We start from the raw sequence: 243,793 nt of genomic DNA, 5'->3' as shown, positions 1-243,793 counted from the left end.
ACATACACACACACATGAGTATTCATGAATAGAAACATCTGTTTAGACGAGAGCAGAAAGCAGGCTGCTACGAAAAATGGACATTAACTCTTTAAACATAACAAACACATCAACTCGTAACAAAACAAAACAAAAAAAAAAAGAGTGCTAACTAAACTACACAAAAGATCACTTCACATGAGATTTCATGTAGGATTATGGCAGGCTGCCCTGCCATTACACAAAAGACAAAATGAACCTACCCAGCAGAAGGAAGGGTTTCTGTCTCCAGGCCACTGTAGCTTAGTGTAGCTAATTGCATTCCCTCGGGTTGGGGTGTGGCAAAAAGGGAGAAGGGCTGGGTCCACACGTGATAAGAGCAAGTCCTCTAGCCCAGGGGTAGTGCTGTGTGCGTTGGCACAGGAGAGCGGATCATGGGCATGTTGCTCCCTCAGATCCCTCTGGGGCTAATGGGGCTCATGTCACATAGGAAAATGGAGTAGGTGACGTGGGCAGGGAATGAATACTCCTTGTGTAAGCACTAGATTTTGGTTACCAGCCATGGATGGTGCCAATTACCAGCAGTCTTTGCTAGGAGAGGTAACTAGGCCATTATAAGGAACGAAGTTCCAGAATAAAAGACAATGGTGGCTTCCCAGATGAAGAGGTAGAAGGTGGTCCTAAGGACTCCATCTTGGGCCCAGGCATGGCAAACAGAGAATATGTTTTGGGCTGGCTGGGGAGAAGGGGAGGGCCACTGCTGCCACATGCAGCATCAACACTGAAAGTGACACTGGTATTTTAAAGATACTGGTATTTTGAGAATGCCTCGCGGCTTTAGGTTTGTGTAGTGTATGATCAGCTTTCTAACGCACGTTTCACATTTCTTTCAAACTTAACATAACATAAATAATCTGGTTAATAGATTCAACCTGCACATTTCTGCCACATTTATATGTATATATATAAATATATATATATAAATTCATATAAATTTATATATATATAAGAATCTGTTAATGGTATAAATAATTCTTATTAAATAAAATAAATCTGATATGTTACATAATACTGATAAAATCATTGGCTGGGATCCAAAGAGCTACCTTTAAGGTACATCCAAAGATTTGGGTGTGCCTAGCTGGATTCTTTTTGACACAAATATCCTTTTAACAAGAGACCCCACGCTGTATCATAAACTGTTTGTGTAAGTCCACTCAGGTTCAGAAGTGGTTTGCTACCCATATGGTTGGGAAGGAGATTTTCTGTTCAAGAAACACAGGCCCGTTGGGTGCACAGAACTAGTTCTGCAGTTCTTTGGATCCTGGCCAGTGCTGCTAGTAGTTTTGTAAGCCACCTTTCAGCTCTAGAATATTAATACTGGCCAGTGGGCATCAGTATCAGCAGTAGGGTGATTCAGTGACCACTTGTGCTGAGAGAGTCCCACTGAACTCCATAAAAACACCCAGGCACAACTGGCCACTGAAAGTTCTTCTTTAATTTTAGGAACACTTTTTTCTGAACTGTAAGGTCTGACAATTAACAATATTAGCAATGAACATGGTTCTTAAAACTGGGCTATTGCTCCCATACATTAAAATCAATCATGTCCCCCGTTTCAAAATACTGGGCTAGCCAATTTAGGCTATGAAGGGGTTCAAAAGAAATGGTGGTATAAGATGAACTTGATTTTAAAAACAGGTGGCTATGAAACTCTGTTAAAGCAATAGCAGACTAAAAATATTCTATCTAAATATTCTTAATAAAAAATCTACAGCATTCTACTTTAAAACTCAGGCAAATAATAATAAAAATGCAACCAGCAGTTGCAGTGTTTGACTTCTTAATTTGACCTGCAATCCCACATCCCTTTAGGAATCTGCAAGGTTGCACTCTCCTACAGAGACCTTAAATGGAGTACAGCACACTTCCAGGCAAGGTTCATTCCAAACAGACACTATAAATGAACACTCAGTGGCGAGAAGTGTTATGTCATAATTAAGGTATTACATAATCATGCCTTTTCAACTGCTGTTAAATACAAAAACAGCATCTTTTACATTATTATATAAAAGCATTTAGGCTGTATTTTTATTTATCACTTTACACTGGTAGTCTCTTGTATGTGTACTCAATAGAAACCAAAGAATTTTGTACACTATTTTTTTGTACAATAAAAGATAAAGTGTGCATTAGGTACGCTTGTACATGACAATATTGTACATTATTTACATTTGAGATATCGTCATGAAATTCTGTTTTATCTATATACACAATGAAAATTTTGCAGAAACATTTGGACTATTTCTTATAATCACAATTTTAGTATTATAGAAAAAAGGGTTCTATACACACACTGTAATCTTTTGAAGATCTGGATTAACTTCTCCTTCTTTACCAATAAGAATACTGTACCACTGTTTTGTTTAGCACCCTGTGGTGATGAACTCTATCCATCCTGATATTATATATATATGTGCATGTTGTTTTTTTTAAATAAGTACTGGACCAGTAACAAAGACATTCAATGTTATCTAGAGATCTTCCTCCTCTTGGGTTTCGGAGGCTTCAGCTGTCTGTCTCCCTGTGGAATTTGGTGCACCTGAAAAAAGCACAAAGGTAACAACAATGAAAATGCTGGAAGCCAGTTAACAATAATGAAATGCTTGTTATTTATAGAGTATTTTTTTCATTGTGTTCAAAGCAGCCCATATACGTCATCTCCGTAATCCTTATAAACAACTATGTAAGGCTTTATTATTGGGTTAGATCCTATAAACGACCTGCATTCATGAAATGGGGCTTTCTGGCTTCCCCCTGCCAAGAATAGTGTTTCAGATTTTGGTAGCAGGTGGACTAAAGCTACAGGTAGGAGGTCAGGAGAAATCAGCACCCACCCCAAGTTGGGAAATAGAAGCATTTTCATGCTTGTGCAGAGCACCATTAGACCCAAGTAATTATTCCCATAGTAGAGGTGGGGATACAGAATGAGAGTGAGCTGCCTATAGTGATGCAGCGAGGTAACGTTAAGAGTCTGCCCTGAATGGTGTTACCACAACGCCCCTTTCGACTGTAAATGTGTATCCCTTCCCAAATGTAGGAGTGATGAAGCCAAACAATTTGTATGCAAGCCAAGAGGAAGTGTGCTAGACTGAGGCCCATTGATCATTTATTACGTATATTGCAAGTTGCAATTCTTTACTTACTTACCTGCGATTAAGCCTTATTGAACTCAAAGGAACTTCCTTCTTGATAGACATGCACTCGATTGCACTATAAGGGACCTCGAGTATGAGGCCTGTGGTTCCAGACTTAAGAGATGTCATTAAAAGGTCCCATTCTATTTATTCGCTTGCTTTCTTACATTCTTACATACCTACGGGACCGCCTCTCCTGGTATGCCCCACAGAGAAACTTACGGTCTTCAAATAAAAACATCTTGAAGGTCCCAGGCCACAGAGAAGTTAGGCTGGCCTCAACTAGAGCCAGGGCTTTTTCGGCTGTGGCTCCGACCTGGTGGAACACTCTGTCACAAGAGACTAGGGCCCTGCGGGACTTGACATCTTTCCGCAGGGCCTGCAAGACAGAGCTGTTCCGCCAGGCCTTTGGCCAGGGCACCAGCCTGACTCCCTCCCCCGGCAATCTTCGCGGAGCTCTGGCCCAATGGTGGCCAGTGGCTTGAATTTAATTAATTTTATAATGAATGATTTTAGAGTGTTGTTTGTGTTGTACTTTTGTATTGTTTTATTGTTGTTAGCCGCCCTGAGCCCGGCTTCGGTTGGGGAGGGCGGGATATAAATAAAATTTATTATTATTATTATTATTCATATATCCCACCTTTCTTCCATTTTGGAACTCAAGGTGGTGTATGTTAGGTTCCCATGAGGTTTCCCATCCAGGCACTGACAGATGCAGACCTGCTTGGCTTTAGAAAACTTCATCAAGTCTCATGTCTTCATATCAAATGCTAGGCATAATCTATGGTAGCTTCTAGTTCTCTGGGGTTGCTGAAATTATAATGGCTCTCTAATTGTAGGATTTAGGTTCAGTTGCAAAAATAGAACCATCATTTTGTTAGAATCACCCCCCCCCCACCCCTGGCTGCTTTAAATAAGTTACATATTCTGCAGTTGGTACTCACATTCCCAGACATTTTGTCAAGTTCACTCATGGCCTCATGTATAGCAGCTTCTAAATGATTATTTAGCTTCCCACTTCTAGGATTAAAAACAAAGGGAAAAAATTACAGGAATGCCCATGACTTTTTGTAGTAGAATATGCAATTTAAAAATATGTAATTTAAAGACATAAACTGCAAACTGAAATAACATTCTACTCAGATTTTCAGCCATGGGAGACCATCCATTGCATACAATATAGCAGTTTAGATTAAATGCAGCCGATGCCTCAAAAAGCATAAAAACAAAAAAGCAAACTGTAACTTAAAAAAATTGCACACACTAAACACATAGTCATAAAATCAATCTTTTTTTCTACATGAACTGCAAATTAACTTTATGGGGCAATCAGTATTTTAGTTTGCCTCTTTTAAAGGTGTTTCTTTTAAAATGACAAACTGCACAACAAAGAACACGTTGCTCAAAAGCAGAGCATGGAATTATCACATTTTTACTAAAATGCTAAAGTGGATGTTTGAAGAAAGCACTGGTTGTCGTGGTGGGGGGAGAGGGAGAGAGAGAGAGAGAGAGAGAGAGACAAAGCAGCAGGTATCAAGAGGATAATGTATCTTTCTTTTTAACTTAGCTATGTGCAATCAGTATGTGCACCAAAAAAAATTGCCTCTCACAAAGGCATGATTCAACTATTTAGGCTGCTTTAAAGAATCACCAAGCTGCTGCAGAATTTAACAATGGCTTGCTTTACCTGAGTCCCAAACTGAACAACACTGCATTTATTCCATAGCTGGAGAGTTCAATATGAAGAAAGCTTCTACAGTGTGTCTTCTACCTTCAGTCTAATTACAGAATATTCCACGATATCTATGGCTATTATGGATCTTAGGGATCCATATATGCTTATGTACTTTAGGGCCATTTGCACAATATTAATTTCTTATGTGCATATAGCACCCATAGTGGAAACTCCATTTACACTGTCAGGTGTGACAAACACATACAAGTTCATTTTGCAACAGAGATTAAACAGACACATTATGGCATATTCAGAGTCCATTCGATTTTCTACATATATGTTGTATCCAGGAAGCAAATCAATCTTGTCTGTCTTGGCCCTTGGTTACAGAAAGAAACAGATAACTGGGTGGCTTTTGCAGGGCAGCATACAGTAATTAAGCTAACCAATTATTCTGGATGTTTTTCAGAATTTTTCAAATTGCTTAACATGCAACTTTTTAGTGCCTTGTTTTAGTTTCATAGCTGTCGTGCTATATGTGTAATTTTCTTCAGAATTCACCCATCAACTGCACCATGACCACACGGTAGCCAGAAGAAAACTGGCCCGCAAACATTTAATCTTGCCTGCATCATTTATATTGCACTTTTATCCAAGTGGTCTGTACACAAAAAGGACTGAAATATTAAGGACTCTTCAGAGAAACCGGAGGAAGTGATAATATGATTAGATATTACAGGTGCAGAATACACCTCATTCTAGAATGGTCAAATTGAAGACTTACATGTTTGCATGAAATGTCTGCATGTCTTTGTGGCAGAGAATGTTTCAGATTCACTCAAACACAATTGGATTATTATGAAAATAAAATAGCAAGGAATATGGGATGTTCCCCCACCCCCACTTTGTTTTAGGTTAGATGTGTTGGGCTGTCTGTGGACATGTAACCATGGTCTGCCTTTGCCCAGGAAATACATTGGTCCTTTTGGGCCATAATGCCTTTATGGGTGCACTGTCCTGAGAGAATCTTAAATAGAATCTCCTGAGCAGTTACAGGTGCCCCTACCAATCTTCATTGTCTGCACCCCCAACTGATGATTGTAGAGGAACCTGCAATGAGATTAAAACTACAAGGAAAACATCACGTCATGAGATAAGGTGCAAACAAGAAGTCTGTGTGGCTGGCCTAAAAGCATGGCCCAGTCAGAAAGCTCCTTCTGATATAGCTCAACAGCCCCTTCTGTTACCAGAATGCACAGTAAGCTTCCTTCTCCCTCCTGTGTGGGAGAGAACTATTTTCCTGTGGTGCAGCCCTACCTGGCAATGGTTGCCTGTGAATTTGGGGAAGCGATTGCCTTGAATTTAATAGATATAAGAAAAGATTAGATGAAACAAAATTCAAATAGTGAATTTTATTTCTAAAAGGCTTCCTAAGGTACCCCGGAGTTAACAAATATAAATCATTTTGCTATAACGTTACAGTAACAGGCAAACAGTAATATTGACAGAAGTTAGAACTGGTAGCAGTATCGTTTTTGTATTCATGCAGATATAGTACTTTCCTTTGTGTCCTATACGATGTACGCAGAATTGATGCGAAAAGAGCCAAAACTAAAATTTGCTTAACTTCAAATATTATCTTTATATAAACAACATATTTTTGTGTGGCCTACATTTTATTTTGGTGTACCTCTTGTCTAATTACTGCATGTGTTCAAATAAATGTTTCAGCTCTCTTCCCCGCCCCCTGCCTGGCTGCTACATTTGAAAGGGGGTGTTTGTGCTTAGCTAAGCTAAAAAGGGTGTTAATTGCTTCTCCTCTGACTGATGTGCCCTCTCTGCAGGCTGCTCACTTAATTGCTCACCTGCTCATTGCTTTTTAATCTGTTAAGGTGTATCGTTTTTTCCCTCTCTACAAGATGCATAGTGGCTTTTAAGCTGTGGTCTACTTTTCAGTGTGGTAATTACTAACGGGATACACTAATCAGCTTGTTAGCTCATCAGGGAGCATGTTAATTTCATGATCTCTGGCAAGCTCTATGGATGGGCTTGGCTAATTGCCATCTTTGGGATTAGGAAGGAGCTTCCCCAGCTCAGATTGGCTAGTGACTGGGTGGGGGGGGGGAGAGAGAGAGGGAGAGAGGAGAAGAGAAGGAAGATGGGCAAAGAGGCAGTGGCTTGTGTTGTCTCATCTCCTTCCAAGCCCAACTGACTCCTAGTTGGTGTGTGTGCATGCGTATGGAAGCTGTAAGCACACCAAAAACTACAATTCTTCTTTCAAATTAACTTCAGTCTTTGTAAAGAGTGTCATTTATCTCTAGGATAAAGTGAAGCCATCCTATTAGTGCTAGAATTTCTGCTTGTGCAATAAGACTTGTCCTCTTCCGTCTCCCCACGTGTGACCTACACCCTCTCCAAATCTGCTCTGGAGGTTGGGGAAAAACCTCTAGGACAGGATTAGTGGGTGCACCAGGTGGGAGAACATTTCATTGGGCACTGATGGAATGTAAGACTTAGTGCTATGCTGGAGTCCACTCTTCACATATATAGAATACTTACTTTCTATTCCTCTTTCTGACATGGTTGTAGGCTTCCAGACCTTCTGTTAGTGTCTTCAACTTATCAGGCTCCACCTGAGTAAAGACATGAACACCAAGTCAGTCATTTTCAGGGTTTTCAGAGTTTTCTTACAACTTTGTATCACGGTTCTTAACTATATTTACCACTTGCTGGCCAGTTGTGTGAGAGCAGGTGAAGACAACTATTCTTCACTCAGGCATCCAATTATTAAATAATGATTTGCAGATAGACACACAGTCTTACAGTCTATGATCCCATGGGTTTCTGTCTCCATAACATTCATCTGCTTTTTAAACTCAAGTTATTCAAGGCAACAACAGAGACACCTTCAGATACATTATACAAACAAAAATAATAAACTTCAACACTGACTAAAGCCCACCTGGCATGGACAGCAAGGAAGGCCTCAGTCAGTAGAACATGAGACTCTTAATCTCAGGGTTGTGGCTTTGAGCCCCATGCTGGGCAAAAAGACTCCTGCATTGCATGGGACTGGACTAGATGACCCTTGGGATACCTTCCAACTCTACAATTCTATACAATGCAATTCTATAATTCTTCTGGGCTTCTGAAGGTGAACAATACAGTCACAGTAAAAGTGTCCTATAGAATGCAAACCAATTGGCACGCATGCAAAAAAGTGCATGAACATTACTCACAGGTATAAGTCACATATAAAACCCCTTGCATATCTATATTTACATATGAAAAATCTGTTCTGTATGTGGATGATTTTGCAAAGTGTAAAAGTGCCAAATCTACACATGAACATTTAAAAATTCATATTAGTAACAACATTTCTTTCATCTAGGTCCCCCACTGCATAAGAGCCAAGGACTAGCTCAAACACAAGAGAACATCCTGGCTTACAACTCTCGTGATATATGTTTTATCAGGGTAGTGGTGGCAGCAGGAATAGCAGCAGCTACCTAATATTGTCCTGGTTTCTGGCAAAAAGTCCCAAAGTCACACAGGAAAATTATAAAAGGGCATTTTTCAGAGCAGGATGAAAGGAAAAGATTAACCATGGCACTAATTGCAACATCATCAGGGAGTTTAGGGTTAGCACAACTGAAGTCCCAACTTACTTGCTTCAGATTTAATGTTACTTTAACTTTAGTGGAAATAATCAAGGTTTGCACCATATCAGCTAAAGTCCTGGATAAGATTTACCTGTCTACACAATTTAAATGGCAAGTGAATGAGGTGGTTTGTAAAACAATTATGCTTAATCTTAGTATCATTGATTATTAAAGCAACACATTTTGTTTTGGTACCAATATTCCACTATACAATTTAGTCCACTGTAATTAACAACAAAAACTACAAATTGGGCAACACTAAAGAGAGTTCAGCTGTTGTGAAATAAGGAATAAAAATTATAGATTTCAGCACCAGATGGCTCAAGTCAATTCCATTTCTAATTGAACTTTGTAAAAGCATGATTTCTTTGTTTTGTGCAGCCGTATGTACAAATGACATTACAATTATTATGTGTAGATAACTTTGTTTTTCAGATGGTATTCAAGAACTTCACAGTTCATTTCACCAACCCAATCAATGAAATTAACATTTAAAATCTGAAATAAATTCTATTAGTTTATCTTCATGGTTGCATCTTTGGTGTTTTTTCTTTTAAACAAAACACACACACACACACACACACACACACACACACACTCTTAAATAGACAATTATCTTTTTGTATCAATAATAGTGAATTTATACATTGCATGAATGCATAAAGTCAACTGAACCATTACAACAACAAAACTCCTGCTATGAGCTTCAATTGAGCAACAGGATTGAAACCTAAAGCCTTTATCCTGAACGTTTGCACGATGTAAGAACTTGGAGTGGCCAATTAACTTTACATCAGTATGTATCACAGCATTTGTGATATGGCAGTGGTAGAGCATTTGGTGTTCCATATCCTTTTTAACTGATCTGAGGACTCCAAAAGGGTAAATATAGGCATTTGCTGATCAACACCATAATGCTATCACTCTAGCAGTGTCCCCACTGTATGGAATCTATAACTGTGGATCCCATACTGATGTTAGTATTGCCTATCTGAAGTTAATCAGAACAGATATAGTATCAGCTATATTGAAGCTCAGCAAAGAACGATCATGCTGAAGAGATTATCTGAAGATATGAATCTGGGATACTAATTCATTTTGCATTAGTAAATCTTATATTATGACAATTTTTAATCCCTGAAAAAAGGTTCTCCAGAGCATAGTAATTATATCTCATCTCATACAGAGTTAAATAGTCCTTTGATGAGAAGTACAGGGAAAGCAGCTTCTTGACTCAAGATCTAAAAGATTCCAAAGATGCTCATAGCTGACACACAACCCCATTTTCTAGCTCTGGAAATAAACTTATGACAGCCAATTTATAATTCACAAGTGATGTCATCATTTAATACAGGTCATCATGATGAACACGCATGCAGCGAACTGTTCTAGAGTTCCTGGCCAATATTAAATTTATTTCATTTATTTATCTGAATTTGTATACTGCTTAATTGTAAATAAAAACTCAAGCAGTTTACAAAGAATATAAGAAATCACCTTAGCACTATCTCTAATAACATTTAGTTTTATTTTCCTTTATTAAAAATATTTTTACTGCATATTTCTATTGGAAAGACCTCTGGGGATCTGAACTGATATGATTCTCCTCCAAAAAAATATTTGAAAAAACAATAAATGCACAGAATGTCCTAAAATTATAATGAACTTCCTGGAATTACCTCTTGGTATAAAGGTTTTAAAATCAAAAATCCATTAAACTTCCATTAATTTAACAAGTCATAAATTAAGAGCAACACAATGTGGCTGCTGTTAAAGTAGTAACAATATCTACTAATAAATGTTTCTACACAAGCTAGCGGGCTATTTTTGTTTTGTTTGAGAAGCTGCATCTCCCATCTGTTGTAATATGAAGACAAGCACTTAACTTTGAAACACAGGCCTTAGGTTTTAACACTGGTATTGAAGAACTTGGTACAACCAATAGTAGTTTTGATTTGATCAACACACCTCATTCTGTTAGGACAGTTTCATTAGCTTTGGCTTGGATCCAAAGGACCATGTGTACAAGGAGACCCTCTGCCTCTATCCAGCCCCATAAAAAGTGCTCCAGATGGTCAGGGGACTTTTTGAAATACCGTATTGGCTTGAATATAAGCCTCACCTTTCCCCCAAATTCCGACCGTGAAAAGTTAAATTGCAGCTTATATTTACAACCTTACGGTATGCAGCCAGGAGCGTGGGGCAAACAGTGCCTGGAGTGCAGCAAAGCAATGCCCACCCTGCAGAGTCCCCCGTCCTCTCCCCCAAGGCTGGGAAGGGAGAGCAAGGAAGGGGAAAGGCTGCCGGCAATGCAGCGTGGGGCCCCCCCCCAGTATGCAGCCAGGAGCAGCGAGGAATGGAGCGGCTTATATTCAGCTATTTTTTCTTTTCTCTCTCCCCCCTCCAATTTTAAAGATGTGGCTTATATTAGGGCCAATACAGTAGAACGGGGGGACGGGGACCAGCAACAATAATAAAGTTGATGATAACTACCTTTAAATTAAAAGGTAAAGGTAAAGGTACCCCTGACCATTAAGTCCAGTCACGGATGACTCTGGGGTTGCAGCGCTCATCTCGCTTTATTGGCCGAGGGAGCCAGCGTACAGCTTCCGGGTCATGTGGTCAGTATGACTAAGCCACTTCTGGCGAACCAAAGCAGCGCACGGAAATGCCGTTTACCTTCCCGCTGGAGCGGTACCTATTTATCTACTTACACTTTGACGTGCTTTCAAACTGCTAGGTGGGCAGGAGCAGGGACCAAACAATGGGAGCTCACCCCGTCACGGGGATTCGAACCGCCGACCTTCTGATCGGCAAGCCCTAGGCTCTGTGGTTTAGACCACAGCGGCACCCGTGTCCCTACCTTTAAATTACCATGCATTATAATAAATGCAAATGTTGTACAAATTTTTACGAATTCGGGGAATTAAATAAATCTATCATAAATTCATATTTAAAAGGCATCAACAGTGTAAGTTGTCAAAATGCATTTTGTGTATTTTAAAAAAAGTAAATTGGTCCTTTCCCTAAGCTATCTGTAAGGTTCACAAGTAGGAGAGAAAAGCAACCCTGCTCCTTTGCAATTGTAGTCATGAAATAGGAATGAAAACTCCATCAGCACATTAAAGGGTATAAGCAATAATATCTTTCCAAAAAGCAACAGAGAGATTAAAATATTGTGTAAGAGACACATTTGTTACTAATAAGATAAAATAAATGCATGTATAAATATACCTTCCCATCCTCAGTGCTTTGTTGACATGAGTTGTGAATATCATCTTCTCTTACTAGTTTACCAGGCCATGAAGTCAGTCCTTTTATTTGGCCCCAGACCAAGTCCCCAACGTTAAACGTCCTTGGCCTGTAATGTAGCAACTCATTTGAAGAAGGGGATTCAGGATTCCTTAGGTCATCTTCACTACTAATGCTTTTAGCATCTGAAGGACTAGGCACACACCCATTAACGCTTTTGGCATTAAAGTCCCCATTATAATGGATGTAGTCTTTAACTAGAGAACTTTCAAAGCTATTGGAGGAACTTGGAGACTGCTCCTCCACTGCCAGGTCTTGTTTAGAAGCATTCAGCAACTCTCCAAAACCTCTGCTTTGTTGAGGCCTGTTTCCATTCATGTGTGCACATCGTTCCACAGTGTTCTCTAGTCTTTCTTTAAAACTCATCATAGTTCTTTTGTAATTGCTATACCTGAAGTTCTCCTCCAACATCTTATCACTTTGACAATTTCGCTGGGGTAACAGTATTGGATGCTGCTTGCCTTGAACTAATGGCAGTGTGGAGAGATTATTAGGTCTTTCATGGCAAGGACTGCTGTGGATATGGGATGAATGGTCTAGAAATTCCTCACACTTCCATCTGTTCATTTCCCCTCCAGGGCTTTGTTCCCCTTCCCATTGTTTTTTGGGTGTGTTGCAACCTGTTGTTTTATAGTATTCTAAGCCCTCCCCCTCACTGGAATTTTTAAGGTGTTCTGAATTCTTCAATATTCGTGCCCCCCTCGTGTTCCTTGCCCTACCTTCATGATCAGAAATGCCAACGTTTCTTCCGTGGATTACTGCACTGACCGCACTAGAAAGATTTAATGGGTCACCAATTGAGGCTGTGAAGGCACTCATGGCACTCAGGGCTGGAATGGGGCTCATTTGTGTCGTGCTGTTCACTGCGGTGGTGATAACTACTTGCATCCCCTTGCTTGCAGCATCTACCACTGCTTTGTAGATAGCATCGACTGAACCATCTCCTGGGGTAGCTAGGGTGAGGCTGTCCTTTGCCTGGTGCCCTACAGACGGCTCTGTCCTTTGCTGCAAGTTGCACACCGTATCTTGAAATGGAGGAAGTGGGGTGTTGGAACTCTCGGGAACTGGTGGCATCCCCATTTGACTGATCATTCTTTTGTTCAGAAAAGCTGCCTCCTCTTGCATTCTCACCTTTAAAAATCAGAAGGAGGGAAAATAAGACCAGGTTTCGTTTGGTTTCTAATAGCAATTTCAGGTCACAATTGTTTCATTCAAGACAAAAACTAAAAGCATGCGTGAAGAACTACTATTCATATTGATTCAAATTCATTTTTCATGGTGTTAGAAGTGAATGATAACACACAGGGACAAAAATAAAATATAGTCTATGCCTTTTCCTAATCAAGACACTGCCCAATCTCCAAATCCACAAACAGGAGCAGGTGCACCACAATATGTTACTGGGGAGCAAATAGTGCTAAACTGCTCGCCTTAAAAAATTCTGTATTTTTATACCCTTGTTAGCAGAATGCAACTACATGCCCTGGTAAGGCTTCCAATCCTACAAGCTCAACCTCGTTTTTTTTTCCTATTCTTGATTCCTTACTTTGGCTTGAATTACCCCAAAACACACTGCATATGAGGAAGTCACCCTTGCAGTCCCTGGGAAATGCTACTAATAGGCCCTTACAGCACATACACTCTTTGGAATTCTGCATGAACCTACCCATACTTTCAGATCTTCTTCAGAGGCCCTCTGCTGTCTGCAGTCCCTACTGGTTACCTAGGATAGGGCCTTTTTGGCAGCAGTGCCATAAGGAACTCTCTTCTTGGGAAACTCTCTTTCTCTTGGCACTTTTTCTAGAGAGCCTTTAGAAGATGCTGAGCTTGAGGCAATGCTCTGCTTGTGTTCTGCTGGGTATGTCTGCCTTTATACTTTTCAAGTAAGTTATTGTTTTATGTTTCTGTTTTGCTCATGTAACTTCTGTTTTATTCCATGTTTTAATATGCTTTTGGATTTGTGAGTTTCCTTGGAGTTTTATTTTTTTTTTAGTTTAAAAAGTGGGAGGACAATGGTGATACTACTTCTCCTATTATTGCTCCCCCTGGGGCTTCTGCTATTTAAATTCAGTTTAAGTCTATAGGATCTAAAGTGCAAAATCTGCCCTCAATATTGCAGCCTCAGTGAATACCTTGATAATATTTTCCCAGTCCCCATGCATGGAATTTATTGCATTTTCCACCTATTTGATCAATCTTCTCTTTATCTAACCATCACTGCAAATGTTTCCTTTGAAAAACCCTTTATCGCACACTTGCCAAGTTCACAATCTACTATCCAGTTGAACTCAAGCACGTATATTTTATATGTATTATTGTAGGTATCACTCTCATGCTACCAAACATTTGTTTGTTTATGTATTCATTTACATTATCTACCAGCTGTCTTTCAGAATAAGCCATCCCAAAGCAGCGTACAATAAAAAAATTAAAATAACGCAATAGAATATGAATAGCTAAATGGCAGCAAAATTCAAACTGATAAAAGCCAGCAACAGACCAATCCAAAGATTAGAAAATCAAAGAGTCTTTAGGGCTTGTTTATAATTCTGAAGTGAGGGAGCCAAACAGTTAGCAGGAGAGGAAGTTCCAGACTAGCAAGAGGCTTTATCAGATTTCATCGACTCATTACAGTCAGGTAAAAGCATGTGCCATGAAAATCAGTAAAGGGCAAAGTCTGGGGAGAGGGGGTATTTCCTGGGACTAGATAGAGAGGCCTGTAGAACCTGGTGTTGGGAGCCCTTTAAAGTAAACTGTAAGAAGTTACAACCAGCACTTTGAATTGAGCTTGGAAGCAAAGGGATAACCAATGCAGCTGATGCAGGACTGCTATTACATGCACAAAGCATGAGACCCCACAAGTGCCCTTCTGTACCTACTGAAGATTTCAAACTTTGTTCAACAGCAGTCTTATTTACAAAGCATTGCAGTAGGCTGGAAATAACCAGTCCATGCATGACTGTGGCCAGGATTACTTTCACCAGATAGGGTTGTAACTGTCGATCCAGCTGAAGTTGGTTGATGCTGACACTACCCAAACCCGAGGAAGACCCAGGCAAACTTGGCTCTTGCAGCCCCAACCAGGACCAGTTGCAATCATTTATCTAGTACAATAGTCTTCTTAATTAATCTCACCCCTATCTTGTGTGGATTAAATTTCTCCTTTTTTGCCCTCACTAACCCTAAAGAATCTACAACATCTGCAGGCTGTACTATGATATTTTCACAATCTGCATCTAAGCTTTCCCCCCAGTATTATCTATCAAAGCCTGCATAGAAAAGCAGTCTAGCAATATTTGTCATGGCTACATTAAACAGATACCAACATTAAATATATGCATGATTCATGTCTAACAAAGCAAAAAACCAGAAAGTCACATAGCACAATGTGAGGAAGATAAAAAGCACCCTGAAGGCCATGATTTTTGCAAACACAGGGAAATATTTAGTTGTCTAGAATAACAAAATGATGTATTTTGCTATTATTCTCAAAGAATAAAAGCTTTTCTTCTGCTACCCCCTGCATTAATTTTCATCCAGCTTTTGAGTTTGGAAGTACTATAATGATGTTACTGCACAAGGTAGCTCTCTTTTATGATCTAGTAGCCGCTGATATTTTCTGTCATTTTCTTAGCTTAACTTATGCACGCAGATAGCAATGACAGGGAAGATATTTTTAAAATGCATTTACAGGGATTTGTTTCAGAATACTTAAGTCAATGCAAGTCTTCTAAACTTAAACATTGATAAATAAATATAACACCAGGTCCAAGAATTGCAGAGAAATATTTTTCCATTGCCATTCTAAAGAGCAGTACCACAGTTTTTGCTTGTAACTTATGAGAAGTGAAAAGTTCACAATGTCTATGAATAATCACCGGATGTTAAAGTACTGAGATAATAAAATGGGATGATTTAACTTCATACAGACATTGCTTTAAAATCTGCAATAAACTATTGAAGCAGGATAGGAATTTATATTATTTTTCGTGGAAAACTTGAAAGAACAAACCAACTTCTACCTGGAAATTCTGGAACAGACAAGCCATAGGGTTTGAGTTGTTAGGTGGCCCAGGAATGGGGGGCTGTCCTTGAAAGCCTTGGAGATTCTGATAGCCTTGAAGAAGCTGCTGTTGCTGATTTGATGGAAACATTTGATTGTTGTTGAACAGTGACTGTAGATGCGTCAGTTGATGATTATTAAGGGTAGTATTTATTGATGACATGTCACCTGCAATTCCAAACGTATAGATATTTAAGTCAACAATTTTCTGAAGGTGTAACACATGGGTCATATTTTACCACTTAGTGACAAGATGTGGAATAAAACTCCCTCCCAACCCACCCTTCAGTGAATCAATATTTCAGGGAACTAATATGCAAGGTATGGATTTCTTTCACAGCCAGCAGTCTTGCTTACAATGAAGTCTAACTCTGGATTCGCCTTGCATATACTAAATGCAACTTCCATGGCGTTTCTTAAATAGCAACATATTCTACAGCTTATTAAACAATCATTTAAGTACTCTCTTGTTAACAATATATATTTTTTAAATCCTATTTAAATGTTTAAAATTCCTACTACTAATACTGTAATAAAACCTTGTAAACCAAAAACGGCACAAATTATAGAGACTGTTTACATTTAAGTGACTTATTTTTTACAAGACCTTTGCAAATGAATGAAACTTTTACACTTATTTTTCTAAAGCCATAACCAGCTAAGGAAAACTAGAAGCTACAATCTCATAATACTTAGTTGATGCAAGCGAGGTTAATTTTTATGAATGGGATCCAAAAGGCCACCATACACATGTACCTTTGCATGAGGCTTGCTCGATTTCCTTCTCTGACCACACTACTTTATGTTGCGTCAAAAGCTACAATACAACAGAAATAGAGGACTACGTGGACGTGAGAAAACCTGGTAGGTGTGTGGAAGCTCTGCGCACAATCCTTTGCACACTAGCCTACTTTACAGGCACCTATGTAATGCTAAAGCATACACTTAGAAGACACAAGCAATTTGGCACAAAATGCACAAGAATTATGAATAAGCAACAAATCTGGCACAGAATTCAAATTTTATCACAAGTTCTTAGCAAGTTAGGTCTGTGTTTATCAGAAAAATGCTTGTGCATAATACTTCTATCTGTTTTATTAGCAGCAATTCACTGAACACACACACACACACACACACACACACACACAACCAGGTAGGCATATTCATAAAGGAAGCACAAGAATTTGGCAGACTCTCAGGCCCAATTCACACATTTATATCACTGTTGTACAGTCATGGTCCAATGAAGGACTTCCCAATAAATGTGAAAATCCTCATGTGAAAATCTAGGATATTACTCTCTTAGATTTAAACATGTGAACTGGAATTAAACTTTCTATTGATGTTTGTCAAGTTGTTTAGAAACCATTGGTTTCTTACAAAAAAATGAGAATCCAAGAAGCAGGGGAACTTAAGTGTAGAGTGCTAGAAGGGCAGCCTATTGCCTTGAACCTGTGGAAGACTGTACTCTGAGTGCTTTATATATACTGTGTCATCATAATCTAGGGATTGGACACATTGATTATTATTATTATTTAATTCAGATAGACATGGAAGCTTATCTATTGCACAGCTACTCATACTAACCCTGTGATGCCTTGAATATATATCTATATCTTTATCTATTAAAAAAATGCTGCATCCCAAAGATGCATCTACGAGATTTGAAAAAAGTAAAAGCCATTCCAATTGGTTGGTTGAATTTTGATGGCATCATACTTTCTAAATAATAGGGTTTTAAAAATGCTGTTTAAAAATGTCTGTCAATTATATTTGCAGTCTTTCACTGGAATGGTTAAGCAAGTTAACATAGCATAAACGTTTTTGGGGAAAAGTGCAATGAAATGGAGTTTTGAAAAAAGGTTGAAAAAAGAAGTTCCCACCCACCACCATTTTTTTCCTTTTTTAAAATCTGTGAAAATATTTAACTTACCAAGTAGACCTGTCCCCAGTAGAGGGTTAAGTAGCTGTGGCACCACAGAGTTACTGTTGAGTTTAGCTGAACCAGATGTACTCCCAGCATTATTAGATATGCTCAGCAATGTTTCTGCCATTGACACCACTGCTGTCCCACCAAGTGTTGAGACAGACAGTGCTGCCACTGCTGATGATGTAGTGGCTGTGGTAGTGGTAGCCTGGGAGGAGGTTGCTATGGAAACCTCTGGATGATTAGCAGGGTTGCCCGATGTAGAGTTCAGAACACCACCCAGCAGCTGGGGATTCAAGGGCATTAATCCTGAGGCCCCAGTGACAGCTGGAAGGAGCAGGGGGTTTGAAGTAGTGTCTGTGCCTGAAAAGCTTGGGAAAGGGTTTCCCAGGGAACTGGTTAACAGGGTATCAGCTCTGTTGGTATCTGACTGACTGCTAAGCAAGTGATCTGGTGGTGGGGCTGTCATCTGTGTTACTGAGGGTACAGGATTGTGTTGCTGTTGCTGTAACAGATCTGAGATGGACAGATTGAAAGGTGCTAAGGGGAACATGGCAGCTGTTTGGGCTTGGTTCTGTAGAAGAGCTGCTAGCAGCTGGAAATGAACAGGTTGCAGCACCTGCCCATCCACATCACCGGAGAGCAAAGCTAAAGCAGCATTTACATTTGGGTTGAGAATACCTAAAGGATTGAGGGTGACCTCAGACTTGCCTTCTCCTGCTGAAGGCTGCAGTATATTTAATAGATTCTGGTTTAGGAGGTGCTGCTGATTCACTGGCAAAGAGATAGGTAGTGAACTAAAGAGGTTTGGATTCAAAGAGTGCGGAAGGTTGTTGTTTGAAGTGCTGTTCTGTGGAAAATGCAGAGCATGTTCATGACCAACAAAAGGAAAGTCATTCCCAAGGGGGAGCTGGCTATGTAGTGGGTTTCCAGCTGCAGTTGTGACGATGACACCATCTTGAAGAACGGATGTGGTCTTGGTGATGGCAGGTTGACTGGTGCCAGCTATAGCTGTGGATGATGGTGGTCCTGTCCTTCCTGCAAACGAGAAAGAAAGAAAAAAGTAACGCACATTGAAAGATAAAGGCTATAATGAATAACTGGTCATAAATATCAACTGGAGTTTGCAACACTCAGACAAGGAAGAATATATCTCCTGCCTTATTTACAGTGACTCACAAAACAGATAATTAAAAAACCAGCAAATGTACTAAATCATGTTACAAGTATTCAAAGCAGTATTAAACTACCTTAAAGCAACAAATGTGTGGAAACCGAAAGCTGGCTTTTCTTCAGATTTTATTTGTTACATTGAATGAATGCTGCACAATGCAATTTAATACTTATGTTATTGTCAAACGCTTTCAGAACACTTTAGGTAGTAAATAAAAACAAGTGCTTCCATATTTTTCTAAAAGTCACCAGGGTGATGCACTGTAGAACATATTCTGCAACTTCAAGTCTACTACTGAGATAGCCTTGGGCCATCTCCTAGCATAAACAAGACTACCGCGGGGCTACTCTCTGTCCTTCAAAAGAGAAACCACTGCATAGGGCATCCTGGACCATTTTAAAGGAAGCTCATATTCAAGCCACCTGGGTTTTTAAAATACAGAATAGAATTTGTAATTAATTATTTCAAGCACTATAATGGGAAATATATGAGAAAGATTATATAAGAAATATTTTGCATTAATACATTGCTTAAAAATTCAGCCTCAACAAGACCATTTATTTATTTGTGGTTTTGTGGGGGTTTTTATTGTTGTTTTTGTTCTTGGGCAAATACCAAGTACAGTGTCAGAGTATGAGGTAGGCTTAAATTCTAATAATAAGATTGTAGAAAGTTAAGGAAGACAGATTAGCAATCAGAACAAACAAATTCCATTCTCAAGACTGCCACCATGTGGCTTTACATATCAAAAACATAATGGGAAATATACAGATAAAATATGCATGTATGCAAAAGCACGGCTCTTGAGAATGTGAGAAGAAAAAGACTAGGCAGAATAGAAGCTAAATCTAAAGCTCACTGACAGAGCATTCTGAAAGTCCCACTATTTACATATTGCTGTAAGTTCTGCACAGTACAGAAAATATTATAAACCTTTGTCACATTTATATCCTATCCTTCCTCCAATAAGATCAAGGCAGGGTAAATGGGCTTTTACCCGTTTTATTTCCACAGAAACTGAGGGTGGCGAGACTGAGAAGTAATCACTTGGTCAAGACTGTCAAGCAAGCCTCACAGCTACCACATTTAAACTCAGCTGTAAAGCTCTTCACACTTTATGCAAAAATGGCCAAAACGCCTTAGGTCTTATTTACAGAATGTTGTTTGCAGACACATATGCATTATATAGGCACTGCTTTCATTTCTGTGTGAAACATACTTCCATACTTTGTTTTTCAATATTTTTGTATTTTGATTAATAAAACCAGGATTATGAAAATAAAAGTTCTTCTAGTTCTCTCAATCCAATAAACAATGCAAATTGCATGTAAAATATTACAAGACTATTCATGTTATTATTGGACTCCTGCAAAGCACATTTGTGGGCCTACCCTGGAAGAGAATCTGGAAAGGGTTGGGCAACTTGATCTCGGAAAGCAAACATGCACATACATCCATAGGCTCTAAAATACTTGTATGCATACCATGGTGGTAAGGCAGAAAATGTTTTGCCATCATGGAAGTTTAGTCTAGGCTCCATGGTGATTTAAGTGCTGCAGTTAAGGCACCGCCATTCATTAAGGCAGCCAGAGGAGGCTTGGCCAAGTCTGCCAACGAACAGTCAATGCCTCCATAGAGGAAGGTGTAGTCTCATCCAGTCTTAAGGTGGCTCTGGCTGAAGAAACCCTCTCTGGATTTCATTGCACGTTTTAGACCAAGCAGTCTAAAATGTTCAATCTCTGGGCAAAGTAGTTTTGTGTGCATGGTGGTAACTAATTTTCCTGGGTCCTTGGATGAAATGGATTATTCATACCCATTTAAATCTGCCCCAGGCTCCATTCTGACACAGACATGGTGTTAGGCACCCTGGTAGGTAGGAGAAATACATATTGTTGGATTTCTGAATGTGTTTCAATCGCATCAGTCATGGTATCCTTTTTGGTCATCCCTAAACCCGATAATGGAATTATGGTTCCTAACCTATCCTAACCCAGCTAACCCATTATGCTTGCACAACAGGACTTCACCCTGCACCCAGTCCAAATCTTTTCCATAGGATTGGGGAAGCCCCTAGAAAAGATGTGCGGGAGAAGCTGCGCTATTGTGGAAGCAGATATCCTTCCACTGAAGGAACATTAAGGCATAGATGTTACTTTGGAGCAGTTGTTCTATTTTCACAGCCCAAAAACTCTTCAGTGATTAGCACTGTATTTTGGCAACTAGGAACTCTTCTTCCCAGTGAAACCAGGGAACTAAAGTTCCTTGAGAGGGCCTGGGGATTTCTGATACAATATTTAAGAAATCCTCAAAAAACTCAAGTCCACAAGAGACTTTTGGATAGACAGGCCTAAAGGTATAAAAGTATGAGTTTAATGCACATTTGTAGTGCAGTATTGATAGGAACCAAGTCTCCTGAGCAGAATATCTGACAACTGCTCTGACAAGATATACCAGAATTGCAAAAACAATTGCCTTTTGATGAAAGGGAACATGAAACGGTTTTTCTAGGGAACAAAATAGCGTATTCTGTTTCACTTAAGAAGTTTCTACTTGACTGCAATCACAAGAGTCATTGACTGAACATGATACCAATGTGTAACCAAAAGTTAACTAAAACTACTACAGTTTAATTATATCATTACCCTTGTAAGAAAAGCCAGTATCCTGCATGTGGACATGCTAGATAACAGAACAAGGTCTCAGAGCCAATTGGAGTATGTTCCTGCATATTCAAGAGGTGATAGACTCCCACAATATGCTGTGAAACCTTTCTAAAAAAATTGATGGAGTACAGGGGTTGTGCATCCATGCTATTTGCAAGAGGGCTGACAGTAGAGAGCAATGCAGGCACAACCCTCAGCTTGGGAGATATGTTGGGAAAAGAAAAGGGAAAAAGGAAGTTGCCTGGTACTTGCTACCCCTAATTCCAGGGCCTAAAACAAAGGAATAATTAGGGTTGCAAGACCTTAAAGCTGAATCCCCACCCCATCCAAATCCATTATATGGTGAGGTATAATACTCCTTAACAGCTTCAATTTAGTTAACCCGTCCCAGGCTGTGTTAAGGGCCAAGAGCTGGCCCATCACTAGAATGCAAACGTAAAATGCGCTGGGTGGTTTCTTGTGATACTTGCATGAGTCAACTCTGCCAAGAGTTCTTGGAGCACTTCACTAGAGTGGGAGTTTGGTGGGATGGGATCAGAACAATACTCTGAGTTCTGTGTTGTTGTTGTTTTTAAGTTTCAGTAGAGCAAAAATATTTCTCTGTCTTCCCTGGGGCAGGAAACAGCTTTATGAGGAAGCCTTTCTGTATTGAGGAAGTTATCAAGTCGATCACTTGGCCCAAAGGGAATGACTTCTAAATATCCAGACTACTGTCCCTCTTCCCTTAGTGAGACTCCAATGCCAGGGGATTCCCCTCCCCCACAAAAAAATGCAGGAACTCATGGGGGGAGGAGATATATTCCTCCAGGAAGAGCTATATCTTTAAGATATGTTTGGCTGTGCAGGTTATTGCAAATTAGAGCCGTGCACCAGATTCAGTTCTGAACTGATCCGCACCCTGATCCAGATTGGGTCGAGGAAGTCTCCAATCACTACAGTTGGTTGTGTCTTCCTGGATTGATTTGTACTGATCTGTAGTGCTTTTACTCTGCCAAACCTTTATTAGGAATTACAAATATAGGCCATCATAAAACATCCATATGTAAAATTTTAAAATATATACAAAAACAGCCATGTAAAATATGTAATAACGAGGATTTTCATGGGAGTTTCTTCCTGCTAAATAGTGCCATTCATTATTTGTAGTGCAAAACAGTCCCTCAGAAATCCAGGCAGACCATCTCTAAACTGTTGCAATGATTACATCACCATATAACAAAAACGCCAGGATAGGGAGAGGAGAGCTGCAATCTTACCCCACCCAGCACTCCCCAATCAAAATTCTTGGGAGGAGGCAGAGTGAAGTCTTAGAATGACTTCTAAGATCTGTCTTCTGAGTTTTGTTTCCTTCACAGCACCCTATTCGGACTTACACTTTTTCCTATCCTTTCCCAATTAATCCTAGTCCCATCCTTTTTTAAAAAAGAAAGTCTGTTGCCTTGTGTTTTAATATTCCTGCCCCTTCCCCCAAAACTGGTTCGAGCTCTTACATAAGTTATATTTATAGAATGCTAGGTTTTCTGTGTCCGTCTTTATCAATACATTGTATTGTGTATGTGTGTGTTGTGAGTACATTGTACACAGTCCAGTACGCTGCACACTACCTGTGTACAAGCAAGAGACAAACAATGCAATATTATATACATCAATAAAATCTATTTTTAAAAAAACTTTCTTGAAAAAGCGAACTTAAAACGTGCCTAGCATTAAAACCCTTTTGAGCTGTTTGCCAGTAATTTGGCAGGGTTAAGCCCCCTTGTAGTGGCTAGCATGTCTGCATATTTGATTGCTTTATGTGAAACTAGCAAACAAACAATAAAGTTATGGCCATTTTGGTTCCCAGTTCAAGTATATGGTATTTCTGAAGATTTGTTTCCTTCCCCTTGACTTCAGTCCAGAGCTTATTGGGTCCAAATCTGGTCTGCTCTGGATTTACAGGAAGAAATTTTTTTATTATTAAAGATTGTGAAATATTTGAAAAACTCTTGTGTGCAAATAAGCTCATTAGCAGGTTTAATGTAAAACAAGCAGCTAAATATATTATTAAGAAAAACTAAAGAATAACTTAAAGATGGAATAATGTGGAAAATGCAGTATGATAATTAAAAAGGAACCACAAAAAGGGGGGACGGAAGTCAAATATATGTGTATTAGAAATGTATGTGATTTGTGTTTTTGTAATTTGTATGTCTGTAAATTTTTGAAAGACTGAAAAAAATGTATATATATAAAATACAAATCAGCCGCACAATTTGGATAGAGCGGTCCATGCACTGCTCTATTGTGAATAATTGTTTGAAAATAAAGGATGGGTGAAATATTTGGCAAAAGGTTGTTTTTGACAGGCAATGTGAAAAGGATGTACTATATGGAATAAATTCATAATAAAAACCTCATTCAAGAAACTCAAGCTCCTTTCATATACAAATATTCTATATTCATATGACAGACATTAACTATATGCTTGATTTCTCAAGTTTTCCTATTTTTAAAAAAGTTGAGAAGCTACGAGTCATTAATAAACGCTACCTAAAGTTCTGAGGAGTTTAATTTTATTTCAACATATTAAAGAGCAAGATAAAAATAAGTAGCCTAGTTGTACTGAAATAAATATTTATGAGTTATTGCCAATTAAATACCCATCATATTTCTATATGCCACAATAAATTAAAAAGTGAATGCTGATGCAGGAATATAGGACTGGGTTCTTTGCAAAACTTAATGTCATTACAATATAAAAGCTAAAATTACATTTTAAAAGCATTTCTACAAAGTTGAAAATGTTTACCTTATGGTCTGTAAATATTGGCCAAGAGCAATTTCTAACAACACGTCAGAATCCTGCAATCATGTCTGTTTTGATTTATTTCACTGTGCTGGGTTGAGCTTCTTTTTGGGGGGGAGGGGGCAAAGTTGTTGAGTTTCCCCCCTTTTTTTCAGCAAAATCGCCAAAAAAATAAACATTTCTGATATGGGCTGCCATACATCCAGGTTTTCACAGACATTCTGGCTGCTTTTCAAAAATACTGCCTGGACGTCATTTTCGATGGACGAATCCCAGCAATGTCCGGGAAATTCCAGGCGTATAGCAGCCCTAGAAAAGCTATCTTCTCTTGGTAGGCTGTCTCAACAAGGATGAGGTGCTAGGACATCTGCTTTACATGCAGAATGTCCCAGGTTCAGTTCCAAGCATGAGCACATAGGGCTGGGAATGTCCCTGGTCTGAAACTCTGGAGAACTGCTGCCATTCTGTGTAGACAATTCTATGCTAGATGGACCCAGAAAGATACAGTTCTGTGGAAGGCAGACTCTGTGTTCCTAACCACATCATCTCTCTCTCTCTCTCTCTCTCTCTCTCTCTCTCTCTCTCTCTCACACACACACACACTATAAAAGACCTTTCTTTTCGAGTCAGCATAGCTTAGATTACTATAAATTCCATGTAGTTAACATTTAAAAACATGTTTTATGTCACTGTTCAGTTTTCAAGTGTCACCTTCACACAAGGTACTGTGTGACACTACAGTCTCTTCTCCGCTACTGGTCAGCACCCTGTCCTTACCTTTCAGCAAAGGTTATCCCGCTCAAAATGCATCAAGAAGATGCTGCTTTTTTGCTTTTAAATTCTTGGTAAAGTACCAACTTACAATTTAACATTATGAGGGCTTTTGATTACTAATAGTTGTTGTTTTAAATTTTTTTTTGCTTTTCTCAACTCCCATATGACAAATTGCCACCTTATTTATGTGTCACCTGTCAAGAGTCAGATATGATGGTTCCCTGGCATCACCAGAATTCACCAATACTTTTTGCTAACTCTCCCTATCTCCAGCCAGAAATCCACAAAACATTTGCCTACAGGGCTTAGTCAAGAAGTGGTGCAGTAACGGTCTTCTTGCACCCGATTCTCCTCCTTTTTGTTTTAGGTTTAGTTTCCTTTTGCCATTAACCTTTTACGGCTTAAATGCTTGCATTTCCTAGTCAAAAAAAGGAAGAAGTTTGACACCGCTTTATTGCGCTCCCCCAAACTGAAGTGTTCTTCCTAATATGACAGCTAGGTAGCTTTCTTTAATTCTTTTTAAAGATTATGGATGTACCTCTGTACCTCTTCAAGGGCAACTATGGGCTGTTTCTCATTCTTTCTGCAATGGGCTCTCAGTGTGCATGGTGGGAAGAGTGCAAATATTTTAACTCTTCTCGTATACAATGTAAGTGGTGCTACAGCTATGCCCATCCATAAATTTGCAAAATTTTCTCTTCAAGGAGGCTGGTGTCTTCATTACATACCTTTAGGCGCCAGGCAAAAATGTTCCTTGTCAACTGGGCCTTTGGCTGATTAAAATCCTATACCCTTTGAGGGAGGCGAGTTTATAGGTTTGTGGGTTTTTTGTTCTTGTTTTTATTATGTGTTTTGTGTTTTTATCTTGCATTTTTATATTGTAAAGCGCCTCAAGATCTACAGAGGAAGGGCAGTATGCAAACTGAATTATAGTAATTAACAAATTGTGCTCATATATTCCTTATCAGGCTCCTGGCCTCTAGAGTGAGATGAGCGCACAACCCTAGAGTCTGTCAAGACTGGCCCGTACGGGCAGGGGTACCTTTACCTTTACCTTTATTCCTTATCAGATGTTACACTGGTGAGGATGCAGAATCATTCAGGCATCACCCACGAGCAAGGAAGAACCGGTTGGGCAATTGTAAGGCAATCAGGTGATAGTTTAACTTTTCTATCTAATGATATGAACCAGATTATGTCAGTAGCGTCACAATTATAGACAGTTCTTCCTGTCTGCATTTCACTGTAAGAGTGTTTCACTCTGGTTTCTTCCAGTGCCAGACAGATATGACTGCTGCATCTTGTGCACTTATGTCATCTTTCACTTCTGTTGGTATTATAGGTTTTCGTAGAATACCAGTTGTGTATCTCTGCTGATGGCTCTTTTGATCCAGTGGAAACTTCAGTTAGCAAAATGGGGTGAGGCAATTTTGCTGCACCACTTTCCTCCGCGGTCCCCCCCCCCTCCATAAATCTGCTCACGTGGAATGGGGGCCTTGTGTGGTAGGTAGCTTGGGGGACTGCAGGAGCAAGGGGCAATTCACAAAATTCACCTGTTCCTTTCAGCTTAATGAAGCCTGCTGGATCAAAGAGCCTTCTATCAGTGGAGAGCATCACTGGATTTTTATTTTTTTAATAACTGTAGTTAGGCAATTTATACAAACCACTGCATACCCAACAATAAGGGGCCTCTAGAAGTAATAAGCCAGTGCCCAGAATCTGGCACAGAAGAGAACACATCTGTCCACTTTAGGTGATGATGATTTGAACGTCTTTGACACAGAGCTGATTCATAAATTCCTTTGATGTGTGCAGCCAGCTGTACCTCTGGCAGAATGCTGTCTCCAGTTCTCCTTTATAGATCAGTTGTATTTATAATATAAACAATAGGGTTTTATAAGTCAGAAGCCCCGCCTCCCCATGAAATTAGCTTCATCTCATGATCAAAAACAAAAGGTATCACAGAAGTGAATGAACATCATTTAGTACCACACTTTATTTTAGGTGATTCTAGTTCTTAGATGTGTGTATATAAGGTTTCTTCAGACTACAGTTTCTGGATTCTTCAGCAATACCCTTCCAGACTCTGAAATTCATATGGCTGATATTAAAGCTTTAGTAGTTTTTCATAATCATGGAATTTTGTGAGTCAATAGTAACAAGCCTATGGGTAACATGCCTCTAGAAACTAGTGCCTGTGGAGATTACATAATTTAGGGTCCAATGCAACCCCCTCCTGATCTACAAACTAGCCAGCACAATATCAAACTGCACTTCAATGCTTCAGTATTAAACACAACTACTATTTATATAACTTGGTTTTAGCTTTCCAGATTTGTCTCCCTAAGCAAGCATATGACAGGCCAAAAGCAAACAAAATGTGTGTAGAATATATTAGAAAAAGAACTTCCATTTCCTGGCCTGAGCTATTTCATTTTTCAACTACCGATCTGAAAGGGAAAAAATATAGATAAGTATCCTTCCAAAGATTAGTTTAGACACACTTGTCAGAAGCATCTTGCTCAAAAATCCTATTATGAAATCAAAAATAGTATGCAAAGAGGCCAACAAAAAGTGTGCTTATTTGTAGATAAGACACTGTGATGCAACAAAAAGAGAAAATACAGAATTTCTCATTATGGGTTGTTATAAATGTGAATTCTAGAGCTTTGTTTGGGCATTAGTAAAGTTTCCAGAATTTTTAAAGCCATAGACAAAAATAAAATGATTTACACTCCCCAAATAAATTATTCAAATTGGCTTATCAAACCTAAATTTTAATAACAATTTAAATCCATCAAATTCATTGATCTGAACCAGTTCTACCAGTGCAGAAGTTCTAATAGGTCTAGATACAGGTGCCTAGATAATAGGTCTAGATACAGGTGCCTATTCCAATCCACAATAACAGACTCAACTTAGCACACAAAACTGTTTAGTGTATTTAAGAAGCTTGCATTGAATAAAATCCAGCATTTAAGATAAGGCTGCTACATGCTAAACGTAGCTGATATTTTTTGATGGTTGGCAAATAGGAAACAAGAAGTGTGGACCTGTAACCAAACACTGTGGTGTAACCCTAATGGCTATGTTCTACCTCCACTTTTAGAGGTAGTGTGACTCTGAATATCAGCAGCTGAGAATCATAGCTTGTGTGCTTCTCATAGCCATCTGGTTGGCCACTCTGAAAAGAGGATGCTGGGCTGGGCTAGATGATCCAGCACGTTCTTCTCAATCCCAACACTCATTACTTACTCTAGTCTAGAACACACACTGCAGTGCGGTTTCGGGGTCTGAAGAAGGGTGGTGAGTGAGGAATGAAAAAAAGTACACTTTTTCATAATTTCCCTCCAAATTATCTCCATAATCCTTTTTTTAAGGGACACAGAACTCTTCCCCTCTCTGATCCTTCTCCCCTTCCTCAGGCTACTAAAACTGCTATGGATTGGATCAGGCAAATTCTATTCAAGTGATGTAGGAGGCCTCTGAACATGTTCAGTCTATCAGGCATCGTCTCATCTCTCCTCTCCTTCTAACCAATATTTTTCTGCACACCTAGTTCCAAACCTGGACTCATGGTTCAGCTCTTCCAAATCATGAGCTGCAAACCACAGGACAAACCTTACATTATGGCTTATGGTTTGCCTCCTCTGTGGGAGCCCACCTATTTTGCTTTGGCTTAGAGTTATATGCAAAGTGGGCCGTTGTGTTAGCCAATTATCTTAACATCCTTGACCCTTCTGAACCATCTATCTATCACTATAAAATGCATAACTATACGAGAAAAACCAGTCATATCTAGCAATGTCCAAAGACTTTTAAAAGAAAACAGTATCTATAACAAAGCTATAAGATGCTGTTCTTGCTTTCATTGTTTTTAATATTTAACGCTGTACTGTTTTTAACACTTGATTGGGAGCCACCCAGAGTGGCTGGGGAAACTCAGCCAGATGGGTGGGGTATAAATAATAAATTATTATTATATTATTATTATTGGGGAAAAGGTTGGTAGAAGCATGAATAAGTAAATAAATAAATTGCATCTCAAAATAGAAACTTTCCATTTCTTTCTCTTGAAGGCGCCCAATGAAATATATACGTAAAAAGGCACTGAAACGATCATTCAAAATTTTTAGATACCAGCTTTTAAAGGAAACATACCTGCTTCAGGACTTGTTCGACTGCAACTGCTCACAATGCTGTTTGGTATCACTTGATTGGAGGGTGCTTGGATTCGTGGCTGAGTTGGGTTCAGATGCAGTGAGTTTCCTAAAGTCATTCCAGGTTGACTGAGCACCCCACAATTTCCACTAGCTTGCATCTGATTTATTAAGCCTGCAAGATGGTTGTTTGGGCCAGGACTAGTACCATGGCCAAAGTTAGTGTTTGAATTCTGGCAGTGCATACTTTCTCCTCTTAAAGGTAAATCTTGTGCCAGTGAATTATGAATAGTGCCAGAGTTCATATTAGTGTCTGTAAAATGCAGCTGGTTAGCAGAGCAAGGCAAAACAGTATTTGAGCTCCCACAACCAGAAGTACTATTGCTGCTCATATGAGAACTTTGACAGCTCATGGATTGAAGTAACTGGGACATAGACGTAATGGGAAATGAACCTTGATTCTGTTTTCTTATCAAGTCAGGCCCAGATTTAGGAACTCCAGAACTATCCAACTGAGACTGCCTAAGCAAACTCAACACGGTAGTGTTTGGTGGTTTTCTTTTCCTCAAAGGGTCTTTTTGTTGAGACATAAGCTTATCTCGTAGTGCTGCTCGACCACTTTGCCCTTCACTTGATGGTAGAAGCATGTTAGCAGTAGGAGGAAACATGGTGTTTAAAGTGCTATGTCCATCATTGTTGCCACCACTGGCAACAGTTCCAGAATTGCTACTGCTGTTGCTATTGTTACCAGCAAGTTTATTTTGATTTGCTAGCTGTGCTTTGGCTGCTGCTGAGAGTAAACTACTAGCTGGAAAGGAGGCAGCATTGTGCTGGTTCAAGATCTGATTTAAAGGCATTCCCAGCAAGCCAGGCTGACTTTTCATGGGCCCACTTCCAGCAGATGCAGATGGAAAAACTGCATTGTTTGGAGGATTCAATACATTACTCATTCCAGCAATCAATGGGTTAGGGATATCCTTATACTGATGGAGTCCATCAGTCTTTGTGGAAGGACTTGATGGCATGGATGGCCTAGGAGACCCTATTGTTGACCTTGGTGATCGAGGAGGAACTTTAATATTACTACAAGATGACTGTGGTCCTACTGGAGGCATCATGAAATTTCCATGATCAGATGATGTGGAAGATGAGCGTGATCTTTGGGGCGAAGCCTCAATCCTTCCAATTCCAGATCCCATCATATGAACCGGTGATGTTACTGGGGAGGGTGAGAGGGAGGTTGAAGCAGCATGCTGAACTCTTTGCACATGACTCCCATGGTTTGTGTGACCAGGCTTTACAGTTGGCAAAGGGAGATTACTTGGCAGAGGGACAACGGCTGGAGGCATGCTTACATTCATCACAGGTACCTGAGAGTGAACATTTGAGTGATAAGTACTTGGATTAATGATAACAGGATTCTGATTCACCGGTTTGCTAGGAATAGGGTCAAGAATGCCAAGCGGATCCTTCTCCGAAGTTAATGGCTTTTTCTGAAGAGCACAGGAAGGTGGTGGTGGTGGAGGAGGGCCTTGAGGTGGTTTGTGGTGAAACATTGCTCGTGGCATTTCCATACTAGCTGAAAAATTACACATGGGTTTTTTCATTACTGGACTTTTTGTGGTCAGGGTTGGGGAAAGAGGTATATTAGTCCTTCCAGCCATTGCACAAGATGACTGCACAGGAGAACCATGTAGCATTACTGAAGGTGGGGACAGAGGAGTTCTGTTCATGTGAACAGGACTAGAGTTGGGTGCTCCATGAAAACTGGAATTATTCCTCGTGAAAATATCTGGACTTCCAAGAGGGTCTGTCCTTGGAGAGATGGAACCATCTCCATATATTTGTGATCCTGATGAAGCTGGACTAGGCATTCCTCCATGGCCGCCACGATATGGAGATTTCTGTCCATGTTCATTACTGCCCAATCTCTGCCTGGGATAGACAGAATGAAGTTCTTGTTGTTGGTTTGCAGCCATCTCTTGCACATATAGCCTTCCCATGGCATTTGAGGACCCCATCATCAATTTGAAAGGAGTTTTACATTCTGGCATCACAGAATTGGTAATTCCTTCATGTGATTTATTCCTCATTGATCTTGGAGTTGCTGCTCGTGAAGGTACTATTGGAGTTGCACCTAAATAAAAAACATGAGAGGAGAGTTACTATTGTGGAATGAAATGAAATATAACAAAAGAGAATAATTCCCCCTCTCTGGACAGAACTGCATCCAAGTACATTAAACACAAAATTCTGTAATGTGCCATGGTCTTGCACCAGGGATTCTGGTAGGAAACCTATGCCATTTATTCCTATGCCAGTCTTCACTAACCTAGTGCTTTCCAGACATTTTGGACTACAACTCTCATCAGTCCCAGCCAGCACTGTTTCTGTTCAATAATAATTTAGAGCAATATACTTATATCAAAATGTGACCTACCATGCCTTATCCAGGCCAGCAGCTGCATAACCTGCAACTATCAGTTTCCTGAGTTGCCTTGGGGCTGCTTAAGACCTATCTGCCCCAAGAGAAGGCAAAAATGCCCAGGGCAGGGACTTCATTTCATCAGCTCCTAATCTGACCCAAGAATATTTTGCAACATTTCCTTATTCTAATATTTATGAACTACCATGGGTGCCTTGACAGAAAGGCAGCATATAAATATAATAAAATAAATAAATGAAATAAAAAACTTTCAAAACAGCCAGCTATTAAAAAGGAAAATTAGGATATCCCCTGCTGCGGTAGGATATTGATCTTCAGTACCTGGTTGTACTTTCCCAACTTTGTTCTAGGCCAAATGTGGATGACTGGAGGAGGAAAGCTGTGTGGCACTAAGCTATAGGAAAGTTTGGGAGGGCATGAACTTATTCCCTCTATTGACACTGAACACGGAAGGCCCAAAATGGGTAATTGCATAGGAGTGGGTACCAGTGCAGTGCAGCTGGCTAAGGATGCTGTATTTTGATGCCAGGTCTGGTGTGTGCCTAGAATGTCAGCATTTCCCCAAGATATGGAAGTTCCACACTGATTTACCTATCTATGAAAACACACACATATTAAGCTCTTTTGCACTGGGGTAGAATCACAGAGTTGTAGAGTTAGAAAGGATCCTGAGGGTCATCTAGTCCAACTCTCTGCAATTCAGGAATCTCAACATACATGACAGATGACCATCCAACCTCTGCTTAAAAACCCAGTCCTGTCCTTTTCCAACAGTTTGACTTCACCCCCAAAGGTGCACGCCTCCATCGTCTTCCAAGACAGATGGATGCCAACTGTCTACTCTTGGCTAGCAGTCTCTTCTCAGTCTCCAGGAAATCTATGTTCCAGAACAGTAGCTACCTGAGATCCTTTTAATTTTAAGTACCAGAGATGGAGCATGGGATCTTCTGCACGCATAGCACATACTCCATCAGTGACCCATGGCTCCACTAAGATATATGATCCAGGACCTAGGAGGGGGTGATTTAGGATTAGTGGAGTAAAGTGGAGTGACTCTGCAAGGTGTAAAAAGGACGTATGGTCCTCTAAAATCACCTCATAAGATTTGATAGCTTAACATATCTAATTTTTTAATAAACAACTTTTGAAGATTAATTCTCCCTATTACATTACTTACTACTGAACATTAACATTGAATTTCTTCCTCCCACTTGTGAAAAGCCAAACTTACTTGTTCCACCACCAGGGCTAGTTAGAACCAATGAAGGATGAGGTGCTTCCATGCTCTTATGAAGTGTAGCCACTGCAATAATTTTCCTTTTATGGATGCATAGCTTGGTGACATCTTCATCTGCTTTAACATCTTCAGCTGTTCTTTGTGTCACAGCAACTCCAGGATCAAAATTAAATACCTTAAAAATAACGCCAGAAACACTATATTATGATTTTTTGGGTTAAGAGACTAACCCACCCCAAAAAAGTAAGCACCTCTCATTTCCTTCAAAATCTGATTATATAATGGGCATGTTAGAGGAATCAAAATTCAAAACATACAGTGGAGGCACACTTATTCTGAGCTGCCCTTGTAGTGGATGACGACTGGAGAACCAATAGTTCTGCTCAAAGTTCTGCTGGTAGAAATTGTGGTACCTTGCATAAAAAAAATCCCACTACCCCACATCATCTCATGAAAACTCCAATTTGATAACATTTCCCTGAGCACCTCCTCCCAAAACGTGTACACCTTTGTACACCTTTGTATAGGCCCAGCACATACAGCCCTACAATCAGGTGCGGGGGGGGGGGGGAGCACTTAAAAAAACCCCACGTATTTTTTATTAAAGATTTCTTGGTTTACAAAAGTATGTGCAGTGTCTCTTTTTTCAAGTTACATTTTCTACAGATCAGTTTCATTTGTTGAGACATTAGTATTAGATTAAGAAGAAAAGGGGGGAGAGGTGGAGGGGGCCATGGTGAGTGGGGTTGGGGTTGGGTGGCAATGTTTCTATTTTACTTAATGTATGGGGTTTTGTGTCAGCGTTGCGTGTGCAGGTTCTCTTTGCTATTTGCTTGTCTTCCTTTGGTGGTGAGAGAGGTTGGGATTGGCTTAAGGTGTGGTTGTTTGTGATTGGCTGTGGTGAACTTTGTTTTCATGTGTGAGTGGGGTGGGTGGGTGTTTTTGAATCAGGTTAGCCAGATTGATTTGTATCCTGTTGGTGGATTCTTGTCATTGTCTTGTTGGGCTATGTATGTGATAAAGGGGAGCCATACCGGGGTGAAGGCGTCTTCTTCCATTGGGGGGCAGCACTTATGTGGGCAAAGTGGAGTAGAGTTAGACCCCATTTTTGTAGCATTTTCAATGCCATTTCCTTTATTCAGGATGATATGAATTTAAAGGGAAACTTGCTCCACTTGGCTGTCAAGCCTGCTTTGTCGGATATTTTACAGTCACAGATTCCTACATGAGATGCATGTAGTGCTAGTATTCTATACAATTTGGGAGACCAGACCATGTTCCATTCATTCAAGTTTAAGAGTCATTCAAAAGAAGGCAACTGGTTTACTGCAATGCGCTCTATGTGGGGCTTCACTCATGCTTGATCCTGAAGCTGCTGTCAGTGTAGAATACTGCAGTGTAGAATTGCTGACAGAAGTAAGGCCTTGTCAGAATATAACACCTGTGCTCAGAGATCTGCACTGGTTGCTTCCTGACCAAGTTCAATATCTTACTGTTAGCATAAGGTAAAGGTAAAGGGACCCCTGACTATTAGGTCCAGTCGTGACCGACTCTGGAGTTGCGGCGCTCATCTCACTTTATTGGCCGAGGGAGCCGGCGTACAGCTTCCAGGTCATGTGGCCAGCATGACTAAGCCGCTTCTGGCAAACCAGAGCAGCGCACGGAAACACCGTTTACCTTCCCGCCAGAGTGGTACCTATTTATCTACTTGCACTTTGACGTGCTTTCGAACTGCTAGGTTGGCAGGAGCAGGGACCGAGCAACGGGAGCTCACCCCGTTGTGGGGATTCGAACCGCCAACCTTCTGATCGGCAAGTCCTAGGCTCTGTGGTTTAACCCACAGCGCCACCCGCGTCCCTACTGTTAGCATATAAAGCCCTTAACAACTTGGGACCAGTTTACCTATGAGATTACTGTACACCCCCCATGCACTCCCGACCGCTTCAATTGGCACTACTGCAGGTGCCACATAAAACCCATTCCACATTTGTAAGAACTTAACCATTTAGTGGCAGCACCTGCTCTTTAGAACTCCCTGTCCATTGAGATCAAGTAGGCGCCTTTCACTGTATTCTTTTGCGGTGCCTGATAAAAACATGTTTTTTTAGGCAAGCCTACCCAGATGCTTAGAAAGTTGATGTAATTTTAATCTGTTTTAGTATCTTAACTTTTGTATGTTTTAAAGTATGGTTGTGATTCTTTCTTGATTTTCTTGTTTTATCTTTTTGTAGATATCTTTATCTTATTTTGTGAATAAATAAGTTCCCTTAGGGCACCTTGCTTATTCTGCCTTACTATATATTCTTCTACCTTGGGTCATTGCACACTCTTCCTTATCTACTACTGTATATCTGGCAAACTGAATTTCTAAGAGAGTTCACACAAACTGCTACTAGGGAGGAAACGCAGGAAAGAGCACCACTGCAGGAAAAAGAAAGCAATGGACAAATTGTGGTTTTCAAGGCCACTACAATTTTGCTGTCCACTACTCTACTTTATAGGGGACGTGGGTGACACTGTGGGTTAAACCACTGAGCCTCTTGGGCTTGCCGATCAGAAGGTCTGCGATTCGAATCCCTGCGACGGGGTGAGCTCCCGTTGCTCGGTCCCTGCTTCTGCCAACCTAGCAATTCGAAAGGACGTCAAAGTGCAAGTAGATAAATAGGTACTGCTCCGGCGGGAAGGTAAACGGCGTTTCCGTGCGCTGCTCTGGTTCGCCAGAAGCGGCTTAGTCATGCTGGCCTCATGACCCGGAAGCTGTATGCCGGCTCCCTCGGCCAATAAAGCGAGATGAGCGCTGCAACCCCAGAGTTGGTCACGACTGGACCTAATGGTCAGGGGTCCCTTTACCCTTACTCTACTGTATAGTATTGATTTGATATACAACACATTGTTTTTAAATGCAACTGGTTATTTATTAATGGTTTGATTATTTCTGAATTTGTCATTATGTTAATTAGATGCTGCAAAGCACTCTGTGATCTGGTTGATGAAGATCACAGAATGATGAAGATAAACAAACAAACAAACAAACAAACAAACAAACAGAAAACAGAATCCTTCTGTACTGCAGACCACTGGCAGTAATAAGAACACAAATGTTGCAATGTGGAGTTATCATGGACTGGTTGGGATGCAGAGGAATGATGGGAGAAGTCAGCTGGGGAACCAGAGTCCAGAGCATGATGGTGGGACAATGATGAGTGGTCAGAAGGAGAAGATTGGGAAGAGGAGGTGCCAGAAGTGGAGGCAGTAACAGGGCTTAGTGAGCTGGGAGAGTCTGTGGCAGAGAGAAGTCCAGAATCAGATGCAGAAGCTGAAGCAGGGGAAAAGCAGGGGAGGAGGGAAGCAAAGAGGCAGAGGTAAGTCAGGCTGGAGAAGAGTCATGGGTGTCTCCCCTTCCTGCTGTGACAACGTCTCACTGAACCAGAAGAGGAATGAAAAGTACAGAGCTGACATTGGTTGTACACAGACACAGTCTCCAATTGCTTGGAAAAAAACCCCCTGAAGAGGCAGGGACTTAAGATGGCTGGGGGAGGGGGGAGGGACTTTCAGTTTCAGCAACTGATCCATGGGGCGAGACCTACTTTTATATTGTGAACAGCCCTGAGATCTATGGATGAAGAGTTTTATACAAATAAATTTACTCACTTAACCTACTAAATAAATAAATAAATAAATACACCTTTAAACAACCGTTTAGATTAATTATGTGAACCACGCCAATAAGTAATGCATCTTGTTTTCAAAACGGTTTTGTTTCTAATGACTGACTTTTAAAATTTTACAACAATATATTTAATTCAACATATATTCATTTTTCATTCAGTATGTTCACAGTTATCCGATTTTACCTTGGGAAGGATGAGGGGACATTCTAAACCACACTTGCATGTTCCATCAGTCAGCAGATACGTTTTAACCTGTTCCAAACAGGACAATAAAGACCCACTAGGACTGAAAGAATAAGAAAAATGTAAAATATGCACATTAATGAATATTGCTAGAAAATACTTCACATACAATTGATGTATCAGTTTGGAACGCACGCACGTGTGCACACACAAACAGAGAGTACAGCTTCACTATTCTGCAAAAGTTTCCACAGAAAAGTTAATGTAATTTCTGTTCAGAACAATACATCAAACTTACTTTTCTCTAACCTACATTTTAACAAGAACTCAAGGCTAGGCATTTCAAAGTTGCTCCGTTGTTCTCTTGGATGTTGCAGGGTACCAGCTTGTCTATTAATGTATAATGCACAGGATAACATATAATGCACAGAAGGATTGAGGAACTAGTACACACAGAGGATTAGCTTCACATTTCGTACTGTTTAAAAGAGCCTACAATCTCCAGAAGTTCCTATTTCAAGTAATAAAAGGTTTTCCTCCAAATAAATAAAGAAGAGAAGAAGAAGAAGAAGTGTAAGCTTAGACAGGCTTTTTAAAGACAAGTTTATTCCAAATTGATAGCAGGACCCAAGTCCTACCATGCAACAGACATTTCATAGATATAGGTCTGCCTAAAAAAATAGTCACAAACCCAGCCGGGGAAACTGATGTTTATCTGAAATGAATGGAAATGGTCTTAGAAGACAGTTCTTTAGGGATATAGGAATATGCTGAGTCTTTAAAGTGTTTCTGGGCAATGAGGTTGCTCCTCTGAGTAAATGTGTTGGTTAGATTGTATATAGCTGATGGTAAATTCAAGCTCTTACACAAGGAGCCACTACTCGAGAAAGTAAACCTTGGATAAACACAAATTAGGTAGAAATAGATATAGATAGATAGATAGATAAATAAATAGATAGATAGATAATAGATAGATAGATAGACAGATAGATGATAGATAGAAAGATAGATAAATGGGGGAGGGGAGAGAATTATATTTTAATCTTTTCCATCTTTTCAAGCATTAGCAGTTTTGTTGGGCCTGTGTATGGAGAAATTCCAAGGAAGAATTTGCTTAACTGGGAATGGAATGGAATTTCACATTCTGCAATATCCTTCTGAGCTACATTTTTTTAGGCCTGTCTTAGCATCTAATCTTATGTTCCCCAGGAGCGTAGATGAGAGGCCACAGGATGCAGTGGAAGTGTTTCTCAGCCAGTGGGGGAAGGGGTAGCAGCTCTTACATAATTTTCCCCCACCTGCATAGGGAAAGTAGAAACTCCCCTATGAGGAATGATTACAATGTGTGTGTGTGTGTGTGTGTGTGTGTGTTTTAAGTTTAGAGAAAAGGCATGTAAGAGGAGATGGAGAAAGTGAATAGAGAAAGGTTTTTCTTCCTCTTGCGTAGCGCAAGAACTTGGGGACATCCAATGAAGTGGGATGTTGGAAGATTCAGGGTGGTTAAAAAAGTTCTTCTATCCAGGCTTTGATGTCTGGTGAGGTAATGCATTCCAGGATTACAGAAAGAGGACTTTGGCTATCAAGTCACCTTTCACGGAATTACTTAAACAGAATAACTTCCTATTCCAACATGCATGTGAATGCTTACCTAATATACAGAACTCCATTTTGATCTACCCGCCGTTGCCAACCAACTGGGACTTGTACTGCAGGCAGCCCTCCATCTTTGTCCCCACCGTCACACTCCTTGCCTCCATTCATTTTTTTTGATACTGCTTATGCCTCCTCGGAGATATCAACAATAAGATGATATCCTTAGTCTATATGTCATCATGGCCTTCAGAAGGCGGCTGCACAGCACAGCGATTCCCAGTTTGTAAAAAATGCATTGGGAATCTCTGGCTCAGTCAATAAAATCTGCCATTTTTGTTGTTGACAAGTCAGTTGCCCATTCTGATCAATATTAAGTATGAAATGTTTTATTCCTTATGTAGCCATAAGGATATCCTAAATGGGTAAAAATGAATGTTTCCAACTTGGGAAAATCATAATCCATTAATGCTCTGTTACTGGCCAAGAAGAGATTAAAAACATTTACGTCTAGTTCAATAGCATGACTCCAAGCTTGATGACTGCCAAAGGTAATTTGTATTTTGAGAGAATAAGTCCCATTTTTGAAGATTTGTCACGGCCAAGAACTCCAGGTATTAAATCCTTTTTATATGCCACATTCTTTTTGTTTCCTTGTCTTCTTCCATTCATTGTCCAAGGAACTCCTGGACGCTTCTTGTGATTCTCTCATGATGATACAGCTCCAGTATGAATACCTGATGGGGGACAAAACACAAGCAGCTAAGTAATATTACCATTAAAATGAAAGTAATGTCTGTCATCTATTTGCTCTGATTGCTGCACTGCAGAAGACAACAGTGCAACTCTTAAATCATTTTTAGTAAAAGCTTTAAGGAAGCACAAAAGGTGGAACAGGGTCCAAAGCTCTGCACAACCTAGATGACTTAGTATTTGTGTTTCCCCCCCACACCTAGCACCTTCTCACGAACCAGAGTTGAGTTTCAAAAACATTTTGTGATATCACATAATTCTAGTGTTTAAAGGTAAGAAGTCAAACATGTATTCAAGCATGCCTACAGAAGCTGTTTGAATCTTGGCTGTATTGAGAGATACGAGAGAGAGAGAGAGAGATTAAAACTGAAACATGTGGGAATGCTAAAGAATGCAAGAGAAAAGACAGGAATAAAGATTATATTAGGCAGCTTGGATGAATATTGGCCTCTTCTTTTACACTTTCAAAGGGAATTCCTACATTTATTCATTGCTTTGCATGAAAGTATTTATGCAACTGTAACTTGGTACGTTAACACATTGTAATCCTAATCTAATTAATTCTGCAACAATTTATTCCATTACAATCTCAAAATAGAAACACTAGTCTACAGAAACTTTGAGCATTCATTGAATTTCTGATTACGTACGTGAAAAAATCACACTTCTCCCTGCGCTGAAGCAACCAACAGGACTTACAGGACAGATAGCACAACTTGCGCACAGGCCTAAGTCTTTGCCAGAAATCAGATACTATCCCCATATTACATATACATAGATTGATGATTTTTACTCATTAGTCGGCAAATAAGCAACTAGTTTTTAATATATATTAAAACAAACACATGCACTGGATCATTTCAAGAGATATAGTTTCTGCAACAGATGCAGGTAAAGCACATTAACCACAGCTTGCTGCATGTAATTGCTGTGTTCATATTTCAGGTTACGAGTGCTGATTATATTTACCCTTTAAACCTTGCTTTTTACCTCTTCCTACACAGGACTGGTACACTGAAGTACTAAGGAAGAAGGTGAAAAGTCCTGGAGTCCTGGAGGGAATATGAGGAGGTGTCATGGTCCCGAAGCAGGAATCCTCAGTTGCAGAAGACTCCCACAAAAGCAGCCTTTTAGGCTCTAGGGCCAGCAGTTCCACATACTCCCCGAACCCCAAGGAGAAACTTCTGCCATGGGGCTGAATGGACTGCAGACTCACTGGAGGATCAGGAAAGCCCCAACAAGGTCTCTTCAAAGTAGTGTGAAATCCCACTGCTTATATAAGGGGGGGGGGAAAGGTCACCAGCTGCAGAAAAAGGCAGTAATTCTTTAACTGGCCACATACAGGAATCAGAGGCAGGGTTTCCACCATGACTACCTAGTGAAGTTGCTCCAAGATGCACTGAGACAACTTGTGGTTTGGGCCTCAGCTGTAGGACCGTTGAGCACAGTCCAGCACCAGCCCCTTGGTGTTTGTACAAAGGCCTGGCTGCTCCTTGCCTTACCTTCCTATCTTTTCCACAACTCTGGGCCTACCGATTTCCATCTTGCTTGGGCCATCACCATCCCTTGGGGTGGACATCACCATGGATCAGGATATAAGGACTTTGTAGCCAGGCAACTACCACTTCAATGTCAGCAACCAGGGGAATGAGAAGGGCTGAAAAGAGTCACAGGGACCTAATGAGAAGTGGGGAATTAAGGCTGGATAGGTCATCACAAAGGAATGTAAGCAGTTGAGATTCATTTATTATTATATGTAAGCTGTCTAGAAGACCTCTCTGGGTCGAAAGGTAGGGCAGAAACTGAAATAAAACAAAAGGACATGTTTAAGCATAAGTAGTATGTCCTTCCACTATCTTCTAGAACACACTCAAGATGTGTGCACAAGATGTTTATTTATTTATTTTACAGACCAATGTCTGCTATGTGTGCTACACTTCACTTGGAAACCAGCCCAGAGTGCTGCCTTATATATCAAGAGGTGGCTTCCATCCTGTCAAGGTGGCTGAGAAGAGGGAGAACGCTACACACAGAGACACACAGAATAGATACACAAACTACTACAGATTAGTCTCTGAACTGACAGCAAGGCACCAGGCACCAAACATCTCCCATTGTTTCAGGCCCAATTCACCAGGCCTAAGACAAAACAGGTGATGCTGAAGCACCTTCAACTGTATAGCCACAAACTCTTTCCCCCGCATCCCAGGACTAGAAAAGGCCCCTGGACTTGATACTGCCTTTTTTACTACCAAGTTTTACCAACTGGATGAATGGTGTGAGCCTGTTTTCTGAAGCACTGTTTTGGGCTTGAGACTTCTCTGTGAGAAAGGGGCTATAGCTTAATGATAGAGCTCATGCTTTGGATACACAACATTCCAGGAAGAGCTGGGAAAAAACTTCTGCCTGGAAATCTGGAGAGCTGCTTCCAGTCAATGTAGCCGGATAGACAGTCAGAGCACTGGTCCAAGGTAGCTCTTTATGTTCCCATCTTGGCTTTGAGTCCTGGCAGACCTGCTCCCTGCCCTGCAGGCCTTTCCTCATCTGGCCTGGTGGGGCCCTGACACTACAGCCAGAAAAGCTGAGGCTGCTGCATGGACTCTTGGGATGGGGGGCTGTTGTTAAAACTGTGTTTACAGAAGACAATCTTACTCAGCTACGAGTGATCGCCAAAGAAAGAAGAAGAAGTTGGCAGGGGGATTGTTACCGCTGTTGATGTTGGTTCCCTTGTATCTATTTCAGATCTTGTGATTTACTTGGGAAATATTCAGTTTGGCTGTCTATTTTTGAATGTTTTGTTTTTTGTTTTATGACTACTTTTGTTATGTTGTAGTTATGTATTTTTTCATGTTGTAAGCTGCCTTGAGCATCATTTGAAGTGTGGAAAGGCAGCATACAAATAAAATGATGTGCAAGGATAACAACAGGAGGACTCAAAGAAGGAACTTTTGGAAACTCAAGGCAGTAGAAACATAAGATGATTGGACCCCACTGAACTTGAAGCATAGGAAGCCCCAACAAAAATTTATAATTTGGCAAAATATTTGGACTTTATAATATGTATTTGTATAATTTGGAATATTTAATGTGACTTGATTGGATTGTTAAAATGGAAAACTTAATAAAAAATATTATAACAAAAACAAATAAAATGATGTGCGTACATATGTTGTCAGTGATGCTGGACAGCAACTCTAAAGGCCAGAGTATATAATACACAACAGGAATTGGAAGAAAGGTGTGAATGGAATTGTATGTGCTAGGATGTGTGCAAGGCTACATATGGCTGAAAGAGGCAATGCAAAGGACTTGTGCAAGTATTTCTAGGGTCTGTTTACTGGAAGCTTCTTTTCCAGATTAGTACTTAAAAAAAAAGAGCCCAATTTTATTTTAAATGCCAATGTTTAGGTAAAATTTAAATAAAATACATTTCAGGAGTTTCCGCCACATGTAGGTACTCCCTCCATATACCTAACTGCTTCTCGTGACAGGCGTTTCACAAGTATTTAATAGTATTGACTAGAAATAAAGTTCAACCATCTTCTTATTATCTGTGACTTGTCAAATATGATAAACAGCAGAAATAATTTGCATAATTGTCTATGGAGATTTTACAAATTTTTTTTTAGCTAGCACTGTTAGTAGGCACAAAGTGCTTGCTTCAGCTAAGAATGTCACTTTCAGACCAAGTCTACTTTCTGTCAAGCCTTTTAACCTTGAAAAGTGTTTGAAGTTGGACTGCAGACAGTAGTGTCAGGGTTTTAGCAATGTAAAAATAGGAGCATGTGTGTGCTTTTAAGCTTAAGCCACTTAGCATTAAAATTTCAATTTCTTTTCCTCCCTCCTCCAGGAATAAATGCGGCACAGAACATACGAAGGCCCAGAAGACAAACATCTTGAATAGTGCTAGCAACTGTAAATGTAGTAAAAGAAAGTATTCATACTGCTCACGGAACATTTCAGAATGATAGCTTTCTATTCATGTATGACAATAATACACTTATACACAATTGGGGGGGAATCCATTTAAACAAGTGTTGAAGACAGACAGCTTATTACTTGAATGCAACATAATTGGGCAGTATGAATTTGGCAATCTATACACACAGAAATTATGAAAGCCTTTGTATAGGATCTTTCCCGCCTTACCTATACAGTGGTACCTTGGAAGCTGAATGGAATCCTTTCCAGAAGTCCATTTGACTTCCAAAATGTTTGGAAACCAAGGCACGACTTCTGATTGGTTGCAGGAAGCTCCTGCAGCCAATCAGAAGCGGTGGAAACCATGTCGGATGTTCGGGTTCCAAAGAGCATTCGCAAACTGGAACACTCACTTCCAGGTTTGCGGCGTTCAGGAGCCAAAACGTTCGAGTTGCAAGGCGTTCGGGATCCAGGGTATGACTGTACTATTATCAGTGTACATAAGACTGAAATGATCAGGTACCTGAGTGTTACCCTCTTCTGTTAGTTGGATCACTGACACCAGGTAGGTGTGGCTATTATTTACGGTATTTCCCACTAATCTTTTGAGAAAGGTAGCCTAGAAAATGTAACTAATTACTGGTGCTCCCCTCTGACAACAACCAATAAGTTACTAGTTATTTCTGACCCAGTATTCCTGAAATTGTATTTTATTAAACTAAACAGGTAATGAGGGACTTAAAGTGAGGTAATCGTGGTATTAGGCAAATGTAAGAGACGATGTTTTTTAGAACGTGGTTTGATTAGAGTCAGAGGATTTCGTGCTTTCCAGAAACAAGCAGCTTGTTCTGGAGATTCAAATAATATTAAATGGCAGCAATATACTGGATATATGGTTTCTGTCTTCACTGTTCGGGAAAGATTTATAGAATTAAACTACATTCTATAAAGAAAAGAAAATATTCTACATTTGACCGGGGTTAGCAAAAAAGCCCTATTTGTTTGTGTGTGCATGTTTGCAAGCAAACACACTTGAATGCATACAAACATAGTGAGACAGAATGCCTACTGCAAAACAGTGCAAATAAGAAACAGGAAATTACGCATTCAGCATCTAAAAAGAAAGAACCCCTTAATGTATGTAATAAATATAGATTGAACAGTCACAGGGTTAAATGCTTCTCCTGCTTATTTTAGTTAGTTAAATTGACTCAGCAGAAAAGCAGAGACTGAAGAAATGAAACTGTAGTACAGATAACTATTCAGGTCATGTTTTGATTATGAATATACATGGAATTCATCTGCAATTTTAAAAGGAACAACACAGAAACCAAACTAATAATTCAAATGCATACAAAATTTACTTGGAAGACGTGCACAGCTTTTTTGTGGCATAGTTTTTAAGAGAACATATTTATAGTAAATTTAGTTGCCAACAGTGAGTATAATCACATGTAAATTAGTTGTGACTAAGTCTGTAATTGTAAATACATGTATTAAATAGCAACGTTCAATAAGCATAGGATCAGGATACATATCGCACTGAAGTAAGTGGAAGGCAAAGCAGTTCTTAAATTTCTAGAAAAAGAAATCCAAGGATTCAAATCTGTTAGGAATTATCAGCGTCTTATCTGGAAACTTCGTAATTCTGATGAATTGTGATTCAGGGTGAAGAAAATTCACTCTGCACAGGCTCAGATATACTGTAGGTATATATCCCGAGGTACCACTGTAGTGTAAAACACTTCAAAGTCAAAACCCTAACAAATATTCCAAAGCAATTGTAATTCACTGTCCCCATATGCAGGTTGGGAGGGGTTGTGACTGAAAAGAGTGAATTATGACAACTCTGCATTGTAGCACACACTAAATATCTCAGGTCAGGTTCTTGGTGTTTTACAACAAAGCTGCTGGGTTGTCCAGAGTTATTATATCCCTTTTGCTGAATTTCAGGTTGTGCTGAAGCTGAGAGAGTAGTGTACAACAAGCCTACAGTGTAGTTCTCTGTTACCCACTATTGCAGGTTGGTGGGCTATGTTTTCAGCTGCCTTATAATGTAGTCAGGGCAGTGTTATATTTCAGACAAGAGGTGGGGCTACTCCCAGGCAGATCAAGCACTCAGTTTTATCTGGAAGCTTCATGCACCACTGACATGCATGCAGAATGATCAGATTTTTAAATGTTCAAAACCAACAACTACTTGAAGTAAGGCCCAAAGCCGAGCAGGAGCTATATTTGATGCCAGCATTTATTCTTCAACTGTCTCAGCCCACAGTTCAGATAACACAAACATAACACAAACAAACGGCAACATTTTGTCGCACAGCTCTGCTTGTCTATATACTATATCAGGCATCCCCAACCTGCGGCTCTCCAGATGTTTTGGCCTACAGCTCTCATGATCCCTAGCTAACAGAACCAGTGGTCAGGGATGATGGGATGATGGGAATTGTAGTCCAAAACATCTGTAGGGCCGAAGGTTGGGGATGCCTGTACTATATACTAGTACTGATTGGAGTCTTTTAGCACTTTAGCCAAAACCATACCAATCATACAATAGAAAAAGAGAGAGACTGGCATGCTTGGGATAATCCTGAGGCGCATACTAGTACAAAAAAATCTGCAGAAAAGAAGTTAAAGAAACAACCCCATGATTTCTGTAGGACTATAAAAGCAAAGCAAAGCAGGCTCTGGCCTCTGCCGCTGGCTAGGGAACAAAGCTTCCTTGAGAGGTTGCATCCTCTCCCATAGAAGTCAGTGTTCCCAGGGATGAAAAAGAGATAAAATATTTAAGCAGCTGGAATAGGGCACAACTGTCTCCTCCCCCCAAAGAAAGCCCCTACCTCACACACACAAAATTCAGCGGACATGGCATACTGTCGGGTGGTGGGAGGAAAACTAAATAGGAGGGGAGCAGAATTAGAGGCGGTTTTAGGACAGCACAACTGGTTCGGCCTCACGGGGGTCATGCAGTCATGGGGAGTTACCTGTATTTACAAAAAATGGCATGGATCCACTTAGCTACATATTTTGTAAGTATCTTAATATGAGGCAAGAACTAGAGATCAAATTTTTTTAAAAAAAAATTGATTTCAATTGCAACAGCTTTTCATTAAACCAGACACATGGACTCTCCCCTCTTCAACCCCAGACTCTAGAAACAAACATGACTCCTCTTTACTTACATGTTTTTTTAAACATCACCAGGCAACTGGATATACAGTCGCTGAATCTGATCAGCTACACTTAACACCAATATCTTTTTTACATTCCTCATACACATATCTCAGTTTTGAAATATGCACTATAAAGAACAATTTTTAAAAAAATTGTAGCCATGCAAGGAGAGCGAAAGGAATTAAATAGTATAAAATTACTTTAAATTGTCTTGCCTTGCAACTAGAGCACTAATAGTGCAGAGAAATAATAAGTCATTCAGATCAAGCCTCTGTGCAAGAAAATGTCAAAAATATAGTGGGATAGCAAATTAAACCTGCAAATTATGCTTTTGTGCTGAAGCTATTTTTAGACACATAATGTTTTCCTGAAGTGCTGTTCTTAAAGTTGTTTACTGAAACATTCAGCAAAATAATCAACTATTTCATGAAAAGTCTGCAATGAAAGAGCACTTCTTGCATAATTGGCAATATATTAGCACTAAATTAACTGTTTAGAACCTGGTTGATGCTCTATACTATTGTGAGTTCATGCCATCTTACAACCTATCATTAAAATGTTTACCAGAGGATTACAGTGGGACTTCCTTGGCAGTATGAACTGGATATGGAACAACTGATTGGTTCAAAATTGGGAAAGGCGTACGACAAGGCTGCATTTTGTCTCCCTGCTTATTTAATTTATACGCAGAATACATCATGCGAAAGGCTGGGCTGGATGAATCCCAAGCTGGAATTAAGATTGCCGGAAGAAATATCAACAACCTCAGATATGCAGATGACACAACCTTGATGGCAGAAAGTGAGGAGGAATTAAAGAACCTTTTAATGAGGGTGAAAGAGGAGAGCGCAAAATATGGTCTGAGGCTCAACATCAAAAAAACGAAGATCATGGCCACTGGTCCCATCACCTCCTGGCAAATAGAAGGGGAAGAAATGGAGGCAGTGAGAGATTTTACTTTCTTGGGCTCCATGATCACTGCAGATGGTGACAGCAGCCACGAAATTAAAAGACGCCTGCTTCTTGGGAGAAGGGCAATGACAGGCCTAGACAGCATCTTGAGAAGTAGAGACGTCACCTTGCCAACAAAGGTCCGTATAGTTAAAGCCATGGTTTTCCCAGTAGTGATGTATGGAAGTGAGAGCTGGACCATAAAGAAGGCTGATCGCCGAAGAATTGATGCTTTTGAATTATGGTGCTGGAGAAGACTCTTGAGAGTCCCATGGACTGCAAGAAGATCAAACGCATCCATTCTTAATGAAATCAGCCCTGAGTGCTCACTGGAAGGACAGATCGTGAAGCTGAGGCTCCAGTACTTTGGCCACCTCATGAGAAGAGAAGACTCCCTGGAGAAGACACTGATGCTGGGAAAGATGGAGGGCACAAGGAGAAGGGGGCGACAGAGGATGAGATGGTTGGATAGTGTTCTCGAAGCCACAAACATGAGTCTGACCAAACTGCGGGAGGTAGTGGAGGACAGAGGTGCCTGGCGTGCTCTGGTCCATGGGGTCACGAAGCGTCGGACACGACTAAACGACTAAACAACAACAACAACAACATGTGCAAGGACACATTCGCACAGCCATGCCCTTCAATTGTCTCCCTTATAACATCATAGCATACCTCATGCCCTGTGCTTTCTACTACAATATACAGTGGAACCTTGGGTTACAGACGCTTCTGATTACAGATGCTTCTGGTTACAGACTCCACTAACCCAGAAATAGTACCTCGGGTTAAGAACGTTGCTTCAGGATGAGAATAGAAATCGTGTGGCGGCAGCAGGAAGCCCCATTAGCTAAAGTGGTACCTCAGGTTAAGAACAGTTTCAGGTTAAGAACGGACCTCCAGAACGAATTAAGTTCTTAACCCGAGGTACCACTGTATTCTGCCTGAGAATGAACTCCCACCCACCCCCAATGATTATGGATTAGACTGAAACAGTTAAGCGAAGCCCAAATCTTCTACAGACGCAATACATAATCTACGTGAATCCATTTGATTTTATGTTTAATTACTGAGGTGGGAAAGATACGAGTTGAAAGCAAATGATCCCAAGCAAGAATAGTGACTGTCATACGAGTAAATCAGAATCATGTGCAGCTATATACTACAAAAGAAGGAACACCTTGATAATTATGAATCTAGACAATTGCTGGAGAAAGGATGAGGAACCGTTCTTCGCCAGAGGGTTGCATCTGTCAATATTCTAGGTGCCACAGTCAGTGGTGGGTGTGGGCAAAAGCAGGTGAGGCAATGAAAGCATAGAAACCATATGGTCTTATCTATGACACAATAAGGAAGGCTGATACCCTCAAGACAGATTTTTCACATCCTAGGCAATCAGGTGTGAAATAAACGACCAGATTATACAACTTAATGATACAAGACCCGTGAGAGTGCACTGTAACCATGGTCAAGCTCACTTGGATAATGGCGACAAACTGATCAAAAGACGTGAAAAAATTTGTTAAAACTTGGTTTTCACTATATTCATTCCTCAGTCTTAAAAAAAAAAGCCAGTTGCTGTGTGGTGGTCCATTCTCCCCTGCAACTAACTGCTGAAAATGTTGGGGTCATTTTTACCTCAGCTACATGGAATGGGAAACTGAAAGAACTACAGAGCTAGGGTCTCAAGGGCCCTCAAAATGATTTATTATTTTCCATGTCTATAGATGTACATATTTTATTTCCATTTGTTGTCAGAGAAGATTATATTTTGTTTATTTGTATTTTTGATTATATTTTGTTTATTTGTATTTTTGTTACAAAGAGTAACAAAACAAAAAATACTCCAATGACCTGGTCTATGAACTTAATTTATATTTATGAAAAAGGAGTTCAAACTTGCTGTTGCATTCCCTCCCCCCACTTTCATATAACACTGCCCTTAGGACATAAAGAACTCCATACAAGAGAATAATACATAACGTTAACACATTTGTATTACCACCAACTTGGTTCATTACTCAAACTTAGATAAGGAAAAACACCTTCCTATTTTCTGAGAAATTATTTCATCCTTAGTGCTTTTTAACTGCACAAAAGAACTTCTTGTGACAACAGCCATTAAATCACTTTTAAAAATATCACATTACATATCACACTGCAGTATTTTTATCGAGTGATTAAATGCTGGGTTCATCAGGCACTTGGGGAGCATTTTTTCCAACAAACTGTTCTCCAGCTACTGTCCTTTTCAATCCTAAAAATGACATAGCTGACAAGGAATAGATGCTTTCATTATCCATGATAATGGTATTATCGGTGGCTCACCAAATTGAGTTTAAAATTGTTTTATGCAATATTTCCTTTTTACTGAGCAGCTCAGTGTTGCTGTGTTTTGAAGTATACCCTTTAACCACATAATTACGTGGTGTTTGCAGGCACAATTGCACCCAAGATGACCTCTGGTGGCCATGAAACCTCTGGCTTTGCCTCTACCCTTACCCACTTTGGAAGTGGGGAGGGAAGCAAACGCGGGGGGGGGGGAGGGAGGGAAGGAAGGGTATCACTCTTTCCTACTTTCTTATAAAGTTTTCCAGGCTGACTCTTAGCAGGAAGAGCCTAGCAGGAAGGGGGCTAAGCACCCTGAAAATATGTTAAAAAAGATAAGAGAGAAAAAAATAAGCACACCCAACCCCACTCCACTCACCATTCCCCCCTCCACCTCTTTCCCCCTTTCCTTCCTAATGTAACACTAATATCTCAACAAATGAAACTCACCTGGAGAAAATGTAACTTGAAAATAGAGATATTGCACATACTTTTGTAAACCATGAAATCTTTAATAATTAAAAAAAAATGAAAAAAGTAAGCACAAATTGTTTGTGCTTTGTAATAAAGTGCTGAGTGCGTGCTTTCCTCTCTGTCCCTGTCCCTCTCTGGGGTTGGGTCTATATTTCCTGAGACAGTGAGAGAGAGACTGACTGACGAACCAGCCAACCAACCAACCAACCAAACAGGTCTGCTATGGCAGCCATTTTGTGACGGCAGCCTCTGATTCCAAAGGTGCCCTTAGGTCAAAAGAGGTTGGCAACCCCCTGCTTAGGTTCTTCACAAGAAGCTTCTCCCTAGATGTGACCGTGCAAAGCAAGGGCTTATGCAAGCATGGCAAAAGAAGCAAGTGGTTTTGTACACTTACTTTAAAACTGGAGTTGTTGCTTACCCTCACATCCTATAGAGGATGCATGCAAGTACTTCATTCCATATCTGATTTCCTTCTACACAAAAGCACCACAAGTTATCTTTAGGAATCTTTGGGAAAAGCAAACTTAAGGAACAGTAAAGACAGAGGTCTAACGTAGCTGAACTTTAATAAAGAAATGGTTTATGAAGAACTAACAACCAACAACAATTCCGCCAACACCCCAGGGTAGCATGCATCCACATCCCCAAATGTTATCTTCTTGGCAACTCTGTGAGATAGGTTGGGCTGAGGGATGTTGATTGGCTCAAAGCTATCCAGGGAGATTATAGCAAAGTGTATACAGTGGTACCTTGGGTTAAGAACTTAATTCGTTCTGGAGGTCCATTCTTAACCTGAAACAGTTCTTAACCTGAAGCACCACTTTAGCTAATGGGGCCTTCCGCTGCCGGAGCACAATTTCTGTTCTCATCCTGAAGCAAAGTTCTTAACCCAAGGTACTATTTCTGGGTTTGTGGAGTCTGTAACCTGAAGCATCTGTAACCTGAAGCGCCTGTAACCCAAGGTACAACCATAGTTTGAGTCTGTCAAGTACTTAACCATCATATCACACTAGTTCTCAAATGAGCAAGCCTTAAAATTTATGGATAGCATAGTTCACCTACTGAGTTGTTTCAGATAATTCTTTGTGCTTTGCAATGTTAATTTTTTAAAAAATGTAACTAGGTGAAACACTGATAATGGCAGTCAAGCTCTAAATCTAGGGGTTGGTAGAAAAAAGCCAAGGAGGAGAAATAGCCAAGGAGGTGGTGGCTAATCCCTCTCTTAGTTCATATTAACACAAAATACAACTTTAAAACATCAACACTCAAATTCTACACCCTGAATTGGAGGGAGCGGGGTAGAATTTTTTTTTAAAAAGAATGTCTGTAGTAACAGAGACATGGAGAAAGATACTGAAGAAAACAATATCGTGCAGGAGTCTTTGATGTGGTGCTCATGAGTACCTGTATTTCCTGTGGTGCCCAACAAAAGATCTCAGCAGATAACAGGTCAATAAACCACATTACCCGAGACTGTTCACACTAACTGCTCAGTCTTATTTGCAGGGACTTGGCCTCTTTAAACATGCAAATATTTCATGGGATGCCAGGACTGGACACTTACCCTCCTTACCATTCTGAACCATTCGTGAGTTAATGAGACAGTAGCTGATATAGATGCCTTTTTCCTTCATTGATGGGGTGGCTCATTGGCGTAACAACTGCATCATGCTTTGGTTCAGTCTTTGTCTGCTTTTTAATGTAGCAACCATTTTTTTTTTGTTATGCCACACACCTTGCAGCAGCCATTTTGTGACTAGCACTTCTCTTAAATTCTACATATGCCCACTGGCCCAAGGAGTTTGGTGACCTCTGAGACAGTACATCATAGGCCACACAAAAACTGTGCAAGCTATGCATGGTGCCACACACTAGCCCCCAGAAAAAAATTAGGGAACATTAAAGAAGAGATATATATTGTTCTGTTGTTGTTGTTTTAATTCCTTGACCCTGCATTAGCAGCAATGACTCTGCTTTATTTCCACTCACTAAGTTTGGAAGAAGATTCATCTCAATAAAGAAGCCTAAAGAGAAGATTCATCTCAATACAGAAGTCTAATCTCACTAACATGCCTATGCAAAACCTGATCCTTTCAGACAAAGTCTGCTGTTATTTTTTTTTTATCCAAAGATCTAATTCTACACTAAGGTAGCAATCCTAACTTACCTGGGAGTAAGACCCACTGAATGCTTCAGTAAGCCCTATGGCAAGGGTCAGCAAACTTTTTCAGCAGGGGGCCGGTCCACTGTCCCTCAGACCTTGTGGGGGGCCGGACTATATTTTGAAAAAAAATATATGAACAAATTCCTATGCCCCACAAATAACCCAGAGATGCATTTTAAATAAAAGCACACATACTACTCATGTAAAAACACGCTGATTCCCAAACTGTCCAAGGGCCGGATTTAGAAGGCAATTGGGCCGGATCCAGCCCCCAGGCCTTAGTTTGCCTACCCATTCCCTATGGTGTTTCAGTGCAAACGTGCACATAGGATTGCAATAAGCAAATTCACAACCAAATATTATGGCAAATCAAATTATGTTACTTACAGAATTCTGTAAGATGTATACACATTCCCTTAATGTGTATTCCCTTGTATGGCTTTGAACAATATTTAGCTTCTAACGAAGAATCTGTTGTTTCATGTTAAGCAATGAACTTTGATCATAATGGTAGATTAAATACATTACACCTTATACTAATAATTATGGAAACCAGCATGTTCAGGTTGTGTATTTTGAAAATGAATTTGGCATGCTTTATTTTGAACTCAGTAATTTGGTATTTGCATATGTTTAACTGGCCTTGAGATATCAGTCAAATAGCAAGAATTAGGGTTTAGACCAGGAGCGAGCAAAGTCGTACCCTCCAGATTTTATTGGACTCCAGCTGCCATCAGCTCCATCCAATATAACCAATAGTCAAGGATGATGGTAGCTGGAGTCAAGCACCCTCCTGGTTTAGACACTGTGAGGGAAAGTAGCTGGGGGCCATGAAGGAGGGGTAGATACAGGCACAGCCTCAAAGCCCTTGAGCCTAATTCTATGTTCTTAAAACACATTCCTGCAAAAATGGAAGCTAGGATTCACAGAATTACACACAAAAGTTTCGGCTTCACCAAACTCGAAAACAAAGATAGCCAAGGGTTTAAAAAAATAAATCCAAAGGATGTTTCCAAACCACATAAAAACTACACCCATAAAACACAGGTATGCCAATGAAGAATCACACAAGTGTCCAACTTGAGGCCTATTGCTCTAATCCAGCAATGAATGCAGAAGCAGCCTTCACACATACAGCCAACATTAATCTACGGCTCGAATCCTATTCACATTTGCCTGAGAGTAAGTCCTGCTGTGGTGTAAACCACTGAGCCTCAGGCTTGCCAATCGGAAGGTCAGCAGTTCAAATCCCCGCAACGAGGTGAGCTCCTGTTGCTTGGTCCCAGCTCCTGCCAACCTAGCAGTTTGAAAGCATGTCAAGTGCAAGTAGATAAATAGGAGCCACTCCGGTGGGAAGGTAAACAGTGTTTCCGTGCGCTGCTCTGGTTTCGCCAGAAGCGGCTTAGTCATGCTGGCCACATGACCCGGAAAAACTGTCTGTGGACAAACGTTGGCTCCCTTGCCAGTAAAGCGAGATGAGCACCACAACCCCAGAGTTGTTCGCGACTGGACTCAACTGTCAGGGGTCCTTTACCTTTACCTTTTTCAGTCCCAATGAACTCAATGGGGCTTACCTCTGAGTAGGCATGTATAGGATTTCACTGCACATCACATTTCCAACAACATTCTCTCACACACCCTCAGGTCTTACTGAATTAACTACCGTATTTTTCGCTCTATAGGACGCACTTTTCCCCTTCAAAAATGAAGGGGAAATGTGTGTGCGTCCTATGGAGCGAAGACGCCATAGCCCTGCGACCCTCTCCCGGCTGGAGAGGTAACGCGGGGCTATGGCAGGAGCCTCTATAGCCGCGTGTCACCTCTCCAGCCGGGAGAGCGCGCGCAGGGCTAAAGCAGCCCCCCGCGACCCTCTCCCGGCTGGAGAGGTGACGCGCGCCTATGGCAGGAGCCTCTCTGCTGCGCCTTTCCGCTGCTCCCTGACCTGCTCTTTGGGGCTGGTGGTGGGCTTCCCCCCGCCAGCCCCAAAGAGCAGGTCGAAAGGAACCTGAAGCCTGGAGAGCGAGAGGGGTCGGTGCGCACCGACCCCTCTCGCTCTCCAGGCTTCCAAGGTAGCCGCCTGAACGCACCTTAAACGGCACCTTGTTTTAGAGTGGGAAAACAAGAGGGGGGAAATTCTCCCACTCTCTGCGCAGCGCCTCCTGCCGCTTCACTGAAGGGGCGCTGGGCAGAGAGCGGAAGAATTTTTTCCCCTTGTTCTCCCCCCTCTAAAACAAGGTGCGTCCTATTGTCCGGTGCGTCCTATGGTGCGAAAAATACGGTAGATGCATCTTTCATATGTATACAGGTGCCTATCTTCCTTCAGAGTCACTAATATTTGTCTGTATAAAATAAAATATGTAAGATTATGAAAGTTTTGGTCAAACGCATTCAATCAAATGAAAACAAAACAGTATTTTTCAGTGAAATTCAGAATTTTTAACTCTGAAAACTGTCAGTCAAGAGTTCGGAAATGGCTGTCAAACACAAAGTAGCAAGTTCAATGTTTTTGTTTATATAAACTCTGGAGGACTCAGAATTCTGTTTGATAATAGTACACCATCAGAAAATGTTGTGTAAATATATTTCTGATAGATCACTTGAGTGTTCAGTACATAACTATGCTATAGGTGAACACCCTATGTATAAGTCCATCTATACACCATGTGTTTGAATAATTAACAAGAAAGCAAGTGGTCATAGCACAACATAGTCATGAAATTCTATGCTACATAACAGTTTGCTGTAGAAATAGAAAAAAAATGATATTCTTTATACATAGTTTGAATAAAGGAATGATTACTCATATTCTTGGACATGCTGTTTTAGTTATGCTGCATTTATCAGTGCTGCAGAACTAATTTACTAGTAACAAAATAATTTCTATGGATTGAAAGGAAAACATCAGCAATGCAGCAAATTCCAACCTAGGTTTTTAAAAACTAGGTCATATAGGCAAAAATGAAAATAGGAGGTAGAAATAGGTCCTAATAAATCTATTCTGCAGCACAATATTTACTTAATCTTGATGTGCATATAGAGCAGGGATTTTACAGCGTAGAGTAATATAAATTCAAATTGTACCTTACTATAAACTAACGTTTAATACATAGAAATGGAAGTGTATGATGGATTTAATTTTCGAAAGTGAACCTTTCACCAAAAACATTACTCTGGGCTTCACAGTCACTGCAGAACATGCAAGCAAGATGTTGGATCCTAAGAACTGCGGACAGTGCTCTGCATTTGTGGTAGGGATTGCCAACCCCCTCCTTCCTGCAGTGGCCCCCACAAAAAACTCTGCTGAGACTCAAGGAAACCCTTCAAAATGCAACGTGATGTGGTGCAAGTAGATGCAGTGTGCGTGGGAGACTTGGTGGCAATGAAAGAGCCCTCCATGTATTCAAATGCTTTCCAACATGCAAGAAACAATTTGAACCGAAGCTATCTAGTTTAGAGACATGCTGTTTGATTTTGCATAATCTAATGCACAGTCCACCCGTGAGAGAGGTGTTATCAGATAAAAAAAGGTAAAGGGTAAAGGGACCCCTGACCATTAGGTCCAGTTGTGACCGACTCTGGGGTTGCGCACTCATCTCGCTCTATAGGCCAAGGGAGCCGGCATACAGCTTCCGGGTCACGTGGCCAGCATGACTAAGCCACCTCTGGCGAACCAGAGCAGCGCACGGAAACGTCGTTCACCTTCCCGCCGGAGCGGTACCTATTTATCTACTTGCACTTTGACGTGCTTTCGAACTGCTAGGTGGGCAGGAGCAGGGACCGAGCAACGGGAGATCACCCCGTCGCTGGGATTCAAACTGCCAACCTTCTGATCGGCAAGTCCTAAGCTCTGTAGCTTAACCCACAGCGCCACCCGCTATCAGATATACAGGCACAAAAGCCCTCACACATTCTCCTCCTCTTTCCGAAATTGAATGTGTGTATTTCTTCACACTGTGCATAGTTTTAACAAGATGTAGCAATGCGGCCACCAACTTGGATGGCTTTAAAAGGGAACTAAATGAATTCAGAGGATAAGGCTGTCAATGGTCACATGCCATGATCACTATATATTACGTCCAACATTAGAGGCAGTATTAGAGGCTGGGGATCTTGTAGGGAAGAATGTTCATGCATTGATGTCCTGCTGCAGGCTTCCCAAAGCCAGCTGCGTGGTCACTGTGAGAAAAAAATGCTGGACTAGATAGCACAGTATTCAGCAGGGCTGTGTGACATTATCAAGTTTTCCTTCTTCATACGACACTGGAGGAATTGATTGAATTTATATACCTCCCTATACCTGCAGGTCTCAGGGCAGTTCACAGGATAAAATCCTGTGGGTTGCCATACGTCCGGAATTTCCCAGACATATCCAGGATTCGACCGCTGGAATTAGCATCCAGGCAGAATAATGTCTACTCAGGCATATAGCAACCCACGTTGGAAGTGCTCATTTTTTTTTGCTGAATTTCCTTAAAAATAGCTTTAAAACTTCATTTTGGGGGGAGATTCCCCCTGCCCCCCGAAAAGCTCAACAATTCTTCCAATTTGCTCCAAAGAAAGGTTGCAAGTGGTCTCCATAGTGTAACAATGAAAAGGTCCTGTAGCACCTTAAGAACTAGTTTCCTGATCATTGTATAACCTGCTGCAAGCCACAGCCTGCTGCATTCGATGCTCAGGGACGCAAGTGATGGTGGCAACAAATAGATTATTTGACTATACACATGGGCCAAGACATAGTGGAGTTAATGACATTGTGACATTACTTACATTACACAAAAGCAATGAACACATCTAAGCATCATAAATCGAACAGACAATTTGTACTTGCTTGAACAAATTCAAGTGTTTTCTATGCAGGAACCAGACATGGAACGGCAATGCCAGGTGTCTGCCTTTAATAAGTTAGATCAGGAATGGAAAAACCTTTCAAAATTAGAGTTCCTATACCTTTAAAACCTATTTAGAAGAGGACTTCAGAAGGAGCAGTTGCAAAGGGATAGAAAGTTGCACCTGTCCAATTCCCTTTACTAACACAGGAGTCTTAAAGTTGAAAGACCACCCATGAACAAAAACTGTAGCCATTGCTGTCACTGGTCCTACCCTTCACCTAAACAGAGTCTCATTAATTTGTCTAAAAGATGTGGCAAAATGAAAGGTAGATGCTGGAAGTATTTTCACAGCACTTCTACAATCCACTGTACAATACAATTCAAATGAGAACCAATTGGACAGGCCAATGATTCAAATTGGCTCTACAATGAATTTAAAGCTAGATGCTTGATGAAGATCTCTGAAAATTCTGAATGGGTAGAATATATATTTCTATAGCCCTCAGCACAGGAAAGCAACATTATCTGCATTACCATGAAGGTACCTCCTGTTTTCTCAGAATAAAACCTCAAGTACTGATATGTAGATTATTGATACAGAGAGAAAATAAACATGACCCCTGAGTGGGTAGCTGAATCCCGGTACCACCTGGCTATTGATTCTCTGAGTACTATGAGACAAGTCTTGTTATTATTAGGCTTCTGGAACCACATTATTCCTATTGACATCATACATGATACCTGAGAGTATGGATGAAAACATTTATAGTTGCTACAAGAACAAAAAACTGGATAAACTATTCTCAGTTGCAAATCAATTCAATAATTCTTGATGAAGATATGTGCCCTGTCCCACTTAAATGCCATAACAAATGAAAATTACTCTTGTAACTAAAGCTTCTGTGAGCTTAAGAAAATACAATATCAGAAAGCTTTATTTTTAAAATGCATTAAACTGAAATTAAGTTATTCAAAGAGTGAAGTGTACAAAGGAATTACTAGCACACTGCTTTAAAATTTAGCAGAGGCAGTCTACAGGCAACATTATTGCCTTTTGCTTCGATATAATAATAAAGCAGGGTGGAAGGAAATGTTGTTGGTTTTTTAAAAAATGTGCATGTATAAACAATCAGAGGACTTCAATTTAGTCAATAAAGTGAATGCCATTAAAACATCTTATAAGGAAGTGACAGGCTTTAATAATGTGTTTTATGACGGAAAGCAGACATTTGTTTTCTAAATGAATCCTTCAATTGACAAGGAAGGTATATTTTATTTTTCTAAAAATGGCATACTTGCAATTCTTACTCAGTTTAAAAACAGAATTAAAATAATCTATTGACAAGCAAGTCAATACAACAGCACAAAATAGTAGAAAATTATTCATATATGCCACCTATGCTGGAAAAAGAGAAAGCACTTGTAAACTCCCTATGACTTCGCACTCACCCCTATGAACTGTTGGTTGCCATGGCAAGCATTTGTCTGTATATTGCATATTAACACTATAACACCATCCCCATTTCTCTCAAAGAATTAGTAACTGATGTTTGGACTCTCTACTTAAGAAAATTAAAGGTTTTTAAATTATGAGTCTCACAGAAGTATATTGCAACTGAAAAGGATTTCTTGTATGATTTAGGACATAAAGCAAACATGAAAGCTACCATTTATTTTTAGCTCCTTTTTTGCATACATCTCTCTAGCCATCATATTTCTATACCCAAAGTGAAGTAGTGCTAGTGAATTCAATATACATTGTGTGTGTGTGTGTGTGTGTGTGTGTGTGTGTGTGTGTGGCACAACAGCAATGTTACCTGTTGTGGTAAATCACAAATTGTTATTCTGATAGATAGTAGTTTTATTTCTTAGGTGATTTTTTTTTTAATGGTGACTAAGGGAGGTTCCATTTTTGTTGTTGGCATACATCTGCCTTGAGAGACAATGGAGAGCACCTCCAGGAGTGAAGTCAAACCGCTGTATTAGCAGCACCAAAGTGACCTCCCCAGGTGCAAGCCTGGGCAGTGTGTATGGAGGTCCTGGGCTGTCCAGATGACAAGACCTACACATAATGAATGTGTAGTAAAACAAGCACCATTTAGTTAAAAGACAAAAACATATCCAGAAGAGATACCAAGCAGGTATTTAGGTTTCCATACAATGACAAAATATGGAATCCTCTAAAGCAGGCATGGCCAAACTTCGCTCTCCAGCTGTTTTGGGACTACAACTCCCATCATCCCTAGCTAACAGGACCAGTGGGCAGGGATGATGGGAATTGTAGTCCCCAAACACCTGGAGGGCCATGTTTGGCCATGCCTGCTCTAAAGCTTATGCCATAATAAATTTAGTCTTTAAGGTGGCACAAAACACATTGTCTACACAAAATATGGATAACTAATTTAGCAGAAATAATGGTTTGCATTTACTCCAGTTTTAATCCCACAGAGCTGATCTCTGTGTTTCATTTAATGCTGTTTGTATTTAATTTATTTTATACACTGATAGTATGCCACTTTGAGCCTTGGGAAGGTGACATAATAAATAAAATGGAAAGGAAAGAACCAGCTTTTGCAGACCAATCAGAGTCATAATTGTTGAATGTTAAATATATTCTCCCTTTTGTCAAATGGAATATTACAAGATTGCTTTGTAAATAAGATTCAAACTAAGAATTCCTTCAAGACTACACAAGGGCAGTGACCCACTTCTTAAAATATTACAGTATTTTAAAGCTTCTGGATTCACGATAGAACTTTTAAACAAGGTCACACATACTACGTGTAAAAAATATCACTTGCATCTTAGGATGGTGCTAGTTTCTAAATACTAGCACAACATACTGGAAACAATATATATGCATTAAAAAAAAGCAGTAGTACAAGAAGCTATGCCAACTTAACCATTGCAAATTAGAGAATGAAAGCATGTAAGGCAACTGGCCTTCAGAAAGAAATTTAAATGCTCTAAGATACAATGATGCCAGAAACATACTATATCCGAGGAAGTGCACTAAAACACTGAGGACTCAGCTCCCGAGTGAAAGCTCCCAGAGTACACAATTGTTAACATTCTTTGAACGGTATCCAGTGCTATTCATGCTCAGAGAATATCTATTCAAATAATTAAATCTAAGTCTGATTATTTCAAAGGGTCTACTACAAATACGACTTCACTGGGTCATCAAACGTTGTAGTCGTAGGTGTGATCTGTGCCTGCAGAAATCTCTTATAAAGAAGGTGCTTCCTTCCTTCCCCTTCAAGTGCATTGCAGTGTGCTGTGACTATGATGGAAGGCTTAAGTACTTTTTCTTGTATCCTTCCTTATTCAACCTACCTGCTACCTTGACACAAGTTCAGGTAACATGCATCCCACTCCCAAATCTACCTGCACACTCACCGCTGCACCCACACTGGGATGAATCACATATCTGGGAACACATGATGTTTAAGTCTAGTGGAAGAAAACCCTCTTTATTTCATAAAGAAATAAGATGTGGGACAATAAAGAGTTTGTATTTGCTGGGGTCTAAAGTATCCAGTAAAGGGACGCAGGTGGCGCTGTGGGTTAAACCACAGAGCCTAGGGCTTGCCGATCAGAAGGTTGGTGGTTCGAATCCCTGTGATGCGGTGAGCTCCTGTTGCTGCCAACCTAGCAGTTCGAAAGCACGTCGAAGTGCAGGTAGATAAATAGGTACCACTCCGGCGGGAAGGTAAATGGCGTTTCCGTGCACTGCTCTGGTTCGCCAGAAGTGGCTTAGTCATGCTGGCCACATGACCTGGAAGCTGTACGCCGGCTCCCTTGGCCAACAAAGTGAGCTGAGCACCGCAACCCCAGAGTTGTCCGTGACTGGACCTAATGGTCAGGGGTCCCTTTACCTTTACCTTTAAAGTATCCAGTCAATGAAAAGTGGAAAACCAATAGCCAACATTAAATATAACCACTTCTCTAACCACCATAGTGGTTCTGATTCTGCATACCTTATTTTCATTCCTCTCAGCTATGTTTCACCTTGTGAAACATAGATTTGAGGATACCTAATGGAAAGCTTACAGTTGACTACTTCCTACAAACCTTGCCACTGCAATGCATGAACTCCACCCCATCCCCAAAATTTAAAAGATGGAGCTTGAAGCAGCCAAAAAATTGCACTGAAATCACAGCACAGCATTCATTTTAATCAGGAGGTAGATACAACATGATGAGAAGTTATGTAAATTTCTCCTTAATCTCATCAAGAACATTTTGGTAGTACAATTTACCTAGCTATAAAGAAGGAAGGGCATGGAATCGATCCAGTCCACAGTCACAATTTTCTGTGTTTCAACATATCCCCCATGGTCCTAAAACAGAGGTACTAGCTGCTGAAACTGTGCTGCCATGCCAGACCTCAAGATTTTCCATATCCTTTCCTCTCTCTTCTCAACCTGTCTATTATTGGTTGAAATACATGCAGATACATTATGTTTCTAAAACCGATGAGTTTGTGACATCAAAATCAATACACTGAATACTTGAGTTTTTAGAACAAATTATTATGAGTGCATTATGAGTGCAAACGGGCAGAACATTATCAAAATCAGCACTTTCAAATTAGCTTGGCTACTCTGTGTCAGTAGTTGTTAAGTTTTCATAATAAAAGTCTCAGCTGATGCAGTAAGTACCCTCCAGCAAGATAGTACCAATATCCAATTCACAGATTTTGTAAGGGCATAGCTTTTCTAACAACAACACTACTACTTAGCAAGTTGAAGGAGCAGTCCAACAAACTTGTAAGACTAGTCCAAAATTATAAATATTTCTCTCTCCATAAACTCACCTGCTGATATTCTGTGTTTAGCAACAGGAATGTTTACATGGCTTGGGCAAGTATAATATTATCTAATTCAATTTATTCAACCAATGTAGCTGCTTAACTATGTGACTGTATACAGTAGCAAATAACAATACTAAGGATGTTGATCTGAGGTTGTGAAAATTTAGGTTGTAACAAGGTTACACAAACTGCTCTGATCAACTGCTTTAAAAATGCAGCATAAACTGTTGAGTCATACAGTGAAACATTATATACCATGACTTTTAGTCATGGCATGGATGTGTTTAGTCACAAGGATGTAACATTTGCTATAAAGTTTATTGCATGTTCATTTTACAAAGTATCTTTTAAATACAGTGACAATCTGACTGCTTTCTAAGTAATCTGGACTTGTATTACCAAACTCCTGTTCAAATGTTAACAATCAATGAGCTTTAGATCAAATTTCTGGTTAGATCAGAAATGAGCATTTACATTTTAGAATACTTGATTAGAATCTACAAATAACTGAAGAGAGATGATCTTTCATCATAAACAGCACAAAATTAGATTTCTCTGTAATTCAGTCTTGTGATCCTTGAAGACTAACATTGCTACCCCTCGTATAGATGTTTTTATTACTGGATCCTCTCTCTCTACCTCCTGAAATTTTCCACCAAAAATCTCCAGGGAAGCCTGCTCCACAGTCTGAAAATCACTGAAATATTTGTCTGCTTGCACAATCTCGTTAGAGAGAATTTCACTCCCATATGAAGAAATCAAGATATGCAAGTGCTATTCCACCTGATAGTAAAATGCTCAAGGAAGCCAACAGAATAGAGTAAAAAAACCAACATCTGAAAATGAAAACACAAAACACAGTTGCAAATTTCAGAAAAGCACAAAAGTATAGAAGGATCAAGTATGTGTGTTTTTAAGTGTTACAATTAGACCATAAAGGTATTCAAAACGTAGTAGAAGGTTAACAAAGAGGAAGCAGATTGCAGCTCTAGGGGCAGAGAATTATACATCTTGGGTGTGACAACCATTTCCCTTATTTCCATCATCTGTACTTCTAAAAGTGGTAGGATTCACAGAAGGGGGACTCCCCTCCTATCTGCAGTTGATACACAGATTTTCTCTTTGGGTATCCCTTTTCCAGGCCATTATGCAAAAATGCAAGGTAAGTGCCCCTCCCAAAAGCCATTATAAATGTAACTTTGTGATATTTCCGAACCAAAATCAGTCACATTTCCCTTCGTAAGAAGAGCATTCCAAGACTTACTTCATAAGTCACAATATAGCAGCTTGGATAGTATTATATAAACAGTCCTGTGATTTTGTGCTTTAAGGTTCTCAAACAACTGCTCACACATCTGAATAGAGTACCTAACATTTGTTGCCACTATGCTTGCCAGGCATTTGATTAGTTAACTGCACCTCGAGAGCTCCATGTTGTGCTCAGCTTCTTATAACATCTAAATCATGTTTAAAGTATCAAGATAGGAAAGTAAACATACAGCGCTTTTATTCTTCCAAAATCCTTCCTCAGCAAATATTCAAAGTGCCTGTATGACTGGGTATCACTTACAAAAGCAAGTTATTTTTTCCTCAGATGAAATTTCAGTGCTTTAAGATGGTACTTCTGAAGGGCACACTTGGCCACTACTGAAACATTGGCTTTGATGCTCATTGAGATGAGTATCTGGACAAGCACTGGCATTGTAGGGTGTTGGTCATCAAATCCCAAACTTCTGCCAATCTTCACCTAGTGATCGCATGTACTTATTGAAAAGGAAAAGATCAATCAGAGAACCTGTGGAATTCTACAGGGAAGATTCCAACCAAAGAGAAACAGTCACTTCTGTGACCATTCTGATGGAAATTGCTCCAAAGCAGTCTCCTAAATCTGTGCTATCCTGACTGGCTTTTGCCAGCCAGATGGACATAAATCCAGCTCTAAAATGTTGCCCTTTTATTCCTGTGCTCTGACCAATGGATGTTTCTCATTTGGGCCTAACTTAAATAGATGGAAATAAGTAGAACAAGAATGAGTCTTGAATAACTTACTCGGATTCTGCCTATGAAATGAGAACCTGAACTACCCTTCTATTTTTATTTTTTTAAGAATCATTTGTATTCCTCCACTGTGGAATTCATTTACATGCAATTTGGTGATGGCCACCAGCTTAATTGGATTTAAGAAGGTATTAGACAAATTCATCAATGATTACTGGCCATGATGGCTACACATAGGCGGCACATTTCTGAATGCCAGTTGCTGGGGAACAACATGCCCCTCATGTCCTGCTTTGAGACTTCCCACAGACATCTTGTTAGACATTTTGGGAAACAGAATGCTGGACTAGATAGGCATTGGAGTCTCACTCAGCAAGTCTTATGCCTTTAAATTGAATGTACTTCTATTCTCCTTTTAAGGCCTTGAATTCTTCAGTTGTAAACTTTATTATTTGAATACCTCATTCCCTATATTCCAGTGTACCTTGCTTAACATATCAATAGATATGGGGAAATGTCTCCCTTTGGACATGAGAGTTCTGTTCAAGCTATTTCATTTTTCAACAAATGTTTATTACAGTGAGGTACTGGCTAGTCAGCACTTTTGAAAAAATTCAGCCAGTCATTTATAAAACTACAAAAGCTGCATTAATATTTTTTATTTTCTTTTTAAATCATAAAGGACTCCATCTTTATGAAGTCTGAAACTGAAAATTAAGCAATATTCTTGGTGCAATGAAATTAGACTGTGAATGATATTTATTTCCAAGTGAATGAGAATAGCCCATTAGGACTTAACTTTGCTGCCAAACTACTTATTGATTTCTTTTGCTTACTGAAGTAATACTGGGCAAAACCAAGATCCTTGACATCAGTAACTTTTTTTAAACACATATTATTCAAACATTATCCACCAAAAATGAAAGTTTAAAATCAGAATAATAGATCAAATATACTTCATGAAAATACTTACATGGTTTAAAAGGTTCTTAACAAGATAGATTTGTTCCCCATATGATAAAGCGTTCCCTAAAGAGGTTACCAATAACTTGATGCACATCAAGGTTTTGTACATTTGTTCTGCTAAAATGCCCAAAGCTCAAGAAAAAGTTGTGGTGCACAATAAGTGGGCCAGCTTAAAATATACACTTCAGAGAGGATGGCAGTGCCAAGGAAGAAGTTTATACAATTATTTCAGTTTAGGAAAAAAAGAACACCTCAACATCACCAAAACAGATGGATGAAGAAAGCAATAGGATAGTAGCAGCTGGACAAAGAAATAGTGAAATGAAATTAATGAAATCACATTGTTGTGCTTTTGATAAATAGACATCTATGTTCAAAGATATTTTGTTCAACAAGAATTCGAGTTATGGAGGTTTGTGAGAGCATGTAATTGTGTAGGAAATTGGTGTATCCCTCTGTACGAAAACAATGGTTTCAGCACAAGTGAAAAAATATGTACAGACATTTTGTGGAGCTCTATGCTATCTTGAATGACTGGGGAAAAAATTATGTACTTTTGGACTCCAGGCACAAAAATCATTTATTTTACAACCAAACTGGCTCCCCACTTATTCCTTACATCTTTACTTAACAGCAACCTGCCAAATTACTACTTCTTTCCCCCAGTTTGATCTTAAATAATTTCTTCATTTCTTACAGCATCATGGGATTGAGAACCAAAACTCCTCCTTTCTTTCACTGGAAAATTATCTCTGAAAAAATTGTCAGAATATTCCCTTAAACAGAACCATTACCATCTTTATTCTCTTCCATTTCTAACTATTATATTGATTGAGACAAAATCAGGGTAGAGATGGGGAGTTGATGAAAAACTTTCCCTATCCTCACAATTGTTTTCTTCTTCACTCGTCTCACCCCTTTCAATAATGGGCTAAAAACACCCGGATCCAGCTCCATTCTCATATGTATTTGCCATTTAAAAATGTATTTATTTACTTATTGAGCAAAATATACAATTAATAATACCCCCAAATTGACCGGTCCCCATACTACTATTGTACAGAGTAGGCCTATTTCCAAAAATATTCAAAAGGCCCGGAGGAAGAAGGTGATTTACACTAGGTGTTGAAATGTCAGTGGCATTAGGGGAGTGGGTATTCCACAGGCAGGGCACCATTGCTGAGAAGGCTCTCTGGTGAATCACAGACCCGCTAAATGAATTACGCAATAGAATGACAAGAAGGGTGTCCCCAGCCAACCTCAAACACAGACAAGACAATACAGGGAGAGGCGATCCTTCAGATAACTAAGCCCTAAGTTATTCATTCAGGGTTTTATATATCAAAACTAAAAGCCTGAATTGGTCTCAGCACCACATAGGCAGGCAGCACAAATCTTTTAAGTACCAATGCTATATGCTCTTGAGTCATCAAACGCATCAAAACTCTGACACTAGTGCAGAATGCATCTCCAAACGGTCTTTAGGAGCAGTCCCATGCAGAGTGCATTCCTATTTAAAGTTATGAGAAGAAAAACATGCTTTACACAATACTGCTTCTTACAACTCAAATCCAAAAAGTTGGATTTCTGGTCTAGCTTGATCTAAAATATGTTTGTTCAATAAATGATTGTACAGAAAGAACACACTGAGCTAGAAATACTAATTTAAATCATGAGTTACATATTTTCCCAAGATGCTGGCACATATAGCCTGCTGACACACAATTTAGGAGTGTGTTTAATCCCATCTTCATTCCACTCACAACCTGCAAGTGGAATAGAAGTAGCTTCCTTCAAGCCCTGAACTTGGCATCATAATGCCATCCATGAATACCAGCAATTAAATCTTCTTAATGAAGTCAACGACAGTAGATCGGAAATCATGGAAAGAGTGGAAGGGAAGTAAAAGTTAAAATATATAAGATTTAAATAATTTGGAGGAATACAGATCTGTTGTTGTTGTTGTTCTTATTATCATCATTTGTTCATTTCTTATATCTATACTATTTCTTTCTTATTACTTTATGCATGATAGTAACATAGTATGTGTTGGCAATGAGATATAATAGAAAAGCAAATAATTTTTTTTAAAAAAGTGTATTTGTACACACTGTCTCTACCAACAGAATGGTTTTCCACACACTGCAAACCAGAACATCTATACTATAAGGCAATCAAGACAACATTTATATGAACGTTAAAGAAGCACCACTGTAAAATAAAATTATTCAGATTATTTAGTTGTAGAGAGCCAGTGAAGCATAGTGGTGAAGTGTGTCTGGCTAGGACCTGGGAGACCAGGGTTCAAATCCCCACTTGGCCATGAAGCTCACTAGGTGACCCTGGGCCAGTCACTGCCTCTCAGCCTATAGCCTACCTTACAGGGTTGTTGTTGTTGTGGGGGTTAAAAGAGGAGGGAGAAAACCATGTACGGCATTTTGAACTCCTTGGAGAAAAAGGGCATATATAAATGCAATAAAATAGGTAGGTAGGCCGGCAGATAGATAACTGACACTTACTTCAGGAGGTGTGTGCTCTTTTAGCTACACTTACAATATTAACAAGAGCTCAAGGTACTCTGGTTACTTCATTTTAATGTTAACTTTCCCTTACCTTTACTGTATAAAATCCCAGATTTCAAAAGCCTTGTCTGTAAAGAGGATCATCTTCGGCAATTATTAAATATATCCAAAATACGTTATTCATGATAACCTGAAAGACAAACATTTCCAAATGAAGCTGGTTACAGCATAATACATCCTGGAAAAACATTTATGAGCATTAATCCTTTTCTATTAATTAATTAATTTTCAATTAATTATTATTATTATTATTATTATTATTATTATTATTATTTATTACTTATACCCTGCCCATCTGGCTGGGTTTCCCCAGCCACTCTGGGCGGCTTCCAACAGAACACAAAAATACAATAACTTATTAAACATTAAAAGCTTCCCTAAATTAATGCTAAGTTATTGTCTTACTATCTCTGTTTAAAGTAGGAACTTTGTCTGAAACCTTTTCAAACACCTTTGCCCATCTAAGGAAGAATTCAGATTTGACAATAACTGTTTATCACTCCCTGGGTCTAGATTTAGTTTCTTGAAAGCAAGTATCTTCAACACACGACCCACTATTAACCCAAACATGCATTTGGAGACTCAGTTGTGAAACTTTTATCATATATTTGCATGACGGCGGTGTTCTTGCTGAGAACCAACTTGGATCAGACTGCAGCCCCACTAGTAGATGCCAACCCATCAGTTGAAAACCATGCTTTAAAGGGAGCATCACAGCAACCTCTCTCTGAACTGCAGAAACTACTTTCTCTCATGGAGGGTAACTTATTCTGAATACCAACTAGATAGACCTTTTCCAGCAGTTTTAATCCTAATGAATATGGGTCTAGCATATACGTGGTTTATGTCAGATTTCCAGGTATACAAGCTGAAAGATGTTCATTAAAATGGACAAGATTGTGCCACGGCTGTTGATTAGTGATCAGCCTGCTATTCTTGCAATCCTGAAATCTTTATGTGGAGTCCAATTTATTTCATGTTATAATTTAAATTTAGTTCTTTCCCGTGCATACTGCTTTCTATTGTTTTTTGCTGATTTTTCAGTCTGATTGGTTTGGCTTAAATGCATTTAAGTCAGGAGTGAGGAACCTGCAAACCTTGGCCCAATTTCATGTGGACAGTACGGAAGGGGAAATTGAGAGGTGAGGGAAGAAAGTGAGGGAAGAGATGGACCTACCCAAAAAGATTGCCGACCTCTATTTTAAGTTATATGGGTCATTCTCTATAGACATATTATGTTCCCAAATGGGTCATACATCAGTTTGTAGAGTATATCCATTTTCTCTTTCAAGCCATTTGTAAAGATATTGGCCAGCACTAGTTGAAGCCATGACTCTTTCAGAATGCCGATAGGTATCGCAGGTGAAGACTTTAACAGAAGTCATAGTACTTTTTATATTGCAACACAGAATCTCTTCCTATTACTAAGATGTGTTACAATATCTTACAAAAAAAGGTTATTTTTACCCTAAATAACAGGAGTAATTATTATGTTATGCAAAAGAGTGAATAGTACTGCGACTAGAAAAATTTGTTACAGTAGTATAACACTTCACACTCTTTAAGATGAAACTGCTTCATGAAGGGGAAAGCTACAAATGCCTCAAGGAACAACCGTCTAGAGATTATTTCATTTAACACATTTGTGTCATCGCACAAAACTGCCAGCTTCTTGGAAGAGATAGAATTCTGAATTAATGAGCTATAGACTAACAAGCCTGCTCTTAACATTTTAACTTTTAAGGGTGGCTGAATTATACCCAGACTTTCTGTAAGTATAGGTGAATGGTAATTTCAAAGGAAAAACTAAAAACATTTATCAGATTAATTTGCAATAGTTGTTTACATATATGTCAGGAAAAGGTCGTGTGAACATTATCTTGTAAAAGGTATTTCTTAAGTGCATGCTGCCATTTTGGAAGAGGAGTGTTTCACTGAACTGCCAGCAATTGGACAAACCATTATTGATATATTGTTAACAGCCATGATCAACATTATATCAGGATGACTTCCCAGAATACTGTAGACTTTATGTTTACAACTGTTGAGAAGTTCAATTTATGGAGCTGAGGTAATGATTCCCTTTAAGTGTTGACATACTACATTCAGATTTATTCTTTTAAGAGCAATATACATTTTGTAAGGATTACACTTCTACAACAGAATAATTTTTCTTACTATCTAGCTCCAATCCAATGAACTATGGAGAGATCTCTCATGAGAGTTAACTGCTTAATGAAGAGCTAGTCAACCAATTTGCATCTGTTCAAATACCTACTTCAGTATCTCATATGAAGAGAGTATTCCCTTGAGCAAAACATTTCAAATAATTAAAAAGCATATAGAAGGCAAGTGGTGAAAAGTTACCTCCTCCTTCTACCTGGTAATGGAAATACTGGAGGAAAACACACATTCATCTATTTGAACAGAAAGAAAGAAAGAAAGAAAGAAAGAAAGAAAGAACCTGAGATACAAGTCTATTCAATTACTTAAAATAATTTAAAATCTTATGGGGATATGTAGACTGTTTATGGCAAATATTTTGAGAAACATTTTTCTATTATCATAATAACTATTATTGATAAACACTAATCATCACCATAATACCATAGAAGTATACAATAAAACAAAAACAAGTAAAACAGATAAAACAATTGTGGAAAAAACCATCAAATGCTGCCTGTGAGTTAATTCATTCTTCTGGAAATTTTATTTTTGGCACCCTACAAAATGAATACAGTGGCCTGGTACATGGTAAACCGAACTATGCCTTACTGGGACCATGCAAATGTGCAGACTTCTAGAGAGGAGGAACTCATAACCATTTTGCTTCATGGTTAGCAAGAAGCTATCATAAGCCCAGGTTCAGATGACATGCTAAAAGCTAAACTTTGGTTTAGGTCAGCATGGAAATAAAAAAGATTGGGGAGGAGCAAATTCTGACTTACCATGGTGTTCCAGACAAATATAAGAGCCTGCCTAATTTCAATGGCCAGTGTTTTCTACAGAGCAGATGGCACACCTAGTCTGAGCCTCTCTGAAATAAACCTCCAACACATGCAGCATCACAAGGAGGACCCTACAGATGACTGCTATCAACGGGCAGATATGCAGGGAGCAAGGATCCCTCATAAATCCATGTCCCAAGTGATTTAAGGATTGATATACCAATAAGAAAACCTTAAATCTGGCCCAGTAGCCTATTGGCAACCAAGTACCATTATCTAAGCACTGGTGTTTTGTGCAGATGGAAGGAAATTATGGACATTCTGCAGTAGCTGCCACTTCCAAACCAAATATAAAGGGCGGCCCCCACATAAGAGTACATTGGGATATTCCAATTGTGAGGTTACCACTGTCAAGGAATGGCCAAAGGTAGTTGAAAACGCTCCTAGTCACCAAGGCTACTTGAGCTTCCAGTAACAATGAAGGATCAAGGAGTCCTCCCAGACTATGAATCTGTTCCTTTCGAATCACAGTTCAACTCCACCCAAAATAGGCAACTGGCCTGTATCCTGGACAGCCAAAGGCCTCTGTTTTACCTGGATTTAGTTTCACTTTATTCATCTTTATCCATCCCACCACAGTGTCCAGACAAATCAAGATTTTAATGATTTGAATAATAACTTGTTTTTACTTCATCTAACAGCAAACTCAGCTGACAAATAAAGACAGAATTGCAACAAAAACAAGTTACTGAAAAGGAGCAGGGAGCTTTCATTGTATGTAGGGGAACACTAAGGTTTGCAGCAGTACAATAAAATAAAATAAAATAAAATAAAATAAAGCCTCACAGAAGTCCACAATATTTAGGGGGGAAATTAAGGGCGCAAAAAACCCTCATTGTTGATGAGCATTTTCAGGGTATGAAAAAATGGGACATTGGGGTTGGGGGAAGAGAAGAGAGAAAATGCAGTATCGTGAAGATGAAGCATTCTAGACTGCAATTGCAACCCTTATAGTGAAATCAATATGTTATAAACTAACTGAGAAGGGTTACTTTCTTCCTCAAAGAATTATGATGTGGGCTGATTCCCCCCCCCCCAAATCTCCCACATACAGAACTTGATACCTGGTGCAAAACCTCAATTTACTGCAGTTATCAATCCTTTTACCAATTATTCTCAAGGGTTCAGGTGATCGAACTGTCATACCCTGCTCTCCTTCATGGCCTTGAGTTACCTTCCCACCAACACTGGCTGCTTGCAACAACATTTCAAGGAAGAAAAAAGAGAGTCCTGAATATAAACTTTCCTAATTTTATTCTAAAATTATGCAACTAAATCTAATGGGCAAAACCCAACTAAGACATAATCATCGGAGACCCGCTGAAGTTAGTGATATCCACTGATTTTCCATAGTTCTAACATATGCATATGACTAACCCTAGGTATCACCCAGTGATTCTTAGATTCCAAGCAATATCATGGGTGTGAGAAGAGGAGCTAGTTACAATGACATTTTCACAACATGTGTAAATCATTCAAGAATGAGGACATAACACAGCAGCAGATACACTTATCCAACCTATAGACCTACTAACTCGCATATCAAAGCATGCATATGCACAGCGTCTTGCAAAGCTGCTGAAAGACATATTGCGGTAACACAATGAGACAACTGCATGTTCTTGTCTTTGAAGAGCAACTGTAAATGCAGCCTTTGGCAAGTTGGTAGACCACATGACAAGAACTATGTTGTGCTAGCCTACAATTAGTGGATTTGGAGGCCAATTGCCTCAGGACTACATGTCATGATAACTTGAGGGCCCCAATGAGGAAGGATTAAATAAAAGGTTTCAGTAAGTTTAAGGCATACCCAGTCTCCATGCTTGAAACCAGCCAGAGATCCCCTTCACCTGTCACTTACATCCTCCAGACAGGATCCTGTTGGTGATAAAATATTGGTCCTCTGGGCATGGATAATGACTAGTTTGGGGACATGCTATAAGCAAAACATTTAATCAATTTAATCCTCAGCTGCACAGGGTGTATCACTGATTTGCCGTGAGGGCCACTTGAGAGAAAAGGGAAATTCTTCCCTCAAGGCAAATTAGTCAGCTCTTATGCCTGCTTTTATAGAGCTTTTTTCTTTTGTGAACCACAGTGGATACACAAGATGGACAACTGACAGGCCATGAGGCCCAAGAATTACAACTGCATGTTCTGTTGTGTGTTTCCACAAGGGGTCGAAAACTCACTCTTTCAGTACCACAGCTTGAAAAATAAAATGCTACTACAGTGGTACCTCCGGTTGAGGATGGGATCTGTTCTGGAGGTCCAATCGGATCCTGAGGTTTCTGCAACCTGAGGACCGCTTCTGCGCATGCGGCAAAACCCGGTCAAATACTTCCAGGTTTGCTGCTTTCACGTCCTGAAATTTACATAACCAGAGGTACTACTGAATATCTGTCCATATATATATATATATATATATATATATATATATATATATATATATAAATAATAATAATATTAAGATTCACTTACAAGTTAAATGGAAGTTGTTCGGCAGTGATATGAATATAGCATACCAGGACTGTTTAAGTGCAAAAGAAATCTAGGTACAGTGGTACCTCGGTTTACATACGCTTCAGGTTACAGACTCCACTAACCCAGAAATAGTGCTTCAGGTTAAGAACTTTGCTTCAGGTTGAGAACAGAAATCGTGCTCTGGCGGCGCGGCGGTAGTGGGAGGCCCCATTAGCTAAAGTGGTGCTTCAGGTTAAGAACAGTTTCAGGTTAAGTACAGACCTCCGGAACGAATTAAGTACTTAACCTGAGGTACCACTGATATATTGCTATCAGTTGCCAATTGTAGGAACACCTGCTTAAGTGATTGCTGTACTGCCCATCACTGAATTAAAGTTTTAGTAGTTAGTATGCAACAACAGCAGCAAGAATACTCATTGCAAAGTATTGGAAGACACAAGATTTACCCACCCTGGAAGAGTGGCAGATGAAGGTGATGGACTACATGGAATTAGCGGAAATGACTGGCAGAATTCGAGACCTGGGAGAAGAGTTGGTGGAAGAAGACTGGAAGAAATTTAAAGACTATCTTCAGAAATACTGTAAAATTAATGAATGTTAAATATGATGTTGGATTGGAAATAAGTGGCATTAGCAACAAAGTTAAAAGAATATGCAAAAATGAATTGATAAAGGATGAAAATATAGAGGTACAATATGTTAAGATATAGAGTTATGACAAATGAAAGAGGGTAAGGATTTGCTGACCTGATTATTTTAATTGGGAATACAAAAAGGGGAGGTGTGAGGAGGTCAAGGAAACAAATTTAAAGTTATAAAAAATGGATTTGTTTTTAATTCTTTTTTATTTATCTGTCTTTTTTGTATTTTGTATTTTTATTTTTTATGATGTTTTTTATTTCTTTATCTTTTTCTTTTACTATGTTTCTCTTTGTATTTTTTAAATCTATGTTTTTGTAAAATCTCAATAAATATTCTATTAAAAAAAAAGTTTTAGTAGTTAATACAAACTAAACTGAAAACATTTAAAGCAAAGACATATGAAGGTCTCAATCTCCAACATTTCTTGATATCAATACTTTAGATCAGTGGTTCTCACAGGGTGTGGCAGGAAAGAATGGCGATTGCGGTGGGAAGATTCAAGATCAAAGAAACATTTAATATATGCTGATGAGGAAATGAGTGTTAGTTTGTCTCAAATTAGAACTAATATAAATGAGATTAACCAGCAAAAGTAAGCTCACACTTCTCATTGTGTTCCTATACATACTTAAGGTACATATGTATGAGGCTCACTGATAATTATATTATGGGAATATTCATGTTCTTATGTAGCTACATTGTTTTATACTTTCTGGATGTCCCATGATCATATTATAAAGTAGTTGTGTTCTATGTCATAAATCAAGCACTGCTAGGAGTTGTTTCTTATTGTTTTCCATGTATTTTTTTATCAATTAAAAATTCGGTGTGGCGTGAGCCAATTTTTATTTCGAAAATTGTAAGGAACTATTACCCCGTTCATTTGACAGTTAATTTTGTACTAGATGCTAAAAACACACTACATGTTTTATGTTGTTCCAATATATCATTGTGGCAATTAATCTCAGCATAAGGGTAGATACAAACACTAATATGTACTGTAACAGCTCCTCCACCATCATGGAGAATGAGAGCCTGAGAGATTCAAGACAGACAGGAAGGAATGTGCACAACACACAGTTAAGTAACTATGGAATTCAACACCACAAGATGCAGTAATGGCCATCAACTTGGACGGATTTAAATAGGAATTGGACAAATTAATGGAGGACAAGGCTACCAATGGCTACTAGTCATGATGGCTGTTTACTACCTCCATTATACGAGGCAGTATGCTTCCGAGTACCATTTGTTGGGGAACACAGGCAGGGAGAGTGCTATTGCACTCATGTCCTGCTTTTGGGCTTCCCATAAACATCTGGATGCCACTCTAAGAACAGGACTAGATACATCTCTGACCTGATCCAGCAGGAGTCTTCATTCAGTTTCCCCCATCTTTTCTTTCTCACACTAGACAAGTTTCAACCAAGTTTTCAATACTTGACGGTTCAGTCAGTGCAAAGCAGAGTTGTTTTACAGGCTGAACTTACAGTTGTTATGTAATACAATACATACCAAATGAAAGGGCAAACAATTCTAATCTAAAAATACTAATTTGGTGGCAACAGGAGGATTGCAAACTCACTGACCTTTGGAAGATGGCAGATATATATCCACTACATAAGCCATTGCTGCCGTTTATATATCTAAGCTGGCTCTGGACTTTCTACCTATCCATGAAGCAGATGGTAAAATAAAGCAGAGAAGCCTCTTGCTGGGTCTCATCCTGAGGATTCAGTTTTCGGGCAACCCAACATTTCCTTTATTAAATGGGGTGCAATATAGTATAGTGCAAGGGCACTTGCTTTGTGTGTAGAACCTTCCAAGTTCAATGCCCAAGTTCAATGGTGATGGGAAAGACTGCTGAAAGACCTGCTGCCAGTTAGAGTAGGCAATGTAGAGCTTATTATTATTATTATTATTATTATTATTATTATTATTATTATTATTATTATTAAAAAGCCTGACATAGTATATGTCAGCTTCTAAGGCCTTTTGCTGGTTGTGCACATAATACTACCAGGGTTTTTCTGCCACTACCTATAACGACAAGTCTTGGTTCTAGAACTGCAACTGGGTTAGCCTATAACAGCCAAAAGGAAACTCCTGAAAGAGGAAAAAAAGTAGGATGTAGTTTGTTTTCAGAGTGTATGGGACGAATACCCCCTTGGGAATGAAATACAAAGATTTGTAGATTGATTGTGAAACATAAAATCACCAAGCTCATATTTGCTTCTACAACACTTTGATGTCAAGACAGATTGGTGGAATATGAATAGCCAGACCCTCTGATCCTATTTGCAAAGCTTTAACACTTAAGTCAAAAGAGCTAAACCTATTCTGATTTTTTCCCCCTAGTCTAAGAGAAGTCCAGAAGAATTTTAAGAGCAACTTCTATGTAGCTTTTTGGGGAATAGCAAGAATAAGCGTAAGTGCAGAAGCAAGGACAACAGTACAAAGACATTACTGTGACAGCACATAAATCTACCAATTCTTATCATTATACATCATGAGCCAAATTGTTCACATATAATTTGTATATGCCATCATTTAGCTACAACTTATATGAATTATTGGATGTCAGGGTGTGCTTTGGTCGATATTTAATCGCAATGACATTGTACAATTTACAGCACAAGGCTAGATGTGGCAGCTCCTAAAGACCAATTCATAGATTACAGTCTTAATGAGGAACACATGTAAGCCACCCTCCCTCTGCTTGCATTAACATCCAGAAGATTGGAGAAATTTCTCTTCCCAGTGACAAATATGTACAGTAGTCACTGGAGAGCAGCCTTCCGTTACCTTATCTCTTCTCATGATCTTGCTAGGTAGACCTGGCAAGCAGACCTGGCTACAGCCACCGCTCATGTATAAAAAACCAGGGTGGATAAAAATCAATGTGTTTTTTTAAAAAAAACCAGATTTTTAAAATTTAAATCAGATTTTTTTGGATTTAAATTGGATTTTTAAAATAAAATGCTTTTGGAGGGAAAATCTTTCTAAAGATAGTTTTCTACTTAAGTTACATTATAGTCCAAAGGCTATTCATCAGGAAATAAGGATTTGTTTTAAGTTTTTAATGTGTGCTAAAACTCAGTCTAAGTTTGGTTTTTTTTAAAATCATTTAACCACATTAGTTTACAAACATATGCTATACAGTGGTACCTCAGGTTAAGTACTTAATTCGTTCCGGAGGTCCGTTCTTAACCTGAAACTGTTCTTAACCTGAAGCACCACTTTAGCTAATGGGGCCTCCCGCTACTACCGCACCGCCGGAGCACGATTTCTGTTCTCATCCTGAAGCAAAGTTCTTAACCTGAGGTACTATTTCTGGGTTAGCGGAGTCTGTAACTTGAAGCGCCTGTAACCTGAAGCGTATGTAACCTGTGGTACCACCGAGGTAATGTTATTGTTTTAGTTAAATAAATTGTTTAAATTGTTATTAAGGAAGTGATATTTTCTCCTTCCAATAAAGTACAGCAGAAAAGTTGTCCAAATATAAACAGTTAACTTATTAAACCTCACAATAATTTCATAATTATCTGTCTATGTATTTCTAATAGTATAACCAAATCAGTAATTTTTGTTATGAATGAAACCTTCGTCTGGTTGTAAATAAGCAAGAATGAGCCTTTCTGTAAAAAATTGATTTAAATCAAGTCTTACTGACTAATGATTTAAATTGATTTGTTTTAAATCAAATCCACCCTGTAAAAAATAAAAATAATGGAGCTAATGGAGATTTAAGTATTAGACATTTTAATACTATGAAGTCTGAATATATGATGACCACTTCACAAATCACAAAGTGACAAACCAAGTCATCAAGTATAGCTGATTGGGAGCTACAGCCAATCAGGGCTTCCTAGTGGGTAGTACCCAAATGATACAAGGATTCGCACGCACGTGCTTGCCACTTTTACAACTTCAATATGTAGGCATGCCTTAACACATTTACATGTAAGAAAGGCAATACACGAAATGGCCAAGATTTACATTACGTTCAATAGGTCAGATCTGAGGACTAACAGGACTAACATTGTGTAGCATGTACTCTGGATAATCTACATAGACTCCCAGCCACCAAATCTCAAAGTCTGGCTCTATTGGACTCTACTATCCTGAAGTTTAAGGTGCTATACTTCTATGTCATTACATGAATAATGATCTTATTTGCAAAAATGAGGGTATGCCTCATTGCTTTTACAAACATCGGAAACAAGCCACAGCAAAAAGACAAAGATGGCGAGATACATCACAACAGACATATACATGAGACTCTCTTCTCCCTCCTATCTTTCTCATTTTCATCTGCTTAAAAGAATTCATCAAGCCGCCAAAAGTGAAACCATTTTTGGCATTTCTAATTCCACACATTTCTGGGCTATTCATGGCTTAATAACCATAGATGAATGGATTGTGTTCTGTTTTCATTAGAAAAATGTAAATTTCTGCTCAAATGCCTAATTAACTGCCTGCGTTCGTTCAAAAACTTCTGCATGGCTCTGAATGAGTATAAGGATTTTATATTGCTTTCTCAATATTGGTTGCCTACCATGTAATGGCAACCATAAAATTACAAACTAACTTATAATGTTTCAATTAGTCTTATCTTGACTAGAGAAAGAGTCACCTTAGGCCCCAGGTGTGAAATTATCAGACACAAATGTTACCATGTTCTAGAGCAGCTCAAGACATTCTGCTATAAAAAGCAACTTTCCTCCAAAATCCTAAAAGGGTCTAAGTATATATTGTAGCCATTACGGTTGAGGCGAACTGCTTCTGTAGAGCAGAACTGGTCAGTGTTTTGCTGGTGCTCCTGGAAGACTACTGTGAGTTGATAAGTTATTGTTATCAAACAGCCTTCTAAGCTAGCAAACTGACCTGGCCACCGATTCCATTTGCTGGGTAGCGCAATGCTTCTCCTAACTAGCTGTTTTGGCATGCCTGGGTTTTAAAAGGCCGGCTGCACTGTTGTGTCACACACCACTTGCTGACTATTAGATGCGCTGACTCTTTCGAATATCAAAGGAAGAACATGCTGGATCATACCAATGACCTATCTGGTCCAGCATCCTGGTCCAGAATAATGGGACAAAGACACCACAACTGACTAGCTCTTTGAACTGCACATGAGGCTCAACAAAGGCAGACCCAAGCATCATTTTGATGCCTCTGGTTGGTGATGAGCCCTGGAAGTTGCTCAAGACTGCTGCCCTGCAAATGTCTCTGAACTGAAATATTAGTAATAGATTTTGTAAGGCAGACTGATTGATATGCTGCCAAAATAAACATAAAGCAGAAGAAGCAGTCTGCAGAAACATTGAAAGTAGAAGTTGATAATAAAAATTATAGCCTATTCTGGCACATATAATTCTTTAATTGGACAATACCATATTTACTTTAATGTAATCCACATCTTTTTTGGCCAAATTACGTTGTGAAAATTAGGGTGCACATTAGATTTGATGGTGCATTAGAGCTGCGTAAATACGCTATGCTATGCTGATTCCAGCTTTTGCTGTATCCACATAATGCCCTATGCACACCAAACTGTGACATTATACTGTAGGTAGGGGTGCATGGAAGGTAGGCTTTTTCAGTACCTAATCTCATCAGCAAGCCTCAAGACATCATACCACTAATAAGGCTTGATGCAAGAACTAGGGCGCATTCTACCCTACACCATGTAGAAACACATAGAAATAACAATTTGATTTATGTGCTTGCTGGCAGCTCCTAACTCAAGCCAAAGTACTCATAGTAGTATGTCATCATTTGCTAAAAGTTCCATATCAATCAAAGAGAATTCAGCAAATAAGTTTTAGCAACTCTGTAAAACAACTGTCACCAGAGAACCTTCGGACCTGTGCCCTTCAGCAAAAATAAAGTTTGATGTGGTCTACCGGAATCAGGTCCTGTTGCCCAACTCAAGTCTCCCATCCTTCCTTCCTTTCCCTCAAGTGACCTCCATGGCAGCAAAAGCAGCTGCTGGTGACCTGCTGGTGGAATAGAGGGAGCTACCTTATACCAAGTTAGACACTGAACCACCTAGCTCATTACTGTATGCAGCGATTCTCCAGGGTTTCAGACAATGGTGATTCCAAGGATTTAACCTGGTACCTTCTGCATAAAATGAAGAAGCTCCATCACTGAGCTATAGCCATTCCACTCTATGAGTAGTCTCAGTGAATAAAATGAAACTTACTTCAATGTAATCCATATGTTGTTTTGTCAGGCTAGTAGTTTTTGTGGTTTTATTTACAAGGTTGCAACACACTACATCTAAGACAAGCAGCTTCTATTAACCCTTTTACTTATGTGACACTTTCCCAAAATTTTATTTGATACACCAATGTTAATATAACCCTGTGAGCACTATCAGCGATGACAACAAAAGAGGAAGTGTCCGGCATTGAACCCTTAATTTTTTCTTAAGTCTTTTACAATACCTGTGATATTACACTGTAATTTACTTCTAGTTCTCTGGATAAAAATTAACGCAACTTCAGTGACAACATTCTTAATAGTAATAGCTTCAAATAACTATTAACTTAGACCCCATCTATGACCAGTTTGAGACTGATGCTTTGGCAAATGTTGACACACAGACCAGGATTAGGAAACAGAAGGTTTTCTGTGCTATATCCAGCCTACCACAAATGGTGGCTTAACATCTTGGGTCCAAGTGGCACTTCACAGTTGACTGTGACAAATCACCTACGGTGGGTTTCTCATTCTTATGCAAGATGTATTGAGCTACAGGTCACCGACTTTATATTTCCAATCCTATATATAACCCATCAGAGAAAAAGAAAGTGACTCTGCATTTTGCACAGCACATGAGCTCTTGTTAGAATTCTAAGAATGGGAAAATTATTTTGAAACATTAGCATTTAAAAAAATATTCAATTTAGCTTCTGACTTCTTTCCTCCATAGAGAAGAAAGAGAGAAAGGAAGAAAGAAAGAAAGAAAGAAAGAAAGGAGTGGGCTTGCAGAAGGAGGCAGCGAGCTACCACTGGTGTTCCCTAAAAAACACCCAGCATACAATGTAGAAAGCACTCTTTTTTCCCTACAGAAAACATGGAATGTAGATTTTTGATGCATTTTTGCAGAAGGGGGCAGCAATGCTACCACACCTGTTTGGTGCACATGCCTCAAGACTTTTTTTGGGGGGGGATCAAATAATTCTAGATAACGCAGCACTGAACAGGTTGTCATACCTGACATGAATAATAAAATAGGCTATGTTCCAAATGAACGAAAAAATATATGCAAGCAGAAAGAACCAAATAAGCAGAGCTGGAATTTTGTTTGCTGCCTTACTTTACTTGCTTTCATCATTTTTCTTGCCAAAAAAGCCAAATTGCAATTTTCAACAGAATTGTGATTTGCCTCTTCAGTTGAGGTAACCAGTATGGCAAAAGCAACCAGTGAGAATCCAGCTATGCCAGCAGTTCTTTTTCTTGGATTTCAGCCTTTATGTTGGATTCAGAATTCAACAAAGACAACAAGCATAAACAACAGTATGGCTAGTCAGTAGATTCCACATCTTTAAACATAGGTGCCGTTTTGAGGTTTACAATCTTGAATAATAAAAGTCCTCAGAAACAATCATAGACGTATTAGGTTGTGTAAATAAACTTCAATTTAACTTCTTACAGCACACAATTGATTTATTCCATTTCTCTGAAATGATGACATGCAACATGTTTAACTTTGCACTTTTTGTTTTTAACATATGTCATTATAATTTCAGATCTACACAGAAAGTAACTTTTGCTTCCAACTGCTTCTTCTGCAAAAACATCAATCTAAGGAATAAAAACTCACATTTTGCCCTTGAAAGGACAGATCAGTTTTGAATATAAAGGCTCTGAACATCTAGGAAAAGTTTGAACATTTCCCCCCAGAACCTTATTGTGAATGTCAATGTGCTTAGCCTAAAGAATGGGGAGGGGAAAAGTGGATTGTCTTGGGGAAAACCAGTACCAAATCTGTCCCTATTCTAAGTTGGGAGTAACAAAGCTGATTTTGAGGATAGCAAGAAGGACTGCAATGCAGTGAGAGTACAGAAAAGTGCTAGAATAAGTTAGAGTAAGGCTATCAAAAGTCTTATGCAAAATGGAGAAAGTGATAATATAAGAAAGAAATATATATATATCAATGTGCAACACACGTTACAGAGTAGCATATACAAATGACACAGGTTCCGGCTTCAAATAGCTTATAAACTAAAATTACAACAGTGTCCGTAGGATAACAGAGGAAGAGATTGCATGTGATGAATGTGCACAAGTGCCGCCGTGTCTCATTTGGCTTTGTTTTAGTTGGGGGATGAGGACTAAGTGATTAAGCCAAAGAATTAATGGAGAAGATAAGTTTGAAGAATTTGAAGGTGGAAAAGGCAGCATTACCACACAGGTCTTCTAGGAAAGAGTTTCATGAATAAAAGGGCAAATAGGCGGAGAAGTTATTTAGGAGAGCAGATCGTGGTAGGGCAACTGAACATGGAAGAGCTGGAGGAGTGATGATGATTGGCAACAATATATCCAGGTAAATCTCCTAATAGATTCCCATGCTCCCTAATGTCACTAGCAACCGAGCTATCTGAAATTGATCTTTCTGAGGTTACTGATGAAGAACTGAAAAACCTACACCATGGAAACTAATTTTATATAAAGTAGCATAAATTTAATAGAAAGATGCTGCATCACTTTTACACCAGAAAGCAGGTTATCTGGGGCCCCACGACACCCCAGCTACAATAGGAAGGACATCCCTCTCTTCCCCCAACTTGGAATGCAGTGGGGAATTCATGCATCTTTTGTTATGCACCATATTCAAATATCATTACTCACTAGACCCCAAGGGAAAGTGGTGGAGGAGTTACTACGGAGTTTTTACTGGCACAACACAGAATGAAAATGCACAACAGATTTCTACCCTAATGGGGATCCACCTGACTATCTGTTTGGGACTTCAATGACTGTACTAAATCTGCCACATCCCCCACTAGGCAGAATGTTATTTTGGTAGTCAGAACCTAATGTATTTTTCGCTCTATAAGACGCACTTTTCCCCCTTCAAAAATTAAGGGGAAACGTGTGTGCGTCTTATGGAGCGAAGTTCCCGCTGCGCTTTGGAGGCTTCAGGCAGCTATCCGCAAGCCTTCAGAGCGCAGCAGGAGTTCCGGCTGTGCTCCGAAGGCTTGCGGATAGCCGCCTGAAGCTTGGAGAGTAAGAGGGGTCGGTGCACACTGATCCCTCTTGCTCTCCAGGCTTCGCTTTGCTGGAGAGGCACTGCACAGTTTTCCCTCTCTACGCAGCGCTCCTTCAGCGAAGCGGGAGGAGAAATGGAAGGGGCTCTGTTTCTCCTACCGCTTCGTTGAAGGGGTGCTGTGCAGAGAGGGGGAGAATTTTTCCCCCCTGTTCTCCCCCCTCTAAAACAAGTTGCGTCCTATGGTCCGGTGCGTCCTATAGAGCGAAAAATACGGTAGATGCTGAAAGAAGGAATTATCCTGCTAGCCAGGGGCTTCAACCTAGCAGTGCACAAATCCAACCACCAGGGTGAAAGTTCTTTCCCTTTCTGATAAGCATGACCTCACCCCTCAAACACTGAGCTAAACACTCTTGCTTTCTCCTTTCATCCTATCACCAAGTGGTACTTAGCATATGACTCCGGCATTTCTCAGTGGCTGTGTACTCCCACTTCTGGTCAGTCAGAATACTGCTCATGGAAGTTAGCATGTGGTGTGTACTGTCTTCTGACAAGTAGTATTGGTGAGGGGTGAGAAGCATGGCAACTCATGACTGATGCAACAGTGATGTTATGTTTATCAAAGGTGAGAAACAGAGAGGAATTAGCTGTGATGGCTAATACTTGACTTTTACATATTTTTTAGAACTGGAGAGAGAGAAATAAGGTGGGACAAGTGGAAGGCAATCAGTTTGCTTATTAATTTATTTAGGGTGTTTATGCATCACTTTTCATAAACAATCTGTTTCCAAAAAGACCCAAGCAAAAATAAGCAATACAATATAAATGTAAAAAGCACCAACTAAAACATACTTAAAGGACAACATAAAAAAAATCCATAGCTTAGTTCTGACAGAAGTTCTACTGTATCAGAGACAAGAAGAGGAATTAAAATATTATACTTTAGGACCAATGTGTTTTGGAAAAAAAGGATTCAACACTCTATAAACTCTTTTACAAAGTGATTTTTATTTCTTTTCTTCACAACATCTATCAGTTAAATGTAGTTTAGTAGCACTCCACTCTTTCCAAAAAGTTGCTTCCAGAGGATGCTTTGAGAACAGTTAGACAGGTCATATTTGTCATCTGGTAAAACAGGTGCAGCAGTATAGACGTATGGGACAGAACAGCAAGAGGAGGAGGAAAATTATTTGAAACTTACTACTACTACTACTACTACTACTGAGCACCAGAAAAATATGAAGTTTCAAGGTGTTAAAATTATTTATTGTGAGTCCGTGGCACAAATATTATATATGGGAACTACTAGTAAGCAAGGGTTGTTAACTCCCAATTATTTATGATTAGCAAATAAAATTGCAAACAGCCTCAGCTTCCCCCACCTATATGTTATTAACATCATTTTTACATTTATTTATCACCCATCCAACAAACCTCTCTAGGCAGTTTACATAGATAATACAAAATACAATTTACAATAAAAAACAATTTTAAAGTAAAAAAAAAAATCACTAAGCAGAAAGCCTAACAAAAAGCCAATTAAAACCAGCATAACGCACAGCATAAAAGGAAACGTAAAAGTCAGGCTTTGGGAAGGGGGACACAATGCAAAATTTGGAGCACTCAATAGGTAAGTATTATGTGACATAAGAGTATTAATTGGTTACCTCTTTAAAAAAAACCAATTTAACAACAAAACAAAGATAAGCAATAAAGTAGACAAATTTAAATAAAAGAGAAACAATAATTTGAATCAAGTTGCTCACATGCACTCTAGGTTTTTTTTAAATGAAAGTACATGATATTTGTTATAAACATTGAAATACGCTTAATCGCAGTTATGGATAGCAGGGGAACCTGTGCTCCTCCAAATGCTGCAGAACTACAGCTCCTTTCATTCCTGGATAGAAGTCGTCCTGGCTCAGCTGATGTGAACTGGAGGAGCATCAGGAGGCCCACAGCTCAGTCACCCCATGTAGAGCTTTGATGCTATGTAAAATAGCACACATTAACATTTATTAACTATAAATTCTATAAAGTATTTTGTGCTACATTTGATTATATGCATTGCCCTTTGTCCATAACTTGTCCCAATGGGCATTCGAGGAGCTGATTCTGCACAAAACCCACAAATTCTACTTTTATGTAGACAACATAGATTTCGAGTTTGTTTTTCTGTACTGTATTTGGTGGGCGATATCCAGCTTTTTCGTTTCTTGAAATGCAACAAACAGGAGCTTCTATTCACAGAATGAGGATTGTGACCATGGATGAGGGTTCTTCTATGAATAGAACTTCTGATCTGTCCATGCAGCAAAAATATGATACCCCCACCCCAACTCCTGATAAGGTGCAATACCCAGAAATACCACATGAGCTGCATATTATCCTTTGATCTTGCTAGCTTCCAGAGAAATATGCTCCAGGAATGGGCAGCCTTGTGGAATCTACTTCACTATTTGCTAGAGCAGGGGTTCCCAAACTGTGCTTCATGCTGCTGGTGCATGACATGTCCTGTGGTGAATGGTGGGAACAGCAGTGGCTCTGTTGCTGTATGTTGCCACATGCAGCTTGCACTGTATGTTGTTGTGAGTTTCCAGCCTCCTTCCCCCACCAGCGGCAGAGCAATCCGCATTGACTTGTCACATGCACGCTCTTCCTTCTAAATCTATTCCAGTTTGGAGGTGCAGAAGACTACTGGGTGTGAAAAGACCATATGAGGAGGGGAAGGGGTAGCAATGTGTTTTACCCATCCCTCAAACCTAGCTGCAGTAGCTGCTGAAGGTGGATAGTCTGACATCCATTGTGTTGGCCCTTCCTGTTTGTGTATGCACACCAAGGAACTAGAGGTCATGAAGTCGGACAGACAAACTTGGGCTCTTCAAACAGTGTTCTTTGTTTGCTACCACAACTGCTGTTGTTCCCCATCTCCTTTCCCCCTCCCACTGTTTTGTGCCCCCCCTTAATGCATCATGGCACCACACACACCTTTGAAGTGAATACCTCATTCCTTTTCAACAGCCTGAATGCTCTTAATATGTGTGGAATTATCTGCATTGTGACACCTGGTAAGGAGAGGTAAAACCAAGAGATCTCAAGGCTGCAAACTATTGTGCCTACTTGTGAGTAAGAGTCAAAGAACACAGTTCAGCTTCCTATTGTGTAAAGGTGCACAGGATCACGTTTCTAAGGTTGCTGTTGCCTACTGAGTGCCATTAGCCCAAAAATCAGGATTATCTGCAGAAGACTACTTTCGAGTTCCCACAGATCAGGAATTCTAACAGCCTAATTTATTGGACGAAAGACTGTTTGTTATTAATAATGCTAAGCAAGTGGGAGTCAGAAAGTCTTGCTGGTCTATTACAAATTTTCCAACTATCTACCCTCTATCCACCCTGCTATTTTTTACATTATTAGCCCAAGTAGCTCTCAAAAGCAGCTTACAATATAATACAAAAAGATGAATATAATTATAAAGCCAAAATAATATCCCTAATATAATTAAAACAATGTATACAGCCATCTTGCCATCTTTGGTGTGCCCAAAGGGATTTTACGGTCAGAATGAGAACCAAGACAAATAATGTCCCACACCCTCTCAGTCTTTGGTGATCAGCATAGCCTGGAGAGGAGATCTTAAATACAGTTTGTAAATTTAACATCAACTTTAGGATTTCATCCTTCGCTTAGGGGCATTTGTAGAAGCAGATTCATCAGCAAGGTAATGCTTCAGTCAGTACTTTGATGTATATTCATGAGATCTTAGTCTAAACTTCTAAAAGTTTTCCAGTCACTTTAGACTTTTTTCAGTGGGGCTTGTTCCTAGGTAGGTGTGCACAGGATTGCAGCCTTAGGTGTTAAATTTCTATTATGTTTTTCCAAAAAATGGTGTTCAAGGGAGTTAACAGAAATAAATGAAAAGCAAGTGGCTTGATTATTTATCATTAATATTAGCAACAGGAAATAAGCAGTGAATATTAGCAATGGCTATGTGATAAAAAATTACACTGTGCCAGAAACAGTACATCACAGCTGCAAGCACAGATGCATTGTTCATGTTTGAAGTCAAACAAGGTGATAATCCATTGTGAGCTTTGAAGGGTATATTCAGATGACTCAGCTCCCCCCACACTCCAGTCACAACACTTGGGTGAGGGATATGACTCAGTGGCTAACATGTGATAATTTGTGAGAATGAGGCACATTACTTTCTAGGATAGTAGAACTCTATAGGATTCCCACCATATACAACGGCTGCAAATGCTACTGCACAGTATAAAAACAGATGTTGTCTGAATGCATCCATAGTCTTAATAGAATATAAAACCGCATACATGTGCTTATTTTAACCTTAATTAGTTTATTATCTCACAGAACTGAAAATGTCTAACTTCACATTATCTGAAGGCGCAAGTCATCTTACTAGAGAACAGTAAAACTAGGCTGTATTTTCATTGTATGTGTATGTTAAGATATGCAAAATGGGGTCTTTAAGTGGGCTACAGCTAATGTTTGCCAAAGAGAACAAACTGGAGACCACAATGAATTGACGTACACGATTAGCATCCTGTGTGCATGGTAGGAAAGCAGGCTTATGCCTGTCTCACTACTACATCTCATTAATAGTAATAGTACTGAGATGCATGTGTATACATTCCAAACTATACAAGTCCGGTTTGCACAATCTTCCCTAACTAGTCTCACTTAAGAGGTATCAAGCCAACACATCCCACAATGCTTGGGGGACATTTCCAGCTGGCTGATCCATGCCACTCTTTTCCAAATTACACCATTCTGTAATGGCCAGTGGAGGTTGTCTTCTTTTTTCATTAACCTAAGCTTTAGCTAGCAGCCATCCTCACCTGGATCCTTCCTCATATTCTTTCTCCTTCAAGCCATAATTATTTTCTGGACTACTAGGGACATTCTACAGAAAGGTGCCTTTCTATAAGGGATGTTTTTCTGGGTTGTTTTTTAAACCAACTTAGCAAGCTTCAGAAAACCTAAACAGGCAATTGGACCTTGACTAAAGGGCCACCCAATGGACCATTCCATCACTGCCTTAGCCTTATGGGGGATAGGAATTTGTTTCCACACACACACAAAATATCCTGTGAGAAGATTATGTCTCCACAGTGAGCACCTTTGGTGTCTCCCACCTGTCACAGAAATAACTTTGAAAACTAGGAATTGGCATTACCATTTTATTCCTCTTATTGCAGAACAAGTAACTACTGGGGCATAGCTTTGCAAACAGATTAATCAAAATATAAAACAATCTGAAGAACCTAGGACAAGCATAGACCACATAACTGGGGTATATGTGCTTTTCAAAACAATGGATATCAACATTCAATATTATTAAATCCTCAGTACTACACCAATGTTTAAGGTTGATCAAACAAATATATTATTTAAGACAATCAAATATGCAGACGTTTGTGGAAAAATGACAAACTGCAGTTTAGATTTTTTTTCTAGGAATGTCTAAGCACGCTTTTTTAATAACAAGGATGAAAAGCTGAAAATGAAAACTGCAGCTAAACTATTATGTTCATTTTTCACAGAGTCTAGTCCTTTCCCTGCCCACCTGCCTAATATTCTTAAGAGTGTCTCTTCTCTAGTCTTCAGAGAGTAGCTGGAAGAGGGGAGGCAGAAAAAGGTCCTCCTTTCCTTCCACTCTGCAGTTTTAATCTGAAATCTTAGGCGCAGTACTACGCCCAGAGCTCAGAAACTGCTTGCAATAATGAAATTCCTTGTCACAAAATGTGCCTAAAACAATGGGGGTTTCGAACATTGTCCATGTTTATCTACCTGCAGCAGTTTCGCTTTCAGCCAACTTATACTGTACTATGATGTATTCCAGCAATTATGTGTCATTCTGAAACAGAATGGCCTGGTTTGCACATAATTTTAAACTACAATTAAGTTTATGTGCCTAAACCATGGGCTAGTATGCTCTCCCGATGCAAATAAAGAGCTTCTGCTTTCATATTTTTTTTAAAAAAGATTTCGCATGATATCTGAACTGCAAACTGTGGTTACTTTTAAACTATGCGTCATTTAAAACAAGCCAGGAGCATTAACCACCGTTGAGCTGGCTTGATTCAAACAGCATAGTTAACACTTACCACAGCTTGCCCTGGTTGAGATATAAAAAAACAAAGTGCAGTTAGCTGGGTGGGGAGGAAGGACAATACACTTGTCATCCTATACACACCTACTCAAAAGTAAGCTTATCCAGACAGGTAGATGTATACATGTTTTAATTTCTTTTAACCTTTGCTGCTGCTCTTAATTAAAAATTAATTACTTGTTTTCAACTGTTTTTATTGATTTTAATATTTACAGTGAATACTGTAAATAGAGGTTTTGTTACAAACAAGTGGTATACAAATTTTGTTAAATAAAGCAAGCCCCATTGTGTTAAATTGACCTTTCTCATAGAGAATAGAGGATACAGCTGTAATTCTTATATAGAGAACACTCTCAATGTCTTGGTCCAAAATAAAAGAAACCTCTAATAATCAGAACTTAAATTTCAGTGCAAATAACTGCCAAGGAGTTTTAATTGTAGTTAAGTAAAGAGCGTGCTAAAAAATAAAGAAAAAAGTTTCATAAATTTATGGAAGAAGTTATAGCTTTTGTAGAATTGTTCTACCATTATCATTTTTATAATTACTGGCATGAATATTTTTTCCTATTTCATAAGCTAAATACTGTGGCTGTAATTGAGGTCTGAATGTTATAAACAGTTAGATGTCTGGCTTTGCCCTGCATTTTAATATAGAGCAGGACAGACATGGGAAGTATAAACAGAACTTTTAACTAGATTATAATTTCTAATATGGCCAAGAAATCCTTCAACAATAACACTTCTAGCACAAAATCTGGAAAGGAATACTTTGAAAGAGAGCATACTAATATAAATGACTAACCTTTGCTAAAATAACATTTTGATCCAATTTCATGTTTCTGAAGGACAAGTTTTAAAACAAAGGTTATTTTCAATGAATGCAGAAAAATGGTGGCTTAACAAAAAAACCTCTGAAAGTAAATATAAAACTTTTCTTTAAAAACAAATGACGAAACATTGGATGGTAATCAGAGAAACTCGTGAGCATCTGATGGAGTTTCTGCCCATGAATGGACGCAATAAATCCTTCTGGCTTTAAGCCACTTTCTCACATTGAACATCCCTCTAGAGGCACCGAGCAAATCCAGCTTTTTGGCAGAAAGCCAGGTCTTTATTTAGCCCACACTTCACATCATATATGACATCAGGTGTAGTAAAGGTTGCAAAAACAGCCTTGCAGGTCAAATTAGGATCACAGCTCTAGATGGTTGTTCAGGAGCCAATTTGTGCTCTGTGAGAGGGTGTGGTTCAAATGTGGGCCTGAAAATTCAGAGTGTACACAGGAACACCACATGCAGCCCCAGGGACCTTCTGTTAGAACAAATACTTTTAAAATGTGTTTCTAACTAGTACCCAGTACTAAATTAAATATCTGAATATTTCCACAAGTACACACAAGAGCCAGCACATGTTAAATGCACAACCGCAGCCAGTAGTGCAAACAGCTTGTAAAAGACACTGCTCATGGGATGTGGCTTGATTTTTATTTATTTTTTGTGCACGTTTCATGAATAAAGCAGCTTTCAATAGGAAGTATTCCTTTCATGCTCAATTAAAAAATGTAGTTCACAATTTCATGGTAAATATTTAACACTAAAAACTGGCAACTGTATAGTGTATTGCATGGGTTCCGTTTGTATTTGACTGTCACAATATTCTTGGAATCAATGAACGCATGTGAACTGTATTTAAATGTTCAGGAGGAAGGAGTTAGGACACAAACATACTGAGAAGCACAATCCTATGTGTGTCAACACAGAAGTAAGTCCCATTGAGCTCAAGTGTAAATAGAATTACTATGGAGACAGTCATCAAGCCAGTAATATATATGAAGTCCCTTTTGTTTGTGTGCCACTTAAGGCTACATACATTCCACTTACAATTCAACAATACCTTTTTACCAAACTCCAAACAATACGTTTTTACCAAACTCCAAACTTATGAGCAAGAAAAATTCCTATTGTTGACATTTTGATATTTTATGAATTCATCAGAAAAGCTTGTGTATCCAGCTCTACTGTTTATAAGATAAGCATTTTAATTTAAGCAGAAATTCATAAATCATTGGCCAAGAAAGGTCAGTTAAGTATGAACACCTAATCCACAAAATATTACAAACCTAACACAGTCTCAGACTCTCTGTTAGAATGGCAATATTCTTCCCCATCACTCCAAAAGAGAAAAATAGCAGACATTGGGGAAGGAGAGAAGACAAGGTATAGTCTTCTGACTTACAGCTCTAGTTTCTAATCAGGGAGTCATGTTACCAAGTCTCTATTTTTTACTTCCAATCAAAATGTTGTCGAAAGGCATGTACAGTGGTACCTCGGGTTACATACGCTTCAGGTTACATACGCTTCAGGTTACAGACTCCGCTAATCCAGACATAGTACCTCGGGTTAAGAACTTTGCTTCAGGATGAGAACAGAAATCATGCAGTGGGCGACGTAGGAGGCCCCGTTAGCTAATGTGGTGCTTCAGGTTAAGAACAGTTTTAGGTTAAGAATGGACCTCCGGAACGAATTAAGTACTTAACCCAAGGTACCACTGTACAAAGAACTTAGAAGCTGGTGTCAACTGAGAAGAAAAGAAAGCTTCATAGCTTTTTCCATTCATTATTAAGTCTCTAACCTCTTGCCTTCCTAACTGCTTTTTTTAAAATGCTATTTTCATACAAATAACTCACAGCATCATGGGGAGGGGGCAACAGCAAAACTTTAAAGACTACCTTTGCACAACATCCCCCTACACCCATTCGTCTAAAATTTGGCAGGCTACATTCATTCAGCAAGGGATACTGAGCTTGCCTGCTAATGTCTTCCAATTCTGTCAAAAAGTAAAAAATGCTACAGCAATTTGCTCATTTCTCCATCTAAATGGCTTGGATTTTCTGAACCAAGGCTGTGCTTTGGATGCAAGGTGAAGTGGGTCATCCCCCCCAAATAGTCTGCCAAATCAATCTACTTTCTGAAGCAGGGTCCAAACTAAATATTGCCATCAGTGTAATAATAATAATAATTTTATTATTTAATTAAAAAATGCCACTCTGGGCAGCTTCCAGTCGTAACCAGTTGGGGGCCTTCTCTCCCTCAACTGTCACCTAGTAGTGGCCGTTCCAAGAAGTTGCCTTAGTAGGGGAGATGAGAAGCAGGGCTCATTCCACTGGGCATCTCCTGTCCTTGAAATATTTCCAGCTGGTCATTATAAGAACTGCTATTTACCTTTTAACAACTGGCGCCTGAATTTGCCTTTGCCCACTCTATTCTGTGTTCCATTCTCCTTGTGTACTTAGATTATAAGCCTGTGGGCAGGAACCGTTTTGTTTTAATTGACTGTATGTAAGCTGCTCTGAGAGTCTTTTTAGCTAAAGATACATACAACCAATGCTTGCAATACAGAAGTATTGGATCTCACTGGCAACAATGAAGTTACTTATTTGTGTGCAAAAGTTACTTTTTAATTTAAATGTAAGTTCAAGTAAGGCTGTCATATGTCCAGATTTTCCCAGTCCTTTGTCCTGGATCTTAGGCACAATTTTGGGGTCCTCCTAAAAAAAAAGCCAACAACATTTGGGGTGTTCTGGTTTTTACTTTTTTAAATATGGCAACCCTAGTTTAAGCATATACACTTAATCTAGTGTATCTCCATTGATTTCAATGGGTCTTTTCTACTATGAATTAGTCAGAAGCATCCTCTTTCCCACTCCATTATCCTTGTCCCTGTTCTCTAAATTACTAGTCCATTATTATTTGATAAAGATGTGTGACAAAATTAATGCACCTAAATTCTACCAATGCATCCATTTTATCTAGCAAGAGCATTTGCACAGCTTGTTGACAGCTGCTCTGCTTTTGCCACCTGGGATTGTTTTTCACTTCTTAAGAATAAAAGGAAAACTCTCAATCTGAAGTTGCAATTTTACTCCAAGCCAAAAGTAGCTTTATTCAGATAGCTGCGTCAGTAAAAATGTAAGTGGTTTTAAAATGCAGTTTGAGGAGGTATTTGATATGGTAGTTTCCAAAAATCTCAGACAGATTAATTACAATTCATATCAATGGCATGGTGATTTAAAACTTCGGAACTTCTAAGTTTGTTATACATTAGAAAAGTCGGAATACATTTACCTAACTTATTTAAGTTAGGGCAACATCCAATAGAGTTACCAGGGAGCTTCCATTATTGAAATGATATGTGCTCGTTAGAAGAGGTTCTTCTGCAAGAGGAATATTTTGTTCACAAAGCAATGGTGTTGGACACCATACATTATCCCGCACATAAAACTTCCCTCTTCCCCTCTGATTATTCATTACCACAGGGTCAGACTGAACAGACAGAGAGCAGGAGTAATGAAAAGTTCTCACAAGGGAGGGATAAAAAATGTGGGGTTCCATAAGCATCTGTATTCCGACTTGCGCTTGTTAACTTGTTCTTAAAATTATCTGTAGTTAGGGATGAGCAGTGACTTTTTCTGATAACATGACCTATCCTGGTCGTTAAAGCAAAAAAACTTCACAAGAATCTCTCCAAGATGGGTGAATGGGCAGTAAAATGACAAATATGGTCCAAGTGTTAAATATTGCACGTTGCGACAAAAAAACCCAAACGTATATATTGAGCTTGAAGTGGCAAATAAAAAGAGAGACTTTAGGATTGTGATGCACAACTAAATTAAAACATCCACCTAGTGTGAAAACAGAAAATTCCATATTAGAGATCATTAGGAAAGGTATCAAAAATAAAGCTACCTATATCATAATGTATTTCTGATAACAGCATCTCAAATAGGATACTGTAGACTTGGTCAATGTGCAGGAAAAGGAAACAAAAATATTCAAGGAGCTGTGGACACTCCTATGAGGAAAGGTTTCAACACTAGAGGCTTTTTAGTTTTGAAAAAAGGTGAACGGGGTGGGAACACACACGTCAGAGGTGTATAAAACAATGCATGTGTGCAGAAAGTTGATTATTTTTCTCCTTTCATAATATTAGAACCCAAGTCATACAATAAATAGAGGGATATTCAAGAACGACAAAAGGAAGTATATCTTCAGACAGTGCATAGTTAACAAACCATGGAATGTACTACCACAAGATGCAGCAATGGACAATGTGGACGAGCAAAGCCAAGAGAGATGAGTTTTCAGGAGTGCTATAAACAATCTATTTAAAAGCCCATTGGAAGTCCAAGGGGAGATTTAACCTATCTACATAGACACTTGCAGGTGTGCTTGGAAGATGAGCTTGGCATCTTTCAAGCACACTTGCAGATGCCTATGTGTTTCTGCATGCAGCCTTGTCATGCATCATGTCTTTTTGCTGTTTTAAAGGTTTCCATGTTACAGCTACGCACTGAAAGAACACAGAGGCTTTAAATTTTTAACAAAATACCGTAAAATAATGTAGTTACTTATCTGCAAGTGTTGACACAGCTACTATAACCCAAGGTACTGTGACACTCACATGACCATATTCTATAGCAATCAAAGCGCTCTTCAGGCAAGCAGAGTTATTTCCCAGACACAAAATATTCTGATTTGAATGCTGGGAAAATGTGATATCACTGCAGCATTCCTGCAACAAAAGTGCTACACTGAAGGAATCCTTATTAATCCATTGCACAGAATCCATATATACTGCACATTTATGATTTGCAAAATTATATTGAGGAAATGTCAAAAGATTCTAGGCTTAGGCTGGGTGTGCCTGCATTCTAGGAGCACTAACCACCTGGGAGGATCCCCATGGAACTCAACAGAGCTCGGTTTTTCCCTATCAGCCATGCCTCTGCCAGGGGTGGGGAAATGCTCAGTCTGCACCCACCTCCCATATGCCCACCTAACCAGCCCTCTTTAACCAATGTAGCACCAAGCAGAATGGGAGGAATGAAGGAGGACATCCAGTTGAAATACCTGTGTACTTGCCTGTGCACAGGTGGTTAGAGAAGCTAAATGACAACCTACTGAGCTCTAACAAGATACTCAACACACCAGGTGATGTGTTCCCTGAAACAGGGAATTGGTAGCAATAGCTGGCTACCTTAGTTTAAAGTGGGCATAAGCAAACTCGGCCCGCCAGATGTTTTGGGACTACAATTCCCATCATCCCTGACAACTGCTCTTGTTAGCTAGGGATGATGGGAGTTGTAGTCCCAAAACGAGTGGAGGGCAGAGTTTGCCTATGCCTGGTTTAAAGTGTATATTTTAATAGGACTTTCTGAATTGTATACCACAAATTTCATACAAATTTACTTTACCAACCATCACCAGGACTAACATTGAAGCAACTCCCAAGCAAATTAATACCACAATCTTGTATTTGTCTATATAGGGTCAGTGAGCGAAGCCAGCCAACAAACATTCATTAACAACTGTTGAATTTAAAAGTGACAATAGTTTATACTTTGCAAGTTCTAATATTTCAAATGAGTACTTATTTGGAAATATATCTGGTGAAATGAATCAAAACACACAACTATATGGAAGTTTGTGATGTTATTTTTAAGTTGTAAACTTTTGTATGTAACATGCATACCATAGTCTCTCACTTAACAAAATATATTGATGCCATGCTTCTTCAAATAAATCCCATTTTCCGTTGATAAACTGTAAATGAGCAAAGGGTTTGGTGGCAGATTGAGTAAACAACAAAAATTTGACATGTTTTTGAAAGGGGCTCATATTTCAGGCTGTGGCTGCTCAGGAAAGATCTTGGGATTGTGGAAGATGGCTCTCTGCGGTGTGTGTGTGTGTTAACCCACAGTAATGTGGAAATGAAAATCACAGATTATGTGCAAGGAATTATTAGGAAAGAGATAGGCTATAATGCAGCAACTACATAATGTCATATTTATTTATGATGTTGCTATGCACTTTGCAATACTGCTTAGTTCTGGTTGCCCCATTCTAAAAAGAATGTGGCAGAACTGAAAAAGAAACAGCATTGTAAAATGAAGGACTTGATGAGCCTACAAGAAAAGGCAAAAATATGTGAGGCTTTTTAGCTTACAAAATGACATTTCAGAGGTTTCATCACACATTGATTTTGTGACTGAAGTTTCTAAAAATTTAACTGCATGAAGCATGGCTAGATGAAGCAACTTTCCCTTTCTCCCCTAATAATACCACTACTAGCAGTTATCAAATTAAATATATTGGTAGTGAGCTGAGGAAGAACTGAAAGAAGTACCTATTTGCAAAGCACATAATTATTGCGAATTCACTATCAGAAAAATGATGGCACTTTTTCCAATAGCTCTTTAAAAAGAGTAAGAATCTCTTGTGAATGATTTGGGGAGGGAGTGCTTTATTTGGGGAAGGACATGCTACACAACACTACTTAAAGGATCAGAGTGCACTCCTTCTAGATCCTTTTAGTGGTAAAAGAGCACTTCAATTTTTTGAGCTGGTCTCTTGCTTGTTTCATAAACTTTACTATGTTACCACGGATATCCTTCTGTAAATCCAAGAACAGGGTATATTCACATTCCTTGGCCCCCACCAGCTATTAGTATCCTGAACGCTGATATTTTTATGCAAGGATAAGGTAAGTTTACCTTTCCCCTCTTTAGGCTTCACAGGTGTCCTGATTTGGATGTCCTGATTTTTATTTTGGACTATAGGATTAGACAAATACATGGAAGACAACCATTATAATATGCTAGTATAACCTGTGTATTGTAGAACCAGGATACTCCATTCCACCCAAGTGATTCTTTCAAAAGGTTGGAACAATCAATATTCCATGCCCACTAACCGTGCTCAGTCCTTACTTTATTTTGGAGGGTTCCCCTTTAGGGTTTTACTCCTTTTTCTTCCTTCTTTTTAATTCTACAAACTTTGGGGGGCTCCCAGGCCTATTGACATTTTCCTCTTTTTTTTCCTGGGTACATAAAGATCCAGACTCAGAGAATGACTCAGAGAGTAGGTTTATATCTGATATAATGGTATGCCCATTATAGAATTATGGGAGTTCTATATTGATTATTGACTAGAGCAGGCATGGCCAAACTTGGCACTCCAGCTGTTTTGGGACTACAACTCCCATCATACCTAGCTAACAGGACCAGTGGTCAGGGATGTTGGCCATGCCTGCTCTAGAGTCTTTACTTGTCCTTCATCACCTCTCAAAATGGTTGCAAATTCTAGACTTCATCTAATTTGTTCCATAACCAACTCAGAACCGCAGTACCTCAAGGACCACCGCTCTTCACCTGAGGACGTTCTTTGTGTGTCTCCTCCATCAGATGTCTGGAGGGTGGCAACACAAGAGCGGCATTTTCTGTGGTGGCTCCCCTTTGTGGAATCCACTTCTTAGGGAGGGTCGCCTGGCACCTTCATTACATATCTTTAGGCACCAGGTGAAAACGTTCTCTATAACCAGCCCTTTGGATGATTAAACATTCCATGGCCTTTTAAATATGTTTGTGGAAGGTGGGGTTATTGGTTTGTTTTTCTTTTTGTTCATTTTTCATTTCATATTTTTATGCTGTGAACCACCCTATAAACTTCAGATGGAGGGTGGTATACTAACTAACTAACTAATTCCATTAACAATGACAATTTTCCATCTGTTTTCTATTCTCACTTTCAAGAGATGTTAAATGGCAGAGAGAGTACTAGAAAAAATTAAGGAAAAATGGGGTTCCTAGCTTTTTTCAATATGCTGGAGAGCACTGAAGAAACTTCTTTGATTTCCCCCTCTTAGAATAAGTGAAATACTTTCAAAGATGTTTTTATGAAGGATGGTCTAAAGTAGCCTTCTCCAACCTGGCATTCTTTGCATCCTTTTGTTCTACAACTCTAATGTTCAGAAGCCTGCAATATCAGTTATCAGGATAGTTGGAATGATTGGTAGGGAAAGGCTGATCTACATAATTTGACAATGATAATTCTGGCACACACTGGTCTATGGGGTCACGAAGAGTCGGACACGACTGAATGACTAAACAACAACAACAACAATTCTGACTAAGACCCGCAAAAAGAAGCGGACTACAAATAAGTAAATTCATAATTTTGTTTGTACAAAACCAAGGTTATTACTAGATTTTAATTTAATATAAATGCTAAATAGTACAGTTTTCTATTCTACCTGAATTATAAATGATACATTTCCCATTGGTAAAGCAGTAAAGTTTAGGTTTGATGACAAACTATGTATATAGTTCTACCTGGCTTCAAAATTTCTGGGAATTTTAATAATTATGTCCTTGTCTTCTCATGTTCTATCTAAATTTTTCTTATTGACATCAAAATGTTTGCATTATTTTGCTACCACTTAGAAACTATTTCCACTCCTCCTTCTCACTCTTCTAGCATTTTTTGCCCCGCAAAGCCAAATTACATTCTTCAGTTTGCTGACTTCCAGCTTTCTACCAACACACCTGTATATCCTAAAATCTACCTTGCTCATTTGGTATATTTAAATAACATTCTTCATTTCACTTTGTACTATTATCTTTTCCTTAGCTTTAGCAAGCCACGATTCAGAAAAATAAATGCTTCAGTGAAACAGAACAAGGAAGATGTCATGGCACTTGCTGCACTAGAATTCTAGAGAACCAGAGTTGCAAGGCCAGAAAAGCCACAACTACTACTGTACCTCCATAGGCTCTTAGAATGGGGGGAAGGCATACAAAAGCTCTAAGGTTGCAGAGTTTTGAGCTTCTGTTCCTCTAGCCCAGATATCTTGTGAAGACCCTTGCGAGTTGATGGTTCTCTAAGAATGCAAAGAGATCCATACTTAGTATGCCTAATTTCTGAATGATGCAATAATAGATTGCAGCAGAGCCTGACTACTCTGCTGGATACAGGTTGCTTTCAGGGATAGTAGCCACCTAATCTGTGTCCATCAATAGGCTCTCTGAAGAGTAGCCACAGCACCACTGAAGACATCTGAGAACATCTGTGAAAACCAAAATAAGTACCCTGAACCTCATCACAATCTTGAGCTTGGTAATTAAAACAGATTAAAACTGAAGAGAACACATATATAATTTTGCACCTGGAATGTCAGCATAGTGCCCAAAGTTCAGTGTGCTCTAGGAAACATATCCACATATACAATCTACCCTTGTGAGGCAATTGGAAAAGGTTTGGTGTGCAGCCTTCCAGAAGAAAAGAATGTTAGAAGCCATGTGTCAAATTTAATGCCATTCTGCATCGAAGACTGATATAGGCAAAGGAGCTCTTTAGAATATTGGGGTGGGGATTAATAGCCCGAAAACACAAGAGCTACTAAGGTTGCTAACACTAAAGACCTGACAAGTTGAGAAAAAGAGTTATAGAAATACTCAACACAGATACTGTTGTAGGCAAAGTGGGAGTATCTTCTGGAGCACGGTAATATCAAAATAAGAAAGTACAGCTATACAAGGTTGATTCTGGTTAGTAAATCCCTGGTCCTGAATACTACAAGGGGTACTTGACAGTGAATAAGAATAAAATCAAAATATGAGATTGAGGAGACAGTGCTGCTTGCATTTTGCATCCTAGCTAAGGCAGGACAGAATGGGGATAGGAAGCCCTCTTCTCAGGTAAGTATTAACTTTCTGGTTCCTAGTTTCCATGAAGGAGACATCCAGAAAAAGCTTAGGTGTACCTAAATGTTTCAGCATTTATTCCAATAGCTAGAGAATGCCCATCCAGCACTATATAAAAATAAAAGTTAAAGGATAAATGTTATATTTAACAAAGTTTTGAAAAGTAAGTCATACTTGATGTAATGATTGATCGACACTGTCAGCTGATGCAAACAACTATTTCTATGTTTTAAAAAAGGGGGGGAAGCAGTGATCATGCTCAAGGAGTGCAACTACACAAAGGAAACTGACAAGGTTTACTGCTAATAATTGCTCCTAATCAGACTGCAGCCTTGGTGAAGGATTCCTGAAAGTTTATAACAAAAAGATCACCTGGCGATCAAGTGAATGTATCAATAATATGGTTATACATGAGACTTCACAACATCAACAGTGGAAGTAGAAACGTTGGTGTTGTTCAAGCGATCCTATCAAACGTCTTGGGGGAAGAACCATAGTTCAGTGGTAGAGCATCTAATTCACGTGCTCATGGTCCAAGATTTAAACCCCAGCATCTCCAGATAGAGCTGTCTAAAACCCTGGACAATGTGGGCAATACTAAGCTAGATGGGGCAATGGTCTGACTCTGTAGAAGCCAGCTTCCTGTGTTCTTTAACAATACCAGATGAATGGGCTATAAATAATAAATTATTATTATTATTATTATTATTATTATTATTATTATTATTCTGTTTCCTAAAGGCTACTAGCAAGATTTCATAGTATGACTGACAAAATAATGTTCAAACTATCATAGAGTATAATCTAGGGGAACAACTAAGCAGCCAAAAAACCCCTAATAAGCTTTAGAAACTCTAAGCACTCAAGGCGCTTGAACTTTAAAGTGGCACTGGAGAATTTAGCTACACAATGCCTATCAGGACGGACCTCTCCTCACTGGATTGGCCAAGAAATTTTTTTTTTCACAAGCAAAATAGCTTTGGCCCACTCTCAACGTTTGCTGCAGTTGCACAAACAACAGGTGGAATGAACCACCAGCAAAACCAGTGCAAATACCAGTGTTTAAAGAACAAGGCTGAGCTGGTTCATAGCTTTATAACTGACATTTAAAAGCTGAAACATTATTTTTACAACACATAACCTAGAATGTGCGTACAGAATGTGCATATAATCCGAACAGCAAGTTCCTATCCATGTTTATTGAAACTTACAAATGTAAATGGATCTTACTTCTGAGTAAATATATATAGGATTCAACTGATCAAGTATTTGGACGAGATGGGAGAGATGCTTTGATTCAACTGGCCCTAGACTTTACTATAGCTTTCCCAGCTGTAAGAAATCTTAGTATAGATGCATTTTAAGAATTACAGATACTATTTTCAAAATATGTTTCCTACGAAGTCCTATTCATGACAAATTAATCTGTGTTGTATGGTTTAAGGACTATCACTGAAGCCTTAGATTAGCAGTACCCGGAGGTCCAGCGGTCCGCCAACCCCGTGGCCAGAGGGGAAAAACAATTCCAGAGACTTCTTGGTCAGAGAAAAGAGATTTATTGAGATCTGCGCAGAGGCAGCCAGTGGAGTCCTCTCCAAAGACTGGCTACGCCCAATTTCACATTTGCAAACTTTCTTATACCTTGAAAACACCCTTCCCTCCCCCAAGCTTCCCCAAAACCTCCTCCAATCAGCTGGCAAGTTTTAGCTTACTTCCTTATATGGCATATGGCTATCTAAACGCCCCTCCTTCCCTTGTTCGTGTGTTCTTCTCTTGCATTACTGCATCAGAGAGCATGTGCAGAGAGTACTGCAGTTTCTACTTAGCTGAGAGAAAAAAACAGGAAATGAGCTTCCCTGCTAGCCAGCAGAAAGAGGAAGTAGCTCCCAGCTTGCAAAGCCACTGCTCGCTGTCTGTTAGCCGGCAGAAAGAGGAAGTGGGCCTCTTCCAAATTCAGCAAAGCAGGATAATATGCAATTTTAACAGAGCAATTTAGAAAAGAATTTATCAGAGCAGAACAATTTACTTAAATATAAAATACAGGGAATACCTTCCCTGTCCCTTCATTCCCTCCTCTTCTTTTGGGACAACCTATCTCCTAGGTTCGTCCTGGTCTCTCGGGTTTATAATCCTGGGGAAGAGCAATAAGGGCCATGATTCTTTTTGCATCACACCTTGTAAGCATTGCACGAAGCAGGATATACAGAAGCAAAAAAAAAAAAAAAGCAGAAGGATTAACAGCGGCCCTGCTAATAATACCACAATATGCCTGAGCCAACTGCCATGAGGCAGCCAGGAATATAACCAACCCCATAGATCACCTCCTGTAGTTTTCAGCGGGTTCCTGGCTATCATTGTTTCCATGTGATCAATGGTGACTGAAATATTATCTAGGACATATCTATTTTATTGCTGAAGGGCCCACTGATACTCGTGCTCTATCAGCTGCCTTGCTTTTTGGGAGGTTGTGTCCCACCTCTCTGAGGAGGAGCCTATTATCTTAACCAATTTCCCCACCTGTCCTTGTGGATGCTTAATACTCTCATGATTTCCTCCCAACATACTGTATCCGAAAGGGGCTTCTCCCTCTACATATATTAACATATACCCACAGGAATATATATATCCACCCTTGCAGAGGCCTGACACACGGAGTGACCATATCAAAGAGTTCTGGCCCCAATATCAAAAGTCCTGGCGGTGCCTTAAAATTTGCTGGGGAAAAAAAGTCTCTACGTTGGGGACGCTGCCCGCGGGCGTCCCTCCCATCCACTTGTCCAGCCGTCTGGCGCTCTTCTGGAGATGGTTAGCTTCAGAGGATCATCAGGATTTGGTGTAACTGTCCAATCTAAAATAGCCTTCTTCACTTAAGTGTGGTGGACCCAAGGGGTGAGGTCAGCAACTTTAACAGCAATGGGCCTGGGTCCACCTGTTAAGACAGAGAGAAAATCTCGGGAGAATTACTGCACATAATTATTAAACTGCACATTTTGACTAGCATGGGGGGGGGTTATTGCAAAACTGAGTGGACAAAAGCTGGTCCATTGTCAGATCCTATTGACCTAGGTAGTCCATAGCGGGGAATGATCTCCCTAAGCAGGCACCTGGTTACTTCAAATGCCTTTTCAGTTCTGGTGGGCCAGGCTTCAACCCATTCTGTATACGTGCAGATCACCACAAGCAGGTAACGGTATAGTCCACAGCGGGGCAATTCAGTGAAATCCACAACAAGGTCTTCCATGGGTGCAGTTCCACTATGCTGAATCCCCGGGGGAGCCAAGGGTCCGGTTCTAGGATTATTCTTTTGACACAGCAGGCATTTCCTGGAGATCTGGGCTGCCAGTTGATAAAGGTGGGCTATGTAGAAGCACTGCTTCAGCTGTCTGGTTGTGGCATCTGGTCCCATGTGGGTGGACTCATGGTATCTCTGAATAATCTGCCGAGAAAGGGACTCTGGAATCCATATTCTGTCATCATGAGTAAGGTACCATCCTTCTTTGGACATAGTCAGCCCCTGGGCATCTGCAGTGTCCCTCTCCTTTTGGTGTATATTGGCTTATCAGCGGTGTTCAAGATCCTTCCAGGGACCAGTGCTCCAATAACTGACGCGGGAGCTGGTTCTCGGGCTGCTTCCTTGGCCACCCTGTCTGCTAGTCGGTTTCCTCTGGCCACTTCTCCTAGTCCAGTTTTGTGTCCATAACAATGGATAACTGCCACTGCCTTGGGCTCCCATACAGCATCCAGAAGGTTCAATAAGGCTTGTGGGTGGGCCACCTGGTTTCCTCTGGAGGTAAGCAAACCTCTTTCCTTCCATAAGGCTCCATGGGCATGTAAAGTCAGAAAGGCATACTTAGAGTATAAATGTTTATCTTCTGTCCCTTTGCTAGGGTCAGGGCTCTGGTGAGCGCTGTTATTTATGCCAGCCGGGCCGACGTTCCAGGCGGGAGTGGCTGCGCTTCAATCACTTGGTCTTCCAAGGCTACTACTGCATAGCCTGCCTTTCGCTGTCCAGCCTTAACAAAGCTGCTTCCATCCACAAACCATGAAGGCCAATAGGGGTTTGCCTCCTCTTTGAGGTCAGGCCTGCTAAAATATTCTTCATCATCTTTGCTTGGGAGAGGAAATAGGTACCCTTCATGTCAAGCAGAGCTGGGACTGCATGCGGGGTCACACAAACAGTGTCTTGGCCAAAAATAAATTTGTCTGCTTTGTTCAGTAGGGTGGCTACTGCCACAACTGCTCTCATGCACGGTGGTAAGCCTTGTTCTGTAGGCGTCAGGCGCTCAGATAGGTATGCCACTGGCTGTTGCCAGCTTCCCAATTTTTGGCACAAAACGCCTTTCGCTGTCCCTTGGTCCTCATCCACGAATAGAGTAAAGGGTTTCTCAGGGTTTGGGATGCCAAGCGCTGGGGCTTGCTGTAGTGCCCTCTTCAAATCCACGAAGGCTTGCTGTTGTTCTGTGTTTCAAACAAAGGGGTCTCTCTCAGTTCCTCTGGTTGACTCATGTAGAGGCTTGGCAATGATGCTGTAATTAAATATCCATATCCTACAAAATCCTGCAGACCCCAGAAAGCCACAGAGTTCTCTGCAGTTCTTTGGCTCTGGTATCAGGATAATAGCCTGCTTCCTTTCTTCACTGGTAACAAAAGGGTGTTCCACTGTGATTGGCATTGCCTCAAGATCCTATGTTGGAGCAGTCGCTCTAGATGCACCTACACTCCTTCAGTCGCCCTTCGTGGGATGGGATACTTATTTACTGCAACAGGATTGACAAATGGCTTGGGCTTCACAATTATTGGTGGGATATTCTTTGCCATTCCTGGGGGGTTCACTTGTTCCAGAATACTGGCGGGGATGGGTCCCTCCTCTTCTTTTATTATCATGAGGCGCCAGTACTCCCTCAGGGGTGCCTCCACAACCAGTTCCCCAAATGACATAGTGGACAATGTGGCTTCTCCCGATGGCTTAAAAATAATTTGGGCTTGCAACTTTACCAACAAATCTCTTCCTAATAATAGAATAGGGCATTCTCTCTTCCAGTGCCCTTCCTGTCGGCAGATGGCGCACTGATTCCTCCCCAGGCGGCTTCGCCCTCCTCCCCGGGCACTTCCTCTTTCCTGAGGGGTGGGTGTGGTAGCCTGTAATGCCGTCAACTTCCTTGTTTGATACTTCTCCTTTTTTTTTTTTTTTCCTCTGGGCTTCCTCATCTCTCTGATTGTAAGTGGTTTGAGCTAACTTCAACATCTATTCCAGCCCATGGCCGATGCACCCCTCATGCTTCTGGATTTTTTCTTTTGGCGAATATTGGACGCTGCTTGAGCTACAAAGGCAGCCTTTATAATGGGGCGTTGGCAATATCATCTGGGTTCTCCTCAAAGGTAGGGTTCTAATTTCTCCAATTGCACACATCAGCACTTGAAAAAGGCACATGTTGGACTGTATAAGTGCATGGTGGTGCTTCCCCACCCTGTCCTGGGGGGCTGGTGGGTCATACACTCTGCATAGAGGCATCATTGCAGTCCCACCCTTTTTCTGTGCCTTATGGGACTTATAGAGGGACGCACTGGTTGCTGCTTCTATCCATTCCTTCTGCCATTACTTCCCTTGTGTTGGGAAACATCCTGCTGCTGCCAACAAATGGGAACTAACATCCACTTCTTTCGCATAGGGTTGTACATACTGTTGCAATCTCAATGTCTGATACTGTGTCCACATTTTTCCTTTCTTTGCTAACTCAATTAGTCCCTTCATAAACTCCTCATCATCCTCTTCCTCTTTGCTCTCTAATTCATCAACCTTGGAGGGTTCAGGCTGAGGGCCGGCTCCTCCCTAGTCCTGGGGCCCTGGGCCTGGGGGATTCGCTAGAGGGGCAGTTGGTGGAGCATAGGGTGGCGGCGGTTTAATGACTTCCCCCTCTTCTCCTTCCTCTCCTTCCGGCTCTGATATCACCGGGGGCTTTTCTGACTTCCCTGCCGGTTGGACTGCACAAATTGTATTTTGTGGGGCATCGCCTCGGCAGGCTTTCAGCCACGGTGGATTCTTTTCTACATTGATTTTCCAGGTAGAAATATAAGGGATCTGGTCTGGGTGGACGTTCAAGATATTTTGATATAGTGGGTTGATTAGTTGCAAATTAAATCTGCCCTCCAAGGGCCAATTAGTTCCTTGGGTGGGCCAATCAACCTCACATCCTCTCTCTTCTCAATTTGAACCCAATCATCATGCTTCGTAGCTGCTTTCCAGTTGGTTAAAAAACATTTCAGAGGACTACGTTGGCTTGCCCCAGACCCCATTTTTTTTTTATTTTTTTTTCAGATACTCCGCTCCTAACCGGGCTTAAGATCCTTTCACACACCAACCACTACAGACTGTGACTTGGCGAACTCGCGTTGCTAAGAAATGCACAGCCCTGCAATCGCTCGGCCAAGGGGACGCTAAGCCCCGGCCCACACTTGACAATTCAGCCACTGGAGTATCTGACATGCAACACACAAAACACACCCCAATATAATTCCAACATGCAACACACAAAACACACCAAAATAATTTTCCCTCTGTTTCCCCTTTCCCCAACCTTACTGGCGGCACTCTACTGCTCACAGCCAGACCCTTTCCTGGCGGCACTCTACTGCTCACGGCCAGGGGAAGCTGATCAGGCTTCCTACCACGCCCTTTCCCTTGGGCTTACCTGTTCCGCTGCGGACCCCTCCTTCGGCCGTCCTCTTTTCTCTCCCGACTGGGTGTCTCGGCTCAGGCACAGCGTGGCGATCTCCCCCTACGAACTGGCAGGGTGCGCGCTGGAGATTGCGAGCGCTGGTCCCGGTTGCTCACCCGGTCGAGTCTGGCCCCTCGGTCCACCTTTCGTGGGGTGGGGACCCATCCCGGACGAGCCCCCAAAATGAAGCCTTAGATTAGCAGTACCCGGAGGTCCAGCGGTCCGCCAACCCCGTGGCCAGAGGGGAAAAACAATTCCAGAGACTTCTTGGTCAGAGAAAAGAGATTTATTGAGATCTGCGCAGAGGCAGCCAGTGGAGTCCTCTCCAAAGACTGGCTACGCCCAATTTCACATTTGCAAACTTTCTTATACCTTGAAAACACCCTTCCCTCCCCCAAGCTTCCCCAAAACCTCCTCCAATCAGCTGGCAAGTTTTAGCTTACTTCCTTATATGGCATATGGCTATCTAAACGCCCCTCCTTCCCTTGTTCGTGTGTTCTTCTCTTGCATTACTGCATCAGAGAGCATGTGCAGAGAGTACTGCAGTTTCTACTTAGCTGAGAGAAAAAAACAGGAAATGAGCTTCCCTGCTAGCCAGCAGAAAGAGGAAGTAGCTCCCAGCTTGCAAAGCCACTGCTCGCTGTCTGTTAGCCGGCAGAAAGAGGAAGTGGGCCTCTTCCAAATTCAGCAAAGCAGGATAATATGCAATTTTAACAGAGCAATTTAGAAAAGAATTTATCAGAGCAGAACAATTTACTTAAATATAAAATACAGGGAATACCTTCCCTGTCCCTTCATCACCAAAGTGATCTCCAATAAACATTTCAAAGGCCTTATGAAGATGTGTTAATGAGGAGTTCTTTAAGAAATTTTAACAATAAAACCAGGCAGATTTTCCTGTGCTACTTTAGATTGTTACCAAGTTCACTCTGTTCATGCCCCCCATATGTTTTCTTCAAAAGGTCTTGAACAAGCCAATTTCTTCCCCAAACAGATGTATAATACACAAATGTATAATAGCTTATATTGTTTCCCAGCTCTACCTGAATATGCCAGGGATTGAACCTATAAACCTTTTCATGCAATGAATGTGCTGTGTAACTGAGTTATGGTCCCTATATATACTCACTTTCTTGCCTCTACACATACTCCAGTTCTAAGACTCAGATTCAAGGATCCGCCTACAAAAAACATTCCTCTCTATTTTACTATCTCAAAGAAACATATAGCTAAATTAAATTAAATCAGTACTAGTTTGTTTTTTTGTGGGTTTTGTGATTGGGTTTAATTTGAAGATTATTTTATATCTGAAATAAAAATAATGAATAGTAAGTTTTGAAATTAGTAATGGTTGGGCTTGGCAAAGGCCTAGGCATATGCTGAAGTCTACTATTTAGTTTTCCTAACAGCGCAAATAATGTTAAATATGTATAATTGTTTGTAAAAGTCTATGAAAGCCTGATTCTATGAGTGTTTACTTCAGAGTAGGTTTTGCAACACTCAATGAGGCCAATTCTCATGTATACATACACAGAATTAGAGAATCTGATCATAAATCTATTCACTTTGAATGAAGTCTAATGAAAAAAAAGTTCCTGTGAATTCAAAGTATGCTTAGAACTGAAAGTGTTATGATCAGTTCACTGAAGGGACTCAGATTACTGCCCTAAAAACATACGTTATTAATATCAAAGCTGTATCGTATTATTTATCAACACTTACAATTATTCCATCAGTAAAGAAATGAAAATAATTCCATATTTATGTTAATAATGTTACACAGTCCAATTTGGATACCAACAAACCTTAAGACAGCACAGTACCTGAAGTTAAAGAGAACCAAACTCAGGTTTCTCTATGGGTGTGATGTACCATAACAGAAAAAAAACAGAACAATTAAAACCCATAGGCTGTTCCAGAACTAAATTAAAGTGCCCAGCTTTTAATAAGATTAAAATTGTGTTTAAAAAAACCAGTATCTATATAAATGGATCACTACTTCACATGTATCCATATAAAATACTTTCCCCCTCTTCAACAGAAAGTTATCTTGCTTAGCACTCTGAATACTGAAGGCAAGCTGTCCTTCAGAGTTACAGCTGAAGCTTTTCCACTGACTTTCCACATTTGTTTTTCACCAGACATCTGACCTGATCAAAAGTACAAGTTTTATGTTGCCATTAAGATTAGAAAAGGTACTTTTTGCCAGCAAATCATGTTATCAGAGAAAGTATTCAGAAGGCCAGAATCACTTGCTGACTTCAAATAGTAGAGAAGCATCACATATCAAGCTGCATGTTACTTTGGTCAGATTCCCTGGGCCTATTGAAATGCATAGGCCATCTGTGCACATTTCACAGTTCAAACACACATTGCAGCTTTAGTAAATATCCTCCTACTTTAAACTATTTCAGAATAAAAACACAAAGACAATAACTCCACAACAGAGCTGCCAAAGCTGTACCAAATGTGACTTGCAATAATCACCATATTTTCCAAGTTTCTATTCCACTTTTGCAAAGTACTAAATAGAATTCAAACTGGGCAAATTGCACCCTTACAGCAAAGTTTTACTCCAGATCAATGGGAATTATAAATAAGTAAATATATATAGGATTGGCTTTAATTTTTATGATCAGGTAAAATGGAAAGTTTGATTCTTAAGTCCTTAATAAAAACAAATGAGAGGTCTCAGCAGAAACAGGTGACACTGAAAATGGCATTAACAATATTTACTTCATGTAATGTTATTCAAACCTGCATCATTTCATGGATCACAAACATGCTAAATAGATGTGTTAGTTATTATTATAAGCAAGTATAAAACCCTTTGCAAAGTCAGGATCTCAAAAGTGACATAACCTAAACAAATTAGCTATACACAATCAGGTGCTTCTATTTCATACTGCCAATCTTAAATACAAAAAATTCAAATACTATGTAGACACTTCAGGGAAAAGCCTTTTCCAAGTCACCCTTTGAGTCAACATCTGTCTCTCTACATAGCAGAAAGTTCCCAAGACCACTACCAACAGTAAGGAGTTATATATCTATATTTAGATATAGATATCCCCACATATACTATATAAGAACAGCAGATTGGAAGACTTTTTGTATATGCCCAGAAGCAAAGCATCAACGTGGAACAAAAAAACCCAAAGCAATAAAACAAAAATCAATGACACTTGATTACGTAGGAAGGAATAAATAAACACTAGACAAGAGCATGGAATGTGGCATTTTCCTTTACCCAACGAGTGAGCAAATTATAATATACAAATATCCTCTACAGTACTGGCCAAGATCAGAACACAATGCTGATACCTTTCACTCTGCATCTCTCTCAAAAAAAACCCCCAACCCAAATATAACCAACCAGGAAACAATCAAACCGCTTCTTATAGTCAAAAGTAAAAAGAGAGAGAGAAACAACCCCCCTCCCACCAGCAATCCAGATCTGCTTGCCTCAGAGTGAAATTGTGGAGCAGGAGCAGGCATTGCTCGCCTTACCTCCTTCTCCCATACCCAGATAGGCTTACCTTAGCTGCCCCCCACTTTTATTTCCTTTCCTGGAGCAGTGGAGAGAGAGACACACACAAAGGGTAATAAAGGGGGAGGAGGGGAGAGCAGGGGGATGGGGGGGGAGAGCTGGCTTCTGCTGCTGCTCCTGCTGTGTGTGTGGTGAGGTGTCTCCAGCCAGGGCCAAAAAGCAGCAGCAGCAGCAATAGTAGTAAGAGGAGGAGAGGGGGGACTGTGTTGCTAAGAGGCTTTAGCTCTCTTCTCTCTCTCTCCTCTGACGGCCGAAGCGGGGGAAGAAACTCTCCTTCTCACACTGTCTCTCTCTGGGATCCTCTAGCTAGGCTGCGGGTGGGGGAGAAACTCAAATCTCCTCAGGCCGAGCCCTCCCCGCAAACCAATTCAAGGTGGAATTAGTGCTCTGTCCCTTTAACAATATAAATAAAAGGTTCCCCAATCTCCCCCCCTTCCCTCTCTTCTTCATCATCAGCTGCTGCCGCTGCTGCTGAGGCTCTGGTTCTGGCTGAGAGAAAGATGGGAGGCTGTCACTGCGCATGCGCCCCAAGGGAGCTTGCTGGGTTGAAGGAGGGGGGGAGGGAAAAAAGGTTGCCTCCCACAATGCCGCGCGCCGCAAGCGAACCCGGAAAAGGATTCCGCGAAGGTGGGAGGAGAAAAGGGGAGGGGAAAAAAAAGAAGGGAGACCGGAAATTGCGGGAGGGGAAATCAAGAGGGCAAAGGCGGAAGTAAGCCAATGGGCGGAGGCGAAGAGGAGTAGAGTCGGAGAAAGAGACGCAGGAAACCCGTTGACTCGGAGCCGCTGTGCTTGTAAATAGATCGGCGCCCTCACGCGGGGGTCACGTGATAGAGGTGTGCGCTCTCTCGCTCTCGCGCGCGGAGGTTGCCGGGAGGGCACTCATCAGAGCTTGGCGGCGGGAGCTCGGAGTAACGGCGGCGGGCGGGAGCCGAGAGCGAGAGTGACACGGGGGGGGGGGAGAGAGGCGCTCGCTCGCTCGGGAATTGCCTGTGAGCGTCGCAGGTAACGGTCGGTCCAGGACGTGGTTTTGAGGAGGGTGGGGGGAAGGTGAGCGTGCGGGAGCTGCGTGGAGGAGGGCGGGGCTCAATTTAAAACGCCTCTCCTTGGCTTCGGTTTTTTTGGTGGTGGTTTTTTAAAATGGGACGGTGGTTTTGAAGCGGTTCAACGGCTCTTGCACCTGCCCTCTCTGGCCCTATAAGCAGGGAAGGCGTGTTGGGCTGCTCTTTTCCTCAAGGCGAAATAGTAGTGGTGGGGGGCTCTCGTCCCCACCTTTTTTTTTTTTAAAAGGAATAAGGATCTGTAGGTGGGTGGTGTCATTAAGCCCAAGGCAGGATATTAGCAGGGGCGGTGGTTAAATATGCACAGTGGGGGGGAAGAAGCGGCGGGAAGGCTGGACACCCTGGTGGGATTCTGCAGGGACCTAGGCAGGCTAGTCCCGGATAATACTATTTGCAACCCACTTGGTTATAATCTGTTCTTGACTTTGACGACATCATGCCCATGGTGTGATTTGAGTTTAAGCACTTTTTTTTGCATTTACGTGCCAGCCCTGACAAAAGTTACATCAGCCATATACAGGTGAAACTCGAAAAATTAGAATATCGTGGAAAAGTTCATTTATTTCAGTAATTTAACTTAAAAGGTGAATTTAATATATGAGATAGACTCATGACATGCAAAGCGAGATATGTCAAGCCTTTATTTGTTATAATTGTGATGATACAGCTGAGGAAAACCCCAAATTAACAGTCTCAGAGAGCGATATCAGACCTCTGAGAAGTAGAAGCATGCATATGTACTCATTACTTGGTTTGGGCCCCTTTTGCATCAATTACTGCCTCAATGCGGCGTGGCATGGATGCTATCAGCCTGTGGCACTGCTGAGGTGTTATGGAAGACCAGGCTGCTTCAACAGCAGCCTTCAGCTCTTCTGCATTGTTTCACCTGTAGCTTCTTCTCCCTACCTCCAAATAGATAGAGAGACTGTTAAGTATTGAGGACAAATATAGGAATTAGAGGCTGGCTGAGTGTTGACATACGTAAAGTGTTTGTAGGTGACATAAATTGCACTTGTATTATTTCTGAAGTGTCTTGACTTTGCTGTATTTGACAGCACATCCTTCTTCCATTTCAGCCCTCGTACTACTTGACATGTGTTGCGTAAATTGCTCCTGCCAAACTTCCAGTTGAAAATTATAGTGTGTGAGCCCCTCAGGGTAGGAATCTGGTTTCTTGTTCTTTGTAAAGTATCATGTCTGTTTGTTTAGAGCATTTGCATGCCCACTTCAACCAAAAAGGGCTCCCAGAATGGCTTCCATAAAATGAATAAAAACAAGACAGTCACTGCCTAGAGGCTCACAGTCAAAAAACAAATCACACAAGGGACAGAGATGGAAAAGAGAAAGCAAACTCAGGCACCAATTCAAACAGTAGTTCCTACAGTGACTAGCTAGTATAGAAACAGATTGGTTGGCATCAGAGATGTCTGATGGAGTTGGTCTTTCAGCAGAGCTGATGGGATGAGAGCCCTACTTCCCATTTCTCCTTCTGACATAGCCTGATGGAATTGCTACTGCCAGGTGACAGTTGATGGTGCTGTATAAATATAATACTGTGGTGATAAAATTATGAAGTTATAAACAAAGATCAGAAATGGAGGACTGTGGTATATATATGGCCAGCTGGTATGAGATGAGTAAACTGAAGTGGATTGGGTTTAAATGGAGGTAAAAATTGGGTTGGAGACTGCCTACTGTAAAGTCCCCCCCCTTCCCCCCTAAAAACTGAATGCAAAAGTAGTACTGGAGTAAATTAATCTCTTTATTGTGGCTATCACTACTGCTTTTCAAATACTAGGTTTTTTTCTGAGCTATAGGGACTTGTCTCTACTTCTGCTTGTCCCACTGCTTTCTGCGTATTGATGTTTGTTCCGATTCAGCAGTAACAGTCAGTTTTCCCCGGGGAAAGCAGTGGGGCAAACAGAAAACTGTACATAGTCTTAATGTCAGCAACCTGTCTTCTGCCTTGGGTTCCATTATGCAAGAAAGGTGGGATATAAATTAATAAAATAATTGGTTTAAAGCATCTGGCTGTGTTTTCTTTTCTGAAAAGTGTTGATTAAAACTAGGTGCATAAGAGTAAGCTGTGGTCTTTTATTGTATTCAGTTAAATAAGGTACTGAAATTTGCACACTTCCCTTCCCAAAATCAGCTTTAAGTCACCGCACATTAGAACCCCTGGAACTGGGAGACGGTCCCATATGACTTGCCCTAGCTGTGACTATGTTCAACCATGGTTTAACATTATGTGAACAATATTTTGCCATGTTGTCCACACCAACAAAATGTGGTTAGCAATAATTGTGGTTAGTTTTAAACAAGCCAACTTTAAACTGTGGTTTTTGCAGCTGTACTTTTAAAACTACAACTCTGAGGAAGGTGGCAAGCTATGCTGAATTAGAAGTAACTACACAGGAGGAAAGGTTTGAGCCAAAGGCTAGGCGTGGCTTGTCATGTTATGCTAAACTGTGGTTTGAACATAGCTACTGTGCCCATCCCAAGTTTATTTTTGTTCAAGGTACTGTTCAAGCATGATGATCCTAGGCCAATATATGTTAAGTAGGAAGGAAATGGGGGTTTTGCACCCTGGAGTCATATGCACCTGACATAAGCCCATCTCAGTGTTGTATTGAGCCCAAAACTTGTGAAGAGCTTTTATTCATGATGCACTCAATTATAGGCAAAATAGATATACAGTGGTACCTCGGGATGCGAATGGGATCCGTTCCGGAGCCCCATTTGCATCCCAAACAGAACGTAAGACGCGACAGCACGTCTGCACGGGTCGCGTTTCACCGCTTCCATGCATGTGCGTGACGTCATTTTGACCATCTGCGCATGTGCAAGTGGCGAAACCCAGAAGTAACACCCTCTGTTACTTTCGGGTCGCCATGGAGCGCAACCCGAAAGCGCTCAACCTGAAGCGTATTTATCCCGAGGTATGACTGTAAAGGCTTAGCTTTGGATTACCCCAGATGATATGTACCCAGGAAAGAGATGCTTTAATGTTCTGTCTAGGCCAACATTTTATATTTATTTGAAATATGTAGTGTGAATGTTGGGGTATATTAATTGGAGCCAAGTCTTGTTTCAGGTTGAAGATCTCACAGTCCCTTATGCATCGTGTCTATTTTCCAAAGAAATGAAATTAGTGTCTGAGCATTATACTTCATATCACTTTCACACAGACCATGGTTTGGGCAGATGCTGACATGCATACTCTCTCTTGCTTTCTGAATGGTGACATGCAGTCATTCAGGTGTTGTGAAGTGAGGCACTGGGTAAGGCTGCATAGCTGCTGCCCTATTTTATTCCCAAAGTGTCTGAACCCTGCTATGATGGGGCCCAGAGATTCTGAGGAAATGAGGATGGCAGTAGCTGTTGTTTTGCCCTGCCCTTCTCCTCAGTGGTGGACTGAGTTCCACCAGCTGCCCCTATTGCTGCTTGCCCAGCCTGTTAAGTTAATTCTGTCAGTGTGGAAAGCAGCACTGAACAGCACTGGACCACTGCAGAGATGATTGGTGGAGCTAAACCTGGCACTGAGAAGAAAAGCACTGGGCAAAGCATCTACACTGTTTTCATTTTTCGGGGATCACTGAGCATCTTATTCAGTGCCCCTTCCAACTTGGCACCAGCCCTGCTTGCAAGAAAATGAAGTTTAAAACTAAACACAATTTTAAGACTTCTTGCAGAGAATAATCTTCCAGTGTCATACATATGATTTGTAGTGGCCCATAGCTTATTTGCGGTCCACAGGTATGCACATTTCTGGCTTCTGTTGAATAAGGAACCATAAAATGATGCAATGCCAGTCTTATGTGTGAGGAAGTTCTGGTGTAACGCGAAATGTTTCTCTTTTAGGGCTTGAATTACAATGAGCAAACGCAAGCTAAAGGAGGATAGCTTTACAAATGGGGAATGCATATCAAAGGTTAGTATAATTGCTTGAATAGGAGAAACAAAGTTATAAATAGGGAGGGTTTGCTGACAAGTATGTATGTCCTACTTGCACATGTTGATTCTTTTGCGACTCATGTATATGTACAAATGATGCATTTGTGGAGAGATGTGGATTCAGTCAGTCTCTCACTCTTTTTAAGTGTGTATAAATCTCTCTCACACAAACTCCTTTGATAAATTCTACCAAAACCAATTCTGTTTACCATCTGATTGGATTTGTAAATGCAGCACCAATGCAGTTGTTTACAGCTGCACAGACAAATCAAGGTCTTCATGTGTAAACCAGCAAGAACACCCTCAATTCTTGTCTGTGTGTCCCTTAATCCAGTAAGGGAATCCATGTGTAGAAGCCCACTTCCACAATTGCATACCTATGACTAGATAATTTCTGGAGTGTATATGTGTTTGTGTGTCACGAACTAATGCCGTGGCTACTGCTTGTTAATGTTTAGCTGGGGTGGGGTCATAACGCAGTAGGTAGATCACATGATTTGCTCTGTCCACCAAACTTTAGTTCCAAATTTAGTCTCCAGCATCATCAGACAGGACTGGGAAAGATCCTTGTCTGAAACCCCGGAGAGATACTGCCAGTCAGAATATACATTGCTGAGATAGATAACCAATGGTCTGACTTGGTATATGCCACTTGGAATGTTCCTAAGTAACTGCATCCCTACTATAAAGAATCCTGGAAATTTGTACTATAGCAAGGTGGGGAACATTTTTCAGTCTGAGGGCGAAAGTGGACAGAACAACAATGGAATGCAAGAACTATCAAACTGGTGCTAACACTCCACTTTTGTGTACGGTGATAGAGAGGTTCATGGCAGAGCAACTGCAGGTGTTTCTAGATGAACTGATTATCTAGATCCAGTGCAATCTGGAATCAGTCCTGAGTTTGGGACTGAATCAGCCTTGGTTCCACAAATGGATGGTGCTTTATGAACCATCCTGGACCCTGTGATCATTGAGGCCCTTCTTCAGTCTTCTTACACTGAAGATCTGGAGAGTTCGGTTCCGTTATTACTTCAGGGTCGTGCTCAAAAGTAGCATTGGGAGACTGTTATTTGGGGCCATGGAAGTTACATTATGGAGTCCCCTCAGGTAATATTTTGTTCCCAGTACTGTTTAATATCTATATGAAGCTGTTAAGAATGGTCATTAGGAGTCTAGGGGCAAGGTGTCATCAGTATGCTGATTATATCCATCTCTGTTACATCTGAACTGAGATGTTGTTAAAGACCTGGACTAGTGCCTAGATGCAGTTAGGCCAGTAAGCAGAGTCTGAATCCTGGGATATGGGAGCAAGGCCGGTTGCCTGCCCTGTTTGGACCTGTACTTTATTAATCTTCCTCCCACTAGAAATCAAGCAGGTACCATCCCTTATAAGTTGCAGACACCTGATTAAAACTATTTTATTCCATAAGGCATTTTCACCATGGATGCTTCATTGATGTTTTAATCTATGATGTTTAATTTATGTTTTATATTCTATGTTTGCATTTTGTAAGCGGTTTTGGGACCCAGAAGGAGAATGGCAAGATATAAATTGTGAAAATAAATCAATAACAAATTTGTAGCTTACTAACTTCCACAGGATAAGAGAAAATTGTTAAATGACAGCTGGTTGTGCTGTGCATATTTGATGTCTCTATAACTAATATATGCAGGTACAAAGAATATTGCGTGAAAGGTTCTGTCACCAGAGTCAAAATGGGAAGTTGTTTGGAATTGAGCTCCAATACAAGTAAGGAAACGGTGTGTTTATGTTTGTTTCAGATATCCCCTTTACTGATCTTGTGGACTTTAAACTGCAAGTTTAGTAGATAACAAGATTTCAAAGATTTGTCCCCCAAATACTGGTTTCTTACCCATCATCAAAGGGACTCTTAAAAGACTAAAACATATTCATAGGGAGGGAGGAAATGTTCCCAGTGGTTCTTATGGCATATCTCAAATGAAAGCTCTGGCTATCACAGTGCCATTGCCCTCCCAGCCTTAATGGATCATTTCACTGAACGTGGTAGAAAAGCAACAGCCATACTCGTCCCAGAATTCTTTTCAGTAACATGGTCTCAAGTCAGCACCGTAGCAGCTATTACATTAAGGAGGAGGAGGGGTTCTAATCCTAACGCAGCATCACTTGACTTTACACAGGGCTCAAAAAGAAGTGTGTACAGTGGTACCTCGCAAGACGAATGCCTCGGAAGATGAAAAACTCGCAAGATGAAAGAGTTTTTCGTTTTTTGAGTTGCTTCACAAGACGATTTTCCCTATGGGCTTGCTTCGCAAGACGAAAACGTCTTGCAAGTTTGTTTCCTTTTTTCTTCAAACCGCTTGAAGAGGTGCAGTTGCGACTGACCGAGCTTCTCAAGACGAAAAACCGTGCAAGACGAAAAGACTCGCGGAACGAATTAATTTCGTCTTGCGAGGCACCACTGTAATCTAGGTACCCACCAGTAAATAATGTGTGGATGAAGAGAAGACAGCAGAAACTTTTTCATCATTTTTTAAAATTTTTTTTGAATAGTTAATAACCATTAAAATGATATGAAATCAAGTACAATGGTACCTCGGGTTACAGACGCTTCAGGTTACAGACGCTTCAGGTTACAGACGCTTCAGGTTATAGACTCCGCTAACCCAGAAATAGTACCTCGGGTTAAGAACTTTGCTTCAGGATGAGAACAGAAATTGTGCGGTGGCAGCATGGCGGTAGCGGGAGGCCCCATTAGCTAAAGTGGTGCTTCAGGTTAAGAACAGTTCCAGGTTAAGAACGGACCTCCAGAACTGATTAAGTTCTTAACCTGAGGTACCACTGTATAAAGCTAGTCAAAATTACCTTAGTTATTAAAATAAGTTTGTACCTAATCTTTTTAACAAGCTTAGAGATATACTTACAGAGCCTATAAATCTAGGGTTAGAATTTGTCAGTAAAGATTTGTTTTTTAATTAACTGTCCTTTTATTTCCTTCCAAGAAGAAAGCTAGCTTCTTGAGAATCAGAAAAGCATTTAAATGACAATTGCACAGACAAATGTATTCTGTTCTATTTCTTCGTGTCATAATGTGTTTTCCGAATGGGTAAAGGGAGGTGGGCTGAAACTTTTTAAAAATAATGTGATTTTGTTTCTCTGAGATGAAATTTGATATCTGAAATTATTCCAGGTCTAAAGTTATTTGTATTCCTCATTCTCTCTCTCCTCAACCTTTACTCAGACAATTACTCGAGCTTCTGAAACGTACTGCTATCAATGGTGAAAGCAACTCTGTACTCATTATTGGACCTCGGGGATCAGGGAAGACTCTGGTAAGATTTAATTCCATTTAGTTTTTATATATTGAGTCCCATGTGGAAAGTTATAACTTAATGTACTGCATGAAAATTATCAGTGAAATTCATTTTCTTATAAATCAAATGCTGGCTTTGTGGTGAGAGGGAAGAAATTTGTTTCATAATGATGTTAAACCGAGTTCACCATCCTTTGTATTTTTGGTACATAGAATGCGACTCTCAGAGCCTTTAACCTTGCTTTAACTTGTTTAGTTGTGTGCTTTCTTTCAAACCTTTGAGATGCTTTAGCTTCTTAATGTGTTATTTTATTAGAGTTTCTACATCTTTTATTCTATATTGATCTTTTTAGGTCTCTTGACTAGAAAAATCCTTTCTAAACTTCATAAATAAAACTGTTTTCTAACTAAACTTTATTTTCTAGTTTTGATAGGATTATATCCTATGGTACCCGTCCAGTAAGGGGAGGCTCTTTGAACAAGTATATTCTCCTCCATCCCTTCCACCTTCTCAGGCTGTTCTGAAGGATCCCCATATCCTCTCGGGATTTGAGGAAGATGCAGGGGGATCAGGATACCATTGGATGCAAATTGCACTCTTCGGCATGCTTCCTGACTAATACCATCTAGGGAATTGATACTTTGAATCCCTTGCTTTTATTTATTATTATATTTATTTGTACCCAATTTTAATGATACAAATCCTTATATGTAAAACCAAAATAAAACAGTGAAGACAATATCAAAACATGCTTGTCCCACAAGGCGCTTGTTTCCCACAAGGCGCTTACTGGTAGATAGCCCTGTTGTGGGAAGGCACAGGCCACCTGGAATAGGAGCAAATCTCTACTATTTTTCCTCTGTCGTACCATTGTTTTTTTCATTTCTTGAAATAACTTTTAAAAACTGCAACAAATGTTTCATTCCACTTGATGCATTTAAAAGATTGTGGTTTTAACATGTTCTTTATTGCTATTACAATAGTATAAGTCATGCCCATAAAAACTTGTTTCAGTTTTAAATCATGATACTATGTAGTAAGCATATGGCATAAGAATTTATGTTTTGTTTTATTTCTTCCTAGTTAACATGCCATGTCTTAAAGAAGCTCATGGAAGTAAAGGAAGTAAGAGAAAACATCTTACAAGTTCATTTAAATGGTATGTAATTTGGTCACATCAGCTGAATTTCCTTGAAGATAGTGCTAATTGAGCCTAGTAATTTTGTACTGATCTATTTCAATTAACAATTGCAAGGAATTGTACTTATTGTAGCCATAGTATCTACTTGCAGCAGAGATAGAATTGTACATAAAAGCTCTATAAAAAGCTGTGTTAACATAAAAGCCATGTTAACATAGGATAGCTTTATGAAAACCAAGTATATAGCCTCATGTGAGCAGACATCCACATGTGCAATGGAATTTCTATTATCCACCTTGCATCCCTGTTGCAAGTCTGCTCCAGATGATCCCCTAACCACCCAGGGTAGATTGCCAGGAGCAGGCTACAGAGGGAGGAGAGAAAAGGAAAGCCATGGTGCATAAGAGGAAGTTCATCCTGTTCACACATGGAAGTTGGATACCACCATATATTATCAGTTTTAACAGTGGGTTGCTTTAAAGGGTTGAGAATATGCCATGTGATCAAGATTCAACAACTTACTGTTTAGCACAAACCATAGTTTGTTGTCAATCTGAACAGGCAAACAGGTTTGCACTTTCCTTCCAAGAATTGCAAACCCTGCCATAGTCTGTAGGTCTTGTTCAAGGGGCATTTAGACAGGATATGAGTGTGTGAGGTGAAGGAGTTGGAGAAGGGAGTATGCAAGCTCAATGCTCACTCATATAATACCAAACAAGGCTTTGTTGCACTTGAACTGGCTAGCTTTCATCGTTCTGAAACTAAGGATCCAATGCATCTTTGAAAAGAATGAGCATGTGAGCCTTGGATACTTAATGACATTTCTAAAATTTGCTTTTGATGCTACTATTTGTTGAAATATAAAATGCATTTTTTTCTGTCTTTCTAGTGGGGTTTATAGAATATCCAAATCTAGAATATTACATGTATTTGCAATTGTCTTCTAGGGTTATTACAGACCAATGATAAAATTGCTCTTAAGGAAATTACAAGACAACTAAATCTAGAAAATGTGGTTGGAGATAAAGTTTTTGTAAGTAAAACATTTAGATGTACTTAAAATATATAGTCCACATTGTTGTACTCTTTCAACTTGTAACTATATCCATATGCTGCAAAATCATAAAACCGTGTAAGGGGCATTGCAAACGCAACTAAAAATCCTTTTTAGATTTCTTAGACTGCAACACAACCAGCTGGGTTATTATTATTTACCGTATTTTTTGCACCATAACACTCACTTTTTTCTCCTAGAAAGTAGGGGGAAATGTCTGTGCGTGTTATGGAGGTAATGCCTACGGGTGGCATGCCTACGGATTTTCCTCCTCTAAAAACTATGTGCGTGTTATGGTCGGGTGCGTGTTATAGAGCGAAAAATACGGTAATTGTTTATTGTTATGCTCCCACTTACCTGAAGGCAGAAAAAATGTCATCATTCCTATGTTGTCCCTCCCCTTTAGTGACATTTTTTTCCTGTCCTTGCTTGAAGCAGGTCTTTATATTATTATTAATATGCCACCCAGCTGACTGAGTTGCCCCACTCTGGATGGTTCCCAACAAAATAATAAAAGCGCTATAAAACAGCCTTAAAAACTTCCCTGTAGAGGGCTGCCTTCACGTGTCTTCTAAAAGTCATATAGTTATTTATCTGTTTATCCCCTGCAGCTGATTAGTCCGCTCTGGTTACACTTTGTAGAAGCTGTTGCATTTTTTTTATTTTTTTTGCAATAGCATACAGTTCTACAAAATACAATGGATGGGATTCTGGGGGTATTGTTCTGGGGGTCCCCCTGCCCCACCAAAGAAAAGCCAATTTCACGTGGTACAGTGGTGGTGGGAAGAGAGGGGGAAGCCCTGCTACACAAATGGGAATGTTGGTGCATGGGTTCTGCTGGGTTCATTTAGTGAATCCTGCTACATGTTTTTATTTTAAAGCTTAATATCTACCAGATAATCATTCAGATGTTGTTATCTTTTAGGGTAGTTTTGCAGAAAACCTCACGTTTCTTCTTGAAGCATTAAAGAGAGGTAAACATATTTTCTTGGTGATTAATAACACGTTATTGGGGGTTAATGACAAACACTATGATCTACTCCATCTAGATTACTAACTAGTATCCATTAGCATTTCTAGAATCCCTGTTTTAAAGCAGCTGCGCTGGTTGGCAGTTTGTTTGCAGGCTCAGTTCAAGCTGCACACTGGTATTTAAAGCTCTAAGCAACTTAGGCCCCAAATATCTGACAGCCTGACTCCTTCTGTACTGTCTCCTTCTCTCAGACCATTAAGATCAGCAGAGGAGCCCCTCTTGGTATTTCTGTGTCCCACAGAAGTTTGTGATTGGCCACTAGGGAGTGAGTATTCTCTGGTAGCCGCTAAATTATGGAATTCTCTCCCCCTTGAGGTGCATCTATCATCCTTGTGGTACAGTTTTCACCGTATGCTGAAGACGTGCCTCTTTACCCTGATCTTTGTAACTTTATTCTCTGTTTTTTATATTGTAGTTCGGTTGTTGCATTAATTATTAGTATCATTCTATTTTAAATTGTATCCTTGTTTTGTTACAACCCTCCCTGGGACCTTATGGTGAAGGGTGGGTAAGAAAATCTGTAACTTAAATACTGCAGTAAAGGAACTAAAGTGAAATGTTTGGTGGCTTTGCCGTCTTACAACGAATTGGAAGTTCTTGCCAAATTGCAAGTTATGTTACAGTTCTTTCAGTTGCTTGCAAAGAGATTACCTGTTGAGCTAGTGGAAGTCTTTGTGTAGAACCACTTAGTTGAATTGGGTCCCTAATATTTACCCGTTTGTTTTATGTGTTAGGTGACCGTGCTCACAGTTGCCCGGTGCTGTTCATCCTAGATGAGTTTGATCTGTTTGTTCATCATAAGAACCAGACGTTGCTGTATAACCTCTTTGATGTGTCCCAGTCAGCACAGACACCTATAGCTGTTGTTGGTCTGACTTGTAGACTGGTAAAATGAATTTACTTTTCTCTTAATATATGTCACCACCAGTGCATGCAAATTCAGATGATGACTAGTAAAGATGCTTCTCTTTAATTGGCTAGAGACCCTGTGCAGAGAAAAGTAAGAGACTTTTAGGGATTGTGAATCATTTTCATTATTAAATAAAGAATGCTACTTTAACCACACTTAGTAGAACTTCCTGTGTGTTGAAATAGCTTAGTCAGTTGAAAAGATTCTGTTCTTCTAATGAGGTTTGATTGAGAAATCTTAACATGAAATACCTGTTCAAATAATCATTTTCAATAGATAATACAATTCAGATAAAAATAATTTAAATAAGTTGCCAACACTGGTATGCCTAATAAACTGAAAACTAACCTAGATATTTGATAGTAACTGCGATCTCTAGAATTTTCTGTGGCAAGCATTTAACCTATGTATACAGAATTTCAGATAAATTGTTTTATAACGTATGTATTGGAGTTGTCATTCTGCAGAGCTGGCAAATGCTCAAGCATAAATCTGAGGTCAGTTTGCATCCTTAGAAAGTAAAAAAAAAAGGGTAAACAAGTTATCTAGCAATTGATATGTTTTCTTGTAGATTTCTTATGTTTTTGTTCTGTGTGCAATTTTTCACTAGGACATTCTTGAACTCATGGAGAAGAGAGTGAAGTCAAGATTTTCACACCGGCAAATATACTTAATGAATTCATTTGATTTTAAAAAATATCTGAATATTTGTAAAGAACAGTTATCCCTGCCTGCAGAATTTCCAGAAAAGTCCTTTATTCAGAAATGGAATAAGAATGTACAGGTGATTGAAATAATAGTAATAATCAGTCAATTGAAATTTCTTGCTGAAGATCTTCAAACTGCTGGATAGCAGCACTTATACAGCTTAAAAAGAAATGCATTGGAATGTACTTATTCCAGTAGAAATTAGGATCCAAGTTATTGTGTCTGTTAGTGCACAGACTTCCACTTGTGAAATGGAAATTTCCCCTCCTCTTCCTTGCAATTTCCCCTTTGGTGACCTCAAAATCAGCTCTGGATAGTTTGGGGACCCCTGGAGCAGCTTTTGGAGTTGCATGGGAGGAGAGGAAAGGAAAGTATTGTTGTGTGAGCAGAGTTCTGTGTACAAGCCATAATTTCTAATTTTAAAAGGAGTAGAAAAATTGCATATCAAGTATTACTTGAAGGTATTTTATTGCTTCCCTACATTCTGTTTTCAAAACCAGGCACCATGTACATCTAACACTGGTATCTGCCTCTGTAATTAAAAATTAGTTTGAAAATTGCAATACTAGATTACAATCTAGCTTTGTGAGTTTGATGGACTTCCATTTCATGCAGCTCAGTGTGGTGCCTTCCATACTTCTAGATGTGTATCTGAAGAAGTGTGCACTCACACGAAAGCTTTTGCCAAGAACAAACTTAGTTGGTCTCTAAGGTTCTACTAGACAATTTTTTTATTTTTTTTATACAGTATATTTAGATTGTAGAGTGAAGATCTCAAACACTGTTATGAAGAGCAACTATGGTAAAATTACTGTATTTATCACATTTTTAATACAAGGCCCCTTTCAAACAGGTACATATAAATCCCCCAAAGTGAGGTAAATTAGTACATAATGACATCATCCTATAAACTGAGTTTTACTAAAGTTTCAGCTGGGCAGAAAAAAACAGTTTTTATTAGTATTTTAGTTCTTGCTTTGAAAGGTGATTGAGAGCAAAGTTTTCACCCTACTGGTCCAATCCAAATACCTATTGTTCTGGTCATTGGCCATGACAAATCTAAATAAATATAAGCAAAATAAGTACAAGCCAAAGGGATGACGCACCACAAATAATAGTCTCTATTTAGATCTCTTTGTCTCCCTTACAGTTCACTGCCGTATGGTCCAGCGTCGTCTTTCTGATCTTTTTGTTAAAACCAACCACATGGTTTGCTTTTGATAAATTATAACAGATTATATGTTTGTGATCTTCCCTGAATCACTTTGTGTTATTTTATCAACTGTGTTATCCTACCACCTGTATAAAAATGTTTTAGGTGAATTAAGATGAGTAGATTGCTTAAAAATTACTGATTTTGAAAATAATGTTTTAGTCTCTCTTAGAAGACCAAAAGGTGCAAGATGTACTGCAAAATCAATTCCATTATAGTAAAGACCTGCGGTCTCTCTTCATGTTGTTGGTAAGATCTTGGCACGTTTATTTCTGACTCACATTTTACTGCTATTCACGAAAATAAACTGATACTTCTAGTTACGAATGGAGTTAATGCAACTACTATATAAAAGAAAACTAATATGGAAAGGAATATGTTTTGATACAGCATGCTGGCTTAGCCCTTTTCTAGTGGCAAATGTTTTTCTGAGGATGGGATCCAGAGTTCACTCTTGCCTGAGCAGAGTTCCACTCAGAAGATGCACTTAAGGGCAGAAGGTGATTATCCCTCCTTTAGCTCATAGCAGCACTTTCCCATGGAGCAGTGTGGAAAGTCTGTGCCTTTTAAGTTCTAATAAAATTCTGCAAGTCCGACTTCAGTGATGTACTTGTGAGTCAAACCACTTCAAGATTTTCATGGCAATAAATACAGAGAAGTCTTAAAATAATGTGCAGTTCTATTTGCTAATGATCACAGCCATTGCTTGTGCAGTGCAAGGCTCCCTGTTGACTCTCATGACATTTATTATGTTTGGTGTGTCTTACTGTCTTAAGAGCCCCCTCCAGACCACTGGAAGGACCTGTATACAGTTAGGAATGTTAAATATTTCCCCTTTATTCTGTTTTATGTATTCTGACTGCAGGATTTGGGTTCAGAAACTGTGTAGAGAAACAAGTTTATTAAGGTTCTGTCTCTGGCCTGGTTTGAATATAGCATTCCAGGCTCTATAAACCATTTCTTAGGAGGCCAGGGACCCATGTCATGCCCTCATGCTTGTCTCTTGCCCCTCCTCTCTGCCTGCATACTAGCTTTAGTCAGTGGCGTAGCGTGGGGGGTGCAGGGGGGGCCAGTCGCACCGGGCATAACATCTGGGGGTTAGGGCAAATCCACGGGTTAGGGGGCGCAAATTACTTGCCTTGCCCCGGGTGCTGACAACCCACGCTACGCCACTGGCTTTAGTGAGGATATATTGGTTTCTTCTAAACAAGAAATATTTGTTAAGTCTGTAAGAGAAAATTCTGCTTTAAAACTGGATTTACTTTTTGGTGTGGGCAGTATCCAAAGTGGATTAGCTCCTGCTTGCTCGTCAGGCATAGAATCGTGTGACTTGGCTTTTTGTACTACTCCCTCTCCAAAGGAATTCCTCTCCATTTCTTCCCTACCTTTCAAAAGGAGCAATTGCGGCATCCCTTTCTCCAAAGGAAACCCCTACCCCAAGACCACTACTTTGCTTTCCTCAGGGAAGTTGCTATTGTGGGGAGAGCTCTATTGCATGTTCCTTCATCATGGTACAGTGACTTCACCCACTGAAGGTCTTGCATAGCTTTTACATATTCTGCCTTAGATATTGTCAACACTACATAAGTCATGGAGTGTTGGTACTGTGCAAGTTTTTTCTGGTTGGTGTGTGGAAGTATTCAAGACCATACCTTTACTAAGATGTGCATATTTTCAACAAGGAGCCCTCACCCTTATGGGTGGCCATCACCTTGTTCAAAATTGCACCACAAGAGGTCTTCACCTCTTCAATTCCTCCATCACAACCCACTATTCCCTTAACTTCCTTCTATAACCGTATTTTTCTGCTACAGTATTGGCCGTGGCCTCAAACTTGGGAAGGACTTTCAGAGAGGGCATAGTGCCAAAAAGCCCAGTCACATGATTTTCTGCCTACTTTCAAAATAGGAGTTTACAGACCAACCAGAAAGAACCTTCACTTGTAAGTACCAATTTTCCAATCTCCACGCTGCAAACATTAATATTTTTAAGAGTAGTCCTCTTTATAATGCAGCCGAATTGGACTTAAATCCATCTAAGTTGTTCTTGGTCTGATGAAACATTGTATTACATTTTCTGATTGCCTCCTGAGCATTGTGTGTTGCTTCCAAAATTACTTCTATTTCAAAGAGTAAAATAAGTAGGTGTAAAATTATCAAAGATCCTAAAAATGGATATTGCAATCAATATATAGCACTGTTGGATGGATTCTGCAGTAATACTCTCAGTTGAATGTTACAAACTGTTTTGTATTGTAAATAACTATAGATGCTTTTATAATGATTTTAAGTCATTAAATATTTAAATTATTATTTTGTCTTCAGATGCTTGCTTCAAGTAGTATAACTGTGTCTCACCCGTATATCAATGCATCAGACCTTCTTGAAGCAGGCAAACACTGCAGAATGGACTCTAAAGCAAATATTGTACATGGTAAGATGACAGTGTGTACTTACCATCTTAAACTATGGGAGCAAGTTCTGAAATGCACTTTATGTGCTTTCTTTGTTTCAATTGGATCATCACGCCGCAAATAATGCTTTGAAACATGCTCTGCAATTGGGTGTTTCTCCCTCTCCTCACTTGCTCTTCATCCTTTGTGGATCTCCAGATTCTCAGGGATGACTGAAGTGGGCACTAAATGCACGGTTTGTTGAGGCTAGTCTTGACACTGCCACACAGCATCAGACATGTCTCAGTGGTAGATAATAAATATTGGGGAGATGGAATAAGGCAACGGTTTAAGTATGCTGTCGCCAGTGAGTTTATGGCTTTATGTTTAATAATAGTAAGATCTCAGGAGAGTGCAGGCAACCTGTGCAGCTCCTGCAACACAGGTGTTATACCGGATGTGGGTGCCAGTGGCCAGTAGCAACTGGGTTGCAAAATTCAGCACCAACTGCAGCTTCCAAATCAGCCTCCGTGGTCACACAACATAGAATGCATTACAGTGCTCGATCTTTCAGGTTACCACTGCTTCAACCACCATAGTCAAGCTATCCCAATCGAGGAATGGCTGCAGCAGATGTTGGTAAAAGGCTTTCTGAGCCATGAAAGTAACCTGTGCCTCAAGCAATAAGCCTAGATCCAGAGTGACCCCTCCTCACAAAAAAGACTGCATAGCTGCTCCTTCAGAAGGGAGTGCAGGCTGCTGACAGCTCCAGACAATGGAACCACTCAACCATAGTGCTTCTGTTTTGCTAGAATTTAAGCTCAGTTTATTGGCCCTCATCAAACCCACACTGCACCCAGGAAGTGGTCCAGAATTTGCACAGCCTCAGCTGTAGGCTATAAGTCAGAAGTCTCTGAACCATCTGGGAAAGCTTCGCTGGCCAACAACTACAGGATACAGTGGTACCTTGGGTTAAGAACTTAATTCGTTCTGGAGGCCCGTTCTTAACCTGAAACCGTTCTTAACCTGAAGCACCACTTTAGCTAATGGGGCCTCCTGCTGCCGCTGGAGCACAATTTCTGTTCTCATCCTGAAGCAAAGTTCTTAACCCGAGGTACTATTTCTAGGTTAGCGGAGTCTGTAACCTGAAGCGCCTGTAACCTGAAGCATATGTAACCCGAGGTACCACTGTACAACGTACCCAGAGAGTGGGGCAGGTCCTACCCAACAGGTTGTCACCTTGGGGTAAAACCATGTTAGGCTTAGGTTTATAATTGACCAAGTAGACTTCCTTTCCTTTGTTTGATTTTTGAAATTTAAAGTCAGCTGTCCTTTTGAAAGCTTGAAGGAAGAAATAATAAAAATAGTTTCAAATAGCTGTTAACATTTTAGATTAGGCATTTAAAAAGCTATACCTCCATGAAAATCGCTATTAAGAATTGTCTTCTTTCTCTAATAGGTCTGTCTGTGTTGGAACTCTGCCTCATAATAGCCATGAAACATTTAAATGATACTTATGGAGGAGAACCGTTTAATTTTCAGATGGTTTATAATGGTAAGGTGGCATCAGATTCGTTACAAAATGTGTAGTTTATTACCTCTAAAACAAAAGTGTAATATAATTTGTATTTGTTTTGATGTAGAGTACCAGAGGTTTGTACAGAGGAAGGCACACACAGTGTACAGTTTTGAGAAACCTGTTGTTATGAAGGTATGTACTTTACTACACTCTTTTGAAAGCTTCTGTTTTATTGTCACAGGGGACAAAGAGTTTGAAATAAAATTGATAGAAGAACTGGAACTGTAAGATTTAGCTCCCATTTTTTTAAAAAAAGATATTCTAAAATGTTTTAGGGTTGTATGCTTTACATAGGTGTCATTGTCTATCTTAGTCTTTTCATTATTGTATTTGGTACTCTGCTGCCCTCTAGTGAACATTGTATGCATACATGTAGCTTTTATGCTGCAAATGAGGTTTTTGTGTGATGGAGATGCTGTTTTAGAAAATGAAACTAAACAGCCTAAAATAGAGGCAAGATTTTGCTGCATCTTAATTCTTATTCAGTAACAAACTCTAATCTAAAATATCTGTAACTGCAAATTATGTTGAATTTATCTGTGGATGATAGGAAAAGATTCTAATGATGATTTGTTTGGCTTTTTTATTTTTAGGCTTATGAACACTTGCTGCATCTTGAATTGATAAAACCTGTAGAAGGACCATCTATGTGCACACAGAGAGAATACTTGCTAATGAATCTTCTTTTGGACAACAACCAAATTATGGATGCTCTGCAGGTTTACCCAAATTGCCCAACTGATGTAAAGCAATGGGCTACATCTTCAGTAAATTGATTGTGGATTTGAAATATTTGATGAGATTCTGGAAAGTGGTACTTGGTTACAAATAAACCAGACGAAAAATCGGTGTTATCTATTGAAAGATGACCTTTAAAAATGTTCTTCAACAGCCCAATGTACTTGATTAAAAAGTGTATCCCTCTTTTCTTTGGTTTATTTGTTAATATTTCCAAAGAAGTGGATTTTGATCTGCAACAGAAATCCAGTTTTCTGGCTGATACCCAGATTGGAGTGAATTCATTTGCTTGAGCATGACTGAGTCTGTTGCAGTGGATCTACGCTGTGTATGACTAGCGTTCCATACAGTCTGGTGTTTACATTTTTCTTTTGGTTGTTGTCTAATAAGTGAATAAAGGAAAATGTTGCTATTTTATTACAGCTGGGGAAAGTATTCTGTTTGTGTCAGTCTCTCTTCTGGTAGTTTACCAGTTGTGTTTAGTTAAACTCTTATACTGAAATTTTTCTTAAGTCTTCAGGAAGCTGATGGCAAATTATTTTGGATGCTGTAATAGTTAATACAGAGAAGACAGTTCTATTAAAGTCCTGATCAAAATTGTAGGACAACTGTTTGAGAAGAGGTAACTTGGGCTAACTGCCTGGCTGGCTTTGCTTTTCCTTCTTGTGTAGGTATTTTCCATCTTACCACCTAGCAGTATTGGGGACTGTAATTAGCAAAAAAAAACCAACAACAACAAAAAACAACACAACAATGTAAATACGTATATGTGAACCCGTGGGGCAATTTAAATTGGAAGTTTGGAATGGGGCAGTGATGGAGTGTGGAGCTTCAGTCTTAGAATAATAGAATCATAGAGTTGGAAGAGACCACAAGGGCCATCGAGTCCAGCCCCCTGCCAAGCAGGAAACACCATCAGAGCACTCCTGACATATGGTTGTCAAGCCTCTGCTTAAAGACCTCCAAAGAAGGAGACTCCACCACACTCCTTGGCAGCAAATTCCACTGTCGAACAGCTCTTACTCTCAGGAAGTTCTTCCTAATGTTTAGGTGGAATCTTCTTTCTTGTATTTTGGATGCATTGCTCCGTGTCCGCTTCTCTGGAGCAGCAGAAAACAACCTTTCTCCCTCCTCTATGTGACATCCTTTTATATATTTGAACATGGCTATCATATCACCCCTTAACCTCCTCTTCTCCAGGCTAAACATGCCCAGCTCCCTTAGCCGTTCCTCATAAGGCATCGTTTCCAGGCCTTTGACCATTTTGGTTGCCCTCCTCTGGACACGGAAAGCAGCTCCTAACCTACACTACTCAGAAAAAGAGAAGTCAGCTTTAATAATAGTCTTGAATATCCCCACAAACTTTCTTTATACTCAAGGAGCCTTGTTTCAAAGCCTTTGGGCTACACTGTTGCATAGCTAAATGGGGGCTGTTAGCAGTTGTAGTTCAGCAACACACCTGTGTATCACCTCTGGCCATTGGCTGTGTCCACAGGACCCAAGGTTCCTCATTCCAGCTGTACAGGGTCAATTGCTCATGTGGTTATTTTCATAAAGTTTGGGGAGTGTTTCTAGCTCCTGGTTTGAAGGTTACTTCTCCAGTGGGGGCCCTCTAGATGATGATGTACTCTTTAACATCCCCAAGCAGAATTGCCAGGAATGATGGTAATTGTGTAGTTCAACAGCACTTGGGGGAATCAGGCTGGAGAAGGCTGCCTGCTTTAGTATGAGGAAACATTGTGCTGTGCTGCACTTGTAAAATGTTTTTCTAAAAAAAATACTGATTCTTAGCCATGCCTTCCCTCAAACCCAGCTGTCTACCTTTTGTTCTCTTGTCCTTATCACTTCTCATCTGATGTAGGACCTCTCTGTAGCCTTTACTGCTATATGAAACTGGTTCTTTATCAAAAATCCCTTTAATTCCTAGAAGTCTCAAGAGCAGCAGATAACTCATGATTCTTTGGAGCTAGTTTTTACTGTTGGATCTATATTATCAAAGCAGCTACTGGGCATTGGTATGTTTGTGCGGATTTAACTTGATTGTCTTGTTAGTACTTATTTCTAAACTACCTCATGTGCCTTTGCCATTTATGCACGCTCTATTTTCTTCTGTAGCTTATTTTAAAATTCTGAAATAGCTACACACCCGTACAGTAATCTTAAATTTGAATGGAGAGTAAATAGGGGGGGGGGAGGGAAGAAACTGGATTTGTATTTTCAACTGTTTGATTGGATTCAATACGTTATCAGCGCACCTTTTTGCACACAGTCATGGTAAACTATAAACTGCTGTTAAATAATGTATGGCATTTATTTTCTCTAGGAGATAGGGCCAGAGCACGCACACAATAGACTTCAGAAATGAGGAAATGTCATTCTCAGTTGACTGTATTTTATCAGGCTATTGTAAAACTGTATGTGGATATTTGGCTTATTCGGCAGTACAAAACCACTTGATGAAAACGAGTTGTATAAGTAGATTTAAAATTGTGGCCCATTATGCACCAGAAAGAACTGTTTTGTGTCAGTAATATTTATGGCTATTTATGACCAGTAGAAGGAACCCCTGTGTACACACACACACCTGCAATTGCTCCAAATTACTGTATGTAAGAAAAAACTCCCCATGCTAGGATAACAATGACAGCAGCAGCAGATACAATTTAAGATTGCAGGTCTGTGTGATGCACTTTCCTGCAGTCCATCACCAAATTCCTCCTCCTTCCCAGTTGTAATCTGGTAGAAGTAGTAAGCCTGGGTGAAGGGAAAGTATCATGGAGAGCGCTTCACTTTTGGGAAGAAACATGTATGAATATCTGCTGCCACTTTAATTTGCAGTCCCAGTTGTGTTAAATGTGATAGTGTCTTAAACACACTTGGAAGACAGGGTTACCACAATAGTTCACAGTGCAGAATCAGACTATATAAGTGGGGGTGTTTTTTTGGGGGGATGTGTGTGGTATTTTCAGTCAAGGCCTGCATGCCTGCCATGCAAACAGTCAGGTATTCATCCACACAAGAGCAATTGATGAGAGTATTGAGCAGCCTTTACTATCCCTTTACATTGGTATCGCTTTGGTAGTTAAGTATCAGACTTTCTCTTCTTCCCTCAGCCCACTTTAGCTGCAACAAAAGAGCAGACAAGATCTCTTTATTGGTTATTTGTTTACCAGTATCAGGCAAATGTAACAGCTTATAGAGGGGAGAGTTCAGTAGCTCTTGGTCGATATGTTGTAGCCAGACAATCTGTAATCACAGGAGTGATTCCATCAACAGCCAGAATTCATTATATATTGGTAGACATTCTGAATGAGCCTTCAGTTTTTCTCACTTGGTAAAAAGTAGGGTTTATGTAAATACACTGTCCTTCAAATTTAGGAGCCCTGTTTGCACAAACACAAGGTTCCAACAGCCGTTTTGTTAGTTCAGGCCCTTGCTCCAATATATGGAAAGTGGCAGGGATGAGAATGAATGCAGTTGTGCTTTCCCCCTCTCATACCCTTGCAATTGTATGAGGGTGAATACCAAAATAGTGCCATGACAACATCTAGAAAGGCTTCACACACTAATTTAAAACATGTATAGAAAGACAGTGTCTTTATTCTAATCTTAAACACGGCTGTTTACACTGATTGTGGTGGGAGAAATCCAGTCGCAGTTGTCAGCTTAGCAACGGCCTGTTTAAGGATGTATAGAGTAGTTCGGATCATCCCTTTTTTCAACCACTTCTGAATGACAGAGCAAGGGAGTATAAAACATATTGGGCAATATACATATATGTTCCTACCAAATTCTGCAATGGTATTCTGCTTGCACAACAGGACTCCCCATTCCCCCCTCCCATTGGTTCCAGAAAGTTGGGGGCCCTCTGGAATAAATACTGCAGAGAAAGCAGAAGTCTTGGGAATGTGTAAAATGTTGAATGCCATGCACCATACATAAATTCAAAGAATTAAAATTAAAATGGGGCGGGGGAGAAAGACTATGCCAATCTTAGTAGTCACTTAAATTTTTATTCATCTTTGTGGGAATAAGGAAAGAGCGCATACATTTTATTTATACAATATTTCACAATCACTTATCCAGAATGGGGGTTATTTTCTTTTTAAATACTTGCCAAAAAATAGCAAGAGCAATTTGACAGTAGTACAACCACCTGTGCCAAGAACACTGACAAGTACAGAGTAAAGCTAAAATAATTGCTTACCAATATCTTGAGAGGTAACATCTTATATGGACTGAGTGTGCATTAAAAAAAAAACCAAAACGTACTGCTGGTTGAGTATCTTGAGGTAAATGGTGTTCCAACAAGGATACTATCATTGTTTGCTCATAATCCTGTACATAGCTTTCTGCATCTTATACCAAATATTCCTAATAAAAATGCATTAAAAAGGTTAAAAAGAGAAAACTGGAAAAAGGTCAACCAATCAAGTCACCTCACTTTGTTAAACTACAATCAGCAATTTATTCTGTAGAACTGTAGTATGAACAATATTTATTACTACTACATCTGATTACACCTTAGTTATGCAAGAGCTACTCCACATGGATTTCGCTATCAAAGAAGGTATAATGTTGTGTATTTTAATCCAGACTCATTTTCAGAATACCACCATGAATGAGAACGCTAGGTCAAAGAACTCCAACAATTACGAGGCACAATCTGTTCCGAAATGCTAAGTTATATTTAGTAGGAACTGTACAAAGAGTAGTCATGCATCATGTGATATAAGTTCTTAGCATCTAACACAAACTGAAAAGGTATTGCAGGGTTTAGACTTCTGAGTTGATCACAAAACTGGCTAATCAGTTAAATTCTGTGGCAATTATATGGCAGCCAACTAAGTAGATACAGGCAAACCAAAGACAACTGAAAGCTTGAGCCATAGCCCTAGCTTTTCTTCACAAGTCAAAAATACAAGGTAAACCACCCGAGCTGGCCAAATCCACACACGCTGTATGGTTCAAATACAAAAAGCAACAATGGTCACAATATCTGCCAGAAACCAGAGCATCCTAGCTCAGCCTTTCTCTCTCTTAATATGTGGCTTTATTTGTGGGTCTTGGCTTAAGCATTTTAAAACTTGCCCACCTCTACATTTTCCACATAAGTTGGAAACAAAGATGTTGAGGTTCTCTGCAATATCTTAAATATGGATCTACAGTTTGGTGAATTTTAGCAATTTCACAGATTCTACCAAAATAGCTTTTAAAAATTAAGATATTTTTCCTGAACAATTAATTCATGATAATTCTCTAAAAATCTGAATAAAGGTACTTATTGGGGCATTTCAAAAGTCATTTTTTTAAAAAAAGGATGGAGACATTACCCCATTTGATTGTCAAGTTCTGATGATTTTCCCTATATGACCTGCAAATGGAAATGCATTAGCAAAAAATACACAAGAGAAAAGTTGCCACCTGCCTCAGGGATCATATTGGTGGAAATTAGTGTTTGATGAAAAGCTGCTCTATTAAAAATTGGAGTAGATTCTCCAAAACAAACATGGCAACTGTGTTTTAAAATTGTTACTGTATTTACATGTTTCTGGATAATCACCAATACACAGTTCCTACATTGTCCTAATATCTGTCCATTTGAATATTTTCAGGCAAGACTTCTTAAGTTGTTATATCAAGCCCTAAAATCAGAAGCAAGCACATAATTTACCTTAGTCCAAATAATAATAATAATAATTCAAAGTCCCTCTGTCAACAAAGAAAAATAGCAATTGTGCCCAACAGTATTTTTAACCCAATCAGACCATGGGGTTCTTACGGCTACAGAAAATAAAGATAAATTAAAAAAACCTCTGGGTGGTATGCCAGTTACACACAAAACAACTCTGCTATTAATGCTCTTCCTAGCAAGTTTGGTGATCAAAATTTTGTTAATAAATAATTCTTATTTGTTCCCAGAGATTTGGTACATAAGAAAACACTGTGGCTTAAATAAATAACTGTTACAAGAACATTCACAGTGAACTTCTGATTGTGACATTAAAAAACACTATTTAAAAGTCTAATGCACCTGACCAGAATCTCGTAACACTGGCTACTGTTGGTTCTGTACTTTAGTTTTAGACAGTTAACTTACTTTGGCCTGTGTACATGTAGCTGATCAAATAACTCTAGTGTATTATTACTTTTGAGAAGTACTTTGGCACCTGTCTACCTGCTGCCCAGTTACTAGAGTTTTCTTTTTTTTTATGGTAAGGCTTAACTTCTTAAATGCCTATAACTCTTGAATACAGTAGTTTAAATTTAAAGTTGTAGGGTTGTTTTTTCTAGACTGTGCTACATTGTAATCTCTACAGAAATAATTGCATTTGATGGCAAGCATATTTTGAGAGCGAATGTGTAACTTATTTTTAATTTAGTGACCACAGGGCAAACCTATGCATCACAGAAAAATACTACTCTGACAAGTCGGCACCAAAAATCAAGTGTTGTGAAGCTGCAAAAGGCAACACATGAAGAGTGAGGAGATCTGGGTAATGAAGCTTCCTGAGGTGATCCTGAAACAGTGATACAGAAGGTGCTGTATCCTGTTTAGTGAAACAGAAAATACACTAGGCAGAACATTAACATACATAGATTGGAAAAAAATCTTCCTTAAAAAGAATTAAAATTAAGAGCTTTCCAGTGCCATAGCTCACATAAAAATTTAAATTTTTAAGTCATGCTTAAATCTTTAAAATATTGTCACACAGCAAACCTAAATAATATTTAGTAAAATAAATGTATGCAATATTTTGGGAAGTGGAGGTAAAATAAAGCTTTAAACTAAAAACCGGGGAATTTGCCATTTCAAACAATACTTTTTTATACACAAGCTAGAACACAGAAAGGCTAATACCACTGTTTTAGGAATGGCCATTGTCTGTTGGCATGAAGCACAGCTTACCATCTTTTTATTTAAAAAAAAAACACTGTGAATCTGTAATACATATTTTACAAAATTCAGATCAATTATTTCAGTTTTGTTAGTGTTGTCAATTTAGCATAGGTGGAACTGAGGTATACCTTGTTGAGGGAGGTTAAGTAATGCTTGGAAGCCTTTTTGCTAGATCCCACGTTGATTACATAGAACAGCAGCACACTAAACATTCACAAGCTGTGTCATATTGGCATTACAATAGTCATTTATATAAACACAACAGCAAATGCAATAAAAACAAGTTACCCTTTTTTCTTAAATCTGAAATGAAATGTTTGATTTAAAAAAAATAGCAGTAGTTCATTTTAAGGAATTAGTGTCTCTGACATATTAAGAAATACAATGTCAGCTTTTAAAATCTTTCACCAGCCAGGATAGGTCCATGTTCTTCAAATAAGTTCCTGAAACATCACCTTGCCGTATTCTCAGTCCCACGTCCTTCTGGCATATGCAAGGAATGCAGTAAGTCTCCTGGATTCATGTCTGGAGTAGGGCAAGGAGGCGTCTTCCTACTCACACTCCAAAGACAAACTTACCATTCCATAATTTCACACAGAGAAAACTGTTGAGCAGAAACAGGCCCGTTAGCTTAGCAGCTCCAGTTCAGAGTCTGATGGGTAAAGATGTGTGACCATTGTAGCTATCATAGACTGGATTCTTTGGGAGGAAAGTCTACATTTGTCACCATGGTGACCACAGTCACAATGTCCTCTGTTGTTATAATGTTTGTTAGTCTTTGCATCTGAATAATCCTTTCCTCTACACAGCCTGCTGATAATCGAGCTTCTGCATCATGATCCCAACACTCTTCTATTGTTTCACAGAGCATTGCCATTCCCTAAAAAGGAAGGTGTATAAATTACATTAAATACAAAGCAATCATCATCAACAACATAATTAGAAGGGAAACGTTCAATTTTTGACGTAAGCTGTCAAGCATGTGATAATCTTAGAAGAAACTTGAATCCCTCTTATAGTAACACACACTTGTTTAAAAACAAAGTTAATAACCTCCCGTTCGGAGAACTCTTAAACATTCTGTACATGAGGCTGCTCTTGAAGATGGCTTGGAAACTGCCTAATTCTGCAGCCAGCATTTGGATTGGGGCTGCAGAAAGTGTATTACACCTGTTCTCCCTTATGTGCATGCACTTGCTACCAAATAACCAGGTGTCCAATTCAAGATCATGGTTTTCAACTTTTAAAATTCTAAAGGAGAAAAATCCTGTGAAACCATTATACAGAAACATTGCTATGAGTATTAACGGCAACTTGCAATGAAGTAACACTGCAAGCCAATTTTCATTCAATATACTTTCTTGCAAACTGGCTGAGCCATGGGTTTTTGCACTCTATGAGACGAGACAATTTTTTACAATTTTAAACACCTGAAGTATACAGTACTACAAAATGTTTCACATTTTTTTAATGACCGTTCTTACAGGCTCTTTTATAAATCTGTGATTTCTACTACACAGAGAGAGCAAGACCAACAGTTGTGGTTGCTTCTGCATAACATAGTTTACCTTTGCATCGCACCAATAAGATCTGGCAGAAGACAGTCACAATGTAATCCCATAGAAATCAACTGGATCTACGTTAATTGTGACAAAGGCCCATTCATTACTTTTAAAATGCTCAATTTATGCTCGATTGTGCCCATGATTTGCCCCCTGAACTTCAAGAAACATGTTAAACAGCTGAATATGTTACTGCCTCCTGAAAGATAGTAAAACTTTTTAAACACCCCTTGGTCTAAACTTCTCCAAAAATATAGTCCGGTACCCTGAATCTTAGTTTCACTATAGATTTTTTTAAACAATATTTCTGCATGTGAAATTTCATTTAATTACAAATGGAAGCTTCAATATTACCCTGCGAGTTTCAGCATATTACTTACAGCATGCTTCTGCCAACACTCTCGCAAAACAGGCCTCTTCTTTTTATGTACTACAACCTCCTGCATATCTTCAAGGGAGGGATGCTGGCCCACCTCTTCCTCAAAAGGCAACATGTACTCATCCACAGGTCCTGTATTTTTAAAAAGATAAACTGTTAGGTAAATCACATTTAAACATCTTTCTTTCATGCTGCTTAGGGTAGAACACCAGGCTAAAAGTTGGCAACATGCCCATGGCTGTTCATTGAGCATAATGAATCTCCCATGGTTCATGCACCTATCTTCTACAGAATGTGGGGTTCAATTCACAATTTCAGTTAAGCTTCTATTATCAGTAAAATATAGACAAGTCAAGATGTTCCATCCAAATGCTTGCATGTGGGGACTTAAAAATTGTGGTATGGGGGAATCCCCATATTCTAGAAGCACATCTTGTGCAGCAACTTGAGGTTAGTGGTTCTTTAGGTTTGTCCTTTTAGGGCATAGTCATTGCACTTCAGTACACAATATCCCCAAAGAACAGTCAGTTTGCTCTCCAAGCATTAAAAACTGCAGAGGATAACATGCCATGCCAGGATGTATTTATAAGGGTAACAACTCACTCCAATGTTCAGTTGAAGTTAGCGACAACCCCAAATACATTTTATTCTTTCTTGACATGTTTGATCAGTTTGGGTTGATGGCTTGGGGCTTACTCGGAGTTCATTCACACATGTTCAGATATCCATTTTAATGAATGGGTGGCCATCTCAACACTCTGCTTTTGCAAGATATCTACGAATACCCTTTGGAAAACCACTTCTGCTCCCTTCTGTAAGGTGAATTCACCTTGCTTCAATCCTGCATTCTGTAATTATATGTAAGATTATCTGCTCCACTCCCACATTGCTGAAAGACTGCAGAAAAGAGTAGAAACAGATTGCACTACAGTCTGCTTCAACAGTGAGAATTTGATTAAGCTATTACTTGCTCCTGGTAACCTCCTACATGGGTAGATTTCAAGATGAGTGGGCTGTTTGCTGACTCCGGTCAGATGCTGTTTTCTGGGTTCTGTACCAACACTCATGGACAGTTTTGCTTTAATTTCTCTTTATATGTATCCAGCGGAAAGAATATGAGCTTAGAACATTTCTTGTGTGTACAACGCACATACATTTTACTTACCGTCTGATGCAGTACATCGCGATGCAAGTTCCCACAGGACTAGTCCCATGGCATACATGTCTATTCTCAAAAATGCATCCCGCTGGAAGTTTATGGCACCTTCTAACACTTCTGGAGCCATATATCTTCGGGTTCCAACCTTGAAAATAAATAATCACTAGATGTTAAGGTCACAACCGTATGTAATTCAGGTTTCAAAATCTGCTAACATCCAGCATGTGTTCTAGAGAAATTTTTAAACACCATTAATTGCCATTTGAATGGAAATTACCTAAAGCTCTTAAGTCTTTCATTTTACTTTGGAATAGCTCACACTCTAAACCAAAGAAAATTCAATAACATTTCTTAACAAGTAAACTGTCCAGAATATTGCATACTAAAACAGCATTATTATTATTTTTTATGTTTCAGTAGCCATCAGCATTCTTTCAAAATGGCTAATAAAGGAATTAAGAGATACGATTACTGTTGGCAAAGGTGTGCGCTCCATCCTGCCCCAAAAGTTACATATATCTATGTTTTAGATCTCTTTCAGGCTTCATAAGGGGAAGGAGAACCATGTCTGAAAGCAGTTTAAATTTACCTATTTGGTATTACCATATATACTTGAGTATAAGCTGATCTGAATATAAGCCGAGGCACCTAATTTTAGCACAAAAAACTGGGAAAACTTATTGACTCGAGTATAAGCTGGTTCACCACACCACAAACCTGGTGGTGGAGGCAGTGGCAGAGGGAGAACAAGCAGCCCAAAAGGGCTGCTTTTGGGCTGCTCGTTCTTCCTCCACTGCCGCCGGCACAGGAGGAGGAAAGAGCAGCCTTTCGGGCCACTCATCCCTCTGCCGCTGGCAAGAGCAGGCATAGGAGCCACGGTTGTGAGAGGTACAGCACAGCACAGCACAGCGCCTCTCCCAACCGCGGCTCCTGTGTCTGCCCTTGCGAGAAGTGGGCGGCGGGACCAGCGGCGAGAAAGGGCTCCCTTTCGGGCCGCTCGTCCCTCCGCCACCGCCTCACTTGTGTGTAAGCCGAGGGGGGCTTTTTCAGCATAAAAAATGTGCTGAAAAAGTCGGCTTCTACTCGAGTATATACGGTAGTTTCTCTGCGGTGTTAAAGTGCTCATATCAATGATTACTATGCCACATTTTATCAAGAGAAAGCATTCAAAACTGATGTGATAGACCCAGTCTGATTTTCATAACAACAAGTCAACAAGCCTCCTCCCTCTCATGGAAAACTCCAGAAAATACGGCAATTTATTTCAATCATAAAAAGAATCACAATTCTTTAAACTTACCTGACCATGTGTGTCACCTGCCGACTTCCCAGCCTCAAATTTTAAAGCAAGGCCAAAGTCAGCAATACAAGCTGTAAGATTATTTTTCAACAACACATTCTTGCTTTTGATGTCCCTTGAAAAAAAGAAAACATGCACCAATATAAAAATTGCTACATAATCATAAAGCTTAAAAATACCTTGCTGAACAACATCTGCATATGTTTGAACCTCAGCTTAGATTTATTCATTAAGTGTAACTATCATCAGGGGCTCACAAATGTTGGCTTTTACAAAGCTGTAAGCAGTGATCACCAGCAACCCTTGGGCCTTCTGAGTCCTGTACACTGAGAAGGAAGGCTCTTTGCTCTTAAGGTACATCTCTCTGCTGCAGCCCGTTCAAAATCCTAATGGGAAGGGAAACAAATCATTCTACCATTCCACTATAGAGAATTGAGTAGAGGGCAGAAAGGAGAGGCAGTTTCTCTCCTAACCATTTAATATGAATTGGGGAGAGGATCCTGAACTCACGCTCATTTCATGCCATAATCACGGTTTGTTCTTTTTAAAAGATTGCTTTCATTGGACCAAGTGAAGGAATAGTAATGGTGTAAGAACTACCACAAGCCACTTCAAAAAGGTTTTTCAGTTCGCTAACTTTACTTCACAAGCTTCACAAGTCTGGGGCAGAAAGCTGGAGTTTCAGACCTTTTCTGTATTTGTGATCCTGCAAGGAGGCATGGGAAAACTAAAACCTGAACTCTTCTTGCCATTGGGCACAACTCAACACAGGTAAACAATTATTTTTGTATTCTTCCTAAGCCCTAGTCTTAAACTGAAGGGGTGGAGGCACCTGCTGTTTTTAGCAGTAAAATACGCAGTCATATAATTAAAGAGTAACAAGTTTTCTTGCCCTTCAATGCCACAAGCATCTCCATGAGAAATACATTCATCCATCGAAACTAATATCGGTGTCTAGTGAATTGTTCCATTGCTTATGTAATGGAAAAGTGGCTTTTCATAGTGTAAGTATCACTATAATAGTATTTAAGAGAAAGAAATGTGTCAGATGGCACTTTCAAACTCACGTTTTGGAGCAGTGTGTGTGTGTGTGTGTGTGTGTGTGTGTGTGTGTGTGTGGCTTTTAGCCAGTGGGCTTCATTCCCTCAGATCCACACACATTTCCCTATCCAGGCAAGCAAGAGGCATCACCAAGGTTCAAGGACATGTTCTAGCCTAGCCAAAGCACTCCAGGAGGGCATAGTGAAGGCCCAGTGAGAGAGATGAGCTTAGAAGAATCCTGTGGACCAGATAAAGCAGTGGGGGGGGCACATTTGGGTCCTGGGCCTGAGGTTCTCCTCCTTCCTCCTCTTTCAGAACCATATTTATAAAGTGGCCTGAAGGTTTTTTTATGTGAAACCCTACCCCATCAGATGCACTTGGAATTAGGTAAGTGAGATGGAAATTATACTATTTTAATTGTTTTTATTTTAATGACGATTTTATCGTTTTAACTTTTTTTGTTATTTTCACCGTAATGAGTATTTCGCACACTACAGTTGTAAATAAATTATATATAAATTGTCAAAATAAATATTATCAATTAAATTTGGGAACCAACACACAAATGTTGCTTTTCGTAACTCTAAACATGATATACTTCTTAAAGTCATGCAATCACATAAAATAATACAACTACTGGACCTCTGAAGGATTGTGAAGTTAATTTATTCTGTTTACATTTAAGAGGCAGTGACAGTTCAGCTAGTACAGTGTTACCTTGGGTTACATACGCTTCAGGTTACATACGCTTCAGGTTACAGATTCCGCTAACCCAGAAATAGTACCTTGGGTTAAGAACTTTGCTTCAGGATGAGAACAGAAATCGTGCTCCGGCGGCACAGCGGCGGCGGGAGGCCCCATTAGCTAAAGTGGTGCTTCAGGTTAAGAACAGTTTCAGGTTAAGAACGGACCTCCAGAACCAATTAAGTTCTTAACCCGAGGTACCACTGTATGTGAAATCTCTTACCTATGGGATATAGCTGGTTTGTGTCCATCTTTTAGACCAGGGATGTCCTCATGAAGGTATGCCAAACCTCTAGCCATACTTTCCGCAATGTGACATAGCTCATTCCATGAGACTACATTAGCCTTCAAGAAGTCAGTAAGTGAACCCTAAACAACAGAGAATAAAAAAATTTACATCTTACATACTAGGTTTTCAACATAGTCCCCCCCCCCCAAACCGGGTATAACAAGATATAGGTGTAAAGCAACTAGTACAAGTGTCTCAGCTGCAGATCTTTGCAAGCGCTCCAATGTACACAAATATGTTTTTGACTAGCATAGGCTTCTCCTTATTCACTACAATATCAAGACAGAGCCACACAATTTCCAATACTGCTGCAAGAAGGAAGTTTGCATACACATTTAGAATGCAGCTCTGATAAGTGCCCTGACTAGGATGCACGCCTGTTAGAGATTACATGGTAACTGTTTGATTTCCAATGTGACAATTATCCTGAACTCCCTTTCAGTTTAATTCTATCAGATTTACTCATAAGGGGGAAAATAGCCACTGGTAAGCTGGCATGGGCTTTAGAACTGGAAAGGTGCATGGAAATTTCCAAGGAACGTAGAGAATAGCATACACTTAATTACACCCATCTTAATTACATCCACAGTTCTAAAACCATAGATACCCAAGATACTCTGTGCCTAAGATCATAGGGTAGGGAACACAGTGGGAATAGAGAGATGGTTTCACACCACAAGGTCTGCTCAACAGAATGGAAAGTAAAATTAAAAGTCATTAGCTCTGTGGATATAAACCACACAGGATATTTGTTTGTTTTAAAGACTGGGAGGATAAACGTAATATATATGGGGGGGGGGGGGAGACTTCGTGCTGAGCTTTTCCACCTCCAAGATCCATAATACAATTTAACATTAGTCTAAATATGGCAGAAGCAAGAATGCACTTTTTTTTGCCATATCCATTTGCAGCAAACACTCATTGTTTGAGGGCCAGAACAACTTTTAATAGCCTGTTGATGTACAGATGCTTTAGGACTATACCCCAAATCCATTTTCTTACAGCAAACATTTTTTTCAGAGACGGTAGGCAGTGGGGGGCTGTTATGAAAACTGTAATACTTGACAAAGAAAACAAACCTTTTCATGAAATGCTGTTATTAGCCACAAATCAACATCAATGTTGGTGCCTCGTTTCTCAGCACCAATAAACTGTAGTATGTTTTCATGCTTCATTCCAGGCAAGCTGTATATTTCATATTCATTTTGCCATGACTGTTTGTCCTTAAAAAGAAAAAAAGTGTTTTAATATATTCAAAATGTCAATTAAAAATCTCTTCTGCACTTTCATAACATTTCTCTAATTCACTGTCAAAAGAAAACCAGTCTTTTATATAATCATCCAGTTAAGTACTGCCAATCTTTGCAATTTAGGAGACCTGGAAAATACGGACCTGTGTCCATTTAGACACAGTGGGTTGGATCCAGACTAGAAAAGGTGTCCAACTTATTTGTTTTATCAGGACAAGGATTTCCGCTCTTCTGGGTACCCCTAGAACAGATTTAGGGGTGTAGGGGCAGAAGGGCAGGAAATTCCACTGCGCAAGTAGAAATCCTTGCACTGATGGAACAAGTTAGGATTGCAGTCTATGGGTTAGCTATCCAGCTAACCCTACTACATGGGAGTAAATACTGTTGATTTGATTGGGGCTTACTTCTTGATAGGCAGGGTTAGGATTACAGCCCAAATTAGTTTCAATGAATTCAAAGGGGCTTACTCCCAGGTAAGTGAGGCTAGGATTGCAAACTTAGTTGTAAGTGAAATCAATGGAAATTAGCAAAAACAGTAACACTAACATCAAGGTGCCAGACCCTTAATTTGTGTCACATATGATAATAAACTTCATTTAAATCCCAGACAAAAAGCTGCTTTTCAAGTTAATAATAATAATTTATATATTTATACCCCGCCCATCTGGCTGGATTTCCCCAGCCACTCTGGGTAGCTCCCATTTCCTCAGTTAGCTTTGCATGGAGGGTGGGCATGCACTTTCGAAAGCTAAAGTCTCCAAACCACTCCAAAGTTTAGAGAGTCTTTGATGCAGTTCCATATGATGCCTTATTAACAGTGAAATACAACTTAAATAAAATAGAATTATTCAAAACGCCCTGATTTGTCTCATAATTCATGGTACACCTAGAGCTGCTGCACTCTAGATAGGTAGCTAGATACTCATAGGTTGCTGTAATATTACTCTTTTCAGAACAGTGTAAGGAAGAAATTCCAGCATTTCTCTGGATTGTACATGTAACAATTTGCAAAGAAGTTGTAATTCACAGCAGTGTAGCACTTAATAAGTATGTTTATATACCTGTATTGGGAATATTTTCACAGCTACGTATTCATTTAACAACTGAGCTTTCCAGACACAGCCAAATCTTCCCCTAGCTTTGATCTCTAGTAATTGCAGTGGCTTCAGGCCCATCAGTGGCGATGGAGGTGGTGGTCCAGGATCCTAGAAACAACAGATAAACCCATTAAACTCTAGTTTTCTGTACTACAATCCTCTAGCATGGAGAAGGGGAAACATACACATTGGGGGGGGGGGCTCAAGTTCTGCCAATAAAATTTACAGCAGAAGGCACACTGGGCTTTTAATACAGCAGTGTCCCAAACCTTACCAAGATCGTATTTGTTGAGATAATTGAATGGCTGCACCTGTGTCTCCTTGAAAAAATTATTTTTCAAAACACATTACAATAAGCAACCATACATCAGGCACCAAGGATTTCTTAGGGCACAGCTGAAACTATCATCCAAGAGAACTATTGAAGAACTCAAGTGGTCACCTGAGGCCCTTTAAGCTGCGTGTATCAGGTTCTGTAACATTCAGCATACAGGTTGTGACTACTCCTGCCAGGTGTAATTGCAGGGCTAGATGAGATGGCAAGACCACTTTTTAGGCAAGCATACCATTTCATTTAACACTATAAAATTATTTAACACTATAAAAACCTACAGTGCCTATTTTAGACATTTCCTATCTAAACAAACACAGGCTTCCCTCTTCTATGAGGCAGTTTTGCTTGACAATGAATAGATATCAGAAAAGATTTAGCCATACAAGACCAAATATGTGGAACAAATTTTCCAAATGATAACCAAGTTATGCAAATACATAAAGAGCAGTTTGTTTATATCAGGCACGTCCAACAGGTAGATCATTATCCACTGGTAGATCACTGGACGTATGTGGTAGATCACTGGCTCCCCCCAAAGAAGCTCAACGTTTTTGCCCCCCACTTCCTCTTCCCTAAAAAGCTTAACAACTTTGACCTGAACCCCACAAAAGGGGGTAGATCACTGCCAGCCTTTAACTCTGAGTGTAGATCTCAGTCTCTTGGGAGTTGGCCACTCCTGATCTATATGGACTCCCACTTCTGCTGTGTATATAACAGAAGTGTCACCTGGATTCCCCATCCCACTTTGCTGTATACATTGAGGGGAGAACAAGTCTTGGGCACCCTTTGGACTCAGCCAGAGGGAAGGCAGTTGTTCAAATTTTATTCCTTCTTTCCTTTACAGAAGAGCTCCTTCTCAAATAGCCAACTTCTACCTTTAATATGCAACTTCCTACCTAGCTTGCCTCACCCTTACTCCAAAGGTGGGGAACCTCCAGACCAAACTTGGGCCACCAGCCTTCCTCATTTGGCCTAAAAGGCTGTTTTGGGGAAGCCACACCAACCCAACCTACACAAATCAGGTGTGGGGTCACTAACGGCAGCCCTTCAATCGGGAGATTAAGGTAGGCTCCCAGCTGTTCTTGTACTGGAGCAAGGTGCACTCCTCACCACCCATCGGGGCCTTGCTCAAGGACGGGGATACGGTCTCCATGGAATAAAAACCACTTCTCAATGTGTTTATCCTTTTCACGTCAAGCATTGAAGGGCGGAGGGAGGCCAGGTCAATTATCTGTCCCCCCTCTCCACCTTGTTGCTGCAGGAAGTGAGAAAGAAGTATGCTTCCTACTCTCACTTCTTGCAGTCGGGGTGGGTGGAGACACCAAAGGGAAGCAAAGCTTTCTCCCATATGTTCCTAACCCTCTGCAGCTGTCACTGTGCAAATTTGTCAGTACCCTGAACACACCCTCCATTCAATTCCAAGCTCTGATCTTTGCAGGACAGCACAGCAAATGTTAAAGCTGGCAAGAGGTTAAACTAATGAATTGCTGTTTCTGTAGCTCTCTGTACTAGCCCCTGTATAAAAGGTTACAAAAGGGCAACTTTCAAATATATTGTGGGGTTCTGCTTTCTGACTTTAGTAAACTGAATCAAGCCATTTCCTTTACCAATTATAATCTATGAATTACAGTCATAGTCAAACTACTACTTGCATTTATTTCACATTTTCTGGATGCCATAGCTATAAAAACAGGAGTTACTAATAACTAATAAATCCTCATTGAAAACAAGAAGCAAAGCAGTGTCAATGAATATTAGTATAGATGGATAATAACTGATAAATACAGAATATGCAGAACCTTTAAAAACAGATTCAGTTAAATATGTTATCTATGTAATAAACAACTCATCTGCCTTCAGATATATTTCATGGAAGGGGGAGCATGAATATGTGTTCAGATAAGAGGTGTACAAAATGCAAATCTTACGTAAGCCTATTTCATTTCCAAATTCCAATCAAGACAACAATAGATTTAATGCAAAATATACAATGGAACAAATTCAATGGTCATGATTGAAATGACTGCTTGACTAGCTTTACATACCCAAAGGTCCTTGATCTTATGTTTTCCAAATTCATGCTACATGTCAAAACTTATCAATGTAACACAGTTTTCTCTTATTGTCTCCACTTTGCCAAAAGCACCCATAAAAGTTGTAAAGAACAGCATATATGTCAATATAAAATTTGACCCCAGGGAATATAAATTCCATGTTGATTGTAGTTGGAACAATATTAAGATTATTCTACTTAAAATGCTGGGGTATGCCACCACAAGTCATAGCCAGATAGTGTGATACAGAAACAAAGAACCATTTGTAGGAACGAAATCTACCTGTACTTTCTAGAATTCCCGTATATGATTTTTTTTTAGCTCAAACATTTATAAATGCCCAGGTCCTGCCCCAGTCTACAACTCCACATATCCATGGCTATGAATAAAACAATGCCTCTTACCTCTATCATTATATGAAAGGCGTGCTTGTAAAGAAGAACACACAGGCAAAAGAATATTACTTCATACAGCAAAAATTAAGTACAAGCTTAGGAAAAGTGATAAAAGGAAAGCACTAAAAAGTTACTGCTAAGATTTTATATAGATCTCTTTAAGAAAAATCAAGAACTAAAATCACCCAAGAATTTACATTAATTCTCCTTTGACTGTAAGAGATGCAGCAATAGTTACAGTCCGACACAAATGAAATTTCAGTATTTATTATCATGTATTTAGAATCAAATGCTGAAATTGATATTTTATAAAGTTTCCACCAAATAATCCATGTGAAATAAATCCGAGCATGCTGCCATTGTCAGAGAATCTCAGTGACATACTACAATGCAGTCGTAGCACTAGGGAGTTCAATCCAGTGTTAGAAGCTGAGATATGGCCACAACAATGGAATGTCTAGGCACTTTTTTTTATAACAAGAATACAAAGATAAAAATGAATGAACTGCAGCTAAAATATTATGTTCGTTTTTCACATGGTCTAGTCCTTCCCCTGCCCAACCCCCTCATATTCTTAAGAGGGTCTCTTCTCCAGTCTTCAGAGAGCGGCTGGAATTTGGGAGGCAGAAAAAGGCCCTCCTTTCCTTCCGCTTTGCAGTTTTAATCTGAAATCTTAGGCACAGTACTGCGTCCAAAGCTCAGAAACTGCTTGCACTAATGAAATTCCTTGTTGCAAAACATGCGTAGGACAATGGGAGTTTCGAACATGGGTTCAATCACCGATTAAACAGGTGGTTTTATAGACATTACTATGAAATTTTCAACTTTTCTAAAGTAATATGCAAGTATGAAGAATTTAATATGTTTCTACATTACACCAGAGGGCAGCATTGCGTCATCTAATGGTAGCTTAAAACATTCTGAAGCAAGATCCAAAAATAATAAGAAGAAAAACAAAAACACAACTCTATTTTAACTTTCTTTTTAAAGTGAACTTTTACTTTTTGAGTTAATACTTCTATTCTGGGAGGTCAACTAAAAAAACGTTATAAATGCACTGTTTTCTCTCAATTTTGTTCTCTGACTTGCTATTAAATTACTCTCAGTAAAACCCTCAGTTTCATTTAAGTTTTATGCTGGCAATGACTGTACAAACTCCAGAGCTTCTGAAACAAAATCTGGAGCCTAAGGTATATATTTTTTTAAAAAAACCTTTAAAACATTTATGTCCTATTTATGGATTCTCGCTTATTTTTGAAAGATCATTTGTATTTAGTTCACTTTTACTTGAGCACCAATGGGAATGAGCAATTTATTTTTTAAAAAAAAATACAGGAAATGAAGGAAATAAAAAGGTGGCTACAACCCACATTAACCACCTACAGTGGTAATATGCAACCCTCATATTACTAAATACCAACCTAAAATAGTAATTTAGTAAAAGAGCAAGAGTATGGCAGTTTTTACAAATACGAACAAAAAGGCCTAGATCCTGCTGACAAGAGAAGTGGGATATAATATACAAAAGAGGACATCCTTCTTCATCTCTGGATGGAAAAGAAATATAAGGGTTCACTGGAAAGGGTAGAGCTGCAGAGAAAAAGACAGGGGGTACAGGACAAAGCTGAAAAAGAATCCAGACAGAGAAGAGGATGAGAAAGGAAAGGAACATGTAATGCTAGGAACAGAATCACAATATCGAAAAGCTTTGTTCAGAGGATAAACTGTCCAACACCAAAATCTATCAGTACAGCAAGGAATAATGTGCAGAACAACACCATTTCTGAAATGCTGCAACTACCTCTATTTGCAGTGCCGATACACTTACACATTTTAGATATACTCCAACACATTTGCTAAGTTCAGGGCATTATTATATTGATATTTTTGTACTGCATATGTCTTTTTATATTATACACCAGCAATATGTATAATATAGGCAGCCTTGAGAATGTAATATTTTAAGTAAAATAAATATTAAGTTAGTAATAAACTGAAATTTTATGTTGAGAGAATGAAAGGAGGCATCAGTTTAGAGTGAGGAAGGAGTTTATAAAGTCTAAAAAGCTAAGTCTTCTTGCTTGAGCTGTTTTTAATTGTTTTAAGGATTTTTGTTGTTTTCATTTTACTGATTTTCTTTTTTTTTTATGTCATGCTGTAACCTGGTAATGACAATGATGAAAGGCGGGGTATACTTTAAAAAAATAAATGAACAACTGTCAATACGTACGACAGTTAAGTACTAAGAATATATTAATTTTTTAAAAAAATATGTAATGCCACAAAAGAAGAAAGAAAGAAAGAAAGAAAGAAAGAAAGAAAGAAAGAAAGAAAGAAAGGCCTTTTAACCCATTCCACAGCAGCATGAGACGACAGGCTTTGAGAATCATACTTGCACTATCCCTCCACTTTGCACTTTGTGTTAGGACACTCTTGAAACATGGAAATACTCCAAGTTTCCCATGACTGTTGCTTTTATTGTCATGGAAAGACCAACTTCATTTCACCACTTTCATTTTTAATCAGAACCATGCTTTTAAGTGCTTGCAACACAAGCCTGGTTTAACAATAAACTAAGAGAAAGATGAGCCACTTTTAAAGGAACCAGAACAGTAAATAAACTCCGCTTAGCTACTAAGAATTGCACATTCAATTTAAGTAATAGCCACCATGCAACAGCAGATGCAGGCTAGCCTTATGAAACCCAGTATCCTCACATTAACTAGCTGCCGCAAAATTGTTTTATGACAAGATTTATTCATCAAATTACATATGTAAACTTTTAAACACAGCTGGTTCATAGAAAACAGAAGCTTATAAAGTTATCTATAAACCATCGGCTACTATTGCAAAATTCAAAACTTTCTTTCCTGAACAGAGCTGCATTTTTGAACTGCTGAAAACTGCAGCTGAAACATGTAATAGAGACCAATCTATGAGGAAACTGGGTGTAGTGGAAAGAAGATCTCTGAAAACTTCCAAAATTAAGCAGCCTATTTAAACAAACATAAAGGAGATTCTGGTGTGGAGGTACATTTTAAAATTATTTCTCCCATGTGCTCTCTCAACCTGCACGCTTTTGAGAAGTACTGTACCACCTGAACACGCTTAAAATAGCCCTCAAACTAGAAGAGATCACTGTACAGCAGCGAACACTGACAGCAATTTAGTTCTTAACAGTGTTTACACAAAATGATTCTAAATTGGTCAGCTAAGAGAGATACTTCATAAAAATGAGGCAGTGCTCATCTCCAAGGGAAACCATTTGACCTTTAGGCTTTTAATATAAAAAAGACCAGTATATCATGAACAATTCCTTTTCCATTGAAATAATCCTAAACATATGGACACCTTCCTTACACCTGGTGCAAATGTGTCAATATCCTCATCTGTGCTCTTGCATTAATGAGTTTACATCAAAAGCTCTACATCTAGCCAAATTTCTGCAACAAAAATGCTAATAAGAATCTGTATATTATTACCAATAATATTTTATAGGATCGAGTCCATTGTAGGATTCAATCCTATAAAATCTGTATCATAGGAACAATTCTTTTTTAAAAATCAGATCATGTTTATTTTCTGATTTATAAACACAATAGGTAGTAATCAATGCTAGTCCAACTCAGACTAGACCCACTCAAGTTAATGGCCATGACTAACATGCATTGATGTGTGTGTATGTGTGTGTGTGTGTGCGCGCATGCAAATGTGTACATGCACACATACAACAACAACAAGTAGAGACAAAAAGGAAGTAAAGGCAAAAGGGAAGTTAATTTTAAAAACAGGCGATTCCAGAGAAACCAAGATAATATGTATCAGCACTGAATAATGCACTAGTTGAAACAAGCTCATAGCTTCACCAAAAGCATCACCTCCCTTGTCACAGATTGTATCCACTTCTAGCTATTTGACAGGACATTCACAGCTTCCTGGTTGCATGCACAGCCAAAAGACTTGCTTTTATCTCAGCTTATTAAACAAGACGACTAATGCCTGAATACAATCAAATTATTCACCACCATGTGTAAAGCTTGTGTGCCCTGCCTTTACGACACATATAACAGACTGTCTCACTTTTAATTTTAGTTCAGTAAATTTAAGTTTTAATGAACTGGATTTTTTCTCCAGTGACTTTCTATGCTACAGGTTGTGAAGTAGGCACATTCTGAATTCTGAAACAATGCTGCAGACATCAGTCACTAACTAGCAGCCATGGGGGCACGGCAAAACACAAAATTACAATACTGCCTCTAACAGTGGAAGTGGAACATAACCTTATATTCCATGAATTTGTCTCATCCTCTTTTAAAGCTATTCAAGCTGGTGGGCCACTACTGTGGGGCCATCCTGTGGGAGTGAGTTCCATAATTCCAACTATGCAGGGAGTGAAGAAGTACTTTCTTCTAGAGTAACATTTCTTAAGATGCTGCTAGATTCTAATGTTAGAATAATAGGGACTCAGGTGGCGCTGTGGGTTAAACCACAGAGCCTAGGACTTGCTGATCAGAAGGTCGGCGGTTTGAATTCCTGCAATGGGGTGAGCTCCCGTTGTTCGGTCCCACCTCCTGCCCACCTAGCAGTTTGAAAGCACGTCAAAGTGCAAATAGATAAATAGGTACCGCTTCGGAGGGAAGGTAAACGGTGTTTCCATGTGCTGCTCTGGTTTGCCAGAAGCGGCTTAGTCATGCTGGCCACATGAGCCGGAAGCTATACGCTGGCTCCCTCGGCCAATAAAGCGAGATGAGTGCCGCAACCCCAGAGTCGGTCATGACTGGAACTAATGGTCAGGGGTCCCTTTACCTTTTAGATTCTAATGTTTAATACTTCCAAGACCAAAACCTACAAGTTTGTTTTTTAAGTCTAAAATCTCTGTGCTTTTCTGATGAATGAATCCCAGAAGATAGAGATGAAGTTTACAATGGATTAGTTATGCAGAACATTCAACCACCATCCTGGCAGTCACTTCAGGGAACAGAGGACACCTTCATTCATGCAAGGGCTGGGGAAGAAGCCCCCCGTTTCCACAAACTCCTTTCTCTAGTTGAAGACTTCCACACCACATGCTGACACTTCCAAAACTCTCAACAGAGCAAGACGTTGCAGTGAAAATGAGAAGCTAGGGAAGAAGCCACATGAGAGAATTCCACTCATACTTCTTTTGATCCTAGTCATTAGATCCAGTCACTCACCATCATTTTTCTGCAACAAATGAATTCAGATCAAAATAACTGGCTTACCTGGGTTGGTACAAGTACTGGAGGATATGCTAATTTGTGGTGTCGGTACATCCAAAATGAAACCAGTACGATCACTGCAATTCCCATTATAGGCACAAGAGAATAAAGCAAGGTACTGAAAAGGGGTGGTTTAGATGCAACAGGATTGGAAGTAGCTGCAGGGGAGAAAAGTTCCCAGTTAGTCTTCTGACAGTGTAAGACCAAACAGAAAAGTACCAATTCTTATAAACAGAGAAAAGTAAAATGGACTTCATATGAAACAGAGCATCATGATATCAATGGTTTAAATCAGATCAAAGGTTAAACACTGAAAGGTTTAAGTTTGCATTCAACTTTCATTTAAGATGCTTTCATTGTGCCCATTTATTCATTTATATTTGACATATGTTATGAGACTTGAAAGCTTGTGTTGTATCTCATCAGCAGAATTTGCTCCAGAAAGCAGTATCACTTTATCTCCCATGTGTTAGACACATAACTACTTTAAGACCCTCTAAGGATACTTAAAAATAGTTCCCAAATTTAAGAATGATCAAAATGCTTAAATTCTTGCTGATAAGTTATTTTCAGTATGAATCAATGACAAAGTGAATGTTAAGAATAATTTTACCCTTTGTGCTTTAAGTACTAAATTTAGCAAAACGTTATATAAAGTAGCTGTTTAGTGTTTGCCAGTTCATATTTATCACTTGCATCCAGTGAAAAGTTTATTGATTTTGCAGGACTATCTTTGAATTTGATTCACGCTATTTACAGTACATCTAATTTAGTCCATTTCAGCCACAATGCTAAACCATAGTTTAGTGTTATGGGAATGAGCCTCACACCTGCTCACTTCCCAGTCCTCCTCTGTTATGGCCAAGAGACTTGAAGAATCTCCTCTTCCAGGTTTCAATTAACTGATGTTGGTTACATCTGAACAGGAAACTTTGGTAAGTTTAAACAAGCCAGTATAACAGATCACTGTGTGACCCCAGCTTGTTTCAATATAACCAGGAGTGGCAAACTTGTGGCCCTCCAGGACTCTTACTCCCATTGGCCCCAGTTGTCAAAAGGTTAGTCAACCCTGCAATAAGCATGGTTTGAACTACCAATGCAACAAAATGGAAATATATGCTTCCACTCTTCTTTTCACAGTAATGTATGGGGAAAGAGATGAGGAAGGAAAGGGAACAGGAACAGAACATCCAATAGCCTCCATGGTTTGTTCTTATTGTTGTTCCTGTAAATATGATTACATTATGTCCAAACTGAACCACTCGTATCACTGTGTATAGACATCTATTATGATCAGTGACCAAGACATGAAATTGTTACAAAGGATATTTATGGACTGAAGACTGTTGGAAACACAGCTATTTACAAGCATGTAGCTTTTAATGTTAAAACGTCCTTCTGAAATTGGATAACTAAGATTTCATTTGAATGATTACAAAAGTTCTTATTAACAGAAGTTCTCTTAAGATCAGCACAAATAAGTGAGGGAAAATAACATTTCTCAATGTTGCAGAAATTGAACCGTGACTAACTAGAAAAACTGAACTTACGTTGTGTGACCTCCATTTCTGGAAAGTAGAAAAAATGTTGATTGCACATGTTGCCTTCACAGCAGCAGAAAAACACATCAGGACTGTCCTTCTTTTCTATACAGTCGGTTCTGAAAGGGTTTTAAACCAGTTACTCATCTTCATTTTACAATGGTATAAATACACAGACATGACTCTCCAGCAACTAATGCAAAGTAATAAAATATCTGCTTTTAAAACATTGTGTCATGAATCTACATTTGAATATTCTTGTTGCAGGTGTTTAAATCAGATCTGTACCAACTTTTCATTTGGCTCATTTATTGTGATGTAAGGTTATATTACAGAATGCATGACATTTTCCCCCAAGCAGCAGGTTACCTTTCACTACGAAATTGTGATCCATTCACCACTCTTAGCAAATCACACTGCCCATTGCTTCCCTTTTAATACTGCTGCAGATCATGCTGTGCATATTGCTGTGGACCTTTAAAGTCCTAGGAGCCACTTTAAAAGACACAAGCTACTCAATATATATAGAGGCTGATCTGCCTCCATCTCTGCCAAGAAAGAAGAACTGTGTGTACTATAGAATGCCTCCTTTCAAGTGGCAGGTGCAAAACATTTTGTTAAAAGGAACTTTCATTTCAGCTGAACCTTAATTTAAAGTATGAATCAAAGTAGCTTCTTTTCAGACTAATTTTAGCATGTCATCCTTCCCCAACCTGGCACCCCCTGGATGTTTTGGGAAAGTTGACAGGAGCTTTCATAGGCTGAAAACTATGGAACTTGCACCAATTAAGATTGGACTGAAAATATGCTACTGTCATTTCACACTTTGTATTTTACTACATCTCTTCTCTTGTTTTAATTTAGTTTAACACGTTAACTGATCCACTGTTGTTATTTTTACACTATCTTATACAGAAGAATCAGAACATATTCACCCAGGATACTGCCCCCCCCCCACTAATACAAGGAAATTCATCCACATTTTAATATCACAAATTAATTATCTATCCACCTACATTTTAAAATTACTCTCTATATAAGTATACTTAGAAGTATATCTACATAAGTTACGGGGTTCAATCCTGATAATGGATGGTGCCTCAACCCCATTTTCAGGGACTCTGCACCCACCTCCCCTTTCTCAGCTCTCTCTCACCACAGCCCGCCATATTCAGCAGAGTATGTCCTTCAAAAGAGGATCTGCAGGACTTGGGAGAGGAAGACGTGATAACTCAGTTTCTGCTAGCCCTTGGATATATGTGAAAGCGTCCTTTTGAAAAGCTGACAGAAAGTTTATCTCCAGGTATTGGGGGCAGGGGGGAAATCCTATCAGTGCTTGCACTTTTCCACTCCCACCTCTAATAACACAATAAATCTTGATGTGGTGGCTTCTGAAGGGAATCTATTTCAAAGGGAATCTATTCCTTCTGCCATCCCCAAAGATACCCCCCCCCCAGTTTTTAAAAACAGACAGAGCAAAAAAAAATCACCATCCTTGCATATCTTGTCTGGCACAACTTAAAATTCTGGTACTAAATATGAGTAGAAGGTAATTTTAATATATCAGTCCACTAAAACTAGAATGAGTCAACTTCTAAATTAATGGTTTCATTCAAATAGCCGCTATCTATTGATGAACAACAAAGAATCTTGTAGCACCTTAAAGATCAGAATTTGTGCAGTAAACATTTGCCCCTGCATATTGAGTAGACAACATGCTTTCTGTACCTTTAACAGCTATGGTATTTATTTTCAACTACATTAATAAATTAATAAATAATAATAATAATAATAATAATAATAATAATAATAATAATAGCAGCGGCAACAACAACAATTTATTTATATCCTGCTCATCTGGCTGGGTTTCCCCAGCCACTCTGGGTGGCTTGCAGCATATCTAAAAACATAAAATATCAAGCGTTAAAAACCTCCCGATATACAAACATACAAAGTGTAAGTGCTATAAAAAAAATTGTAAAATATTGCTGACTAGAAAAAAAACGGTATTTCAGCTGAAAACTAACTTTAACAGTGTTTTTCTAACCCCATTAAAAAAACTGCAAGAAAGCTGTCCTTGGTTAGAGAACTGTCCCCAAACAACATTATATGGCTTATGCCAACTTACTGACACTTGCTTGACGTTTCTACAACCATTTGTTTATGAAAAACTGTGGGGTGATTTACTACCCCAATCTGCTAGCACTGACTAAGGTAATAAATGAATCCCAATGGCAAAATCCAATGCATTTCTTTTTGTTTCCAGACAATAAACAGTAAGTGATAATTGGTTGAAATTTGTGGGCGTTGTATAGGTGGTGGTTTGTGACAACACAGACATGTGTGCCAGCACCCTAAAGTTACAAATGGCAAGTGCTGAGATAGTGACACTCAAAAAACTGGGTTGGCATTACGTTAAAAGGCTCTGTAAGATAAAGACGCTCTAGGTTTGAAGCAGCCCAATTGAACTATAAGCTGTGCAGACTTTATTCAAGCATTACTTTTTAAACACATACATGAATAACAAATGAAAAAGTAGTATTAGTTAGCTTGCCTGTCATAACAGTTGATATCGTCCAGCCAGCAACCCTTTTTCACAATTTCAACAGTTCCAGAAATATTCTTCCACGTTGCAAAGCAATGTCGTCTTTTATCTTTATCACCATAACACAGTTCAATGCCACTGCGATTTGTTTTATCGGTTTCCCAATTAGCATTGTAGAAGATACACTCCTGTGTCTCTGATCTGCCTAGTATGGCACCTACATGGGGAAATCAATTACAAACCAAGTTATTCAATAAGGTTGCAACATGTTTTGGGTGTTCAGAACAAAACAGCATTAAATTTATCAATACTATATACGTATATTCTTCACCATTTATTTATTTATTTAACAAACGTGTTTATATACGGCTATGCCATTTTTAAAAAACCAGATGATTAAAGCAATAGAACATAAAACCATACAATAAAAACCATATAAGTTAAGACATCAATTAACAATTGGGGAAGAATGGATTCTTAATTCCCTGCATAGGCTTTGCAGAATAGAAACATTTTCAGCAGGCATTTAAAGGTTAGCACAGAAGATGCCTGCTGAATCTCTATTCCACAGAACTGGGCTGATGACATTAAAAGCTCAATTTCTTGTTGTCAAATGAGCCTCACCAGCCTGGGGAATGGCCAATAACACTCCTGCAGATGATCCCATTGGTCAAGTTGGGATACAAGGGACCGGCAAATCCTGAGATACCCTGGACCTAAGGTGTTCAGGCAGTTTAGGTTCTGTTCCAAGTACTTATGATTTTACCTCAACTTGGCATGCATCTCAAACTGTTTTTAAAGTAAATAAATAAAAAGTAGCAGAATAATTGTCGCTTTGAACTATTGTCGTTTGACAATTGTTGTTTGACAAACTACAAACACTAATAGCAAAATAAAGTTTCTTGCTGAAATGTTTTTAGAACAGAAGTAACATTTACGCAACAGTAGCCCTCTTAAGAAATAGACTATAAAAGAACTTATTTCAAAATATGTAACTGTCTCGCATATCCAGCTGGAGCCCTCTACTATAGGGAATGGATCTGATGTTGTTGGAAACTTGTGGAGTTACAATAGAAATGTTACCAATGAGACTTTTTGGCATGACACTGAAGTTCTCTAATTATTTAACATGAAAGGTAACCAAAATATTTGATTTTTTCTCATCATCTGAAACTCAAATACAGGCAGCAACCGTTTTAGGCTCGTCTGATATGTGTGTGATCGCACACATGCACATTGTGCTGAACCCTGAAGTGACCCAAAAAATCACAAAATGGGTGGAGTCGGGGCAGAACAAGGGTGTTTGCAAGCTTTCCCAATTGGCGTTCCAATTATATGCGATTTCACATAAGCACATGTGCCTTGGAATGTATTCCCCACATAAATCCCCTACATATTCTAACAATCCCACCAATCATTGGGATCCATCATCTATAAATATAGCACAAACCCAAAGCAATCTGGTTTCGTTACTACTATACATTTCAACTCACTTTAATCTTGCAAAGAAGGGGCAATTCACCCGGTGACATTTATTAAGATTCTTTAGTCAATAATTCTTTTATCTCTAAATAAAACCACAGACAAAATTGCAAAGCTAACATGAAGGACCTGTTTTTGCAGAGCCCCACTAGAAATCAGAGCCATCTTAAGTAATCAATGGAGAAATCTAGAAACATTTTTTACAGAATGTGGAAAAAAATGAAGATTTTTTAAAGTGGACTAACAGCTGAGAGATTAGTATTAAAATCACAACTTAGTCATGAAGCTCACTCTGTGACCTTGGGACAGCTACTCTCCATCAGCCTAACCCACCTCAACAGTTTGTTCTAAGGATAAAGGGGAAAAAGAATATTCATCAATTTTCCACCTTGAACTTCTTGGAGGAAAGAATGGATAAATAGAACACTGTTAAAAGAATAATACAAATAAAATGTTTTTCTCCAGCCTGCTTGTTCCTAATCTTGAATTGGGGTAGGAGGATAGGTTTGGAAACATGAAAAACTCCTAAAAATAAAAAAGAGGTCTGGGACATATGCAGGCCCACAAAGATTGGGCTCTACATGAAGGTCCTGAGCAAATCGGGTGTGCGATTATCTGCTGGGAGAGGCTTGACTGGTTGAGTTATACAGGCAGGGTGCGATCCATGTTCCCATAATACGTATTTGCTTTGCACAATGAGTTCTCATCTGAACCATTCAAAAAATAAGCTCAAATGATTAAGTAAAAAATAGATAGTGTAGAAAGACTCGCACTGTGTGCACCATTGCTGTCTCTTAACAAGTCTTGATCAAAAACAACATGCCTGAACTAGTAACCACACCTTTCTCCTGGCTAGCTACAAAGAATGTTCTTTTAGTTGTGTGGAGGTGTGGCCTTGCTCAGCATGCTCAGAACAGAAGTACTGTGTTCCCAGGTCTAACAAAAGGATAGACCTGCTAAGGTTATATGCATCATACAGTTGCCATCATAACAACAAGAGAGAGCAGGAAACTTCACAAACAGGACCAAGAGCCAGTAGCTCTCATACAAATTCATTACCAAGGTTTTTTTCTGCCTAGAACAGTTGAGTGGGTCCTCATGGCCATAGCAATAATTTTGGGTTGAGATTGGTTGAGTGGTACAGAGACTAGATTGGCCAGAAATGTTTTTAGGAGGAGTCTCTCAAATTTCAAATGGATTGTTGGATGGTGTACAGAATAAAGAGTATGGGCTTTGAGATTTGGGGAAATTCTTTAAAAACTGAAAAACATTTCAGTAAGTAGGGCTAAGCCCTGGTTGCCCTGATGGACCAGCCTCCACTCTTACTAGCGATGATAAAAATAAAAAATGAAAACACAAAAAATAAGGAAAGGGAGGAGTGGGAATAATTTGACTACTTTCCAAATGTTCTTAAGCATCTGACAAAATCTTTACCAGTTAAGCAAAATGTTTTGTCTTTTACTAAATCACGAATCTAATCTGTTTAAATTTGCAGCTCTAATTTGGCCCAATATGCATAAAAACAAGTTGGAAAACCCACCAAATGCCAAAACCACAACCACTCAACAATAAGCCACCACAACCCCACAAGTGTCTACTTATAATGTGTCCTTTGAGCTTGAGGTCATGGGCCAAATGCTTTCCTGTCCCCCTCTCCAAGTGGATCTGCATGGTGAAAGTCACCTATGCATTCACAACAGCTTAAGTTGTGTTTTGGGTCGTATGCAATTATGACTTTCTTTCTGCTTGTGAGCGGCAGGTTAGCCAATTTCACCTACCTCTCCTACCTATTGCAGTATATACCACAGATTGCAGGTGGGGTTGAGATCAGATACAAATCCAATGCATATAGCTGGCCTTAGAGGAGGTACAATGTTGAGGTGTTGTACTCATTAGTCAAGTCAAATTCTTGATCTTATCCCATTGGTAGATTTTCTCTATTTTGCCATCATTTGAAGTCTCCACTGCCATATCCCTTCTACACCATCTTATCTCAATGCTTGGTTATTATTTTTCTTACTGACAGTTAGCTATGTCGTTTGTTTTTGGCTCCCTTCCAAATCATCTCTTATATCCATTCAGACATTCTTATTCACCTTCTTGTTTCTGCTCTAAACATTCTTGATCAACTCTTGCCCTACGCTACACATCTTGAATTATCTCTTGTGTCTTTATATCAGTTTACAAGTTTGTTCACATTGCAGCCTAGTTTAATTTCAACAGAATTTCTGTTTAACAACTCTTCTTTAGTCTTGAGAACCTCCACATATATTTGCCTGCTTAATAAAGGACTTTCAGAACTTTAAAAATGACTAGAAGGAAGGGCTATTGTAACACAATCCAAGTAATCTCTCGTGTGTTACCATGGATGTTGAGAATTTCCCCCCATATTTTCTTTTTCCTTCAATATCTTCCCAAGACGCCTTCAGAAGGGGGAAGCAAACTGAGGAGTTCCATACATCAAGCTGTATGGTTGTTTATAAAACATATGCTTAAATCTGGATATTTCAAGAATTGTTATAAACCTGTTTCCAGGGGGTAGGGATCAGAGGACCGACCGTAGAAGTGTAAGATTGGGCCCAACACATCAAGTCAAAGAGGCACATCAACAGCAGCTATCTGCAAACCCAATTTGGATCTTGAGTGCAGAATGGGAAACGTCCCCCAGAAAATTATAAAGTTACTAATATAAATAATGACAACTTTGGCAACAAAACAAGTAATGACAAATTTTCTACAAAATAGTACTGAAAGCACTGCAGATTTACTTAAAAACATACAAGGGGTTATATCTAAGAGAAAAAAAGTTAACAAGCCAACCAAGTCTAAAATGAATGCTATTAAATATCCATTAAGTCAATTAATATAAGCAAGCATCAAATTTATCTATGATGTTTTGAGATATTTAGCCCAACCCAAAGATGCTTGCTTTTTATTTCTTATCCCTATAAAAGCAATTAATACAACAGGATTACCATATGTTCTCTTGATAAAGAATGTATTTATGAATGCTGTAAAAGCAGTGTTGCTGTATTTCCCCCCATTTTTTACACTATGGCAGATTTTAACAGCTGTGTGCATTTCTATCGCAAAAAATAGATGTGAATAGAAGTTTTAGAATTTGAGTAAAGAACACATTGTCAAATGTAATTGAAAAATATCCATCTACAGGCAACGACCAACTGTGTGTGGGTTACATTTCAGACCCCCCCAAACACGTCAGTGGGGCCTGCGTAAGGCTGTCCCACCCCATTCTGCCCCCTTTTTTGACTTTCTTATGACTTTTCAGGGCACTTTTTGGTTCAGTGTGGTCCCAAACATATTGGATGAGCCTAAAACAGCCGCTGCCTATGCCACCAAACATGCTTTATCTCATGCACCTTCCTTCTCTCTACAGCATGCCCCCCCCCAAAGATCTTGAGCAGATGTGGAAGGGTGTGCGAGCGGCAGAAGAGGAAGCTGCAATGCATAAGTTTGCTTGCACAAAGTAGGAGACCGCACAGTTTTAATGAATAATCAAACCTATTTTTTTCTTAGACTGGCATACTTCAGAAAAAGCTCCTGGAACAGAAAACATCTGCAACGCACATTAATCCCCTTTAGTCCACAATGTATTGCCATCTAAGCCAATGGAAACAACTTTCGGTTAAAATAGATGTATGTCATCAATATAAACTAAAAAGGGAAACTACAAATGCCAGCTAGTAACTGGTTATTTATAATGAAGTTCTTATAAAAGCACACTACTCAAATGAACATGAATATAGTTTATTTAAGGTCCAACAACAACAAAATAACACTTCTCAAATGATGTAGGAATAAAGATTGGCTTAGGCAGTTGTAACATTATGATAATTACAACCCAAACACACACACTTTAGGCACAATCCTATCATTGAGTGCTGGTTGAGAGGCTCTTGGGATCTGGTGGAAGCCCTGCTTCTTGAGCAGAATACAAGATACATTGCAGGCATGACAGATACAGTACTCCCAACAGAACTCAATTCCAGTGGTGAAGATACAACACTAATTTGGTGCATCATGGTTTTACTATTCATATATACACAAAGGGTGCTCAGTATATTTTGTAACTTTACAGAGAATGAATACAATGCAAAAATATAAGCTATTGTTCAGCTTAAGGTGAGCATAACAGATGTGTAAATAAAATTATTAAAATACTATGTTTAGACTAAGGGTGGAATTCAATGTCACACTACTATAAACTTTTCTTCTGTGCAAGCATTTAAGCTTGCCAGACAGAATGAACCCCCGCCTCTCCGTGTACACTGTCCTGGGCGTCCCCTTAGCACTACCCCGAGCCAATTGGGGGCACATGAGGAAAGAAAGATCAAGGTGAACTGTTCATGGAATGGTGAACAGTGGCCTTTGAAGGCCATAATCCTAAACAAATAGATGAAGGACTAAGTTGGTGTACTCATTGTGTATCCCATATTAAACAATGTTTCAAGAGTTTAAGCACAGCTGAAATTCTCTTCGTGACCCAGGATATAGCCAACCCAAACTGCAATCAACCCTGAAACAAATGGTGCTATTACAAACTATCCAAAATTGTCTAAAAAAGATGGCAAAACTCTGAAAAGCGGGGTTTCATTTGTAACCATCCATTATTTTCATACAAAAGGTGACTGCAAGATGGGTTCCCTAGAACTTCACATAACAAAGGATTGATTAATCAAAGTCGTTTTTGGAACAGTTCCACTCATGTTTTTCTAACACTGGCATTCTGTTTCCAGAGGTTAAATTCAACTCAAGGCAGTTCTTCCCAATAACTGGCTCACAGCCATCACCTCAGGAGATCCTTGGAGACTGTTTGGCTCTTCCTTGACAACACACACATGCACACCTCACTATTAAGGAGTTAGGCCTTGAGCATGCATCTTATAATCCCTTTATAGCCCTTAGCAATTACTACCTATTTTGATGTTTTAAATCCCAGGTATGAAGACAATTTGCTGACAATGAAGCATAGACAAGGCAGCAGTAGATTGGGCTCATAATCAAACACTTGAAATTTGGCAGGCATTACCAGCTTGAAAGACAAGCAGAATAAATGCACTGAAATTTATGGCAATTAAACAAATTTTATTCTAATCCTTTGTCAATTTCTTAATGAATAGCAAAGCATTCTGTACACCCCTAGTATAATGTTTTCTCTACTACAGGCAACTCCCCACTTGCACACAAACTACTTACATACGTGACCCTGGAATGTAACTCCCACATAAGTGAGGAGTCGCATGTACTGTCTAATACAAAGCTATAGCTTACTGGATAGTTTGTGGATCACACAAAGATGATTCTAACATGTTCTTTTAAAAATGAGAATACTTGTTTGAAGAGAGTTTATACTTAAAACATGTACCTAAACTCTTTGTATTTTGCACACTAACTGCAATACATTATATAGAAAAACCCTAGAGTAGATAGCTTAGGATAAATATGGTCAGTATGTGTCATTTTGGTTTATTTTTTAAATATAATGAACTAATCCAGGAAGAAGGCTGCAACACACACAACACAATTTAATAGAGTAGAAATGTCTATGTATTAGCTAAAAGCATATAAACTTCATGTTACATTTGAACAGCAAGGGGCTCGCTCATCCTTACTCGTGTAAGGAAAGGGCTACAGGTATGCTATAGCTACAAGTTCACTAGCAAGTTTGAAGGGAGGGTGAATTCTCTGAAAAGCAATAATAAAGAGAGCTGTCTGGTATATAATGGGAGGAGCATGAAGATGATAGTAAAGAAAGTGAAAACAGCCTAGAATCAGCTTAGTTGCAGAAAACATTTTGCATGCAACAAGGACCCAGGTTTAATCCCTGGTATCACAACAGAAAGACCTGAAATGTTGGAGAGTCACTGCCGGACAGTATACAATGGGAGCTATCAGGATTAATGGTCTGATTTGGTACAAAGAAACTATGTATGTTCCTGTGATAGGAGACAGCTTGTTCCTCATAAAAACAGGGTAAACAACAAAACCCTCATCTCTCCTTATACACTGGGATAATTAGAGCAAGGAAACACTTAATTTTATTCACATCAATGGTATTCCTTCCACCCAACCAGATGTTATATGGGAGATACACAACAGGATTTCTTGTCTGAAAGGTTTGAGCTTAAAATGGCAGGAGGGATGGGTATATTGTGGATGCTTTCCAGCAATAATTACTGTATATTACTAATTGTGGCCCTCCAGATGTTGCTGGACTACATCTCCCATCACAATCCCTGCCCACTGGCAATACTGTCAAGGGCTATAGGGAGATAGTATCCCATAAAAGTCACAAATTCCCCAGCCCTGGTATAGGAAGGTCTCTCTCATCAGCATATGATGCTTAAGAGCGTCCTAGACAATATTTTACGCTGCCTAAATGGTTTCTGAAAGAAACTCACATTTTGGAAGTGGAGATTACTCAGTATTGGCACTGGTACTAACAATTGATTTGTACTGAAGATCACTGTGGTGAATATAAAGTACACTATGACAATACAAGGAGTTCATCTTTAAAGAAAAATATTAATCTTTTCAAATTATCTATAAAGCAATACTATAAACACATCAAGCTCAAGGACCCTTTGCCATTTTTTGGTCTACATTCTGGTGCATATTTGTACAAAACATTTAACAGCATTTGCAGAACCTGGTAACTATTTTTTCCAGATGTCTTTCAAATTAACTAAAATATGCTGCACTGAACTTTTATCAAAAAGTGGGATAAAACCACCACGATCTCCCCAACCCCTCTGCTTATAAACCATCGCAGCCAAAGGACAACAGAATTATTCATCTATACAAGATTATGAATAATCTAGTTCTTCAGTATTACTTAATCAGCACTATTTCAAAGCAGAGGCACACCTTGGCATCTCTCCTACGAACAATGAAACATTATTGGTATTGGTTCCACAAATACTCTTCAGCTCACCAACAATTTAAAAACTGAAGAGGAGTGAATTAAGACCATACTAGTTCTCAACATGGATAAATTACTGCTCCAAACATCCTGATACCAGTGTTAGAAACTGGGATAGGAAAGCTAGGAGCCAAATGACCTCTGGGACCTGGGTTGTGGGAGCCAAAACAGAATGTCTAGTCACCATAGGAGGGGGGGGGGCATGTTTGGCAAGACTTTTTATTTATTATTTTGATAAGCATGAACTAGTGTGCAATTCACATATGCGGCACATTGTTAATATCACATTTTTAAGCAGAAATTGTTACTACATGTTTAATTTGGTGTTTACAATAAAAATACTGGTACCATATTTCAGTTTTCAAAACACTCTACTCTTTATTGTGAAACTCCTTAACATACTGTCTATCCTTAAAAGATACTTTGAGGCTTCATAGCACATACATTTCAGTAATCCTTGGGTGTCAGCCAGGTACAAAAAATGGCACCCAGACTTTCTGAGGTGCTCACAAATGGAGGATATTTAGGCACAAAATGGGCCTGGCGCGCTGCTAATTTTGAACCCTGAACTGAAATCAATAGAAATTTGAAAGTTAGTTTTTAAGGTAAGGTCTTTAAAATGCATCAACCTACCTATTTTTTAACAACTAAAGCCAACATCATGAGTTTCAGTGGAGAAGTGTTTGGGAAAATATTTTGTTTTGATTGGCAGGCATGGGTTTTAATCACAGTGATTATTTTCCCAGGGCACTCCAATCATAGTTGAAGGGATGTTGAACTCCTTCCCAATCACTTGCCATTTCCTAACAATTAAAAATCCATACTTCAACAATCAACTTGTTTTCAAACCACTGTTCGTTCTTCCCTCCCCCATATGTCTTTGCTTAGATATTCTGAAAACTTTAAGAGGGCTCACATTATATGGCCATTGCATATTCTCTCTCCCTTAGTTCAATTGTTGGACAAGTCACATTATTTATTTGTTCCTCTTTATTCAAATCCTTCCTTTTTTCCAACAAACACCTACTATAATTATTTGCTTTTCATTCAGTTCTATTCCTTTTCCTTGTTTGTGCAAACTTCTCAGAGTCCACCCACCATCCTGCTGATACATATGTTTAGGTTTTTTTCATTGTGAATTGTTTCCCTGCCCTGGTTTTACATTGCTTGTTCAAGGTTTCTAAACATTCCTCCGTTCTCCCTCTCAGACTTCTACTTCCCCCTTAAATCAGCTAAACCTGCTTGTCCCTTAAAGGAGCTCCCAGTTGTGTTGCTTATTGGTAAGACTACTACCATGCACTTACTCAAGGGCACCTGCCTCATATTACCACTTCTCAGACTGTCCACAGAACATATAGGGAGGTGAAGTGTTTTGTATTTTATTCATCTTCCAAAAAAAGAGAGAAGTCTTCCCTTGCAAAGAATCACTCCAGCTAACATTCTGAAAGCCGGTAGGCTTCACTACCTCAGAAGGGACAAACATGCCTGAAAATTGCACCCAATTCTGACAGAAGATAAAGAAGCTAGATACTTTTAAAACCTTAAAGTTTTGAGCAAAGAGCTCTGGAGGGAATCTGCCTGCAATTTGGCAGTCTTAATGCATTCAAGAGGGGGTCATTTTGCCTTTAAATATCATCCTGTGAGATCAGAGATGGAAGGTACCCTGAGGATCATCTAGTTCAAACCTCCTTCAATGCAGAAATATGCAGCTGTCCCTTATGGGGATCGAACCTGTGACCTTGGTGTTATCAGCACCATGCTCTAACCAACTAAGCTATATTATGCTTCTTATATAGCCACTTTTGATTCCCAATTATGGGGGGGGGGACACAGATAAGAGGTAGAGTTCTTGATTTAATCAATTCTTTCTGAGATAGAAGGCTCACTTCAACTGCGACACTAATGCAGGCCTCAGCCAAGATGGCACTGCCTTCAAAAGATGCCTCTTTCTCACTGGAGAAAGAAAATGGTAACAATATCTGAGATGAACTTGCAGCAGAAGTAGTAATAAAGGAGCTTATTAAAAATACGTAGAATGAACTAATGCTTCCACTGAAAACAAAACTGGCAGAATTTAACATGTAGCTTGATTGTTTAACAGAAACAACTACAGCAACAAAATAATTAAGCCAAATCTAAGACAAGATCAAACAATTACAAAAAGAAAATGAAGATACATTCAACAAGCTTGAAGATGCAGAAAAATCAAAACAGGAGAATTAATTTACGTTTTCATTTTTTTTGTAGAGAGAGTAGAACAGAAAGATCCTGCACAATATTTGCCTCATCACTGCTTCCAGACCTCATAACCTCTGTTGATTATTCTGAACTGGAATACAGAGCACTTAGACTCAAACTAGGGGAGAGACCTCCCCTCCCCCTGTCATGTAACTGTCTGCTTTGCCTGATACAGGAAGGAGGAGGAAGCATGTAAAAAACCAAGGAACCTAATATCCATAACTTATAAAAGCAGTCCAGTTATGGTGATGCAGGATCTGGCTTCTGAAACACAGGGGGAAAAGGAAAGATCTATGTGCTTGCATGATTAAACTGCAAGAAGCTGGAGTTAAATATCGCTGGGGCTTCCTCTAACATCTTATTGCCATGAGAGGATCAACACGCCTCACATCAACAAATAGACTGGAAGCAACAGATCTCCGCAACACTCTTGGAATCAACCTACTTCTGGGATGACAACAAGAGGCGGCAATGGAAGAAGAGAATGCTGAATTTTCCGATGGATGTTGGGAGGATGCAAACTGGAGCAAAAGATCCAGCAAACATCTCACGCATAACAACAGAGGAGACCACTACAACACACAAAGCAGCTACATCCTAGATCCTCCAGATACTGTTGACAAGACTTAACTTGTGACTTTAACCAAATCTCAAGGAGAATGGTGTCCTGGTTACAGGTTAGTCTTTAACACTAGAAACAGTAACAGTGAACATGAGGGGAATTAGTGAGCCTATAAAAAAGAAATGCCTAGACATACAAGCCACAAATTGCCTTTGTATCTCTTGTTAAAACCCCCTAGGGAAAGTAAAATCTTCAGTGGTAATTGGTTTCAACACCAAGTGACAGCACCAGGTTCAAGTAAAGGACAGGGTGGTAGCAGTCATTTTTGGCAAAGGAATAAACTTTAAAATCCATTCAATACTGAAATACAAGAATGGTATTTTTTTTAACCATTCAGTGTCCCTTTAATAATAATGTAAACTGCTAGATCCCTATACGCAACCAAACTCAAAGTGACTTGACTTGAAAAGTTTTGTGTAAATTAAATAAATTTGCTGATGGAAAAGGCATACTATGGGGCGACTTCAACCTTAATGTAGGGGGACTCTCTGTAAAAGATCTGAGCAAGGGCGACACCAGGAGGAACTTTTTAAAAGATAAAGACAATTGGCCTATTACAGTCAGAACCAGGTTTGCAAACCATGTCAAATTATCATGATGCAATGTCTAAATGGACAGACTGCAAGTTACAGCCATCACTCCAACTCCAGAAGCTACTGCACTTGGAGGTGCAGGGAGCAAAAACTGAATGCGGGGAAGAAGACAGCCGACAAAACAATTCCATTTTATATTTGGAAGTTTAAACCATGATTTGGCCTGACATCTCAACCAAGTTAACGATTTGAAAAAATGGTCATTGGCTTTTAAAGAACATGGTTTTCTAGTTACGGCAGTAAGATTTAAAGTTACTTGTCAAACTGCTGATGGCACACTACCGCAACGTAACAGATCCAATAAGCTGCTGAAAACCGATGCACAAAGTACACAGAAAACCAACATCTGAGGAATATAAACAGAACTGCCTTACAGTGTTAATTGCACATATTCAGTAGCACACTGCTAAGGGAAAAGGTTGGGAGGTTGCGATCTCTTTTGGCACTGGCTATGGTCCAAACTTCCCACATCCCCAAGAGTACTCTAGCCGTTCCTCACACTGAAAGCCACAACCAGCTAGACAAGAGAATCTGCTAGAAGATCAGCGTGGACTGAGTTATCAAGGCAATTTCAAATGCATCCTGAAGCTGTAGCAGCCAACTGAAATCACTGATTTAATAATTTCCCATTGGTGCTTTATATTTTCCAATACAAATAAGTGATTCACCACTTCTGATCTAACTGGACTGCAAGTCTGATCCAGCCCACCAAGCCTTTTTTTGCTGGTCCAGCAGAACTTAGCCCAGGGCCAACAGCACTGAACAAAATACCTCCTATCTGCCACTGATCAAAGTAGATCAGAGTGTTCCAATATCTTCTGATATTTTCCCAAGTGCTTGCAAAACATTGGAATGCTCAATACGCATAATAGCAGATTGGAACACTCCAGAAACAGGAAGGAGCACTTCAATCAATAGCAAGTAGAAGTTCAGCACCACCCAAATCAGCAATGGTAAAAGGGGTCATGTAACACTGTATCACTGGATGGAGTGGTTTAAACTTCTGCTGCATGTCTCATGTGCATGAATGTGGGTGGCCATACCCGTCACCAGCATAAAGTCCCCAAGCCAAGTGCAGCAAAAACAGTGGCCTTCTAGGTATTATTAGACTCTAATTCCCCCATCAATCTCACCCAGTACAGCCAACAGCCAGGGGTGATGAGAGCTATAGCCCAGCAATATCTGGAGGATCAAAAGTTCCCCACCCCTGAGCTAACCTGGAGTTGCCAACTTTTCTGGGTCAGCAGGCACATGTGGGGGCCAGTCTTAAAATAGCTGCCATGGGGGCATGTCATAACAAAATTAGAGAGTACAGTCCTTGCTTCTCCCCTCGCCACAACCTCACGCTTGCCACACACACACACACACACACACACACACACACACACACACACCATGCACTGTCTCTGTCTAACAAGAAACATTCCCCAGTACCAGCAAAACCTAGCCACACCACTCTCTCAGAGACTTCACATTTGCCAAATATCTCTCCCGCTCTCTCTGTCCAAGTGCACAGCACACCTGAGCATACATACATCACATTCAGAAAATCCCCTCCACAGGTCAAGGAAATGCACGTGTTGGTGATCCCCAACCTAATTGTTACTAAGAAGCAACATCTTATCATACTAAACCAGCTCATAATCTCAGAAAGAAAACAGCACTCTTAAAGAGTCAGAAAAGCCACGCTGTAACCTGTGTTAGAAACTGGGATAGAAAAGCTAGGAATCAAGTGGCTCTTGGAACCTGGATTGTGGGTGCCAAAACAGAATGTCTACTCTCATTTGGGGAGCGGGTATCAGCAACACTTTATTTTTTTGATAAGCATGCATTAATATGCAATCCACATAAGTGACACATTGTTACTATTTTAATAGAATTGTTAATAGTTGGTTAATTTTGAGTTTACAATAAAAATATTGGTACCATGCTTCAGTTTTCAAAACACTCTACTCTTATTTTTAAACTCCTTAACATATTGTCTATCCTTACCATATACGTTGAGGCTTCACACACATTTCAGTGATCCTTGTGATAAGGCAGACCAGTATCACAGTGATTGTTAATACTGATTTTTTTTAAATTGTATTTTCCTGCTATGTAATCAACCATGAGCAAGCTATGCCTCAAAAGGTGGCCTATGCAAATTTTTCTTGATAATTATATACCCAAGGCCATGTTTACACTTTTGTGGCATAATGATCCATGATCTTTGCCAAGAAAAACTGAATTTGAAGCTGCTTTGGTAGTCACAGGCAGGAGCAATGAGTTACACAAAAGGATGTAACCTTGCTCACTACAATTCCTACTAAGCACCCTCCTGCTTGGTTTCACAATCCGTCACACACACACACACACACACACACACACACACACAAAACTAGCAGCTTGATTTAAAAAGCTAAGTGCATTATTTGCTATGGACTGAAATATATATTTTCTTCTGTACAGTATTTGTGCAGCACACACAATGCTGGCAAAACCAGTGGAAAACAGCATATAGATAACTAATTACACCTTTTAACTGTGTGATTAACAGTAGATGCACTCCTGCTGCTGCCTTGTGGGGTGAGGGGGTTTTTGGAGCCAAGACACCAACACCAAGCAGTGGCAGCTGTTGGAACTGTTTTAAAAGTTGGAGCAGCCAAACGAACAGCTCCGCATTTGCAGCGCTGATGGGGCTCCAAGCAGCAGCCCCAAACGGTTCCTCTCCTCTGCAGCATCCCCAGTGGCAACCGTCACCAGGGCTTGATAGTCATTGCCTCAGATGTTTCCAAAGCACCAAAAGATGTGTGTCTTCTGGTGCTGCGCTACCCCGCCAATCAGGTGATTTGCAGGGAAGTACAACAGCAAAGGGGGACACAGGTGGCGCTGTGGGTTAAACCACAGAGCCTAGGACTTGCCAATCAGAAGGTTGGCGGTTCGAATCCCCGCGATGGGGTGAGCTCCCGTTGCTCGGTCCCAGGTCCTGCCCACCTAGCAGTTCGAAAGCATGTCAAAGTGTAAGTAGATAAATAGGTACCGCTCCAGCGGAAAGGTAAACGGCGTTTCCATGCGCTGCTCTGGTTCACCAGAAGTGGCTTAGTCATGCTCGCCACATGATCCGGAAGCTGTATGCCGGCTCCCCTGGCCAATAAAGCGAGATGAGCACCGCAACCCTAGAGTCGGTCATGACTGGACCTAATGGTCAGGGGTCCCTTTACCTTTCCTTACAACAGCAAAGAGGTGCCTTTTGGTGCCCTGCTGCCCCGCAGACCAACTGACTGGAGTTGCATTGCAGCCACATGGAGATGTTAGATACCCAACAATGGCACCTGGACATCTGTACTGCCTCACAAAAGGTCTGTTGCCAGTCGCAAAATGCGACTGGCATCAGACTATTTTCAAACTCTAACAGATAGTATCTTAAAGCCCATTGTAAAGTCTGCACAACAGGAAGCAAGTGTATCTCATTCGGGAATGTTCCATAATTGTGAAGCCACCACTGATAAGATATTTTATTCTCAGGTCTGTGAACCTAAATTGATCTTACTGGCAATCATGCAACAGAGGCAGTGGTTTTGAACCAGTGTGCTGTGGCACCCTGGGATACCTTGAATGATGATCAGGGGTGCTGCGGGCAACAATGGCCTCTGTCCCTCTTTCCTTCTTTCCCTCCCTTCCTCTGATGCCCTCTCAGGTCTCTGCCTCTCAACGGCTTGCACAGCTATTTATTGCAGCAGCCCTGGCTATAAGCTCTGCAGGCGAATGGCGCCTCTGAGAGGCACCTCTCTTCGGGGTTGGGATGGGGACTCAGAGACCAGGACAGCAGCAGCAGCTGCCCAGAGAGCTTCCAAGGAGAGGGGAGAGGAGAGAAGAGAGGCGGCCAAGGAAACATTCTACAAGAGAGGGCGTTTGAAAAAGGGTGAGAGGCTGCCAGCTCTGCAGGCAAGGGGTGACATAACTGGGCTCCTGAGCCCCACAGGGGTGCCACAGAAATAATGTAGTTGGTCAAGAGAGTCATGGAGCGAGCGAGCGAGCGTGCGTGTGATTTCCCTAGTGAGCACAATGGATGAAATTCCTAGTGGCATAAAGGGTGGATAAGAACAGAAAGGAGCCCTGCTGAATTAGAATAATGGTCTACCCAGCTAAGGACTAGCCAATTTCAAATACATGGCTATGGGAAGCCTATAAGCAGGACATCAGCATGCTAGCACTCTCCAGCATACAAAGGTATGCCAGCTCCAGCCCTAGAAGTAGTATAGTCATCATCACAAGTTACCACTGAGAAGCTTATCCTCCATGTATTTGTCTAATTCCACTGTCTTAAGTTTGTGGTCATCATTACATCTTGCAGTAGGGAATTCCACAGTATCACTATGAACTATGTAGCAAGATGGGTTTTCTGGATGGTTTGCATCACAACACATTGTGTAAAGCAAACTGAAAGTTTTATAACTTAACATGTTTCTTACTAGCAAACAAGGCTAAAAAAATACTCCTGTTGGGACAGTTTCTACATGTTCTTAAATGTTTCCTCATTCGTGCTGCATTGTTAGCATACTCCTGCCTGCAATATTTACATCTACCTCTTCCCTTCAGTAGTTTCATTAGAAATTATGCCAAATGCTAGTGACTTTTTTCTGTTTAGGCAATATTATGATTCAGAGTAATCAAATGCACTACCAAAACAGATTTTAAACAAACACTTCCAAATTCCCCAGCTCCAGAAATGAAACAAGACACCACCCTGAAGTCTGTGTTTGCAGCGAGTAAAAATTAGTAAGTTTCGCTTTAGCTTGCAGCCTCACACTCAATAAATAAGAATGTTACCTTTTGTATTGATCTGACATGCACAGCAAAGAGATTAATTCAATTGTTTTACTTGATTACTGGCTTGATTATTTAGTTAGTTAGTTATAGGTGTTGTTTCTCTAAATATGTCCAAGGCGTAAAACAAACAGTACAATTTGTAAATCCATTAAAAACCTGTATGATAATCATTCCTGATAAACTGATCTAAAAGTTTTGTATGCACTGTTTTATTACTCCTGACTCCAGTTACAAATACAAATCAATGACATATGGATTCCCTCACATACTTGCAAGTGGTAATCAAGTTTATTTTAACTCTGAAACTCCCAAGTATGCCTAATAGATTATTTGCAATTAGCATCCCACAGAAATCAAAGGACAACCCAGTATTCCAAATGTATAACGTCATTAAGATATTAGTGGGTTTTATTTTCAAACCCTTTCCTGCAGGTCACAAGCTTATTTTATTCATTCATTATATGTTTATACTTTGTGATCATATAAAACTATATTGTGTACAGAATACAATGCATTAGGGCAAATACAAAATAAAACAAAGCACTATGAAAACAAAATACCGTGTAAGCCACGTAAGTTCATAAAGCGTACAGTATGGGTCACATTCAGGAAAATGCTTGCTAGAACAAGTTTTAAACTGCTGCCTAAAACACCTGGAGCCAAAAACACAGATGATACCTGCCTAATCTCACTAGGCAAGGAGTTCCATAAACCTGGTGCCACCACATTGAATGCACTGCTTCTAGCTGAATTTGCCTTGTTACTTTGGTGTGGTTCAGACCATATATTAAACCATAGTTTTTTAAATGGTTTAATATGTATGAGTTAGCATGTTGGTGAACGGCTCAAAAGTCTGCACTCAGCTCCTCTGCCACTCCTGCTATACTAAGGCAAAGATTCTGTAAGTACAAGGTTACTCCTGGCTTGACAGAATCTTCTTCTGCTCTCCTCTCCCTACATGCCTCCTAAACCTACTCTGGGGTTCTCCCAACCATACAGAGCAGATGTGGGTATAGTGCAGGACATACATGATGGAGTGGAGAGTCCCATTGTGCCAGAGGTAATCACTGAAGTACAACAGGTTAGCTGAATTCTACCCCTGGTTTGTTTTTCTTCAAACCACGAGGAGTAGACAATATTTCTTCTTGGCTTAGTGCTGATAGTTTGTTTGGCAGAAACAAACCACAAGCCTAGGTTCACATGCAGCAAGGCAGGCTCTGGTTTGTTTCCTCCCCAGTGCAGCAGCTGGGAAACAAAGCACAGGTTTTTAAGCAGAAGCTATGGTTTATTGTGAGCCAGACCACTGTGCCAATGTTTTCATTAAGCTACCCACCGCCCTCTCCCAACTCCAAGCAGGAAAGGAGAATAGCATTCTGCTCATGACTTTCACCAGAGTGCAACTGGTCACCTTCCACTTCAAAGAGGGTATGAATGGTTATTTATAATAGTTGATCAAAAAGAGACAGCTCTTGCGGGCACTGAGAGATGCAAGGGAAGAGGTGAAGATGGCTGCAGAGCCTGCTCCTGCTGAACTTTTCCTTAATTTTACTTTGCCTTACTCAACACCAATCCACTCTAGCTGGGCTTTTCTCCCTCCACCTCCCACAGCCATCTACCACCTTCCCTGTGGGAAGAGATCCCAATGAGCTTTAAAGTATATTAACATGATGAGCCTTTTATTTAAGCATTAGCCTGGCAACCATAGACATCTAGGAATTGCATTAAGGCAGGTGCATGTACTTCCATGCAGACTAGTGAGCAGGCTGGCAAAGGGCAAATGGAGAGCTCACTCCCTCCTCCATGTCCAGCATGAAAAGTAAGCACATAGGTATAGGAAGGAATTCATCTCTTCCATGCCAAGCACAAAACCACTCTTCTCCCAATTCCAAGTAGGCTTGGTAAAACAATGCAAGCTTTTGTTGACTTATTTACACTGGTACTGCCGACTGCAGTTTTAAAAAATGTATTTTAGTATTACATGCAAGCTGCACTGGAAATATTTGTTTCTTGAAATAAATGATGCAAGTAAATAAATATTTAGGCAGAACAAGCAGCCTTTAACTTGTTTTAATAGACAGTTAAACATCTGACAAGACAGATTGCATTCATATATGATCTAAACAAAGATTCATTTTTAGGGGGAAATTAATTTTAAAACATTTAAAATAAAAAACTTCTTTAAAAAAATTGTTTTACCCACCCTCCCCACAAAACTTTACTAAAAGCACAAGAGGCTAACAATACTTGTATATCCCAAACTTGTCTTTAGAAAAGGAACTAAGGTTTGCTAACACAGTAAACAAACAAGTTAAACAGAATGATCAACACAAAAGTGAGACACCGAGACAAGCAGAATTCGAACTAAATGTAAAAGGTATTCCCTCAAATACCCTAAAATGAACCGCATTTCTAATACTTGGCAGAAGTCCAAATGGTGCCAGGTGGACCCCTTTGGGCCTGTCAACAAATGCAGTTTCACGATCAAGAAACACCTAAACCGTGTGCCTCCACATTGTATATTGGGTCACACACAAAAAAGGGATTTCTAGCTTTGACCTAAGCATTGAGATACGTGATGTGAGTGGACTCTGTCCTCAATATAATTTGCTTCCCAGTCTGTTTAGTGCCTTAAAAAGGTCAGCACCAGCACTATTAATTTGGCCAGAAACAAAGTGGTAATCAATGCAAATAGTATAATACCAAAGTCATATGCAAATTATCACAGCAGCCCCATGAACAGTATCTTACACTTGTCTTACAGGGATGTTATCAAGGCATGAATCCAGAAAGGTAACTACGAGTGAGGCAGCCAAAATTGATAAAAAGGTTATTGCTGCATTCTGGACACCCAGTTGCAGTAGCATAATCATAACACCTTAAAGGGTTTTTTATTATTACTATCATCCAGGAAGACCTAGAGCTAGGACACTGTAACATACTAAGGCAGCTTCCTCAAGTAGGGAGTATATGAAACTGGGCAAAAATCTTCCTAGTCTGGTAATTGATTATTTACAAAGCAGCTCAAAGCATGTTGGTTGTGCAGTGGGCATCCTAATTTCATTCAGCAATGCAATAATAATCCCTCTCACACAGTCAGTCAAAGCTACTCTAATTGATCTAGTGAGCCAGGAAGGGAAAGTTTAACGTACAAGTAGTAAGTCACACTTCTCCAAGATCCTTTCCATAACCTTAGGCTACATAAACTGGTAAGAATCTATTTATTTTTTTAAAGAAGACTTGTAAGAAAGGAATAAAAGATACAGTAAGCTCCAACTCTTTATGAGTAGATACCATGTCAAAACAGATGCAAGCAATTTATCTGCAAAGTGTTTTAAGAGTGGTCATAATACGCCAAGATTTCTTCAAAACCCCGCCTTGGAATCAAGCTGAAGATGACCCTCCCCACACACTATTTGGAAGAGTTTCAATGGATATTTAAAAGTGATTAAAAGCAAGATTTCTTTAATACCATCTGCTTTAAAATTGCTTTAGCTATTTTAGATTTCTATTGTTAATTGTTTTCTATTTTTTTCTATTTTTTATGTAAACCTCCTAGACAACTTAGTAGGATGGGTGGTATACAAATGCAATGAAACACTAAGATGTAGGGCTGAATACCAAAACATTACCAAGCAGTGCTCCAAAAGTTGTGCAATGTCAGCAAAATTTGCTGCAAACTGCAGGCTCATGTCTGGATACTCTGGTTCTCAGAAGCACTAGTGGCTATAATAGCTTTCTCCGATGGGTGCTAAAACAAAAGAGAAGTGAATTTCTCATTTCTAAGTACAGTCATACCTCCTTTTGCGTCTGGGATCCGTTCTGGAGCCCTGGATGCTGGACGAAAGGGACACTCAACAAAGTGCTGCTCTGAGCATGCACGAAGTGCGATTTAGCGCTTCTGTGTGTGCGGCAAACCCAGAAGTAACCCGTTCTGGTACTTCCGGGTTTGCTGCAGACGTTTGATGAAATGGACCCTAAATGGGGCACACTTAAAATGAGGTATGACTGTACATGGCCTATGTGAGATATATACATATTCCTGAAGTGTTTAAATAACTCCAAAACTCCAAAAAGAAGAAAACTTTAATTACTCTGAATGAGAAATATAAAGAGGAATTAATAGTGGCTGAAGTTTCTACTGCAGCATGGTCAAAGTTAAAATTCATTGTTCTGAAACAATAATACAGGCATACTGTACTTTTTGCCATTATATATGTCTCATGTAGACTCCATTAAGACATAAAGCCACAAATGAAATAGCATAAGCTAAAGTACTTTCATTAATTTATATAGTTATGATAATTTGGAACAGCCTTCCCCAACCTTGGACCCTCTGGATGTTTATGATTGCAGCTCCCATCATCTCTGTACATTCTGGCCAAGCTGGCTGAGGCTGATGCACAAGCTGGAGTCTGATACATCCGAATGACAGAAGGTTGGGGAAGGCTGATCTATAAAGTCAGTAAAAATTAACCTCCTAAAATTTATATTTAAGATTGATAATTATAACTGCAATTGCTCAGTGTTAAAAAGAAAACGGTAAGAGAATTTTTAATTTTCATTTAGTAAGTTTGAGAAAATAGTGTTTATTCTATGCAAGTATTATGCTATTCAACCCAACTGCTCAACACCTTCAAAAATTCCCCTTCAAAAATTAGATTGGTTCAAATCATAGTTGAAAGCACAGCAAGTTTGGCTTTTTTTATATCTGTCTTGCTATTTTGGAGTCACTAAGTTACAGTACCACAAAAAAGGTATTGTAAATTATTGTCATAGTAAACTTCACTAAAACAGTGCAATTCTACACACACTTACTCAGAAATAACCCCACAGTATTCAATGTGGCTTACTGTCAGCTACCGGTAAGTGCCCATAAGATATCAGCTTAAAAGAGCAATCCTAACCCCCAGCCAGTAACAGTGGCACTGAATGGAGCAACATTGCCATCAAAGCAGCCCAACTCTGCAGCTCATACCAGCAGCCAGGTGGACGGTGAGGAAGTGACTAATGCTGCTCATTTTGAGCCAGCTCCAGTTTGGTACAACAAAGAGGCTTAGATAGGGCCCACCACCAGTAGGAAGACAAGCATAGGATCCAGCAAGTCCCTGGCTGGTTCAGCTCTATCCCCTCTTACCCCCAGAAACACCCAACTTGAGGGGGGAAGGTGTGTTGGCTGCAACTGGCATGGACACCCCAATGGGGACTTCAATGGTGGCAGGAGCTCCCTGCCAGTGAAGTCTGCTAAGGTTGCACCCAAACTCTCTGCTGTATCCAAGCTCACATTAACAGTGGGTCAGTGGTTTGGCTTGCACTCTACACCAAGATTAGGAACTGTTTGACGTTTACAACCAAATAATGCTGCAATGCCTAGCAATTCCCTGGGAGGTGGACCTTACGGAGGCAAACTTGTCAAATTTATGAAGAGCCCCAGTAAACTATTGGGAATGGCAATCAGCACATGAGATAGAACATGTAGCTTCCTATATATTCCACCCAGGACTAGCATATTTTATGTCTTTGATGGTACCAGTAAACAATGAGGGATCTGTGAAGATCTTGAGCTTCCTTGGAGAACTACCGATTCCTTCCTAGGGTAATTCTTTATACCAAAGCTTAATTTGCAGTTTTCCCAGAAACCATGACAACTGAAAGTATAACATAGAAATGTGGACTACTAGACATCTGCCACATAGCCCCTATTTCTAGTACCTTAGGAAAATATTTTCATAATCTTTTTACCTCAGTAAAATGCCCATGTAAAGCATTTTAGAACAACCAAGAAAAGGGGCACATCTTGCTGATCAACAAATCTGTAAACAGATACAGATTTATGAATTTATGTGCTAGAAAACCCCAAATGTTTCTATGGAAATTTGCAAAGCTACGGTTACATTTTTAGTTAGAATTGTTTAGCAAGCATAATGAACAAGGACAATCGTTTCAGTTACTCAAGCAATTTAAACAAGCTGAAATCTGAATCCCAAAGCTGTTAAAACAAATCTCATATCATGGTGGTTTCCCTTACAGCTGCAGTATAGCCATGCAGTAACCTCATAAAAAAACCAAAACTTCAATGTTTGTTGACAGACACAAAAGAGCAAAAGTTACACCAGTTATGAACACTCAAGGTTTGACAGCTCAGCAGCAACTATGAAACCTGTGTACTTTGAGCACTATTATAAAAACAACAATTTACAAAAATACTTTCAGTATACAAGTGCTGCATTAGGCAACAATTGGTTATTATATTTGAGAACTACCGAATGTTTTGTGATATTTGGCTGGGATTGTGGAGTACTATCAAAACTGTACTATTTACTCTTCCTTGATATACATAACAGTTCAGTTTTATTAGATGCACATTAGCCAGTGCTTGAACTAAATAGCTATAATTTTTTATGATAATCTACTAGTAATAGACAGTTAGACGAGTATGCTTATAGAAACAATTTAATGATAACCACATTTATGCTATATCACTGTTGATACCTTAATTATTTTTAAGGTATGGAAAAGGCAAGTTGCTTCATTTTCTATATTCTAATTAAATATCTTGACTCATTTTCTTTGGCTGTAGCTTGACGCTAAAGATGTGTTTTAAAATTCAAATTTCTGTAATACTGTACATGGGGGAAAAACATATTCTTTAAAATACATATACACTGTGTGTTAAGACTATGCAATACAGTAGAAGAAAGCCATTTCTCCCTAACTTCATCTTGCATCCTTTCTAGACAAAAGGTATTCTCAAGAACTTGCCTCATCACTGGCTGGGGTTGCATGTCACTCTAAATCAAACCATGGTTTACTAAAAACATGCAAGCTTCTGTAAAGGAATTCACAGATACTATGTGCATCCCTGGTCATTCAGTTTCTGCTGCTGAGCTGAGCTAAGATTTGGCTTAGTGTCATCTTAGGTCTCTCCAAACCAACTAGGAACTGTAACCACGGTTTGCACTACGATTTACAGCTTGTGGTTTTGTCCATGAAAGCTAAACAGTGAGCTAGCTAAACTAAGCCAAACCATGGCTTATAGCAGCAGCAGAACAACCAGAAAGAAGCTAAGTGCTCACAATCTCACGAGAGCCCACAGATTCATACCAAGTCTTAATTTGAATTAGCATGGTGTGTATACCAGTACACTTTCTTTGTTGAAGTTTACATGTGTAAACTGGTTACATGTCCTGGTGATGGGTAACCTCCAAAACAGGAAGGCTAAAGCTCTTGTAAGTGACCTTCTGTTAAACAACAACAAACCTAGACAACTATTTTTAAGTTTTGCCTCCTTCAAAATTTGGACTAGGCACCTAGTACAAATGCCTTGTAAAAATGCAATCTACAATAAGCACACACTGTAGTCCTAACTCCTGAATGAATTTACAGATATTCACACCACTTCAACTACAAGATAAGGCACTCTTCCACATCATTACTAACACTGTTACTAGCTAAGAGGCTAAGATTGCTGAAGTCATTCTCTCAACATTAATTTTCCAGAGATGTCTCTTCTATGGAGGCATGAGATGCCTATATACTTTTACTACTTTCTCAACTCTGTGGATATGTTTTAAAACAGATGTAAACTGCATTAAACATTCTATAGAATGTAAAAGAGAAGGCCACTGGTTTTACATTGGGTAATTACTGTATTCTTAAGAAGATGAGGTTGTAAGCTCACCCCTTTGCATTCTCAAAATTGCATTTACTCAGTAGTAAACCACAGTATGTTTCAAGAAAACAACTTTCCACCACTGCTTTAATTACATTTTAAATGCAACTTTTCATTTGGTGCAAAAGAAGAAACCATTCCATATTAACTATATTTATTAAAAGTCAGTAACTTATTTCTTCAGAGTTTTGGGCAACACTAGTCAATATGTTTGAAGATAGCAAAAAGGCAGAGTAGGCCATCCATTCAGATGTAGTGGCTTTTTAGTAATATTCAATAGTTTCCCCAACTTTGTGTTTCAGTAAATTATATTCGCTCATGCCTATCCTTCATAGAAAAACAAACATGAAAAACATAGTCCACTGTGTTGTAAGCGTATTTAAATGGCCAGTCTAAATGTTTTTCTAGAGTGCAAGACACATCCATAATTTCAGTTACAGAAGTTAAATCTGTTGCACTTCTTGCTTTAAAATGAGTGCATTAATGTGAGCTGCTAGGTACGTTGCTAATAGCTTATACCCTGCATACATCTTTTAGAAATGCCTTCCAAAAAAAGCATTTTTCTGCATGCTAACTGCTATGTACAGTATTCTATGAACTAAAGTCACTTAGGGAGCACTGAGTGGATGGCCTTTTGAATCAAATGTTTCTCTGACTTAGGTAGGTCTGAAACACTAAGCAACCAAGAATCTAGAACCTGCTTTCAGGTAAAGGTAAGCAGAATCAGTTCAAAATGTGAGGTTATCTAAGAGCATCCTGTGCTTCCCCCTTGGAATTATGTTAAACCATTTATAGAAGAGAAAAAAACAGACCTTTATTATAGCTGATAAAATGCAAATTGGAGCATGAAAATGTAAACAGATTCTATCTGAAGTATTGTATCTATAAGCAAAATGTTAAGAAACGGAATATTCTAAGCAACAGTTTCATATGGAATTTCAGAAATGTTTACAACACAGTTTACCCAATAAGGGCATCACTTCTTTAAAATGTATTGTAACTTTTCATTTGATGTAACAGTTTATGCCAAACTGTGTTATTCATTTAGCTATTTTGCCTTTACATAAAATTCACAATCTCTTCAGTCTCTAGCACTGATCGCCATTTCACAGCACAGTCAGCCCACACGGAACAGATCAATAACATTACAGACACAAGACTAGACTGTATCCATTTAATAACCACAAGAAAGTGTACCATTCAGCAAAATCTCACACACATTACAAAACTGCTGGAGAGCAAGAGCTAGATAACAATGTAAATCAAAGTAAAATCATAACCAAATATGTCAATTATAAAATCTATTTCTCTTTTCAACACTGAATGCATGCACCTAGGAAACTAAAGTACAACTATAGCATGCACATTTAGTAAGGGAAAACCAAGAATAGCCATCCAATCCATTACTAACTAGTCAAAGTGCTGTGCATGAAGCAATTCTTTCAACCACTGCTTGCTACCCAGTAATGCATTGTTCCTATGAGCAAAACCTGTTCAAACTTATTTATTATAATGAAAATATTTTGTTGCAGAAGTTGAGGTTTACCATTTACTTTAGCACACACTACTTACTACCTGGATATTAAAGGATTAAGAAAACCTAAAACCTACTGTGTGAAAAGTATTTTAAAGTTTATACCTCTCATCTAAGACCATTCAACACAACTTTCCAATTCTATATTTTTCATATTTGTTTAAGAAGCTACTAATAAATTTTCAAAAGAGAAAGCTGTGAATATTAAAACCAAGTTACTGGTAAGTTACTATAATGCTGACAAACATGAAAGAATGGCTAACACTACAAATTATTAGCTTGCGCACTGGTAGTCTGTAAAACATCAGTAGCAGTAAAGCACAGTTGTGGTATTCCAAACAACACACACACTGTAGTGCCACTGCTGTTGACAAAAAAGTAAAAAAAAAAATTAATCCACATTTTAATTTAACAAATGATAATGCAAGGTAATGTTAAGGATATTAGAATACTGAAAGCTAAGTTGAGAAGAAAACTATATATTGTACACTTACCTGAAGAACAAGAGATAAGAAAAACAGCAAACACCAACTTTGTAGCAGCTCCCATTTTCCAAATAGTTAGAAATGATATGAAGTTATTCTATATATCCAGCTTTCCAGGTCCTCAAAATATGAAAATCCCTCTTTCACTTTATTAAAATTTTCTGTAAGAACATATTTGGAAAGTAGTGTCCATAAGAGTAAAATCAGATTTCAATACTAGTGTATCTAGGTCTTCCTTAGTAGATCCTCCAGTAAAGGGATGTATGTATTTGGGAACATACACGTCATTTGGCTTCTGTACAAACAGTGGCAAAATTCAATTCATAAGAACATATTAAGGACCCAGTTTAAAAGGTCAATAGTAAAGCAATTGACCGACTACTAACCAAATTGCCTTGGAGCATTGTTTTCTCCACTTTAAAATCTGTAAAATATCCCCCAGTACTGGAATCAGGCAAGTCGCACAGATATTAGTAAACAATACTTTCTTCTTCACGCCTCTTTAACAGTATGTAGTGTCTGGGTGAGAAATAGTTCCACATTAGTTTCAAGTGTCAGCACAAACCTGTTTTCAACGGAATGGGCAATAGTAAATTAATCCATTAATTAAAAAAAAAGGAATTTGTGAAACACTGATGTTTCCTATTAATAATGCTGAGACCAAGTAACACGGACAGGGCAGAAACCAGAGCTTATCTGTCCTCCACAGCACCACAAATGTCTCTCTGATCTTTCTTTACCTAGTGTATTCTCATTTCCACTTTCCACTTTTTACATTCAGTCTTTTGTCCATGCCCGCTCAAAAGGAGTAGATGGTATAATTTGACACTCGATTTGCCTTCGAAGGAAAAAAATAAAAGCCTTAAGGAAACTCCCCCAGCCCATATGACTCCCTCCCTCAGTTAATGCTTAAAATATCCTTATATTCGGGGTTTAAAAACCACACAAAAGTGGTGGAGGGAAGAGGGAGGGCAATGCGGCTTCCAGCTATTTTGGAGGGTGGAGTGAGTGGAGGGTAGTCGAGAAGCGCAGAAAAATTACTTTCTTCACTGTTCTAAAAAACCAAATCTTTAAACACAACGACGATCGAAAGAGGCTTGGGAGCGATCTTTCCCGAAGCGGCGGTGCAAGAGGAGGTCTCAAAAATGGATGAAGCAGGTGAAGCGATGCTTTTTGATAACCATGGTGATCCGATGTGGGCAAATGGGTCTTCTCGAGTGGCCGGGCTGGTGGGGCAAGGTATGCACGATCTCTTTTCTTTCTCTCTCCCCCTCCTTGCTTTGCAGTAGATGCTCTTCCAAGCTGGGTGTATGTGCAGGCGTCTAGTTCTTTCTCTCTTTTTTTTCCTTTTCCCCTTCCCTGCAACTCTTCACGGGATCACCATTTCCTACAGAGTCGTCCTCTTCGGTCGCTGTCGAGGCAGGACCCTCCGTGCACGACTCAGCTTTTGTTTTGTTTCTCTCTCACACACTCACCCCCCCCTCTTCTTTTCCTCCTCCTCCTCCTCCTCCTCCTCCCTGCCTTCCTCCGTTCACAACTGCAGCGAGCAGACGAGAGAGAACGAGGGAGGCGGGCGAGGAGGTCACGGAGCCTGGTCAATCCTCGCTCTCGCCCCCTTGTGCCTCCCACACAACGGGCGGAGAAAAAGAAGAGAGAGGGGCGACCACGGCGGACGACGAAGCCGACCACCACGACGGCGGCTCGACGCCTCCCTCTCTCTCTCCCGAGCCCCGCCGCCCCCTTTTCTCCTAGCTCTTCCTCCCCGGCTGCGAAGAAGAACCTGCTGCTCCGGCGTCCGGCCCGGCAAGGCGGCCGAGCCCAACTTTGCGCCCGCGGTGATGAAGTTGAAGAGCTGAGGAGCGGCAGGAGAAGGAGGAAGGGCCGAGTCGAGCAGCTTCTCCTTCAGGACGACGCCGGAAGGGGAACGGCGAGCGGAGGAGGGCGAAAGCACCGGCTTTATCGTCCCCCAGATACGGCTGGCAGCGCTGAGTGGCCCTCCCTACCTTGCTGCGCCCCTGTGGTAATTTCATAGCTACCCATTCACTTGCGTGGTGTCGAGAACAGACCCAAGATGGCGGCGCCCGGGCGATTGTTTTTGTTTCCTCTCCACCTCGCTTTTTTTCCCCTCCCTCCCTCTCTCTCTTTAACTCCCTCCCTCCCACCAACACCCTGCTCGCGCACGCGCACGCGCGCTCTCATCTACCCGGCTCGGCCGGCCCCAACAGCTGCCGCTTTATGGGCGTGCGCGCGCGCGCGCCACGGTTAGTGGTGGTAGTGGGGAGGAGTAGGAGGAAGAGAGATACGGGGCGGGGGGGGATGGGGGCTCGTCTCCATTTGATTGGCAGCCCGAGCTAGCCACTGAGCTAAAAAGAGTAAGGGGCGGGAAAGGTTCAGCCTTGAACGTAGGCGGGTTCTGCTCCCGCCCCTGGATTCGACTCCACTCCTCAGCTGGGCGGGGTTCGGCCGCCGTGTTCCATGTCTTGGCATTTCTGGCAGGCGCTGAGGAAGGTGACGCGCTGCTCGAAGCCCGGCAAGAAAGCAGGGGCTACGTTGCCTGGTTGCCAGGCTTATACTGTAAACGCCAGACTCATTTAGTTCATTTTACTGGGGAACTCAGGGCTGCATACCTAAGTGGGTCGTGCAGCCCCGAACCTTGTGCCCTGTTTACTCGGAAGTAAGCCCCGCGGAGTTCAGTCGTGCTTCTGAGGCAGCGTGCGCATAGGATGGCAGCCTTTGCTTGGGTCCATTAAGGCGGCAGTCCTTTCAGCACCCTTTTTCCAGTGGTGCTGTGTAAGGCAGTTTTCAGGGGACGGGTGCGGTGTTTAAGATGACACTTTCCCCTCTTTCCTTTAATTGTATGTACGCTTTTCCCATGCAGGTAAATTATGGGCAGTTGAGCTGTTCATTACGGATAAAACAAATGACCGATTAAGGCTGCAATAATGTACCCATTTGCCTAGAAGTAAAAACTCAGTTGAACCCAGTCCTGCCTGCATCTGAGCATACGTGTATAGGATTTCATGGCATGGGACTTCAATCATGGATATCTAGCTGAATGTTAATTATTAAATACAGATTATTATTTTTTAAGTGATGAGATTATGGGGGGAGGGGCTGTTTATTTTGTGCAAGTCAAAGCCCATTACTTATTTTTAATTGGGGGGGGGAGTGTATTTGTCTTGCCTGGAGATGTGAGCTCTTTAAGAACATAAAGACAAGCATACTGGATCAGACCAGTGGCCCATCTAGTCCAGCATCCTGTTCTCACAGTGGCCGACAAGATGCCTGTGGGAAACCTGCAAGATGGACGTGAGCACAGCCGCTCAAGTGAGAACTACCCATAAAAAAAGAATGGGGGGAACTAGGATTTTAGTGTAGCTGTAATGGTGCACCAGTGTATTCATCCACCAAATGAAAGGTGGCAGGAAGGACAGGAGTCCCTGTCTCTGGTATGAATGGCTCAACCCATAATTTATCTGTTGCATGTGTTTGCCTCTCACTGAGCTATGTATTAGTAGCAGTGACTGAGGTTGCACAACAGGCAGGAAGAAGCTGCTGCTAATGACCCAAAAGTGAGGGTGAATTGAGCCTATGGAAAATGCAGAACGGCATGATTGAGACGTTCCTGGAAATTATCTACTTAAGTAACCATTGTTACTTGATAATTTCAATAAATTATATCCCACATTATCTTGTGGAATATTATTCAAAACAGTTTACAGAAACATTGAAACAAGCACCACATAAATACACAACAATCTAATATGGCAGTAAGGAAATAAAATCACAATTTTGTAATTGCAATAAAACCCCTTCTGGTAGAAAATAAACACTAATGACCGCAGCAGAAGAACATCAGTATTTGACCAAGAAGCCAATCCAAACAGAAAAATCTTTGGTCACTGAGCATGTTCAATCATATTTAGGCTATTCAAGGGAGCATGCCCCAAGTCTTGTTTATCTTGCCTACATGGCTAGTAGGATTCAGCACCTGAATTCTCTGTTCCAGGGCATTATACTATTTATACCGCAGAAGATTTTGAAACATATTCCAGATGGCGCAGGTGGGAGTTGGTGTTCAGATGTAACATTGGACACATTCAAGCTATGAGGGGAGGGCGTGGAGCATGGCCAGTTAGGGGCTTGGGGTGTCAAGGGGGAAATGGCCTTGTGAGAGCCCTAAGGCCATAGTGAGAGGCCTGGAGGGCTGTAATTGGGTTCTAAGTCTTAGATTCCCTATCCATTTTAACCCAACCTTCATGAGGAAGACTATCATAGTCACATATGACTAACAATTTTGGAGTTGCAGTTCTCAAACCATGGGTGGCTATTCCACCTAGCCAGCATCATTTGCTTGTGCATATGGTCCTTTGAAAAGTCCAATCACTTAAACATTCAGTTAAATTAGGAGCTCATGCAAAAGAAAACCCAAATAAATTGACTGAATACTGTAGTATCAAATTCTCCATGGGTAGTTATAACTCTTTCCTAAGGCTTAATGTAGTAGACGGATCTGCAATTTTTTATACCTAATGATGAGGAGAAACATTAAAATATGAAGGTAAAGCAAATATGGTAAAAACAATGTACAGTTCAATCCTATGCTTGTCTATGCAGAAGTTCATCCCACTAAGTTCCTTTTCTCCCAGGTAAGTATGTATTGGATAGCATCCTTACTGAGGTAAAATCAATGCAGCTGATACTTTGTTAAATTTGAAAAGAAATTGCATTCTTTTTAAATAAACAATTTTAAAAACCCCATCACTACTGATTCTTAATGAGTGGTTTATGTGAGTGGTTATGGGAACTTCAGCTGTTCACTATCATATGTGCTAGATAAGCCTCCCAGATGTTGTTGGACTGCAACTTTCATCACCAAAGGTTAGGGATGATGAGAGTTGTAGTCTAATCTTTGTAAGGTACTAGATTGGGAAAGGGTGCCCTAGATCTGGGGTTCCCAAACTGTGTTATGTGGGCCACCAGAAAACAATTTATAGGCTTTTCATCCTCAGCATTTCGTGGTGTTGGAATGTGCTAATAATAGGACTCAGTAAAACTTCCATCTTCCTGAACTATTCATAGCTTTCTATTTCACAAGCACTGGCATGGTATAATAGTGTACTTTTTAATCCAAGATCATGCTCCAAACAATGAGTGCTAAACAGCAGGCAATATATTTTGAAGAAAACTTGCAACCCAGTAGGTTTATCATGTACTGCAAAGTATGTCTCCTTCCCCAATCCCAACTGAACCTGAATAGTTAATGTTTACCTTTATGCAGGATTATGCAGTTTTGGAAATAACAGGGTATATTGGAGCAGAATGGGTGCTTCCATTTCTGCTGAGGAACTTGGAATGAATTACAAATATTAATTAAATCTTGCAACACCCTGTTTAACCTGTAGTTTTGATATTCTTCTATCCCAACACTGAAACTCAACTTGTTCTGCAAGTTTATACTACAGCCCCATCAGGCTCAGCAGCTTCAGAATCATTACCTTGACGTTGGAGTAGAAAATTACAGACACAGATTTATCACGTTTACCATCAATCCCATACATTATATGCCATATATAACTGAACCTTTTCATGCTGGGCTGTTTGCTTTCTTCTTTTTAATGTAAGCAAATTAAGGAGACAGAGGTGTCTGTGTATTTTAGAATCTTGTTCTTGAACCAAAATATAGACTGTCCTCACTCTTCTTGGGCCCCTAACCATTAGGAAAGTGAGCATGGCTTTCCCCATAAGCCATCTCTGCTGATCAAGCTGTAAGTGTGTGGTGATCACCAATGTGCTAATAACTTTCAACGACAGTACCAAACACGTTTGGCATTGTAGAAACCGTGCATTTCCAGTATATCAAAATAAATCTCTTTTAGTGGGAATATGCTCTCTTTGTAAAACAAAAAACAAACACCAGTTACTACCAATGTGTTCCTAATGATTTTAGCAACAGTATTCAAAATGTATAAGCAAGCTAGCAAGACAAAAGAAAAGGCAACACTAGTCTTTAGGATTGCCATGGATGTCTCTGGAGCTTGCTCATCAATAAATAGGAAGAGGTACTGTATTTTGGGCTAACCTACAAAGCAGTCAGTTCCTAAAGGCATAATTTGCTTAACTGAAACTTGCCTACTTCTCACATTGTGGCTATGCAGACTTAGAATGGCAATTAGTAGTTTCTCACAATTCACCTGTTTCAAGAGGCATAAGCTAAAGTTTCAATCCTATACCCACCACTTGGTAGTACGCCCCATTAAACTAAATGGATGTATGTCCTCTCTGTTATTCTGCCCATTTCCACTGTGTGACATAAGACACCATTTTCCACTAATCCCAAGAAGTGAGAAGAATTAAATGAGCAGCATCTTATTTTACTTTTTTAAAAAACCCTTGTGGAATTGGTTTACCTATTTCTTTAACTGAGTTATACCTGTCATACTTCAGATTCACTTAATTTAAGAAAACAGAACTTTCCATTTTAAAACAAATCTGACAAAGTTTAAATTTGGATTTTAAACTTTGAATTTAAGGGATCACATTTTACACCAAAATTTGAAGTTCTACCGTTACAATTAATAAATGAGTGATTGCAATATTGCAGTAAATTGTTTTGCAAACTGCCTGTGACATATTGTCAAATCTAGACTGCTGCTGCATATGACCTGTCAGATACTGTCAAATGTTTGTGGCTGCCATGGACCACCTCTCAGATACTGGCTACTTCTGCATGTCAGCTGGTAGATCATGTTAAATACTTACTACTGCTGTAGGTTAGCCACCAAATATCTCTCTCACTTCTGCAAATCAGATTCCTCCCCCTCCCTACCCCCCATCACCTTGTGCATGTCACCTGTCAAATAGTGAATTGTACTATAAAATCATGGTGATGAAGAACAGTTGCCAAATAGTAATATATCCAGAGAACATTCAGACAACATTTCACCACTAAACTCGGCAGAGGATCCTTTTAAGGACAATTGTTTAAAGCAAAGCAGTATCAACTTTTAAATAAATGTAACTTACAAAGGGCATAAGTCCCATTTCACACATTGCTTTCAGCCCAACCCTAATCATATTTTCAGAGAGGTTTACTTTCAGGTGACCAGCCTTTTTATATCACAGTCTTTGTCTGCAGATAATTGGAAACATGAGTCACTTTTCGGCAAGTCACGCAAAGAAAGGGAAGTGTGGACAGGTCTCTGGTTAGGACCAACTATTTTAGTATGTGCTTGTGAAATTTCTGTACTTAACTGCTTCGCTACTTGTGTATCATATGGGGATGACATTACTTTTGTCATATATGTGCATGGACTTGTCCCAAACTCACACCACAATCCACAGGCCAGAAATGCTATTTAGGGAATGGGGCCTAATGTTTGCATTGGCCATAAGCTTCAACTACATTCTCTACGAACAAAAGATGTGGGAGAGATGTGGTTCATGTCACCTCATAAGTAATGTCAGATAACAACTATTACAATAATTAGCTATATCATTATTCAAAATATTCTTGATTTGAAGTTCTGCATGATGTAAGAGTCCATCTGCAGAGTTAACCTCCCCACATATACATTTCGCTTAAAATTAGATGCCCCAGGGTATGATCTCAGGGTATCGTAACGCCAACACCTTTCTGAAGTCAGGCAGGTCTGAGTCTAATCAGTGTCTCGATGGACAGTCACCTGTGAACCACACGTGCAATTTGTTGGGTTCCATGAAGCAAGAAAGGTGGGATATAAATAATGTGTGATTGAAGGCAAAGTAGATGGGGGAAAGAACAAGAAAAAGGGTATAATCAACTACAGAAAAAGAATGAAAGGGCAGAAAAGACTTTCCCAATACAGAGAAGGAGTGATTGGGGCTCATCTGTAGATTGAAACAAATATATCTGAATATCTTTACAGACCAAATATCAAACTGATATACATAGGTGAGCTAGATGTTTGGCCTTAATGGAAAATAACAGGTAGCTAGTCTCCTGTTGAAAGGGTTTGAAATGTATAAAACAGAAATTTCAGTAAACTTAACAATATGCTAAGCCAAAGCCTCCAAGGGCACTGCTAAAAGCCACTAGAGACTAAAATACAATCCTATCATGCCATTTGAAAAATGCTCAGGCTCTGGAAAACCTCCAGAAAGGGATGATTACACAATCGAAACTATGTGTAATAATGTCCTTTTAATATGTTGCATAGACAGGTGCATTCAAACAGTGTTCTTAGTCATCTAATGTCACAGTTAATTAGTCTGTCAACCATGGCTGCTGTGCAAATGGTCCAAGGGCATGGTTGGAAGGCAAATACCACAGCAACCTTGATGAACCTTAGTCACCGCCTAGATTGGAGATACCAACTTGAGTTATATGGAAGAAAGGTGGGGTAGACCTTATTTATTCATTTTAATTATTAATAAACACTTTGTTGTTTGCACAATCCCAGCTCAGGCAATAACATTAAAATGCAATAAAAGTATGTTTATTTTAGGTATAGCTTAATATAAAAGCAAACAATATACAGTGGTACCTCCAATTACGAATGCGATCCATTTCGGGGTACCATTCACACCTCAAGAAGTCCATAAGTATAGTGCCATTAATGCGTGTGTGAGAAGTGTGATAGAGTGCTTCTGTGCATGTGCAAAGCGCACAGATCACTCCTGCGCATGCATGAAGTGCGCAGATTGCTTCTGCGCGTGGGGCGGAACCCGGAAGTATATACTTCCGGGTTTGCCGTGTTTGCAGCCCGAAACTCCTCAACATGAAGCGAACGCAACCAGAGGTATGACTGTACTAACAAAATACAGTGGTACCTCGGGTTACAAACACCTTGGGTTACAAACACTTTGGGATACAAACTCTGCTAACCCGGAAGTAGTACCTCGGGTTAAGAACTTTACCTCAGGATGAGAACAGAAATTGTGCGCCTGCAGCGAGAGGCCCCATTAGCTAAAGCGGTACCTCAGGTTAAGAACAGTTTCAGGTTAAGAACGGACCTCCGGAACAAATTAAGTTCTTAACCAGAGGTACCACTGTAATTGCATCAGCCAAATGAGTGGCACCACTTTAGCCTATTGCAGAGGTTTCGCCATGAGTGTTGGCTTGATCACAAGTCAGGGGAGGGCATTCCAGAGTTGGGGTGCTACTACTGAAAATAATTTATTTTTTATTATTACTTACAGTAATCCGGGTGCTCCCTCCAATTTTTTTTTTTAAATTTATTACTTACAGTATAGCCCACTCTTCTTTGAATATTTCCAGTCTCTGCATGAGGAACAAAGCAATTATCATACAGTTGGGTCTAACATCAACTTAACAATTGTGTCATCAGGTAAATGAGGAAAAACTACAGGGACAAAATTTAGTATTTCCAATTTAACCAAATACCTAGGTGAAAACAAACAAAAGACATTCAAACCAAAGGTCTTAGCAACAGTTCCCACCCTGTTTTTCACAGCCCAGCCCTTCCCTCTCCATTTCTCACACAGAGGAGGACCCACTCTGTGCCGGAAGAGTCTTACTCTGGGGCTTTTGAGTAACATGACACTTTTCCAACCATACTCTCCAACCCATCCAAGCTCTCTCACTCTGACAGGTATGAATTGTTGCGCAGCCCACAAACATCTGCACCCCTTATATGAAGCAAATAAGCTTTCTCAGCACAACTTATTCAGAAGTAGTGGCTTTTATATGTAATCTAATTCCTCAGTTATGTCTATCATGCCAGCCTATGCTTAACTCCTAACAGCAGAATAAGTCCAGTCTCGGGGATAGTTTTGGATCTTCCTGGAAAATAATCCAGATGCCTATTTGCCCAGTGGTTAGACCAGTGGTTCTCAAAGTTTGAAAAAGTTTGAGAACCACTGGGTTAGGCTTTGATCTCGGCACCTAAGAATGTGGATGTATTTTAAACTTTGGTTGTAGATGGGGCGGCAGAATATGCCCAGTTAACATTTTCTGTCTGATAAATAATATGAAACGCTCCCATAGCTGTAGCTCAGTTGTAGAACACCTGCTTTGCATGCAGAAGGTTCCAAGTTCAATCTCCAGGATCTGTAGGTAAGGCTGGGAAAGCTCTCTGTCTGAAACTCTGGAAAGCTGCTGCCAATCAGTGTTGACAATACTAAACGACATGAGCTGATGAGGAAAGAGTCCTGAAATTCAGATATGTGTTTCTGTTTGTGCAAAGTGTAACATCGCAACAGATCTTCAGTTAGCTCTCTTTACAATAACTTATTTACTAAATTTTTATCCTTCTTTTCAGGAGTATATTCTCACAAAGCAACATACATAAGTAAACCCAACAACACACAGTAATATAAAATGCAATGCAGCAATAATATAAAAAGCAGATTTCAGCCCAATAGTATTCAAATAGCTAACACACCTCACTGAGCAGGACCATTGCCAAATTTTCTTCCACTCACATCCAACTCAGAGGTTGGACCCAGATTTCACTTTCCACATATTAAAAAACGCTCCTGCCTGTAGAAGGCTTTTATCCATTGGAAGAATCCCACTGACAGGGATATTGATGGGAAGAGATTTCTGCTGATTTCGTCCTCTCCCTGCAGCCCCCAGCATCACCTCCCACACCACAGAATAGTGTGAGATGTGGCCCTGGAAGGCTGCAGATGGTATCAGCAAAAGTCACACACCCCTCTGCCAATAAGAGCAAAGTCTACAAAAGCACCCTCCTGTGAGCACATTGGGTTCCATCTCTGGAATGGGGAGGGAATCAGTTTCCAGCACTATCCTCCCTGTCACCCCCCCAAAAGGGTTGAGAAATCCTCTGGAGCAAATTTAGGGAGCATGGGGGGGGGGCTGCACGAGGGAGGGAACTTGTTGAAGATAATTTTTCTCCCTGTTTCACTGTCAGAAGCATTTCCATTAGTTGAGCAATACCATCAAATAAAACCCCATGTGTTTACAGATGGATGTTTTTATAGGCCGTTATAGATATCACACTACTGGGGGGGGAGTAGAACTGGATTAAGTATCAGAAGCCTTACACTATTCTTTAAAAAAACAACAACTATGAACCCCGTGTGAAATTTTACATTAGTATATCAGAGAAGTTAAGTAGTAATCAAGTATTATGGCATTAAATCCTTGGAAAAGCTCACATTGTTAACTGTTTAAAAGGTGCCCAGTTTAAAGGAGGATTAGAATTTTGAAAATGAGCCCACTTACCTTTATCACAATTTTGTCTTTCCTCACAGAAAACAAAAATGGATGCACCATAAAGTTAGAAACCGTGGGTAGGCAAACTAAGGCCCGGGGGCTAGATCCGGGGCCCAACTGCCTTCTAAATCTGGCCCTCGGACGGTTTGGGAATCAGCGCGTTTTTACATGAGTAGAATGTGTCCTTTTATTTAAAATGCATCTCTGGGTTATTTGTGGGGCATAGGAATTTGTTCATATATATTTTTTTAAAATATAGTCCAGCCCCCCACAAGATCTGAGGGACAGTGGACTGGCTGCCTGCTGAAAAAGTTTGCTGACCCCTGTTAGAAACTGTGTCTGAATGAAACTCATGAAAAGATTGACATGCTGAAATTACCTTCTTATTTGCAGATGCCGTGGCATGTGAAGGACGAAATCCAGTTTACTTTAATCACATGAATAATCCCATTAACTTCAGGTGGGCAGGATTTAACTGTACCGCATAGTGTTACCTAGGGTTGCCATGTTGCAACCCAAAGAAGCTTTCTGTTCGTCTACAACAGGGATGAGGAACCTGTGGTCCTACAGGTGCTGTTCAACTTCAGTTCCCATCAGTCCCAGATAGCAAGGTCGGTCAGGAATAATGGGAGTTGTTCCTTTCCATCATCGCTCCTCTCAGCTGCTTTTCTTCCCCAGAGAGGTGGATTTAGTGCATGATGAGCAGTGCAGTTGCACCAGGCGCACAGCTGAGGAGGGCAGTTTCTCAAAGCCCTGTTGTTGTTAGCACTTCTCCAGCTTTGGGAAGGAAGAATGAGGTTTCTGAGAGGGTCCTAGAAACCTCCTGTTTCCTTCCCCAAGCCAGACAAGTGCTTACCGGGGTTTTGGAAGAAGGTAGGAAGAAGGTAGGGGACACGGGTGGCGCTGTGGGTTAAACCACAGAGCCTAGGACTTGCCGATCATAAGGCTGGTGGTTCGAATCCTCGCGATGGGGTGAGCTCCCGTTGCTCGGTCCCTGCTCCTGCCAACCTAGCAGTTCAAAAGCACGTCAAAAGTGCAAGTAGATAAATTCTGGCAGGAAGGTAAGCGGCGTTTCCGTGTGATGCTCTGGTTCGCCAGAAGCGGCTTTGTCATGCTGGCCACATGACCCGGAAGCTGTACACCGGCTCTCTCGGCCAATAAAGCGAGATGAGCGCCACAACCCCAGAGTCGGTCACGACTGGACCTAATGGTCAGGGGTCCCTTTACCCTTTACCTTTAGGAGGACTCTAGGACCCTGCCAGGGCCTTGTATCTCCTCCCCAAAGCCCTTTGAGGACTGGGAGGAGGGCATCAAATACACTTGCACAGGGTGGCATATTACCAAGGGATATTACCCTGTTCCCCACCTGCTGTAAGGCGTGCTTGGTATCCTGCTTGCTACAGAAGCCGAGAACTTGTGGAGGAATGAGGCAAGAAAAACTGCAGCTCTATTATTTCCCTCAGCTTCACATTACAGTTCACTACATGCCTACTCAAAAACAAGCCCCGTTGGTGCTTACTTCCAGGTAAGTCAGTATAATGTTGCAGCCATAGACCCTTTGAAAATTGCATATGAAATTCCTGGATTGAAACTAGCAACTTTAGTGTCAAATCATTTCTAGAAACTCATGAAGCTGTGGCTGGCCTGGTTAAGAATACAGTGGTACCTCAGGTTAAGTACTTAATTTGTTCCGGTGGTCCGTACTTAACCTGAAACTGTTCTTAACCTGAAGCACCACTTTAGCTAATGGGGCCTCCTGCTGCCGCCGCACCGCCGGAGCACAATTTCTGTTCTCATCCTGAAGCAAAGTTCTTAACCTGAAGCACTATTTCTGGGTTAGCGGAGTCTGTAACCTGAAGCGTATGTAAATTGAAGCATATGTAACCTGAGGTACCACTGTAATTCTAGATCATAGGACTACAATTTCCACACACCTGGGTTGCTCTATGATGGGCTTGGTTCCTTTCAGCCCCAAAGAGGCACGTATAGATTTGCATATTTAAACACTGGCAAATTATATTCTTCAAAATGCTCTGCTTTCACTTGCTTTTGTTCCAGGCATCTGAAGGGATCTTCAATAATTTCTAATCCGGACTCTTATTTTAACATGGTTACTCTATTCCAGTCAAGAGTTATACTGATATATTATACAATATATTAATGCCAAAGATTTACTTTGTTTTCAGATTCAGTACTACACCTTCAATTCACTGATTATTGAATAGTGTAAAATGTTTTGGATCACCTAATAAATACACAATTTTAAATGCATTGGTTGGATCTGGAGATGTGCTAGTGCAGGGGTCAGCAACCCGCGGCTCCGGAGCCGCATGTGGCTCTTTTACACCTGTGCCGCGGCTCCGGGGCGGATACTAGCGAAGGGAGGAGGCGCATTGTGCGCCCCGACACTCCCCACTGTGGCGGGCGCTGTACTGGCTGTGACGTCGCATGGGGGCGGTGCGTGCGTTAGTCACGCACCGTCCCGACGTCACCTTCCCGCCTGCCCACCCGCTACATTGTAAGGGGCATGTACCCTGGTCACTGCATTGAAAGGGGGCATGTACGCTGGTCACTGTTTTGAAGGGGAGTGAAGAGCACACACACAAAAAAAAGGTAACTTGTTAATTTAACGTTTATTTCTATGAGGAGGAGTAATTCTGAGGGGTCAAACAAAGAAATAATAAAAAAATGACAAAAAAGTTATTTTTATAATGACGAGTTTTGTGGCTCCCAGGTTTTTTTTCTTCGGAAACGGGTCGAAGTGGCTCTTTTTGTCTTAAAGGTTGCAGACCCCTGTGCTAGTGGAAGAACTTCTAGCAGTGGCGCTGTTCTGTGAGTTGCTGTGTAAAAGCTAACAAAGACTCTAACCACATTCATACCATACATTTAAAGCACTATGATACCACTTTAAACAGTCATGGTTCAGAGTTCCTCAGACTCAGAGGCTCTTATTCCCCCTCCCAGAGCTACCCTTCCCAGAGTTCCCTGCGAAGAAAGATTGACTGTTAAACCAATATTGACTTCTCATCTGTGCTTCTGCCTCTCACACAAAAATAAGCTGCTGAAGAATAAACCCAAGCTGAAGAATAAACCCATGAATGAAGTCATCATTCTTTGGCGATGAAGCCAATTTGCCTGCATGTAGTGTTGTTTTAGATTAATTACATGAGAAAGCACTAACGCAGCCCTAAGGTACAAGCTCAAATTGCGATAGGAAAGAGTTGTTTTATAATGATTAGTACCAGACACTTAAGGCTAGTCATGTTGGACACCTGTGATTTGCGTGTGATTTCACTGAATTAGATATTTTTATTGTGAAAAAAGGGTGTGATAGGAGTGCATACTCATTTTGCACACACAGACCTTCGTTCCCATCAAAAAAAATTGTCAGGGAGGAGGGTGTGCAAGCCTGAGGCCTTTCCCTTCAATGCATGTGAACCAAACCTTTGTTAACTGAGAAACAAACATTTTATGTGCCTTTATCACAAAATCTAATGCACAGAGAATTGATGCGTTTGGTTCTTTTTTTCTGCTTACTTTCCCAACCTGAATTGTTAATTATAATGCAGGAGGGGTTAAAGTAATAATGAGAAAGAAACAGGGTGGGTATGACAAGTATAAATGAACAGATTTTTTTTTTAATGGCATAATAAGCCTTATGGGCAAATAAGTGACTCATGCAAGCGAGGGAAGGATATATGATAATCTCCATCAAAAAACAAGATGATCCAGTGCGTGAATAATGCATGTCTATCTACAATATCTGAATGAATAGAATAAAATATTGATCATGCAAAAGACTGGAAAGTACAAAGACTTTTACTGCAATGCTGGAATGTAATCAGCAAAATGTGAATTTATGATGAAGCTGAAATATCTCTGAAGGACAAACAACATTTCCACTATATAACTATACTTTAGAATATTGTCAGCTGCATGTTGAAGGTTAAAGTTGGCATGGAAGAGTCTGGATTAGGATTCTTGTTGGAAATATGGTGATGGGGTATACTTTAATCCTAGATGTCCGGGTCACCTTCCCGTAGCACACACTGTAGATTGCTATTGATATCAAATGGTAATCAAAGCCTTACACTGGTGGCTTACAGCCATAAATCCTAAGTCAAGTAATAAGCTTAGTGCTCAAGATGTTTCCTTTCATTGGCAGTACTATGTTAAATATGATAGCTAGCCTATTCATAAAAGGTGGTTTGCTAAATTCATCCTCCGCCCCAGTTTCCCTGAGTTTCAAGCAACTAGCATCTCTCAACTTGACTCCCAGGAACAGTTCACACAACCACAAATTTGTTTCCAGCCAGTGATAACTGAATAATGCAAGTGTGTCAAGTTGCTATTAGGTTGGAAACAATCCATTATTTACAAGTGCTGGCTCACATGGACTCAGAATTAAGGCCTAGTACTGAAGGTCAGTGGGACGCGGGTGGTGCTGTGGTCTAAACCACTGAGCCTAGGACTTGCTGATCAGAAGGTCGGCGGTTCGAATCCCCGCCACGGGATGAGCTCCCGTTGTTCGGTCCCTGCTCCTACCAACCTAGCAGTTCAAAAGCATGTCAAAGTGCAAGTAGATAGATAGGTACCGCTCCGGCGGGAAGGTAAACGGCGTTTCTGTGCACTGCTCTGGTTCGCCAGAAGCGGCTTAGTCACGCTGGCCACATGACCCGGAAGCTGTACATCGGCTCCCTCAGCCAGTAAAGCAAGATGAGCACCGCAACCCCAGAGTCGGTGACGACTGGACCTAATGGTCAGGAGTCCCTTTACCTTTTTTTTAACTGAAGGTCAGCATTGTGGCTTCTTAACATGAACTTAATAAGATGTGCCAGCCACCGCTCCAACCTGGGGAACTGCAGTTGTCCTATCGGCCAGCCGTTGGTTCTCGGGCTGCTGTTGTGGAATCTCATCACTGAGACCTGGGTGGATGAGCAGGGTAGTGCTGGTCTAACCCAGCTGTGCCCACCTGGGTACTTGGTGCAGCATCAGGGAAAACTTGAGGGTCAGGGAGGGAGAGTTGCTATAGTTTTCCACCTCTCTCTCTCTCTCTCTCCCCAGGCTTTCCCGCCAGTTGAGTGAGGGCGGAATCTAGAGTGTATGTTATTGACACTGGACAAATGGGGCAGATTAAGGACTCTACTGCCTGCCTTGCTACCCAGCTGTCTCCCTGCCTGAGCTGTCAGAGCTGGTCTCAGAGCTGGCATTGAGGACTCCCAGGCTGCTGGTATGGGGGTAATTCAACATCCATGCTGAAGCAGCTGGCTCTGGGATAGCTCAGGACTTCATGGCTGCCATGACAACCACAGGTTTTCTTTACATGTTACCGGCCCAACACTTGTGGCAGGCCACACTCTGGACCTTGTTTCCTTGACTGGGCAGGAAGAGGGTGATCTGAAATTGGGGGATATTGACATCAGTCCCTTGTCATGGTCAGATCACTTCCTGTTGAGATTTAGGCTTTTGACAGCTTTCCCCCCTCTAAAGAGGCTGCCTCTATTGCATCCTCATAGTGTGGTCCAGCAGAGTTTTCCCCCAAAGGAGGTGACAAAGCAATTTGAGGATAAAATTGCTTGCATCGACCAGGATCTTGACTCTGCTGTTATAGTAGCTAAATATGAAGAGGTGTCCAGAGCACTGTCTAATCCTGTTGTGTTGGATGAGTTTCAGTTAGTAAGGCTTGAGGATGTGGACATGAAGCTTGGATTGGTCAGGGCACCTGTGCTCTGGACCTTTGACCCTCTTGGATGATAAAACCTAGCAGGGAGGCAGAGACGCCAGGTTGCCTCCTAGATTGACGGGCCCCATCACACAACACACAAGGTGCATCACATCCTCTGGTGGAGGCCAAGTGCTTTGGCAGAGCCAGGCACTGGAACTGTGATGTGCAAGGTGCGTTGCTTGTGATGTCGTAGCACACCAGGTCCCCTCAAAATCGAGGAGGCTGGGCCACTTTCAAACAAATATCAAGGGGGCCAGACTCCTTAGCTCCTTAGCTACCTAGAGTTGGCACGTCTGTAGGCAAGTGCTTAATAATAATGAAATAAACCCATAATTTAAAGCCCAACTCTGTAAAAATCCAAACAGTATATCCTGCAATGTAGTTCTACCCTTTGACTACAGTGGTACCTCAGGTTACATACGCTTCAGGTTACAGACTCCGGTAACCCAGAAATAGTGCTTCAGGTTAAGAACTTTGCTTCAGGATGAGAACAGAAATTGTGCTCCGGCGGTGCGGCGGCAGCAGGAGGCCCCATTAGCTAAAGTGGTGCTTCAGGTTAAGAACAGTTTCAGGTTAAGTACGGACCTCCGGAACGAATTAAGTACTTAACCTGAGGTACCACTGTACAATACTGGGCGCACATCCATGGATTCCCTGTAAATTACAAAATACTACTTTTCCTAGACATAAATTGGCTATCTTGTTTTGTGCTGTGGATGCCATTTCTCCCTCACCCGCCCTCAAGCTAAGGATAGACTTTCACTCGCATCAAGAAGTTCCTTCCATTTCCTTCAGTCCAAATGTAGCAACAAACTCTACTTGTGTAATGTGCTACATAACTTGATGAGATTTATCCAAAGAGAACAGAAGCACTCAGCCCTTTAAAACAACTATTTGTCTTATTTGGCAATCAGAAGGAGGGTGCCAGAATGTCTAGTGTTTCAATATCAAGGTGGATTAAAGAGTATTAGAGAAGCTTATGCAGCTCTCAGGAGGGAGATTCCCATAGTTTGAAGAGTTCATTCCATCTAAGCAGTTGCTCACTTGCAATTTGGGCTGAACGAATAGGGTGACCCTGCTAAAAATCTGCAGGGTGGCAACCTGGGCTATGCTCTTCTTTCACTCTTTGGCCTAAGTGGTCAAGCTTTGATGCATGCCTTATTTGTCAGAAATATCATGTGACAGTCCACTGCTACCCACCAGCTGTTTGGCGCAGGATGTGGGATCCCACACCCAGCAGTGCCTTTGCCTTATCAGGATTCAGTTTTAGTTTATCCACTCCATCAGCAGAAGCAAAGGAGGATTACAGATTACTTTTATAAGTGATTCCTGTCTTAAGAAGGAATAAGGATGTATTCACAGCCAATAAACCAACGAAACCTTTCACAAACATGTATTTCATGCTTCCCTCCCTTTTGGGGGTTTTGTTGTATGATCCTCGTTTGAAAATTTCAGTTTGTGAAATATCTCATTCTGTAAAACTAGGTTACTTAATATTCTGGCTTAGATTTATGACATTGGCATGGCAGCTTTGTCTGCCAACAATTTAAAAGGTACTCTGTTACTTCAAAAGAAAGAAAGAAGCAAGGCTAACGTTTTAGAAAACTAACTTTCACGTGGTCTGCTCACCTAATAAACTTACAGACACTGTTATATAAAAACATTAAAATATTGGGAGAATTGTCTGTGGAAATAAGCAAGGAATGCTTTTGTTTCACCTTATGTGATGGGAAATATGTAGAACTAACAAAACAGCTTTACTACCAGCTTTAAACATTAAAAAAAAGATTGTAAGGGACATGAGTTTCTTCTCTCCGATAGTTCAGAGTATAGTTTCTCAAGTTACCGTAAATATGAAGTGCTTTCCATATGTTCATCTTGTACATGTTTGTGTGGGTGTCCTCACTGTATGTGCTCCATGTGGAACGGGCCTCTCTGGGGTCAGTCACACAATTGCCTCATATGCCACCATGTTTTCTATCACCTGCAACTTTTGGGAAAGGACAGTTGCACATTAACTGTTCCGATTGGCAGCGGCGTAGCGTGGGTTGTCAGCACCCGGGGCAAGGCAAGTAATTTGCGCCCCCTAACCCCTAACCTGCCGCCGCTGCCAGCTTCTTCTTGCTGCTGCCTGGTCTGGTCTGGTGTGGTTCTCTCCCGCGCTCAGCGCTGCGCTGGGCGGCCGCTGCACTGTCCCTCCCCCAGATAGTCCCTCGCTCTCTCTCCGCACCGCACGCCTGGCACCCACCCCCTCCACAGTGGGCGGCGACCCGGCGGCTCGGATCGGATTCGCACAGCCAGCACTGCAGTGAGAGAGAGTGAGTGAGCCAGGTAGGGGCAGAGAGCTGCGAGTGCGAGCGCGCCCCCCCAGATGTTGCGCCCGGTGCGGCCGGCACCCCTGCACCCCCCACGCTACGCCACTGCTGATTGGTGCCCCACAAGGTGAGGAATGAACAATATACTGCTACTGAAAACACGTTCTCATACTTCCGGATATATCCTTGTTCAAATGTTTCCATTTTTGCTTAGTGAAATGGAGCAAGCCACTGATTTTATTAAGGCTTGTTCACTGAAATATCAGGATTTGGTGCTTAATTAAAAAAAATAATCATCAGTTTTTGTTTTTTACATTACATTCTTTGGAGCTTTACACAAAGAATTAGGAATGGAAGACTTTTCCAGCCTGCTTTTGCTAAAGTTTGTCTCCTCCCCATGATAATTAAAAAATTGAAAACATTCTGTTTACTTTATTTTCATGATGCCTTGTCTGAAGCAAAAATCAAAAAACAAAACAAGAACAGTCCACCTATCCATCAACAGCACTTCTGATATCCACTCAACTTTAAAAAGCACATTACATACCCTTGCACTGAAATTGTATTATTGACGTTTCCAGAAGGCAGTGAGGAAAGATTCGCTCAAGATGTGCAATATCACATCCTTTCCAAGGGTTAGTTACTAATTAGTATTCAGGTGATGCCCAGAAGCAATACATGAAATTAAATGCTAATGCACCTTCATTGCTATCTTATGAACATTATTATGATTTACCGTGTAGTCCATCACGAGAATTACTGTCACTATATGACAAGTTGCTGTATCTGTGCTGTATGATTATATACTTTCTTCCATATTGTTAACTTTCCCATACGTTCTTGCCTCAGAGCAAGGTTGAAGGTCATTATAAAGGGGAAAGGGAATGAAGTAGTACATTAAACAGATATTCCAGTTACTTTCCATGTACAGAGATGTCTGCAATTTTTCTCTTCTTGCTCCTTCTCTTTCAATGAATTATGAGTGAAGCAGAAATTCTCATCATTACTGGTTGTACTACCCATTTCACATTTCTACATCAGTCCAGGATTGAAGCCCCTTCTATTATTATGTATAATACTGGTGTGTGTTTGTTTTAACTGTTGCTCTCAGTCCTGTTGTATAATTTGTTCATCTACTTAAAACAGTTGTGTAATGCTTTCTCACAAAAATGCACAAAATTGTCTACAATAATAAGAGCAATAGGAACATTTGTCACATTGATATTATGGTACAAGGCTTTCTCAAATTCTATCACAGACCAATCATTATAGATAATCTTAATGTATAAAACCAATAATAGCCCTCTCCACAAATTGTCCTGCACATGTTTGGAGGGGTAGAACACTGACCCGACACTCAGATGGGTCCACTCATAAAAGCAGATTCCAGCAGGAAAACACTGTAAAGGTGATGAAATTAAATTTCAGCCTCAGTGTCCAGTCTTGGCCATGTGCAGAAGTCCATGGGACATGATGGACAGGTAAGGCCAAGCTGCCATCATAGTCCCTAAGGAAGTCCCATGTCCTTACCAGTGGTGGAAGAAACATGTGGTAGTTAGGAGGCAACAACCTTGACTTTGAATAGCTGCTGATTGACTAGAGAACACCCTGCAAAGGTGTAGGCACTAAAACCAACAGTCCATGCTGGGCACATCCTCTTTCTTGAACCCCAGGCCTACCTGGGAGCAAGTCGGTATGTCAAGTCCAAAGTTCAAAGTCTGTGGGTCAAGCCACACAAGCAAAGTCCAGGGTCAAGCCAAGTAGTCAGGTCTGAAGTCCCACAGTCAGGAAACAGTCCAGAGTCAAACCCAAAGCACAGTCCTGTAGAGAGGCAAGGTCCATCAACATAGTCATAGCTGAGTAGACACAGCATCTCCACTCTGCTTCCCTTTTGTAGTTTGCATGTTGATTTCAGCATCTAGGCTTGATGAGGCATGTAACCCTCACCTATTCTAAGCCTACTCACACACTTCCAGAGCTAGCGAGCCCCACTTGGCCAGCTAGGGAGCTGGGATGTGGGCCCTTGCCTGCCTCAGCCTCCCACTGCTCCATACGCCTCAGAGCCCACCTGTTCATGGGGACAGGGGTCCCTCTGGCTCTGATGATGGATCCTGCTGTTCTGGCTCCTGTGCATTGACCTCCATCTCCTCGCCATGCTCCATCACCCTGTGAGTACTTCCTTCCCCATCCCTTGCTTGTACAGGTGTGTCCCGGTCCAGGCTACACCACTCATGGGGATCCTCTTCCTCCTCCTCCCTGTCATCCTGCCAATGCATTACATCTTCATAAGTCAGCACCATCTCTCATTTCCTGTTGGTAAGGCCACATGTGTCCCCTCTTTTAGGGGACCATTCAGTGGTAGCAGGCAATTCCTGCCCATTGTACTGATGCTGTTGGGCAAGTAAGGAAGAGGCAGAAAGAAATCAAGGGATTAGGATAGAGATGGGGAGAAAATGGACTATGAGGAAGTGGGTCTGGGGGGGAAACCTGAGATTCTGTTGTTCTCCTTAGCATTTAATATTTTGGAGTATCATGAGAGACACAGCATAAAAAATACTTTAAAATTAGGCTGACTGCATGCTGTTACATCTGTGAACACTTAAAAAAATTCTTTTGTGTTAAATTTGCCAAAGTTGATGTGTTAAGAAGTAACATGCTTTTTAAGTTAGTTAGATGTCTCTTTCCTGGAGAAAATTACTATAATAGTTACTTTTGCTAAAATGCAATTACTGTCACTGTAACAATCAATCATATTTTCCTCATAGAAAGAAGGTTACCTACTCATGAGAGCATTAAAGAGTATGAGAACTAGTGGCTGAGTACCAATTTCGGAGGCAGAAATCGCATTCCTTTTCGTAAAAGTGAGTGAAAAATAATGTTGTCCTTCTGGTCATTATAGTGCATTTTCAAACACCCCCTTTTAAGTGTCAGCAACAGTGTCTTCTAAAAGAATGAGCTTTTTAAAAAATTCTATGGCATGGCAAGAGGTAGAATAAATTTACCTCAGAGCTGTAGTCACAGATATTGCATAACACAATCTGACATAACAGGGAGATAGTTGAATGTAAATGTGTAGCTGTAATTTTTAAGGGTGCTGGGAAATGTAGCTCTGGGACAGGTAAACCTCCACATGTCGCTGTGTTATGGCTCCCATAACCCAGGACCATGTTGACTGGTTCCTAATACAGTGGTACCTCGGGTTAAGTACTTAATTCGTACCGGAGGTCCGTTCTTAACCTGAAACTGTTCTTAAGCTGAAGCACTACTTTAGCTAATAGGGCCTCCTACTGCTTCTGCGCTGCCGGAGCACAATTTCTGTTCTCATCCTGAAGCAAAGTTCTTAACCCGAGGTACTATTTCTGGGTTAGCAGAGTCTGTAACCTGAGGCGTATGTAACCCGAGGTACCACTGTAGAACATCTAATAGGAACCATATTGGCTATTCCAAGTGTAAGGAATCCAAAGCAGATTTTCAGGCTAGTTTCTCCTTGGAAAATAATAGGGCCTTACTCACTAGTAACACGAGAGGCCTTGGACTCTACAATGAGCCATAGCAGCCCTTTCCTACCTTCATGTTCTCTTACTGACAGTTGCCAGATGTGGAGAAGAAACATCAGTGCAGGAAGACCTGACTTCAGGGTAAGTGGAAACCTCTATAGATAAGGACCCCTTTCAGGATATTCTTGTCTTCCCTAATGGCAAAAATTCCATTGTCACTTGATCCAATCATGGGACACACCCCTACAACAGAGACGCTTGGGAAGTGGTTTGTACTGAATGCTTTGCTGCTGCTGCTTTCTGTAAGGTATGAACACATCTTGAGAGAACCCATTTTAGAAGTTGACATGATATACTAAGAAATCAGTCCCAGAAGATCAGTCTCTGGGAGAAGAGGCAGTGGCAGAGAGGAAAAGAAATAGCAGGGGGAAGTATGTCAAAGATACACTACAGGATATTTGCCACAGTGCAAAGGGCTGAGCACAGTGTCCTGCCTGAGGCATTTTAGATTCTGCTGCATCTGCTTATATCTCTGAAAAGCCACTCCTGAAATTCCTGGGAGCTTCCTGATGGGCTTTCAAAGTTGCATGAGGGGCTATAACTGGAAGAGGGGATCAGTAACTTCTCCATGAAGCCTTAGGCTGCAATCCTGAACCAGTGTAAAAGGTAAATGACCACTGGACGGTTAAGTTCAGTCAATGCCGTTTACCTTCCCGCAGCAGCGGTACCTATTTATCTACTTGCACTACAAAAAAATTCTTTCCTTCCAGTAGCACCTTAAAGACCAACTAAGTTAGTTCTTGGTATGAGCTTTCGTGTGCATGCACATTTCTTCAGATGTGCATGCACACTTCTTCAGATGCACACTTCTTCGTGTGCATGCACACTTCTTCAGATACTTTCGCATGCACACGAAAGCTCATACCAATAACTAACTTAGTTGGTCTTTAAGGTGCTACTGGAAGGAAAGAATTTTTTTGTTTTGACTATGGCAGACCAACACGGCTACCTATCTGTAACTGGAACTACTTGCACTAGTGTGCTTTCGAACTGCCATGTTTGCAGAAGCTGGGGCGGAGCAACAGGAGCTCACCCTGTCGTTTGGATTTGAACTGCTGACCTTCCGATCAGCAAACGCAAGAGGCTCAGTGGTTTAGACCACAGCGCCACCCACATCCTGCTACACCAATCTAGCTGGTAGCAAGCCCCATTGAACTCAGTGGATTGCATCCAAAGCAGTGCTACATGAACATTCCATTAGCACATGGTGCAACAGGACATTTTCGGCTCTCCCCATGTGCTCCCCTGACTTGTCATGGGGTTTTCCATAACCCTCTAGAGCAGAAGTGCAGATGGTGCACAAACCGGGGTGGAGGGAGGCACATTGGGCAAGCAGAAATCCTTGCACTGATGAGACAAGTTAGTTGAACACTGCCCATTGGGCCTTACTTTGGCCTAGAAATGGTTAGGGTTGCATCACTGAACATGTGCAAGAGGTTCTTTGAATCCTGGCCATTGCCTCCACTGATTTAAGTCACAGTCCTTTACACACAAACTTTAGATAAAATCCCATTGAAATCTGATTTATTTCAGAGTGGACATTTTACTGTTACCAGTAGCAATGATGCTTTTAAAAAGAATTAATATCTAATATCGGTCAGAATTGTGAAGCAAAATCCTGGCTTTGTCAAAAGGCAGTAACAAACCACAGCCTTCATTGTAGGGTGAAAATTTGAATTCACACTTGTTATTTACTAGTGTCCATTAAATCTACTATTTGCCCTTCATGTTTGATTATGTGAAATAACAGTCTTCCAACCTTTTGCTCTGGTCCATCTCCATTTTCAGTTCACAGAGAATGTGATGCTGAGTATGACACCTCTTTTCATTTGTCATTTTTGTTCTATGTCAACAAATTGAAAGTCTGTGTCTGTTTCTTTCTTACACTGTGCATTGATGTGATCACTCACCTACAATTGTACTAAAGTAACCTAATCTTTCCCTATCATTGAAGTTATTTATGACAACATAGTGGCAAAGAAACACTTACTAAGAGCCTGTAAATTCCACCAGTAAATCATTGTTAGCTATAAATGGTAAATCATTAATTCTGTTTTGGTTACTTGTTATTTATTGCTATCTTTTCTTATGGATGATTTTTTATCTTGTATGATAATCCAAAAAACTTTGTGTTAATGTGTTTCACAATGTTTATAATTTTTCAATGTTGCCATTGTGAAACATATACAGAAAGAAATTAATTATGTTGCTCATGTAGAAAGAAAAATAATCACATCCCTGGCCTATTAGGAAAATGGAAACCTCACCACAATTACATTATTCTAATTAGAATTTAGAAAATCCACCCAGAAACTGTTGATTTGCTGGCTCTCGATCTAATCTCATTATGTTCTTTTTAACTATGAAGAGAGTGGGTTTATAGATCTCCAGCAGAGAACATGAGATAAGGAACTTGTAAAGGAGCTTAAAGAGACAGAAAAGTATAGGCCCTTTAAACACAAATTAAGTCTTATAACCTGTTTACAGAGTCAGTTGCCCAGGAATAAATACGTGTGAAGTCAGTTCAATTTTTTATTTGTTTGTTTAATGTAATTAATGTACAGTCAAGAAACACGGAGATTGAAGTGAGTTGTAGGTTGCAAGTCTATGTTCACTCATCTGTCATGAACTCATTGAGCAGATTCTGCATTGTGCATGTTAAAGCAGGGATGGTGAACCTGTAGCACTGCAGTTATTTTGGACTACAACTCCCATCATCCTTGACTTTAGGCCATACTGGCTAGGGCTGATGGAAGCTGGAATCCAACAAAACCAGAGGTGGGGTGGGGGTTTACAGGTTCCCCATCCTTGTGTTCAAGATTAACAATCTCTGGCAAGCTAAGGGGCTATTGACTAGTTCAGAGACACATAACTCTAAGCACGCCATCTTTCCCTCATGATTGAGGGGACCAGCGCCATGCAACAGGCACGAGTGATGTCCTTCTAATAATTCAAATTTAAAATGCTGCAGGATACTGTCAGCGCTTTGTCTAAATTTATGGGCCAAAATTGTCCCTGGAGTAATAGTACAGAATTTGGACATGGTACAAAAATAACTCCATTTTTATGACACTCTGGGTGTAAAGCTAGCCTCCTCGAAGAAACACATGATATTCCAAATCTTTTTGGGATCTTGCTAACCTATCCTCGCTACCTCTTACAGGGAAACCTTTTCAGTGGCTTCGGTGTACCATTGTGAAAGCGTCGAGTTCCACAACATGGCTCAAAGGCCTGTTGTTGTTTTTAAAATGGTTATTCAATAAACAAATTGTAAAAAAAGTGTATTTTAAGAACCAGTTGTGGTTACTTACTCCCCCCCCCCCCACTTTTTCTTTTGTAACTCAGAAACAGGTGCTCCTACATAATGTTGATGTAAAACACAGGGTTGGGATGGCTAAATGGGGCCAACATATCTTCTAGGTAAAGGTAAAAGGACCCCTGACTGTTAGGTCCAGTTGCGGATGACTCTGGGGTTGCGGCGCTCATCTCGCTTTACAGGCTGAGGGAGCCGGCGTTTGTCCACAGACAGCTTCTGGGTCATGTGGCCAGCATGACTAAACCGCTTCTGGCGAACCAGAACAGCGCACGGAAATGCCGTTTACCTTCCCGCCGGAGTGTTACCTATTTATCTACTTGCACTTTGACGTGCTTTCAAATTGCTAGGTTGCAGGGATTCGAACTGCCGACCTTCTGATTGTCAAGCCCTAGGCTCTGTGGCCTGTCTTAATCATTTTCCTACTAGGTCCCATGATGCAAGACAGGACTTGGAAGTAGGACTTGTGGGATAGCAGGTAAACACTGGGACTTGTGTTGCCAGAGACGCATGTTAGCTGGCAAATGAAACTGGAGCAGCGTGAGTAGCGCCTGCAGCTATTCTAGGGCTGATCCTAAGTAGTGACTGAAAGCTCCATCCTGATTAGCTTATCTCCGCTATTTAGCATTCTGGGTCAAGCAGTGTGACCTCTCTGACGTGAGCAACCAACTCTTACTGTCCTCTTGTTCTTGCCTTACTTTATCTCACACCTTGACTTGCTACCTTGTTATGACTTGCCCTGACATGATCTCTCCATTGCTATGGATAAAATCTTTCAGCTATTAAAACTGGCAGACTCGGGTCAGAGCTATGCCTCACCAGACCCACATCCTCCAAGCGCTCGTCCTTTGCTTTTCCAGGCAAACACCTGAAACGTTATGGAGTCTAAGTTCTACTATCTCTGTCACTAAAAATGCCAAGTTGGGCCTTGCAAATTAGGGAAGATTTGTTTGTTTATAATTGCATTTCTGTATCACTGTATGCTAAAATAGCAAAGCTATTTGCTATTTTGCTACAGTGGTACCTCGGATTAAGTACTTAATTCGTTCCGGAGGTCCGTTCTTAACCTGAAACTGTTCTTAACCTGAAGCACCACTTTAGCTAATGGGGCCTCCTGCTGCTGCCGCGCCGCCAGAGCACGATTTCTGTTCTCATCCTGAAGCAAAGTTCTTAACCTGAAGCACTATTTCTGGGTTAGTGGAGTGTGTAACCTGAAGCGTATGTAACCTGAAGCATATGTAACCTGAGGTACCACTGTATTTGCTAAAAGATAAACTGCATTTAAAAATAAAAATACAGAAAATCATAAAGGTGACTGGCTAATCAAAAATAGAAGTCAAGCAGCTGCAAAGACCTGCCTGCATAAAAGTAAATCTTCAAGAGACGTCAAAAAGTCAAAAGTGAGGGCACCTGTTGACTCTCTGCTGGAGGACTGTTTCACAAGATGGGACCACGAAATGCGTGATTTTCAGCTGAGACTACAGGGGCCTCTGTAACACAGGGAACAATTAACAGCTAACTGTTATGAGGAAGCCAGGGAAACAGTGATGAAAAGAATGCATTCCTTCACTTACACACGGTGTTTGAGTTCAATTGCACCCAGTTGCCCTTTTAAATTTGAAATCTGGTGGGCAAAATTAATAATAGTTTTAAGCAATTAGCAAGTGTCTTATCTTGAGTCTTCTGTGCTTCCCAACTAACCATGGAGAATACTGAGCTGAGGCTGCTTTTCTTAAAATGCAAAGGTTGGCACAGGATTTCAGTCGCAGTCTGGCAAACTACAATTTCCTGGGGAGGTTCCGCACGCTCCCAGGCATCTTCTCATGTGAGAAACTGCTTAATAGGAGTAAATGAAAACCATAATATGCCCCTCAATTAATTTTCCTCAGGTTCACACACACACAGAATGCCTGAGGACTAAACAAGGCTAAACAGCTTTATTCCCAGTTTTACTTGCATCTGCTGCCATGACAAGGCAAAACTTCAAGGAAGGGATGGCGGCAGATTGAATGTGGAAGCCCTTCGCTGTTTTGTCAACCATTTCCTGGCAAGGGTGGTTTCCTCCGAGGCTGCTGGGGTCGCATCCACATCGTAAATGTAAAAGCTCTTTTAAAGCACATTTCCTCCCACAAAGACTCCTGGGAACTACAGTTTGCTAAGGGTGCTGTGAATTGTAGTTTTGTGAAGAGGTAAACTACACTTCCCAGAATTCTCAAGGGGAAGCTGTGGGCTTTAAATGTATGGTGTGGCTGTGACTTGTGTCCCAGAGAATTAAAAAGAGTGGCAGCTAAAACATCTGAGGTTGGGGGCTGGGGTGAGGAACATAAATACACACTGTTACCCACCCCCTTGGAACTCTTGCCTGTTTCCTTATGTTTTAAATATAGTGTAACCCCTCCCCCACCAATAACTCCCATTAATAAACTGGGTATACATTCCCAAAACAGATAGCTTAATGTTAGAGATATGGGCAAACCCTAGAAATTGAAAAACGACACAAGCGCTCCTGAGATTTGAGTTCAGATTTCTGTGTGCTGTAGACCCTAAATTCCATATACAGTGGTACCTCAGGTTACATACGCTTCAGGTTACATACGCTTCAGGTTACAGACTTTGCTAACCCAAAAATAGTGCTTCAGGTTAAGAACTTTGCTTCAGGATAAGAACAGAAATCGGGCTCTGCCAGTGCAGCAGCAGCAGGAGGCCCCATTAGCTAAAGTGGTGCTTCAGGTTAAGAACAGTTTCAGGTTAAGAATGGACCTCCGGAACTAATTAAGTACTTAACCTGAGGTACCACTGTATACCATTTGTAGCAACAGTGTGTTTTCTAATTCCCTGATGTTTAGGTAGAATGAGGAATTATAGTTAAATCAGTTAGTTCTAGATCTCACTGTGTCAGGACAGGCAAGAGTCTTCCATACCTACTGCATTGAGAAGAAAAACCCACTAAGTGGTCAATGTATCTTGGAACCCAAGGGAAAGAGAGGGGCTGGGTTGTGAGTTTTGTTTCAGTTTCCACTTCCCTGCCTGCTGCTCTTGTAACTGTTATGTACTATGTTCACCCATAACTTAACAGTAACAGGTATTGGTTGATCATCTTAAATAATGGGTGTGCCTGTTTAAACCTTTCTGCTGTGACTGTTTTCTTTGGGATAAAGCAGGGAGAACCCTCTCTGCAACAAGATGCTCGACTTCTGCAGTCGCCTGAATGAAGAAAGTAAAGACATTTTTAGAAACACAGTTGACCATCCCACCAGGCTTAAAGCACCCAATGTGCAAAACTGTTTACTTCCTCGGTCTGATTGGTCAAAGTGAGTTTCTTGCAGACAGACAAACATCCAGGAACTGGATGGGAAGATGCAACTTTATGTTTTAACGAAGAGAAAGGAAAAGAAATAGAGGAGATAGCAGCACAACTTAAGCATCTGTATCTTAAATCTTCTTCGCAGTTCTAGCACTAAGCAGTAGTCTGCTTAGCCATTTGTTACTGGAGACATTTGGTAGCATTTTCTCTGAAGGTTTTATGACCCGAGGGCCCTTTGTGAAGCGGCAATAATGGAAGCCCATCATTTAGAGACATTCCCAAAGGTGCTCTAATAACTGAGGTTTGTCTGGGATCGTCCTCTTCTATAAATCCCATATCCATTCTAGAACCAATCTACTGCCAACAACCCAGCAACTCATTCCATGTGCTGTTAGACATTTCTAAGCTTACAACGCCATTTGATATTGCCTCATAATTGCCGTGTGTGTGTGTGTGTGTGCTAGGTAGATAATTTTTAAGTTTTACTTTTAAGCTCCTGAAAAACATGTGTGAGGTGATTGCTAGGGCTACCAAATGTGAAAATAGCTCTCGTTCTGAATACAGTGTTATATCTTAAAATCTGGTGTAAAATGATGCCACAAAGACGTATATGCTCACTATAATAAAAGAAAGTAGTATGCATGTGACTAGGTTTCATCACGAATAAAGAACTGAAAGCCCAAACTGTCTCTCCCGCACTCCCCCCCCAGCTAGCAATGTATGAGGGCTCCACTGTACTGGCAAAATATCCCTCCGGTTCATAGCTATAATAAAAGCAAAAGATTTTTAAATGGATTTATATTTCCTCATGTTTCAACTCTGCCTGTTAAGATGTTACAAAAAACATTTTTAAAAGCCCACTGTTAGGCTTCATGATGTTTAATTCCCCCCTCAGTTATGAAATCAGACTTTCCATTTATCTTCATCTTTGTTTGTTGCTTGAGACGGCTGCTTTGCAAGATGACTTTAAATCTGGATGTGTGTGTATGTATGTGTGTGTGTGTGTGTGTGTATGTATGCATAATGTACAATATTTGATGCTTAATCACAGAGGAAGAAGGGCCCCCAAACACTGAAGTAGGATTGTGAGATCTATCATCCATCTATCTATCTATCTATCATCTATCTATCTATCTATCTATCTATCTATCTATCTATCATCTATCATCTATCTATCATCTATCTATCAATCATCTATCATCTATCTATCTATATCTATCTATCATCTATCTATCTATCTATCATCTATCTATCTATCTATCTATCTATCTATCTATCATCTATCTATCTATCTATCTATCTATCAATCATCTATCTATCATCATCTATCTATCTATCTATCTATCTATCTATCTATCTATCTATCTATCATCTATCTATCTATCTATCTATCTATCTATCTATCATCTATCTATCATCATCTATCTATCTACAGTGGTACCTCAGGTTACATACGCTTCAGGTTAAATATGCTTCAGATTACAGACTCCGCTAACCCAGAAATAGTGCTTCAAGTTAAGAACTTTGCTTCAGGATGAGAACAGAAATCAGGCTCCGGCAGCGCGGCAGCAGCAGGAGGCCCCATTAGCTAAAGTGGTACCTCAGGTTAAGAACAGTTTCAGGTTAAGCACGGACCTCTGGAACGAATTAAGTACTTAACCTGAGGTACCACTGTATCTGCTCTTCTTGCTTTGCTTCCACTACCTTTCACGTTTGGTGTTTTGCATTTCATATTTCTCTCTCCTATGTTATTGCACATCCCCCCCCCCACAGTGACTTATCTCAATAGCTATTACTGTGTGTGCACTGTACTTGCCATCTGACAGCATGCTGCTTTTTTCTACATAAACAGCTTGCTGCATTGCTAATGCCCTGTTGATCTATAGTAAATGAACCCACACAAAAGGTGTTTTGTCTCTCCACGCTGCTTGGCAGTGGCGTGCATGGGAAAGCACATCTATCTTCCCTTCACCAAAGGCTTCCCCCCCCCTCCCCACTCCCTGAGCTTCTATTTGTATTCTGGCTCCCTTCTTCTCCCTGGGGAAGGCTTAAAAAAAAAAGTATTCAGCTCAGCCTCTGCTTCCTCTATGCACATCACATCATTATCTTCATCCGATTCATCTGATGGTTTGTTTGCACTGGAATACCAGGCAGAACTTCAAATTTCATTGTCCACCTACTCGCTTTCCTCTCAGAGAATAAAACAGAGTAGGAGTTTCATATTAAATGATCTTCCGCTTAAATTCCACCCCCCCTAGCTAAAATTACTTAAACTTTCCATGCTGACTAGCCTTGTTTTGTGCTCCTACGGTTATTGGGCCCTTTGAAAGCAACACCCCTTACAATTGTTGTACAGAGATTCCTGTGCTATTTGAATGTAAAGTCAACTTAAACAAATTTTAGGTTTCATCCTTAACACACTTACTATGGAATAAGCTCATTGACTGCATGGACTTTCATACCTAGGATTGCATTAAATTCCCTCCTTTCTGGTGTTAGGTTGTTTCAATTTGCCCTATATCTGGAATTTTATTTGGCCTTATTAAACAGCATCCGGGTGGAAATCGCTGAAATGTCTGGGGAAATCTGGATGTATGGCAGCCCATGTCGGAAGTGTAGATTTTGGCGAATTTCATTAAAAATAGCTCAAAAAATAATATTTTCTTGAGGTTTCCCAAAAACAGCTCAACAACTTTTGTGTCTGGATTTTCACTTTTTGAAATATGGCAACCCTAGATGACTGAAATGAGGGAAATACTTTATTGTTTTATTATGTATGTACTTAATGCAGAATAATTCCTGAAACCCTCCAGTAGGACAGGCAGGGGGAGTTTGCTGTAATTGGTTAGTTATTTTGGGGGAGGCACTTCCACTGTTGCTATTTTGCAGGCAGTATTTAGCTGCATACTAGCAAATTCAAGTTATGCAATTAAAGTAGATTTGGCATGCTTGTGCATCAGACCTACTTATAAAAAAGACCCCAACTTTTTCCGTAAGGAAAGTGAAGAGGAAAGGCACTGGAAAGTGTGACAACAGTTGCTTGGCACAATGTGGGGGGCTTAAGAAACAGGTCAGCTTTTCAGCATGAAGTTTCCCATTGAAAAGGAATGGATCAGGCTATCTTTTGGCTCATTTAGTTCAGCATCTTGTTCTCACAGTGGCCAACCAGACAATGGTGGTAGAACATAGCCATTGTGGCTAGTAGCCAGTGGCATAATCCCTCTGTGAAGCAAGACTGGGTGATATCTGGCTTTCAACATTGTGATATATCACCAGCTAAACATCACAATATACTGATATATCACAATGTCTGAAGTAAGAATGAAGCTATGTAGAGGCATTGGCTTCACGGTTTTTCCCACATTGTGATTTTTGCATAGCACACAAACACACACCATGATTTGCACTATATTGCCTGGTCAAAAATTCTGAAACCAGTATCACAATATGGACTTCAAACCAGCTTGGGACAATATATTGATATATTGCCCAGCCCTACTAGGAAGGGGCTTTTTTACCCAATACAGGAAGGCAAGGCTCTGCTTGACTCTGGTTTTCTTACCAGAAAAAATAGGATAAGAGAAGGAGGACCATAGCTCAATGATTGAGCATAGGACCTATATAGCAGATGCTCTATCTCCAGTTTCTCCAGGCATGGCTGGAAGAGAACCCTGTCTAAAATCCTGGACAATCAGCTGCTGGCCTGTGTGGACCAATGGTCTGACTAAGGATAAATCAGCTTCCTGTGATCTTCCCTTCCCTTCCTATGTTTTATGCCTAAACAGCACCCAAAGGCTGACATCCTTCAGGGAGCAGCTTTTTTCTTCTTCCAGAGTTTCAGCCTCTAGAGAGGTGAGGCTGATCAGCTAGTCTCACAAGCTCCTTGGAGTCACAGGAATTACTTTCTCTTTTATCATCCCTCTTTTTGAGTCTTGTTCACAAGCCATACTTTGTAATTGATAACAAAAGCTTCCCCCGCCCTCCCTGGGCGTATTTTTCTGTCCTATGCATCATGCATTCTTTTCTGTAGTCTTTGCTTCTGAAAACATTTCTCCCATCGCCTGTGAAGAACTTTGCAAAGAGGAACCCCTTAGAGCCCACATTTCTGAGCTGGGTTCCTTTCATGAGCGGAGCCGTGAGAGCGCAAATCTGACATGACAGTGCAGTTGAAACTTGGGCTCTGGCTTTGGTCCTACTCAGTTCCCTTCTGCACCAGTTTGTGGCAACAGCATTGTGTGGCGTCTTGTAATGTCAACATTCCTGTACTTCATAGCAGCATAATATAATGACTTCAGGCTTGGGTAGGCTTGTTTTGATTGAGCTCGCCAGCAGGCCAACTCTAGTGAAATATGTGCTTAAATCAGACTCTTATGCCTCTGTTGCCAAAAATAACAAAACCAACAGGTGTTAGCAGGCTGGGCCATGTAGCCAAATATTTGACAGTCCTGCTTTGTCTTTTTTTGGTCAGGGGGAATGTTTTCATTCACATAGCCAATTTCAATGTTGGAAGAAAATGATACTGTAAGTGGCATTATATATTAGCACTCTGCTGAAAGGGTTTTACAAACCTACAAGCTGCAGAGCTGCCTCCCTTACTGTTGACGATGCCACTGAAACTCATAGCTACCCACTATCCAACACAAATCTAGCCTGTTCATAATTCCTGTATGTATAATGAGCCCTGAATCAGATGTGCTAAAACTGTAAATATGTTTGTAATTGGATGTGCTAAAATTGTAATATGTTTGTAATAAAGAGCAATAATTGCTATGAGCTACTTTTGTTTTCTCTCCCCAGCACATACCTGTGTGGTCAGCTTAGTTGAAATGACTAAGCAGCCATAGTCTAGTAGTAGCTTCTGCCATCACATGTTTAGATGTTGAAGTTGAGGCTCCAATACTTTGGCCACCTCATGAGAAGAGAAGACTCCCTGGAAAAGACCCTGATGTTGGGAATGATTGAGGGCACAAGGAGAAGGGGACGACAGAGGACGAGATGGCTGGACAGTGTCATAGAAGCTACCAGCATGAGTTTGACCAAACTGCGGGAGGCAGTGGAAGACAGGAGCGCCTGGCGTGCTCTGGTCCATGGGGTCACAAAGAGTCGGACACGACTAAATGACTAAACAACAACAACAACAACAACAACTCCATATTTGTCTACTAGACACTGGAATGGGCTGGATGAGAGAAAATAAAGGCTTAATCCTGACAAGATTGAGGCTTTATGGGTTGGTGGTTGCCATCTCTGGGAGTTAGGTAGTTGGCCTGCTCTAGATGACATCACATTCCCACTAAAGGAGGAGGTGTGCGTTTTGAGAATACTCTTTGATCCATTTCTCGTCACTAGAGCCCTAAGTGGCTTTGGTGGCTTCGAGTGCTTTTAGCCAGCTTCAGTTGGTCCACCAAGGGTGTTTGTTCCTGAGCAGAGATAGCCTAGCCAAAGTTTCCTATCCTCTGGTAACCTCTCAACTGGAATCCTGCAATGTGCTCGGTGTGTGGTTGCCCTAAAAGACAATACAGAATTTGCAGGTGGTGTCAAATGTGGCTAGGCATATAGCAGAATGTCTTCTAGGACATAATACATAACATGGGTTCTGAAAGAATTGTGCTTCTGATCCAATTTCAACTTGTTAGTTATGAGATATAAGGCTTAGGACAGAGGTTAGCAACCTTTTTCAGCTGTGGGCCGGTCTACCATTCCTCAGACCATGTGGTGGGCCTGATTATATTTTGAAATAATAATAATAATAATGAACGAATTCCTATGCCCCACAAATAACCCAGAGATGCATTTTAAATAAAAGCACACATTCTACTCATGTAAAAACACACTGATTCCCGGACCGTCCGCCGGCCAGATTTTGAAGGCGATTGGGCCTCATCTGGCCCCCGGACCTTAGGTTCCCTACCCCTGGCTTAGGACATAGATACACAAAGGGGCATCAGCTCCCATATTGGTCATGCTCCAACATGATTAGCTACTTGCGGGTGGGTGAGAGGGAACTCTCCTCTGTGTCTCCTCATGGGGAGCTGTGCATTACATGGACACATGGTACTGTACATTTCTGTTGGACAAAAGTATTTCAATAGAATAGATTTCATAGGTATAAGCCCCCTGCTCTATTTCCATAGTTCTTAGGATTATTTATAACTTAGATAAACTCATGACTTGTACATGTTCTGCAGGTGACGCTTCTCATAAGGGCCTTGTCTCCCTCTTCAGTTAGTGCTGGCCGCATAACAATGTGCTCTGAACTCCACTCGGGCATAAAGCCCACTCAGCTTATCCTACCTCACAGAGCTGTTGTGAGGATAAAATGGAGCAGTGGAGAAGTGTGCCTTCCACTTTGAGCTCCTTGGATAAAAGGTGGGACTTTGCCCTGTCCATAAAAACTACTGACCCACGACTGGGTGGTTTTCAGTGGTCTATATTTTAGAGCTGAGTTTGCAAAGATTTGTTTTATCTTTTGACACTTGATTTCTCAGGGGACAAGTGCACTTTGAAAGCAACAAATATTAAACAGATACTAATTTTGGAATTGATTCCAACCCCCATTTCCAAAAAAAGGAGAGAGAGCTCACATTCAATTGGGAATGCAGCATTTTCACTCCTTTGATTTTCTGCTTTATCTTAATGATTAAATGAGCTATCTAGTTTTGGCATAGATGGATGAAGTAATTAATCAAAAGCATCCTAAAATACAGATGCAGATCCATCCATCCCCCCACAACCTCTGAATAAACCAACACTAAATGAATGAACTTTCCCTTCCCAACAACCTACTAACCAACAGTGAAGGCTGGGTGTTAATGGTATTTCAAGCATGGGCAGAGTACTAATGTAGTTAGTTAAAGCAGCTCCATAAGAAACCATTTACAGTGGAATATCCATGCTTTTCAGAGGTTAGTCTTATTGAGTTTGAGGGAACGTATTCCTGGGTCAGTATATATAGGATTAAATATAACCCTTCTGCTACTGCACCCCCAATACATGATCAAATTTTTTAAAGCACAACCAACATATTTAAAATGCAATTTCAAATGCAATTATGGTGAGACAGAGAATAGTAAATATAATCGCCAATACACATGGTGAGCAATGATTTTGGGTGCCAGGTAAAGTTTAACTTCAGAGGCATATCAATTTGTGGATTAGTAGAATCACACAAGTTTGCTCTGGATACCTTTTGGGATTCAGTTAATTACAGGTGTCAGCAAACTTTTTCAGCAGGGGGCCGGTCCACTGTCCCTCAGATCTTGTGGGGGGCCGCACTATATTTTGAAAAAAATAATTGAATGAATTTCTATGCCCCACAAAAAACCCAGAGATGCATTTTAAATAAAAGGACACATTCCACTCATGTAAAAACATGCTGATTCCCGGACTGTCTGCGGGCCGGATTTCGAAGGCAATTGGGCCGAATCTGGCCCCCGGGCCTTAGTTTACCTACTCATGAGTTAATATAATCAAAGTATTGTGAATGTGCATCTCTGTCTTTCTCCCTCTGAAATCAAATGGAGATTTCCCACTGTTGGTAGGGAACCCATTACTGTAACAGAGATGGAGGAAATGTTTGCAATCCCTTCTTCCCATCACAGTGCTATGCACTCCATCAAAAACTGCTCGAGGGGGACAATATAGCCATATATCCTAAAACTATACCTAGATATACCAGGATCCCCTATGGTAGCTAAACCTAAATCCACCAGCCTCACTGGTCTTTACAGAACAGACATGCTTGTTTGCTGATCAGTGAGGAGTTATCATGAAAGCCATCTTAATTCTGCCTCCATTCCTCAGCAGTAGGATGCTCTGCACAGATAAAGGGATTCTTGTTTATTTATTTATTTTTGTGTGTGTCCATATGAAACATGCTGTAGCGGCATGACCCAGGAGAAAATGTGGGAGATACAGGTGTTCTGCATCCTGCCGCACACCAAAGAAGCAATGAAGAAAAGACTGGCCTTGGCTTCAGAATAAACTTTCTGCGTATGCATGTTTGGCGTATGCTCTATTTAAGATACAGCTTGGAGCGCAACATCAGAAACCTGAAATGTGGGACCTGGATGGGCCTTGCCACTTGCTCCCTGTGATATGATTTCACTTCAAAAGCAGAGATGGCCATTTATAAAAGAAGAGCATTCCTTTCTCGACAGCTAGCCAATCATGTGAGCATAGCTGCAGCCAAAATAGTCCTCATGCTCCCTTTTCCCTCTACTACAGTATGTGTCTCAAAATGAGGCATGAGATCATAGCAGCGTTTTGGCGATTGGTTCAGTTTCCTGTTTCTTCCTGGATCTTTTTAAAGCGTGTACTGTCCTTACAGAAATGACCTCTTAGCTTACAGTGTATAATCATGTGACCAGTTGTTTACTGCATTTTGCTGGTGTCCTAGTTTGAATCCTTTAACCTAAGAGGACATTTTAAACTGTGTAGTTTAGGGGAGGGGTCCGCACTATGCTATTTATTTCATAAGTGCAACCAAAATCTCCCTAGATGGAGTGAAAGAATGACAGCAGGCGGCTGATCAGCTGAGCATCATTATCACTAAGTAGAGATTTGATAGCTAATTATTAGGAGGGTGCAGAGGCAGTGAACTAACAGTGCTGTCTGTCTGTCTATCTGGCTATCTCTGATAACAGTTTTAGTGCAAAATGCTTAATGTGTGCACATTCAAAGAAAACTATGGCAGCTGCTATGTTACTTTGTGCCAACGAATTGTATAGGGAAGGCCACCTGCTCTGCAATGGAATAAATGTAGCTTTTTTCCACAGCAGAGTTATTTCAGTGTCTTTCAAGTGTCTCCATCTCCTATGTGGCTGCTGCTGATAGGCTCTTAAGCAAATGGAAACAAGCAACTTTCTAAGTGAAGCTACTGAAAGCATTCGCCCAAACTCATTGCATACAGCTGAAAACAGTCCAGAGCATGAAGTCTCTGCTCCTCCAACAAAACTACTAAAAAGCTCTGTGCTTTGTATGTTTAATACTGTGTAAGTATCTCTGTATTTGTTAGCTAGACACCCTTATTGCAAGCATTATCCAAATCAAGATACACCTCAGAGGTTTGAAGTGTGCTCGGGGTGCGTGAATGGAGATATATTAATTTTTGTGTGTGGCCGTTTTCTTGAGCGGCTACAGTTTCCTTCAGATGACCTGGATAGCAGCAGGTTTGTCATGAATTTTAAAAATAATTTAGCATACTGCTCTGATGACAAACTTTCCTTTGGGAATCTATATTTGTACACAACCCCCAACAGGAACAAGAAAAGGCTGCTCCATGAGTTATTTTTAAGTGGCTGGAAATAGTATCTCCATTATTTCGGGACATTAATGAATGCAATCTTTGTTAGCAAACATTGGGCCTTTGTTGACTGCAGTGTGTCAGACTGTGTTCCTTATTATCTTAAGTTTTTACAAAAAGTGTCAGACCTGGAAAGAAATATGTTTGCCACCTGCTTCATATTTCAGTAGGATTTGAAAATTTGAGGCCAGATGCATATGAATCTGGACTGAAAGCCATAAGACGCTGCTATATGCCAAGCATGACTATTTGTCTATGAGACCAGCATTGCCTAATAATAATAATAATTTTATTATTTATATCCTGCCCATCTGGCTGGGCTTCCCCAGCCACTCTGGGCGGCTTCCAAAAATATTAAAATAATGTAATACATCAAACATTAAAAGCTTCCCGAAACAGGGCTGCCTTCAGATGTCTTCTAAAAGTCTGATAGTTGTTGTTCTCTTTGACATCTGGTGGGAGGGCTTTCCACAGGGAGGGTGCCACTACCGAGAAGGCCCTCTGCCTGGTTCCCTGTAGCTTTGCTTCTTGCAATGAGGGAACCACCAGAAGGCCCTCGGCGCTGGACCTCAGTGTCCAAGCAGAACGATGGGGGTGGAGACGCTCCTTCAGATATACTGGACCGAGGCCGTTTAGGGCTTTAAAGGTCAGCACCAACACTTTGAATTGTGCTCGGAAACGTACTGGGAGCCAATGTAGGTCTTTCAAGACCGGTGTTATGTGGTCCCGGCGGCCACTCCCAGTCACCAGTCTGGCTGCCGCGTTCTGAATTAGTTGTAGTTTCTGGGTCACCTTCAAAGGTAGCCCCACGTAGAGCGCATTGCAGTAGTCCAAGCGGGAGATAACCAGGGGAGAGGCCTACTCTGACTGGCAGCAGCTCCCAGGGCTCCGACTGTGGTCTCTTGCGAAACTTGAACTGGAGATACCAGAGCTTGAAGTTGGGACCTTTTTCACATAAAATGCTCTATCACCAAGCTATGGTCATTCCATAGGGACCATAGAAACACAAGGCTTTGACTTCGGCAAACAATAATGGAATAATGGGTTTTTTCTTCGAAGGGTACAAGCCACCAAGCAGATGAAATCTAAAAGTATGTTGCAATACACATGTTGCATGACTTCACAGCTTTCTAATAGCAGGAACCAGCTCTCCATCCACAGCTTAATGGGATGGAATGCCAATCCACCTCATTTGCCCAGACATTTGGAAGCAAATGCAGACGGATTCTGCATCTCTTAGATGATAATTTGACTGAGATCATTAAGGCCTGTCTCGTTACTTTTCTAATAATTAAGAAGCAATTAACAGAGCAAACATGCGGCAATAATCCAAAAGAGATGGCACTTCCTAACTTAAGTTTTTATTTACAGGAAGAGTATGGCTTGAAAATAATCAATGATAGCAATGAATATGCAGCCCTTTGCCCAAATCCTTTATGACGCTACCAAGTCAAAGGCTGAGATTATTAAGATGTGCAAGCCATCAAGACACCATTACGGCATAACATCTATCTGTTCCATTATTTATTTAGGGAACGTATTAAAGAATTTGATAAGATCATGATGGTATAGCTATAACTAAATAAAAGCAATACCGTACTTTTCTGTGTATAAGACTATATTTTTTTCTTGAAAAATCATGCTAAAAAATTAGGGTCGTCTTATACATGGGTAGTGAATAGGGTGGACGTTTGATTGGTTGCTGCTGCGTCTGTTAGCTGCTATTGTGCATGTGATTGGTTGCTGCGTCAATGGGTGGTGTTGATTGGCTGATGCTGCGGCAATTGGGCTGGCGATCGGCAGCTTCTGCCAGCGAGGGAACAGACGGGAGGTGGATTTTGTGATGCATGCGGGTGAGTGATTTACAGTAATCCCCCCCAAAAGCTCAACAACCCTGTGTAATCTCCCTCCATTTTCTGAAATTTGAGTCCCCCAAAATAGGGGGCATCTTATCCATGGGGGCGTCTTATAGACGGAAAAGTACGGTAAATGAAAATACATTGAACCCATCTGTAAAAAAACAACAACACATGAACAATGGTACGCTGAAAATGTCTGACAGAATAAATGAGTGGGCACCTGAAAAAGAAAAATGGTTCACACCATTCCAGTTTCCAGGGGAAATGTATGGGTTTTGCCATGCTAAAGCTGTGAATTCATTGTTCTCTGAGATACAGGGCATTAAGTGATGAAGCAAGAACATTCCTGGCAGCCCTTGCGCAGATGGTCACAAATCACAACATGTGGAAGAGCAGTAGTAGTACATGTGATTTGGTAGAGTCATGGAGCTGCCCTCCTGAGACCACAGACATCACTACTGCTTGTCTGTCTGGATTGAGGGAGGGAGGAGGAGGTTGGGGCTGCATTGTTGCACCAGTGGGAGTGCTAGACTGGCAGTGGTGGTCTCACCAACGTAACACCACAGCTTGGACCTCGCCATTGCCCATCCTTGTCCTGTTGGCATTCGTAACGCTGGTGTTGAGAGGGCAGCTCTGAAGCTTCGCCCCATGATACACACTGCTGCTGACCCACATGCATACAGCTTGTTTTCCCCAACTACAGATCACACCCTTGGAGCCTACATAAACAGAGGTGTAAGCATGTAGAGGTCCATGCAGATGTCAGCTGCAATAAGAGTGGGGACAGTTTTCATTGTCCTGACCCCACCTGTGTAAACTTTCTTTTGTAGTGGAGCGCTTTGCACCATAAGATGCAAAGATGCCCATTTTCATGCTGTTCTTTGGTAATTAAAGGGTCTTCAACTAGCTTTTTGCAGATGGGGAAATTCTTTGTTCCCTCCTGAGAGAGTAACCGAATCAGCTCAGATATCCATACACCTGCCCATAAAAATATTAAAATGCGAAATCCATTGTATAATTTGAAATACCATACAGATCATTAAAAAAAAAAATCTAAAGTATTGACAGTAATGAAAACATCTATGCTGTTTTCCCCCATTGTTTTTAATAGGTATGTTTCCTGCAAACAATTTTTTTAAAAAATATGAATTTCTTTATAGTCAAATTTTAGATTATAAGTATCTTTAAATGTTGAATTTTTGGGAAAGAGTCTTCTGACCCCCCTGGGTTTCAACACAATCTTCAGGAACGTGGTTTTTTTTGTTTTTTGTTTAACCCTAGTAATTAAATTAATTTCCTCCCTATTATGTAGACAAAGTTAATTACTTGTGTGGCAGCTAGTGACATATGTTGTGGAATTACACTGCGTCTGAAAACTTTGGGAGAAGAAACTATGTTGACCTGTATGTGCAAAAATCCCAGCCTTCAAAGCAGCAAGTTGAACAGCTAGCCCTCTCAGCATTTCTTGTTGTTACCAAACTGTAGCACAGCAAATCCTTACAAAGCAATGCCATACATTCAATACATGCCCCATAATTCTTTTTGGAGACAGTGCACAGCTGCTCTAGTTCAGTATTAGCTGCTTCTTATGGGATGGTATCTCCTTTCAATAAAAACCACAGATGGTAGGGTGTCTTTCACACCAAGATGGTAAATATGAGCTTGGATCAGGTGAAGGGGTGATGTAAGTACATGTAATTCGAAGAAGAAGAAGAAGTGGAGGAGGAGGAGGAGGAACAACAACAACGTTCACCAGAAGTGAATATACTGCATTTAAACAATGCCCTCATGGAGCACAAACCTCTTTGAATAAGAGAAACAATGACTTAATCCATGCGTAGGCAAACTAAGGCCCGGGGGCTGGATGCGGCCCAATCGCCTTCTCAATCCGGCCTTTGGACGGTTTGAGGAATCAGCATGTTTTTACATGTGGTTTTATTTAAAATGCATCTCTGGGTTATTTGTGGGGCATAGGAATTCATTCATTTCCCCCCCAAAAATATAGTCCGACCCCCCACAAGGTCTGAGGGACAGTGGACCAGCCCCCTGCTGAAAAAGTTTGCTGACCCCTGACTTAAACAAAGAGGGGAAATGCTGATAATGAAAGACTATAATTAAAAATCGAAATCATAACAGGGGTGGTTGAGAGTTTATTCAGTAAATATGGCATGTTAGGACCCAGAAGTTGCAAGAGTAGCGCAAGGAATTTTCTTGCTTGAGGTGGAACAGCAAATGGTACCTGCCCCACTGTCATTCCCACCCCTACCCCCCGCAGTCAATTTCTATCACACCCAAGGCTGGCAAAAAAGTTTGTTTGTTTATTTATCATTCCATTTATTAATTGGTTCCTATGAAGAATCTCAAAGCGATTCCATAATACTGTACAGTGATTTAGATATATCCATTGCATAGAATCATAGAATGGTAGAGTTGGAAGGGACCACAGGGGTCTTCTAGTCCAACTCCCTGCAGTGCAGGAATAATTTGTCCTACATGGGACACTTGGAATGCTTGTTGAAAGAGAAATGTCTTCCAACAGGTGCTGAACAGAAGATACACTGCATCAAGCTCCTCCCTTAATTGAACAGAGAGACAAGCTACAGAGCGGATTACTTAGTATTAAACCAAGTTACAACGAAGCAGGATGGGGATGTAGGTGCTACCCACATGACCTCCTAGGTGCCCAACCAGGTTTAAGTTCTAGCAGCCTCAGTTGCCCCCAATATCCATCTTTTTGTCAAAATTTTAAAAAACCTTGTGTGAAGGGAGAGAGGAGGGACAAAGTGATAAATTCAAATAGGACAATGTTGTTGTTTAGTTGTTTAGTCATGTCTGACTCTTTGTGACCCCATGGACCAGAGCACGCCAGGCACTCCTGTCTTCCACTGCCTCCCGCAGTTTGGTCAAACTCATGTTCGTAGCTTCAAGAACATTGTCCAACCATCTCGTCCTCTGTCATCCCCTTCTCCTTGTGCCCTCAATCTTTCCCAACATCAGAGTCTTTTCCAGGGAGTCTTCTCTTCTCATGAGGTGGCCAAAGTATTGGAGCCTCAGCTTCACGATCTGTCCTTCCTGTGAGCACTCAGGGCTGATTTCCTTCAGAATGGAGAGGTTTGATCTTCTTGCAGTCTACGGGACTCTCAAGAGTCTCCTCCAGCACCATAATTCAAAAGCATCAATTCTTCGGTGATCAGCCTTCTTTATGGTCCAGCTCTCACTTCCATACATATAGGGCAGTGTTTCCCAACCTTGTGCCTCCAGCTGTTTTTGGACTACAATTCCCATCATCCCTTGCCACTGGTCTTGCTAGTCAGGGATGATGGGAGTTGTAGTTCGAAAACAGCTGGAGGCACAAGGTTGGGAAACACTGATATAGGGCAATACATACAATTCCATGCAAATAGGACAATAGCAAACATTAAATGAACGCTGAAAAAATTCAGGGTCACAAAGAAATAACCTAGATTTGCTTCATAACCTTCGTTTTTCACTGTATATAACAGACAATAAATATAGATCAGAGGAGGTGGGGTCATCTCACCAGGCTGGGTGATTTACAGCTGGCTCCCTCATCTTGCCTCCATCCTAGCCAAACAGATGTAGTGTGGGAGATCTGTGATTGGATTTCTTGATTTTATTTTATTTTTACTTTGGAGCAGCTGCAGGAGACTGCTAATTTGATCAGAATTAGCAGCCCTGAGGAAAGGGGGTACTGAGCCCTCTTTCCTGCACTGTTTCCTAATCTAAATCACGCTTCAGTCAACCCCAGTGGTCTATGTCAATGGCAGCTTGGAAGGAAGTGGTTTAGACTGGGGAAGTGGTGTGAGAGAGAAAGGACTTAACATCCCCTCGCCCAGTTTCATTTCTCCATGACTATTTCACCATGACTCTTTTCTCATAAAGAAAAATAATAGGTAGATCTGTTAATGGATTTGCCACATCATGACAATATTGGCTCTAAGTGAATTTTTTTTAATGGCACTATGGTCTTTATCTATGCTGCACGGTCAAATTTCACAAGGTTTACTCACTCTTCAGCCAAAAAGTCATTTTTGCACAGCAATGTGACTTGGGATAATTAGCTCAATGGTAGGGTAAGTACTGTCCACGTCTCACAAAACCTCTCTTGAAATACCACCACATCAACTCACAGGATTACCATCTGTGAAATGTGATTGTTGCAATAACTTCTTATGAAACAAGTTACAAAACCCACATGGAAATAACTCGTCCCAATTTCAAAAGAACTTACAAGTAACATCCTGAACTTAAGCATGCTGAAGTGGAAATGAGTCCCACTGGTTAAAAAGACCGTTAATTTTAAATTGTTATTAGACGTTAGAAGTGCAGTCTAAATATGCTTGGGTTGCATGAACATTCCTTTCACTAAAGCTGATAAGATATTTCTTATTTACTGTATAATGACATCAGAGAAATTGACCCAACTCTGGGTTCTTAGAGGGGAAGCAATCTTGATGAACTTTGTGACTGTCTAGTGGTTTTTTGTAGCTTATTTAATAATACAGTCATACAGATGGCAAATTCCACCAAAGGATGATTTCATCTGGCACTATTTTTTATTATGAGTTTTTGATCTGCTGTTTATGTCTTATCTTGGAATACTTTCACATTGCCTCTTTTGTACAAATTTATTTTAATATTTTCTTTGTATCTTCCATATCCTTAACATATACCTAACCACACTCAGTTGTTTTCTTCTTTTGTTGAATTGGTGGAATATTCTGTTAGTCTTGTTTGTTATACTACGGACACACACACACATCTAATAGATCTTCATTTTACATAATATTTTTGGAGAGAGACTATAGCTCAGGGTAGATCCCCTGTGCTGCATGCAGAAAGTTGCATTTTTAATCCCATACATCTCATTGATAACTTGTCCATCCCTAGTTTCAACAGTCTCTTTGAGTGGTTATCCACTAGGATAGAAAATCAGGTGATGGGGAAAGATCTCCACCCGAAACCTTAAAGCTATTGTCAGTCAGAGTAGACAAAACTAGGCTAGCTGGACAAACAGAATAGTCTGATTGGTCATAAGGCAACTTTCTTTATTCCTATCCATCTTGTATGACTGCAAGTTTGACCTCCCAGCTCATTGTTGCCCGAAGCAAAGATCTGTGAATAACTCTTGCAAACTTATAATGCAAAATGGAGGAATATTCCTTACCTACGTTAATGTTTGTTCTTGTCAGAAATCATATAACTGGAATGAATGCATTTCCATCTCTCTTCTTGCCATGCAATTTATTTTCTTAATGAAATGATGCAAAGCCACACCATTAACAAAGAGTCTTAGAAATGGAAAATACATTTAGAACACAGCATATCCATAGCCAACAGAAGAACAGCAACTTTATCCAAACTATGTTTTCCCTTGTAGCATCTTTCTTAATGCATAGATATTATTATTGTAACTGATATATCATATTACTGCTATACTGTATTTTCAACATTAATATTTATATACTATGCATTCCCTTTTGTAATTAATTACTCATTATTCCTTCCATAGCATCTCCTCTTACCCTGCCCAAGGCTGTTTGAATACTACAAGAGAGGGCTAATGTCAGCAATGATCTCATGGTCCTTAAAACAGTTAGAGACTGATGATGCCCAATTAAGCAGATATACTTTGATTTAAGATAGTTTATTCCTATTGAATTCAATGGGGAAAAACTGTTGTGCTGTGATTCACAACCCAGTTACCAATGGAGTGAAAATGGCTAAGATGTAAAGTGAATGGTTTGTTTATTATAGTTTACATGGTATAAATAGGCTTTTCAATATAACCAGTCACAATGTAACAATACTAGAAGCTGCGATGGATTTCATGAAAACTCATGATGGATGTGAAGAAAATAATCTTTATTCATGGGCACTGTGCCCAGTTAATTCAGCTATTGTAGACAAAGGGTCAAACTATATGTTGAGATAATCATGTGTTTCAGGTAGCATGATTAGCACAGGGCATCATCTTTCTTCAATAAAAGCAGCAACAGAAGGTGGACTGGTCCATACTGGTACTGTGATGTGTTTAACTCTTTCCCCTTTGTTCTGGTTCATTTAAAAAGAAAAACCCTTCCCACCCCAGCTGCTATTTCTCTTGAAATGGCAATATTGGGTGGGTGGGTGGATGAGGATTTTTTTATGGGTAAGAAAGGGTTAACTCTGTCTATGTGTATCATGGTCCCAATCTTGATTAGGAACCCCCTTACCCCATCAAAAAATAAATAAATCAACTTTTGGTTTAGAGAAGTTTGAAACATGCTATTGTACTGTGACGCACACTTCAGCTCTGTGCTTTCCTCTAGCTGGTCCACAGATGTTTGCCAGAAGGCTGCTCTTATGTGTGATTATGTCATTGCTCCATATCATTTATCACCCTTTTTAATATGATGAAGAGATCCAAATCAACTGCACACATTTCCTGAAGGTTTTTCAAGCTCCCTTCTTCTTTGCTCAAGCCGTGGAAGTTGCTTCTGCTTCTGAAGCCTGGTCTAGGTCAACGTAGGTTCTGTTATGTAGTGCATAGCATGTAAGACATGTAGCACACACTTCTCAAGGGACTAGGCAATGCTTGCATGGTACACTAAAATCCATATGAGAAATGTTGTGGGCAAATTCAAGCTGGCACAGTGGCAAAGATGCCAGTTGAGGTATGTGTAAAGGAGATCTAAAGACACAACAGGATGTTAGGATGGAAACACGGGGCTTCCAACTATGGCTTCACAATATTCATGTGGAGGTGAAAGGTATTTGCAGAGGAGTCGTCAGGCAAGAGAAAGAGGATTGTATTCCCGTGCTGATTCTTTGGAGATGCTCACAAGGTTATTATTATTATTATTATTATTATTATTATTATTATTTTTAAAAACCACTCCAAGTTGAACTCTAAAACCAGAAAATGCAAAGACCATGGGGGGAACATACAATAATATTTTGATAAGAACAATTGTGTGCACTTTACTTACAAGTGGTGCTATTTTCCTAGAAATAGAGGTGCTGGAACTCATCACGAACACCTCCCTTGTTCTCTTATAATGGCAATGGCGCCCACCTGAGAGGTGCCGGAACTGAGTTCCTGTGAGTTACGGCTGAAAAAAGCTCTGCCTACAAGAGCACAAAACATTAAGCAGTCGTGTTTTTAGCCAAACTCTGAGTACACTTATGTCTGAAAATATTATTCATCTAAGAAAGGCCTGCACTGCAAATGCCAACAATTATCCACACCAAGCACACCAACACAAACCACAAATTGTTGCATCTCTTTCTTCTTCATCCATTTAGCTGTTTGGCAGCAACCTTGGATGGGTGAAATCATTTTTCTGATTGCCTCCTGCCTCCTGCAGAGAGTCATGTGGGGCAGAGAAGAGCTTATTAGTATTCCTGCTAATAGAGCCCAAAGGTATTAATACTAATTCCATGGGAATTCTTAATTAAAATGGAAAGAAACCTATTGTTAGATATAATTCAGCCAATATAATACAATTAGTACTCAATGTATATTACAATAAATAATGTACCTAGGAGGATTAAAAATAATAAAAAAGGATTGCTTTAAATTATTATTGGAAGAAAAGATGGGTTGTTTTAGAATATTTAATAAAATTACAGACAAAACCTGCAGAGTGGAATCTTTGTTTGAACACATTTTGAAAGTGGAATGGAAAAATGGATTTGCAGCTAATAATTGAGTATAAGGCAAGGGCTCTTAATTTTTAATAAATCTTTCCTCTCATCATAGATTAAGAAAAGGCACATCCTTCTTAACACAGACTACCATCAGAACATTTTCCATGAAATATAAGCATCTAGAACTCCTCCAAAACCCAGTTCAACCCAAGGACTTCAGAGGTCTGCTAGTTTCGGCCTAAACCTCTAATTTAGGTGGTAAATTAATGACTAGATGGTTTGATGAGGTACATATTTCTTCAGAACACAGTGAATGCCTGTGTCCTGTTTCCAACAGTAACCATCTAGGTGACTCTGGAAAGTCTATAAGCTCGGCATGAAGCAAACAGCCCTCCCTGCTTCTTGTCCAACAGCAATAGCAATTGGTATCCAGATATGCACCAGCTTTTTCTGACCTGTCCATAGCTGGTACAAGAGATGCAGCTGTGTGGCAGGTACAACAGGCCAACAATTTCAGCACTAAGGACAGCTCCTAGGGAGCCACTTGGAAGTTGACTGAGACCTTATGAGCCTCTGCCTGCAGCTCACCATTAAGTCCTGCCTACCTCCTTTCTTGAAAGATGGAAATTCTTAAAGGGCCAACAACCTGGCACACAGGTGAGCACTTTTCTGGTCTGTCGACTTTATCCTGGTGTGTGCTCCTTGCACTGTTGGGCAAGGATGACAGTGAGCTTAGAGCCCCCTTGGCTCATGGGAAGGTGCTTGTGAGAGTCTTGGCTCTGGTTCTGTAGGCCCACAAACCCAGATTCAGTGGCCTACCAACTTCAATCTCTGTGTCAGGAGACCAGTCCAAGTCCCCATCTGGTTGGCACCACAGTCTTGGACTGAACTAGCTTGTCCTATTCCTGAGACTCCAAGCTCAAGACCGCAGCCATGACACCTCTAAACCTGGAAGCTTCATTCTGCTCTCACAGCTAATAGCCTTTGACAGACCTATCCTACATGAATTTGTCTAATCCCCTTATGAGTGATTAAGCGATGAGTGACTGGTGCCAAGTTGCAGTTTTGATCCCACTGCAGTTTCAACTATAGTATTCAGTGAAGTTAGGACTGGAGTGTGAGACTATTAATTTGTTCATTTCCATACAGTAGCTTCCCCATATTTCAATGGATTATTTAAATAATTCAATTTTATACACACAGAATGTACTTCAGTAAAAACTATGTCATTCCTCCTCTCAAGCTACATTCATCACAAAATAATAGTTTTCCTCAAAACAAAAGAATTAAACAGAAAACAAATGCCTCTATAACAAGAGCCTTGCCTGTTCAGTCTAACAAAAATATTTGATAGACCCTAACAGATTCTTGGTGACTATGCTGCATTTACAAATGTCTTCTTATGAATATACGTTTTCAGAATGTTGTCCTACTTTGGATTCTAATCTAATTACGGTTTGGCTCTATTTGACCTGTGGTGCATCCTGACTAGTAAGCAGCAGGAAGCTGTTCACACATAAGCATATTAAAATGTAATTCAATTCATTGGTTGCTAAAGATGTGTGTCAAACAAAGTTTATCTTAATGCATGGATTGTTCCAGCATCAACAGCCAATCCAAACATTCAGAAAAAACGTGGGAAACTTTTCCGGACTGTATCACTCCTTTGAATCACTTCCCCCCATGTGAACAAGCAAACTCCTCTTTCTTGCTCATTGACAATTTGCAAAATCAAAGAAAAGGTGCTTAGCATACATCAGCTTTTTCATGTGCAAGGCACTTTTGATCTGGGGCAGTGCTGGTCACATGAAGGTTCAGCCCCAGACATAGCCTAAGGCCTGATTCATACACTGCTCCCATGTCATTGATGAGGACCCCCCTTTTCTAATTTGGTGCTCCCATCCATCCACCAACATGCAGAACACTCAGGAACCTAGGAGAGTCTTAAGTTACTGGCAGTAATCTCTCACAAAGGAAGTTGTCAGACCATGTTAACCAATCCTCCTTACTAGGCAAAAGTGGTTGCTGCTGTAGCAAATGAATAAACAATGAGCAATTCTAACTTTTGTGCTGTGATGAGGAATTTCTTGGCTTTCCTTAATTTTTTAAAAAGTGCTCATTTAAAAAAAATCTCTTAGTCAATTGCCACTAGAATCACATGGTGTTCTTTTCCATATTCGAAACTGGGATATCCAGGGCTATTGCCACGTGTTCCATAAAACCAGTTGCATTACACCCTAGGGAGCTTATATCTACAAAGCAAGGATGGGGAACCTTTTTCAATCTGACTTGCGTTGCCTTCTGGGCAACTCTCTGAAGGCTGCGCGTCAGTGGTGGGCAGGGCCAGAGGTGAGCAAAGCAACAAATGAATTTTTTTATATATCTTTGTACAGTATGCAGGGCACGGGTGGCACTGTGGGTTAAACCACAGAGCCTAGGACTTGCCGATCAGAAGTTTGGCAGTTCAAATCCCCATGATGGGGAGAGCTCCTGTTGCTCGGTCCCTGCTCCTGCCAACCTAGCAGTTCAAAAGCACGTCAAAGTGCAAGTAGATAAATAGGTACCACTCCGTCAGGAAGGTAAACGGCGTTTCCGTGCACTGCTCTGGTTCGTCAGAAGTGGCTTAGTCATGCTGGCCACATGACCCGGAAGCTGTACGCTGGTTCCCTCGGCCAATAAAGCAAGATGAGTGCCGCAACCCCAGAGTCGGTCACGACTGGACCTAATGGTCAGGGGTCCCTTTAAAAGGTAAAGGTACCCCTGCCCGTATGAGCCAGTCTGGCCAGACTCTAGGGTTGTGCGCTCATCTCACTCTATAGGCCGGGAGCCAGCGCTGTCCGCAGACACTTCCGGGTCACGTGGCCAGCGTGACAAGCTGCATCTGGCGAGCCAGCGCAGCACACGGAACGCCGTTTACCTTCCCGCTGGTAAGCGGTCCCTATTTATCTACTTGCACTTTGATGTGCTTTCGAACTGCTAGGTTGGCAGGCGCTGGGACCGAACGACGGGAGCGCACCCCGCCGCGGGGATTTGAACCGCCGACCATACGATCGGCAAGTCCTAGGCGCTGAGGTTTTACCCACAGCGCCACCCGTGTCCCAGGGGTCCCTTTACCTTTACCTTTATAGTATGCTAGTCTCCCACTCTTCCTTTATCTTCCATCCAGAAAAGCTGAAGAACACATTCCAGGCCAGGTGAAAAGGGGCACAGCCGGGCCAGTGTGGGGTGTGGCTTGCTTGGGCAGCATTTTGAGGCCTGGGGGCTGCATTCCCCACCCCTGCTATAGAGCCTAGTTATGTCAGTGAAGCTGCAGTGGAATTATTTCTCACCTCACTATACAAGAGACCATCATATGAATCTCCATTTGGAATTAACACTCACAGTGGGAGGAAAAGCAAATACATCTTGTTGGAAGCCAAATATATTAAAAGTGCAATGAAACCTAAAAACTGAAAATCTATACATTCTGCCCACTTTACTCCTTGATCTTTTACCTTCCACTATTCATTTCTGGAGACAAATGCAAAGCGACATTTATAGGAAGAGTACTATTACGAGCACTTGGTACTTAACTCAGTGACCTGGCATGGCATTGCTGACCTCAGAAACATCTGACTGCTTAGCTAGTTCAGTGTATCTCTCTCGCTCTCTGTGTTTAGTTTTCTGCTTGCTCTGGATTTAGCTGTTGTGTTCGCACACCTTGCAGCCCCTCAAATTAAAATTAAAACAATCTGCTAACCTGTCTGGCAGTGAGAAGCTGAAAAAAATCTCACCTCCTGCAGGCATCAGACAGTGTTTTATGTTGGTGTGTATTTTCGGTGAGTAGAAGAAATTAGTACAGGAATGCTGAGGAGGCAGGGTATATTTATGACTTCTTCTTTTTTTGTAAAGTTTGTACTTTGGGGGAAGAAGGCACCTGGAAATGCCAAGGCCCTGTTTAAAAAACATGGGGGGTGCATGCGTATTTATGCTCTGTGTCGATACCCACATTATCAGAAACTGTAAACGCAGGAGTGACCAGGCCAGCTAGTTGTTAAAATGGGACATATGGCCCAGTTAATTAAATCAGGCACTTTCCAGTAACGAAGGAAGCAACTTCCTTTTTAAAGCTTGCCCTACAATTGAGCTCATAGTTATCTTCTGCCAACAGCTTTAAAAGCTGTCTGGATAATTCATTTCTGTATGTTTAGGGTCAAAGGGAGAAAAAAATCTATCTTGACCCGTGTAAGAGTTTTTATCTTTGTAGAAGCATGCTGACTCCTGGCATTTCCAGTTGCAAATGTAGCTTGCTAACTGGAATCATCTCACAACAGCTTGCTGCTGAATGCACTGGCTGGAGCCTATGGAACATGAAAGGGGAAGGAGCATGCAACTGCGCACCAGAAACTATTTGCTCAGTGCAAAGGATCTTGAACAATTGATACGGCTTCCTGCAGAAACCAGGATTTATCTTCCATTGCTGTTTTGTTTTACTGCTTTTCCTTACATGAGGAAACGCTGACGTCACCCAGCTTAGCCCTGCTCTCCCTTAATTTTGGTAATCTTTCTTTGCAAGTAGACTCTTAAGGCGGTGGTTTTCAACCCGTGTGCCTTGAAGGATGGTCAGGCAACACTGGCCTCTGTCCCTCTTTCCTTCCCTCCCTCCTCTGACGCCCTCTTGTGTCTCTGCCTCCCAAAGGCTTGCACAGCTGTTGTTGCAGCATCCCTGGCGACAAGCTCCACAGGTGAATGGTGCCTCTGGGGCTGGTCAGGAGTTGCTGGTTTCTGGGAGCTGAGGCAGCCTCAGAGCAAGCAAGCAAGCAAGCAGGTGAGGGAGCCCAGCCAGTCAGCATGCCCTTGCTGTTGGGAACGAACAGGCAAGTCCTAGGCCCCTGTGGGGCAGTGTGAGGAAGCACCTCTCTTTGGGACAGGGGGGCAGTTCAGAGACCAGGGGCAGCAGCTACAGCTGCCCAGAGGACTCCCAAGGAGAGGGCAGAGGAGATGAGGCTGAGGGAATACTCCACAAGGGGGGTGTTTGAAAAAGGGTGAGAGGCTGCCAGTTCTGAAGGCAAGGGGTGATATAACTGGGCTCCTGAGCCCCACAGGGTTGCCACAGAAAGCATGTAGTTGGTCAAGGGAGCTATGGACTCAAAAAGGTTGAAAACCTCTGTCTGAAGCGAAGGAGAGTCCCCTTTAGGCCCCTGGGCACATCTGGACTGTTCTGGTCACTTCCATTTCCTCCTCCCCTCTGGATCCACACCCTGTGAAAGACAGAAAGAGAAAAAGTTAGTTCTCTCTCTCGCTCTCTCTTCACTTTTCCAAGGGATGTGGGTGAAAGTTGGACCCAGAAGAATTAACCAGAGTCTTGAAAAGCACCTAAGAGCTGAAAGAGGAAGTGAAAAAGAACATTACGCTTCAAACTTCCTTTTTCAGCTCTTTGTATTTTTCAAGGGGGGATAAAAGAGCCACACCACCACCTCATGACCAAGGGAGCAGTGAATTGGGAGGGGGTCCAGAGGCTTCACAGATATCAGGAGAAGACCTCTAGGCTGTTCACAGGTGCATACAATGGGTACAATCTAGCCCAAATGAAACATGTTTTACATTAAATATATGCTTCTGAATGCAATCCTTTATCCACCAGACTCAGTAGAATATTGAATTGTGCTACAGCCCTCTTCCACTGAAATCAAAGGGAGATGAAATCCTGCTTATTCTGAAAACCAGCATTCTCATTGCTTTAACACATTGCATTCTTTCTACAGACAGACTAACTATATCAAATGGTTTATAGGAAACACAAATTGCTAACCATTTTCAGAAGCTGGCCAGTGAGGGCTATGATTTTCTCCTTTCTTCTACACTGGAATAAATGGCACCCTTTCTGCCTGACAAAACACATAGCCAGGATGAGAAGGAGGCCTTGCCACCATTAGCAACAGAGGTGTCTAGCCAAGGGTGCAAGGGACAGAGGGCACCGATACATCTCCTTGCCAAGGGTGCAAGGGGGCCTGGGTACGCCTCTGCAAAAGTCTGTAGCACTTATATTCCTTACGAGGCTTGGCCCTCAAACATGCCATCAACTTTAGCTTTGCATTTATACCCAGACAGCATTTTCTTCTTCTTAAAGTAAAATTATGACTAGCAGTAAAACATTTCAAGGCAGCAGCAAGCCTTTTGTGAAAAGCCTCAGTCATGTCCTATGCTATTAAGGATAATGACTGCATCTTGGATAAGCGAAGAAAATTTCTTCTCTTTGGGACTATTAAGATTGGGACAGTTCTTCACTTGATGGAGTCCAGATTTTCCTCAAAGTCTTCCATTTCAGAACATATTAAGGATATAGGAAGCAATGTTCAGAAAACGCTGAAATTAGTGGGGAACACTTGTTAGTTACTCATTGAAGTTGGATGAGTAAATCCAGTGGACTTTCTTCACCTATGCTGGTTTTCAACTGAAGATCCAGAGACCCTTGTCACCATGTACAGCAGCTATTTTATTTATGCTTGCAGAAACCATGCAACCATGTGTGTGTGTGTGGGGGGGGACACCAAGTGGCATCCCGAGAATCTGTTCCACATCTTGAAATGCAGATGCACATCACAAACACAACTTGTGCATCCACCCAATGAACTTTGCAAGCCGTGATTGAGCTACTCATCAGCCTTTTTGAGTTGGGCAGTGTCCCTTTTGCAAAAGGAAAGGCTCTTTCCGTTCCCAGAAGGAACTGAGATCAATGGAAGTTCTCATTGGAGTAAGAAGGTTGTCTCCTCATTCTCCAGTGCTGCTTCTCACACTGTTCCAGGGGAACTCCCAGCTCCCCAGAACAGCTTTTCTTGGGACTGGAGAAGAAAGGAGGAATTGGCGAAATCACCTTCCTTCTCTTCTTCCAGTGGGAGCATCCAATGATTCTGACATGGGGACTCCGGATCCAAGCTATTGCAATATAAATTAATTGGATGCCACACTCTCAGCCATTTCAGTCATTTAGTATTCCTCCTCTACCTTTGCAGAGCACCTAGCTTGAGGACTCTTTGATTCCAAACCCCATTATTTATATTGCCAAGGGCATTTTGTGGGCAGTGGTGGGATGGCTGGTCTTTGTTTGATGCTGTATTTCATCTGGAGTGGCTTTCATTTAGGAAAAGTCTGGCCTTGCATCAATCATTTCCACGCCAACCCCTCTTCATTATGTATTTTATAACTATGCGCTTTCATTGAGCCTATGGCCTGAAAAAGCCCCTGCCTCCTGGTTGGGAAGATAACTTTGTACAAAAGTGAACGACCTACATTCTTGTTGTTTGTGCATACCAGCAGAAATAATAGCAGCAAATAATATGAGCAGTCCTGTTCATCCCCACCCCCACCCCACCCACGCTGGTCTATGGCCAAATTATAGCAATCTAAATGTCAACGGAGCTATTCAACTGCTGATCATTTTAAAGAGAGGAACCCAGCTAACATGCTTGCCTAGCTTGGTTGGCTATTTCATTTATCCGAAGTACATTCCACAGGAATAAGGCTGTGGGTTTTAAATTGGGGGAGGCTTAGTCTTCTAAGCATCAGGTTGGATTTCCTAGACAGAACTCTAGACACACTGGAACCACAGGTTAGAGCCCTGGCAAGCTGTTCCGCCAAGTGCCATACTTTTCATTTGACACTCATTTGCTTCCCAGTATTTGTTTCCCCCTCTTGCAGCTCTGCTGAGCTTTCACACATTTAGCTTTGCAAACAGGGGGTGTAGGGGCACCCAGTTTTCCATCTTTGCTTGTATGCATCTCTTCATTGTATGAACATGCACGAATTTGTATATATATTTATGGAGATGCTGAGGTTCTCTCTTCACTTTTATTTTCTCTTTCTTTTATTATTTCCATGCAAAAGCACTGGAACTCCATTGCTTCAAAGATGTATAACCCTTTCCATGCTGGAGTAATTTTGTATGGGGCTATAGTCCTCCCCTGAAAGACAAAAGATACACACCTTGGCTTGGGTCCAAGTTATCTGAAACACCATATTCTTCCATACTAAAGCTGAGATCTTCAGGGCAGGTCTTTCTCTCGGTCCTGCCACCCTCACAGGCGTGCTTGGTGGGAGCATGGGACAGGGCCTTCTCTGTGGCTGCTCCCAGACTCTGAAACTCCCTCCCTGGAGAAACCAGACTGGATCCCTCCTTGTTGTCCTTCTGCCAGCAGGTGAAGACCTCCTTGTTCCAACAGAACAGGATTTTTGGAATTGACTACTTTTAACAAAAAGGCTGATGCTGTGCTGTTTTATTGTAATTATTTGTACTCTTTATACAGATTTTATGTATTATATATTTTTGATTCTGTTAAGGTTGAATTGCTTTTTAATGATGGCTCCCCCCCATCTTTTTAGCAATTTTTGTTTTTTTATCTGTAAGCTGCTTTGAATCCCATCAGGGGAAAAGGTGGGATATAAATAAATATTTAATGATATAATACTGATAATAATTGGAAGTATCAACAACATCAGTCTGGCTGTCCCTAACCCCCAAATACCCTCAGCACCTTCATTCTAAAGTTTAAACCTCTGTAGATGAGAGCCTTGTACAGTCGGAACAATTCTGAGAGATCCAAGCCATTCAGTATAATGGATGAGTTCTGAGTGTGTGGCCCTCTGGAGAAGGTATGGAAAAGCAGTGGTCCCTCAGATGTTGTTGGGCTTTTGACTCCTTTCACCCCTGACCAATGGCCTACATGTTGGCTAAGGCTGACGTGGCTTGTATAGTCTAATAACATTTGGAGTCAAAACAAAATTTTTTTTTCCTTCCAGTAGCACCTTAAAGACCAACTAAGTTAGTTCTTGGTATGAGCTTTCGTGTGCATGCACACTTCTTCAGATACACTAGTGTATCAGATACACTAGTGTATCTGTAGTGTATCTGAAGAAGTGAGCATGCACACGAAAGCTCATACCAAGAACTAACTTAGTTGGTCTTTAAGGTGCTACTGGAAGGAAAAAAAATTTTTGTTTTGACTATGGCAGACCAACACGGCTACCTTTCTGTAACTGGAACATTTGGAGTGCCACAGATTGGCCACCACTGATCTAAAGACTGCCCAGGGCATCTTTTAAGCATCCAGGTTCCCTGCTGCAAAACATACGGTAGGAACCGATACTTGGGATGTTTAAAAGGAAGCGCTATCATTATTACCTGTTTCTGCAAAGCCGTCTAGCGCTCTTTGTGTGGTGAGAAGTATTACTCACCGTGAAATAAGTGGAAATTAAACTGTTTTTAGCATGTCTCTTAGTAATAGCTGCTGCAGCTGCCACAGCAGCAGCAGCCATAGTCATATTGCTGACATAAACAATCTGACAAGCCCGGCGTAGTTTTCTGCTGGCCTCTTTTATCATTTTAAATGCCTGTGTATGCAGACACCATTAGGAGGTTTCCCCCCTCTGCCGAAGAGCCTGGTGCCTTCTGGGTAAAGCTATTAAAGACAAATCCTCTTAGGCCCCATCCTAACAGTGCGATGGCTGAGGGTGGGCCTGCCATAACAGTTTTGCAAACAGCGTTAACCTAAACCACATAAAACTGGGATTAAGGAGCAAACACAGTTTTCCCCTTGTGAAGCCGTGTCTGGGGTATTAGCCATGCAGCCTGTCTCCTGGATATGTAATTAAGGCCACCAATCTTTTTATTTATTTATTTCTTACTTCAAAACTTGGACTAATCAATAAGACAAACAGGCTCTCTATAAAATAGGGGTCATACATCATGAGCAGGCCAGTGAGTTTGTTTTTGTTGCATGTTGGAAGAACAACAACAACAAAATCAAGAATGAGATTCTGGACCTTAGCTGAAAGAGGTGAGAATGGGCCCTCTAATAATGTGTGACTATAACCCAAGGCAGGGATGACGCAGGTGGCGCTGTGGGTAAAAAGCCTCAGCGCCTAGGGCTTGCCGATCAAAAGGTCGGCGGTTCGCATCCCCGCGGCGGGGTGCGCTCCCGTCGTTCGGTCCCAGCGCCTGCCAACCTAGCAGTTTGAAAGCACCCCCGGGTGCAAGTAGATAAATAGGGACCGCTTACTAACGGGAAGGTAAACGGCGTTTCCGTGTGCGGCTCTGGCTCGCCAGAGCAGCGATGTCACGCTGGCCACGTGACCCGGAAGTGTCTCCGGACAGCGCTGGCCCCCGGCCTCTTGAGTGAGATGGGCGCACAACCCTAGAGTCTGGCAAGACTGGCCCGTACGGGCAGGGGTACCTTTACCTTTACTATAACCCAAGGCAAGTGAAATGCTAGGGAATGAGTCTATTAGAAAACACTTCACTTTTTACAGGAAATTAGCTTGAACTGCAAACAAGCAGAAGTATAGACGAGCCCTGTATGTTTGAAATTGCTGATAGATTGTATTATGCCTTTAACATCTGTAACATCCATGTACTATAGAATAATGATGCTTAGAAGCAGGAGTAGTAGAAGCTCTTGTTTGCTTTGATAGCCTAGTGTTCAGAGTCTCCAGTAACTTGTTGAACTTCAAGAAAGCCAGCAATAACCAGGCTTTCGCATGCTCTTTCCCCTCCTTCAGAAATGATTGATCAGCAAATAATCTATATGGGAAGAATTTGGCCAACTGAAGTTGCACAGCTTCTGAAACCAACCTATAAGTTGCTGGATTGCTAGGTGTGTCAAAATCATGTATCAAGGCATTTGTTCCCCCATCCCCTTAATCAGCGGGTGATTCCTCTGAGAGTGTGTTTTCCTAGGGTATGGGGTATTTTTTTATTTCTCTGGCTAGGCAGGTAAGGTCAAACTTTTACAGTGTTGCTGCCCTCTGCTCTGCTGTAATGTCTGCCAATTGATGGAAAGAGTCACTTGCGAACTGCAAATGCTTACGGTTAAAAAGGAGGGTCATTCCTTCTCTCCCTTTCCACATCACTAACATTCCCAGATGGAGGGTGACCACTTGAGGTCAAAGGCACTTGTCCTTTCAGTATCGGTTCTTAGATCATCAGCTGTGCATGGCTCTTCTAGTACAGGAGATGGTGGCTCTGATCCAGTGAGTGATGACCTCAACTGGGGCTTTCGCATTGTTGGCTACAGAATTATTTGCATGGGCGGTGGGAGCTGGATGTGCATGTGGGTCCCCTCGCACGCGCTGGCCCTATTGAACTATGATCCGACTGAGAAAAAATGTGTGGTAGCTGGCAACTGGCGACCTGGTCAGGAGCCAGGTTTGAGATCAATCTCATTTCATCCTAAAGGCTGTGGCAGGTCACAGTATATGGCATATGTAAGAAGATATATGATAGGGAAAAGAAGGATGACATAAATCTTGGCTGACAGCTTCCTAGTAAGCAGGGCAAAGGGTTTCTATTGGTTTTGTTAATGTGCTATTTATGATGTTAACAATATTACAAGCTTGTTTTGTTTGGACCCAGAGGCTGAGAAGAAGGGTGTATCAGAAGGAAATGTGTGTATGTGTGTAACTTCGTATTAATGTAACATTTTTTTATATGTAACTGTGTATTTTTGTAATATTTTATTTAGGTTATCTGTTATTTTTTTCAGCTTTTTGTACGCCACTTAGAAATATTCTTAATATATTAAGCGCTATAGAAATTACATAATCAATATTTACCCTGCAGGGTCTATATCTCTTCTCATTTCACTAAAAGCTAGGAGTTGGGGGGGGGAAGGGGATAAACCATTTTTCCTTTGCCAAATGCAAAGTGCTTTCCAATTGAGATATTATGCAAAGTGAGGGAAGCAGTACAAATGACTCTGGAGGTAATTTGCAATGCACCGTCTCCACATGTTGCAGAAGGAGCTGGAAAAATTAGAATCATTGACAGCACAGTCCTATCTATGCATATTCACTCAAAAGTAAGTCCCATTGAATTCATTGAGACTTACATCCAGTTGAGTGTGCATAGGACTGCAGTCTACATCACTGTAGGTTGTGCTGCTGGAAGGCTCTTTGACCCAGCAGAAAGAGGGGAGGAATTTTGCTGGTTCCCTAAGCAGCCCACTTCATTTCCCTCAAACTCTACTTAAGGTGGTTTAGGCAGCTCTTTAGAACAGAATGGCAAGTGCCCATCAGTCCGATTTGAGCTCAAGGAAGTCTTCATTGAATCAGTGAGCCTTCTGTCAGCAAAGAGACTATACTGGATACAACCTAAATTTGCTTCTGTTACCCTTTCAGTTACAACCTTCGATCTGGTTCTTGTTTATCTTTGCAACTACCTGGTGATTTAATCATCATGTTTTATATCAAGGGAATGGGCACATGGCAAATGAGATTTGCCAAAGGCCACCAGCATAGCCTTGGGACACGGGTGGCGCTGTGGGTTAAACCACAGAGCCTAGGGCTTGCTGATCAGAAGGTCGGCAGTTCGAATCCCCGCAATGGGGTGAGCTCCCGTGGCTCGGTCCCAGCTCCTGCCAACCTAGCAGTTCGAAAGCACCTCAAAGTGCAAGTAGATAAATAGGTACTACTGCGGTGGGAGGGTAAACGGTGTTTCTGTGCACTGCTCTGGTTCTCCAGAAGTGGCTTAGTCAGGCTGGCCACATGACCCGGAAGCTGTACGCCGGCTC

At 40.4% G+C, this 243,793-nt stretch overlaps 3 protein-coding genes across 11 annotated transcripts; 1 reads left to right on the top strand and 2 right to left on the bottom strand.

The window, feature by feature from the left end:
- Positions 1 to 1,459: 1,459 nt before the first annotated feature.
- MBD5 (methyl-CpG binding domain protein 5) lies at positions 1,460 to 110,334 on the bottom strand. 4 transcript variants are annotated; one of them, XM_053406222.1, is made up of 13 exons: positions 109,743 to 110,334; positions 67,486 to 67,584; positions 40,754 to 40,928; positions 38,557 to 39,235; positions 36,909 to 37,011; positions 33,049 to 33,229; positions 29,373 to 31,508; positions 17,822 to 18,853; positions 15,848 to 16,056; positions 11,748 to 12,956; positions 7,411 to 7,484; positions 4,121 to 4,196; positions 1,460 to 2,581 (listed from the first exon to the last, which is right to left on the bottom strand). In XM_053406222.1, the coding sequence occupies exons 4-13, from the start codon at positions 38,667 to 38,669 to the stop codon at positions 2,510 to 2,512; spliced, it is 5,205 nt and encodes a 1,734-aa protein (XP_053262197.1). In that variant the 5' UTR covers positions 38,670 to 39,235; positions 40,754 to 40,928; positions 67,486 to 67,584; positions 109,743 to 110,334; the 3' UTR covers positions 1,460 to 2,509. The 4 variants fall into 4 exon arrangements, with proteins under 4 accessions (XP_053262197.1, XP_053262192.1, XP_053262182.1 ...); XM_053406217.1 differs by having other exon boundaries at positions 40,754 to 40,908; XM_053406207.1 differs by lacking the exon at positions 40,754 to 40,928.
- Positions 110,335 to 110,449: 115 nt separating this feature from the next.
- Positions 110,450 to 129,247, top strand: ORC4 (origin recognition complex subunit 4). 4 transcript variants are annotated; one of them, XM_053406318.1, is made up of 14 exons: positions 110,450 to 110,586; positions 114,673 to 114,742; positions 116,442 to 116,518; positions 117,990 to 118,080; positions 119,146 to 119,221; positions 120,151 to 120,236; positions 121,183 to 121,231; positions 122,025 to 122,176; positions 122,811 to 122,984; positions 124,284 to 124,370; positions 126,446 to 126,554; positions 127,973 to 128,068; positions 128,157 to 128,224; positions 128,686 to 129,247. In XM_053406318.1, the coding sequence occupies exons 2-14, from the start codon at positions 114,686 to 114,688 to the stop codon at positions 128,866 to 128,868; spliced, it is 1,305 nt and encodes a 434-aa protein (XP_053262293.1). In that variant the 5' UTR covers positions 110,450 to 110,586; positions 114,673 to 114,685; the 3' UTR covers positions 128,869 to 129,247. The 4 variants fall into 4 exon arrangements, with proteins under 4 accessions (XP_053262293.1, XP_053262284.1, XP_053262303.1 ...); XM_053406309.1 differs by lacking the exon at positions 110,450 to 110,586 and adding an exon at positions 110,642 to 110,755; XM_053406328.1 differs by lacking the exon at positions 110,450 to 110,586 and adding an exon at positions 110,675 to 110,761.
- Positions 129,248 to 132,823: 3,576 nt separating this feature from the next.
- ACVR2A (activin A receptor type 2A) lies at positions 132,824 to 185,286 on the bottom strand. Of its 3 annotated transcripts, XM_053406282.1 has the most exons (12): positions 183,049 to 185,285; positions 156,671 to 156,878; positions 154,126 to 154,235; positions 152,579 to 152,733; positions 147,345 to 147,368; positions 144,517 to 144,660; positions 143,285 to 143,428; positions 142,140 to 142,285; positions 140,132 to 140,246; positions 138,838 to 138,976; positions 137,674 to 137,804; positions 132,824 to 136,611 (listed from the first exon to the last, which is right to left on the bottom strand). In XM_053406282.1, exons 1-12 carry the CDS (start codon positions 183,101 to 183,103, stop codon positions 136,417 to 136,419), a joined length of 1,566 nt encoding a protein of 521 aa, XP_053262257.1. In that variant the 5' UTR covers positions 183,104 to 185,285; the 3' UTR covers positions 132,824 to 136,416. The 3 variants fall into 3 exon arrangements, with proteins under 3 accessions (XP_053262257.1, XP_053262272.1, XP_053262264.1); XM_053406297.1 differs by lacking the exon at positions 156,671 to 156,878 and having other exon boundaries at positions 183,049 to 185,286; XM_053406289.1 differs by lacking the exon at positions 147,345 to 147,368 and having other exon boundaries at positions 183,049 to 185,180.
- Between the last annotated feature and the right edge of the window lie 58,507 nt (positions 185,287 to 243,793).

The sequence above is a fragment of the Podarcis raffonei genome, chromosome 1 (assembly GCF_027172205.1).
Source record: "Podarcis raffonei isolate rPodRaf1 chromosome 1, rPodRaf1.pri, whole genome shotgun sequence".
Taxonomy (NCBI): Eukaryota; Metazoa; Chordata; class Lepidosauria; order Squamata; family Lacertidae; genus Podarcis; species Podarcis raffonei.
Note: the sequence above shows the minus strand (reverse complement) of the source record. Positions and strands in the feature narration are given on the sequence as shown.

Bases quoted from the DNA above. Each gene is read 5' to 3' on its own strand.
- MBD5 (XM_053406222.1), bottom strand. From the start codon at position 38,669: ATGAATGGAGGCAAGGAGTGTGACGGTGGGGACAAAGATGGAGGGCTG. The intron at 12,957-15,847 runs GTAGAAGTTGGT...TGATTTTTAAAG, and splicing joins GTCTGTTCCAGAATTTCCAG to GTGAGAATGCAAGAGGAGGC. The intron at 2,582-4,120 runs GTGAGTACCAAC...TGCTTTTTTCAG, and splicing joins TTGACAAAATGTCTGGGAAT to GTGCACCAAATTCCACAGGG.
- ORC4 (XM_053406318.1), top strand. From the start codon at position 114,686: ATGAGCAAACGCAAGCTAAAGGAGGATAGCTTTACAAATGGGGAATGC. The intron at 122,985-124,283 runs GTGATTGAAATA...ATAATGTTTTAG, and splicing joins AATGGAATAAGAATGTACAG to TCTCTCTTAGAAGACCAAAA. The intron at 126,555-127,972 runs GTAAGATGACAG...TTTCTCTAATAG, and splicing joins TAAAGCAAATATTGTACATG to GTCTGTCTGTGTTGGAACTC.
- ACVR2A (XM_053406282.1), bottom strand. From the start codon at position 183,103: ATGGGAGCTGCTACAAAGTTGGTGTTTGCTGTTTTTCTTATCTCTTGT. The intron at 144,661-147,344 runs GTAAGAGGCATT...TGTTGTTTCTAG, and splicing joins CCTTTCATATAATGATAGAG to GATCCTGGACCACCACCTCC. The intron at 137,805-138,837 runs GTAAGTAAAATG...TTAAAAATACAG, and splicing joins GCGATGTACTGCATCAGACG to GACCTGTGGATGAGTACATG.